At 41.9% G+C, this 277543-nt stretch overlaps 7 protein-coding genes across 10 annotated transcripts; 4 read left to right on the forward strand and 3 right to left on the reverse strand.

Annotated features, from left to right (window-relative positions):
* The first annotated feature begins 64952 nt into the window (after positions 1 to 64952).
* STAB2 (stabilin 2) lies at positions 64953 to 152382 on the forward strand. Its single transcript, XM_086468242.1, has 69 exons — positions 64953 to 65036; positions 70507 to 70640; positions 71477 to 71592; positions 75605 to 75690; positions 76529 to 76598; positions 78983 to 79078; positions 79382 to 79507; positions 81432 to 81628; positions 82674 to 82807; positions 87712 to 87845; positions 89671 to 89753; positions 90438 to 90587; positions 91882 to 92025; positions 92794 to 92856; positions 92949 to 93068; positions 93688 to 93741; positions 94887 to 94967; positions 95941 to 96093; positions 99035 to 99097; positions 99882 to 99965; positions 101171 to 101257; positions 101794 to 101905; positions 103175 to 103355; positions 104380 to 104473; positions 104690 to 104848; positions 105244 to 105339; positions 106128 to 106223; positions 107226 to 107273; positions 109681 to 109817; positions 110191 to 110305; positions 111273 to 111350; positions 111525 to 111617; positions 111731 to 111838; positions 114599 to 114730; positions 115818 to 115943; positions 117265 to 117321; positions 118512 to 118607; positions 119109 to 119304; positions 119839 to 119934; positions 120910 to 120955; positions 122478 to 122554; positions 124081 to 124206; positions 124745 to 124818; positions 126539 to 126610; positions 129301 to 129420; positions 129876 to 129923; positions 130775 to 130858; positions 130958 to 131104; positions 131502 to 131627; positions 131969 to 132028; positions 132566 to 132742; positions 132825 to 132914; positions 133686 to 133832; positions 135089 to 135145; positions 135604 to 135727; positions 136785 to 136934; positions 138757 to 138861; positions 139251 to 139358; positions 140289 to 140482; positions 141509 to 141650; positions 141994 to 142127; positions 143272 to 143437; positions 143654 to 143760; positions 144401 to 144520; positions 145304 to 145462; positions 147722 to 147829; positions 150331 to 150459; positions 151564 to 151683; positions 152332 to 152382. Exons 1-69 carry the CDS (start codon positions 64953 to 64955, stop codon positions 152380 to 152382), a joined length of 7647 nt encoding a protein of 2548 aa, XP_086324368.1.
* Positions 152383 to 156690: 4308 nt separating this feature from the next.
* NT5DC3 (5'-nucleotidase domain containing 3) lies at positions 156691 to 176949 on the reverse strand. Its single transcript, XM_086468253.1, has 14 exons — positions 176745 to 176949; positions 173101 to 173285; positions 169530 to 169604; positions 168956 to 169011; positions 165239 to 165329; positions 163411 to 163548; positions 161838 to 161898; positions 161499 to 161601; positions 161256 to 161357; positions 160166 to 160247; positions 159704 to 159790; positions 158517 to 158657; positions 158084 to 158148; positions 156691 to 156952 (listed from the first exon to the last, which is right to left on the reverse strand). The coding sequence occupies exons 1-14, from the start codon at positions 176947 to 176949 to the stop codon at positions 156691 to 156693; spliced, it is 1653 nt and encodes a 550-aa protein (XP_086324379.1).
* A 25981-nt stretch (positions 176950 to 202930) lies between these two features.
* Positions 202931 to 213182, forward strand: HSP90B1 (heat shock protein 90 beta family member 1). Its single transcript, XM_086479514.1, has 18 exons — positions 202931 to 203013; positions 203562 to 203661; positions 204281 to 204422; positions 204502 to 204618; positions 205012 to 205343; positions 206157 to 206268; positions 206945 to 207061; positions 207660 to 207776; positions 208493 to 208630; positions 208720 to 208797; positions 208885 to 208950; positions 209207 to 209476; positions 209700 to 209945; positions 210226 to 210362; positions 210771 to 210849; positions 210946 to 211101; positions 211636 to 211734; positions 212924 to 213182. The coding sequence occupies exons 1-18, from the start codon at positions 202965 to 202967 to the stop codon at positions 212951 to 212953; spliced, it is 2385 nt and encodes a 794-aa protein (XP_086335640.1). The 5' UTR covers positions 202931 to 202964; the 3' UTR covers positions 212954 to 213182.
* Positions 213183 to 216897: 3715 nt separating this feature from the next.
* On the reverse strand, positions 216898 to 218419 carry UQCC6 (ubiquinol-cytochrome c reductase complex assembly factor 6). 2 transcript variants are annotated; one of them, XR_015183564.1, is made up of 3 exons: positions 218306 to 218345; positions 217600 to 217662; positions 217103 to 217138 (listed from the first exon to the last, which is right to left on the reverse strand). XR_015183564.1 is itself a non-coding variant. In XM_009953706.2 (2 exons), the coding sequence occupies exons 1-2, from the start codon at positions 218411 to 218413 to the stop codon at positions 217046 to 217048; spliced, it is 201 nt and encodes a 66-aa protein (XP_009952008.2). In that variant the 5' UTR covers positions 218414 to 218419; the 3' UTR covers positions 216898 to 217045. The 2 variants fall into 2 exon arrangements, 1 of the variants encoding a protein (XP_009952008.2); XM_009953706.2 differs by lacking the exon at positions 217600 to 217662 and having other exon boundaries at positions 216898 to 217138; positions 218306 to 218419.
* Positions 218420 to 218998: 579 nt separating this feature from the next.
* On the forward strand, positions 218999 to 231852 carry TDG (thymine DNA glycosylase). Its single transcript, XM_086468268.1, has 10 exons — positions 218999 to 219021; positions 222049 to 222197; positions 224826 to 225055; positions 225563 to 225632; positions 226924 to 227059; positions 227139 to 227221; positions 227313 to 227407; positions 228948 to 229119; positions 229415 to 229543; positions 229659 to 231852. Exons 1-10 carry the CDS (start codon positions 218999 to 219001, stop codon positions 229793 to 229795), a joined length of 1224 nt encoding a protein of 407 aa, XP_086324394.1. The 3' UTR covers positions 229796 to 231852.
* A 554-nt stretch (positions 231853 to 232406) lies between these two features.
* GLT8D2 (glycosyltransferase 8 domain containing 2) lies at positions 232407 to 246056 on the reverse strand. The gene is made up of 9 exons (XM_009956440.2): positions 246038 to 246056; positions 244385 to 244480; positions 243028 to 243196; positions 241348 to 241465; positions 239241 to 239325; positions 235563 to 235675; positions 234711 to 234877; positions 233408 to 233520; positions 232407 to 232579 (listed from the first exon to the last, which is right to left on the reverse strand). The coding sequence occupies exons 1-9, from the start codon at positions 246054 to 246056 to the stop codon at positions 232407 to 232409; spliced, it is 1053 nt and encodes a 350-aa protein (XP_009954742.1).
* Positions 246057 to 251939: 5883 nt separating this feature from the next.
* Positions 251940 to 269707, forward strand: HCFC2 (host cell factor C2). 3 transcript variants are annotated; one of them, XM_086468299.1, is made up of 17 exons: positions 251940 to 252105; positions 254217 to 254365; positions 254737 to 254897; positions 255940 to 256164; positions 256568 to 256569; positions 256648 to 256732; positions 257796 to 257899; positions 258484 to 258672; positions 259910 to 260095; positions 260518 to 260621; positions 261629 to 261791; positions 262792 to 262992; positions 264215 to 264285; positions 265537 to 265674; positions 267013 to 267198; positions 267687 to 267972; positions 269051 to 269707. In XM_086468299.1, the coding sequence occupies exons 1-17, from the start codon at positions 251940 to 251942 to the stop codon at positions 269074 to 269076; spliced, it is 2442 nt and encodes an 813-aa protein (XP_086324425.1). In that variant the 3' UTR covers positions 269077 to 269707. The 3 variants fall into 3 exon arrangements, with proteins under 3 accessions (XP_086324425.1, XP_086324414.1, XP_086324421.1); XM_086468288.1 differs by lacking the exon at positions 256568 to 256569 and having other exon boundaries at positions 255940 to 256148; positions 267013 to 267228; XM_086468295.1 differs by lacking the exons at positions 256568 to 256569; positions 269051 to 269707 and having other exon boundaries at positions 255940 to 256148; positions 267687 to 268133.
* The last annotated feature ends 7836 nt before the right edge of the window (positions 269708 to 277543 follow it).

Below are 277543 nucleotides of genomic sequence, written 5' to 3' on the forward strand. Positions count from 1 at the left end.
CTTTCCAGGGTCAGAATTTGCATCAAAACCTGCAGATTTTGCCCGTCAGGGACCAGCAGCCTCCCTGCAGCTCTGCAGTCAGTTGGAGCGACATTCCAGAGCTGCTGAGTTAGGAAGAAATGCACTGAGAACCTTGCAAGATCCCACATACCTTGGCCAGTGAGAAATTATTTTGTTTGACGTGTTGTTAGACAGCCAGGACTTAAATTATCAGGGTAGCCCTGCAGACCTCTGCACACAGGCACTGCTGCCTCTAGCAGCCCATTGCAGACCTCAGGGCTGTAAGACTGTGGACTTTTGTGTGCCCCAACATCTGGAAGAAAAGAGAAAAACTATGTGTTACTTTAAGAGCCTTTTGTAGCAAAGGAAAATGCAACGTGAAGAAGCTGCCACAAATACTTGGATTATTTGTACTGCAGAGGAAAAAAAAGTATAGTGACGGAAAGGCAAGTGGGGAATCTTCCATATATTGGCCAAAAAAAGCACGAGACCACTGGAATAGAGATTCAGATTCATACAGGCAAGTGTTGACTAGATAATTCCTTAGGCTAAACTTCATCTGTCCATCTCCTTTCCTCTCCCTCACAGACAGTTTGTCATCTTTGTGACTATAATATTCATAACTGTACAGCTTAAGGGACAAGAACATCCAAGTTCTACCATGCACAGAAATCAAGTGACAGTTCCTGCCCCAAAATACGCACAGCATAAATAGGCAACACAGGCATGGAGAAAGATCTGTGGCTAAGCTGAAGGAACACCAAAGCCAAGAGGGCAGGAAGAACTACTGCCTCAGCACCATCACAAGTAATATTACAGTGACATTTGCAAAAGCTAGTGGAATGGCATCTTATGTGACATTTCATCAGCTGCTCCACCAGCTTTGTTTCATGACTGCCTCTGCCCTAAAAATCTCATGGCTGAAGAAATGCAGAAGGTGACTACAGTTTGGGACTGTCACGAGAAAAGACAAAGAAAATGCAGGTAACTGTAGCCCTAAATCCTGCCTCTTCCTTCTGCAGTGCTGGGATACCTTAATGGACCAATTTCTTTGGCCAGCCTGAGTCTTTTGGGTTACACGCAATCTTAAAAATGTTAGATGCTGCCATCGAGTGAGCTGCATGTTACAGCTGAACAAAACAAAGGAGGAAGAGATTTGGTCTCACTTTCCAGTTCACACAGGCTTGAACAAATAAAAGCTAGGCAACAAATTGGCTTTTATTATTAGCACTGTTATTAATTATATTGTTATGCATAGTCAGTGGATAATAATTATCAGCCTTATCTTGGCACCATTACTAAATACTGCTTCTAAGTATAACAACCTTAAATATCTCCAGCCACAGCAAAGTGACGATACTCATCCTCAGGGTAAAACACTGCTTTCAAATTTAGAAACAAGCTCGATTCATCTATATTAAAGCAAATACACCCACTTCACGAGTAAAAAAGGATTTAAACTAACAGTAAACTGGATGTACATCACTCCAAGTCACCTTAAATTTTCTTCATTTAGTAGGGTAAAAAGGACTTTATCTGCAAAAGGAAACAAAATGAAAACAACATCTAGCAGCTCTTCTGATACACAGTAATTCTCTATTCATACAGGAGAAGGTCTATAGAAAGAGATGGGAAGCATTTCTGCACAGGCATAGCTGACATGGACACAGAGAGGAAACACGCAGAGACAACACAGGTCCTCTGGTGGAGGTGGAATTCAGACCAGCAGCAGACTATGTACCAAAAATCTGAGTCTTCACATCCTCACAGAATTTCACACATTTCCCATATTTCACTGTGGACCCCACAGGAGGGCCATGCTGTGGGACATGTTTGAACACAGATGTTCTATTACTGTCTGTACAAGGCCAGATGCCCACTGGCATTTTGTCATCACGACTGTCACCTACACTGGCAAAACAGCAGTGGCTGCAGCACAGGCAGGTGCCCACTGCTGTGCTCAGAGCAGGTAGCTGGTCTTGACACGCAGCAACCTGTGTTCAGCATAAATCTGGTCACCATACAAGCAGCAATGGAAAATAGTAAAGCGTGTATTTCTCTATTTAAAACACTCTGGTGAATTCAGGCAAGTACCACAGTTGACCAAACCAGAGAGCATGGTGGAACTGAGCACTATTTTCTGAAACTAATGCTCAAAGTACCGTCAGTTCTCACACAATATTTTATAGGTGACAAGTACATATATATCTAAGGTACAGCATTTTGTCTCTCACAGGCAGACCAAGGTGGGCTAAATCTTTTCCATGTCAGAACAGCACAGGGAAAAAAAACGTGGACAGTGTGTGTGGCCTGACTTTAAGGAGTGCAGTGGTCACCACTGAAGGCTTACTCCCCTAACCATTCATCACAAATAGGAAGGAAATTAGGACAATTAGACAGTTAAAATGTAAATGACAGAAAAAGCTGAAAACCTTTTTTTCCCCCCAGTTCCTAGTTGTTTAAACAAAGCCCTAACAAGCTACAATCAGAGAGGTCTGCAATGGATCCATGGCAACGGAAAGCCCTGGCCTATGGCTACCATCTTCCCCAGCACACTGACATTAATTTACCAGATATACATGTACACATTGCAGGAAAAATCACCAGGCTCGAGCTTCATTCACTGAAAAAGGGGATCATTAGCAAATGAAAGAAAAAATATAACAGGTCAGCAATTTCCTTGATGAACTCATCTGTTTATTTTTATTTGAAAGAGAAAGATGAAATTATTCGTGTAATTTTTGTGCTTTGTACCTCTAGTGAAGAGAAAATTGCACCTATAAAGCTGATTTTGATTCTTACACAGCAGATGAATAATAAAATCAATGCTTCAACATCTATGTATTCCTAAAATATTCTTCAGAGAGTCATCTGAATAACACATTAAATGCAAAAGGTGATAGTACTAGAAATAGTACTAAAGATTACACCAAGCAAGGTTTTATTTGTTGTTGTTTTGTGTTGCTTTATAATCCTTGTGTGTGTGGAAAAGGGGTTATTTAATCAGTCAGAAGATCAAGAGCTATCCAACAGCATGAGAATACTTGCTCCAAGCCTGATCAGAACAGAAATTCCCAAAAACTACAGGAGAAATGAAGTATACACAAAAAATAATCAAAAACATCTCCCACAGTTATGATGGGAATTTTGCATATGCTGTATAATACTGATATGACAATAGCACCTATTAAAAAGAGCTAAAAATCGGTTAACTTTCTGGGTGGAAAAGGGAGATCTAGGATGGTGTTTCCTGTTGGATGTTTGCTTGCTGTCAGCTTGTAGATCTGGCTCATCTGTCAGAGATGAGCTGCACTATTCCATGAGTTCCCTGTGCTACATTCGTCAGTCGAAGACTTCTAGGTTCCCCGGTATCTCACCCTTACCTGCCCCTACCAACCCTTCCCCAGCTGCCAGCAACAATACTGAGTTACCAAGCATGTCTGATAAACAGGTTACACTTCTTGCTACTGGGGGTCTTTCTCCTCCTTGCAGCAGAATGCAAGGGTCAAAAATACAAGCCATGCCTATTCATGTGCAGGATGGTCGTCAGTGAAGAGCACTGAAAAGCCAAACAACCCTCTGTGAATGGAGGACTGGCGCCAGTAGAGCTCACAAAGCCATGTTGAATGCAACAGAGCAGTTGTGAGACTGTACGTGCAGCACAGCAGTAAACATCTCCAACTCATGACACTCCACTCAGATGGGCTGTGCAATAATAGACAGCCTGCAACGTATTTAAAAAGTAGTTTGGTTTATTTTTAGTCTATTTTTGCAGGCTGAGCACATCGCTTCTAGAAGAGATTTCAAAAAGAGATTTCAAAGGTGTAACAGATCTAAGGAGAGTCTCAGGTGGCACAGCAGAAATTTTATCTCATATTTTAGTCTTGTTTCATGCAGGTTTGCAGTACGGCAGGGCTATCCGTCATTATCAGATTTCCTTGGTTGGCTTCTCAGCTCTGTACATGTCACACTAGTAAACAGTTTCTGAAATCAAATACTCAGCTGATAATTTACTGGAAATTAAATCATCTAGGGCTAGACATCATTTAAAACCAGACTGTCTGAACGGCAATTTCCACTCCCCAAGTCCAACAGAAAGACAAAGGATGAGATTTCTCCATCATATATTGGCTGACATTCTTGACCTGCTCAAAAAAATCATAAAAAGTAAAATCAGATACCTAGAACTTAACTCACTATTATTCTTATAGTAGGTTAAAACCCTATGTCAGTATTAATTGCTCACCTTTTCCTTTCCAGGCCAACCCAGGAATCCATCATATGCGTGTTCTAAACCCATCCACAAGAGACTTGCCTAGAGGTACCACAACGCTCTTCCATATTGCATCTAGCAGCCATTTCAGCTGTCTTTGCCTAATGAGCAACCCCAGCACATGCCTACATTTTGGCACTTTCATTAAAGTTGAGGCGTGCAAAGTGCTGGGCAGACAGAGAGGGGGCTGGTGAAATCTGGGACGTCAGTAGAAACGATTCAGAAAAATCCCACAGCACATATTTGACTTTCAACATATGAGATATACCCTTGGGAATCATTCTGACCATAAGCACTGTTAATTACTCCTGCTAGAGATCAAACAACATACATAACATGCACTTAGCTGTTATGCTGATGTAGGATCCTAATCCTGACCATGGTTACTACCAAACCACCAACATTAACTGGGAGCAGATAATGTCCTCTGATGCTGCGCTGCCTCTTAAATACTTTCATTAAGTAATAAATACAATTTACTGTCTTTCATTGCATAAATTCTCTCATCTTATTTCATGTTGTAATTTGTTTGACAGGAACATTATACAGAGTCAATTACATTTTAACTACATTGTGTTTCTTTTTTTTTTTTTTAAATTATCTGCAATGTCTGACAAACAGAAGTCTGCACAGTCCCTCTGGGGACTCTTTTTCACACCATTTATAATTAGGGAAAATGTGTTCTTTTAAGGTTTAGTTACCAATAAGGACTAATTTCTTTATAACTGTAAAGGGCCATTGTGCTTGGGGTGTCCAGCAGGACCATGTTCATCACCATTATTGTTCAATCTGTTTGTGAAGTCCCTTAAAGGTCTAATAAGGAAAAACAGGAAGGGAGTTGATGAATATCAATGCAAACGATACAAGATATTTTGTTTCCTGAGCCCTCAGAAGAGCTATAGCTCCAGCTCAAAAGCTCCTAGGATCTCCAGGCCTTCATGTTACCATGGCAGAAGCGATAGCAAACAAAGATGAGCCAATGCTTTATAAAACAAAATATGAAATATAGCCTAGTTATTATGGACATATAACTTCAAACAGCCAAATTCTTTTGGCAGGCAGAGCCTTTCAAAGCAAGACAAGAGATACTATTCAGTGTTACTTATCTCTAAATATCTGCGAAAAGACACTACACGAGCACGCACATACACATGTTTGCATTTGGATAAACTAGCACAATCAGGATTACTGAACCGTTGTAAGTCAAGATACAACATATTAAAACATTTCACCATAGCCAAAATCTAGGAATTGTGTCATCCACTGAAATGCAGCCACAATTGGGGTGGGAGGTACCAACCATGTTAATGAATTAACATAATGAGGCCAGAAGTTAAAATGCGCTACCTCTGGTAGAGACAAAAGAATGTTATTGATTAGAAAGCAATTTGGTCAGGGCAGAGTCTCTTGTCTTCTCCGGAATAAGTTCAAGTGGAATTTGAGCTGCAGAAAAAGTTAGGACCCAGTTTTACCTCTGATTCAAAGAAGGTCTTTCCCGAAGCATATTTTCTGAAGGACTCAGGTTCTATCCAACATTCAGTGCAGAACTGTATTTCCACGCCCAAAACTACCCCAAAGTGGATCACTTCCTGGAAAACCTCCACACAGCACCAGTTATCAGAGCAGGGGTTGCAACCATACAGATGTGTTCTTCCAATGCTGCTTTAGAAGTTCATAGAGGCAGATCATCCTCATGGGGTGAGACAATATAAAGCAGCTGGGGATCTGTGGTCTAAATTACATAAGACCTTCTCATTCCCCTTGACCTGTATCAGCACATGCATATATAGAAGTATGTGAAATAGTACCATCTTGTCAAAGTTTAGCTAGTATAAAACTTATCATTGCTTTCAATTTGAGTGCTCACCTGTCTTGAAACTTAATGGCTTGCAAAACTAGGTGGAAGCACTAGAGTTTGCACCACATACTCCCACAATTAGAAATATGCTATTCATTAGAATTACTATATGTCTCAGTATGTGCCAGCTACAGATATTAATCCTGCACAATCAAATCTCTTATGACTGTAGAGAGTCATCTAGGAAAGATCTTTGTCAACTTCATTAGCCTAAAATAGTTTTAAGAACACGAATAGCCCCCCTAAATAGAATAATCACAAACTGAGGATAAACTCACAGTTACAGGTTGTCTGTCTTTGTCAAATATCTTTAGCATTCCACCTAAAAAGAAAGTGCCTGAATATAGGAATGGTTGTGGGCATTTGTAAAGGTTTGACCTCATCGTGTTTCAGTTGGCCTAACACACAGGTATGATTTCTTTGTAGATTAAAGAAGTATTGTAGTCAACAAGGAAAAAACCCCATACTTGAAAGTAACAAGTAGCTCAGATATTCATTACTAACCATTAACCTGATTTTCTAATGAATACGACATTAGGCATTCACTAACAATCATTTGTGTTTATGTGGAACAGTGCCTGTATAATGAAGGTTGATAAATGAATAGAAATGAAATGAGGGAATTTTGGACACTTGTAAAGCAATTAACTTGTTTGGCATTAATTACATATTGAAAAGCTAAATCAAGTACATTTGGAAAGCCACTAGGACAGAGACACAGACCAAGGGTAGATATAAAGACTAGATATAAAAGAAAAGCTTTATTTCTTTTAAATAAAGAAATACAGCCAGAAGTATGGTATTAATGACAAACAAAGTCCATTTCTAGCAAAAAGAAATCGCATTGCAGCCTGCATGTTAATGAAGAAAAAAGTTAATGAAAAGTGAAACAATGAAGCCAATAAAATAACCCCTCACAGTTGACAATGAAGTGCAAACAGGTGGTGTACTAGAGGGTTAATGTTTTTGTTCCTTAAAGAAAGAGCCATTCAAGTGCCCACACACTTGAATATATGCTAATAAACGAAACCACCTAGCAAATTAGATGCTAGAAATGAGGGAATATGGAAGCTCATTTTACAGTTACCAGGATGCATTCCCTCTAATGAGTTGGTAACCTGATCTTTCCAGGCAGTTTTGACTGCATCATTTCTGCTTAGAGTGGCCCGGGCCCTGAAAACAAATGCTTTTCATACCCTTCACCTGCACAGAGATGCGTTAACTCCGAGGAAGGCAACACAGCCTCAGCAAACATCATCCACACATCTCTTTTGCAAGATTAAGACGTATTAAAGTATCGAAGATCGGGGGCAAAAGAAGGAAAGAGAAGACTGAAGAGCAAATAATGGGAAAATTTTTGCTTAGCTGGGATTTGTTAAGGTGAGTCTCTCTTTAGCGAAGGAGAAGGGGTCTCCCATGGCATATTGTATTTCTTTTCCCAGTCTCTTCCCACACACTGTCCCACTCCTTTCAATAAAGCGGTGCTACTTCACCTCCCACAGCAACACCCAGGACAGCCCACAAGTGCAGGAGCTTCTCCCCTCATCCTGTCTGCCCCGAGAGCTCACAGTGAGCTCCTATCCCACTAAGAAAGGACTGCCAGCAGAGCAGGACCTCAGCTGCCAGAAAGGCCGTACAGTTTGACCCAGGAAACAAAGTAAGACATTGCAAAATGAGAGCCCCTTGTGCTATGGCAGCAGGTAGCAGCCGATGACAGCTGCCCCTCTGTTGGGACATCACTCCTGTCAGAGAGCTGGACCTTCTTCCCCACGCAAACCACTGACTTAGGTGCTGCCAACTCCCAGTCCGTGCTGCTGAGAAAAGGAAAAGTTTTCCGTCTGCTCATTGATAGTGCAATAAAGCTAAAATTTAAGTTTGCCTCCACCAAAGACTCATACAGGTACTCACATATCCTGAATTAGACCAAGAGACCTGTCAGTAATGTTTCCTGTTTCAAAGAGATTCAGCAATCACCAAAATACAGAATCCAGGTCCATTTCCAAGAGTCATTAACAGCCTTTCTCCCCAGTCAAACGTCTTGCCACTGATTCCACTTGCAAAATGCCAATATGATCAAACTAAAAAAAGCATACAGAAGATGACTTACATCCAGATATTTCTATAACTAAAAGAGCTTTACACACTTCACCTGGCAGGTGCTGTCTAAATTCAATCAATGTTCTGGTTTTATGTTTTATATCATAAAACTTGCTTATTCTTTCCTGTGTTGCAAGCACATTTCCACAACAGATGAACAAAAGAATTCTCGTCTTGCTCCAATTAGTCATGCTTGGGCTCACAGTCAAGCTTTGGTGGATACATGTTCCACACTGCATGGTTCATATCAAAGACACAGACTACCACAGACACCTCACCAACTCTATAGGAAGGATATAATTTTATTTACCTTGGACCAAACTACACATCACCCTCAACAAGTAGGAGCAGCCTCACCTAAAATGTGTTTGAAACTTGCTTGGTGTGCTTTTCCTCAACTACGGTGATGCTTCAGTGCTAGCTGAGAACCCCAGTGAATCTTCAGAAAGACCCAGCACCACTATAGGAAACCACAAATCCTTAACTAACATATGCTGACTTTTCTCCTCGGAACAAAAGCAGTATCTCTGTTGTCCCCTCAGAAGAAAACACCAATCAAAGATGACTCTTTTCAGGAACAAATGTTAGTCGGGAACTTCAGTTGTGTTTAATTAAGTTCTTCCGAAAGAAACTGCATGCTGTGGCACTGAAAAGGTTATCAGAGGTCAGCTGCCTGCCATGACTTTGTGACCCCCAAAAGGCAAAATAAAAGATAGTGGTATCCCTGCTGGTAAGACTGGCTTCCGCATTTGTTTCCCTCCCTTTCTGCTTTAATTTAATAGCAATCAGCACAATATGGCTGCTTTTCTTCGAACAATAGGATGGGCAGAAGTTAGATTTACAGCACTGCAAGGGGCAAAGCAGGAGAGAGGCGAAGCACACTATGGCTCTTGATCTACAATAGGAACATCACTTTGATACCCATAAATAACTTGCATACCTACTTAAGATTCATTGCTGTCAAGAGCTGACAGATGTGCACTTTTTTAAAATTTAGTATTACCTTGTGGAGCCTCTCAAATACACCACTGTTAAGTCAAACAACTGACTTTAAAAATAGAAGATAATTCAAGGTACAGATTCACGTTGAACACATAATGTATTTTCATTATCCCTCCGAGCCACCATATAGAAGAGCTATCATCATTGATGTACAAATCCGCATTTAAGCCACTGACACAGCAAGCAAAACTGAGGAGGTTGAGACAAAGCTGTCAGGATCCTCCTCCGGGTTGCTTTGGTCACAGTAAATGTGAGCAATTACCTGTCTCTGCAATTATCAAAGTGCACAGAAGGATTTGACCTGAAGCATCCAAGGGAAAAGTCTGTATAATTCCAAAGATTTCAGAATGTCTATTATTTACACTGCTACCCTCATAATAAATTTAAAACATTTCCATCAATATTAATGAGATTGCCTCCCAAATTTAGTTATCCTTTCAGTGACAATAAGGTAAAATGGAGGTGTTCAACCTTCAGATTTTGTTTAATCATTTTACAGTGCAAGAACTTTAGACATTAGGTGCTAGCATTTTTGTTATTGTCTGAGTAGATGCAAGTTGAGCCGTGAGTTGGGTTTTTCTTAAACTATTTCCGGTTTCTTCAGCTGTAGTCCCTCATGACTTTGAGTATTTCTCTGTCTCATTCCTGCCCAGAAAACTGCCTTCTATTGAACATTTCCATCATAGGAAATTTTTCAGCAGCTTCCTTCAGATCCAGCATGGGATGGCATCCATGGCCTTGCTGATAGATCCCCCTATTACACAAAATCCTGACCCTATCCAAGCCCATGGCAAAACTCTCACTGACTTCAGTGGAGCCAGGACTGGTCCCAGCTCTTTGCTCAAAATCAAGTTCAGCCTATCTCCTTCTCCAATCCCACCAGTGTGAAAGATGGAGCTCTGCTCCCAAAGCTGGGGCAGAGGTGAAGACGTTTGGAGCAGGAGCAGTCTCAGGCCAGAGAGGGAGCCCGAGACCACAGTCACCACAAATAGCACTCAAGCTGCTAAGAACAAAATCCTGTTTGTTCGTAGCAGTTAAACCATTCACCAAAACGAAGAGAGATGATTCTACCCCCTTTTATATCACACTCATTTTGGTTTGAGGAGAGGTCAGATGACAGGAGGATAATTCACTGGGATAATACAAAATCTCCCACTGAAATCATTATGATTCTAGGTACATTAGGAATACAATGTATTCGTACAGTGAATATTACCTTAATTTCTAACCTCATTAAATATAGAAAATAACTTTTATGTTTTCTAAATGTCTATAGTATTGAATATCGGGTCATTACCATGCTAAACAGCACAGAGCAGAAAGTTAAGATATGTTATGGCAGGGCCCTGTCTTTTTTCTCAGTAATCCTTTAGTGGCAAAGTATTGGCGCTTTTGTTTGCTAGGTGAATTACTCTCTAGAAAATGCAGTTGGTCTTTCAAGAAGGCATATCTCTGTATTATATGGATGTGCAAAATTATTATCCGTAACTCTATCAATTACAGCAGAAGCATACATTGTAAAGCAAAACACAATTAGAAAACGAGTTCCAAGATTAAAGTTATCAAAGATAAAAAGACACAAACTACAATGTTTTCTGTAGCAGAACTGTTAGTTATCTGTAGCAGCAATTGATTCTGTTCTTCCCTCTGCTTGAATTTTCTCCTCTGTTCAAACACTGTAGTCACAAGGCTTTAATCAATACGCAAAGCAATTACTTTTTCAGTAAAACAGTCTTAGGTCAACTAAAGATAATGGAAATCATACAGGCAGTTATTCATGTCTAAATACCAAGCTTCTGGTTTCAATTCCAGACAAATCCAAATGACAGGGAGTACGATATTTGTTTTCCTTAGTAACGCACTGGGATACCACAGCATATACTTTAACTGAGTATGGTCTCCTGTGTTTGTCCCCAGCTTTGTCCACATAATTCAGTAAAATACACAGACGAGTGCCACATCTGGATTTGTTACCTAGGCAGCAAATAAACTTCATTTGAAACCTCCTAGCAAAACACGTAGTTTGAAATTTTAACTGGTGTGGTGAGTGCCTCATTTATCAAACCCGCAAGGAGAAAAACAAAATACAAGTAATCAACAGCATTGCAGTTAAAATGAAGTTGCATTGGGGATTTTCAACTTTAATTACTTTAATTTTCTGGCTCTTACTTTCATAAAACAATTGAATATTGAAGGGAGCATTGGTATCTATAACACACCAATGTACTCCTGGCCCTATTCAGAGAACAAGCTAAAATCGTCCTCATGACAACAATTACATTACATTAACAGCACCAAATGCAAATGGAAGTACTTGTGGTTTTACCTACTGTATCAGGTGTTTTTAATAAAAAACACATTTTGGAAAAAAACCAAACAAGCACAGCTCATCTAAGTCGGAAAAAAATACTTAAGAGAAAGACTGATCAGTCATCCACAACTCTGTACAGTTCAGTGTAGAGGTTAGGAAAAAGCTTTTCATGACACGGGATTCAAAGCTATTTTAAAGTGGTTTACAAACAGCTCCTACAGGAGACTTCAGACCAATAAATGAGTAAGACCTTCAAGCTCACACTCACCTTGTTTGAAGTAGATTTCTTTAATATTAATTTTTTCAAAGTATTTTTCCATAACAAGTGACTGAGCTGCCGTATTGAGCCACTGGTCAGTTTAAGAATTTTCTTGGACCTCTGAGAATAACACATCTTTCATTTTCCCTGTAACAGAAAGTCACTTATACCTTGCATAGCAGATAACTTGGTCTGATCTCTTTGAGAAAGCAAAACAGGTGTCTTTGCTGGCACTTCAAAGGATTTCATAAGTGTATCCTAACCTGTTCTGTGGCTCGAGACATAATGTTCAAAATCTTCAGGGAGAGGCATGGTACAGTGGAAAAATTAAATAAATGCTTCCCTGAATATTATCCACACAGTGCCAATGGCAGCCAAGAGTTTTTTCTCAGGTATTATCAACAAGGGTGTGAGTTCATCTTGTAAATGATAAACTAAAGGAGGAATGTACACTCTTGAGGTCTGACAAAAGCTAATAAATGTGATTACAGGCATAAAGGCTGGCTGTTTAAAGGATAATTAACAATAAGAAGAAACCAACATTTGTAGAAGAACAGAACAAAATTGTCCAGTATAGGAAAGTTCGAGATAGCATTACTATCTGTGGTTAATAAAGAGGAATACTTGGAAAATAGACTGTGTACTGGCATTAGTCAGAGGTGCTGGCAGTAAATCATAGTTCCTTACACTCACAGGTCTTTATACTGTCTTTCCAAGAAGAGTAAAGCAATCAGATTGCATTGCTGAGATTATCTGGGATGAACTCAGTCATCCCTGGAGCAGAATTCAAGAGGGCATGTGGGAAAAGGGAGGGTTATGTCTTATTAATAAAGCAGCATACATCATCTAAGGTCACTTTGCCAAGTGGTAAATTCAACAGTGTAAGAGACGCGATTACAGACCCATCAGCTTTGGTTTTGAACCCGCAAAGCTTATGTGCACCCCCTATCTGTACCAAGAGTCGTCCCGCTGCCCAACAAACTAAATCGAGGTTAAGTCTACACATAAAACCTGGGTATATGAGGGACCCCTGGCCATTGCAACTAGGTATACTGTGGAAACGAATACTGATGAGGGCACCATCTGTACTGATATATGGGTATATCATCCTCAAAGACCAGGAGGAGACACAGCAGGAGGAGTCTTTCTTTCTCTCACACCTCAGCCGCACCTTCCCTTTCCTGTTTTTACCCCAAAGTCTTCCCAGAGGACTTGATGTCAAATCCAGAGCCCTCTATCAGGGCATGCATGAGACAGACCAGTACCACAGAGGTTCCCAAATGCCAGTTCCTTGTGTGGAAGGAGGAGGCAGAGAAGCCAGTGTCTCCCTTTGAAGAGCTGGCAGGTTTGTGATGCTGCCCTCTGCCAGGTAAGCTGGGTGTGAGGGAGAGACTAGGACCTCAAACACCCAAATTCCTTGACTCCGTCAGACACCAAAACTATGCAAGTCCACAAGCAACATCACACCTATTAGCTACATTGCCTGCCACCCACAACAACTGCCTTCACAAGTTAGCACCCACCTCTTTATTTTTCTACTAAGTTTTACCCAAATGACATGCTCTTTTTTCAAATTCTCTGGCTTTAACGTGTTTGACCCTGAAAACCCTGCCTCAGCAGAAGTCCTCCACATCCACCAAGTGCAGGGTTAGAGAAAACGGTAGAAAACTACAACAGCATTTAAAATTCAAGTACACTGGAGCAATAGATTTTGGAATAAAACCTTTGAAAATGTACTTTAAATAATATAAAAATAAGTCAAAAGCGTCTCGGTATGTCATGAAGAGAAAATTATAAGATTATACAAATTATTTATTCCTTACAATTAAAATATAGTGGTACTTCATGTTCGGTGCCTAATAAAAAAATATGCAACTTTCTGAATGTCAAACATTGGAACATATATTTTGAAGTCTTGGAATGCGAGACCATTGTTACCTGCACAAGAAGAAACAATAATGACTGATTTAAATCAGAACATCTCTATTGACCTCAGGAGGGCCATGCTTCTGTGAGAATCTGGTAGAAAACTTTGGTTTGAATATTAACACAAGTGAATCTTGGGGAGAGTGCAGCCCCTGGGCTGTTTCAAAAATGCTGTACAATTTGCTAGATGTGGTCTACATCGTGGGCTTCTAATCCCTCCTCCATCAAAGAGGAGCTTGAACTGCACTGTCTCAGTTCCCTGATTGAAAGTCTCCTCTCCCTGACAGAAGGTGAATTTTGTATGCTTTTTATTTACTGTATTTAATATGTAATCATGCTTAATTATTATATTAAATAATATGAAGTTAAAGTATTCTCTAGTAAAACAAATCTTATAAATAACATACATCTACCTTTGTTTCCAGTACGGTGATTTACAATTTTCATTCAAACTAGGGGTTTCTTTCATCATCTTTTGTCAATGCTTTTTAATCAAAAATAACTAAAATTATGGAATTATTATTCTTAATTTAAATAAAAATTCACAAATTTTATTCAGAGTGACTTACGCAGAACAAACAAAATACGAGCACCAACTGAGAAAGACAGCATGAAAACTACAAGTGCAAACTTACAACAACTTGCCCACATTTGCAATGCTAATCACAAGACATTGCAGGTGGGTTTTCTGAAATGCTCTGCCTTGGCCAAGTTCGCAGTAGGCCAGCACAGGGTTCTCTGTAACACATGATCAGAGATTATTAAAGATTATGGAAAGCACTGCCATCAATGGCTGACTCTTTCTCCTGACCATGAGAGAAGCAAGAATTGAATGAGCGAGTGCAGCAAGATCAAGCCACATGCCTTCCACTTCACTTATTATTTTCTAAAATAAATTCTTGTCTTTCTGTGTGGAATTAAAATGGTTATTTCTTATGAAAATTGTAAATAAAAGCCAGAAAGACTGGTTGGGATCAGTCCAGTCCTTCCCAAGGACAGATAATGAGAAGAAAGGTGCTTCTCTTCTCATTCCTTCTTACCACCCCCTCCATCCCTTTTACCATGATGGTTTGGGATCAGTTTGACACAGTTTTCCCTATTGAGGACTCTGATCTTTTCACCCTTGCCATAAACAACAACAAAAATCTTGAACTTTCTTTTACCGAAATATTTTAATCTGTTGTTCTGTTTATTGTTGATCAGTCTTTTGAACCAGCAGATCCTTCCTGATAAACTGTAGCCCCTTTTTGGCTTTCCTCAGAGTGACTGCAGGGGGTAGGACCACTGGGAGCATGACAAGAAGACTGTATCCCAAAAAAAGATCGGCAACAACTGTGCACCCTGTGTAGAGACTCTGAAATTATGGTTGTGCCTTGCTCTCCTAGGCAGGACTGCCATCCATCTACAAGAACAAGGAGCCTCACTGCTGAAACAAATTTTACTGAAAACTAGAGCCACAAGGCTTAGCAAGTCCCATGTGAAACCTGTGCTAAAAACACAAGAGAGTCTAAAGCTAAAAGAGGTTTTAAGCTTAAAGCTAAAATATACCTTATGGCAAGAGCAATAGCCAAGTATAAATCACATTCAAATTCTAACTCGGAAGCCAATTATGCAGGATTCAACCTTGTATCACACAGATTACAACATGGCTATCCTAATTAGTCACACCCACTCTTCTGGGGTTGTTCTCAATTTTTTTTTTAGGAACTTCTGAATTTCATCCTGGTAAGTGATAAAAAAATCACGGTTTTGATAGCATCAGGTATTCCTTCCCACTTTTTGTCTTTATTTTCTAAATAGTTTTATATAGCAGCCATTCCTGGGTAGTATTTGTGCAGCTTTTATTCACTGCCTGAAAGTGGAGAGAGTGCTTTGGGCTTCTGGTTTTGCTCATAATTTCACATTAGCAAAGTTTGTTCAAATCCTTTTAAAATCTCTAAACCTATCTGCGAGCCAAAAAGGTACAGCTTCAGAAGGCTAAAGAAATAAATCTCTTTGAAATGCTAATGGAGTGGAACATTTTCTGCTATTTCAAGAAATAATCTAGCCTTTTGGAAAATTTGTAAAGGGTTTACTCTAATGCAGATATTTTAATTTATGACATGCAATTATACTTCAGTGAAAACAATATTGCTCTGTCACAGCCTTGTTCCTTGTGCTGTGAAAATAGAAACGCCATTATGAGAGAGAAACTGCCGCTTTCAGGAACACACAATGTTTCACTAGCTTTGTCAAAGACGAACAAAGCACTGAGCTCTGTGTAGATATATGAAAGGTACAGTTTTCTTTTTACAGTGACACTTCAGTTACTTTTCTTTAAGCATTTTTAAAAGGAAAAAAAGGTCTACCATGAGTCGGTCAGGAGCCTTGAGGAACTGGCATAAAAATACATACAGACAGTACAACGCTTGGTATTGTACCAGTCGTCACGCAAGTGATTAAAAGCCTACCTAGGGCATCAGGCTAGGTTTGGTAACGGAGAAAAGATGCTATGGCCAAACATTGCTCATCAAACAAAATTATGTATCTGGGAACAGGGAAGAAAAAAAAAAAAAAAAAAAGGCTTCAAAAGAAAAATAAAACAATGCTGCTAAAATAGGCCTGATTATGTGGGTCACTAAGTACTGTGTATTTCCCCTGTAGCATTTCATAGTGGTTACTGTTGCCAGGGGAAGCTTGATCCTCTCATTATGTATGTTTGTCTTTCACATCAGAGCTCCTCTCTTTCTTTCCATGCCCCAGCACTGTAACAGAAATAAAAATAAGGAATGAACCCCCATTATTACCCAAATACCTACAAAGCAGAGGGAGTGACCCCGGTGGGTCGGCAGGTCAGCCCCCTCATCATTGATGCACTTGCTCCAGCGGACCCCAGCCTTTTGTTGTGGGGTCAAAGCCAAGACCTCTGCTGAGTGTCCTCAGTGAAGAATTAACAAGTGTGACAATTTGCGGTCCCTCCCCCCCCGGCCCCCAGTCCTGCCTGTGTGAATGCTGTAAATAGAGACATCTGGATGGAGGCCTTTCACTGCAGTAATTGAAAATGAACATGGATCAAGTTCTGGCCTGTTGTATTCATAAATCTTCAGGCTTAATTACATTAAAGGGAAATCTAGGGCCCGGCTCTATGGAAACGGCAGATCCTATCGGGCTCTCAGATCATGAATCTTTACAATAAGTGGTTTTCCTCTCTTCAGGACAGTCAGATGAGAAATTTCGATTGGGTCCTTCCAACGTCAGAAATCCAGCAAATGTCTGTAATTGTTCTTTGTGTTTTCCTTTTCCTTTATACATGACACGTTTCCACCAGCGGGAAGCTGGAGAACTTGGACGTATGAGGCATCAGGCTGCTGTCATACTGGGCGTTTAGGCAACTGATCCCAGAGGGCCATGCATACACTCTGTGTGGAAATTCAGGAGAGGGAAAATGTGTAGCTAGCTCAGTGTCATAGTTTTTGCAGGCACAGAGTCCTTGGTCCTGCTTCCCAGCAAAAGTTGGGGCACAATAAGCAAATGAGATCTGCCGTTCTGCTAGCTTATCTCCAAATTTTTTGTAAAGAAAAGGGATTTTGAGTTCAGTGGAGGCTTTCTTCATGTCTGACTTTTAAAAACTCAGCTGTTGTTGAAGGAACAAACTGATATTCTGAAAAATCAATAAAGAAACAAACCAGTGGTAGGAAGGCAAAAATTTTGTATTTCCAATGACACTCTAGTTTGTTAAGAGCTGGTGGTTTTGCAAAAAAACAAACACTTTCGGCAGCATTTTCTATCTCTGTAACAAGGTCTCATCGCAGTTACAGAGTCCAGAGAGAGCTTGTACATGATGCAAGTATTCAATTCAGCAGAAGCTTTGATAAAAAGATCACTCCAAATGGAATAAAGATACACAAGAGCCAAGATATTTTTATGTGAGGTAAGGGTTTCCCTAAACTCTACCCAGAAAAACTGCTGGTGTAGACAGACCCTTTTGATTAAATGGCACAGAAACTAACTTGATAGCATGTAAGTTGACTACTGTGTCCACAGCCACCAGACAATGCCAGAACGCTGCAATACAGCCAAGTGAAACTAAACTCTTCTGTTCATTGTAAAACTATTGGAAGAATATGTAAGAATACAGCAGATACACTAAAATCTCGTATCTTGGCCTTTATACACATTCTGCATAGTGTCATGTGGTGGGGCTTTTATCATTTTATTTCTAAGCATTTTAAAGCTAAAGAAATATGAAAATCCACCAGGAAAACAAACAAACAAACAAACAAACAAACAAACAAACTTTAACCAGCAAAAAAACCTACACAAAAGTTCAAGACTTTTTGTAAAAAAAAAAAAAGGAAGGTGGAAAAAAAAAGCAAACACCACCACCCACCCACTTCCCAATGGCAATTTTGCTTCCATTAAATTTCAGCCTGAATGAACTTCAACATCATGGCTACAAATTTTCAGTTAATAAAAGCAGGGTGAGTTCCACACAGAACCCAAAATTCAGACCTCAGTCCCCACAGCTACAGGTTCCCCACTAACCACACAGGTTTCTCCACTGCACTTCTTGCAGAGCAGGGAATCTCTGCAGCAGTAAGTGGTGGTAGCTAGTAAGCAGGTCCTCCAAAACAACAGCCTGCCCTGCCTCTTAGCATAGGGACAGATTGCAAGAAGTAAAAGCTCCTAAAAAATATCCCCTGAACTGAAAACCCACCCTCTTTAACAAATCTTCACTTTGTTCCAGGACTTGGACGGACTGATGTGGCAGAAAACTATCAATAATATTTGCTCTGTAGGAGAACAGTGGGGTTACTTTTAGCCTTCAAAGAACCAGTGCTTCAGTTACAAGTGGTTTTGCTGTCAGCATTTACCATCGTATTGACAGAAAGGGTTATGTAATGACTTAAGCACTATTTATATGAAACCCAGAGCTAGTGGCACTGTAAGTTAAGGAAAGAGCAGAAGCTTATAAAGCAGTGGCCGTGTGTCTGACTGAGGAAGGACACGCTTTCTGTCAGTGGGGCTCAGGAGCTGCAATAGAGATTGAGAACTAGAGGCTTGCATCTGAGCTTATATGTACATTTCCCAAAAAGAAAGAAGGATGACAACACTGCCAAATAATGCATGTCTCAGTGAGGCCAGTCTTCTCTGCAACGCTTTCTTATCCAGCATACCTTTTGTTATTCTACAGCCATTCTGCTCCAGGATTCTAAATTTCACCTTTGTCTTAATTGTAGGTTTAATTGTTGAAACATTTAGGTGCAGTCCATTTTATAGCAGACTTTCTGTCATGTATTTGAATGGAACTCCAGACCCTATGCCCCCTTTCTGCTGCTTTTACTGCCATGGAAAAGGGACTACTCTGGCAGTAAAATTAGCAGAGGCAACAGAACCCAGTCCTGGGGGGTTTAACCACCCACATTGTTAATAGCATTTGGGAGATGCCAAAGGTATTTTCAAATGTAATACTTCTTTCCCAGGTCTGAAACTTTCAAACCATGCTGGTGATGGGGGCTAATTCCCACTACACATGCTTATTCCCATTCCTATTCCCCTCCTCCTTCTCACCAGTACCCAGATTCATACACCCTCCCATACCCCCTTTCTCTCTGAGCAGGTCAGAATTCAGTCCCTGCGCTGCACAGCGACTCCTCTGGGCCTGAACAGTGGTACTAAAATATGCTGTGGGATGCTCTGCTCCTGCAAATACTTTGACAGGAGAGTAAATCAGCAACTTTTATATTACTCTTATTCCTGGCATGGAGTATGTAAAAATAGCAGTAAAAAATAAATTAATTAAACTAACATTATGGATTTAGTCCTGCTCATAACTAATCAGTGTCTCTCTGGAGTCTTCCAGAGCTAGTTGGTCTCTATTAGGGTATTTTATTTGCCTTAAATTATTAAACACACAATATAAATCAGCTGTTGTGCATATGCACTGAAGCATGTTGTACTCTTGCTTGCTGTCTGCATTGAGGCTGGCTGTGAATTCATTAAAGAAAGTAAATTGATGTCTGGTTATTTTTTTTTAATTGTACTTTTTTAAAATTGTACTGGTAATATATGAACCAGAAGACACAATTTCTGCACAATTTTATTTAAATTCTGTGGGGACTGGGTGTCTAACTCCCCGTGATATCTTTGACAGTACCAGTTTGTGTCATCTGTTCCTGCAAACACAAAAACAATGCCTCAAAAATGTAAAATAGGGTGGATTTTCCAGAAAAAAACATCAATGGCAATACTTTATAAAGTCCATTAGAAATAGTTAACTTTACAACAGGCAACCTGTAAAGAAAATCCAGCTATAACAGTAAAATTTGATACAACTTTCGTTTACTTCCATTCTTTACCAATCCTAAATGTACAGCTGTTGATGAATCCCACCATGTATAATTCAGGTGAAGATCCATCATGAATATGATGGCTACTGATGAAAAGCATCTGTTCAATCATGTTGTACAGATCCAGTCAGCCAAAAGTCAGCTTGGGAAGTGAGGATATGATGTCTCTAATGAGCCCAGTTTTCCTGTGCTTTCAGACCTCCCATATATTTGCTTACATGCCAGTTGCCACGTATATCTAGTCTCTTCTTCTGTCCACACTGGCAACTACTTTGAAAGAGGCAATTATTACGACTCTAAGGTCACAGCAGTAACACCATTCCTCAAGCTTAAGCCAATGCTTTGCCCAGAGAAGTTTCTGCACAGCTTTTTCATGCAGGAACTGTATCACTTGAGACACTTTGGGGTGAAAATGCCACCCTTTGTGCACTGCGCCAGCACCAGGCCCCGCTAGCAAAAGTCTGCATAAGGAACACGAAAATATACCCTAATTTCATGGGGAGCCTCTGTAAAGACCTCTGTGAATACTGATGCATAAAGCCATATAGCATAGAAGAGTTACTGGGGCATTTTCCTTTCCCACGGTAAGATGCCACTTAGCTATCCTGAATGTCCAGCAATACCTGAAGCCATTCACGTCCTGCATTGACCCAGGAGTTGCTGCCATTGCTGGGATGCCTGAGCCTGCCACATGGTAGGGGGACATCGGGAAGAAAGTATTGCAATAGCTGCTGAGAGACAGGCAGGGCAGTCCCCATTTTGAACAAAAGAAAATAAAAAACCCTCCAAATACCGTAAAACTTACATGAAGTTTCCAGTATTTTGCCAGCTCTATGAGTTAGGAGGTGATTACAGACATCTTCATATTTGACACTGCTTCTTATTTATGTTTCTTCTCCTTTTGACTCTACAGACTTCACAGTCTGGCATACCAGGCATAAAAGTAAAGATTCTTTATGATGCAGTTGTGTTGTGCCTTTACCATCAAACAAGTTGTGTATACCTGTCACCAGCTCAGAAATCTTGGAAGACAAATTTCAGGGCAGCCACACGTTTAATTTCTCCATGATTGCACTGCCTGAATTTTTACATACGTGTAAATTATTTTTATCATATATAGTCCAAGTACGTTTGATGTTTCAGTAAAACTTTCTATGGCCAAAAACCAGAGCCCTCTTCCATCACATGGAGGCCTCGCAGTGTCTCTGCATATGCTGAAAAGATCCAGTGACAGCTGGTGAGGTCGTTGTAAATGAGAGAAAGAGAGAGTCTTGTCTCCATTACCAAACGGCAGCAACTAATCACTGTCACATCATGATGTGGTTCTGGACTGTCTACAGGTTTATTGTGGCCATTAACCTATTCAAATATTCTACTTGAGCAGAAAAAAAAAGTCTGGGGCCCAGTCTGGATCCTTAGGTCTTCTGCAGTCATTTTAACCACTATGATGTTACTGTAAAACATCACCAAATCAGATCACATCTATACAAAAAAAAATACAGTGAGGCAAATCAGAGCTTGAATATATAACGTATTACTGTCTACAGCCCTCACACATGATCTTTTACCCTGCAAGCAATGCAAAGTAGCTTTTGCAGCTTGCACTGAAAGTCGACCCCTCTGGTATTTACTGCGCAGTCAGGGGAACTCACTGGGGAGTGGCTGAGGCTTTGGAAGCTCACACACCACTTTCACCCCACAGCAACCTGTTTATGCCACCATGCTTTCAGGATGACAGTACTTTATGGCCATCTCACTATAGTGCAAACAATTATACTGGAGCGGAGAAAGGGTAAAACAGACTGCAGGAAGGAGGGACAGGAATTGCCTTTTTCCTCCTATTTTGGAGTTAATGCTCTTTGTCTTGTATTTGCATTATCTTAACAATAGGGCATTAATTCCCACACTGATTTTCTTATGGGCTGTCAATGTTGTTGAGAATTATACATAAGCTATGAATAGTTTCTCTAGCCACCACAAATTATTTTAAGTGAGTCTCATGAATTCAAACATGTTAACTTAGAGTCATCCATTCTTTTGGTTGAGGTTTTTTTTGCCTCAAGGAAATGAACGACATGAATGTGAGACAAAACAATGTTATATTAAGCATATGTCTACACTGAATGGGGCTGACACTCTTCACACACTGCATGCAGCCACTACCATACCTAGAATGAAATCATATCTAGTGACAAAATAGACAGCATAACATCCCGTGAGCAAACATTACACAAACAGTTATACGCAGAAACGTTCCTAACACTTTGTATCAGCATTCTGTGGTGGTCAGACACAGTGGGAAGTCCCTGCATCTTCGCAGTTCATGGCAAAACCCCGTTTATCCTCAAGGATAATTTGGAAAAGGAGGGAGGTTAAGACACAAGATTTAGTTTGAGAAACTGTGGCTTAAAATAGCTGTGGGCAGGGCACTCTGTGTGACCTTTGGAGATGACATCAGGTTTGCCTGATAACACAGCTATAGTCTGTGTGGATGCACCCCCAAGCTAGCGCTAACCACCAAGTTCAGGTACTCCAAGGCAGGCAGGAGGAGCAGCCTGGAAATAACACATAGTAACCTCCTAAGTGGGTTTTTTCAGCCTCTCCAGCACTCTGTGCCGCCACAACAACACTAGCAGCACCTAAACTACTTAATGTACATCCAGGTGATATATGTTCACACGACGTTCACACGACCTTCACAAGGACTTACATCTCTGGGAGAGGCACTGAGACCGTCTACCCGAGGAACCTAACCTGACTGTCTCAGTTGCCCTCCTAGCATCTCCACAGCCAAAGAAGCCGTCCTCCTGACTCTAGACCTCAGACCTGTATCTGAGCTGTCTAAAACTGGCTTTGTGATGCACCTCCCACTGGAAACTAGAAGAAAAAAACACTATGGATACCCGTCTAGAAGCTCAGTGTCACTGTGTGTTTTTACAGTATCTAATTCCATAAAGTTGTGGTCTCAGATGAGCTTCCTAGGTGATGCTCTATCAATTGTTAAAATAACGATCTTTTGTAATAACCAAAGTAGTCATCTCACAGACAAATACAGCCCCTTGTACTCTTCTTAAATTGATGTCATAGAAAAGTATTCAACATAGGAGAAATTGCCAGAAAAATATCAATGAAAATCTGAGCAATACTTTTTTCCTTCTAAACAGAGCAAGCCAAAGAAACACATGAAAATAATTTATCAGTGTATGAACCCAAACTCTCATGCGTGATATGCAGTGCATTGCGGACACTTAATGCATCTGCCATTCTATAGCTGCATTTTATTTAGCGTTCTGGAAGTACAAATGCTTCCCCACTAGTGGAACCACATAGTTTCCAAAAGCTGTCTTCCATTGAGAGGACAATTGTTTTCTATAGAGATGAGAAACAAATACCCATGACCCACGTCACCTTGCCCCAGCAGGCTTTTGCTGCGGCTTCCTCTGTGCAAATACAACAAAGTCTGGCAGCAGTCAATCCTGCCAGCCCACACTGAGCCACCACAGAGTGCGTAGCTATTTACCCTTCCTATTAATCTGTCAGTGTTCTAGTCAAACACGTAAAACAATATGGTGTGTGCATATCTTGACTGGTCATTGCTAAGTTACTGAGGAGCAACATGAATGAGTGGAAAACCATGCAACAAACTATAACACTAGATTTTTAAGGTATGGAATATTAGAGTTTTCAATTGTCAGTGCAAAGGAAGAAGCCATGGTGTTCGTAGCATGGTGACAATAATGCAAAAGCCAGAAACTATAGCCAGTCTGCCTCTTTCAGCGTACAATAAATGGGTCCTGTTTGTTTTGCTCAGATGCAGATTTAATCCCGACTCTTTTATAGGCTCCCTGCTCTGTGCAGTCAGGAAACAATTAGGAAACTTGGGCTCCTGTCCCTCAGTTTACTTCATACAACCAGACTGTTGCCACAGTGCAGAAACCAATGACTGCAAATACCAGGGATGTGACAGGGATGTATTTGAAGCATTTAGAAGTTGAAATACTGTTTAATTACAAACCCCGTTAGAGAAACCTGGTTGAATCCAAAAGCTGTGTAGCGAATAACCCTGTAGTATCCACTCCAGCACTCCTTACTTAGATAAATCCAGCTCAGTGGTAGCAATTTTTGCCCAGGAGAGCACCTTCAAGAACAGGTCAGTACATGCTGTCAGGCTGCTGAGCCAAGCATACTGCTTGCCCTTCTCAAAGTAATAGTCTTATTTGATGATGCTTCAAGACTCTGTCAGAGCTGAAAATTCACACTGCCTGCTATCTCTTTAATCCGTTTCCTTGCCATGAACAAAAGGAAGAGTGTGCGTATGAGAAAGCAGAAATAGAGGATGTAGGTCAAAGGCTATATTCTGAGTGTCAGGAAGACTTTATCTCAAACAGAATAGCCTTTCCGCAGTCAGCAAACTCCCCAGAGCCAATGAGAACTGAAAAAAAGCATGACTATAGACATTACAAAACTAAATTACAAAGTACAAATAATAGTATTTAGCTGTTTTCAAAAACCTTGACTCATTCTCTGCTTTATGGTCAAGAAAGTACTTTGGCACTGCTGGAAGAGAAGATAAATTTTGCTTGTGTGCATAAGCACATATATAGATGTACATGTCTGAAGGTATTTGTATATATACAACAAATTATGCCAAGCAGCTCATAATGAACAAAGGCAAATTAGAGATTCACTGCTGCAACCGCTTCCATGCATAGCTTTGTACTTCTAACTAGTCCCCTCGACTTCAGTAATATTATTTATATCTGAAAGTATACAGATGGATAATCCTGAAAGGCTTTGGCCTTGTGATCTCACACTTGATTGGTATTAACAGAACTACACAAGGCTGTAAAGGATTCCTGGATCAGGCTGCAAACTAGTGATTTACAAAGTGATAAACTGCAATAATTAATTATGTTGTAATTGTCCTAGCCAATACCCATTTGAATATGAGGTTCACTGTCTGATCAACTTCAACTTGACCAAAATAGGCCGTAGTATACATGTCTTTAGACTTCTGAAAGATGAATGGTCCAGGGATGTCCAAAAAAGTGTCTGGAATAGATCCAAAGGCAAAGAAAATATCTTAATCTCAGTCCATGCTCAAGCGACAACTAGTGAAGCGTACAGAAAGCAGATCTACCCCACACAATCAAGCTATCAGTCTCAAGTACTTAGAGGCAAAATATCACCCTTCTAATAAATCAGTGCTGGTTACGCTGAACTTATTTAACCTCATTATCATAAAGGACAGGTAAGCACATCAGCATTTCAAGAGGAATTGGAGAACCACAGTTTCACTGGTAACATAATTAAAGTGCCTGACTACACATGGCACTGCACCTTCTTTAAACTTGCAAGGACATGTCATTTATTCACAACCCTGTTCTAGCAAAGCCCACACAGACTGGGAACAGCAATAGTTCCTCTGCCCCATCTGGTGATGTATGCTAAGGTCTAGGAGTGACAGTGTTATATTCAGTGCACCCAATCAGAATCAAGTTTTCACAAAATATCCCAAAGCTCGTCCCAAACAAAAAAGTTTGGTTATGCTTTAATCGAAGATAACAGACTGTTGTTTATCTCAGGGTAATTAATGCCAGTTCTAAGATAAGCATATCTAACCCATAACAGGAGAGGAACACATGCATGTACATTTGACTTGAAACTCCTAGATGCAACAAACTTACTGTGGCAATTAGAGTTGCTGAAAGGGGTAAAAACTCAGAGATTTAGAGTAGCATCTCTCTGTACAGCAATTTCACTGAAGTTTTAAGTGAGCCAAAGCCCACCCAGATCAACAGAAAGATTCATTGTACTTTGTTTCAACTCTATAGTTAAGGCCTATCTAAGGAGTAAAAAACCCATTTATTCCAGTCTTCTTAATACAAAAGATAACTACTAGAAAAGCAAGAATTTTGCACTAGGAACCAAAGTTTTGAACTATAGAACTTTGAACGGTAGGCTTAGCCTACATAAGCCAGATCCCTACAAGGTTAAATTGCAGCAGTAGGGTTTTCATACTGAATTCTTCTTGTGCAAGTATCTCCTGAGTGCTCAGATAAAACTGAAAAGCTTCAACGCATCTTAAAAAAAAATATATATAAAAGAAGACAAGAGCTCCCTTTTTTAATAAAACATATTCAAAGTGTTTGGGGAACAGCAAAGATTATTTCATTTATTAAGAACAATGTATATCACATTATTCAGCTCCTCCTTTAGTATAGCAACTCCCAACTTACTCCAATTTGCAGGAAAGTTGCATAGAAGAGTTGCAGATGTCAGGCAAGCTATCTTAAACTGCCAAGCATTTGTTTACTTTTGCAGATCCTTCAGAAATGCAACTGTCTTTCAAGCAATCCAAAAGCCTGCTTTCTTTATTTATTTGTGTATCGGTTTAAAAAGTCATGCCCGAGTCCAGAGATTCCCAAATGAATCAGGACATGATAGTTCCAAGCACTGAGGAGTGTCCAAGAGACAGGTGACCATGCTCTGATTTCCCTGCCTCTGGTTAATGCCCTAGCCACAATATCAGATCACTTTCCAAGTGAAACATGCAGCAATCTTCTCTGGTATTTCTATAAGCCAACAAAGTTGCACACATAATTATATTGATAATTGAAAGAAGCAGGAAGAGGTAGGATGAAGTTTGGGGGCAACTGAGGAATCTTTTTATTTTTAACAAAGTTCTTAGCAACAGAACTAATCAAGACAAGGAATTTTGTTTATTTATAATTTACCAAAGTAAAACAGGATTTAGTAACTGCCTTTAAGGTTAAAAAAAAAAACAAACCACCAAATATACAGAGAGAAATGTGAAGTTTTAAGGAATTGCATTCAAAAGGAAAAACTGGCAACAGAGAAGCGGAATGGCTCAAGGATCTACAGAATCATAATAAGTTGGTTTTTTTTTTTTTCAAATGGCAAGAAAGTCTGCTTCATGCAAGATTCTGATTTTATGACACGGTGAACAACTTTGGCTGTTCTGGGGGCGAGAAGGTATTTCTCCCCGGGCAGACATCTCCTGGATGTTAATGAGCAACTTTGTTATAGGTTTTGAAAGAAAATAGCTGCCTACTCTGAAATGATGGCAGTGTTTACCCCAATAATTTTTTGGGACCTGACTCAAAATACATTTACTGGAATGAGAAATCCTGGGGTGTAGAGACATCTGCTTCACCAACATTAATTCGGTAAAGCTGAGGTGCATTTTTATAGATTCTCTTAATCATATTTTGATAATTTATTCCAACATTCAAGATTAAGAGAAATTTTTTTTAAGACTTTAATAATATTTAACTAGTTTCTAGTACCTAGACAAGAAAGTCTAGACTGGGCCCCCTTGGGCTGGGTGGTATATGTAAGGATGCTCCTTGGACTTCAGCACAAGCCCTCACTTCACAGAGCGTGGGGATTTGGTGGCCATTTCAGAGACACACTTCAGAAGGAATAATAGAGTCTTAGCTCCTGCCACATCATCGCAGAGAAGTACTGATACCCTGACGGATTACCAGGCTGATCTTTCCATTTCTCTTTTCATCTCATTTCTCTGTCTCCCAAGCTCAGCATCCTCTAAATGCTGGCATTTGTATTCAGTAATATTTCTGAGGCTTTTCTAAACTTCATAGTCTCAGATGAGTTAAAAAAGCCCACCATTGTGCACATTTCTGACATGCAGTGTAACTTGAAAACAATGTCTCGCCCCTCTATTTATATATATTTTTTGTGTGTGTCCTTTACAGCTCCCTCTTTGCAAACCACAGGTGTTTGCGGGCATAATGCTCCCAACGCTGTAGAAAAGAGTTTATTGTGAGGAGCCTTTTCTTTGCCACTTGTCCTAAACCTGTTCGCAAAGTGCTACATGCGTTCTACCGATCACCATAAAAATCAAGGAACAACAAGTCCTCTGTAAGCCTGCCCAGCAGCGCCACTATGACATTGGTTGCGACAGCTTTGTGACCCTGCATTGTTTTCCATTCATTCACAAGCCTTTTTCTTTGCTTTTCTTTTTCTTTTTTTTCCCTCCACTCCCTCAGGAAAAAAAAAAAAAAACAAAAAACAAAAAACAACACGACAGAGAGGGGTGAAGCCTTTATAGGCATTTTTATCTACTGTAACATAGTGTGTGTGCCAGGGTAATAGATTGACCAAAAAAAAAAAAAAAAAAACACCCACAATGTGACAGCTACTTTAGAAAACACTGCATGGAGTTACAGTAGTTACAGTTTCAAAAACCACCTGCAAACATGTGCAGATACCATAGCAAAATGCCCTTGGGATTTCTTTTTTCTTTTTCCTTACATGGTTCTCCTTTCTTTTTAAAGTTCCCTCTTGCCATTCTAAGCTTGAAGTTGGTAATGAATTTATGTGACAGCTATGAAGCTAGTATTAAAATTGTGAATAGTGGCTAACAGTGCTGAAGCGCTCGGTGTTAGCATCTCCACACAGCAGTGAATACAGGGCTGAGGCTGGTGAACGGGACAGGACTGGAGGGGACAGGCAGGCTTGATGGCTCGGGTTTTCTCTCTTATTTGTCTACATCAGCATCTGAGGCGGGGCAGGGGGGACACACATGATGGAAAGAGCAAAACACAAACACCAGGGCTCCTTCTTGGGCTTCTGCCAGTACATACTTAGGGAGAAAGAGCAAGAAACAAGCACAGGGGACATTTTTGGCTGTTTGTCTTTTGGAGATGGGAGTGCAGTCAGGAGGAGGAGAAGTAACAAGCAAAGAGAGTGAAAGGCATCAGCTTTTGCTTTCCTTTAAACCTGTTTGAGCAGGCTGCAGGAGTTGTGGCCACTGGCAGCTATAGGAGAGGACAGGACAGCAAAGGAAGAGGGGGTCCCTGAAGCTCTTCCCCCAGGGCAGGTGGGAGCAAACCTGTCATTTCCTTAGTCTACTTTCTACAGGCATGCACACAAATAAGGTTAAGGGGGCAGGACAAAGAGGAAAAGAGAGGTGCAGAATGGGGTGGCGAAGGGTATCATGCCTCGGTGGGGCAGGCTGGGGGCAGAAGGGGCCTCAAAGGCTCCTCACCCCCATGCTGAATTGGAAAGAGGGCAGGAGGGAGAGGAGTGCAGGGGGGTAGGGTTATAGGGTCTTGGGGGTAAGGGAAGGTGGCTGCATCTGGAGAAGGGAAGTTGTGGGGCACCATTTGATTTCCTCTGCTTGCAGAGGGCTTTTCAGCAGGGGAGGAACTAGAGCTGGAGCTAGGTGGGGAGGGTGAGGGCTCGCACTCCGCTCTCTGAGAAGTGCTGACAGGCTGTGATGAAGCCGGGGGGGGGGCGGGGGGAGCTAAGGGGGAGGGAGGATGTTATTAGCGGCGAAACCTCAAGACTGAAGTTGAAGCCGAAGAAGAGAAAAGGAGCAATATGATCAATATGGTTTCATTGTTGAGCCCCGCTTACCTCGGCGGGAGACCATCTGCTCCCTGTCAATGCATCACCTGCTTGTCTGGCCTGTTGGCTGGGCAACGCGCGGGTGGGGGGATTAAGGGGGCAGGGGGGGCCAGGGGGCCCGGCCAGGGGCTGTTCCCCACCACCGGGGCAGGGGGAGGCTCGCCCAGTCTAGGTGGGAAGCCAGGCGGGCTCCTCGGGTCTTGACTATTTCCAGAGGACAGCATAAAACAAATGCGGTGTTTCGAGCCAGCGGGGTGGTTTCAGGAAGGCCCTTCCTGCCCCTGGAAGTCGGCATTTTGCTGCACGCGCTGAATTTAGGGATGCATGAATGAGCCTGCCACAATGGACACCCGGGGAAGAAAGGGCAGCAGAGGGGTCCCTGCAAAGCCAGGCGCATCACCACCAGGGTCACCAAAGGAAAACAAGGCACGGTGCTCTCACATCCCCCCAGAAAGAAAATTCAGTGTGGAAGAAGACATTGAAATAGCACAAGGATATTGCTAGGTCATTTTAACGCCACCACAAAATCAGTGCATTTCCATAGGTTGAATGCAAGGGGGAAAAAAAAGCAGAAATGCTCAGATGTTGTATAGCAATGAATGCAAATAAGGTGCTGAGTCCATTTGTGGGATCCAAAATTATCTGATTTTTTGGGGTAATTTTGAATACATTTGATACAAAATACCATCCACTTAAATAAGCAGATAAATTACAGCTCCCTGGATCCCAGGCTGGGCAGTACCAAAGCACTTAACCAAACCCTCAGAAACTGTCAGACGAGACAAAATGTTGCTGGTGTGGAACACCCTTGGTTTTGGCACATGCACAAGGACGGGGCTGCCTCCTGCTCCTCCCTGCAGCTGGGCGCACCCCTGCACCAGCTGCAGTAGCACACTGTTCTGTGTAAAGTATGATTTCACTGATTTAGAGGATGAGGTTATATATCCATACATAGATTTTTATGTCCATATATATGGGCATGTTTGCACATACACATTCCCGTGCACACCATCCTTTCAAGAGACCTTGCATCTGCCTTATCCCATGTCGCCGTTACTGAAGCAGGGCCTTCTCTTCTCTGTGTGTTACAGCTGTAGCACAGCCAGCCCAAGTGCTCACAGCGATCATGTACGGGCATTTGGTTTCAAACACCATCTGTGAAGCGGATTCTCCCAAAAGCAGGCTGAGGTTCTTCACCCTTTGGAGTCAATGAGGGTCCATATGGAGTTACGCTTCTAAGTCAAAAACACCATGATCTTGGGACAAGATCACACCATCCTGCCTAACAAACAAATGAACAAAACTCCTTGGCAAACCTTGCTGGTCTGCTGAGTTTATCATTAGCAATTTTTTTTAACTTTTCTAACCCCAAATAGAAGTTCTAGGGAAGGACAAGGGGTGTATAAACAGTAGTGCGTGAGAAGCCAAGTTAAACACTCACCCTGGCAGAATTTTCCTTTTTACACATCACTCATCAGGGAGCAGATTCCTCAGATGAAAAGCTATCAGCAACGCTCGTTACAAACAACTGTATTTGGATATTGTTATGCGTTGCAAAGCTGTAACTGAGCAGAACTAAGAAACTATTTCCAGTTTTAGAAATATCTCACATGAAGCAAGCGCAGTCCAGTGGTGTACACACAGAGAGGCTGCAAGTTCACAGATGACATGTCCTTTAGCAAATCTCATGTTACCGCTGTTCCAGTATCACCGTAAGTCAAAAAAGGTAGCTTTTAACTCATTCCTCTAAGGTGAAATAAGGGATACCAAACTAATGCTTGTAAAGCTCTAAAGCTATGAGATGTTTTGATTAAATAATCTGTGTGAAAATGGCAAATTAATGTACCTACAAATGGAGCTTATTAAAGCGCCACAGAAGTTTTTCCCAAGTAGTTAAATCAAAACATCTAGAACATATGACCCACCAAGATGAAGAAAGGTGCTCTTTCATTAGTTTGGGTTCACTGTTGAAGCACTTTTTCTTGTGATGCCACACTCACATCTCAGAAACGTTAATGGAGTTTTTTGTTGACATGCTGAGCACAAGTGGTACATGCTTTTACGTATCACAGCTGATAGTCCTCACTGCTTGCATGAATCCATGAAAAGAAAACAGACTCTTAAAGTTGGATTTTTTTTCCCAGAATATTATTATTCTTTTACTTAACATATAGCTCAGGGCAATCCACACAGAAAGAATATGGAATATTTGAATTCTGAATTTACCTTGCATTTTAAAGAATATATTTCTAAGCCAGTGAAAGGTTACTGCATCAATCATAAAGTAAATGTGGAAGAAACAGCAAGAATCACTTATAGGAAAACTAAAATCAATAGGTGGATAATACTGAGAAATAAAGGTAAAGCACACATCTCATGACAATGTGCAAAGTACAACTTCTGCAATTTCCTTTACCAATTTGTTGAGGAAGTGGTTTGTATCTCCAGTGCTAGCTTGTTTTCCTGTTTTTTTCCAGAAAAAATATTTCAATGCATTTATTGCCTACAATTCAAGACGCAAAGCATCAGGAAAAGAAAGCTAAAGAAAGATCCTGGCTTATATAAAAAAAAGGGCTTCTGTTATTTCTTCACTCCCTTATGCTCAGATTCACAAAGGCACTTAAAAGACTTCATCCACTAGGACATGGTATCCTGAATGCCTTTTCTAGTCTGAACCTTGGAATTCTAAACACCGAGACCTACCCTGCACAAGGGAAGCAAAGTGAACATTTCTTTGCACTTGAGAAAAGAAGCCATTCAGGTTGATGAATATCGCTACAGAGTACATTATTAGCTTGAGTTCCTCGCACTTTTTTACTGCACAGTCTGTGTTGATACAGTGCATTTGAATTTGTACAAGGCATCTAACTTAGCAAACCACAGCACCTTGAGGAAAAACAGCATTTTATGGCATGAACATGATACGTATTAGATAACATAAACACTGATTCGTGGGCTCATTTCTCAAACCAGAGTTGTTAATGATGAGTTGCTTCGACAAAACAAAGAAAGAGAGGCTTCCTGAGGGAACATACAACTTGGAAATGTTTGGACCAATCATGAAAGGACTGTTCGCAGGAGATGATTGGGAATTTTCTTACACACACCTTCCAGTCAGTGGCTGCATGCAAGTGCTCAGCTTTCTTGCATGGATAAAGCCTGGGATGAACAATATATTTTGACCAACACAAGCACTCCTTCCATTTGAGAATTTCCATATAATAATCGTCTTCTTTACCCATTCATACACTTCTTGTCCAGGCTGTTATTTCCATTTGGAAACAGAAGGGAACACTAGCAGCACCCATCCAGCTTACCCTTGCAAGACCCCCCGAAATACACTAGCAAAATGGTGTCATTATTCCTATCTAAGTAAACATGTCTAAGGAAATAATATTAGCCTGACTGACCACGCTTCAGTATTTATGTGAATTAACTACAAAGTGGAAAACTCAGCAAAACTGACAGAAATGAGGCCACGGATACAGAAGAACATTCTTTAAAATCATGTTTTCTATAACAGTAGTCAAGACTAAAGATCTGCTCAGGTCTGTATTGTACATTAAAATGTTCAAGGCTGGGGAATGGGGAGGGCTGCAGAATGGCTCTGCAGACTTCAGTCTTCTGGGTGCAGCCTGGAGAGACTGGGCTTCAAAAGGGCAAGTAGGAGAGAGCACCTAAATCAAGCTCTGCTAGAATAAGAGCCTATCATTCCACATTACCTACAGCAGTAGTCTGACTAAGGACACTAATCTCCAGTACTAACAGTCATAATTTAAGGATATGCAAAGTATTTTTAAAAGTCCATGACAATACGGTTGACATGATATTATGGCTCCCAGGCAGCCGTATACAGCAGCAAATACACTAGATAAGACCCATATTGACGCTAGTGGGTGACTGGTATAGAAAAAGAACCATTAATGCATTAGATAAAGAACGCTGATACTATGTTCAAATATTTTAGAAACAATATGCCATGATCTTTAAGTCTCCCTGCTTAGTGTATATATCTTTTACTTAGAAGTCTTCTTTTCCTCTTAGCAAGTACTAACCATGTTTCTGGCAGTAACAGTAATTTCTAGGCTCTCTGGGCCAAACTGGAAATGCAGGCAGCTTTCTGCAAGTCATGAAAGGCTCTCACCATGTCAAAACACATCTGAAACGCTGGTACCACTTTTACCTTATGAATGGCCCATGTAAAAGTATGAAGTTTTGACTGCATTTTAAAGAAAGAATTAGAGTTGTCCCATGATGCAGCAGCTAATAATAATGTAGTAGAAAATAACAACAGTGATATTTGAAATAAAAGTCTAGCTACACAGTTGGATGTCAAAAAGACGTTCAGACTTGTGGTTTCAAAACAGCAAACCTGCTTCCTTGTGCAGCTGAGATGTTAATGACAATCAACAGGCACTTCAATAACGGGAATAGAGAGGCTCACATTTAGCCAAGAGGTTAATTCTGGAGAAGAGGAAAAATCAGGGGGGGTTGTAATGCAAAGCTACATCTCTGTCCCTTGTAAACCACACTATTTCTCCTATGCTTTGAACACAAAAGTAAGTCTGGATCCATCCAGAGTGGCCAGTCATGCCCCAAGGAACCCACAGAGCTGCCTGGTAAAGGATGGGCACTCCCAAAGAGCCAAGGCTGAAATGGTATCTCCTTTGTGGCATTGCACCCAAAGTCTGTGGACTGCTACTTTCCTTAAACATACTTAAAATTTAGCATGGATGTAGGCTCCAAAATTAACAATTCAAAGTTAAATAAACACTTTAAATTTTCTTGTCACAACATTGAACAATTTTAATAAAGGCAAAATTTTTCCACAGCATAACTTTGACTCTGTAGAACCTGACTATTTGCTTGGGAAACCATCTTGACAGAAAGTTCCCCATTGGTCTCACAATGAATTTGTTAATTCAATGCTTCAACCATAAGGCATCTCAGAATTTCTGAATCAAAGCTGGAAGGGACCTTCTGAGATCACCTGGTCCAACCTCCTGCTTAAGCAGGGACCACAGAAGCAGGTTACCCAAAATTTTATCCAGATGGGGTTTAAGTACCTCCACAGACAGAGACTCTACAGTCACTCTGGGCAGCTCCCACAAAAACAACAACCAAAAAAAGTGTTTTATTGGGTTCAGATGGAATTTTACGTGTTTCAGTTTGTACCCATCACCTCTTGTCCTGTCACTAGGATCAGCAGGATATCCTGCTGATAGCACCAGCTATCAAGCAGAAATTATCCCATATTTCCTTCCGGAAATGTATAGACTTGCTCATGTTTATCAGAAGTTTATAATGTTTATACTAAATTAGTACTCAGGGCCCCATTTAACACCAAGTCTCCCTTGGGTACTATTATCGGGCAATCTCTGAAAAGCAAGACAACTTCTGGTCCAAACAAGTTTGCTTTGCTTACACCAGTATACCTTAAAAAAGAACAAATACTGAAACGATAAACAGAAACAGATGTAGGCAACATCAATAAGATTTCTTAGTTGCACAGGCCAGCTGTATGCAGGCTGTCAGGCATGCGAATTACTGTAATGGGTATTTGCTCTCAGCTAGCATTTCAACAAAGAAAAGGTGAGGGGCAGATCTGGAAAAAGAAGCAGCATCAGAAAAAGTTTGACTGGGGACAGACAAACCATATTTCACAACCATCATCACTGAATAAAATGAAGGGGACATAGGATGTTTTTTAAAAGGAGCCCAGATACAACAAATAGGGATGCTGCAGAGGAGAAAATGAAAATAAGAAGCAAAATAAGGATTTTGAAATATGCAGAAAGTTGCAAAAATTACTCTAAGATGATGGTGATATTCTCCATGGAATGCAAAAGAAAGACCTTGGTAGGTACTGGATTGGGCAGGCACTTGGGAATCTACAGAAGTTAAATTAAACTGCAGGCGAGGGCCTGGGCAAAAGTTTCCACAACATGGACTGGAAAGAGCAGCCTATCTTCACGAGACATAACAGAGGATCACCAGATGGATTTAGATCTAGCACTGAGGTGAAGGATAAATGAAAGACAAGTTAAAGCCTCAAGAAAGGCTTTTGCAGGATGTTTTATTAAATCACTCCAGTCATAGTGAGTAAGGCTCTTCCTCATAAGAAGACATGCATAGCTCTGGATCTCAGCAGAGGCAATCTGGCTGTGATAAAGCTGTGTGCAGGGTAGAAAGTTTCTCTTGAATTTTGGTTTCCTTTTCACTAGAGGAAAAGAAAGCCTCTCTTATTTTGATCATGGCAGTTACATGGGTTTGTAGGAAGCTCCTCCAGCTGGGATTCACTGACCTATAAGTATCACCATTTTTTACATTATCTTCCCTTTTTTCTGACCCACATCATCCAAAAGCCATATTCTGTGCAAGTAATGCAAGGTGGCAAATTTCACTGAGGTCTCTAGAGATAATCAAGGAGTACTAAAAATATATCCTTCACACCTCTATTAACTGGAGCCCTGGATGAGCAGAGACTTCAAAAATACCATTTTAGAACATATTAGAATAGGAAAAAAAAAAACTTCATACTATGTTGTGATCACTGGTCTCTCAATAGGAAAAACTTTCTCCTATACAGCCTCAATGCTTTCCAATCTTCTGCTACCCAAGGTGTTATTTAGAGTTCCCAAGAAAACCCACTGAACAGCACATTTCAGGGATGTATTTGGCCATTTTACATTTTCATCTGTTTTCTAACTGAAATCCATGATGTTTAGGTTACACCCTTGTTTGTTCTACTGCTGAATTGACCCATCACTGTCCACTGTGTTCATATGTAGGCAAAAATGGAGCAATATTCGAAAGCCAAAATATGCCAGTACTGTACTGTCAGCAGTTCTGAAACTGCAGGTCACAATAATAAATGAGATTTTTTTTTTAATCCCAGGGATCACAGGTATAGTCCTGTGAAATTCATGCTGTATGGAATAGGTTATCTTTATTCTCGAAACTGTTCCCATTCCCTCCACAATCATTTCTTGGAAGGTTATTCTTTCCAAGTTCTGTACAAATATCTATAAAATCAATAGTAAATCCATGAAATGCAACAAAATTTTATTTTACCAAACCACAACACACAAACATTGTGTTATATCCTCGTTCACACCCAAAGGATTCATCTGGAAGTAATAGATAAAGTACATAATACCAAAGACCTCCTTTTAACAGTTTAATTTCTAAGAACTAGGCACTGGAAAGATAAGAGCTTGTCCATTTAAACTATAGTTCCCTGTGACAGATCTGTGCTGTCACCCTCTTACTGACTTTACTCTGTGGCCTAGGATTCACTATAATGTTTTTGGGGAAAATAAGTTTATTAGTTTTATGTATGTGATGGTTCAAGTTGTACTAGGATATAGAGAGGGGAGCCCAGAATTTACTCCCCTTTTTGCAAAATTACCTATAGTTGGCAAGCAGAAAGCAGAGCTCCCTGGCGTCCACGGATAATGCACATCTGATACCTCAGTGCAGCCTTTGCTCAGACTGGAGCCACAAGTGGGCTAAGACAGGATGACATAAAACTATTTCAAACAAGAAAATCTGTCAGCACAGGTAAATAAAAGTATTTGGACCAAGCTTAGTGATGAGGAAAAATTACTTTGAAAGACGTTGAGCCAGATAATTAGGTGGTAATGAGTGCAGAGCTGCACTAGGTATTCCACTCCAGCACACTGGGGGCGAATGCAGGCAGGATACGGAGCTGGGTCTCCACGGCTCCCGCCATGCATCACTGAGGCCATATGCAGCGTGGCCTCAAGTTGATTATTGCTGCTTTCCAAGAGGTTGTCAAAACATGTAAACTGCCAGCAGGGGACAAACTTTTAATAAAACTGCCTAGTCTCCAGCGATATTTTTCAGTTATGAAAACAGCATCCTTTCGTATAACATGTGCATGCGAGCGAGAGAGCATGTAAAACGCTGCAGCAGCATTCCCAGAGAACAGCATTTTCATTACAAGTAGGCAAATTGGACGTTTGTGTAGACTAACATTCTCCACACTGTCTTTTACATGACAATGAGATGATCTATTGTAAACTGACAAACACACTGTATTTGCAATGTGAGTAACCTGAAGTCCCCTGATTGTTTCAATTCACGTGTCTTAACTCATCGTTTTGGGGTAGAACAGACAAGCCCAATTCAGTATTGCTTGTCTGTGTGTGCGTCAACGTGCTTGTGTGTGTGAGTGTGAGAATGGATGAGGATGGCAACACTAAGGTCTTAGATGCATTGAAACACCCTTAGCACTCTGTATGTCCCAGAATTCATTAGATAGTGTCTCCTGTCTTTCTCTAAGAGCAGAGAGGTGGAGATGGAGCCCAGCTGGTCCACAATGTCTGAGAAAGTAATATCTGGAGATGCAGCGGTAGAGTTGATACAAGCAGGTCTTGTATGTCCTATGTCCATTTTCAAAACCAAACAGAGCATTTAACAAATACAGATTTCAGTAGTTTTTCTGAGATTTAGGACCCTACCTTTCTAAGCTGCTTTAAAAATCTCACCCACTGAGTTGGAGAGAGAAACAAGAACTAAAGAGATGCTATGGATGCAATGGATGTGAGAAGAGGATGAGGGCTGCCGCCTCCTAAGCAAGCATCAAATACCACCTGCCCTTCATATGCAAGTGAGTGCATAGGTGAAATTACCATCAGAGGTCTAAATTCTGACACAAGTTGTCATGGGCTGGATGGGCATGGCTGTGGAGGAAGCCAGGAGCTCTTTTTTGATGTTCCTTGAATCATAAGGCTTCAGTTCAAGAGCTTGGTGCGAGGAGCGAGGGTTGTATTGGCATAGTGTGTACACTCATTTCATTGTTGCGGAAAAGCAAAACCAGGATAGTAAACAAACACTGACCTTTACCAATAAACAGCTTTTTTCCCCTTTATGATACATCTTGTTAAAAGCATCTTCTGGACAACTAAATACATGGATGTTATAGTGTTACTGCAGTCTATTAGGATGGCTTTTTTTTTAATGTTCTCCCTCCCACGGTCACAGACTCAATAACAGTGCCAATTCTTCATTAACTAACCTTTTTTTTTTTAATTCTCTATTAAATGACATTATTTGAAAACAAGCTTTCCATTGCATTGATCAGTACTAGGAGGGAAATAACAGTAGCCTTTTCAGGAAAGACAAAGTAAAAATGGAAAACATGACTCTGCACTGTGTATCTTTCACAAGTACAAGTCAATTAATATACTTGCATTTGCAGGATTTGTCTTTTGGCCCAGTTTATCTAGGGTTTAATTTCATACAGGGTCTTTGCCTCTTCCATTGGCTTGTTTTTCATACCACTTTACTCTTCCTTTGTAAATCATTCTTCTTTGAAGTTTCTTCCACCTCTCCTTTGTCTGCTCACTATATGGGCTTTTTTTCTTCCCTGCATTGTTACAAATGCTATAGAACTAGCAAAAACCCATTTAATTTTTCTTTGCTATAGGAGGGATTTAAAATCATGTAGAAAAATCAGCTGACAGCAAGAGAACTCTTATTTAAAGGGGAACGCTTCCTTTAAAGTAGTACTGTCAAAAAGGAAGACAAAAAAAGGATTGATCATAATTTGCCATGCCTCATCTTTTGTTCTTAGCACCAGAAATGCTTTCTCAATCTCTGTTGCCAAAAAGGGCAAGGACTACTTTCTCTTTGCATCTCAGAATCAAAGATCAAAACAAAGTCAGCAATAAGTATACCTACACTAGTATTTATATTCATAAACAGTTACTTTGTATTTAAATTCATTATTTTCTAGGCATCGTAGGCTGCTTCTGCTTTTTTTTTCTGCCCATGACAATGCCTTGAGCAACTTTCTATCAGGTGCGCCATGATTAATAACCCGTCATAAGCAGATGAAGGTAAGTACTGTGCTTGATTCCTCTGTTGATGGGAATGTCTGTAAACATGGCAGTGAAAAAAAAAATTGCATTATGTTGTTACGAGTAGTTAGAAGGAAAGTCAAATGCAGAAATACCCAGGAGCCAGGCAAGCACCCACAGCAACATTTCCAACAGTTCCTCTCTTTGCTCAGCCAGTTGACAGCGGGAAAAAAAGACTCAAGCTATTTTTCAGTGCTTTCCTTCATGCAGAAATATGAATGTTAGTCAGGAGCCTGATAGACAAATCAATAGACAATGTCTATCAGAGCCCTAATTAGCACACATAACCCAGTAATTCTCACTTCGTAAGAGACGCTGCTTACCACACTGTTTTGGGAATCATGCAGCAAGGAGAATCAATAGGTATTTTCAATCTTCTTTCAATCAGAAGGAGCTCTGATTTAACCTTTAGTTTTATCAGCCAGAGTCCTGCCTCTGGCGACACATCGGGTTTGAACCGAGGTCCTCCTGCTCACTGGTGAGAAGTGCAGTGCCCACTGGGACAGGATCCACAGGAGCCATGGCAGTGAGCATCCACACTGCCCCCACCTCCCCTGGCTGAAGAGTCCTGCTTCTCACAGGCTGACCCTCTCTAACCCAACTTTTGTACCTTTCCGTCCATGTTGGACTCTGTCCAGTTTTTCACTTCCTTTGGCAACAGTGCAGGTTTTATCCTTTTTGGGCTGTCACCGAGATCTCTCCTCCTGTCTCAGCCTCTTTTTTTCTTGATGTCCTGACTGTAAATTCAACCCAACTGTGTTTCAGGGAAGTGCTGACCCTTTAATATAAACTTCATTCTGGAGAGGAAAATTTCTGTGGATTGGCAAAGTCTAGCTGTGCTGTTTGGGATTATTTCTGAACTGCTCAATGACGTGAGGTGTTCAACTCCGGGTTGTGGTCAGGACCCAACCCTCAGAAAATTACTTGCCTTCCATGAAGATGAGAGATTCAACCTCAGTTCACTCAAAATATTTCATCTTTCATTTTGGTTTCTGTTATAGATTTAGTGCGACACTCCTCAGCACAGTTTCACACCCAGTCCACTCTGCCAGGTTTAACTGAAACTACTAAAGCATGCCAAAATACGAAGCTAACTACTGCCTACAGAAATAATGAGACTTTTTCAACAGTCCTCTTTTACAGGCACAACTGCTTGCAAGCACAAAATGGTGCACCATTTAAGGCTTCCCATATTTCTGGGGAATTTCACCACTGACAAAGCATTTTATTGCTGTTTTCTTAATAGTTTTTATTCCTGGCACACTGTGGTGTTTGGAGAAGTCACTGTGCCTGCAGGAGCTCTGTTTTAGTCAGTCTACCTCCTAACATTCAGGCACACAAACTTTGTAACACCTACTTTTTTTCCCAAGAAACTGCATTCTCCAAGGACTCCAAAATACCAGAATGTCCATATGTTGTCCTCTCTTACAAAAGCGGGCACTCTGAGCTAAAGGTCATCCTTCTCTACATACAATTCTCAAACCAGAGAGGGGATCATCTCTAGGAAACTTCGTTATCAACATCAGATTCAATCTCAGTGATTGACAGTGAGGTTGTCTCTACCCTGCAGGCAATGGTTGCAGGTCACCGCGGAGTTTGCCGCTAACTTGCTACTTCAGGCACTAAAACCACCTAGGCTTCAGTAGCACAAAATGCAATGCAAGCTCCAAAGTTCACTCAGAAGCTAGATAAATGACCATTTCTTCTGTCATGCTGAGACTACGCTGCTACAGCTAGCTAGGTGCTTGCTATAGCTACCTGGCAGTAGTAACTGCTGCAGCTAGCTGAAAGGTAGCACAGATGTCTGTCTGTCCAGAGGAATATTCACAACATTTCATCACATTAAACACATACATCCATGCTAAACATCATATAAACAAGACTTCTAGTCCACCTATTTATTAAATCTCTGTTTCTCTTTTTTTTTAGGAAAAAAAATGTGTTAAAAGTGTTCTTAAAACACTTTTTTAAATGCCCTGTTCACTGTTCAGTGGGATTCTGTTGCAAACCAGAGTGTCATTCTTCAGTTAAAAGCTGTATGGTAACACAGATACTGCAGGAGACAGCTGAAGGTGAGTCATTTTCAGTGTTTCTTGACTCTTACACATCCTTTTCACAATGTTAATGTTCTCAGCATAATTTGATGTAGCATTTTAAAAGAGTTTACATGAAATTAGGAATGGAAGTATAAATCCCAGAGGCAGAGGCACAATTATCTGGGGAGCCATATCCTTGAGACACTATCATCTACAATTCCTGCAATAAAATTTTATGGGCAAAATGCTGAACGTGAGATAGCACAAAGCAGAAAACTTCCTTTCATCACTGTCTCACGTCAGGCTGAGAACAGGACTCCACAGAGCTTTGTTCACAGGGACCACATCACAGGTTGGAGGTCACAAAATCTAATCCCAAGCCAATATATACAGGTCCTCTTCCCCATTTCCATCCTTTACTCTCTCCAGCCCTTCCACCTTCCCCAACTGGTCTCTTGCCCTGTCTCTTCTCACCTCTCTGTGTCCCCGGGACTGAGGACAGGGATCAGACTCGCCTGACCCAGCACCACAGCACCTTTGGAAGAGACCCTGCAGAAATGTCATTTAGCGGAAGATATAGAGGTAGCAAGAAAGCAAAGGAGGCAACTCCTGGTCTAGAAGTTCTCAGCCCCGTTTTGTTCCCACTAAAGTTAGTCAGGGTTAAAACAGAGGACATCAGTGGCTACCACATCAGGCTCCAGCATGTCCAATTAACAGAAATAATTCCATGATATGGAAAACTATTTATCTACCCCCAATTGCCTTTTAAACAGGACCCTTCTCTGCAGACTCCATGCCAATCTTCATATTCCAACACATTATTGACATGCTACCAATGCTGTGTTTGATTTTCCTTGGGCTCTTCATGCTAGCCAGTGCCACGTAGATCTAAGTGTTCTCAGTTCTCTGTTGCTAGTACACCTAGTTTCACCAGCTCAGGTTATGAATACAAATGTGATATACATTATTCGTATTGCTTTCTAGTTTTAAGCCATATTAGACTTTACAGTAAGGACCACATTCTACACTCTGGAGGCTCTACCCAGTCCCAGTGTCCACAGGGTGGTATGCAAGTGAGGACACAACTTTCCTCTAACTACATCAAAACTCCAAAATTCAGCCAAGCTAAGCCAGCCTTATTTTACATTCAGCTTGCAAGCAACATATTATTCCCATTTCAAAAAGTTGGTCTCCACAAGAATAAGTGTAGTCAAGTGGGCTTTAGTAACAGTGCAAGATAAATTAGGTACACATGAAAAGGCATATAGCAGTTTTTTCAGTTAATTGGGTCCAACTTAACAAAAACATAATCACAGCATTTGCAGCTGATAAGATCTGTAGTTCACTTACAAAATTAATCTTCTTGTGTATGTTACTTACTGAAATACTGAGAATATAAATATGTCTAAAATGCTTTGCTAATTATTTAGAACTATCTTTTTTTTCTGTAGCGTTTCAATCTCTGATTTTAAATTCTGTATGAAATGGGCACGCAGCTGGTTCTGTACACCTTCTTTTAAAAAGAGAAGATATTTGAAATAACTTATCTCTAGTCAGCTTCTCTGGATGAGAGTATAGAAAACAAACATGTTTCTTCTAAACAATGGACTACCACACTTATATCTAATCCTGCTCTTGTCTGTGCTAACATAAATCAGGACAATAACTAAAGCCAATAGGATGACATGGGGTCAAACCAGTTTGAAATCTGAATGAAGACCACACACTTTTCATCCCTTAGAAACACTCATACCATTTTGCTGTTGCTTCTCCTAACTAGGCTTTGCTTTCTGGTTTTCACATACCAGCATTAGACTATCACACATACATTCATGGATTTAAATTGAAATGAAACAAAAATTAAACAAAAATAAATTTGATTAAATGGTACTCTCCGGGCGTAAGTTGGGCAATGTGTAAGCTCTCTGATGCCATTTACTGTAATGATATACAGGATTATTAAAACAGTAGGTTTTGATATAGATTTCAGATTGAAAATTGCCACTATAAAAAGTCCTGATCTGGTTCATTTTTCACTGCATGGTGAGCCTAGAGAGCTTTCTCAGATTGACTAAGGCATCAGGGGAACAGGTCTGTCCATCTCTGACAGCAGAACAAGATCATCATTGACTCAACTGAAGAGACACTATCTGAAAGCTCACAGAATTCAATGAATCAATGGTGACTTGGACCTGGGATGGGTGAAAAAGGGAAAGAGTGATTCCAGCAATAGTTCATCATCCAGAAAGGCAACAGACTCACACAAAAGGCAGGGAAAGCAGCTCTCCGATCAGCACTCATTGACACCTAAGAATCACTAGATAATACTGTATTTTGGGGTCACAAGGCGATGCATTAAATACTACATAATTAAATATATTTCACGTGTTTTAACATATGTTTTGCTGCAGTGGCATTTTCTATCCTCTTTTTTTTTTTTCTGTTTTCTTTTCCCTTTGATGTTTAAAGTCAGGTGAAACAGGTTAATGGAAGACATTCAGTTGTGGTGCAATGTGTTTCCCTGCTTCATTCAAACTGCCATGGAGAACTTTATTTAGACTTTTTCCTTGTTACATTTTCTTATTTTTTTCTAATTAGCTTTGTGCTTTGTTTCAAGTTTTCTTCCCTTGTGTTTTAAATATTGGAGCTCATATCTTAGTCTGTTTGTAAGATTCCTTCTACAGCATCAGATGAGAGTTTATCATGCCATTCAAATGCTCATAGTTAATTTTAAACAGTAGCTTTGTCCTCTTCAGTTTGAGATAAAAATCCTTAAAATCAAAGACTACTAGTTAGAAGAGCCTACATTTGAAGTGCCTTGAAGTCTTCGGTTTTCCTTTCATTTCTATGGGCCTCGGATAAGCCTGTACAGTCCTCTTTGTTCATATATAACCACAACAGCAGATTCTCTTTCATTTATCAGAACTGTAGCCACTTGGATAAAAAGGACATTTTTTTATAAGTGATATTACAGAGTTACAGTTATTTAATGATCTTATAAGCTAAAGGTTCATGATACGTCTCCTTTTAGATCCCTGCTAAGGATCTGAGCAGGACTAGCCTACACACAGAGACTGGGTTGGTCTAACTAAGCTGAACCCCCACCTGCAGAAGACCCAGGAAGAAAATACCCTCGTTGGAGCGTGTCAGCAGATCGAAGCCAAGCACGAGCCTGAGGTGGCTTGCCAAAGCCAGTGGGGTAAATCGGGAGCCGGGCTTGGGCCCACGCGCCTGTGCTGGAATCTGAGCTGTCACTGCCACATGGAGCTGGGATTGACTTATTAAGAGTTTGACGAGAGGCACTTGGTATTCTGCGAGGAAGGCAGCCTTTGCGTGTGCGTTGGGAATGAAGGAGTTATGGCGTTTCTATGGGTCCTGCGAGCCTTTTATTTCATTCAGCTCTCCGCTGCTGCACAGCATGAACTGACTGAGCCCCAGAAGAGGTTAACGAGCACAACAGCCATCATTTGTGAGGAGTGGGAAAGAGCCATGTGCTGCACCAGCTTCTTTTCAAGGCTCCTGATTTTTTTTTGTCTTCACACTGGCACAAGGGCAAGCACCCAGCATAGCTTGTCTTGAGGGGCTTGGCAGCACTCTCCTCTCCTGGCAAACCTGATGAAGCCAAATAAAGTAATCTGTGCATTGTCTATTCCTTCGCTTGGGTGACTTTTAAGTTGGGAAAAAAAGGACTGGGGCGGGGGCGATAAGACTTTTGGATTTGGGGCCCTGTTACCATTCATACCATAAGCATCTTGCTTCGGACAAACTAACTGAAATTGTCTATTGAAATCCCACCTATTAAGTAGAAATTATTTTTTGAGACAGCTCCCTCTCCCCCCACCCTTCTCCCCTCTTTTCTGAAGCCATCATTGCATAGATTTATTCTATTCAGCCCTCACATTAGCAGATGTGAATGAGGGAATCTGACTGAGCCTGTCAAGGCAAAGAAAGCCATGAAAGAAGAGAGAGAAGAAACATTACACAACTATAATGGCAGCCACAATGGAAATATGCTGGCGTGAAAACAATTAATGCAATCAGTGCTCTAAGTTCATGGCTTACCCCGAAACCAAGCAGCCCCTGGAAGCACGAAGCTTGTCTCAACGCAGGGACAAACCCCAAGCCACCAAGGAAAGCGTGAGTAAAAAAGCCTTGCTGTACATAAAAAGCAGGTCCAGGAAGGGGGTTTAGCAAGTGACTTCTTAGCCATAAGCTTCTGCAGCAGCTGCCACATTCCGGAGCCTTGCTCAGGCACCAGAAGGTGGCCAAGGTAACATACTGCAAGCTTCACTGTATGTGAAACCTTGCAACCACACCACTGGGTTGTGAGAGCCAGTCTAAGCAGCCTTCCTCTTCTTTGCCCATCCAAGGATTCGAAATCTTGCCCTTCCCAATGGAACAAAAAGCCAAAATCCTAGAAAAGTTTGCAAATCAATAGCCCAGGGGAGAGAAGGAAGGAGAAGATCAGCTGAAATGTTTTCTTTTGATAATCTCAAGTGCCTCAAATCAGAAAACCAAAAATTTTCACCTAGAAAATGTTGAAATAGGCAGTTTCAAGAACTTGTCCTTTACTGAAAACAGGCTTTGTTGTAACTAAATGCCATCTCACAGGAAAAAACATTTTCTGGAAATATCTAACTAGCTGCTTTACAAGTACACCCATCTACAACTGGCTTCAGATGTCCTTCATAGCACTTAGGAGTCACACAGGAGTAGTAGTACCATACAACACTGGCACAGCAGAAGTGCCAGTTTCCCAAAGCTCATACCACTAATGACACATGGTAACAGAAGCAACAATTGGACCAAAAAAGTGACGTGTTACAGAGCATGCAACTCCTTAGCAGCCTACATGGCAGCAGGTCTAAAACAGGATTAAAATTCATAACCTAATTCAGATATTTTTGCCTTTCAGGATTAATATAAACAAGGCAAAGGAAGACATGGAAGAGAAGTGGAAGTTTTTCCCTCTGAGGTGTTGTGACGTAGGAAGAGATACAAAGAGGAACCTTTTGCTGATGTCATTGATCCAATGCGTGATCATCTAACTCATTAACCATCTCCTGGGCCTCAAGGGCAGAGATCAGGCATGCTGGGGAAGGAGTTGTTAAGGCCCCCTCTGAGCACTACCAAAGACTTCACTCACCCGTTCCCTCCATTTCCAGGAGAACCCTGAGAGGGCAACGAATTTTACCCTTTGAGGCAACCTGATCTAGTGTCTTCTCCACAACCTAAAATTTAGGGTCTTTCTTCGACCTGCTTCACAGTTACAGCAGCACTTTGACACAACTGTCACTAGATATCCCATCTGGTATATACACACATATAATTACTCAAGAGGGCATCCAACAAACTTAGCTAGTCCCTATTCCTTTGCACATGTTAGGAGTTACTTTTAAAATACCTTACCAATCTGAATTACAGACTGAATAGACTAAAAATGTATTTCTTAACATTTTTTTTATTATTTACAAAGGGATTGTTTTTCTTTTCTAAAATTATATTTGCATATATTATGCGACAGGTTTCTAGCTGTCTCCCCACATTGTACCATTTCGTTTGCATCTTGTTTCCTTTTAATGCAGCAATAAAAGAATGGTATACATATTGTAGTTCTATTTATAACCTATCTCCTTGTATAAACAGAAATGGTCCCTCAAAACACAAAGGAGATTCACCAGGGTCTTTTTCCTTTCTTTCTTTTTAAAATCATCTCTTTCCTTTGTAGTTATAAATAAGGCTTCTTTTCTTCCCTTTTGTGAAGTCTAGAGTAGCTATCAGTCACTGCTGTAGGTCACAAACTTGTTACACACTACAGTGATAAATCACTGTCAGGAGGCAGATACTGTAGAGTTAAATAGGGCTCTGTCCCACATTAATGCAGCAACACATACGAGTGGAGCTGCCCTCTTCACCTGAAAATCCTAAAATGCACAATTATTTTCCAGAAGTAAGAGTTCCCAGCAAGTCTTTTTTACTTTCTGTTTTCCAGGGGAGATGCACGTTTCCCATTGAGACCTGGAGGAGACCGGGTGCCCCAGGGCAGCCACTGTCAGAGTGCTGAGTTCAGAGATCTTGGGTGACTTTGCTGCTTTACTATTCCAGGTCTGGCCCAAGAAACAGTCAGTGAACCAGAGTGAAAGGGAGGGAGGAAGGGGTAGACGGTAGGTGACACAGAAAATCTGGCCCTAAAGAAGAAGGGCTGAACAATAGTTTTACTGTTACAGAAAATAAATGAGTTTAGAGTCAGTGCAAACATACAGCACTATCGAAAAACTCAGCTTGTTAGGAGAAGGTTTGCTGAATGCCAAAAAATAAACCAGGTATCGAGCATCATACATCAACTTTCAAATTAAAGTCCAAGCCTCAGACTTGGTACACAATGGAATTAGTTCACATCTCAAATTTTAATTTCAAAATGACAAAACTGTATATACATCACCCAGTTACCTTATTGCTCTGCTTCATATGCAGTCCCTAAGGCAGGACTTAATCTATCGAAAGGAGTATATTTTCTCCAATTCTTTTTGTTCCAAAAAGAGTAGACAACATAAACAAGATGTTATAAGCCCACTATGCTAATTAGATTATTATTAGAACACACAAGTTCTAACTATTTGACAAAAAAGCACAGAAAATGAGGAGAGCAGCAGCAAGCGGCAGTGTTTGCCAGCTCGCTATTATGACAGGGTGTAAATAGAGGTTAGGCTCATGCCTCCGTCTGCGAGGAGGTCACATCAAACCGCTTTCACCCCACAGGCAAGGTGAAAACAAGACCACACAGACAAAGAGGAATTGAGCTTCAGCTGGCATGACTGGAACCAATGCCAGTCAAAGAGTTCATTGAACAGTTCAATCATTTATCTTGACAGGATATGATTCTTTTCAGGCTCCTTCTAGCACTCAGGCACAGCCAGCTCCTTAAATACTGACACAGTATTTAATAGCTCTAATGATCCAAATGAATATTTAGTCTAGAAAATTAACTTTTGATAACAGCGGCTGATATACCCTCTTATGGCATACTGTGTTTATCAAATGTTACGGTAATTTATCACTGGGGAAAACAGAATGTTAGCTTTTATGGACAGACACTAGTACTCCTTTTTAAATGAAAGTTTAGAGAGGGATTTACAGTGGTCCATACCACACAGGTTGTCAGAGTATGAATTTGACATCTTTGATGCCAAAATGTATACTTCCGTCACTCGAGAGGAAGAAATAGTGCCACTGGACCTCCCATTCAGCAGGGTGTATATCGTGTTTCACACATTCATCCTGCTTATTCTAACTTCCAAACCTGTAACTATCAGAGAATTTTCACATTCTCATCATTATTGATGCATTTTAATCTCTCTACATAGGGAAAACAGAATTTTAATAAAGAAGATTTAGCCAAGGCTGAAATTAGGCAATAGCAGGTCCCATTTTCTTGTAGCTTTGGTGTGGCTGAGGAATTTGCAGGTTTCATAAGAGTCCTTCTGCAAGAGGGACCATATGGGGATAAAAGCACTTAAGTTTGCAATAGTATTTCTTCCCAGATCCATCCTGTGCTGCATGACAGCACTGTGCAGCTTTCTGTGTTCACTATTGATTTTAAGGGGAATGGATACAATAATAACTATTTTTGTGGTCCCACCTATGACACCTCTAGGCCAGCTAGACACAAAGCCAACAGCCTACTCTCCATTTTCAACCAGCTTTGGACAGATCTCTCCTTTTCTTACAACTGGCTCTTTTTCTACCTGCTCTTGAATGTATTTTGGAAATACCTCCTTAAGTCACAAATTAGCTTTTCTCTTGTTCTGAAAATATTTCAGTTACATTCAGGGGCAATTTCTCTACTCTCTGCTGCCACAAAACCACTTTTTGGGTTTCAACCTAGCTGATAAATTTAGCTTTAGCAACATTAACATCCGTCTGATAACAACCTAAAATCAAATTATTTAAGTGAAATGTGCCATCTTGACCAGACATACTTCAAATATGTACCTAAGCCCAAATCTGCAAAAGGGCTAAAGCCCCAACGTGCAACTTGTGTGTAAATTAAGGACTAGTCCTCACAACACGCCTTAAACCCTCTGCCACAGCACTAAGTCCCACTCGTAACTACTAGTATGTAGTATATAACTACAGTATCTGCTTTTAAAAGGTACATAAAATCTTCATTCAGTGCCTGGAGAACTCAGCTAACCCCAACAGACTAGTTGCCCCAACTACAAAAAACTATGCATTACTTTTCTCTTCTGAAATTGTCTAGCTATGCTTTCCTCCTACATTACTGCCTTTATTATAGAGGTACTAGCTAGTATTTTTGCCATTAGTTACCTCTTGGTTTTGTGTAATTAAACAGACTTTGCCTCATTAATCTCTTAAACAGAAAAACAGATTTTCCAAGAGCTTCATTTTAATACTAACAAGAAAAAAAATTTCATTAGAAGTGGTCTGTTTTCCATAAATTTTACATGGGATTTAGAAAAACAAGTGCTTTCCACTGAACAGTTACAGAGATACCGTTTTAGGAACACACTTTTTCAGCACAGCAGCATGCCCTGTTGCCAGGCTGGTGGCACATTTTGCAGCAAAGAGACAATGGAAAAATAACCAGAGAGAGATCAAATCCCCCATTTCCTGAATGACTGCTTCAACAACTAGGCTGTTCAAGAAAAGACAAGGGACAAGTGGTACCAGTGTCCTGGTTCAGGCTAAACCAGAACTAATTCTGTTTTAGTGCTTTAACTTTTCAGTTAAGTCTCCTCTAAATAACTGCACTTTCCCAAATAGCAGCATGTTTTTCCAGACAGTGACTGCTCCCAGCAGTGATAAGGCCTGATGTTTGTAGTTAGTACCAAGGAACGGTGTGCAGAGAGGCCCTTGTTTATACTTGCTCTTATAGTGACCAAGGTCACTGCTAAATCTTGTACTTCGTGTTGGGGTGCCAGGAATTAAAAGGGTCACAAGCATGAAAAAGATCGCACCTGCAGGGAGGAGCGAACCGGACAGGTGACCCAAACCTGACCACAGAGTGTTCCATCCCATATATTTCATATTCAGTACAAAGCTGAGAGATCACGAGGGTCAATCTCCCTTCTTCGACGGCCGACATTTGAGGAGGATTTTCTCTGTTCTTCTGTCATTGATCCCGATCTGTGCATCCCTGAATCCAGTGCCTGAGTCCAGCTCCTGCATCCCGCCCCTGTCTGCTGCCGAGTCAAGCCTGGGACTGCCCCAGTGCCAGGCATGCAGTGTCGGTGGTGACATATCGTCATCAGGGTGGGGGGAGTTGGATTCAGTATTGGTTTTGTATCTATTTGCATATACTTGTACATATTGTATATATTTCATTATTTCCTTATAATTATTATCTTTTCTTTTATTGTTACTGTTTCATTAAAGTTGTTTTAGTTTTCTTTTCCAAACAGTAAAATCTCTATCCCTTACCCTCTCTCCCTTTTTGGAGGGGAGAGGGGTTAATAGAGAGTGTCTGTCATTCGTTAGTGGCCAGCCCAGCCTCAACCCATGACAATCAGCAACAGCCCTGGCATGAGCAAATGAAAATATATATGGAACCCGTGAACCATGTACATCCTGAATTTGGCCCAGCCCACACTGCCTGTGCAGCTTTGCACTACAGGTGGGGAAGACCTGTTGTACTCTTTGGTGGCAGGCAAGGACTACAATATCATTGGCACCAGAAATTAATAACACATACACTAATACAGGCCTGGCAAGCATTTATGAAGGACAGAGAGAGATCTGTTCACCTCTCCACCAGGTTACTCAAGCCAGTTAAGTGCAACAGGCTTGTAAAAGGATGCTTCATCCCTTTCCAGGCTTTGGTCTGCTCCTGCCAGGCTGGCAGTCCTTCCTGGCACCCACAGCCCAAGCGAGTGAGGGGATCCCCAGGCCTCAGGACAAAATGTGGGTGCATGAAGGAACGGAGATGCCCAAGTGTGCGTGGTGCTTCTGGGGCTCTCGCTGTACCTATCACACAGAGAGAGCGGGGCGAAGAGGCAGCCAAATGCTTTGTGATCCCAGGCATCCATATCTTCAGCTGCACTCAGCTGAGGTTTTAATTGATATGGCCATACATCTAAGCGTTTCCTAAGCATTAACTCGGTAAAGAGAACAAAACCCAAACCCCTTCTGAAGTCAGCAATAACCAGAGAGAGATTTCTGAGTGCTTCTGTAAAAGACTCTGTGTAACCAATAATCTGAGACAAAACATCTCAGTGCATTTATCGCGTGGAAGGCAATTACAGAAAAGCAATCTGTAGGCACTTGCTGACAAATAATAATTTAGGAAACAGAGAATAAAATACATCCTACCTGGTATCATAAACTGTAGTTTCACCCAGGGATTTTCATGGTGTTATTAAGTTTGAGAGACAAGCTCAAGTGGTTTAAATAATAGAAAGAAGAAAATACAACTTCCACAACATTGTGTCTCAAAGCACACTTCCTTGTATGTAGTACATAGGGCAGCCTCACTCCAAATATATTTGATATTTTCTATTTCTTGTTCTGCAGATTATGTTTGCAGCTCTGTGCAGGTATCTAATTTCCAACCAATCTAAGACATTACACTGGGGGCAGCATGAGGTTATAACAGCAAGCCAGTGAAAAAACAAATTATTCGAAGACTGCCTAATATAATACTCTAATTCTACCTATTGTGCAACCTTTGCTTTCAAAGGATAGATCAATATGCTGCTTGCTGGACAAGCTTTTCATAAAAAACAACAAAATACAGTTTAGATATTCTTACTCAACTTTAAAGAAAAACAAATAATATTTCACTTCATGGTATCACTACCATATTTTTTTAGTTCTGCGTGAGTGCCAAATGACGAAACGCTTTTAATTTCTCTGCTTCAAAGGGTAAAAACAAGTGGGAGTGTAAGTCTGCACCAATATCTTGCTTTTGGATAAAGAAATGATAGATGAAATAAAAAGTTTCTGTGGCAAGAGGATGACACATCTGAGGCACCTTGGCCAAGAAATGGAGATAATAGATTTTCTTATGCAGCACTTGCAAGAACAGGAATAGGTGACTAAAGATTCGTGAATTCTTTAAGACAGTCTGCTCTTCCAAGGAGTGTATAACCCCATCTCCATCAGAGCTATAAGCATTTATATGACTCGGCCATGTAGGCTGCACATTTTAATAGCCCTTCACAGAAGCCTCTGAAAGAAATCAAGTACATACGGACTAAAGATCCTCTAGCGGATTACTGACTGATCAAAACATAGGAAGTAAAGGAAAGGAGTAGATCGCCTATTTTTCACATTAGAGAGAAAATATTGACAAGGAAGTGAGTTGCCTGACTATGCTGAAAGCACAGGTGAAAATGGAGTTCATAATGAGGTAACAAAACATAACATGTTACAAAAGTGTTTGGAGAGATCAGCTGTAAGGCCAACTGAGTGAAGAGCTGCAAAAGGATTTCAAAGCAAGTCAGGGGAACAAGCAGCAAACGAAATCCTGCATTAATCCACACACACATGGAAAAAAATAACTGTGACAAGAAGATGGTCTTTAAATCAGTATTTGCACTCCACCATAAAAAGATCTGGGAGCCTTGTGGCTCCCTCTCTGAAACATCAGCTCAATGTTCAAGAGTAGGCAGAAAAACATATACAATGCTAAAAATTTTAAGGAGAATTGAGAATGAAACAGAAAGAATACTGTTATATAATAGGAACCTATGTGGCACAAATATCTTGAATGCTGTAGGCAGCTTGGCTCATCTCATTTCCAAAGCAACTGAGATGAACTAGAAAAGGTTTTAGCTCAGAGAATGGCAAAACTCTCAGAGGTCCAGAAAGACTCCTGTATGAGAAGAAATTGGGTAAACTATAACCCTTGTACCTGGAAAAGAAATAACAGGGGCAGAGGGTGGAGGGATATGATACAATTCCACAAAGCCACAAAGAGAGTATTAGCTTATTTCTTAGACCACAGCTCGTGGGAACACAAAACCACAATATCTGACAGGAGGTTTGAAATGGAAGAGATGGGCTTTTTCTCATAGCATGCAATTACGTGGTGGAAGTCACTGCCACAAGGTGCCGTGGAGGCAAAAGAAAGGATACAAACCAGGTAATACCTGGTTACAGGTGGAATCCTAGAGAAGTACCTTAAAGCATTGTTCTACATTTGGCAAGTTTCTTATACTCTTTTGCTAGGCATTCAATACTGGGCACTGTCAGGAAGAGGATACCAGACTAAATGGGCCTTTGATTTTACATGGTGTCATTGCTGCTGGGCTCTTGCATGTTCATATACACTAAGGGTTAAATGCAGAATAATGTCTTCACTCAGGAGTTTTGCCAAGAATACAAATTTGGGCATTTTGCTTCTTAAGCACTGTGACAGGAATTAGTTAAATCCAACTTTGTAACAGACACAGTGCTTAAAACCTTCACTGTTCTCCTCAGTGCTGCTGCCCTTGGGTACAAGACTCTCATCAGCACAGTCTCCATTTCCCTTAGTCTTTGGTCTTGAGGTATAACACTAACTGAAGAATTCACCATATCTCCTCTTGTTACTTAATAGCAAATTTGGAAACTTTGCTCAATAATAGCATTCAAGTTTTAACGTGACAGATCCATCAATGGAAAAAGGCTTCGTCGCATTGATGCTGAATTAACAGTAGTGCACCCAAGCACAACCTATAGCTGCTCTACTATTCCATTTTTTGAGGAAATTGTATTTAAAATACCTCATATGCTGAGAACACATAAAGGCAAATCACATAGAGGGAACATGAAAATTTAAAGCTGATAACATACATCACTTGTGGTAAGAATTTCCAGAAAGAGTCAGCTTTTGCAACCAGACTCAGATGCTATTTACTCACCTAAATAATTATTAGGAGGTTTTTCAAAGGAGCTCAGCACTCAGTGTGCTGAAATCTTTTGAAAACCTGGTCATAATAGTCACAATGGGAACTGAGCTCTTTTGAAAAACTAGTCACAGCTGAGAGTGCCAAGCCAGCGAGAGCTGGATCTCAGACAGAAAACTTGCATCATAACATCTCTTGAAATACTCAGCAGTGGTTGATGGGAACCGATGAGTATCTACTCTTCCCTCTGATTGCAGCCTACATCAGATGAACCACCAGTTGTGATTTTTCCGTTATATTGATTTCCCAATAGGAAACCTGGGTTCCAGAAAAACCTTTTCTGAGAGAAGATGATGATTTTAAGGCATCAGTTTGATTTTCCATCAGAACATCGGTTCCATGCTCTGCAGCTCCCAGCACCTCCAAGGCAGCCTGTATTTCCCAACTTGTGGATCCACAGAAGACAAACTAGTGAGTAAGAAGGAAATCTATGTCTTAAAAATTGTGATTCTGTAGAATTTTGCCTAGTGGGCACTTGGATAGGGGCTATCTGTGGTTGTCCTAGGCCCAGCCCTCTGTAGTCCCATAAACTGCAGCTCTTCATGCTTTGAGGTGTCTGGTTCTTTGGAGTCCTTATGCCCATAGGGTGTGTTTTAGTTGTCTAGGACTGTTTTAGATACCTCATGGTACTCGACGTGGCTGCCAGGTGCTCCTCCGGAAGGTCACAGCACCCACTAGTCCTGAACATCCAAAGGCACCTAAAGAAGTAGTAGATGCCTGTGTTTAGGCACCTGAAATGCTCCAAGCTTTTCTGCTCCTCGTCAGAGTTTGAGACAAGCTACCACAACTCTGAGGAGTCCAGTGTGTCAGGCAGATGCTTCACCCAGAAAGCAAGGTAGAAAAAGTGAACATTTTCATTTTTTCTGCAGTGAAATTTCTTCATCTCGACCTGTGCACACTTAACATTCTGAGCTGGAACAAAACAAAAGTTATTCAAAACAAAAATATTTTCTACAAGAAAGGAGAGTTTGATTCTTACAGATTCTAGCTAAATGCTGCATAGGAGGTCTGTGAAACAGAATTTTCTGCCTTGTTCCTCTCAACCGCAAACTTCCAAGAGACATGAAGGCTTACCTACCTACAATTAGACAATAAGAAAATAAGTTACACTAGCAGACAGACTAAAAGATTTTAACCTCTTATTTACAAAGAAACAACTTTATTTTGTCTTTTTAAAGGTAATTCTTTTAAATATTCTCTTATTGTAGAATTACAATAAAAGAAAATTTAAGAATTTCCCATTTACCCTCTCTACATACGTCATAATACCTCTGATCATTTTATCTGGTTTTAGTCTTCTATCCACTCCACACAGGCATTTATCACTTCCTATTTTTCTAATAATTGCCATTTTCATTCTCCAGATCCTTCCAAATCCTATATCCTTTATGAGTTGGGGTGGTCAGAACTGGACACCACAGTCAGAAGAAGGCTGAAGAGAATTTCTTTCATTAAAATATTCAGGCCACATCTTTAATTATCTATTCAGTCTTCTCCTAGGAAGCAGAGGTGTTTCCCCCCAGGACACAACCAGAAGCTAACATTCAAGCCACCTTAGCATATTAATGCTATTGAACAAGGTGGGTTTCATGAGGCTAGGCCACAGTGGTGTTCTGCAATAATGTTATTTCCCCAAATGATAAATTAAGTTTTTATATAATTTCACATTTGCAGGTCAAAATTTACAAAAAAAAGCTGAAGCTTGAATTGCATTGTCTGCAGCGCTATTCCTTATCCATAAATAACTACGCACAGCCAGTCAGCATTTGTCACGTACGTACGCTTACATACATACAGCCCATCAGAGCTACGGAGACTTTCAGATTCTGGCTGGTCTAACGTCATTGATGATGCACAAGAAGAGGATGTTAAAGAGAGGGTGAATAATGAAGAGCCTGTCTTTACACTGCTAGAATCTTACTCATGCTAAATGATGTTAAAATACGTTCTGCAATCACAGAGACAAAGATATAGTGCTGGGTGAGAGTCTTGGGAGACTATCTGGCAAGGCCAGGAAAAAATATATCTGCAAAGAGAAGTGGTGTTAGCGGGGCTGAAGAGTTAACATTGTTTCTGCTTAGAGTTTCAAGTCATCAGACCCTGGGTTTTCTGCTTATAGAAATTCGTGGATTTTATTAATTTTAAAAAAACTAGATTAAAGCTCTAGTTTACAGGTGGGATTGGTCTTTCCTACATTTTTCTTGTTAGATGATTATATCTCCAAAAGCTTAAAAAAAATTAATCCATTTTTGATATTTGAAAACAAGTCAAGCATTCAAAAACCTAGAAATTTTCTAATTTATAACTAATATATAACCTAGTTTTTCTCTGTTTAGGTGAATAATTCATGTTACTGTGCCTAATTGCTGATCAGAACATTTAATTTTGGACTCTTCATACTTCTAAATACTTGCTTCTTCAAAACTGTAGCACTTTTTTTTTTTTTGGACACATCCAGAACTTACCTACATTTGTAGACGAGGACTTTGCACAGTTCTTCACAAGTGCCTTCCTACTTCTGTACAGAGCCTCACTACACGTATGTGGGCCCCTGAAGAGGTTTTTCTGTATATGCCTGCTCAGCCTATCTCATTGCCAGTTACACTATCTTTACATTTTTATGCTTGTTTAGATTTTCCAGTGTATTTAACACAAAGTATAGTCATTTTACCATACCTTTTGCACAATCAGAAAGGATTTCTGTATGTTTATTTCATCACAAGGAAACAGTAAACTTTCTAAAGACTTTTAGTCTTCACTTACAATGTACAAAGCAGATTCTTTTACATGGAACTTGAGTAGATGTTCCTGCATATTCAGTCTGATTTTTTCTTCCTAGTGTACATACAACAGTTACGTACTCAGCAGGAGTTAGGGCAAAGGGAATAGTTCCCTGAGTGCTCTGTTCTTGAGATGCAGCATCTGTTTGTGCGGGTATCTAGACGTATCCTCTCCCTCCTGCCTTGTGTCCTATGTACTCTCTGCAACTAGATGAATGCTTCCAAACTTCTCCATCGTACAAAAAGCACGCATCATTTTAATCTTGCCATAATCACATTGTATATATTTATTTTATCTATTTTATGGTGTTATTTTGTAATTTTTTATATATTGTATATTTTCTATATTTATCTATACATCTATAGCTACATTCTATATTTTATATATTATTTACTATATATTTGTTTTCTATTTTTATCTATTTATTTATACATTTATATCTGTATATATTTGTATATATTTATATATTTATCTTATATATTTCTTTTACATATGTATATATTCTATATTTCTAATTTTTATATATTTTATATATTTATATCTTTTATATATTTATTTTTCGGATTTATTTGCTATATTTACATGTTTGTTTAATATATTTATTTTACACATTTATACACATATTCTTAATATTTATTGTCATATTTTATCTACATTATGTATTTTTATAGATTTATTTTCTACATTTACATAGCTTTACTTTCTATTTTTTACGTATTTCTTTCGTATATTTCTTCAGACATTTGCGTTTGTTTATACCCCAAGCTCTCAGACTATTTTTCAGGAAGTAGGTACCCCTCAATCCCATACCCCCCCCCCCACTACCACGACCCCCTTTCCCACCCCGGCCTGCCCCCTCTGCGTTGCAGCCGCGTTACCCCCGCACGCCTCCCGCAGGGGGTCGGGCCACCGAGAAGCCCCTTTCCAGGTGCTGGGGGATGGCGTCGGGGGGCTGGGGGGGGGGGGGGGGGGGGCGGTTCGAAGCCGTGGCTTGGGCTCTGCTGCCCTCCGGTGGTCCCACGGGGAGGGCCCGGGACTCGGAGGAGGGCGGGGGGCCCGGGAGGGAGCGTACGCTCCCTCCCGGGCCCCCCGCCCGCCTCCTCGCCCCGCCGAGGCAGAAGGGAGAGCGGCTTCTCCACATAACTTTAAGTGACAGAGCCAAAAACGCGGCGCTGAGCTTCTTTATCCCAAGCCCAGCTCTGTTTCTTAGGGCAGCGGTTTGCAACGCGCGCTGGCCTTGCAGCCCGCTCTTCCCAGCGATATCAGGTGTCCCCAACTTGGTACCCTTGGGTCGTGGCTTAGGGATGCCCGTGCTGCTCACCCACAGCGCGCTACCCCAGCTAGCACGGCACAGAACAGATCCCTTCAGCCCGACGTAAACCACGGCAAGTTTGTGTATCGTAAGGAGAAAGACAACGGAGGGTAACACTGCGTTATTCTATTTGTGGAAATTACGCCGGCTTGTCTTCTGCGTGATTTTCTTTCTCAAACAAAATTTGAGATGGCTTTTCCTAGACAAGATAATTGGCTGAAATCCATTCACTATAGCCGTATACACGCACATTTAGATAATGTTATAAAGGCTGCATTTAAAAGGAAGAAAAAAAAAAAAAACTGAGCAAAGGTTGATTGCTCCACGTTATTATCTGCAATTCAGTTCTATTACTAGCAAATTATTAACTATATTAAGCTGACTTTGTTTAAGTCTCACTAGTCAAAACAAAAGCATTACTATGAAAGCATGCAAGCTCTATGTAGGCCAAAATTACAGCGAACTCTCTGCATTGTCCAGAGCAAGGAAGGAAGTCAGCAGGTAATAATGCGGCAGTAATAACACAGCCTCTGCTGCTTCCCTCGACTCCATGAGCTCCCTTACCTTATGGTGCCTGGGGTTTCCAAACATCCCCAGTCCTACCACAGCCAGCCACTAAGATCAGAAGCCTGTGTCCTGCTTCTCTGCCATGGGTTTGGAGATATCAATGTAACATTTACAGCACCAGAAATCCATGCTCTACATCCCTCTGTCCATCCCAAATCCTGGAATCTCAAGGTTTTCCTGGTATTTTGGCCTTACACACTGCAACCTCAGCAGAACTGCAGAAGTACAAGGCACTCGTACAAGCACTAGTCTGCTTCCTGCCTGCTTGTTTAAAAACTGCAAAATAGGTTTGCTTCAGCATTGCCATCAGGATCCGTTTGAGCCATCTTCTCACCTTGTGTAAGCCCATTATTTGTTCCTAGTTTCCAATATCCTTTAATCACACATTAAAGCTGAAGCCTCTTACATGCTGGCATTACACAAACAGGCAGATGTTAATTATAACTACAAGTTTATTTTGGTGTATTTATCCAGCAGCTCATAACTATGATTCATTTTATTCCAAACCTGTGGAAGGAATATGTGTTATATTTATACTCCATTAAATATGAGATTTGATGATTCTGAAGAGTGTTATATCACCAGGAAAGGCCACAGTGTTCAAAAAAGTCAAGATTTTGTACCAGGGCAGTACCTTCTGCATTTATCTTGCCGTTAGCTGGCAGCAATGTGGGACCAGAGTCTATGCATGGTCTATCAAGAGCTACAATGCAGGAGACGCAGAGTAGAGACGGGGACACAAAGATGGCTTTAATATTCCCCTACGCCACCCTCACTGCCAGGTCCAGGTTACTAAGTCCTTCCTTTCACGACCATGGCATTGCCATCCAGGAGCCCTGTAGCTTCATCCCCCTGTACATCTTGGCCTGAATGTCACACAGCTGAGTATGGAGAATGCTTCCCACAAATCAAGGACTTATACAAATAAGTCCTACAACCTGCTGGACCTACAGGACGTGGGGACTTACCTATGGCTTGAGCTGGACTTCCATTTTTTTTAAGCAATGTGTTATTATAGCATGAAAGGGTAGCAGAGGTACCTGTGAGATTTTGCAGTCATTCCGAGTATGGTGCTGACTATAAGCTCAGTCTTACAGTTTCCCCACCCCCACTCCCCTAAAATTTACATTGTCCAATCCTTAAAAATAACATTGTTCAAGTTAGTGCCGCGTACGCTACCCTCCTCATGTCTCCCTAGCAAAGCCCTCTCTGCCACAGCCTCAGCTAGAATGCCTTTTGTTTACAATTTCACCAGCTGAAAGACCCTTTTGAGAAAAAAAAAAAAAAAAAAAAAAAAAAAAAAAAAAGAAAGAAAAAAGAAAAAAAGCTGAAGAGGCCACTATGAGGATCTAATCTATGGCTAAGACCACCCCTTGACTGGCAGTCTGCATTGCCATCAGCTGTATGCATCATGAACGCATTCGGGTTTAGATCAGCTGTCTGTGCCTTCTCCCTCATTAACATTGATAAAAGCGATGGCCTCTGCCGGGCGCGGCATTCCTCAGCATACCAGCTGCAGCTCTATCTTAATGCATCCTATGGGCTTGGAGAATTAATTAGTTCTGATAGTCACCATGTTTCAAAATGATGGCTGTCATAACCCCGCAGATAAAATTACACACCCCTAAAATTTTCCGCATTGCCCATTCAGACTCTCTGTAGGCCACCGTTGGCTTCCTCAGATGTATGGCACTGGCAAGATTTAACTTGCCAAACCTTTTTCTTTAATCTCTTTGTTACGTTCCAATTAAGTCTGTGTTAATCAAAGGCAGTATTTCCCAAATATTCCCCCCCTCCTCCCTTTCCCCAAGCCACCTCCTAGGCAACTTGATGGTTTGTGCCCCCCTTCCTCCCACTACAATTAGCATGCAGACGTTTCTCTTGGCAGAGCCAAAGCCTCCCTCCCCCTAGGAAGCTTTCTTCTTCTGAGCACATTTTATCTTTTCCTACCCCTCTGCAAGGTGCTTTAGCCAGTTTCCAAACAAAGAGCAAAGTGACTTTCCTCAGACATGTGGAGCCTCAAACCGTATTCAAACACCCCTGGGACAGTTTTCCTGCTGTGACTGGCTCTAAAACAGAAGCCACATACAGTAAAAAACAGAAATTAATTTATTTTCTGCTGCTTGCTTCCAAATTACTACATAAGAATACTAAATTTAGCTCAAGACTGCCCTCACTCTTGACACTGTCTAAGATCTCACTAATGAGGCTGCTCCCCTGGGAGAGGAGCTGCAAGTAGGATGGGACATACCAGAAAAGCAGTATTAGTTTTTGTTACGCAGAGCTCATGAATGTTCAGACTGCAATGAGTGCTGTGCTTCAAAATGGTCATACTTCTTTTTTGTTTCTTCCTCTAAAATGATGCTTTTGTCATATGATTGTTTGTGAAATGGCTGAGCTTTGTTACAAGTCTCTGAGAGCTCCTCATATGCTGTTCAGCCATCTGTGGTTGAGAGAGCTTCATGTTCAGAAAGTTCAGGGCAACAATATACAATGTGAGTCACGTGGTCAATAATCAATCACAAAATTCTAAAAATGCAAGAAATTACGTGGTTACCAAAACTGTGTAGAGAAAGGTGAGTGCCGCAACCATCATGTCTGCATCTCCACTGTTCTTTATTCACTTTTAAACTGACCTCATGTGCCAGATGCCTGGCTCTGAGAAAGAACAACTAGCTCATTGTAACGCTGAAATAAATTGCAGCACAAAAACTGTTTTCAAAAACACCTACATAAATGAACCATCGCATTTTCTCTGGTTGGTTGACATTTTCAGCAATTCAGAAATAGAGAAGAGAGGCAGCGTGCGTATGCAGAAAGTAAAAAGGCAACCAGCTCACATCTACTTACAGTAGGAGCATCCAGTCCAGGAATGCAATAGCAGAGCGGAGGAAGGCTGGGGCACACACGAGTGTATGCCACAGCACATAGTGTTTGCAGTATTACAGCACACACAATGACTCTTACTAATCTTTTTCTCCAGGCTGCTTGCAACCTGAAAGTTTTCAGAGGTACAAGGGCGACTAGCACCAGAGACAGGGATCATCCCAGTGGCTGGGAAATGCCCAGGGAGGGTTGGCTGGGCTACTCCATGTCAAACTGATCCCAGCTTTCAGGTGTATTCATGTCCACAGTCACTGTCACTCCCGCATTCCTTGCTCTCACTTCCCTCACCTATATCAACACTATTTAAAAAAAAATCCAAGGGGACCAAATCCACAGACGCGTTTGTATTTTGACATCTGTCGTCTAAGGCTTCCAAAATTTTCACCCTCTTGTAGGAACCAAAGAGACCTAAGACCTCTCCGCCACTCCAACTGGACACAGAAAGAGGCACAGCACAAAGCTAAAATAAAATATCCTGCTAAAGCCAGGAAAAAGTAAGAATAGGAAATGCAAGAGCATGAAGGTCTCAGTTGAGCTGTATAACCAGCAGGGTAATGAGAACGTGATAGCTTGCCACCATGACGCTGGAGGAGTACAGCTCTGCAAATACACGGGCTGGACAGCCAGGACAAGATACAAACATGTCAAGGGCAGAAGCTGGAGGCTGGCCAAGATGAAAGTCAGCACAGACACAGGGGTGCGCAGGGTACCACGTCGACAGGTGAAATCCCCACTGGGTGTGCGGACCCCTCGGCACTCTGTGGCCCAGGCACCAGTAGGGGAAGAAGGATGTGGGTCCCAGCCTGGAGAGACCACCACTGTCACGTTTCTAAGAGCAAAGGGTGAAACCTGGCAGACAGGGCTTGCTGCCCATGCCAACAGAATGGCAGCACCCAACACCAGCACGGCAGCACCCAACACCAGCACAGACAACAGCGCTGGAGCCAGCGGCTGCCCGGTACCTCAGGCTCTGGCCAGGCCACCGAGGCAGCCTCTTCCCCAGCAAGGCACTGTGCCAGCTCCCTGGCTAGCTAGCGGGTAGGCTGCCACCCTGCACAGGCTCCTGCCAGCACTGGCGACCCACTTTCCCTCCCCCCCAAATCCCCCTTGACGCCTGTCCTGTGTGCCAGGCCAGGCAGAGTTATAGTTAGAGCCTGGCACAAACTGTATTTAACCCCTATGAACAAGGAAAATCTGTATCACCAACACAAGGAAAGGGTGGCCAGTCCCTCCAGAACGCAGTCATCATGGCAGTTAACAGGGAGACTGCGCTCTGACGCGAAGGCAAAGGAAGGAAAAGGAAAAAGGGTTTACCTCACACAAATGCCTATATGGGAGGTAAAAGCAGATAACAAGACAGCTGATGTGTGTCGCTTTTTATCTCAACCTACAGGACAGGAAAGGGACGTGCTTGATTTACAGCTCCTTTCAACACTGCGCTGCCTGAAGTGGCAACAGGCAAGAAACCCAGCTGACCTCGAGCTGCTGCAGAAGCTGTCAGCTCCTGCCGTCACACATGCAGGGACCAGGCAACGTGTTTTGCCCAGGCAGAACAGACCCTGCCCAGACAGCCAGCTGCAGAAGAGAGAGCATGAGTTTTACTCCCAATCATCCCGCACAGAACGGGATGTGGCCATGGGCTATCATCACACGGGAGAAGAGATCCGCTGGGATTCTGCTCTTTCGGAGAAAAACTTGAGCCGTTTCTTCCACCAGGCCAGATTGTACATTGTATGCAAAACCAAAGTAACGTGAAAGGCCTTGACCTCAGAAAAGAAAAATGGCAGTTCTCAAGGCCATGCATACTGTCAGCACGTATTTGCAACCCCTTGCTGCTATCTTGTCTGCATAAACAAGAAATGGTTTACTTTCCTCGCCATATAGCAGAAAGGAAGAGGATCTGATGAGTGCACAGGAAACATCTTGCCCTGCCATCTCCCACCAGCAATTTTGCAGTATTCAGCTAGAGCATATACCAAAGCAGAGGAATTGTTGTAGTAAATGTGTATCACCACCGAGTTCTTTGGGAAAACAATACGGAGTTCAAGATAATAGGTTACAGCTGCATCAAATGTTACATTTCTGGTCTAAAGGTGAATGCAGCATCTAGTCATGACTACAAATAGGAATTTGGGAGAGAGCACAAAGTTTACAGCCACTGTGGACTCTTCAAAAACTTAACCTAGCTTCAAAGCACAACTTTGTATTAAGGCACCCTTACGGAGTGCCTTCAAATGACTGAAAATGATAATGTGAGGGGCACAAAGTGAAGCTGGAAAACTGGAGGCAGCCAAATTATTAGGTATTTAAGACATGGGAGAGGCTGTCCTTACAAGACTGACCAGAGCAGCAGCAAAAAGCAGCACTAGAAAAGAGCTGAACAAGTCTGAGAAGAAAGAGAAGCAGTCTTGCTTTTGGCAAATCAAAATGTCCATCTACTCATCCCTCCTAATCATATGCAAGTGATTTAACAAAATGATTTAACAAAAATAGCAAAACCAAAAAAAAAAAAAAAAACCACCAAAAAACACCAGAACCTTTTTATCCCTCTAACCAAAGCTGGAAGATGTTCCTTTGGCCTCCTGAGATAAAGTTGGTAGTATTTCTCCCAAAGGAGACATTCAGGGGACCCACCCTTATGTTATTAGGGCTGATAAGCCAGCTTTCAGAGATCCTTTGCTCTGCCTTAGATCAGTTGAACAAACGTACCAATAACAAGCACAGCAGTTACTCCAGTCCCCTATCTATGCCCACCTAAAAGAAGAAAACATCTTCTATCATAACAGTTCAGTGTCCTTTGTTTTGTACTGCCAACAGCTTCAGAGAGAGGGATAAATGAACAGAGCCCTGTCAGGATATCCTGTCATTCAGTTAGGAAGGGTTTATTCAGCTTTGCAGTGAAAACTTTCAGCAAATACCCTGCGTTTTGGAATTTTTCCTGCCTGAAGGCAAGCTTTGCATGCTGTATCCTTCACTCATTTTCCTTCAGGAAGACAAGAGTCCTGTTAAACTATTTGCCTAAGAATGCCGAAGAAATAGCACCTCTAACGAATGACCATTTTATGTCAGAATTTTAGTTCTCATGTCTGTAGGGCTCTGAAGGAAAAAAATCAAATTCTTCACAATGGAAAAAAATCCAGTTGTTTTATTCTTTTTGGCTTTTTTGGCTGCAGTGAAACCATGTTTGACATCGCAAGTCCCAGATGAGGTAAGAAACAGCTTTTTATTTAAGTAATGAATTATTATATGTCTGTATTACACTATAGAGGTGAGGGTTGCTTCACTGTTATAGAGAAAATAGTTACCAGATACTGTATCTTATAGAAGAACAACCCACTTCGGCAGTCAGTGATGCCTATGACACTGAAGCATAAACGAAGAGCTCTGTAATTCAGTCCTCTGAAATAACAGAAATGCATCTGTTTATTCCACATGAATATTTGGCTCAAAGAATACATCATAAGTACACTGAAAAAGTCTCTAAAAATGGCAAACATGTAAAAAGACTGTAGCTGACACACTCATCAAAAGAAAAAAAAAATTAGAATTTCTGATAAGTCAGAAGATGAAAGCAGAAATTTTTCCATAGTGAACATTATCCACTCTACTAACCACAAGGATGAAAAGCTATTCCAGATAGGTGGGGGGAAATAATCTATGGAATTGAGCTATTGGAAGTAATTGTACAAAGTTCTAAATTTAAGTAAAAGATTTGTAGACTTTTGGGGAAGTGGTGCATTTATCATTACAAATCCTATGGATCTGCGGGATTCCACAAAATCTGTTTTCTCATAGAGAGGCAGAAACTGTTGGGTTACAAATCTGAACTAGGAGTTCAACAGTGAAACATTCACTCATTTAAACTACCTCTCAACATGAGGCTTTAAATTAACTGTGTTCTGGAGAAGAAAACACTTGTTGAAGAGGAAACAAAAGGACAGGGAGATGCAGGGGCAGTGGGAAGATACTCAGGATTTTGTTTGTCTGGGTGTTTTAAATGGAGAAATACTTTGAAAGGCACAGACAGGTACTGGAAAGTGTGTTAAACTTGTTTGTCTCTAAAAAAGAGCCACTAAAAAATCTCCTTTCTTTCATTTTCCCTAAGAGCAAAAAGGGAAAATGAGGAAATGGGAGAAAGTGGAAATAACACCACCATTCTAAAACAAGTATTTTCTTATAGGTGGTAGTAGAGAAATGGTATAACCTATTTTTCTTTAAATTTTACCTTTTCAAAATGTCTTTGAATTTTCTTGTTCCAAAAATGAAATTTTTGATAACAACTTCTGCAACGAGATAATTCCAGCCACTCCTACCAACAGCTTTTTCTCTTCTGAACCTAAATATCCTACAAGCCCAGCAGTTTATCCAGCCTCAGACTCTTAATGGCGTACCTCAAGCACCTGCAAGGAGCAGGCCTTCAGTAGCATACTTGGTTAAGGACTCATAAAAATCAGCCAACACCCTGAGTTTATGATTCTTCAACACTAACCGTACTGATTTGACTCAGTGGTAAGGCTCATAGCAGTTAAGGTGCCCCAACTGCGCATTTGTGCTGTGTTGGTTCTTGCTCTGGTGCATGCATCGTCTCTCATTAAGGATGGTCCAGTAAGGTGGTTGCACTGGTGCTGGGCATCACGGTTTTGAAAGGCCTGAAGTGTTCAAGCCCCCTCGTGTTGGTGCCTCGTGAGGTGGTTTTGGATGGGAAGCAAGGTGCAGATATGCGCTGGTTTGAGTTTGTGGGAGCCACCTTAGACCTGAAGCCCAAATAGCTGAATCAACCCAGTGCCCCACTAGCGCCTGACTCTGCCAAGAGGGCAGGGAGGCTGGTCAGTCCTCCCAGCACGGCACTGCTCACCACTGCTTTCCCAGCTGTCTCATCAAGCTGCATCCACATTATACCCATATCTGGAAAAAGGTCTCTTCTTTATTTCAAAGATGCCTGAAATGCATCTGCACAAGAGTAAGAGGTTTCACTACCCAAATCCTTGAATATTACCCAAATCCGTTTTCAACAGTATATTTTAAAAGACTAAAATTTGACAACTAAGTAGGTGTGGAAATGTGCATGTAACTGGGTGATACCTATCAAGGAGAGTCCTTCAGAGCTTATGAAACTTAATCTCCTTATCAGTGCCTGTGATACATCCCCGCAATCTTCACTACTGAAATGTGCTGCTATCACAAACACTGAAGGAAGGATAAATAACAAGGGGAGAAATGTGTGGGATGAGGGCTTCATCCAGGACTAACAAGGCTGTGGCACATGTAGAAATCCTGCCCAAGGTGCCAGTGTACCCACCCAAGCCAACCACGAGCTTCTGCAAAGAAGCTGCAACATCCCACACGTGCCCAGAAGGTCCAGTACCACCTGGACAGCACAGGGCTGCGTTTGCACATACATTGTTTGGGAATCCCTGGGCATAAATACTGGAGGATATCCATTGAGCAACACATAACAGCACTGCAATGGGCTCCATTCTTGGAAATGGTGGCTTCGAATACACCCTGCATAGCGAATGACCTGAAGCTCCTGCTATGATGCTGCTACACAAAGGGTTAACGGCCAGTTTGCCAAGAGAAGACCTTGCAGGGGGAGTGCGCAGGTCCCATTCACGTGCACAGGAGTTGCCCAGACAGCCTGTGTCTGACTGCTGATCATCAGGTGGGCTACTGGCAAACTGGGCAAGCTCCAGAGGAAAAGCTGGGAGATCTCAAGGACTGGGAAACAGAAGCCATAGTAGAGAATCAAAGAAATACTAATTATTTAGGTGCATAAAAAAAATGTGCTTTGATCTCAGACAGTAAGTGTTTATAGGAAGGGAGGAGTAAACTCTGTAACAGAAAGATTCCTACCTGCTGTGCAAGCTACAAAAGAGCAACGGCTGGAGAATGAAGCAAAACCACCACAGACAAATTACAACAGAAGCAACATACTACGGCTTGTTTCTCCACAACTGACCATTTCCAAATCAAATGAATGCTTTCCAAAAGATCTTCTTGTTCAAGAAGCATGCAAGAAGTTCCATTATCCTGTATCATTGTGGTGCTTTGACCCTGGCTGGATGCCAGGTGCCCACCAAAGCCACTCTATCACTCTCCCCATCCTCAACTGGACAGAGGAGTGAAAAATATAACAACAGGCTTGTGGGTTGAGATAAGCACAGGGAGATCACTCAGCATTTACCGTCATGGGCAAAACAGACTCAGCTTGGGAAAAATGTAATTTATTGCCAATTAACTGAGAAAGGAGTACTGAGAAATAAAACCAAATCTTAAAACACCTTCCCCCCAACCCTCCCTTCTTTCCAGGGCTTAACTTTGTTCCCGATTTCTCTCCCTCCTCCCCCCAAGCGGCACAGGGGGACAGGGAATGGAGGTTGGTGTCAGTTCATCACACAGTTTTATGCCACTCCTTCCTCCTCAGGGGGAGGACTCCTCACATGCTTCCCCTGCTCCAGTGTGGCGTCCCTTCTCGCAGGAGACAGTCCTCTATGAATTCTCCAGTGTGAGTCTTTCCCACAGGCTACAGTTCTTCATGATCTGCTCCAGTGTGGGTCTCCTTCATGGGGTGCAGCTCTTCAGGAACGGAATGCTCCAGCATGGTTCCCCCCCCCCCCCATGTGGTCACTAGTAGCAAACCTGCTCCAGTTGGGCTTCTCTCTCTCCACAGGCCACAGGTTCTGCCAGGAACCTGCTCTGATGCAGGCTTCCCACGGGGTCACAGCTTCCTTCAGACATCCTTCCAGTCTCACGTGGGGTCCTCCATGGGGTATAGGCAGTCATCTCCTCCACCGCCCATGGGCTGCAGGGGGACAGCCTGCCTCACCATGGTCTTCACCACAGGCTGCAGGGGAATCGCTGCTCTGGTGCCTGGAGCATCTCCTCCCCTTGTTTTTCACTGACCTTGGTGTCTGCAGAAAATGTTCCTCTTGCATGTTCTCACTCCTCTCTCTCGCTGCAATTGCTGCTCCGCAACAACTTTTTCCCTTTCTCAAACACGTTATCCCAGAGGCGCTACCACCGTCGCTGATTGGCTCGGCCTTGGCCAGTGGTGGGTCTGTCTTAAAGCCAGCTGGCATTGGCTGTATCAGATATAGGGGAAACTTCTAGCAGCTTCTCACAGAAGCCACCCCTGTAACCCCCCTGCTACCAAAACCTTGCCATGCAAACCCATTACAATCATGCTGGTATAATTGTCCTCCTGGCTTTACAATCTAGGAAACTACTTATAACAACCACAGACAACTATTAATATATATATAAATATTTTCAAATGGAGGATGCTGCTGAAACTGACACCTACATACATATACACACGCATACACACACACAGTGGGCAGGTACAGTTTTTGGCCTGGTAATGATTCAGACATTGCCTTAATTAACTACTCAACTGCTTAATTGAAATCCCATTCAGAGAGTTAATTTCTATTCTATTGTGCCAGATAGGAAGTCTCTCATGGTCAATATCGCCTGAGTGAGTTAAGATCACTTAAATGGGTCCATACTTAAAGAACAGTGGATAAGTGTTTATCTTGGAACAGAAAATGGAACACTTCACAGTACTTCCTCTCTAAGAATGATGATTTCATTTATCACTTTTTGTTGGTTTTTAAAGAACATATTTTGTATCAGATCGTTTCTCACCGTTTGTGAATTATGAACTTACTTCTACAAATACTCACCAGGAAGAATGAAGATGAAGCCAACATTAGATGGAGTTCAGCAAAGACTTTTTGCTTTAAAATAGGTTGACTCTTTCCATAGTAGGAAACAGACGCTAGTTTTAGTATATGGTTATTTTCAAATCTATGATTTCTATAACCACAGTCTACAACATCACTGCTGTGACAATGTACTAAGACTTTTCTCCTTTCTACCGCCTTTTCAAGTTATTTGTCAGATTTGCATTCTTGAAACTGGGACCCCCACAGTAAAGGGCACAATCACTTGGCATTTGAGCCAAAATATGGCCAGGTTTCCCAAGCTGGGCTGGTTCCTTCCGTGGCTTTCTGCAAGTAAAAAAAGAGAAGGCTGTTCTTCTCAGTGTGCTCTGCTGGGGTCAGGCCCATAACTTCCACCAGATTTGAATGCAGAGCCGGACATCGTTCTTTCACTCCAATTTGAAAATACCAACCATAGTCCTTTAGCTCAATTCAGTGGTACTGATAATATAAAATCCACTTTTGAGAGGAAGAAAGGCTTGTGCTGTGCTCTGTGTGCACAGAGCCATGAGAAACTTCCTCCACACCTCATGTTTAGCTTTCCCATTGAATGGAGAAGGCACTTGCCAGCACTTGCCTTTTTCCATCCTGCTTTGAGTTTGTGAGGCAACTTCAGCACTAGCACTCCACGGGCTGATCCTGTCTTAGTAACCTGGCTTTTAAGTCTGCTGAACTTAGCACTTGTTGATATTCTTAGGAGGAATATGATGCTTGGAAGGGTTTATCCTGCAGTGGTTGGACATATTTTGTGCAGACGAGACTATTGCAAAGCCCTCATACATGTTCTACTACCTAGTTTAGCTTCAAAGCAGGAAGCTGCTGCTGAACAGGGTAGAGCTTGCGGCCGTGAGCGAGAAGCTGACTTAAACGTGTCATTTTTCAGCAATGCCACTGGAGGCAGAGTTAAACCAACTCAGCACTTTTTGCTTCTTTTCACTTAATCTTCTATTACAGATGAAGAAGCAATGTGATCAAAAGCTGCTCATTCGAATGAAAACTGAATGTGTACCTTGCTCGTTAAACCTTGAAACCCAGTGCCCTGCTGGTTACACCAAGATTACCAATGGGACTGGGATACCGGACTGCAGGTATTGTTTCTGTCAGAGCTTTTCACCATGAATAATGTTCTCCATAAATTAGAAAATGTTAATTCATATTACAAATTTTCTATTCTCTGCAACCTTCTTAAGGAGCATTTACAATTTGCTTCACAAACTCCAGAACTCAAGCTGCACTCAGAGTACTTCAAGCTTGATGTTAATCAGCAAATGGTATAAGAGGAAAATAAATACTGCTATCGATGGCCTGTCAGATTTTCTTTTGAGTGATATCACAAAATCACTTCCTTGTTTATTCTCCATGCTTGATATGAATGTTATGTAAATACCTTATGATAAATGTATATTATCATATAAAAGATATTTATATATTATTCATATCTTGTATTATTATAACAGATTTTTTCAAACTGCCGGACTGGGGAGGTGTAGGAGGTGAAGGGCAGGAAGAAATACCTCAAAATAAATTTGAAATCTTGTCTTTTAGGTTGAAGAAAAAATAAGTATTTTAGGGAAAGTATTTTAGGGAAAATGTAACTATTTTGAGCTTACTTGGCATTTAAAGAACGTTGATATTAACTAATTTTTAAAACACTATTTCAAATCAAAACTTAGAGAAAACTGCTGTATTTCAGTTGCAGAAATGAAAATAAATAAACAAACCGTGCAAATGAAACAGCTCCAAGGATCTTTTTAGACCTTGATGTGCAATGTATGTTTTAATGAAGAAAAAAAGGGAGATCAACACAACTAAGCTTAAAGTGCTCTTGTCTGACACTGAAAAGAGAAGAGGAGGTTAAGAATTTCATTTTTTCCCACAGGAGGCTTTTAAGTACTTTAAAACAGCTCCAACTTCTTTTCCTTAGGTATTATCTAGAAATTAAAACACACACACTTTCTTTCCCTGGATGTCGGCATCATTGTATGAAGGAATTTGAACAACCTGAGTGTTGCCAGGGACACTGGGGCCCAGACTGCATGGGTAAGCTTTTTTTTTTTTTTGACAGAATTTGAGTAGAAGTAAAGCAGTGATTTTTCTTCTTTTCCGAAACTATTGCCATGAGAAGTTTGCTCCTCAGAGCTTATTATAGCGGTAAAAATAAACAGCAGTTTTCAGCCAAAACTTACAAGATTTGGAGAAAAACACATATTCAAAACTTCATTTAAACAGAAAAATTCATAGAAAAAAAATCAAAAAACTCAAGGAACCCCCTTGGTTTTGAGAATTTCAAAACAAATCATTTTAGTCAATGCCTGCAAAATGACTTTTCATTTAGGAGGATTCCGACAGTGATTTAAAAAAATTAAAATTTTCAAACCCCAAATTTAAATGTTTCATTTCATGTCAAAAATACCCTTATCTGAGTCCAAAATATTCCAAATCTCTTTAATTCTTTACTTTTTGGTGCAGGAAGGGTCTTTTTTTTCAGCTCAAATTCAAACAGCTTTTTCCCCCAAGTTTTTTGAACCACCAGAGAATTCTAAAAGCCATTACTAAAGCAGAGGTAATCAGGAATGCCTCTCCTCCCGCTGCCTTCTTCCTCAGGAAAAGCCTTTCAGCATCTCCACAAGTGCATCAAATCTCAGGCTACTGAGGTGGGCATCAAGACCCACAGAGGAAGTTTCCCTGCCCAGCCAGAGCATTTCCTCCTTTAGTTAATGGGGTCAAGGTCTGGTTCAATGCCCGTGAAGTCCTTTTGTCCACAAAATAGATTAAAAACAAATCATTTTAGCCGAAGATATGATTTAAACACCAGTCATTTATCTACTAAAGCAAAACAGTCAAATCCCAACTTATAGCTACTTCTATAGAAAAGACAGGCAAATAGCTGAGTATGTAGCGTGTGATCATATCTTCTTCTGAAGATCACCACTTGTGTGCTGAGTTACCATCTTTCCACCAAACACAGCCTAAGTGCCTGGTCGGAGGAAGGGACCACTACGTGTGATCATCATTCCATACTTTAGGGTGGGTGCTCTGGGAGGCCACGCAAGGAGCATCAGTGTTTCTAGAGAGTGGGAGAGCTCACTGCCCCTGAGCCAGAGCTCTGTCCGTACCACTACAAGCAGAAGGCTGCAGGGCCAAGGAAGCTTTCTCTTCCTTTGGACAAACTTCCTGGCCCAGAAAAGGAAAGAATCAAGGTCTCAGCATTGTTTCTGCTGTCATTTGGAGGAAGAAAATAGTTCTTTGCATTATCGCAGTCTCTTTAAGAGCATAAGTCACTCCTTGAAATGTTCGGAGGAAAGACAGTCTTTCCTGAGATCAGAGAAAAATCCCTGACTAGGGCTTTACTTCACATTTAGCATCTGATGGCAATGACAAAATTAGGTCTTAGATAGCATTCTGGCTTCCTTAAACGATAACGCGTGCTAAAACACACAGTGTGAATGAAAGATGTTTTGTTCCCTTGCCTCCTCATAAAGTGCCCAAATCAACCAGCTGCACACCCATCCCTCTGTGAAAAGGTGTCAAGGAGAAGGGGAAAAGTACGGGGAAGGAAAGGTCCAGGGGAAAACAGCACAGACTTTTAACACTGCCCGTATCATCTGACCACAGATACCACAGCTGGTGGAGCTCAGATGTCCCATGTGTGTAACTGATGGGCTTCAGTGGGAGCTACTCGCTACCCCAGCTCTGGGCAAATATTTGCGTGGCTCCAAAGAAAAGCCTGGGTACAAATGGAAAGGTGCACAGTATGGGCAATTGAGTAGAAAGGACTATAAGAATAACAAAGAAAAAAAATGAAAAGGAAGGGAAAAAAGGCCAAGAGGAAAGATTTTAAACCTAATTCTGTAAAATTACATGTCTAAAACGCATCTTCTTTACAAGTTCTACCCACTGCTTCAGCCTCCAAGGAGTCAAGTGAAGTAATCCAAGAGGCTGCATTTAAAAACACTTGGGAACTGCTGAATTAAACTCTATGAGGCAAAAAAGCTGATAGATTTAAGCTCTTTTGGCCTAGATATAAAGATTCAGCCTTCATACTCTGACAGCTGTAAAAGCTAAGCAGAAGCATTTCTTTCTTACTGCTTTTTAAAAAATGTCTTCAACAAAGCAAAGGTCTTGCTTCTCCCCAGCACTGGGGTGGCAGCAGGTGACTCTGCCAGCACCACTCCAGTGTCCCAGCACTGCCTCTTGCAGCCCTGCCAGCCGGGGGGAAGCGCTTTATCTGTCTGACCAAACTCCTACAACAATACGGTGATTTGGTAAACTTCTGATAAAGCTGTGCCTTGGTGGTGGTATCAAAACAAGAGACAAAATGTAGTGAAGACAAGCAGAAGTGTAATGAATGGCAACTACAAAAATACTCTCCTGCCAGCAATCTCAAGGTATCCTTTCCTAGAAATTATACCTTAAAATCAGAGTTGTTTTCTCTGTGTTTGCACATTCATTAAAAGCATCAGTGCAGGTAAAATTGTTTCCATTCAGGGCAAACATTAAACAGTTTGCATCCATGTCAGTCCTAAAGATGAGATTTAGCTATCGCATGGTAGCCAGACAACAAGATTCGCTAAAAGCGACTTTAAAGATTAAAGTATATGTATTTATTACTTTGCCTCATTTCTGGTTATTTCATCTCAATTCTTAATAATCTTTTTATTTAAGCACATATAAGAATAACTGCACTGAAATTTTCACCTTTAAATTTATTGGTTTTTCACAAGAAGCTTGCTCAGATCCAACAGACCTCACAGATTCATCATCAAGGAATAAATTAAGAAGTAGTAACAGACTGGTATAAAGCCAAAGTCATCACTAAAATTAGGTGTATGCGTATACACATCCACTTATTTGCTCATCACTGTCCAAATCGAGTTCGTTTTCATGAAAACTTCCGCATCACTTAAACACTCTAAATCAGGATTAAGTTGCTTAGTGGGATCATAAATCCAGTGCTGCCCATTTCCACCCACACAGAACAAAGACTCTTTACAAGCAATAAATCTAGAAGTAAGGTACAACAGAGAACCTGTGAGGGCAGTAGGAGTTTGATACATTTAGATACCACCTGCATCATGATTATGGTACCTAATGGAAACTCAAATTAGGGAAGGAAAGGCTTATGGAAGGGAGTTAATAAATCATTTCCACCGAGAGGCTGCACAACTATAAAAAATAAGGATATCTCTACAGGGGAAAATACCTGACAGAACAATCTGACTAAAAATTACTGTAATATGCATTTCCTATAGGCAACCTTCAGTAAAAATTTGAATATTGAAAAGTTTCATCCAAAAATTAAACTAGTTTGATTTGGAAATGCAGTTGTTGTTTCTTATCCTCTCCTGCTGGCTGGGGTTTTTGGTCAGACTCTGTCCCACCTGCTGTACCACCACCTATAATCATGGGGTTTAGCACCAGAGGATCTGAAGAGTATAGCACATTTTGGCACACAAGTTTTACTAGTGACCACAGCCCATTGGACAGAAATGTGCTACGAGATACCCAAATTTAAATTTCCAAGATCATTTGAGTCAAATATCACAGTCTTATGGGAGGAAAAGGAAAAACTTTCCACATAAACCAAATGCAATTTGTGGGGAAACGAAAAAAGCTTATTTAAACCCTAACTTAGCATCAAATGCAATTCTGACAGCAAATTTTCAACCAATCAGAGTTCTATTACCATATGCAAGAAGTGGTCAGGCAAACTCCACCTCTACCAAAAAACCTACCAGTTTAGAGTGTCTGCAAACAAAGGTAGATCAGCAGGGGAAAAAATCAATAGGGTACTTTAGAGTAAGAAAACTATTTTTGTGCAATGCTTCTGTGCAAGCCACTAGCTTAAGTTCCCAGACTAGAGAGGGTGATGGTTTCTGCTGAAGCTGAGATTCTAGCCAAGAGATTCAGGCAGCTGCAAAACAGCAGCCATTACTCAAGTTCCCTGTTTGGCCCCAAACCCTGCAGCCTCTGAGGTTGTCACCTCTAATGTGCAAGGGGAGCATAAGGGTCAGAGCGAGCTGACTGATGGCTTAAATATTGTCATTTCTAGCGTGTCCAGGAGGAGCTGCGACACCATGCAATAGGAGAGGACGCTGCTCCCAGGGTATAAATGGGGATGGAACATGCACTTGTCAGGTACGTCCTTTCTCTTATACAAAAAAAAAAATATAACAATAGCATGCAAGCTCTGCTAAGAAAAAAATGCACATTCCATTGTATACAGACATTAAAAGAAAGTATTTCAGAAACAGCAGAGTTGATCCGCTTGGAGTTCATTTTTAGCTTGGGTTGCACTAATCTTCACACTATTTCTACAGACTTGAGCATGTTTGGGTGAAATTGTTTAAAAGATTTTCCATCTTGCCTTCCTGAAACAGGTGGTTTGAGTTCCTCCATTTTTTAAAGTGTGCTGTTACTTACGACTTTTTGCCCTAATTAGAAAGTACTTATACTTGGGACCATACTCTGAATACAGTGTTCCTCTGCTGAGAGTGCGACATGCAGTGCTTAGTAACTTCATCCAAAAAGATTAAAAAACCTCCTCAAACCATACATTAATCTTTCTACCTCCCCCTCTACTGGTTAATCTTTCCATTACATCAAAAGCACAGCTGGGAACGTGTAAAAAGAGACAGGGTGAGAATTAGTCAAAAAATACAACCTAACAATTGTAAGAATGATTTGGGCCTTAGGCTTGATTACTGTTCTTTATTGTTAACTTGATATTCAGAACATCTGATTCGAAGTGTAAGATTCAAAAACTATTTCTAAAAAAGGCAGAGAGGGGGGGAAAAATCATTCAAAAGACAATGATTTCTAGATTGCAGTAGTCATTTCTGATTTGCTGATTGAACCTTTCGTGTTATTTTCTTTTGGCAGCTAAAGATGCTGTTTTCAGGCTGCTAAGCATATATCTATCTGTATAGAGACAGATGAGAAACTTAAGTTTTGATTTCCATTCTGTAATTCACAGAAAGGGTTTGGTGGGACAGCCTGTGAAAAATGTGCTGAAGATAATTTATTTGGTCCTCACTGCACATCAGGTAAGTTTGAGCTCTCTACTGAAATGGGGAAAAGAAGGTGAATGAAAGCTGTATTCAGACACTAAGTAATCACAGTGAAATGGGTAGAGTGTCTAAGGGCTTCCCATCAAGAGCTGCTGTCTGCTTCAGGGAACACAACAGGGAAAGAAGATAGGCAGCTACTTAGTTCTTCTTTCGCATTGGAGCTGGATTCAACTCAGAACTGTACAGAAAACACTCTCAGTGCAGTGCTACAAAAATATCTTTGGTCTTGTCTTAAATATCTTTGTTATAGCCAACAGTCAAATAAATTAGGAATCAGGATCATCTGTGTGTTCCTGCAGGTATGCCTCCCTGTTAGCCAGTTATCAAGTTATCCGCTTTTCACCTTAGATTATGGATTTGCATTTATTTGACCTGAATATGGGAGATTGTTATGATACTTAAAATACTGGGTGGGAACGTATCAAATGCATAATTTGTAGTGGCTTACAGTGTTTTGGTATGGTTTATAAATACATCTACAAACTGTATTAAGTAGCAAATAATAAGGACCATCTGTATTAAGGCATGAAATATTCAAGTGGTATTTAAGTCTTAAAAAAGGCCATTTTGAGTCAGGCCAAAGGTCCTTCTAATCTAGCATCACACAGTGGAAGCCAATAGTTGATATCTAGGGAAAGAATTGAAGCAACCAGAGATTGCATTCAAATTGTAGTGTTTAAAGGCTCCTCCGGGATCCATCCTCCATAAATTATCTACTTTGTCTGTGAGTCCAGTATTCTGTGTCACAGAGCTCCATAATTCAGTCAAAAGTGTGGAAAAAAGTCTTTGGCTGGTAAATTATTTCATTGATTTGCCATAATTCTATTAGGAGAAGCGGGTCATTGAGGGAGGGATCAGAGCTACGTGCACTATTGAAAACGTATATATATCACAAGTGTATATATTTGTGTGATACTTTCCAGTTTTTCCTGTTTCTTAAGGATTTCTAGTATGTTACTCACCTTCCTAATCCCTGCTGAACATTAAACCAAAAAAAACAGAATACTGCCTGAAAAATAACATTAAGAAATGTCTCTTTCTTAAGTGATAATAGTTGTTTATCTCTAAGTAAAACTCTTTTTGTTCCCTCAAGATCTACATAAAGTTACTTCTAAAGAGAGTTACAAATGGCCTTAATTTAAATAACCTGTGTTGACCTTTCTGCACTAATTCTACACGACTGCTGACTCAAAGGCCCTTTTTCCATCAGCTGTCCACTGGATGCCAGTGTTGATACACAGAAATGTAACTGAGCCAACATTTTCATGAAAACAGGGTACTTGAGTGAATTCAATATTGTAAATGCAATTATTTTCCAAGAAGCTACCAGAGGACTCAACTGATATTGTTAATTTTATTATAATATATTAATTTAATATTAATTAAAGCATCATTTTGCACTTCAGCTTTCAGATATTTGAGCTCCTCCAAGTTTTCTAAGCATCTATAAATACTGTGCATTTGTGACTAACTGCTTTTCAGCAGTATGTTAGACATTCCTGGTTTTTATATTAGGACTACTAACATAGGCAGAATGTTAGTAATTAATTAGTGTAGGTGATGTGCATGAACACAAGGAAGAGGATACGCTACATCACTGCAGCTTAAACCTGAAGTCACAAATACAATTCTGTACATCTTAAAGGCATTTCCAAGTGTAACTATAAAGGTCCTTTTTAAAAAACATCATTACCATAACCGAAACATTTATAACTATAAAGCTTTTTAAGTATGCTTAAGGCTTCAAAAACCACTCATAAAAGGGTCTCATAGTCGCCTCGACTCTGAATACAGCATCTTGGATATATATTGTGACAAGGTTTATAAGCAGAAGTGACAGAATATAGGAACAGGACCAGAAAAAAGCCTGAGACCTGCACAGTGATTAATCATTCTTTTAACTAAATAAATTCTGTTTAGGGAAAAAAAAGGTCGCAAAATTCGTCTCTTCTGGAGGTGTTTGAGCGAGACAAACAGAATTGAAGCAAAAACGAGCAATTTGTTAACAGTTATAAGAATGGTCTCTGTTACACATTATATTCCATTTTGGCTCAAGACTGTATATCAAATTTTACAAGATTTTATGGTATTAGCAACCAGTCAGTTTATAATTCTTGTCCTGAAGATTTTCAGGTCCCAGGCTATTAATAGCTTGCAAAAATCAGTATGTTATTTACTGACATATGCAACTGAGGGTATTGATCTTCTTGTCAAAGGAAGCCTGTAAATTCAGGAACTCAGGTTAAAGCTTGGTTTGGCCCAAGCTGTTGGCCAGGATACTATTTGCTGCCTGTAACCACTAGCAATGTCTTTCTGCACACCATTATTATTCAGTAAAGCCAACTCATCTCTCCATATAGTTTGTGACTGCGTTCATGGAATATGCAACAGTGGAATTACAGGGGATGGAAGATGCACTTGCTTGTCTGGATACAAAGGGCTCAGCTGTGATCAGCGTAAGTAGATGTTTTCTGTGTAAGATATATTCAAGAGCTCTGATACAGTTAGAGTTGGAAAGGGCAAATGTAAAATTAGTCTCAGGTCAGTCACACTAGAGCAACTAAACATACACCAAACCTCAAACACTGTGTGTGAGCTCTCATAACCATCATCACCACTTCAGTCGCTGGAAAAATGATGGTAGCAATGGGATTGATGGTCCCTATGTCAGGAATACTTTGAACTAGTATATCGCAGGTCACAATGCCTCCCAGCACAGTATGCAGATGCAGCTTAACCTATTACCCTCTGTGTCTCAGCAATAGCTGAATGCGAGGACTTGCAGTGCCCTGCAAACTCCAGATGTACTACCTCAGGCGAGGATGGAAGACAACTGCAATGCACGTGTCTGCCCAACTACCATGGCGATGGTACACAATGTGAACGTGAGTAATTTTCATGTCCACCGAGTTCTTTGTATACAACATCATTAGTATTATAGTTCAGATATTGAGTGCACTTTTGAACAAAATCTCACCATCTAATCATTCTCAAGTTCATATCCCAAAGCAGTCTCGTGTGCACAAACTAGATTCCTTCAGGATGAAACTAAACCCTAAAAAGTTCTTCGGAAGCACATCAGTCAAATTGCTAACAAGCTTCAGTCCATATGACCAGACTAAAGCTAGTAAAACCCCTTGAAATACATAGTGTGGATACTGGGTCATCAGTGCTTACAAATCCACTCCTATCACGTCCTTCTACTTCCTAAAGTTTAACCCCATAGTTTCTAATCAACAGCTGCTACCAAGGGCTTATATTTATTGAATATCCATCATGTGGCAGCTCAGCTTCACTGCTAAGCATAAACTCCACAGACAAGTAAAGCTCATTTTAACTTTCCTATTTTCCATGAAGACTTCTCAACTTGCCATTGAATGTTCAAATTAAGTGTACTACAAGAGTCCAGACTTTCTTTTCTTTACTTAAATTATGTCCTACAGCACCAGCTCTTCCTTATAGACCAACTGCAGTGAAGAAAATGGTTGTGTCTGATGCTGGAAGCACTATTTAATAAATGTTGGCTTGGATCAGGCCACAAATACAATACTTCTTATCCTGTCTGGGAATATTTACATTCAATCCTCATGGTCCTAACTATGGTGTCAGCCTCACTGAATGGGCCTGAACACCATCCAAGACATCAGAAAGTCATTCCTCAGGGAATGTGAGGTTCTTCTAGTAAGCAGCATGGATGAGCAAGACACAAAGAAATTGCAGCGACCAGCAAAGCAGGAGGGTGATAGTATCCCTACCTCTTTTGGGGTTTGAATTGATGCAGCCTGCATGGATGCTGATACTCTGTCCCAGTGTCTTTAGATAATGTGGTCACCTGTGGCTTAAGCCAGTGTGTTTTATATTGGACTGGCTGAGAAGCAGAGGACAAGCAGCTCCAGGGCAGCTAAGTACGTGAGGATAGCAGTTGCTGCCCCAGAGTCAGCTTGGAGGTAACATTGCTTATGGTCAATTTGAGCACATGAATGCACGTGTGTGCATGGTTTCATACCAGAACAGAAGAGAAAGCTTGAAAGAATGAAGCTGAGCATTTGCCAGCTCTCTCAGTCACAGCTGAGGGGGAAGAAAGGGAGAAGGAGAGGGGAAGACAGTGAGCAGCACCATCTTTTTAGGTGTCTGGGGCCTGTCACCTTCTAGCTAAAATGTGTGCTTGACCATACCCTAAGCTAGACACAAAGGTGTGAGATGATGGTCTTCAAGCACTGCTGGATTTTGAACAAAAACATACAATGCGGTTGCCTCAAAAAAAATGGCTTATAGAAATAACTAGGGAGCTTCCAGTCCTGAAACTACAGCAGCGTGAAAGACTCAGCTAAAGTATTGTCGACCAGTTTTCTGTGTAGTTGAACAGATGACATTATATTGTTTAATTACAGGAAAGAAAACAGCGAAGGCCTATTGTATTGAGAAATATTTTCCAACTGATCTAACACACATTTAAAGCTTGTACAGAGCTCATATCACCTACCTGACCTTCTCTAGTTAAAATCCACCACAGAACAAGGAAATAGTTGTGATATTTTAATGAGCACATTACATGTTTTAATCTGTTTATAACTCAATTTGCCAAGTTAAGAGATCATTTCTGTTCAAAAGCAAACAATTGGTTGCTACGTTAGCATAAACACATTCCTCCCTTCTGTCTTCATGCCGCCACAGTACTTCAGACTTGGCTGTTATGAGTAGTTTAGTCTACACGGGCTTTGTTTGGCATGGAGGTGCTCTGGCAAATTCTTGCCTTCAATTTGGTAAACACGAGCAATAATTCATTTACTTCACTTCTTTTTTCGTAAGCTATCAACCCATGCTCTGAAACAGTCTGCGATCCTAATGCCAACTGCATTTACCTCGGACCAAATCAGCACAAATGTACGTGTCGAGAAGGTTACAGAGGGGATGGTCAAGTCTGCTTACCCATAGACCCTTGCCAAGCAACATACGGGAATTGCCCTGCACAGTCCACCCTTTGCATATATGACGGTCCAGGAAAGGTTAGTGTTGAATGAGTGCCCCAGATATTTCCTATGTCAACTGCCTAAGACGAAATAATGCTTTCTTTCCAAAAAGAGCCATGAGGGTACAGGAACAGGCCTAAGGGAGACCAAGATCTACTTCTAGCTTTGGCATAAGCCCTGCCGTTGATCAGGAGTGACTCCTTTTACCTCCCTTCTCAATGTATCTATATCATGTTTCCCCCTGTGAAAACTGGAATGGCAATAGTGTTCTTTTTTCCTGTAATATTTTGGTTCGGATTTGCCTCCCTAAAACAGAGGCACTGAAATTAATCTTCTCCAAGAAAAATTTTGTCTATCTGACCACAGGGGGCTGATAGGGCCAGTAGCCTCCTTACACACGTACCACAGATACACATCTACCACAGATACACACCTAAAGTTAGTGTATTTAGGAAAGAAGTAATCTGGGTCTCTGAGACAACCAATGAAAGGCACTGTATAAAGGCTCCATGTTATTCACAGTGTTGGGAACTGATTCAGATTTCTGTGTGTAAAACTCCCACCATCAAGAAAGCAAGACTTCAGAAGACCATGCCTGTTTCACCCAAATACCCTGAAGAGCCAGAAAGGGGCTCAGTCACCCTGGGTTGTCCGGCAGTTCACAGTCATTTCAGTTGCTCCTCTCAGGGGTGTCTCAGTGAGCTGCATGTGGCTGGCACACACAGGCTGGTGCGTACAACCTCGTTCATTAGTAGTATGCTTTGGCACTTGTTTTGGGAGGCAGAGGGCTGTGGGAACAGAGGTAAAAAAATTTGACTTATACACACTGATTTTAAAGGTACTCTGGTTACAGAAGTTAACCTATAGGGCTTTATCTGAAGGAAATTTATCTGAGAGTCAGTAGTAGATATAACCTAGAAGACAGTTGTGTAAATATGGATAAGCTTTATACTTGCATCTAAATTCACCATATGATTAACTAAGCCTCACTGTCTTTAAACCCTAGTTCCAGAAGTATGCTGAAATCCACAATTTGTGCATGTCTAATTTTTCTCTACCTTCTCCCATCCTTCTGATTTAGTCCCACTGTGAATGCAAGGAGCATTACACAAACTTTGTACCTGGGAAAGGATGCAGCATGACAGACATCTGTGAAACAAACAACACCTGCCATAAAAAAGCTAAATGCTCAATGGTTGCACCTGGACAGATTATGTGAGTCTTTTTCCTTATTAAAGCTTTCACGCAGTTTCTCCCTCCTCCCCCTAGTAAACCAGCTGCTAAAACATATCCAGTGGATGAACACCTCCTGAAGTTATCTTTAATGGTTTCTTTATCAAGGACAAATCACAAGATTTAATGGGGTTAGGGTCAGGCAGTTAGCATAGCGTTCAGTTTCATCAGAACAATTGCTAATACCTACTAAGTTTTATTTTTATAGCACTCAGAGGTCATTTCTACACTAGTAAATAAAAAGGACCAAGAACTCTTTTCTGTTCCTCAGGGCAAGCAGCATCATCTGTCTCACAGCTAAAGTTTCTTCTTCTTCCAAAAGAGTAACTGCCTCTTGGCAGCAGTCCTTGGCACACATTATCCCTTCAACTGTGCCTGGGCACTGCCTGGGAAAATACTACTTGGTGTGGGCCAGAAACTTGCCAGGCAGTATGCTAAAAATTAGTCAGTGTTACTTACGATGCTGGAGCCCTGGCTCTTTTAGTATACTAATATTAGGGAATCTGACCCCCACGCTGTAAAAGCAACACCAACCTCAGCAGATTCCTTGAAGTCTTGAGACAAGCATGTGAGAAACTGCAAAACCTCTGTCAGAGTTTGTTTTCCTGTACAGAAATTTGTTACACAGATGTTAGGAGGAAAGTCAGTTTCAATGTTAAACTTAACAAAGTTATCTTAAACCAAAGAATTTGGATTACATGCTTTTATAGGCAAGGGATGGCTAGTGTTGGGTGTAAAGAGATGTCCCTGAAATGTTAGTTTTCAGGAGCTGAGAGTTTGAATGTGAAAGGCAAGACAGGCTATCAGTTGTAACTTGGGAACAAGTTATTTACCTATAGATCTATCAACAGAAAGCATTCACTCAGGAGAGTATTCTTATTGCCGATTCTTGCTTCACCATGCAACTTTCACTTACAGTGTAGTATCAACATAGGTTTTATGTCAGCTATTGTGCATTTCAAACAAGTTTATCTAGAATAATCCCCAGTTCATTTCTAGAGCATAGTATACTACTCAAACTGCACTTAGTATATACCTATACCATACTTATTATAGTATACCACTATACTGCACAACATGAGTTGAAAATTTAAAATAAAATCCCATATCACATAAATTGACACCTTTCCTTCCTAATTTGTCACTGTTTCACTGTTATAACTGAATTTTCAACAGCTGAGGAAGTTTTGAGAATTTCAGAACTGGAAAATTAAAAATTTATTACTGGGGAGGGAAACAAACAATCCAAATGCTTTGCACATCATTCATTCAATGACTTTTAACGGCAAAAACAAATACAGAAGAAAGGGGTGGGATTCAAATCAAATATAAAATTATCTATTTGGCAAATAAAGAAACTATACTGAATACACAAGGAAAATCCTTTTATGAAAGAGGTACTTCGGAAAAAAAAAAAGCATTGATTGGTAAACGTGGGCACAGTAAATTGTTTCTGATAAATGACAGACGCTTACTGTATTTTGGCTTCATCCCAGATTTTAAGTGTATTTAGAAGGGCTTGTTTTGGTACATTTTTTTACTTCTAAAACACAAAGCTGTAACAGAGGCCACAGAATTTCTTTGCTTCCTCTCTTTTGTTTTTGGTTTTATTTTTATTGAAGACACAGTTGTGCTGTTAGCTTCCCCCATATAGTAACTTCTACTTTCTCCAGAATCAAATTATATTTTACAGGAATAAATCTCTCCTACAGACAAAAATGTAGAAAAGACAAATATTTCATTTGTGAACATAACACAGCAACCTCCTGGAAAATCAAGATTGTCTCTGTTTTCTGTTCCCATATAGATCTTTCCTGAGTGGGTGCTGACACTTTCCATGGCATTGCTTCAGCACAGTAATTACGTTCAGCCTTGCCCAGAAGCTATGAAGCTTCAACTGGTGCAGAATTACACTATGTATTAGACCATAACCTCTCCAGTTTCCAAGCAGAACTGGCTTTTAAGCAGCTAAACTCAATTATTTTCTTTTTTAATCCCCATCTTATTTTTACTGACTGTGTCTTCAATGTAGAAATTAACAACTTCAAAAAACAAAACTCCTCCATACAAGTTTCAGGTAAAATGGAGACAGAAAGCTGAGCTCCCCTTTTCCAGAGAAATACAATTCTCTTCCCTTTCCTGAGTAAGCTGAAGAAGTGACAGTTCCCACCTTTTTCAGTCCTGCCTATGCTGTCCATGCAGCATATCATGAAAACATCAAACAACCGAGTTTAAATAGTCCAGCAGGGTTTGTTGTAAAGCTGTTCCTCTTTAGAGGCACCCAGCCCATACAGTATTCAGTGCATTCAAAGCAAAACCTATAAAGCCATATGCAGTACAAGTTGCAAACCAGATCCTCCAGACAAAGCTAAGACAAAACTGATCTAGTCTATCACCCAGCTGGTCCTTCCCAAGCCCAGCCACACAGAGTAAATTACTCCATCAGAAGGGCTAGGGGATAGAGAGGTTGAAGGGTTCAAATCCCATTCAATAGCTGCTAATCGATAATTGCCAAATGCTTTCCTTTGGCAGTCAAATCCAAACTGCATTACTGGACGCCCACTCAGTTTATAATGAATACTATCCTCAGAAAAGAAATTTCAAACTGTTCAAACTTTTGTACCCCTGGAAATGATAGCCAAAAAACTTACTATGTTTAACCACCTGCTTCTTTATGACTATTTGCTGAAAAATAGAGGAGAGGTTTATTTGGAAACTTTGATCTGATTTTTGCAATATTTCAAGGTTAGTTTCTTTTTTCAACTAAACTATTCCTTGGCTCCTTTGAAGCCTCATTTTTTTCTTCTCTGCTTAGAAGTGAAGGGGACTGTGTATATCAATAGAGCAGTATTTACCCCATCAGAAGAAAGTGGTCAGCTCCCAAGGAGGAGCTGCTCCTCTCTCCCAGCCCTAAACCCTTCATCTGGGCTCCACAATCACACCTTCTGTTCAAGAGATCCTCTTAAAAAGAAGATGGCTCACCATCAGAATTGCATCCTAAAAATTTAAGATGCTTTTAGACCGCTATTTTTACCCAAGACCAGAAGGAATCAAAGCTTGAGCCTCTGGGCCAAAATACCAGCACCCCTCAGAGTCTATATGCAGCCCACCCCAGATTGCAGGGATTGTGGGGATGTTCAACTATTGCTATTACCAGAGAAATGCTGTGGTAGAGACCGTACATGGGAAACAGGACATGATTTGGCATCAGGTTGATACTACTGTGGGGTGTGAGTGGCAGATGTGTGTTTGTAACAGCGAGCACGTACAAACAATTAGGTCATTAGTTATATAAAGAACATCTTTTGCTCGCGTGGAGTAATATTCCTTCTCTAACGATGCCTTTAGAAAAACTATCCAGAGAGATGAATCATTATGGATAGGGCTTATACAAATACTGAACATGCCGGAGACTTAATTAGGAAAGGCACTATTAAAAGCCAGTGTTTGGCAACACGTACCACATAGTTGTTTAGCCTCCTAAATAGAGTTAGAGTTTCTTTCTCTGCGCCCTACATGTTGACAAGCACCTGCTTTAATTTTAGAACTAAAGATGAGTAAATCACTGAGCTGACACCACCAGCCAGTCCCCCAAGCACAGCCAAGCAGAGGCTGATTTTCTGAAGACTGCAACATAAAGAGCTGAGATTGGCAAGACCAGCAGGCATCAATGGCCCCTCAGGTTGAGGCGGCCTTGAAGAGTCCAGATGTTTTAGAAAGTACTAACCACCTCCCCCAGTGAACAGTCAGGCTCACACAAGGTCAAGGCACACACAAGTCCTAATTTCTCTTTGAAACATGCAACCATTTATACCCATCAGCACCTAATAGCATGTGTGAATCACACCGACATCCAACAATTTCTTCCCCACCTTTCTCATGACTCTGAGGTCTTTATGAGACAATAAAGTTCCATTGTCACGAGGGCCGTTTCCCCTCTCATAAGACAGAAAATATCAGACTGACACTTGTGGTGGCTCTTCCATAAATCTCCTTTAGATGTTGCCTTAACTGCAACACACCACTTCAAATGCAGCCATCCTAAGGCAGTGAGGACATTGAGCCCATCTCAAGGCATTGCCTGTCCCTCTCATGGACACTGCAACCCGACTGCTTTAGACATAGGTAAGGCTAGGCCAACCATACATCACTGACACCTCTCACAGGCTGGAGTCCCCAGAGAACAGCCAGGGAGTTACAGGTGAGATGTTATTTCCAGGGCAGAAACAGTAACAGCACAAAGCATACGTCTGAAAAAGCATGAGATTTCATGCTTCAGAAAAAAAGAAAGATAATATTAAAGTACAAATACCATTGCCCAAAATGGTTGCACTACTTAAAGAGCAGGGTAACAAACAACCACTTTGCTTTTTGGAAGGACTGACACCCCTGCCTGCCTTTTTCTATGAGTCCTGTATAGCTATAACAAGGACTGATGAGCTGCCATCACCCCCTTCATACATAAATACTATTAATCCTGCCGAGTCCCACGTAGTAAGTGGGGGCTTCACACAACTGCCTCCTCACTGCAAGGATGGCACCCCACACATTTATGCTGTAGCCTCTACTTGCCCACAGGCAGTCAGATTCAGTGGCTTTCTGGACTGTAGCAACCACAACATTTGGGGACCAGTGGCTGCACCACAGCCAGGGTTGTCAAGTAGCCCCCATTCAAAGAGGCCCTGCAAGACAGACACTGCTGCCTCCTGGCCCAGCTGACAGAAGGACTTCATGTCAGGCAAGCAGCCACTAGGCTTCCCTACACACTGACCTACTTGACAGCATACAGAAGCAATGGTTAAACTAAAATGCACTGGTGCTTCCTGAAAATGCCTCCAGGCACCACAAGACACCAGCCCACAGCTAAAATGACAATCCCTTCCCAGGTGTACATGTCAAGGAGGCTCCGTGGGAAATGGGTTTGTGTGCTATGGAAACATCATGGAACGCCTCCGAGACCTGAATGCCGAAGTGGGAGGACGGTGGCAAGGCAAGCTGACATCTGCCTTATCACTTATGGGTAAGTAACCACACGCAAGCAGTCAGCTCCTGCTGGGATTGGTTGATCTTGCCCTGCCTTCTATCAATGCTCTCCGCTACAGGAAGATGTTGCTAACGCCACGATACAGTACACATACTACTCACCGCAGACTCCCTCTTACCACCTAAAACTGCCTTTGCTCACCGTGCCATACAATCTGCAAGAATTTCCAAGCAGAAATGCTAAATGCATTCTCACAACCCCTCAACACATAATTTGGTATCATCAGTGGGGTTTGCCCCATAGTACAGTAAGTAGGATCATCCCACTTCCTCTCCCTCCCTGCCCCCATCGATTTGCATAATTGAGATTTGATCTAGAAAGATGCACAGAAGTCCACCAAAACCATCAGGATTCCCAGCTAGGTCCCTGTTCCCCACTCTGCAGCCAACAGCAGTGGCATTGCTTTCACCAGGAAAGAGGATAGAGGCAAGGGGAAGAGACTGATCCCATCCGTGGTCTCCCTCACTCTGAGGACCTCCCACCAGAATACCTCGGCCCCAGTTGGGGGGGGTCTCCAGGTTTCCAAATTGTCTGCAGAGGTGAGGTGGAGACCCAATCAGGGATCACAGCTTCCATCCTTTCATAGTTATCGCAAATACTTCATGAAGACAACAGCTTAACTGTCTTCATCATCTTTTGTTGCATGGTCACAAGTGTGAGCTAGGAACAAACACTGCTAGAATCAAGCTGGTTCTTCAAGTTCAATTTGTAAATATGAAGAATTTCCTCCTGTTTAATATAATTTGCTTGGTCCTTTTCACTGAGCCCAGCAATTAAAATAAAGATCCTGAATTCCTGACCAGAATGGAATAAAAATCCCCCACAGCTGGCCAAGGACAAAGCCTGGCAGTGATCTTCACATTCAGCACTGAAGACCAAAATGCATTGCCTCAGCACTGAGAGCTCAGTTGCAGTTTCTCTATGTGTTTCTCCTTATGTGTCTGAAAAGTGACTGACACGCTGGGCACCACCATTTGTTAACAGCAACCCAGATTTTATGTTCTTTGGTTAAGTTTTGAACATAAATGTGCCATTTGATTTACTAGCCAGAAGCTACTAAGATACATTAACTGCACAGGTTATTTTACAATACATTCACTCCACATTAACGTCTTTTAAAAACTAAGAATATACAGCAGAAGCAGCCACATTATTTTGTAAGATAGCATATTATTTTTGAGGTATATTCTCTGATATGACACATCTATAAAAACTGTAAAGATAGTTTTAGTTCTGATTTTAAAACTCTGGAAAAAGAACTGAATATTAGAAATATTTCATACCTCCAGCTACAGGATCAGTGGTCTCATACTGCTGTCTTGGAAACAGAACTACCGTCTGGGTAGCAAATGAACTTTAACTTTCAGTGCATCAGCTTTCATTACCAGCTATGTGTTTGCTGATACTTACACTACCAGCGGGTTATCAGCAGCATATCCCTCAACCCATGAAGACTGAATTGATTTAAAACAGGGGACCGTCTTCCCATAAAGACGCATCTCCAAAGAAATGCTGTTTTCATGCCCATCACATTGGTCTGCATGCCGCAGAACCCGAGGTGCCAGAATCTTTGGCCTCATCCTGTGTCAAACATGCAACAGCACCTGGATTTCACAGCCCATCTGCCTCTCATCTTTCAACAACTTCGATTTTAGACTCTTAAATTAAAATTTAATAATCACAGAGAGTGTTTGTTCTTATTCTGCCCTTATGTACCTGGTACAGATTACACAATCCCTTCCTCCAATAAGCTTTTCAATATACATTTAGTTTATTTTTTTTTTTCCTCTCTCCTTTTAAGAAAATGTCTATGAATGGCCACTGAGTACTCTGGGACCATTTACCGCCCTTGTACCGACAAACAAGGGGTTCAAAGGTACAAATGTAAGTAAACAATGGAGATGGTTTTACACTGGGGGGGGGGGGGGGGAATTTAGCTTCTTCAGAAATCTCATCTGCATTAAAAGCATTTTGATGCAACAGATTGAGAAGAACTTTTTAGTCTAGTACACTTCTGGGTACATTTAAATCTTGGGGCTAGAGATTGTCTTTTTCCTACTTGAAAGAAAAAACTATTTGGCAAGTCAGGGTAGAATGCAGTCATGCTTCAAGTAAGTTTTGGATTGTCTTACATGGCTATGCTCAAGGTTTTTTCCTCTTGGTTGAGACAGGGTCTGAATTAAGATCTGAATTTTCAGAAGCGAGACCTACGGGTCACATTTTATGCAAGGGTGATACAAAAACCCAATGGTTTTCACTTAAAAAAAAAAAAAAAAAAAAAAAAAACAGGCAAAAAAAGTGGCCTGATATGCAAGTGGGCAAGTGGTCAGCATCCAGTACCTTCCCCTGAAGCCAGGACAACTCTGGAGGCACCCAGTGCTCACCCAGCGACATAAGGGTGTAATCTGACCTGAACTGCAACCAAGAGAGGCCTCTATTTGGTTCAGACCCTCTCACCTCACTCCAGAAGAAAACGTATCATTTCAGAATGTAACAGCTAGAGGAAAAAAGCATTCACAGTGAGATTATTTTTTAGGTCTGTATTGAAATAAATCTCTGTTCTTCTAGATAAAAGATCTTCTGAATAATAAACAGAAAGCACAGTACTTTGTGAAACTCCATATAATTGCTGGTCAGTTGAATACCAGTAGCTTGACTAATACTAATGTAATATATACTTTGACTGGCAAGACAGGAGAAATATCAAAGGGAGAAAAGGTAAGTGGCCTTCCAGCCTACCTCAGCAATACTACTACTCTCTATTCACTCAACAGGAGTATGAAAGGTCTTTTCAGCAAGACATCAGGTTGCAGATAGCTGCTGGATTATGAAAAACCGCAGCTGTGGCCACGCATTACAGGGGGTTCAAGTGAAACTTGAAACCTCACCAGCATCAAAGTTCGCACTAAAATCAGTGAAAATAAAAATTACCTTTAGAGATGCATCACTGCTGCGCGACACAGCAGTCTAACACAGACCACGCTAAAAATATTTGCTAAAATTAAGTCATATTAAATCTGCAGGCAAAACAAACAGAGTTGGGGGGAGGGCATTAAAAGAGCCTAGGTGAAGTATGAGGGGGCATAGGGAGGGAAAAGCCAAGAGTTTATGATGGAAATCTGTGTATACTGCACATACAGAGCAAGCACTGACTGCACTGCAGATCCCACCTCCCGCTGGTCATTAGCATCCATTGAATGATGCAGCAAATAGAAGTCTTTGGCATAAATAAAATGCGCTTGGCAATTTATCATTAATAATACGGAGTAAAGTTAATCACCCAGCTTATTTGATGTCAGTAAGTATCAGGGCAATCTGACGCCACAGTTTAACAAATATTGTTCTCTACAGCTGATATACTATATTTTATAATCTGGGATTACTGTTGTTGGTCCATTAAATGTCTCTTAATGACTTGGGCCTACACAAAGGCTGAAATCAAGTACTTCTCATGTTTTGCAGTAGATCAGTGGCACCTGAGAAAAGAGATCTATTTTACTTCTTTGATAAGTATGCACTCCATTTGTAACGGGAAAATATCATTGCTGTCTGAGGCCTGTTAGTTTCCTGCAGGCTTCAGTACAGTGCAGAATCAGCAATATTTTGTTGTTTTAAATATACATATAATATAAGGAAATGGGTTGTAGTCCCTTAAGATCACAGGAGCTGACCCTTTCAGTACAATCACATTTTAAATCATTTCCTGGCAGACTTTTATTACTAACAGTTATCAGAGCCCTTTTAGGTACACTGCACTCCCCACAGGGCCTGTCCCTGTTTCTCTTCTGAACTTTGCTATCCTGGAACAGAATAACACAGTCCTGATCCACAGTTAAAGATATTTTTTTCCATTTCCTTTATAAACATTGAAAGCAACCTTTAGCCTTCGCCAGATTTAAACGGCCCAGGTGTTGGTGCTGAAAGGGGGTGTTAGACTTTATACAACATGCATACTCAGTCTGTTGTCATTCCGTAATAAAGAGCTCACTATCTCTTACCGGGCTTCTTTCAGGATAATCAATTAAGAATTAGAATCCAAGGAGGAAGGAGGAAAGGAAAACTTTTGCAGGGAAATATTATTGCTTCCAATGGGATTTTACACATTATTGACAAACCCATGGACAATGTGGAGCCAACATTTGAAAGCAGCAAAGAGGTGAGCCATAAGCTATATACATGCAATGTCAGACTTTCTTTACAACAGTTTCATAGTCATTGAATACAAATGAGGACAACTGACAGCAGCTAGACAAACTCTACTGAGCCATTGTGCTCAGAGAAGCAACATTCAAAGTGAAAAGTAATGACAGTTCCACAGCAAACAGACATTCGCTCTTCTGCAACGTTGGTCCGTGGGGGATTTGGTTGTACTCGCTGCATTTGAGTGGTTCCTTGGGAAATTGGCAGTCACGGTCTGTGCATCTCACTGAATTCCAGTACATACTAAAAGGAGGGACATCTGGCCAGGTATCAGGCAAGACTTGTATTCAAAGCAGCAACCCCTCCCTGCAAAAGGCTGATATTAGAAAAACTGATAATTTTGGATGGTTTGGGGTTTTTGGTGCCCTACTTAGCGTATTTCCTTGAGAATTCACTCTTTATACGGTGCTCTTGCAAATATTTTATTTCTCTGTCATTTCTCATTGGGAATTAAGAGATAATAGCACTTTCCCCATACAATTGCTGTTTGTATGTTCTGTCACTACTCAGTATTTAAGGACAATGACAAACTCTTAAGAGTTAGACCGGAATTTTACCGTCTCAGGTATTTCCAGACATCAGCAGCCACTCAAACAATAAGGAAACCCAAATGTATTCAATTTGTAGTAACTGACTCATACAGTAATTCAAGAAATGTCTTATAAGGATTTGTATTTATTCCATGTTCTTAACTAAGATAAATCTTACTTTCATCTTATTTCAGGAAACTATAATGTCAATACTTCAAGGTAATGGAAGATACAGCCAATTTACATCTTTGATAGAGGTAAGGATCCAGAAAAGCAATTCTATAAAGCTGTTTTCAGATGTTCTTCAATATTAATATGTAATTTCACTTTTATTTTTAAACCAAAACAGAAAACTGGCCTGGGAATGGATTTAGAGCAGGACAACAGACCTTACACAGTCTTTCTTCCAAGTAACGAGGCTTTGAGTAATATGAAAGCTGAGGCTCTGGATTACCTGCTTTCTGCAGAGGTATAGTCTTTCTATAAAGCAAATCTTTCTCAGATAGTAGATATCTATGTAGATATATAGCAGATGCATACATACATTGCCCAGTGTTCATCTAAGCTAAGACTCTATAATCAAGGCTTAAGCCATCTCTAACAATCAAAGATCAAGATGACACCTAAGGAGGAACAGGATTTGGGATCTCCCATCATATAAAACAATGACAATACCCCACCCTAGGCCCCCACTCCCCTGCTCTTGCCCAGACAGCACAGCCCAGACAGCCACATGGCAAAGCCCCAAACCCTCTCCTGGAAGGTGTCACCCTTGGTGGGAACAGTCAAGGGGAGCAGATGTCACAAGGGCTCTGGCAGCTACTGCTGGTGGGGTCCCAGGAGGCAGATATCAGCACCCGGTCACCTGGATGCCTCCTGCTTCTCCCAGCACACACAAGTTTTGAAAGGCTCATGACGAAATAAATGGTGCAGGTGTGAGTGCACGGAGTGGCAGGGCACTGACCCAAAGGTTTCTGGTGCACCAGCCAGTGATGCTGTTCTCATCCCCATGTCCTCTCGATAGGCCAGGTTGGGTTTGCGTGACTCATTTTGGGCTAAACCAAACAATGTCTTTTCTGTTTTGGCAGGGTTCATGGAAGTTGCTGGAGCTGGTCCGATACCACATTGTTTCCAATACTGAGGTGAGCACAGCTGCTTTACTGACCCAGCATAAAAGAGCATTTTCGAACTCTTTGCCACTCTGAAGGCAGAGGTTTTCCAAGAACAGTCTCCACTCAGTGCTGCACAGCAAGGCTGCAAAGGACAGCTATGCCTCTGCCTTTAGTAAGAGTAGTTACATAAGAGTCACTAACAGAGAACACAAACCTTTCAACTCAGTGTCGCTAATCAAAATAAAACCCTGCTAGGAGGCATGGGGTAGTCCTTGAATCATGGGAAATTAAAAATATGTTGTGTCACACTAGTGTGTTACATGTAATTAACTACTTCCACTTTAAAATATACCTTTTGGTGATGGGGACTTAGCCCAAGTGGAGAAAGAAAAAAAAATATAAATATAGTCATCCTGAACCTAAGACACACTACCTAAGCCTGCTGTGGAACAAGAACCACTGTCAGGGGGTACTGTCAGTTTAGCAGGGCTACAGGAACAAGGAGCAAGAAAAGTACTTATTGTTATCAAAATCATGCTCTCTCTGAGCCTATTCTGATAAGATCAATCTCATGTTTATCAGGGAGAGGTGGTTTTGTCATCCTCTAAGTAAGCCCCCTGTTTTTCCCCCTCCTTTTTCCACCCGAAACAAAGAGCAGAACCCAGAAACACCAACAACAACAGAGGCTAGAGGATACTGAACTTCATCCCCACCCCAGCTGCAAGGAAGGAAGGATGTGCTCTTATCCTTAGCAAAGGCATCCAAGGCGGAGGTCACTCTTAGCATAGAGCAGAATCACAGGGAACAGAGGCACAAGATCCACGTGTCCCTTCACAGGATATCAGCACTGTTGTGTCCACAGTGGTCTAAGGATGCAAACAGGGCTATTTTTAGGGAGAGGTGATAACTTTACTTACACAGGTTGCTGTAATTGGGAGGAAAATTAATATCCTTTTGGGCAATAAGCTCTTCACATCCAGCAAGCAGCAAGTGCAGTCAAAATTTAATCACTAACTTTGATACACAAGCACGTTAATCAGTGTGAGGCTGCCCACGTAGCTGATAGAGTCATTTGCTCACCTTAAAGAGAAAGGTAGTCTTTCTTGTGAAATTCATCTGAGTTCGAAAAGAATAATGATATAACATCTCTTTCAATCAATTTATATCCATTTCAGCTAGAGGTTGCCAGCCTCGTCTCAATAGAGCGCATCAGAAGCATGGCGAAGCAGTTCATTTACTTCAACAGGACCAGTACTGTAAGTCAAAGGCAGCTTTCACTGTGAGCAGCTCTCTCTGATGTAGGCAACAGTTTGCGTGCAGGGGGAATAAAAATGGGAGGAGGCAGGGACATTAGCAGAGGAATTTCTTTCTATAACGATGCAGAAATTTTCAATTTGCCATTCATACCTACTGTTAGAAATCAGCGTTATAAAGGATGAAGAGCAAATGACTGGTATATAAGAACAGCCTGAAGCTTCTTTTTTCTTCTAATTAGTCCCAGTCCAGGAATGATCCTTATTTATGCTCTGCCTAGTTCAGAAAAAAAACCCATCTATTTAAAATATTATCACTCTGTTACATATTTTGGTTATTTTAAACACTTCTCAGTGCACACATAGATATTCTTTCATTCCTTTTAATGCTATAGTTTCTGATACTGATGAACCTAGTGAACACTTTTTTTAAAGGTGTTAATTTGTCTACTTTTCCTAAGCCAAACTTATCTGATAGGTTGAACTCTCTTCTGTTGTTTGCATATTTTAGCCAAATATGAACATTCTAGAGAAGAGATGCATCTGTGAAAATTCTTATAAAGGCAGAGCAGTTGCATAAGTAAATGCAGAAAAAATACTCCTTTTTTTCTCTCCTGTGAATTTGGAAAGATCACAGATTCTCTCTGACTTTTTTCCCCCTTTGTCAAAGAGAGGACGAAAGCATGCTTATGCCCACTGAAATCAGGATCTGAAGTCGCTGGTAGTCTTCCCATTTTGGCCAGTCTTTTAGTCATCAGTTCCACAGTGCAGATTAAGAGGAAAAATTTAGGTACTGCTCTTGTAGACCAATATCCAAGAAAATGAACAATATATGCGTGCTTCTTGCATAAAACAAGCATAATAAAGAATAGATAGCAATTAAAAAGAAGTATGACTAGAAATAATTGAAATTAAATTACATTAAATTCAGAAGCTATGAAAATTTTATTATTAATAATAATTTATTTTTTCATAGGGACAAGTCTTGGTGAGTGGAGAAGAAATGGAAGAAACAGATATCGTTGCAAAAAATGGTCGCATATATACTCTTGCAGGAGTCCTTATCCCACCCACAATTGTTCCGATTCTACCACATCGGTGTGATGAGACAAGAAGTCAAGTCACAATGGTAAGAGAATCATGACAAATCATTGCCTCTTGACTGCTCCATATAATACCCTCCAGCTTCCTCTTTACTGCTTTCTCTCACATTGTCCATAAAAAGGGGAGTATTTTTCAAAATTAATATGACATACAGCCACTTGGCTAGCAGTACTGCACAGATACAAATAATCTGCAAACAGGGAACTCATATGAGCACATCCTATACCACTTTAACACATCTTGTTCTTGCACTAGCCCTTTCAAGTATGTTGCCTCTCCAGTTAAAGATTTTCCTCCAGTTTCTGAATCCCACCTGTGTGTACAAGTACATGGTAGGCAGTGTCAAGTTCCCAGGGAAACTACTTCAGATCAGTATTTTCATTTCTACTAAATATGCAGGGAAAGGAGCCAGCAAGTTAAAATATTAATGTAATAATTAATTTTATATTAATATATTACAAGTATGTTATTTTCAGAAGCTACAATTTCCCCTAGCCCTGCTTTCTTCAAATCAGGAATTAGAAAACAGTTTCATATTTCAAAGAGTGGATTTCAACATAATTTTTTCAGTTTGGTAACACAGTACAGGCCTTTACACATGGTAAATTTCAGATACTATTTCTGGTAAGATAGCCAAGTTTCAAACTGAGCTTTTAGTTTGCAGCAAGCATGGCTCCAATGAGCTGTTACTGGACTGTGTCCAAGCACATATCTGGGCTAGTAACAGTTCCGGTACAGTAATGTGAAACATTTACTATCTTAGCTTACAACAGTCCAGAACCAGAGCCTTGAAAGAGGTTCCCAGCAGAGCTGGACAGCATCAAAATTTAATGAAGAAAATACAAGAGCTGGCAGTAAAGAACTATTACTTCTGGCAGTAACTACCAAGTGCCATATGTGCAATATAATCATAAACCAGGCAGAGCACTGAGCCGCGATCTCCAATACAAAAACAGAACACCTTTCAAATTAAAATTATACTCCAATAATTTGAATTCCCTAGCAGGAACCTACCTACAATCTGCATCTGACATCAATCAATCCTAAAGCAACACTATGAAAAATTATTTAAAGACAAAGGAAATAACATCTGTCACAAAAATTAGTCTCCAGACTGAAGTCAGGAACTTTTGTCAGCTTTGAAATCTTCATGCATAGTTCAAAATATGCTTAAATATCCAAAGCTTTAAACAGAGCACTGCTACCAAGGAGAATACCAGAGGGAGCAGCAGCTTTGCTATTCTTACCTGCCATGGTGCATCTGCTTCACTCTCAGAAAACAAGAGCAATGCCACCTTGTAAATACTACTTGTGGTACCAGTGAAAAGTGGCAAACCTTGCAGGAACTGGAAGTTGTACATACCTAAAAGAACTATACATCCCTAAAGATTAAACCATTATGCTAACACATACATAGCCATGTAACTGTACCTGAATGCTGGCAATAACTGCAGGACTCAATACCTTTCCAGAGGTCATCACTCCCACAGCAGACTTGGTGGAAAGGAATACACATCTACGCTTCGCACACTTCAGTGCAAAGACAGTATTTTAATCTGCTGCTGAAAATGGGCAGATTGAACCTTGCATGGAAGTGCAGACACATTTTCCTTTCCCCCCTCTGCAGCGTGGCAGAGGGGACAGACAGGACTCCTGTCCTCAGGAAAAGGAGGGAGCAGGTATATGCCAGGTGAAGAAAGGGAGCAAATACATGACACTGAGTGGCACTGAGCAGGAGGGAGAACAACACCAAAAGCAGGAAATATTTTCCACAGCAGTCAGCCAGATTAAGTTCTAAAGGAGCAAAGAGGCACTTGCAGGGATTTTCAGAAATGCAAAGAAAGCTAAGAGCCTAAGTCAACTTCAGGCATGACTATATAGCTTATGAAAGAGCTTTTATAATGCCCAAATATAATTTCCAAAATACATCTGAGCCACATACCTTTAAAACATAGTAGTGGCATTGGTACCTCAACTATTTGATACCCAAATGCTTTTGTAAACCTGGTCTTTTATTCCTGTAAATGCTGTACAACATGAGGGACTACGAAATCCAAACCAGTAACGGATTCTTTCCCCACAGCACCAGTGATAAATCTGCAGGGAAAATTCCATAATTCAGGTTCATGACTGGTGTCAGGTCCACTGACTGTGAAACACAGTGAAGTAACACATCAGATGCCAGCTCTACGTTTTATTCTAACTTGGCTGAAACACAAGACATCAGCAGTCATGATCAACACAGCTTTGACATATCCTCACACTGAAAGGCTCAACCTCTCTGAAGTCATTGCATGTTGAGCCTGTCAGAGGACTCACCTTTAAAACTGCCACTGGAGTTTATAGCTTCTCAGTACTGTAATTGCCAGTCTCTGTCACCACCACATGGTGGTAAATTAGCTAGCGCGTAAAGACAACCAAAAGGTGAGGACATAAAAATAGTTATACACTGCCAGATCATAGTAGAGTACAGGACCTATGACATGGAAGCAAAGAATATTTTTCTCTCCACCACCTATACACAAGACAAATTTCTGTTCACACTGTCTAAGTACGAGAATCAACTAATTTGTGATCTTCCTAGGAAGAAATAAAAAACTCTCATGGAAGTTAAGTGTACAGACTGCACCTGACCCTCAGAAATATCAGCTAGCATATTATACTAGGTTGAGCAAACGACTCCGGTACATTTCCATTTAGGAAGCTGCCAGTTCTTTAAAAGAAGGGAGTAGGGGAAGGACACATGAAGACAAAAAGGGGAAGGTGGAAATGAACAACAACTCAGCACAAATCAAAGCCAGCAGATAAAGGCCTGGTGCTGCTGTTCACATCCAGATCCATGCTGTGACAGTTAAAAGTTATAGAACAGACCTACTTAAAATTTACAGGGCACATCATCCATAAGTATGCATCTCATAGTTGGTATAATGCTTTTTCAACTGACTATCCTTATTGCTTCCATCTAGGGTATCTGTGCAAGTTGTTTATCAAGTACACTGGCTACCTGTCCTCAGAATTCAAAGCCCATCGTAAGTGACTTTCCTGACAGATTCCCAGTACAAAATGCATAGAGGGAAGAGGTCCCCATGTTTTGATTACTGCTTTCCTAATATAGTCAGCAAAAGAACCAGATACGAATACAGGAAACTACTTAAAAATACAAATATAAGTGGTACTTTAGTCTCTTTTTGGCAATGAACGAAGGATAGAGTAATTTCAGTGTGTTTTTGTTTGCTGTTGCAAGACCCCTCCCTTCATGGAAGCTCTGACTCTTTTCTCATATAAACTAAGATCTGTTTCGGATAGGTTTTAGCAGAAGACAGTGGTGAGAAATGAGAATTGATATGATTAAGCTTTGAGAGCTAGTAAATGAGAAATAGAGGAGGGATACATTTAAGATAGTCCTCACATCTGTTAAAAATTTCCTTTTGATTAAGCATCCTCACAGAAGTTGCTGTCTGCAGCAGCAGCTTCAGAAAGGACTGAAAATCTTCCATATGCTTTGAATTCAAGAGATGCAAATCTGTCTGCATATTTCTCCATATACAAAAAACTCAAGTCTAGCTACCACAGGAATTCTATTCCCCATGTTACAAAAATTCACTGGCAGTTAGTCCTAGATGCTATTATTCAGTAATAATGAAGAGAAAGTTCATATTATGAAAAAATATATCATTCAATGAGTTTTTAAAATGCAACACTACAGCAAGGTGCTTTCTGCTCTCAAGTTAAATTATGTCGTGATATAAGACTCTGTCACAGAACTATATGTTTCTTAGCAATACTAATGCTTCCATTTTGTACATGTTCCAGCCTTTCTCAAAACGGAGATGCATTATTGAAGGCTCAACCTTTCAAAAAACCGGCTGTGCTAGAGCCTGCAATATAACAATAAAGGTATAGTGTTACAGTTCTTTAAGGTGAAACATATATTAAAATTTTCCAAAATACTGTCTTTTGCACTGTGAACTTTTCGTTTTGGAGTTGAGGGATTCTTGGAGATGTCACATAGTTTCCATACCCTTCTACAGGGAGCTGAGAGGAGCTACTGTAAATCTTAGAGCAAAACAGGCAAATTCTAGTGAGGATTTTTAGCTGCCATACATTGTTAAGAACAATGCTGTCATACTCTGTAACACAGGAATTTTCACATAAGGCTCCAAGCCCAGATGTTGTCATTACCCCATACAGCTTCACTCATGAAGAACAGGTCAGCTTTGTTCCCCCTGGTCCCAGCCCCTCCTGTCCCAGGACTTCACATGATATTGGGTAACAATGACTGGGAAACGCTCCTGAGAACCACGCTGCGCTTGCTCTGCTTGCCAAGTGTAGTCCTCACAGAAGTCATTAGGCCCTGAGAAGTTCTTACACCTTTCCGGATCCTGGGGCTTCTAAATAGGCTTGCTGCATTTCATGACCACCATTAAGTAACGAGTAGAGAAATGTACAAATCCATAAGCTTCGAGAGCTTTTTGCTAATTCCTATTTCCCTTGAATCACACATGTAAATGAGATTTTTTTCTAACACGCTTTCTGTGCTCTTAATAAATAAATGGATCCAGCAGCCAATTCATGAATAAAACAAAAGACGCAGCTGAGAAAAACATTTAGGGCTGTGTAGCAGCTAAATCCCACACTGGTGCAGAGAGGAAGGAGGAAGATCAAAGCAGCATGTCTAGCTTTCACGGCATCTCCCTGGGGTAAAACATGTCTTCAGGTTCCTGATCTCAGATGCAAAGGAGACTGCCTGCCTCCGAATTGCACTGTGCTCCCACTGGCAAATAGGAGAGTGCACACAATATGAGCAGACACACAGAGGCATGTTTGTAACTAGTGACAGGACAGGGATTTCTAACACTGGTGAGTCTGATAAGAACAAGGGAAGGATCTGGTGGTCTTTCACCCCCTTCTTGGGCTGCCAACACCCCTCCTGGTTTTGAGGAGGCCGTTGCAGAGGTGGTTCTGGTTCAACACCAGCCTTTTAAGAGCCAGATACCCCTACAGGCCTTTGCCAGAGGACCAAAACACGATCAAGAGCTGTCTTTTGTGCACTGCCTCTGCACAAAGGCACTGGAAAAGAGGATATTTGCTTTATTTCACAGGAACCAAAGTGTTGCAAAGGCTTCTTTGGCCCTGATTGCAGCCCGTGTCCAGGAGGTTTCTCCAAACCCTGCTCAGGAAACGGGCAGGTAAGCAAAGCATCCGGCAGCATCCTGCACTTCCATGGGGGGGAAGGACAGGCTGTGTCCCAAAAGTCCCTGAAGCACTTCTGCACAACAGGAATGTTAAGCTCCACAAGAGCTGCACCCTCCATTTACATCCAGTGATGGCCGTGAATTTCACACCCAGTTAGACAGAGGAGGGAAAATGAATCTGCCTCCTCTCAGATGTCCAAATTGCAGGTGTCTGTGGTTCCAACACACAGCACACAGGCAAGGCTGGGCCTAGGTGACCCACTCTGATACTTTCATTTCGCACAACACAGGCTAATGACCCAGCTCACTATTCTTATTTTAAAAATGCAAAGGAAGGCAGAATACACAGCAGCAAAGTACAATCACAAGGAAAGCTTCTGTTTTGAAACACCTTTTTTCATCAAAGCTGTTGTTCTTCCTGGTAGTCCATCACAGTTGTAATATGGACAGGCATATAGTCTCTTCTCTGGAGGAAGAATAAAGATTTATTTCAGTGTATACATAGAAATCACCTCTCTTCCATATCACAGTGCATGGATGGCCTGGATGGAAATGGGACCTGCATTTGTGCTGAGGCATTTCAAGGCTCGCGCTGTCAGTTCTGCTCAGATCCTGGCAAATATGGACCTCAGTGTGACAAAGGTAAGTACTGCCGTATTTCCTCAGCGTAAAAGCATGGACTATTTCTTTTGGACCCTAGTAACATTAAGGTAGGAGTTAACTGCTCGCTAAATAGTCTCTATGGCAAGATGAGCAAGATGTCTCTGGGGTACTTTCATTTCCTGTTTCAAATGTATATAAGCCCAAAGTCAGTGAAAATCTTCTCACTGACTTAATTGGGCTTTCTGCAGGGGCCATAGCTTGCTTTATACTAATTTGTTGTTCTTTTCATCTGTCTCCCTCACATAAGTAATTGAAAAGAAAATCTTTGCTATTCCATTCCCATCTGGTATTGGCCACAACAGAACAGATTCTGTCTGCAATGTCAAACATATCTCATCTAAGAACAACTAGATCTACAAACAGATTTTATTTAGGGCCACTTAATAACTATCCTTACTGAATAATGTCTGATCTATTGAATAGCTTATAGTTCTAGCAGTCATCTTCTATATACTGACAGGTTTAATGCTGCTATGTCAAACTGTATTACATTTGAGAGTCTACAAAATATACAACATCAAATTCAGACATATTCCCCATCTACAAAATTGTTTTTAGTCTTTTTTGCTATGAAACAGCCCATCATTCATGAAGCACGGCTCACTCAAAGGTTCAGAGGTACATGGACAAAAACTGAGAGACAAATTCCGTACGAAAAAGTAGTACTGCCTAAGCTCCATTCCCACCAAAGCAATACATGTTGGTTAAACTGGTCACCACTGGCACTTCTTGGGACTGCAGAAGGCTTACCTACTATGTCCTTTGAGCATATCACTGTGCCTCCCAGCAGCACTAATCAGCCCAGCCCCAGCAAAGTGCTGGTAGGTCTGTGCTGCTGCTCTGCGTACTAGCCCAGCACTGCACAATTTGTAGGATTGCGGACTCAGTATTAAAAGGCTTCCCATATCACTGAAAGTACACCCAAAGTTGTGCAATGAAATAACTTGAACCTTAATAACCGAGGACTTAGTATTTTGCTCCTCCTTTTCTAAAGTATTTTGAAATTGCTTGATAGATAAGTGCACTGCAGAGACACAATTGATTTTAAATAGTCACCCATAAAGCACACCTAAAAGGACATGGATGTGATAAATAAGCAGTAAGTTCCCCAACAAAGTGAGACCCAAAAAATATGAAAGTTTAGATTCTAGAAAAACAGGAGGACCCACCCAATTCTTAAGAAATTGTACATAAGGATAAGTGCCTTTTACCACTATGGAATTGCACATTGTAATTTATCTCTGGTAGGGTGCCTCTGCATTTATGGGAAGTGTGACAACCGCATAGACAGTGATGGGATCTGTCTTCCTGGATCATGCAGAAGTGGATATACAGGGAAACTCTGTGATAAGCTGATTGTTCCCTGTGAGCCCTCCCTACAGCTCTGCCATGCACATGCAGACTGTCAGCTTAGCGATGGTGCAGTGAGGTAAGTCAGTGACTTGCATCTAATTAATATTAGCTATGCTGCAGCTCTTTCCTATTTGCTTGATCAAAACAGCACCTTGTAGCAGTACACAAACATCAGCCACTGCAATACTGCTATGCAGCAAATAAGATAAACATACACCGCATTGACCTTGAGTTGCAAGGTAGTGATTAAGAGTCCCCAATGCCCTATCCTGTACCTTGTATTTATTCTGATAAGATAGATGCATACAGATCTGACCATTGTTCAGAAGGCTGCCTTCCTACCAACGTCTACAAAGGGTCTTAGGAACCTCTTATTTCTAATCATCCCTTAGTGAATTAGGAGTTTGAGCCTTGCTGAAAAACAATGAAACTCTCAAGCAGTTTAGGATAGATAGCTCAGTCCGGTCAGCTCAGCTAAGATTTACATGCCACAACACTGTGGACTTCAGCACAGGCTTTCCAGTCCTGACAGGACTGGTCACAAAACTCTGTTACTGCCTTACGCTTACCTCATGCTCACGTTCAAACACAGCAAGTTTGACTCTTGCTGCAGTGTATTCATAAGGAGCCACCACAGAAAGCAGAATGGGGGATGCTGCGTAACTTGGGTGCTTAAGAAATTCTCTCCACTATGGGTTAATCTTGGGCAGGGGGACAATCCAGGGAAACAGGGGGGTCACTCTCTTGCATGCATTTCAGAAAGACAGCAATCTTCTGTGTCACTGGAAGAAAGAGTAACCCCAGCTCATAATTAATTTAGAGCTATTAGCTCATCTTTGCAAAGGTCACATCAGCACAGCATTAATTTCACTCCCCATCTCATACACAGAGAATAGATCCCCGATTTGACTTCATTAACCCAGTCAATATTTTAGAAAAAAAAAAAAAAATCATAATATATGCACACAATCTATTTGCATCGTGAATCCAAGGTTACCAATTTTAAACTGCCTATAAATAGCATGTTACAGTGCAAAACAACCCCTTCACTTTACAGCTGTCCTGTCACATTTAATGCCTCCCTCCTCTTGTCTCTATAGCTGTGTTTGCAAACCTGGCTATGAAGGAGATGGCATGAGCTGCAGCAAAGTTGATCCTTGTGCTGCTTTAAACCCCGGTGGCTGCAATATCAATGTAAGTACATGCTTTTCCCACAGAGTCTGACACCATAGAAAATTAGGCAGTAAGGAAGGCTTGGCCAGAGACATTGGCAGAAGGAAGAGTCACAATTTTCACTGCGGTTACAAGCCCTTTCCCCACATAGAGGCATCACTATTGCTTAGACAAGCCTTACACCTAAAGCCAGATGCCATCTAACTGTCCTGACTAGATGCCTCTACATGCCCCCAGGCCGAGTGCATTCAGACGGGCCCAGGAGATCACACATGCATTTGCCAGGCAGGATGGACAGGAGATGGAAGAGACTGCTCAGCCATCAACAACTGCCTGCTGCCCGCCGTGGCAGGGTGCCATGAAAATGCCACCTGCATATACATTGGGCCAGGTCAGGTACGTCCTCTCACATTCATTGCCACCTTTGGCACTAGTCCTCACCCATTTTGCTCTGCCAGGGCTTCCCACTGTTTTCATCCCCAAATTCTCCTCTCCCTCCCATCCACAAGGTTATTTCCGCACCGTCGTCCCTACCCAAAGCAGTCTCCTTCAGTTGCTATCCCAGTGCTCCCTCCCTCCCTCCTGCTTGGTGGTGGTGTTCTGGCAGCAACGTTTGAGTAAGTACATTAGTAGATGTCAGGTATAAAGGTCTTTTGGAGATATTAATCAGTGTCATTCCACTGAAGTCAATGGAGATACACAGAAACACAGAGAGACTAATTCACCACATCTAGAATATGCACACTATTTTAATCATTTTAATGAATTGCTGTGTTTTATTGAAATGACAGAATGACTGCAAGTGTAAGGATGGATTTCGGGGAAATGGAATTGAATGCACACCCATAAACTCATGCCTGGAACAAAATGGAAAATGCCATCATCTGGTGAGTAATTGATCATTCCCTGAACAAAGTGTTCAGATACATATCACACCTCGCCTCCTGCACACACCATAGAATTTAGTTGCCATTGCAAGCCTGCAATTTCTGTTTGAGTCAGAACAAAGCTTTCCAAGCAGTGCTACAAGTGCCAAAAAAGGTGTGTGAGCCACTTCGCTATGGTACATGCACTGAGGATGGACTGCAAGGGCTGCTGCCACTTCTGCCTGTGCAGAAGGACTATCTTGATCCTGGAACAAATAAATGCTGCTTCTCTACTAGCAGTTACAATTTAGATGCACTAGCCTGTTGCTGTGTTTACCCAAGTCACGCATCTCTATGCAGCAACCTATCAGCTTTATCAGTAGCTGCATGTGTTCAGCAGACCTGCAGGCTCTGCTGTGCTCTTTAGGGCCTGCAAGAGCCACGCCAACCTCAGGTAGGACACAGGGACAGAGCTAAAGCAAAGGCATTGGGGAGCAGAGGATGGATCTGCCATTGTTCAGTGAAGGAACAGGGCCCTGTTTCTGTAGGAAGGAAGTAAGAAAGGATGGAGCAAGGGTTTAGATTCCTACAAACTTAGTGCGTGGTGGGCAGGTGAGGGAGTTAGTGCCCTCAGCTGGTGGAGTTTGTCCTATAGGATGGTGGGGACATCCATGGAAGATGGTGCAAAGAGCCTTTATTAAGTTTATGTTTGTATATGAATGAGTTTCAGTAAGAGGCTTTACAGACCATCCTTGCTCTTGAGTGGTCTCCTAAGTATTTGTCAAATTTTCTCTCTTTCTGCTTCAAAGGCAACTTGTCAGTTTGAGTCTTCTCATGGCTGGGAGTGCGTGTGCCCAAAGGGCTATGAAGGAGATGGTAGAATATGCTATGGAAATGCTGCAGATGTAAGTAAGATGGTCACCTTCTCTGAGCGCAGAACCCACTGCACAGTTCTCACACTGGATCTTAACCAGAAAGATAACAAAGTCATTATGAAGAGTTAGAAAAATATGATGCCCACCAGTGCTATCTGCAGACAGTGTTCCTGCTGGAGACTCTTCTTACCTGACACAAAAATGATCTGTTGTGTTTAAAAACATAGCTTGGAAAGGGGCCTAAGGGACCCAAGCATATTTCTTTAAGACAAATTGAAAAATGCCAGCCCCGGAGGCCTAACATGTGGAGGCGCTAAGCACTCACCTCCCAGCTGGGAGCAGCAAGCACACAGCTCTTCTGAAGTTCTGCCTTGAGGTCTTATCTCATTGGAAACGGCCAATTTATCGTGTTAAAATATACCATACTGACTGGCAGGCAAATAAAACCAAAACAGCTAAATTGGTGAAATAAATACGCATTTAACAGCACAGAAAAAATGAAAGTGTCGGCTGTCCCAGCCACTGGTAATCATCTTACATGGCTCTTAGCACTCTCTGCCATCCCTGCTTATACCATCATCTATCTCTATTTGAAGTACTATGGCAGAATAAAGGTTCTCCACTTGCAGGATGATATGCAAGACGCTGTACAAATACCAAGCAAAACAACATACCTTTTTTCAATTAATTTTGCATTGAAGAAGAGATTTATGTTTACGTTACCAGAAAACTAATGCTTAGTTTGAGGTCAGTACACGTTACTTACCAAGGTCAGGTACACCTAATACACCTAGGCAATAGATGACCCAATTTTCAAAAGAGTTGGTAACTCACCATTCCCACTACCAGGAAGTACCAGTACTAGAAAAACACAAACATCTGTCCTTTTCACACACACTGAAAACCTCCTCCTTCATGTCACATCAGCCAGGCCAGACACAGTGGGTTACACCACAGGCTGCAGCAAGAGTACTTTGGTACAGCTAATTATAGCTTACATACTCATTGCTCTCTCTTTCTGTTTCTAATCAGGAGTTATCTACTCTATCAGAAGCAGCTGCATTTAACCAATGGGTTGATGTAAGTACACTTCATTGCTGGTTGTTGGGGGGGTTTTTTAGCATGTTCAAATTTGCATGAAAAACCATGAGCCTTTTAGTCTTACAAAATGGGGACCTCCCAGCAATATTCTCACCACACAGCAAAGGCCCAAGAGGCATCAGAGTGCCTCTCCCACCAGGAGATGAGAACCCATCATCAAGGGCTGATGATCTGGTTCCCTATTTCTGCCTGAAAACCAAATTCTGATCCCAAATTTGGGCAAGTAAGGAAGCTCCACAAGCAGAAGAGCGAGTTACAAGCTCACTCTCTGAGGCAAGGGGCTATATAAGCCATCACTAGCTCTGCACATAAATGCACTGTAATCCAGATGACAAGCAATGGGGTACAAGCAGAACTTGAATAGGCCAAGTGGCTCTTTCCAACTTCCCTCATGCTACAAAGCTACAAGCAAGTGGAGACAGAAAGCAATGCCTTACCCTTCCCATTTTCACTGAGCCCTGTGCCAGGAAAATGCAACTGTATGGCTGGTCACTGTGCTGGTACACAGCAAGCAAGGAGGAAAAATCTCAGCCTGTGCAGGTTTGACTGAGGTGCAGGACATGAAGAAACAGATTATCTTATTTGGCTTCAGTTTAGGGAAGAAACAACAATTTCAATTAAAAAAAAAGTTCTAGATAGATTGATTGTCACTGTCTACTTTATTTTCATATGCTATCATCTATTACCTTACATCTAGTAACATTAGAGGTCCTGCCCCACTGTGGTTGGCACTGTATGAATAAAGATCAAAACCAGTTTCTCCCACAAAGAGCTTAAAACCTAAATACAAGTGTATAGCAAATACAGGACAAACAGAAAGGAACAGACATATTTTAATGAATAGCATCAGAAGCAGAAGTCTCAGCATATTAGCTGCTTTCATGCTTTTCAAAGTTAGACAGCTCAGGGATCATTAAAGCACTCAATTGCAACAGGGACCTCAGGGAGCTGCTTAAAGGAGAGGCCAGTGTGGCTAATTTAAATCAGTTATCTGCCTGGCCCTGGGCTCAGGCTGCAGCACTGGACACTGTGTAGAGAAACTAATGAAATTAAAGAAATGAGCACAATAGGAAAAGCTGTTCACCTGCTAATGGGCTCTTTAGATAATGAAGCCAGGTGGGGGGGAAATCAGGGAGAAGATTCTGTACAACCTATTGAAACAGGGATCTGGAAATTTGTGCTACACTTCAGAGAAATGGTATTCGTTAAATTAAATAACTATCTACAAACATGAGCAAAATAGGGAGGTATTTCCATATGTGGGGTTTTTAACTTCATGCTTGAGTAGGAATGTGGTGTTTACCACTTTTCATAACCAAGTATTTTTCTTACTGGGGAAGAAGGATGAGAAAGGGAAGTCTGTTGCTATTTCTATATTTAAATATTTGGAAGGTGACAGTGATGATAGCTAGAAAGAAAGATGATCTTAACAAAGACAAAATTCCCAGCTATTTAAAGGAACTGGTTCCCTTCTTGACTTAAAACCCAGTACGGGTATTGAAGGACTATCCAAAACAAGCCAGCTTCCAGGCAGTATACTAGCTGCAAAAAAGTAGAACACCCAAGCTCATATTGCTGCCTCAAGTTTTGCAGTATCAAAAATGGCAAGTTGTGGAGCTTCTGAAAAGTTTAGAGAACAATAGCTTCAGCAAGATCACATTCAAATCTTTAGGTCTCCTTTTTCTACCCCACAAAAAAATCCACACAACTGGAAAAATCCTCTCTAGTGGAGGCTCTCTCTGTCCTTAAGGCAGATACAAACATATGGAAGATGAATCAGTCCATGCATGCTACAGAGCCCACATCCTCCATCTAAAATTAGAGCTGTCATCAGCAAGCTCCACTGCAGTGCTAGTGGGCACAGATATCCCTTGGACATCTTGAAAAATCCCAGCCATGTTAAATAGTCTTATTGCAAATAGGAACATTGTGTCATGTGGGTTTCTTATTTCATGGTTCATAATCCTTCATTTACTAAATAGCATGGAGTGCTCTGTAAGATCGGGTTACTTGAAGTTATCAGTAATCACTAGTATTTCTCACCATATTTTTTTTTAAACATTCATGTGCATAAAATAGAATCCATGAGACAGACTAACTTTTATGGGAGGTAACTTAGGTGTTTCATAATAAAACACAATTCTGACCTAAACATTGCTTCTGCCCTTTAAATGCTGGCAATCTATTCTGTGAAAAATAGACACTCATCTACTATTTTTGTACAGGTCTGAGTACTTTTGTTCGAGTCATTGCTCAGTATAATAGTTTTTCCTCTCCAGGCTGGTCACAAAGCACGTCATATACTCCACCTTGCTAAGAAGTCACTGGGTGCTATTTATAAATTGTCCGTAGGATGAATTATTTTACCCTCTTTACTTTCATGCAGGAGGCTGAGATAAACTCAGTGTTGTCCACCACCTCAAACCTAACCGTCCTCGTGCCTTCTCTCCAAGCAATTGAAAACATGGATGAAGATGAGAAAGACTTTTGGATGTCAAAGAGTAACATCCCAACTCTACTGAAGTATGTTAATTGTTTGGGGGTTGGGGTTTTTTAATGAATTGCTTTTTATGTTAAACAAGCCTTTGGTTTGAAGCCACTAGAGCATGACAGCTAGTATAATTTTATGGGAGGGACACAAGATTCCCCTTCTAGTTACAGTGGTGTAAATCTCTGGAGCAACTCCACTGAAAACAAAGGCGTTATTTGTATTATGTCAGAAATGTTTAAAGGCCAAGCTAAGATCAGAACACAGCTGAACTAGGCATTGTACAAACAATTCCTACTTTAAATCACAGTTATAGACACACCAATCATATTTATCTGAAAAGACAGAAAAAGAGAAAATACAAAACCTTCAAATCCTTAATGATTGTTAATCATTAATTTCCTTTAGATATCATGTATTGACAGGAGCTTACAGCTTTGCTGATTTCCAGAATTTATCGTCCTCGGACATGCTGCCAACATCTCTAAAGAGCAACTTCCTACACTTGTCCAAAGAAAATGGGGTGAGATGACCTGCAAACCACTGTGGTATTATATATCAAACCCTGACCATCACTGCCATTGACTGTCTTTGTATTACAAAACCACACAAACGTTATGTACCCGTATTTAGAAAAAGACCATGTTGTAAAATTAAAGGCATAGATCAATTATATTGGGCCCTCTGGGAGAACTATTAACTTGATTTTCTCCACCACTTTACCTAGCTGAAATTTGTCCACCATATTATTTATTCCTAACGTCCCAGGCTGCAGCAAAACCTGGACAATCTCATAGCCAAGCGGAAGCACAGTCCCTGCCTGTAGCAGCCTGTGTGAACTGATTTAAGACAAAGAGCATCAAGGAAACCAAATAACTTTTTTGAGGGAGTTGGGAAGATAGGAGGAAGCAGTGATACCGTGTACATGTCCACGTGGGCAACTTGATAGTCCCAAACCACCTAAAGGTTTTTTTAACATTAAATAACTACAAATGACAGCACTTTCCCCTCAGTCTTTTTATTTAGTACTCCACATTCTGAAGAGGATTTTCTAGAAATACATATGGCACATTTAAGAATTTCATCCCCATTAAAGGAGGGAAAAGTTCCCCCCGCCTCCATGCCCCGAGGGAAAAATCATGAATGGGGTCCCTCAAACCTACACAGAAACAGAAGGGCATGAATTAGCACAGGAGTTCACCCTGCCGTGGGATGGGGGTGAGTGCACCTACCCCGAGTAACAACCCCAGTGCAAGCAACCCCATGGCTTTGCTGGTCTGCACAGAGGGAATAGCAGAGTCCCAAAGTCACCTTTCCTGCACGTGGTTCCCTGAGGGTAACCCGGCCGCTGGTGCAGACTGGCATGGGTAGAGCAGTGGGGGAGCCCCAGGAAAGCATCTGGGAAGGTGTGGAAATCCACAGCATGAACTACTGGGAAAATGCCACCACTGCAAAGGAAAAGCAAACCTTTTCTCCTGTCCCTCTTTCAGAACCTCACCCTCGAGGGCGCTCACATTGTGGCTGGTGATATCACATCCACGAATGGGATCATACACGTGATTGATAAGGTATATGGCTGCATAGGGAGGATTTGTTTCTGCACCACAAGCAGCAGAAAATAATTAACAGCTCTTGGAAAAAAGAATTTGCACAGAACAGAATTTTGTCCTGCATCTGATCCTTGCAGGTGCAACCACAGCATGTGCACATGCACTGACATAGGATATCTGCTCCCTTTTCAGGTTCTGACCCCCCTCCGCAGCACTGTCATGCCGAGGTTGCTGGCCCGCCTGGAGCAAATGCCTGATTACTCCATTTTCAGGGGCTACATTATTGTAAGCTTTCACATTGTTTTAAGAACAGAAGGGGATCTCTGCTTTGTTTCCATTTGGACTGGTATCAGACTATCAGTGGTCATTCTGATTTGGTTTTGTATGTTTCACAACAGCAATACAGCCTGGCAAATGAAATAGAAGCTGCAAACACATACACAGTCTTTGCCCCAAATAACGATGCCATAGAAAATTACCTAAGGGATAAAAAGTCTACTACTCTGGTATGTATCATTGACAAGACTTGTCTTAACAACTGAGAATCTCATTGCAGTTTCAAGAATGAGAGAACACAGAAATAGGAAGAGGGATTTGTTTTCCAGAAATCCAGTAAGTTTGGTTTTGCGTTTAACACCAGAGGAGATGATGAGGGATAGATCAACCTACGTTTTCCTGGCTTGCTGGAAGAGTCTAGTATTTGTCCTGGGTTTTGTCCTTCTCTAGATTAAAACCATGCTAATAATATCCAACACATTTCATCAGTAGCCTTTTTTTTTTTTCAGTTGGTTGATTGGTTTTGGTTTGATTTTTTTTGTAAAGAAGATCACTGCAAAGAATAACACTGAAATGAGTTTCCTAGGTGAACAAGTCCTGTTCCCTGTCATCACTGCCAACCCCGTCATTAATAATGCCACAAAATATTCTGACTCTTTCTTAAAACTATCCAGATGCTTGCCCTATAACTCCTGCAGGAATGCTATTGCCCGGCCACTTTCTGCAGACCATTTCTAATCCCAGTTTACAAGCAGCATTGGCCAGACCCAAGGCTCAGAAAAATTTCTGCAATGTTCCTGGCTAGAAAAATATTCTTGGGCAAACTCCACTGCTGCTGCCCACTCCCAGGAGCCCCACACCAGCCTCATGCCTGAACTCGCCACAATCTCCTCCCACCAATGCAGACATGTCCATCCTACCTCCCGTGCTGTCCCCAGTCCTCGTGTCCAGAGCTAGTTTATATTATTTTGACAACACACCTCTAGCCAGTTTATATTCCTTTATTCTTATGCCAGAAATATGCTTTAGCTGAAACAACGTCCTCTCTCTGGCATGTGTGCCCTGACATACTTACAAGGCCAAACAGCCTTCTCAATCCTGTCTCCTCCCAAGATAATCTATCCATTTCCTCTGTCATTCCTTTCTCCATATTTGCTCCAGTTTGAAACAGCTTTATTGATCACGTATATCAATAGCCACACCTCACAGAGGAATCTTTGCCCATGACCTGCTCGATGACATTAATACTTTTCTGCCTCTTCCATAAATATTTACCCTGCTGCACTCTGTCCCTACTTTCATGGTCTCCATTTACTGCCAGGAAGCTGAGGAGCACAGGGTTCAAAAGACACATCCAAAAATATTTACCACCAACCAGCAGACCCACAGCAAAAGTCCTACTGACTGCCTCACCGGAAGAATTCATGTGTGATCAAACTATGTCTGCTCAAATTACTTTTGAATGCTATTTTAATTGTTTCGTGACACAACATCATCTTCTCTGCATCACCGTAAGAAGCACTTTTAACAGATTTCAAGAGACACATGCGACATCAATCCCATTGAATTCAGGTTACACACACACAGAGAAATCCTTTTCATTTCCACAGCTTACCGATGGTTCTTCTGTCTTTCATCCATCCTCCCAACCTTGTCTGGTGTGGCAATCTGACAAAGAAAAATCACAGAACAACCATAAGGTTAGGCCTGCCTAGACCTTATCCTCTTGAGAGAACTCTGCCTTAGAAGGAAGAGATCAGTACAGGGAAGAGGCCCCGTTGCTTGGTCTTTGATGAAACAAGGTTTTGCTCTCATTCTGTTGGTGATTAAAGACAGAAATGAAGATAGATGAGAGTTAACTTTTCCTCCAAAGCATCCAAGTCAGGAGGATTAAATAGGGTTGGACACTGACAGAGATAAGCTCTATCTTAATTCCCACCCTCGTGCCTGCAAATATTTCTTTGTCAAATCTATGGAAATCAAAACCAAATGGGTCCCACCCTAAGAGATGTAAAGACCACTATTTCACCCTGTGGGCAAAGCCAGTCAACACCACAAATCTTGCAACCTGGGGTTGCTTCACGCTTTCACACACTTCTGAAAGAGCAGAACAGCAAGCAGCATAAATGTTCAGAACAAGGGAACAGAAGGCAACAGGATTTCCCACAAGCACCTTTTCTTGCAAAGACATAGAGTTACAGCAGCACTATATCTGTTGTCTAGGCAGCTCCTAAACCCTCCAAATGCCCCAGCTGCTCTCACATCTACAAATCTCTCACAAAACACATCCTGCTTCTGCTTCTTCCTCCAAGTCAGGGAAAGCTCTGGGAGTCTTCTGATTTGGAAAAAGATGTAGAAGCCTTGGGAAGCCCTTACAAAAATTTTGATGTACAGGGAGTAATTTCACCACATCAATGAAAAATGAATACACTTTAGCAATGTGGCATATAAAACTTTCCAATTAACAGATGTGGCTCTAACTTTTATTGACTGAATGACTGTAAATTAATTAATTTAATGACACAGAAAATGTAATTAGTATAATAAATTAGTGTAAAAGTTCATCTGTAGGTGATCCAGGGACTCCCAAAGGAAGAAGGAATGGGTATGGGGAAGATTATAGAGGCACTCACAAATATGCAACTTTTGATGTCAAATGAACTCAAAGTTCAGAGTCCTAAAAAGTCATCTGACTACCTTCTCCCTGAATCTGTCAGCCAGCCCTGTACACATAAAGGGACACTACCAGGCTCAAGCAAACCTTGGTCCTGCCAGTTCAATAGCCTTTCATCCCCCATGGTCAACAAAAGTTTCATTATGACAGGAATGCAGTCTCTCCACAGTAGGAAATCCGAAACAACTTACTGGCTGGAGAAGCTTCTCCTTAAATTCAGGCAATCAACGTTTGGCTTATACCCTTCGGGAAAAGCTATCTGTAATAACTTTTCATGCTTTTTTACATAAATCTGAATTTAATTGTGTGTTTACAGGATGAAGACCAAATCCGCTATCACATTATGCTGGATGAGAAGCTCCTGAAGAACAACCTGCACAACGGCATGCACAAGGAGACCATGCTAGGGTTCTCCTACCAGGTTGGGTTCTTCCTCCACGATGGCCAGGTACCGCTGTCTGCACTTGCTTGAAGAAACAAGTTTCCTGCTTTTTTACTAATCCAGCTTCAACTTTAAATTACTATGCAGTCAAAAGGAGCTGTGCCCCCCCTGTTAGCTTCTGGGACGTAGTAGCACAAAAGTTGTCACTAAAATGCAACCTCTCTCAGACCTGCTTAATCCAAAGTCACCCCTGAAGGGATCTTTGATTGAATTTTATTTCAGTTGTGCCGTTCACATTTGGCATTGCATTTTAGAAGCTGCTGTGGTGGATGTCCATCTCTAGCACTTACAAGCCTGCATCGCAAAGCAGTTATTAATCTGACTTCCAAGAGCTATTAGAAACATGCCTTCAATCATAAAACATTAATTCTGTTTTCTGTGGATTTACTTCACTTTCAATCCTAAGAGCGCAACGCACTGGGCAACAAATATGAGTTGCCTTTCAACACCACTCATGGGAAAATCAAGCACAGCAAGATTAAGTAACACAACCAACTCTGTGGCACAGCCATGAGGGGAAGTCAGTCCACCTTCCCCTATGTCCCAGAGCTCACACTGGGCATAGGCAAAAGAAGACAGAAAGCTTCTCATCAACGCAGTTTCAGCCCCGTTCTTTGCTCTGTCCACTGCAGAGCCCTGGAAAAGCATCTGCTCATGGGGCTGTTGCTGGTGAGGTCATGATGGGCGTGTGGGGTAGCAGCGAGATGATGAAAGTCCTCCTTGAAGGAGCAGCTGCTGGGAGGGTTTCCCTGATGCCCCTCATCCCCCACAGGCAGCACACCCAGCTCTAGGCTTGCTTTAGGCTCCCTCTTCAAACCCTTTACCTTTCCACCCCACGGTGGAAAAAACTGCTCTGCCAAAACTTGTTGCTAAGAAACTTCAGCAGACTGCAAGTCATCTCATGCCCTCCAGTCCAGTGAAGCTGTTAAATGCAGCAAGTGGGACATGAGCAAGTGCTTGAAGTTACTATGTTCATCAGTTTTCCTGAAGTGAGATTTGTACGCTGCTCCTTCTTTCACCTGCTATTCCTCTAGTTACCAGATAGCTACCAAACAACTCTGCTGCTTTCTAGCTGGTTGCATTTCTTTTGCAGCTATTCATAAATGATGCGCCTATAAGCTACACAAATGTTGCAACAGACAAAGGAATTATTCATGGATTGGGAAAGGTCCTGGAAATCCAGAAGAACAGATGTGACATCAATGATACCGTGATCATCGTAAGTGGTTCTGTTCATACAGATGTTTAAAGGCCCATCCAAGAAATCTATAGCCAAACACAGCTAAAATGTGCAGAATACATGACACTATGTCCCAGTAAGGAATGCCCGCATTTTCCACAAAGAATATTCTCACCAGAGTTTTAGCATCTATTATGACAGCTTTGATCCTGTAGTGTGTTGACAGCCTAGATAAAATACAATCAGAGTAGCAATTTCTGAGCTTTAATTTTCAGAAAATAATAACAACACACAATTTCAATACATCTTCTTTGCCAGACCACTTGTTTATAAAGTAAACAGGTGGGAAAAAAATTTCTTTTCATTCTAAGTGTAGATTACAGTACATACATGTGAATGCCTCATACCCTCTGAGTAAAGCATTCTCCCTCTTGTGTTCCTTTTACATATGAAATATAAACTGCTTTACATTCCTCTAAAGAATAGGATGCAATTTCCTCAAACTGGCAGAGAAAGGTTTGCCTTTTCTCCTGAGTCAAATAGGACAGCAAGCAGGCAGCTTACCTCCCTTTTCACAGAGCATGCAACAAACCAGACAAGGAAGAAAAAAATGAGACTTATGCTTCAGTAAAAGCAAATTTAACAGGCATGAACTTTTGCAGCTTAATTCTTTCCCTTGGGGTACAGTCCTATATTTAAGTATATTTCACTCAAGGCTTTCCTCTATCAGGTCCCTTGCGTATAGTCCTTTTTTCCCCCATGGAAATTTATTTTCCCAGCTGTGTTCAAATGCAGCAACATACTCAAACATTCATTTAAGCCTTGCTAAAAGTAAGGATAGTTAGCTAAACAAGAACAGTGTTAAACATTCTGTACTAGGTACAACCTGTATCTAAGCATTTTGCAGAAACTGACCTTGCACGTGCAAATAATTCACACTCACATATAGCACGGGACATACACATGGTATGAGTTTTCCATTTCCAAACTGCCTTTGGCCTTGTGCCACAGGCAAACTGTGTCCAAGCTCAGGATTTGCTTCTTACTGTGCTTTAGATGGGGAGGCCTTTGGGAAGCATTGCTTTAGAAGAGAGAAAAAAAAAATAACCAAAAGAGCTTTCCTTTTCTTTCCCCTTGGAGAAGGCTTCCCATGGGATGTCCCTACAGACCCGCTGGTAGGGATATTGTTCCTTGCTGAGCAGTGCAGCTACCCTTACCACCTTTACCAAAAGGGTTATCCTGACTATGCACCCTGAGGGCTAGGTTTAGAAATATGCCTGGAAATTACACATTGGCTATTAAATAACCTGTCTGTAGCTCTGTACAGTCTGTTAACTACCTTCCATTTGTGTTGCTTAAGGAAAAGTGCAGTATTTGTTCACTCCCATCAAGTTGTCCCCCAGGAACAAAAGAAATAGTAAGTATTTTATCATTAATGCCACCTTTTTTTTTTAATCAAAACTGATCATAGATGCATTCAATCCTGTTTTTAATATCATTGTCTCAGTTTCAGCAAAATTTATTGTTGTTACTTCAGCCTGTTACATACATTGCTTACAGTCAGCAGACTGAATCCACCCTGAGAGCAAGGCAGCAGATTCAAGTGTAGCTTAAAAATAGTTTTATCTTGAAAGACCAATTTCTAGTATGTATTGGGACAACTAAAGACTCCTCAAACTGCAAAGGTTACCTCTCCTATGCAAAACTGAGGGAGTTTTTGTGGAGTGTGCTTGCTCCAGGACGAATTACAGAAGCAACTTTGAGGCCCTCAAATCAGAGATACACAGAAGGACAAACTCAAACTGTCCCCAGCAATATGTTGAGAGTTATGGTCACAAGGAGACTTGGAGACTACAGTGACTTTGGATGCCCAGGTCCAACACATGAGACTGCAGATATTTAGCAGGTCTCTGTCAACCATGGTACAACCTAGAGTTTCTTGGCATCTAAATTTCTCTGGGAAAGACCCTCTGTTGAGATTATATAAACATATTTCCCTTTATTATTTTTTAAATAATTATGCCAGTAGTAGGATTCCAAAGCAGATCACACCCCACCCACCGCATTAAAATAACTGGCTGGTAAAGCCAAATTGAAGTGCTTGTGGGAAAAACTCAAAAACACTAAATTTCCTTTACAATGAAGAGCTGGACAGACCCTTATCTCAGTCTCCTAACAACTGTGCAATGAGACCAACAAGTCCTTTTCAGCAAGTGATCTTTCCCAACTGTTTCAACAACATTTCAACAGGTGTTTTTGCAGAACTTTGGCACTCAGCTTTCCAAGAAAAATTAGGAAGAACGAGAAATTTGTCAGAAAAAAAAAATTTCAAACTTCAGAAAAAATTTCTGTTCAATTCCGAGCAAAGGCAGTATTAGACATCTTTGAAATGCCACAGGGCACTGAGTTAAATTGATCACATGTTCACTAGAAAAAAATTCATTTAGCTAATGCGTTTTTATTTCTAAAAGTATTTCCTTCATTTTCATCATGAATGCATGAATCAGTGCACAGCATGCATAAAGTTGATGTCCTGTTTTTTAAAACATTTGAAAGTAGCTGATCAGTATTACTCAGAAGTACAGCTATTTCTCCAATTTTTTTCAGGCAGGGGAGAAGAAATACTGTGTCCTCTCAGAAAACAACATGAGAACGTACACCATCCAGCTCAGGTGCCAGACAAAGTGTGCTAAAACTGTCATTGTGAGTACACCATTTCTGTTGCAGTAAAAGCCAGGAAACCCCACCCCCAAACTTCACCCTCCTCATGATCCCCATTAAACGCACACAGCATGCCAAGGCAGTCCCTGAATGTATTTATTGGCCTTTACTCTGGATGCAGCAGAGATTGGAAGGGTAAAGGCTGCTGCTAACTGCAGCATAAAAAGGGCTTGGAGCCAGTGAAGTGCAGAGGGAGCACAGGTTTGGGCAGGATAACCCCATGCTTGTCCCTAGCAATCCCATCCACGTTTCCCCGGGGTGGCAGAGGGCACCTGGGTCCCACCAAGAACTTCGGGTGGCAGCCTGAGCCCCAGCGCACTAAGAAGCGTGGCCAGAGACCAGCAGAGCTGAAATGCTGCTAAAAATCGAGATCTCCAGTTCACTTCCACCCAGCAGCAGTCCCAAGAGACGATACCCAGTAGCCCCCTGCTTGCTGCCGTGCTTGTCACCCTGGCCCTCAGCACGGCATTTCTGGGTTTCCAGACGAGAGAGTGCTGCGCGGGTTTCTTCGGGCAGCAGTGCCAGCCCTGCCCAGGGAAAGCAGGGAACGCCTGCTTCGGAAACGGCGTCTGCCTGGATGGCATCAACGGCACAGGCACCTGCGAGTGCGGAGAGGGCTTTGTCGGTACAGCCTGCGAAAGCTGCATTGAAGGCAAATACGGCCGCAACTGCGATCAAGGTACTGAGCAACCCCAAACCACACAGGCACCTTCACCAGTCTTGTCAGATGTCAAAACCTTCCCTTTAGATCTTCTGACCATGTCCATTCTAGATCCTGGAGAGATACATCACTTTCAGGGTAATAGGCCAGTCCTAAAAATATCGTTAACCCCTTTTCTTTCCCCATTATGGTATTTTCTCTCTACTCCCTCATTTGGAGACAGTACCTCCTACTCTGGCATACTACAGGCTTAGAACAGCACCCAGCAAGAATAATTCTCTTTAGCACTGCTTTTTCGTCAATGCTTTCCCATTAAAATATAGTTTCAGTCCCTGTAGTTGGGAGTAAAGGAAAGACAAGCATATTCCAAATTTAGATTTATTCTGTCGGTAGAAGCCAATAGGCACAAGTCAAACCATTTCTTGAAATAGCCTAGAGCAGAAGGTGCCACCAGCAGAAGACACCTGGGCCATCCCCCCTGCTCCTCCTTCACCTCGCTGCCTTGCTGCACACACGCCCTGCCCAGGCGTTTCTTCCCGTCTCTTCCCATAGTGTGTGCTTGTGTCCATGGGAAATGCAGCAGTGGGATCGATGGGGATGGCTCCTGTGAATGTGATGCTGGCTGGAGAGGGGTGACGTGCGAGACCGGTAAGTGTGCTATCCTTTTTTTTTTTTTCCCCTGGGGCAAGAAGTGAGCATTTCAGGAAATGTCAGAACTACAGCCGTGATCAGATTCCCGTGCACTACCAGATACCCAGCAGCTTCCTACATGCAGTGAAATATGGTTGACACTCCTGTGCTATGACAATTAATTATCATCCTAAGAGAGCCAGATGAGATACTACTTGTGAGACTTAAATGCCCTTCTTAGCTAATTCTCTACCCATGTCAATCTTGCATCTGTCCCAGAAGAATATCCCATTATTTAAGATTATGCATTTCACAGAGCAGAGTTACCTAGCACATTTTGATCCTCAGATCAAAAGCTTCTCAAGTGCTTCAATACAGTGATTTAGCTATACAACACTGGATATTAAATTATGATCCTGTTAATACAATAAAAATTAATTAGCAAAGAAATAATTTTGTGTTGGTTTAATACAGCTCCTATAGCCGATAAAACTATATTTTCACAAGACATAAGATGTATTAAATAACTATGTCAGAACTCTACACACAATAATGTAAAATGAAAAAATGGCACAAGCACATTAATAATAGCATTTAATATGAGTTTTAAATTTGCTCAGGGAAAAAATGGAAATGAAATTAACTTTGTAGTTAGAGTTGCTCTATCTAAGCAAATTTTGGTTCTTTGTAAAATCTGCACTTATGCAATTAAACAGGTAATGTGCAAAACTCACCAGGCTAAATACAGATAAATGACAACAGGTGAAAAGCTTTCCTGGCAATATGTTGACATGCCTCTTCCTCACAACTGAATTTAAGTGGTACACACTGACCTATAAAGATGGAGTCTTTATACAGACTGAGTGTGCAGTCATCTGGTGCAGAACTCAGATGCCATCTCTGCATGGTGGGAACAAAAGACTGGGAAACTAGAAGGATGTTGACCCAGAACGTTCTGATTCCCATTTCATTATTTTTGTTTTCCTCTTGCAGAAATCAAAGACGATGCATGTAACGCCTCATGCCATACCAGTGCTAAGTATGTATGAAATCCACTTATTTGGAGGAGAGGGGAGAAAAAGGGGATCTCTTGCACAGCAAAAAGCATAGGCCATCTTACTCTTTATGAAGACTTCTCGGCAGCATTGATAACACTGATGTTTTCTGCCACACAGATGAGGAGCAGTGTTAATTTACTATTTTCAGTGATGAGGCCAAAAAGTTCAAAATGTGTATGTTAAAAGGGGGAACAAATGGGGTTTTGTGGGGACAGGAAAAAAAAAAGAAAGAAAGAAAAAAAGGGGGGGGGGGGGGCGGGGGGGGGGCAAGACATCCTACCATGCAGTGTACGAAGAAATGGAGCCTGCAGCACTAAAGAGAACAGGAAGCCAGGGCAAGACTGATCTCAAAGGTGGGTTTCTGAGGTGGGCTTTGTCTGCTGCTCCTATTTGCCCCAACCACCACCACACACATAACTGAGGAATGCCATAGACATTAAGGGCTTCACCAGAGAGCTGCATTTGACAAGAAACAGGTCTCCTCATCACATTGAAATATTAAAAAGAAAAAAATGGTCTCAGCAGTCCCAGCACCAATACTGAGACATGAACTAGTTTCCAAAAGAGCAAGTCACCCCCATTGAAGTGCACCCGCTCCCCCATCATTGACCAAACAGCAAGATTTAAAAAACAAGGAAAGGTAGCTAGGAAGACTCCTCGTTTTCAGCCACAGTGCTTCTGTAGGAGCAGAGAAACCAGAGGGGCAAACCTCCTTTTTCCCAGATGTAGATCATTCTCTGCCCTGTGTGTTTGTGAACCGCACTTCACAGCAGTGGTGTTTGACCATGCCTTTTTGGCAAAACTCCGCTCTCAAATTTGCTGAGCAGGATCCCACACATTCTAGCATCAAGACTGTTTCTAACAGAAGCAGCAGACTGTTCTTCTCTTGAGCCTTATTCATCCACTCCTCTACCTCTGTAGGTACAAGGATAAGTACAGGCATGGCAGCAGTGGGTGGGAGAAGGACAGGACTGTGCTGGCTGTGTTGTGACATTGTCCCTGGGTGACAGCAAGGAGCAATCCCTGTATTATACAGGGCTCATGGGACAGTAAAACCATGCTTGCATACAGAAAGCCAAACTGTTCAAAAAAAAAAAACCAACAAACTTGAGCCCAGAGGACTCAGACAGCTGTCTCCCACTCCTGCACATCAGTTCTGCTGCATCCCTCAACAAATTGTGTGGACACAAACAAGAATCTGCACAGTTTTTGGGTGAGCAGTCATGTAGCTTGAGGAGTCCTGCATGAGAAAACAGGACACTTAATGATCAAAGCAAGCACTTTTAATACATCCAATATGCATTTGGAATGCTTGGTCCAACTAAGTTCACTTTTATGGTTGTAAATAGAACATGTATGGTTAAATGCCTCATTATTTCTATGTGACATTATCTTCGGAACAACGCACAAAAACAAGGTCTGCACAGAAGACCTGACTACTTCTTTTTCTTGCATTTGTTTGAGGTTTTTTTAAATGTCGTCTCCCTCCTTTTACTTCTTTAGCTGCCTTCTCCTATCAAATGGCACTGCCTATTGCAAGTGTGCAGCCGGGTTTGAGGGGAACGGGACGTTCTGCACAGGCAAGTGGACTTTGTTTCTCCCCTCTTGAAAAAAAAAAAACCAACAAAAACCAAACAACAATGTTTGAAGCACTCTGTGGTCATGGTGGAGCTGGTGAGAGATGAGCACTTCCCTATGCACCAGTTAAAGAACAGGAATTGCTGCCAGTTCACTCAAAATGAGTAAGAGCCCAACAGTTGTGGATTCATAGCAAACAAAGGGCTCAAAATCTCCAAGCTGCAAGGCACTGTGCTAAGGGATACCAGAGAAAAGGGAACACGCCGTGTCAAGCCCAGGCCCCACTGTTTGCAGAGTAATGAAACCTGGATTATGACTTTTGCTCTTTTTCCCAACAAAGCCCAGCAAAGAGAGGCCAGTTCCGGGTACAATAGCACTTCCAGCTATTGGAAGCTGGATAGCTCTACCGTTTCCTCAGCTTTTTGAACTTGCACAGGTTTCCAGGGTGGTAAAATCAACTTATTTAGATCAGAGAGATCTGAAAGACCCTTAGAAAGGGGGCAATAGCAGCTTATCCTAAGTGTCTCTCCAAGAGTCTGGGATACCCAGACTTATGAAATACACTGCTTCCAGCTACACGATTGTAATTAATTTTACAGTTGTTTTACTTAATCCTTAACTGATTAAAATACTAATGCTTTTGGGAACAGAAGCATATTTGTCCACTCACAATGGCTGGCAGGGTCCTAATCCAAGATTTTAGCACTCTTACTCTGGCTGCTTTCATTTTCACTTGTGGCACAAATCAATCAAATCCATTGTAATTTACTGGTGGGAAATTCCCCATGTGCAGGAAGAGCTGGGTGACACAGGTCACCCATAGTGGCTCTGCACTCACCCTTATTCCCTTATACAGGATTCCTGGGCAAAACCAGCTACAGGGCAAGTCATCTCCCCCGTCTGGCTGTTACAGTTGCTGAAACAATGATTTGAAGTCATTTAAGGCAAAAACTAAAACAATGTTTGAGCTGATTTAATTGAGGATCAGAAAAGGCTCCCTCCCTGCTCTCAGGGTAACCCAAGTAAACTCTATTTGCGAGCCTCTGACTCACCCAGATTTGGAGAAAAGGCACAAGTATCCATCTGAATAACAAGCAGAACTGTTTGTCACAGGAGGGCTGGGTGGTATTACACTCTAGACCTCCTGCAAGAGAAGGCACGATCTGTGCAGAAAAAGGCCGGCTAAGGGAAAGCTTCAAATGGCCATTTAATCTAGAGAAGAACATGAAGGTCCCTTTCTTGATGTTTGGTTGGAACAGGCAGAATCAGAAGATGGAAAGTTACTGAAAGTCAGTCCTGGATGAATTCTTATCTTCCAGACTAGAAGCGTCTTCTCAGCTTTCCCTCTTGTAATCAGTAAGATGTATTAAATATCTGGCACTAATGAAGCCTATGGCCTCTTAAATCAGAAAGATTCTGTGTTCAGAAAATGTTAGCCAATCCCTTTAAAACAGAGTGACAGCTTAACCTGAAAAGCAAAAAGCTGTTTAAGCACATTGGTTTAATCTGTGTTGTTGTCACTGTTCAGCTATTGATGCTTGCAAGACCAGCAACGGTGGCTGTTCTGACAAGGCAGAGTGCAGAAGAACAACGCCTGGCAATAGAGCATGCGTCTGCAATGCTGGGTACACAGGAGATGGAATAGTCTGCATTGGTAAGCATTAGCAATGTCTCATATATCACACAGAGGAAAATTACAGGAGTGAGTTTTCCTGTAGATGGAAGATCCTTCTTCCACTATGACACAGAAGTGCAGTTTCCTGATACTATAGCTCCTGATGCCAAAGGCGTTTCTACCTGCCACATGTTTGACGCTACTTGGCAAACCACACAACTACAGCAGTGTGCTGTGACACCAAAGCTTGTTAAAAAAGATCTACCTCTCAACAAGGATATGCCCATCTTCAGCATCTTGATACACTCTTACTCCTCTGACCATTGCAAACTTAAAGACTTTTAGACACTGCTGTACCATACCTCCCTACGCATAGTTTTAGAAATACCGATGGCAGTTTTAACTTTCACCAAGACAACCACAAGACCTAGACTGAGGTATTAAGCAAATGACAGAACGAGTTTCATTGATTCACAGCTGTCATGAATCTGCATTCCTGGGATGCTTTACTTAAAATTCTCCTGGTTTAGGTTTTCACAAGTCACTATTTTTATTATACTGTTTCTGTTTTATAAAGAAATCAACCCTTGTCTGGAAAGCAACGGTGGGTGTGACAGAAATGCAGAATGCACACAGACTGGACCCAATCAAGTGAGTACCTTGTCACTGCAGATAAATAAATCTGGCCAACTGTTTATACTTGGGTGGAGAAAGATTTCCCCATCTCAACTTAGTTTTTAAATGGAAAAATGGATTTCATAACAAAAATTCTTAAAAGCATATGCTTCCCTCAAAGGTATTTGAGAGGGAGTGTGGACAAACATGAGAAAATGAATTTCAGTAAAAGAAACCCAAAACTGCAGAGGAAAGCAATGTTTTGCTGTTTCAAGCAGTTGGTTTTCTCATTTGGGAGGTTTTGATGTGAAAACCTGTCAGTTTGAAAGTATTGCCAGATAATGTTTCTTTCATTGTTATAGAAACTGTCCATGGAAAAATTCCATTTCGGACTAGTCCTTCTCCCAGCATAGCTCGAAAGCATTCACAAGGAAACAAAACAGCCCAAATCATAATTCTCATACAGGGATTACAGTGTACAGCATCCACTCACTCCTCTGCTGTTCTGCATCTCCCATGCACAAGTACCCCATATTGTCCAAAGAAAAAGAAGCATGAAAGGACAAGGGGGGAAAGGAGAAACAAACTGGCCTAAGCAATCAGGTGACACAGATTAACGTTTCTATTTTTATAATGGTTTCAGAAGTTGTTCAACATCCTGATTGCAGCACTACTTATGATCCCCCTATAGCTTCGTATTGGTTGTCGGCAGGACTGTAATCCTCCCGCAGGCACTGCACAACAGTATTTCGTCAGGAGTAAAGGAGGAAACAGCAACCAGGAGTCAGAGGCCACCTCCTGCCTCCCAGTTGTCCAGGGACAGGAGGGCAAATAACCCCATCAGCCCTTTTTGCCAGTCTTTGCCTTGATTGTCATTTGCAAGTCAGTACATTTCTGGTGGGAGCACAGAGCCACTTAACTCTTTCCCCATCCCTCTAGACAAGATGGGTGAGGGCTATTTTCTTCCATACACCCTCACTGATGATAGAAATAGTAGCTACAACATGGAAATGTATTTAACAGCAGAGCAATAACCACCTCAACTACAAAATCCCAGCGCTGCAGAGTCAAACTTGTAGGACAGAAATGCATCTGCTTTCTGTAGGGCTTTCAGTCATCTAGGTACATAAACCCCTGCTATTGCACTGCCTAGCAGTTTTATTCCTGCTGTAGAAATCTCCTTGAATTTTCAATCTCATACATATCAAATGTGAACTCTAAATTGAGAACCATTGAGCAGTAAATTGGAGAGGAAGATAAGACATTTCTTTGCCACTATGCTAATTTTTATCCTTGTGATAACTGCAAGTGTAACACAGAGTAATCATGATGTAAGTGTTAAAAGCATTACCGCTGCACGGGAAGCTGTCAGTAACACCAGGACATAACTCCAAGTGTGTTTTGAAGATATGTTTCATCACCCAAAAAAAAAAAAAAAAAAAAGTGAAGGGAAGAGAAGAGAGGGGAATACCAACCTATGCAAATAAACTGAGGGAAGCAAATCAGAGTTTTAGTGTTTTGCCAGCAAGATGAGCATGCGCAGATGTCAAAGGGGTCATTTCAAATGACCAGGACAGCAGAGGAGAGATGAGATGGATAGGCAGCGAAAGGGCAGATAGAGACTCTTGGAAATTGCTGTTTCACAGTCTCAGTCTCTAGTTTCTTAGGCAGCATGAACAACTAAGTGTGCTTAAAAAAAAAAAAAAATTTTCAAACATCTTTCCGTGTGTGCATGTTTTCTGTTTTTGCTTTGTAGGCAGTATGTAATTGCTTGAAGGGATACTCTGGAGATGGCAAAAAATGCACGTATATCAGTCTGTGTTCACAAGTAAGTATCCATTTAAGGGGAGTATTTAAGGTCTGGTTGTAATCATTACACTTTTGGGTTTTGTATGCATTCAAAACTAAGTCAGATATCCCCAGAGCCAACTTACATTAGTTTAGCTAATTTTTTAAATGTGCTTCGTTCAGTACATGCTTTAGTGCTGTCGCTAATTTAGAAACTAAGTATGCAGTAAGGGCTTTTCCTGGACCACAGCCTGGACATAACACAAGTGAGGGCTCGAATTCATCACTTAGTCTTAAAAAAACACTTCAAATCAGATCTAGAGGAACAGACCCTAGTCTGTAATGGTAAAACGTAAGTCATACCTTCTCAGCAAATTTTTTGTCTCTGCTAAAGTTTATATAAAAAGCCAGTATCTAATTTTGTGTTTAGGACACAGAGGGTTTACCAACATTTCAATGACTATTAAAAAAAAAAAAAAAAAAAGGCAGTTTCTAGGCAAGACAATTGAAGAGCTTAGTTCAAATTATAAGAAAGTGAAATGTGATCTACTACATGTTACCTGTAATGACAAAAAAAATAATCTACTGTTCAGGTTGTTGATGCTCAGGGCCCACTTCTAGCTGTTCTAGGAGCCAGGTAATTGGGAACCAAAGAGATTAGTCTGCAGTAGATCAAAACACGTATTTATTTTTAGTATTCTCTTGTCATTAAGTCCTCCAGTGTGATTTGGGACCATATCTCTGCAGCCCAAAGAGGAGAAACAATCAATTGTCAGCATACACATCACCTTCTCGGTCTGAAATATTTCTAGCCTAATCAGAGTATCAAGTCCTCACATTGCTGTATCATTATCAGTGAAATCCATGTTGGGGCAAAGAGAAGTTCAAGGGCCTGGGCTCCCTGGAGTAGATGTTTCCAGCGGAGGTCCCAGCCTGCAGGCTCACCTAGAGCAGAGCTGCCATGGGGCAAGTCAAAGAACAGAGCCCCACAGCCACGTGTAGGCTGCATCCCAAACATCCTTGTGGATGCATAATACAGAACAGCAACACTGCAAGCTGCAGCAGCGGTGGCTTAGTGAATAGGGAAACAGAGGAGATGAGATGGTGGATGGGAGAACAGGAGGCCTCTTTTGATAGGGAAGTTAAAATAAAATAAATAATTTTTTTTAAAAAAAAAGCATTCTCCACATCAACCATTTCCCTTCATTCCTTCCACAACACACAACATAGGGCTTCCTGTGGCATTCCTCGTTTTGTCCCTCACTTATCACTGCAGGCTGAGAATCAGCCACATTTGTTTTGCACGAGCTAGCTAGCTCACATACTGCAAGCCACATATTTGCAAGCAATGTGCTTCTCTGCACCAGCACATTGCTCTGCTTCTTGGCAAACTGCAGCAGGGACACATGCACTCTCCTGCGCACACTAATCCTTTGTGCTCTGAGCGCAGTGACAATAATTCTCACCCTCCCAGCCTGGCCTGTCAGCAGAGTTTCTCTAACCTTGAAGGGCTGCAGAGGTGAAAGAGCAAGAGCAAAAACAGAAGCTGGAGGAAGGGGAGCTCAAAGTTATGACCTACTGCTTCCTATGATTTTTGTACGCTTTCACCTTTTCCTATGCCTTGTTCCAGCAACTTTGCTTCCAATTGGCTAATTATGCATACTAAAAAAAAAAAAAATAAAAAAATATTGTCTTGAGAAATCTTTCTGCCAGACCAGAGGCTAATCTGGCTTCACTTCGGCAAAGCTTCATGGAAAGCTATGATAAACCAAACACTGCCAAGAGTCCACCTACAGCTAGCCAAATAAATAGCAAGTTCACCCAAATCCACTACTCACTATGGAACATCAAGTCAGGCCCCACTGGCAGCTCCCAAAGGAGCTTCTGCTCCCACTCACAGCCCATGGGAAATGAGCCCCAAGATGACCAGCAACAGATAAGACACCATGAAACAAGCACAAGGAAAGAAAATGAGATGACTTCTCAATTTTTCCTGATTTGTTCTTAAGTCCAGGATAGAAACTGATTTGCAAACTGAGGTGCTAACTGGGGAGCACCTACTTGTGACTGGACAGAGCTCTGAACCCCAGCATGCTGCCCCTGGACAAGGAACATCTCCCCTTAGCACAGATTGCTTCCTGAAGGCAGGCGGCCATGTGCGGTCCATCACCGCTGCTCCAAGCCTTAGGTCACACTGGTGGTGCACCCCAGGGCAGACAGATGTTTTAGAGGAGAGCTCATGTGGCAGGTCCCTGTTGCCGCTGGCCTGGGCCATCAGACAAAGAACAGTAGGCAGTCCTGTGCTAATGCTCCTCCAGAAATCCAGGCTCCTAGCACCGTAAAAGTGATTCAGAGGTATAAATAGTTCCCTTTAGTCTTAGTCAACGTTGCCTTGCCAAAGCAGCTAAGACTCATCACCAAGGTCCAGAATGAAACCTGTCTGGAAACCTGTTGGATCCTTATCACACCATGAACTGAAGATACAAGGAGGGAATTAAAACTACATCCTCTGCATGAAAGCAGAGGTACTTCTCATGAACCTTAAATGCTCTTTACTGTTTGCAAGAAAGTCTATACTGTCAGAAGTTCCAGTAAATTCTGGTTTCAAAAAGCTGTTTGGATTAAGTCTTTCTAAGGTATATACACTGGGGGGAAAAAAGTGGCAAACTAGAATTGTTCCATACACCTGGCAATGAAGGAATTAAATATTTTAAATTTTGGTCTTACAAGAATAATGGAGGCTGCAGTGAATTTGCCATCTGTAATGACACCGAGCTGACAGAAAGGACCTGCACCTGCAAACGTAACTATGTTGGGGATGGATTTAAGTGCCGAGGCAATATCTTCCAGGTAAAGTGCTGCATGTGCTTGCAGTCCCTTATTTTCCTTTAGACAGTTATTTAATATAATGGTTGTTACTTGAAACATGACAATTGTTTTCTTGAAAAAACTAGTAAATCTACCCTTAGAATTTGAAGTGAAGTAATCCCAATCCAAGAAACCAGGAATGAGACCAGGATGCTGCAAGATAACCTCACCTGCCTAAATAAAACAAAAACCCCACACCACAACTGATGGACAATCTTTATGACTGCAGTACTAAGGAGCTAATACTAGTATTTTTAGATTTTAAAGAAGCCTGTTGTCAGATAGAGCAAGGTAAGAAAAGAACAGGAGCAATGCAGATGGGCAGCATTTATTCCAAGCCACGTTCTCTTTCTTTTCCAAGTACTGCATTTGTTTGTACTCCACAGATGTTGCCCCATGTTTGCAGCACTGTTACAAAGTCTTGTTCTTGCTTGCAGGAGCTTCTCAGGGACTCTAACACATCTAGGTTTTATTTCTACTTAGAGGTAAGAAAAGATCAAGTACTTTTTTTTTTTTTTTTTTTGAGGGGGTGGGGAAAGGTGTGGCATAAATACCACTCTTCTTCCACCCCTGCTGCATTTCCAAACTGCAATGCTGTTTTCAGCTGCCACTCAGAAACATCGCAGGCTGCTGCTGTGTGTTGCTGGAAAGCCAACATGCACCACCAGTTCTCACTGCTTTTTGGAGACTGGCGGTAGTAATTCTCCATTTACCCCAAGCCTCAAGGCAGCACAGATCTGTATACTGGCCTGCTAGTCCAAAGACTCACGTTCCATCTTTGGTTGTGCTACCAAGGTTAAACTGATTTCTTCCTCTCACTTCAGCAGAGCTCTTCTCTTATTTTAGTTTATCAGTGGCCATTCCAAAGTGCCTGCAGTACCCCAGCTCCATTTGTCCCTCTAACAGTAATTAATCTACTCTTAGGTACAAGCAACCACGTATATCAGCTAAATGCATGTACAAACATATGCGTATATCCACTCTCGGCTGTCTCCAGATGAAAGGGTTTATCCGTCTTCCCTTGCCCAGGAGGAAAATAACCCCCTTCCACCCTCTCTACACTTGGTTGAGAGCTTTCCCTCTTCTCCTGTTCATTATTGCAGAGGAAACTGAGACTTGGCTATAAACTGCTATCTTCTGTTTGATACCCATGGGCAGTGGTGGGAAGGAAAGTCCACACCATACAAGACTTCCTTTCACCCTTGTGTTGCAGGGAAGGGAACACAACATGCAACAGGGCTGCAGGCACCACTTCCCAATGAGCAGGGCTGTCCCCATCGCTGCGTGATGTTACGTGCATTAACTCATTACTGCTTTGTCCTCTTAAATTTGGCAGGCCTCGTCTGTCAGAGATATTGCAGGCCCTGGACCTTTCACTCTGTTTGTACCTCACACAGACATACTAAACAGAGACCCACGAGTAAGTAAGAAGGCCAGAAGTTTTTGGTGAGCTGGACATGACTTTTCGGACTCAGATGCCTTGCTGAACTGCTTCTCAACTCCTCCACTTTCTCTGCAGGTCAAGGACTGGATTGCCAGTGGAACAATGGCTCAAGTCCTCCGGTACCATATGGTGGGTTGTGCCAGTCTGTTGTACAGCGACCTGACGACAATCTCCAACATCACCTCTCTCCAAGGGGACCCAATACACATCAACTACTCTCAGGTAACAGAGCATGAAGAGGCAGGGGACAGAATAACAAAACTGTCTGCTCTCATTCAACTTTTTTTAAAAACATTAATGGTTCCCTTTCCTCCTCTAATGCACAAAAATAAACGGCATTAACAAAAGACTGCCCATTCAGCTGAAGTGTTCAGAACTTATCTACTATGTGCAGAGTGGAGTTGTAGAACCCTTGCTTTGACACAAGTTATTTAATCCTCAGACTCTGGTTTTATGAGCATGGTGAGAGTCTGAAAAAGAAAAGGGCAACTCATTAAAACTGAAGCTACTCTTTGCTGCAAAGAAAAAATGATCTGGGCTTACTGTATCAAAGAAATTTGGCATTAGCTTCACCCACTCACAAGGTTACACAGAAAATATGTTTTTGTTGCATTTCCAGAATTCGCTGGTTTTGAACAACAAAGCTGAAATTATACTCAGTGATGCTGTTGGCACAAATGGCGTGATCCATGTCATAAACCAAATTCTGGTCCCATCACATATGCAGGATTTGCCCCTTAAGAAGGTATGTGCAGCTCATCGCCATTCTCATCCCGGGGGCTTTTCCACAGCTACTGTTAGATATGTAAATCATGTAAGTCACAAAAAAACACCAATGTTACTAAAAAGACCTTATACAAACATTGTTTGACACTGCTGAATAAGCTAAATGTTATATTTATAATTCATTCAGGAATTACAGTTATACTGAGAACAGTATAAGAGGACTTCTATGCAGGGCTTTTACAGAGGCATTGATTTCATAATGAGAAGTGACTTACAGGGTGAAGCAAGCTAATACCTGCTTTTTAAATACCCATATAATGTATTTATTAGATACATTACTAAATATGCCTTTCTTCGTAGGAAAGCCTTAAAATTGTTGCAGCCAAACATGGATACATCCTGTTCAGCAGTTTGCTAGAGGTAAGGACACAAGAGACAGCAGCTATTGGGCAAGGGTTTAAAACACTTTTTCTTAAAGACAAGAGCACTGACATGGCACATGGAATCACCAGTAGGATGGTGTTCAGTGGAGCCAGAGAGCTCACAACACAGTAGACAACCCTGGTCACCACGTGGTCCTTCTCCCACAGAGGTGAGGGAATATCAAGCAGACCCGTAGCCACCTTTCCCCTCCCCACTCAGCTCTGTCCTACCATATGTCAAACTATGTGGCCAAGGTTTGACCCAAGAATGACTTTTTGAGCCCAAAGCTGGGCCATCAGCCTGGTTTCAGTGGGCAGCCTTGGGTAATGAAGCACTTCTGAGAATTCAGTCATGTAACTCATCTTGGGCACCTCAACTTAGGCATCTGTTTTTTAAAGTCAGATGTTCACAGGCTGGTGACTAGGCAGCCCACAGACCACTGCATCCCAGTTACATCAGGCATTGACTCCTGTAGGGTCAATTTCATTTGTGATAGAGCATTAATCCTCCACCCCAATTTTTGGTATGTTGCAGAAAAACAACCTGCTTGGGCTGATCAACGATCCTATTCACAAACCCGTCACACTCTTCTGGCCCACAGACGCAGCTATCCGTGGGCTGCCACAGGAGCAGCAGGACTTCCTCTTCAAGAAATCCAACACAGACAAACTGGTGCAGTACCTCAAATTCCACATCGTCCGTGACGCTGCAGTAAGCCCTTGTTTTTTAGGAGTATTGCCAAGACCAAGTCATTCAAGCCCAGATATATGCACCTCCTCTCTTTCCTTCCCAGGTGTTGGCCTACCAGCTACCCACATCCACCTCAATGAAGACCCTGCAAGGCTCCAACCTCAGCATTAGTTGTGGGGATAACAGGGAGATTGTAAGTGTTCACTCTGCTAGCGCACTTACCCCTTGCCCTCTGCTGCAGGATCCTCTAATGCAGACCCCACTGTGCCTGTGCACAGCCCCCAGAAAGGGTCCATGATGTCAAAACTCAGTTGATCTTCATCAGCCTGTGCCAACAGCCACAAAACCAGGGCAGCCACTCCAACAGATTCAGCAGCCTAGGTAGTTTGTAAGAGCTGGAGCTGTCATTTTCCCTGTTGTAAGATACTATTTGTTCAAAATAGCTCTCAGTTACCTCAAAATTGAAATATCAGCACATCTTAACTGCTCCTATAATGAAATACACAATGGAAAACTATTAAGATGAACCTGGCTTTGGCAGAAACCCCATGAATGTAGCATCTGCATTCAAACTCTGGTTTGTAAGCACTTGCAAGCCGAGATTTCAGGCATGGACACAGCCTGTTAAGCCAGAACAATGGCATATTTTTTTTTCCAAATGTACCAAATCATGCTCAAATAAATCCTGGCAAGCATCTGCCTCTGAAAATATGGCTAAGCCTAAACATGCATAAGGTAAACTTGTGGACATCAGGCTGGCATACCCTGTTGCCTTCAGGAAAGGAAAAAGATTTGCCCGTCTGTGGTGTTGTAGCACGCAGCTATAGGAAGAGATGTCCCCACATGCATTCAGAGCATAGGGAGGATTATCCCTAACACCCATGCAGGACCCGGATTCAGCCTGGCCCCAAGGAATGCTGGCTCACGACTTGTCACACTCCACTCTCCCCACTCCATCTCTCAGGGGGCGCTTTTCCTGAACGACAGACAGTGTAAGATAGTGCAGCGGCAGCTGGAGTTTGATGGGGGCATCGCCTACGGCATCGACTGCCTGCTGACGGACCCCAGCCTGGGGGGACGCTGTGACAGCTTCTTCACCATGGATTTCATGGTTAGTCCCCTTTTTTTGGTCCCCCACTCTGGCAAAGACACAGCCTGCGGGCCAAACCCTGTCCTCACAGAGACCAGGGCAACGCTTGCAGCACCTTCGGCACTACTGAGATTAAGTCCCACCGCTTCAGGCTGGCTTCATCTGCCGCACTGGTTTGAGCCAAGGTTAAGAAGTGCAGCACAACGCCTGAAAGGCGCACCACAGAAATTCTGAATCCATGCTAAGCAGCACACGGGATAAGCGCTCTCAGTTAAGCGCGGCTCAGCAAGCCCTTACCTATTTTCAGTAATCTTGCTCAGATCAGAGCAGTACCTTGCAATTCATGCAAGCATGAATATGAGCAAAGATGGATTTGCCCCAGCATGCTTTTAAATTAATACATATTCACACTACAAATTCGGTCACAGGGATTGTATTTATGAAGTTCCCAATTACAAAGGAACAGCACTGCTGTCCCAACTGCACAGGGCATTAAGACAGAGAGCTGTCTGGCCTGTTAGCCAGGCTCTCAGTCTCTCACATTGCTTGCTTTCACAGAACTATGCTTTAGCACACCTGAACAGGTACTGTTGGTGTGAACAAAGTTTCCTCTGTGAACTCTGATGTGTATCACAAACAGGAAGTTTTAAAACCCATTTTGAAATGCTTTCAAGACCAAATTTATTTCAGCTTAATTTGAATGTATGAAAAAATTACCTACAAGTAAAAAAGAATTCCATGTAGTCAGTCTTAAAAAAGCTTACCAGAGTTTAAATTTCAGTTATAAAACCGACACTTGTGTGTAACCCATCTGCTCAAGTTAGCTTTTGTTTCATGATTTTGTTAAATGAAATACATACGATTTCCTCAGATCTGGTTAGCACTTCCCAAGAAGTAACCATTTGTCTCCACTCCAAATTAGACATCCAGATCTGATGCAGCCCATGACAATATTTGTTTGAAGAATATCCACCATCATTTCCCTGCTTGTTTAAATCCAGAGATAAGTTTCTTCTTCCAGAACTTTTATTCTTTCATCAAAACTAATTTCTTGCATTTCATTGCATTAAATTAATGCAACTACTTTGTTGTCATTCTCTCTTCTTTCTCCAGAGTTCTTACAATGTTTCAAGAATAATTAGCCTATGCTCTTCTCTGCTTATATTTGCTGCTCTTATAAAACAGACATTTTATCCATTTCAAATAGCCTTTTGTTGCCATTATTTTAATACACTTTTTTTTTTTCTTTTTTCTTTCTTTTCCATTTCATACAACAGGGTCATTGTGTTAGCTGCTTCCGTAATTCTAAATGCCCGCCAGGAACAAAACCAAAGGTAATACATTAAAACGTTGCATTTAAGCAGTCTAACCTGCTCTTCTTTGTACTTCACACAAGCAAACCAGAATAAATTTATTTGAAAAAATGAAAAGGGAACCCTCAACAGTAAAACCACACTGTTAAGTGATGCCATAAAGCCTCCAGAACAAAGCTGTCCCCAGGCAAACATCCAGACACTGGTGGTGAGGGGTGCTTGTCAGTCTCACACAGCATCCATTGTAGCAAATGCTTCGGTTGACTTTGGAGCAGCCCCTCCATCCTCATCAACGGTGCTTACAGTGTCAGGAATAAAAGAGAAGGTGGGCACCTCACACCTGCGCTCTTCACACATCACATTTGGATTCAATGTGCATCAGAAACTGTGATTTAAAGAGGAAAAACCCCAAACCTCCACATAGCACTCATCTTCCTGTGTTTTTCCCCTCTCTCTGCACTGGCACACGCAATGCCCAGGAAGGGATCCAGTGGTGCACATACGAGTCCTACGGGCTGCGGCGGGACGGCTGCCGTAGGAACTGCTCCATGGTCATCCACACAGCCAAGTGCTGCAAAGGCTACTTCGGGCCAGACTGCCAAGGTAGGACCCCCCTCCCCATCACCAGCCCATGGTCTCCCTGAGAAAGGCCGGGTATCGCCCAGCGGCTGAATGCGAGAGCTGAGGTAGGGGGCATGAGGAGGGACCAGCCGCAAGATGGGGGAACTCTGTTGCAAGAGCTGAAGTAAACAGAATGTACAATTGCTTTTCCCCTCCAAATAATCTCTTTTTCACATTTACAGCAAGTTTTAAACTCCATCCTAGTAGCAAACTAAGTGAATACTATAGAGAGTAAAGACTGCTCTGCTGTAACCAAACCTAGCAAGTCTTAATCAGTCACCAGCTGAAAGTTCTTGCAGCAAAAAGACAGACATGAGGTTAATAGCAGTCCTACCAGGACACACCAGAGACACAGTGTATGATTCCTCAGCCACCTGCAAGCACACACACCACTGGTGTAAGCTCAGAAATTGTAGCTTTAACCAGGTGTGACAGTTGGGGAAGCTTTATCTCCAGCTGTTTGTTAGCACACACCGATGAACTGTGTGCTCCTTCATACCCCCATCCTGCAGGGGAACAGTACTGAGGCTCTCACCAGGGCACAAAGGGTCAGGATCCAGGCTAGGATCTCTGCTGGCAGACAGATCTGGGGACACATAGCCCCACCAGCTCACTCTGTCCAGATTTCACGAACAGATACATGGGGGTCCCGAGCAATTTTGGCCAGCCCAGCCTGAGCTGCCCTTTGGGCTTACGCCAGCAGCACACAGGAGGTGCACAGCAAGGCTGGATTTGTGCAGGAGCTGGGCAGTGCCATTCACTGATGGCTCCGAATGAGCAATCACCCAGGTAGCAGCACTCAGACCCAGGGCCGGAACAACACCTTTCTGACAGGAGCTGTGAAAGTGTGTCAAGGAATTTGGAGCATGAGGCTTTCAGTCACAAGTGTCACAGCTGCTTTTGCATGCCCCAAAAGAGATGCATTTACAGGCATTTCCCTGCTCTATGATTTTTACAGAATAATAAAAAATGAACAATGACAATGAATAAACACGCACTTGAGCTAAACAGACACTTTTTTTAAAAAAAAACCTTGCAGCTTGTCCAGGGGGCCCAGAGACCCCGTGCAATAACCACGGCTCCTGCGATGACGGGTACACCGGGACAGGAGAGTGCCACTGCAACAGCGGCTTCAACGGGACGTCATGCGAGCTGTGCTTGCCAGGCAGATACGGTTCCAGCTGCAGGCGTATGTTTAAGTTTCTTTTCCATGCTGTTGTCCGTGTTACACCTAAACTTTTGTCAGTGATGGGTTAAGTAAACCAAGAAATGCTTCCCCCTTTCAACACCAACATTTTTCCTGAGTGCGTCCTCACAGGGGGGATGGCACAAGGTCTCAGAAGGGAGGAGGAAAAGGCAGCAGGGCAGAGGCTTACTTGTTTTCTCTGCAAGGCTCCTCTTATTCTTACATAGTACGTAAGTAACAAAGACTGGAGACAGAGCCTTCATCAACAAGCCTTTCAACTACAACACAGCTTTCTCTCCCATCCCCATAAATGGCAAGTCAGCATTTTAACAATACAGTTCCTCAAGGATTTCAGGAGTCTGAGGCCATGCACTACTTTTGCAGAAGGAAGAAAGAGGACATTGAGATGAAAGCGGTTTGTGAAGAGCAATGGCAGCAAAGAAACTGCTCACATAATCCACTGCATTGTGGTTTTAAACGTAAACTGGGTGGAATCAGGATCAATATCACCCTTTAAACTTAAAGGTTCTCCCAACATAAAGGCTTCAGATGGGAAGTTGCATTAACCCTCCCATCCTAACTGTGTGCACCTGTGGTGCTCATGATGCACATACAGTGGGCTTTATAAGCTAGATATCCTTGGGGTGGAGGCAAGACCCTAGGCTTGAGTGCTGGTGCTCAAGAGTATGCTTACCTGTAATTTATCAATTTTATAGTACCACATAGCATAAACTGTGTGAGCTGGTAGTCTCACCCAGACTGTGTTATCCAACAGAAAAGATATTTTATAACCCCTTCTCTTTAATGCATGTTTATATCAGCCAAAAATTACATAACCAGAGGGTCAAACTCCTTTTCAGCAGGACCAGGTTTTCACAGCATCAGTTTCCCCAGTCCCAAACCCTATTCCTTTTTAAACAACAATATTTCAGGAAGAGGAATAAGGCAAGAAAGGATACTACTTCGTTACATTATAAAACAGAGACACCAATAATTCCTTGAGAAGGACTCAGCACGTAAGCTATTGCAGGGCCCAAAGAGTGCAAAAGAAACATCAACTATAGATTAAATCAGCCCTTCATGCTTCAGTTTGCAGGGCACAAGGGGTAAAACACCACATATAAAAGCAACAAAAGAAATTCAAAAGCTTCTAGTCATAGGAACATCTAAAACAAACAAAAATACAGCTAATTTGCCCATGTTTTACAGCAAAGGTCACTAACCTCGTATTCAGTTTCCTTACTCAGACAGACCTTCTCCCAAGCAGCAACCAAACACTCTCTCTCTGCACACCTTAGTTCTTTCTGGCTAAAAGGCTTCCCCACAACCAGCAGCTGCTGCACATTAGGACAGGATCAGGCTGGGTCTTCAGCTCAGCCATTAACTCCTTCCAGCCACAGTTCTTTGTCAAGTTTGCTACTGTACCAAAATGCAGATCAATACTCGTTTTCATTTTCAGAGGCACATTGAATGAATGCCAGTTATAAAATCATAGAATCACAGGATAATTCAAGTTGGAAGTACCTCAGGAGGTCTCTAGGCCAACGCCCTGCCCAAAGCAGGGTCAGCTCTGTGCTCAAACAAGGTTGTTCAGGGTCTATCCTGTCAGGGCTTGCAAACTTCCCAGGATGGAAACTGTCCAACCACTCTGGACAGTCTGGCCCTCTGCTTGATTGACCTCATGGCAAAAAACCATGAGGTTAAATTTATCTAAATACTTGCTAAACTATCTAAACGGACAGTCTAAGTGATCTTTCTCTAGGGAAAGATTTTCCCCTTTCCCAAAGGCATCTCTGTAAGTGATCTCTCTGCATCTCTTTCGCAGCCTGTGAATGCAAGACCAACGGACAGTGCGATGAAGGATATTCAGGAACGGGACGATGTTTCTGTGAAACAGGATGGACTGGCCGGCTGTGTGAAACCAAGCTAGGTCTCTGCCTCCTCTCACCAGGCTCCATCACATAGAGCCACAGATTGATAGTACTTGCAATTCAACAGAGGGTTTGTGTGAAGGAGAGAGATAGTTAATAAGGTCAGAAGGCCTCACTGGAGGCTAAGGGACTCTGCTCTGGATGCTGAACATGTCCCTTCACCTCCCTGTCTTGTCCTTTGTGAAATGGGAATAGAAGCATTCATCTCCCCTGCGGAGAGGCTTTGGGCTATGTGAAGGAAGATACCACCCGAGAGCTAAGCAGTCAAAAAAAAAAGTTCTTAGAGGTTTTCCAGTTAGCGATACTGGAGGGCTTTTCTTTCTGCATGAAACAAGGGCCTTGCAACATAAAGAGCATCTTCATCCCAGCTGTTCTACCTTCCCCACAGCTCTGCAGCCAGTGTGTTCCCCGAGCTGCTCTGCCAACGCCATCTGCATGGAGAACAACACATGTCAGTGCAAGCCATTTTACAACGGGGATGGGATCACATGCACAGGTGAGCTCCCTCATGCACAGCCTGCTACAAGCAGGTTGTCCCCTATTGCACATGCAGTTACCATCCGGTATGAAATGTTGGCTATCAAACCTAACAAATTCCACAGTTCAGCAAGTGAACCAAATTTAGGATAAATATAGCTGAGTTTTTTCTGAAGCAAGTGGCTGGCTTCAACAGGCTTTACCGGGCAGGAGTATGAGCAAGATGTGTGCTTCAGTCAGGTTTTAGAGACAGCAGGGTTTTTAGCAGAATTTCACTTCCAGGATTTTCTTTGATGGCCTTAGGCAAGGCAGTTCCCCAGTAACAACGTTGGGGATGCAGATACAGCAGAAACAGTCATTCTTTCTGAGCCAGGTGTTTCAGGTTCTCCAAAGTTGTCCTCGCCAGAGCAGAGTCCACAAAAAACATCTCTCTTCAGCTGCCAAAAGGCAAAGCAGAATCCCTGGGGGAGGTGCCATGTCTCTTAAATCAAGGATATCCTGACAAGTGATATCGTCAAATTAGATTAGATACAAGGAAGAAATTCATTACTGTGAGGGTGGTGAGGCACTGGCATAGGTTGCCCAGGGAAGCTGTGGCTGCCCCCTCCCTGGCAGTGTTCAAGGACAGGTTGGATGGGACTTTGAGCAACCTGGTCTAGTGGAAGGTGTCCCTTCCCATGGCAGGGGGGTGGGAACTAGACAGTCTTTAAGGTCCCTTCCAACCCAAACCATTCTATGATTCTATAATTCTATGAAGGCCTTCAGAGCCCTAAAGGATAGCCTTTGGCACAAGTTCAGGAATGCCTCAGGAAATTTAAACACTTTTTTCCCCAAATAAGTGTTTTAGTATTTTTAGAGTGCCTTAAAAATCTGGAGGTGGCTTGTCTTCGTGAAGAACATCGTCTTTGAAAGCAGACTTTACTCACCTGTTTTCTTTTCCCCCGTGCAGCTGCAGACCTTTGCAAACAAAACAACGGTGGGTGCCACAAGGCAGCCGAATGCACACAACTCGGGGTGAAAGTCTTCTGTAGCTGCCAGAAAGGATACAAGGGAGATGGCTTTACATGCCTTCCAATAAATCCTTGCGCCGATGGGTTCAACGGAGGCTGCCATGAGCACGCCATTTGCACTGTCATAGGCCCTGTAAGTTGAATGATTTCAGTCACCAGCAGGGAAGCCCAAGGCATTTCTTCCTGGTGCCAGCAGAAATCTTTTCTGTGGCTGGATCACACTCCACCCCTCTCAAAGTTTCCAAAACAACCTTTACAGAGCTCCAGACTACTTTCTACATTAGTTTGGTATCCTTTCAGCTGAGGGATGAGTTTGACATCTTTGCTCTAGGGAAAGGGGTACTACAGCAAAAGGGATATTTTTCATGTGTAATTTTTTTGTCCCCTTCTTAGCTCTCCCCAGCAGGATATCCTTATTTGCAGTAGGAGTTTGTTGGATTGAAACTGAATTTATTTTGGTAGCTAAACCTAGGCACAGCTGGGAGAAAAGTGTCACTTGTTGGTCGACCAGACTCAGCTTAAAAAGCTTTGCAGCTACAACATAAAAGATCCTTGGCCCTCACGGTCAATATTGAACAAAACTTGTGCCAGTGACTTGATCCAGAATTTGTCCTGATACTTTTGGGATCATTTGTCCATTCCATTTTGGTGGCTTGCCTGATGTGTCTTCCAGGAGCTATCTAGAAAAGCCTTGCCGCTAATCCGTTCCAGCTGCCAACCGTCACAATCCCTGGATGTCACCATCTCCTCCTTGGTTTATAGTTCTCAATTTATTGCTATCAGTGGGCTGCTAAATTCCTTTCATGCTCCCATGCCCTGCCATCTAAATATCATTTTAATAGGTTTGCCATCCATTTTTATTAATTACGTGTCATATAATTCTCCAATGCATGTCATTAGCTTTGTGGATGGAATTATGCTGTGATATTAATTCAGCAAAGCACCCAAGTGGATGTGTAAATGTTTTGCTTAGAAGAATAAATGTCAGTGTCAGAGTTTGTGGTTTGTTGAATCGCAGTTGTTAGTAGCAACTTTTCTGTTTGTCCATTCCTGGCTATATCAAGTGAAATTTTTCCAGCAGTTCAGGATGTTGCTTGAAATACCACTTTTATGTCAGCTAAGTACTTGGCTTAGCCTTTTTTATTCTCTCTCTGACCAGGACAAACGCAAGTGTGAATGTAAAAATAACTACATTGGTGATGGGCTGAACTGCTCGGTGATGCAGCTTCCTCTCGACCGCTGCTTGCAAGACAACGGGCAGTGCCATGCCGACGCTGACTGTGCCGATCTCCACTTCCAAGGTGAGGATGGCACACCATACACGCCATGGGACAGGGACATCATCATCCCTGTGCCAGTGCTCTGAAGTCAGTGGCCAGGATCCTTGTGTCTGTAAGCTCACTCAGTCAGTTATCTATGTCCCCCTGAAACAATGAGAAGACGAAAGTTAGAAAGTGTGCTTACGTACTTTGTGATTTATGAAGCAAGGGATAAGAGCATTCCAGGTAGGAATGCCACCCCTAAGGGATCAATCTGTCCTAACTACATTTCACAAAATTCACAGGTATTTTTATGGCATGGTTGACTCTGCACCCAGATGTGGAAACACCTTCAGGAAGAGCTGGTTCTTCTCTCTCTTTGCAGATACCACGGTTGGGGTTTTCCACTTACGGTCCCCACAAGGACAGTACAAAATGACTTATGAGAAGGCAAAGGAGGCCTGTGCCAACGAGTCAGCCACCGTCGCCACGTATAACCAGCTGCTGTATGCACAGAAGGTGAGGTAGCCTCACTGCAGGAGGAGATCCCTGGAGTGGACCTAGCCACAGCGTAAATGGGGATGGAGGAGCAAGGGAGCTGCTCTGTACTAATAAGCTTCATTTTCCCTCCTTTCCTTACCCCGTGCCCCAAGATATGTTTGGCTGGGAGCAGTTTTCAGACTGTTTGTTGGTTTCATGCCTGCTTATATAGCACTGAAATCGGTTGCCAAGTTCTTTTTTCCAGTGATGCTGGGGTGAGATGGTACAGTCAGACTTACAGAGTGTTTTCATGGGGCTTTTAATTATTATCACTTCTTAAAGAAATGTACACTTCAGAATTATGCTTAAAATAATTTTATTTTTAATGTACGGCTCCAGGAACCTTTTCCCCAAATGCTGTTAAGTGAGCAGACCCATTTCCATATTCTTTTCCTGGAGTGTGTAATAGTCAATGTATGGCTGACATCAATGGGATGAGCATCACACCTTGGGTTTGTAAAACTTGTTTTAGAAGAGTGGGTGAGACTGACTGTGCCTTTCTGGCTCCCTCCCATCTGCGGAAGGAAGAAAGACTCTCACCATTTAGAGACACCTTTAGCAAAATGTGAGTCTGAACCACAGCCAGCACATAAACCTCCCTCCGCTGCCCAAGGAGATCCAGATTGCAGCCGGAGCTGCATGTCTCCTGTGCCTAGTATGAATATTTCCCTTGAAGCAGCAAAGTCAGCAGCGGGGCTGGCTCCAGCACTCCTGGAGACTTACCTTCTGTATTGAGCTGGTTTGTCAGCCCCTCCCATGCTGACAAAAGGTGGGCTAGCACACGATGGGATTGCACATCCCCTTTGGCCTCCACACCCCACTCTGATCCTGCCCAGCTTTGGGCTCGGAGAAGCTTTTCCCAGGAAAGGCTCCTTTGGTCCATACGGGGAGCCGCTGACTTTCAGAGGGACCCCTGTCTCCACAGCCCCTTGGCACAGAGCTCAGCACAGGGCAGGCTGCAGGATGGACGGATGGACAGAGCCCCCTCAGAAAGAGTGCTGGCAGGTTGGGTGCTGCCTGAGTGCTCTCGGGGCAGGGGGTGTTCATTTCATCCGCAGCGCCCCAGCTCCACCACCCAGCTCTTCCCCCTGTGTTCTTTCCCTTATGGCTGTGCTGGCTGCAGGCAAGGTACCACCTGTGTGCTGCCGGCTGGCTAGATGGCGAAAGAGTGGGCTACCCAACCGCATTCTCCTCCCCAAACTGCGGCTCTGGGTATGTCGGCATTGTGGACTATGGGAGAAGAGTCAACCTGAGTGAAACCTGGGATGTCTTCTGCTACAGAGAGAAAGGTAAGAGGGTCCTTTACTGCTTGCCTCTAAGCAAAGGGGAGCAGCAGCCCAGATTTTGGTTCCTTTAATCAGCCACAGGGTGCTAAATAACACTGCCTCTTTTTAACATTTTAAAAAAATCTGTTGCCTGCAAGTTGTTTTTCAGGCACAGGACAACCTAAAGCCTTCTAGCAAAGGGTGTTTGCCCACGGAGCTATCTGTGTTTGTACCTTCCAGAGGTGAACTGCACCTGCAAGCCAGGCTACGTGGGGGACGGCTTCTCCTGCAGCGGGAACTTGCTGCAAGTGCTGATGTCCTTCCCAACGCTGACAAACTTCTTGTCGGTATGGCCCACAGCTGGCGCGCTGCTCGGTCGGGTGAGCAGAGCAAAGCAGGCTCTGGCACCAGGTTGTATCTCAGTGTTTGCTTTACTAGCACAGCAAATACAGGTAACAACAACACACCAGCGAAGTAAGGTGGAGCAGTCTAAGTCTGCACCGTCAAAATCAGAACTTACTGGGTTTTTTCATTATTTGCTCCAAAGAGGTTTCAGGTTTCTAAAACTTCGGAAATAAAATGCTGCTGCAGCTTTAGCTTAAAGGAAATTCTGTGCACAACTGCTCCTGGCTTTTTAAGCATCACAAGCAGTGTGGTGCTTTGTAACTTTATTGAATTGCTGTTGGGGAAAGGCAAAACATTAAAAGGGTCCTTTTCTTGCTGCTGCTCAGAAAGGCATTCTATGTGTAAGCAGCCTCACAGACAGCAAGGGCCCAACTCCTGCAAATCAGTTTAAGATGTGTTCATCAAATCGGCAGCTAAAACTGGGTTCTGAACACAAGCTTCTTTTATAAAGTCACTCCATAATGCTTCATGGCTAATAACAGAAAGCTTCTTTGTCATTATTTATACAGTCTCATCTCTTCAGCTCCCCACACAGGAGCATACACCTGCTCTTTAGTAAAGCTGGATTTTGTTTCTGCCTAGGACATCATGGCTTACTCCAACAGCTCTAGGAAGGGGAGGCAGTTCCTGCGGTACCTCACGGATCTGTCAGTGCACGCCACTCTCTTTGCTCCAAATGATAGCGGGTTAAGGGAAAACGAGGTCAGGGTTTTTTTCCTTTTTTCTTTCCTTGTTTTAATAACACTTTTTAAACAGCCATTGTGGGTTTCTGTATTCCAGTGAAATTTAAGTTTAAAAAAAATAATAATCTTAGTATGACATGACTTCTGTGTAAGCCCACATAGTTTAAACCGTGCTGCTGAAAGAGGTGAGTTCATTGTTTCCATTTCTTTTCTGTAGTTAGGAGTATAAGGTTATCGAGTGTTTGAGTCACTACAGAGCCTTTTCCATCAGGGATTTTAGTTACGCAGTTATAAAGGAGTCTGCTTGAGATGAATCCTCTGGCTTATTAACGTCAAGCACAGTTATTTGAAGAAGGCAGTCAACAGCTTTGGCATCCCCCACAAACACATTAAAAGCATCTACTCTTAGCTTCATTTCTGTGCTTATCCCTCCCCTCCTTCTTTCCATTCATCTGCCAAACATTGTCTCAAATAATTCACATGGGTTTATGCCCTGGTTTGCATCTTCAAGATGTTTGGAACATCTCTGAGGCTCATCACTTCAGGTCATCACACAAAAGAGTAAAATCATTTGTCCCACGAGGATCAATGTCCTGCCTGCGGCAGGCAGCCATCAGAGGCCAGCAGGGACGGAAGGTCCCACTGTTCACATCCAGATTTCCCAATAGCCTCTACCAGATACTGCACTTGCTGCAGCATCAATGGCAAAGAGGGACAAAGTTCACAGGCACTTAACCTACTGGTGAAGCCAGAGGATTAATGAGATCAGTTAATGTTCCTTCTATTTTGCTCTCATTTGCAGACGCTTTCTGGGCGGGACATCGAGTACCATTTATCTAACACCAGCATAATGTTTTATGAGGACTTGACCAACGGAACCACTCTTCTAACTCATCTAGGGGAAAAACTCCTCATTACAAACACCAGGAGCCAGGAACATCAAGCCCCCACTGCTGAACAGGTACCTTTTCAATAAATCTCCCATCTTTGTACTTTTTCACCCCTTATGCTATGCCTATGTAATCAGGTGACACACTGATCCAGAGAGCAATTCGGTAAGGTTAGAGTGGGCAGCAATCAGAGGCTGACTTCAGAAAGCTCTTTCCTTCTGAAAGAAGGCTCAGCCCAGAGACTGCAGGATAGCAGCTGGCAAACTGCAAATTTACAAGTTCGTGAATGACCAAGCTCTGACCTGCAGTACTTGAAGGGAACTGTCCAGGTGGCCTGCAGGAACAGCAGGATGCGGACACAGGCTAAACTCAACCCTTCTCTCAGGCTGGCAGGATCATGGGAGATGGCGTTGTGATAGAGGCAGAGATGAGAGCAGCAGCTTATCATTAAAGAAAGGTGTCGGCATTTGTAAAGTCTCTTGGTAACTTTCTGGGAGAGGCACGAGACGCCAGCACAGCCTTGCTCAGAGCGAACGCAGACAAAACAGTGGTTTGCATTTTTTATTACTATGTCAGTGTTTTTTAAATGCAAAAAATTTATATCCTTTTTGAAAATGGAAAGTATCCTTTGATGTTTTAAGGGAACACATCCTTTGAAAACACACCCAACTTCTCATTTTTTATGAAGAAAATACTTGCTGCCCAAGCATTTAAAATGACATCTGTGACAGCAACCCCTTGAGATCAAGGTTGGGACTCTGCTGTGGGTGATGCTGTACAGCTGAATATGAAAATAAGGAACGTTGCGCCTGTGGGCTTGCAGTTAAAATGTGCTTTAGAGAACGGCACTGGACCCAAGGGAAGTGCCCAACCTGCCACCCAGGGGGGATTTTCACAGCACCAACAAGTGAATGGGTGCTGCAGGAAAAGGCACACAAAAGACATACGTTGCTTTTGCTCCCTTCCTCCTTTGCCTTTTAGGAGAAACTTCTTTGGAACGAAAATTACCATTTTTATTTTTAAAACCACCCTATACTGCAAACCCATCACATTAATAAAGTCTACCCTCATGAGATATCGGGTGTCCCAGCCCAGGGCTTACCTGTATCACTTACTAGCATGCCAGGAGCTCTTTTGGATCACCTTGATCTGATATTTGAGCTAGGAAGCATTCTCCTTAAAAAAAATCCTCCTTTCTTCCAAAGCTGCCAAGGGGATGCGCTGAGCCCATTAACACAGATCTTGCTCCTGCTCTTCAAAGCAGTTGGAAATTTGTAGCTTTTCGTTCTCCCTGGAGGACCTGAGCAAGCCCTCAGTTCCCTCTGCTGCAGTAAAGCCCAGCAGGGTGCAGGGTGGGAAGAAGAGGTGGCAGCCGCTTTCCACACATGCTCCTGGCAGCCAAGCACCCACCTGACCCAGCACACCAGGTCAGAACCCACGAGCTTTCCCCAGGCAGGGCAGCGCAAGGATGAGGGAGGAAGACACAGGGTGTCCGTCACTCTGTAGTGCCACCATGGCTAAGCCCCTTCCTCCCTGGGCACAGAAAGTCACCATGTGCTTCAGCAGCAAAGTACCACCTCATGCCAGGGGCAAGAGCAGGCAGCAGCTCCTGGTTCTGCTCACTGAGGAGAAACCATTTTGCTTGGATGCAATTTAAAGCAGAGCTCGCAATAGCGTAGATGACTGTGAACCCACCCTCCCAAAACACAGACACAGACTGGAGAACCCAGGAGCAGCTCAAAGCAGTCAAGGCCTCCCATTACCAACAGAGTTTGGAGACATGTCAGGGTGGCAGTGTCTGATCCTGTCCTTCTCCCTTCTTGATAAGCTGCCAAACGGAACGACCGCCCAGCTCGCAGGCGCTAGGCCACCAGATAAACTGCAGGCAGCAGCTCCCCATCGGCGCTGAGCCAGCTCTCTCATGCCAGCAAACAGCACGAGTGGCTTCCTCAGCACCAAAAGCAGCTTAACGGAGGCAGGCTGCAGGCTGCCTGGCACTCAGGTGTGACAGCACTCCCAGGCAGAGCTTGGTAATTGCACAGATATCACAAAAACCTTTATTAAAAAAAAAAAAAAAAAAAAAAAAGAAAGAAAAAAGGACAAAGAAATGGCTGAAGGCAATATGCAGGTAATGATGATGGCTACTTCATGCCCAGGAGAGCCATGACCAGCCTGGGGCCACCCCAGGCTGATGTCCAAGAAGGCAGCCATGTAAGCCTCCAAGTGATTTTTCTCTGTGTGTCAGTAACCGAGGTGGGGAAATAGTCTCAAGGTTTATTTCAGTCCCAAAGGAAGGAGGGTCAAAGCTCAGCTCTCATGTCTCCTGGCAGAGCAAGATCAGATACGTGGATGGAAGTGCTATTGTTGAGTGGGATATAATCGCTTCCAATGGGATAATCCACGTTATTTCAGAGCCTTTAAGGGCTCCACCAGTACCTGTAAGTACACAGTGATTTCTTTTTTTTTGGGGTGGTGGGAGGTGGCTGTCACTTATATCGTCCCAAACTCATTGCTGACATTCATATATTCCCAATATGCCGTTTCAGTTTAAAAGGTTACTTCAAAAGAAAATTAGAAGTTGAGAACAAGGTGCCAGTGAAGCTTGTTCAAAATGTTTCTGTCTGAACAAGTTCTTCCCACATTTATTTTATATAAATAAAATAAAAGCTCCATTTTGTAACGGAGGTCATCTTTGTAATGGGGGGTTTATAAAGCTCTGTTTCAGTTCTTCCAAAAAGATCTTTCAAGATCCTAAGGAAAATTTTTTACTCTTGGCTTTGCGTTCATTCCTATCCAAAACAACAAGGTGTTTTGAAAATAGATATTTTTTGCCTGCATGAATCCTTGCAATGGTCCCAGTTACCCAAACGTCTCTTCCATTAGAGAGACCAAACCAGACTGTACATGGTAAAAAGCACAGTTCAGAAAACAGGGTGCTGACCTTTCCATGGAGGGAAGTCGAGTTAGCAGCTGCACTGCTTCAACCTGGAATCAAAATGGTACAGGCCCAGCAGCAGGGAGGCAGGAACGTCATTCTGCTTATTTCCCACCAGCAAAGTTTACTGCTTTGTATGAGAGGGAGGAAAAATGTTTTGTCCACCTGCAGGGCAACTGAGATGTTTCACAAAAGTGATCCCTGCTGCCCCTGGGAGATGTGCACAGAAAGCACCTTTTTTCCTAGTACAAAACGTTTTTCTTGGCAAAGTAAGAGTTCAGACGTGCAGCGTTAGCACTCCCCAGCTCTGTTCCATGCAGGGTACTCTGTGACAGGCTCAAGCTGACCTTGCAAGAAAGCCCACCATTCATTTAATCTGAAGAACTTCCCTTCCATTGGGGTAACTCATTCTGACCCTTCTCACGGTGCGCTGGCGGGGCCTCACATTTACAGCCCATCCATCCCAGCTCTGATTTCAGAAGTGGCTAACCAGCTGCCTCCTTGGTCCATGAGATTAATCCTATTGATACCCTGTTTCTCACCTGCATTTTGTTCTGAGCAACCCTTTCTCCTTTACAAACCAACCTTCTTGTTCCTAGGCGCTCAGTAATATGCCTGCACAATCTCAGTTCACAAAAATCCTTTGCAGCCTACAATCCTCAGAAGTAGGAAATTACACACTTCGGTAAAAACAAACTACTGCCTGCAAATGATCCAAAATAATGGGCAATTTCTGTCAGTCTACAGCAGCATGATATTACAATCTTTATCATACCTTTCACATGCTAGAGGGCAACTAAATATTTTCTATTTAGCTGTCCAGCTGCACCATGTAAATTACTTTGTTTTCTAAAAAATGAATGAAGAGAACATATCTATTAAGACAACAAAGTGATTATATTTGCCAGGGTAAGTTTAATAATTAGTTTTCTAGGCAGGAGGCCACAGAGTTAAGGCGTCCCATGGAAAAGCAAGAGCAACAGCATATGAACCTTCTGCCTATTTCCAGACCTCTCTTCACCTCCCAGGTTGCCAGCAAAGGGCACAGTGCTTTGGGCAGACTGCAGCTTGAATGGCTGCATGCCCTGGGGTCCCTCAAACTTATAGTTACCCCAAAAACTGCCAGTCACCTTCATGATATCCATCTATCAGGTCACAGAGCTGCAGAAGGCAAGCCAAAGCCAGAGTCTAGAGGATTTTCTTCCCTTTAGATTAAATCCAGATCATGTGAGAGTTTCTTTCAGTCCTTCACCAACATATTTATTAAAATATTTATAAAACATTATATGTAGTTACTTGGATTGGTACTTTACCTGCTCAAGCGAAGAACAATTTCAGGTTAAAGGCATGGCACATGTTGGGGCAAAATGACCTACAGAAGGCAGGTGTTGGGCCACTGGCGGAGCCCAGCCCCGCGCACCCTCTGCACAGGCTGACAGTCCCTCTGACTGGCGATGAGATGGGCCTCATCTCAGAGGTGGTTTGGTTTGAGCCCTCGTAAGCAAGGCTCAGAGGATGGTGTGGCTGCCGACAGCTGGCGATAACCAACACCTCCCCAGGGCGCAAAGCAGCGGGGAAAAAGCTTGAACTCACGCAGAGCCCTCTGGGGTTTGTAGCACAGGTTTCCACAGCTGCTTACGGTAATTTTGTACCCATTTCTGCTTCTCAGGCCAGTGAGGTTTCAGCCTCATTGTAGCCTCCATTGCCATTTTGATAAGCCTGACCAGAAAAGACTGCATGCTCTGTGACATCAAAAACACAATCAAGATGAAGCTGTACTAGAGGCAATGTCCAGTACCCCGCAAAAATCTACCTTGTAATCACTATCAGAAGGCCATATTTAACTGTCTCTAGGGAACACACGTACCAGGAAACTCGAGCACAAAAGCAGTACCAGACTAGGGCATACCTCAGAGGGACACTGCGTGTGCTCAGATGGTGGAAGGTGACAGCGGCCCCCCCCCCCCCCCCCCCCAGCCCACTCACTCTCTCTCTTGCTTCCAGGCTCCTCTCCACACTGGTACTGGGACCGGAATATTCTTTGGCATCTGCCTGGTTACTGGAATTGTGGCTTTCATAGGATATTCTTACCTCAGGTTCAGGAAGAGAAACACAGGCTTCCAGCACTTCAAGGTAGGCATCAGATAGGAACACGAACCAGGCGGGCAGCACTTCCCCAGACCCACTGCACCTCCCAAACTCACAGCCTCCAGTTTCTCCTTGCATTTTATTAAGCTAGAAACATTCCCGATTGCTTCCCACTTGAACTGTTCAGACTAAGACACAGAGAAAGTGGGGAAAGCTCACACAGTTGTCTTGGGCATGAGGTTACATTTGCCTACTGCTCCCCTAGAGCTCTCCCTCCGGAGTGCCCGACGGGCTCCTGCTCTCACAGACACATCCAACACCAAGGACTGGCCAAAAGCTTATTTAACTACAACAGCACCTGTGCAGAAGCCTTTGCCTCACCGGAAAGCTCACCTTTAGGGAAGCAGGTGATTACAACCACTGAAAGGGCACCTGTTCCCCCCTCCTCCCTGGCATTGCTAATAATTTTGCTGCTTTGGAGGTTGAAACGTTTGATAGGAAAAAAGGCCAGATTCAAAAGACAGGCAAATTGAAATGATTGCAGGACTGAAAAGTGCAAACTTTTATACTGATGCACTCTCGTGCTTGCTTTAACTGCCTTTGCTAGCTTCACCTAGTATCATGATGATGTGAAATCAGCCAGCAACAGCCAAGCTGCTCAGAGACAACGGATGACAAAAAAAAATCCAAGTTGCAAAACACAGAATCTATCCAAGAGAAAGTCTGCCTAGGAGTAATCAGAAATCCTTTCCTATTCTAGCCCCTGCATGTAATGTGCATTGTCTTCCAGAAACAAAAAACAAGAGCCATGAGCCAGGGGAAACACTCATATTTTCATACAGTTGCAATGAGAGCGCTCAGGACAAACCAGGTACCTTTTACCCCAGGCATAACGTCAAGGCAATGCTTCCTCTCCCAATCTTTGCTGAGGCTTAAAAATAATAAGGGAGAGAAAAAAAGATACTAGTGTTAAGCGACCTGAGATAACACAACAACCCAGAAGACAGTTCATGCCCAGAGACACTGATTTAGATGACAAGGCCAGTTCAGTCACAACACTGCACCAGTTGGTAGTGAAGCTTAAGTGCCCCACTTAATGCACTGCAGGAGGAGGATGGATTTTAAGCTGGTTTGTGTGATTTTGTGTAGTCAAAAGACGACACTGACGTAACATCACTGGACAAGTCACAGCCTTCAAATATCACCAACCCCTCATACGAAAGTTCTTCTGCACCGACTCCACCAGAACCTACTTACGATCTTTTCTCAGTAAGTGTTCATTTTTATTTGAGACACAACTAAGATAACCGTAAGAGGGAATGACTTGATGAAAGGAAAGTGTCTAGTTGGAAAAAAAAAAAAATATATATATATATATATAAAAATTAATTCAGGAAAACACCATTCAAGTTCCTGTCTCACCACTGCTAGAAACTGGGTAGCCTCACTTGTAGCAGAATTGAGGCTGTGGTCTACAGCTGTATCTCAAGTCAACCTTCACAGACAGCTGAATTAAACTGGACTTCAAATACTACTGGATGCCAGTGATGTGTCTATATAAACTTAAAAAGTTTATATATTTTCCGATTTTGTCTTCCCTTCTCCTTGCTGCAAACGCAGCCAAGTGCCATGCCAGCACTCCAAAGAATCTGAAACACAACAGGGAGGGGGCTGGGAATCAAGGGAAGGAAAGATTGAGTAAAGCCAACAGCTTCAATCATCTAGTTTAGCAAGACCCGCATGTACATGCAGAGTCTAAAATCAAAATCAGCCTTTTTGCATCCAGTAAAGAGATGTGTTTGGTGCAAAAATGTCAGGTGCAAACTCTGCCACCTGTATGGACAAATTTGCCAAAAAGCAACTTTCATTTCTTAATGCAATGTTCACGTCTGATTTTCTTTCTCTTCTATTTTATAGGATTCAGATGACCAGCAGCTTGTGATGAGTGGTCCTCATGATCAGAATTAAAGACTAAATTTGGCATTAGTCAATTATAAAACACATTACTATTTACACTCACTGTGAAAAAGCAGCACCTACATGTTTCAGGGAACAAAATCTCAATACAAATTGAAAAGAGCACAGCTTTGTTTAAGATGCAGCCTATAGAGTTCACAGAGCTACTGACCTCCAAAGTGTTGGCTGCATCTGAGCAATACCAACTATAAGTGCCAAACGCAAAACTGAGTCTCAACTAACCTACCCAGAAGCACGCTGACACTGCTCTGTGAAAAGCAGTCTTTCACCACCCTGCTGTTTAACTGCTCTTATTCTTCACAGACTTTTAAATGGCCCACACACACAGGGCTGCTAACTTGACAAATATCCTAAACTTGCCAGTACTCCAGCTCTGTGCTTCCATTTTGGCTCAGTCACAACTACAACTGGCGAGTGTGAAACAGAACACGTGTTAAATCCGTATTTTTAAACTGAGGGGAATTTTGCTAGTGTATTTTTTTGGTAAGAATTTCAGCAGCAAGAAACACAACCATCCTCTCTGCCCCGCTTGCCTCCTCACTTCTCTGTCCTTCCTCGAACTTGACTGTGTTTTGTTTACACCTCACCTCACTGTACAGAGGGACATAGTAATTGTTGCAGCTTTAGCAAGAAATACAGGTGACAGGAGAGCATTCAAATAGTAATTAATTTTGACTTGAGCCATTTTTGTGAAAGGTGGACAATGAAGACGGATATACCCCTGCTATGTCATGTCCACATTCATTTTAGGTCTGAGAGGAGCAGAAGCTACCTGCTTGTTCCCATACCATAGTTTTACCAGGCACATTAACATTGCCTTTCAGACGATGCACTTGAGTTTGATTTGCTGTCGTTTCCTTCCCTCAAAACATTAATACCATAGCAAATTGTGAGAACACAATAGAAACCACAAAACAGCAAGAAAAGGAAGATTTTTCTTGCCGGCAGCAGTAACGTTCCCCTCTGATATGCTTCCTGGTGCCTGCCACGTGTGGGGGGCAGAAGGGAAGGTGTCACTCGGGGAAAGCATGAGTTACCTTTGGAAGCCACCCCAGGGCGCTTCCCATCAGAACAAGGTATGCTGGCAAATCCGGGGTTGTTGACACAGCTATCAAGCACAACCAAGGGAATCTGATGTCTAAATATGCCTGGATGAGAGAGACGGACTGAAGTAACTTCCATAACTCCTTCCCCTACCTCCCTACACACGCCTGCTTGTTTTTACTTATAAGATATTAAAAAAATTGTAGAACACAAACACACTTAAACACACACACATATTTAGAGGAGTTTTCCCCACAGAGTTTTGTAATTAATACAACTCATGTTCTTTCCTTCTCCCCAGTCACACAAAATATTAAGGCTCATCGGGACCAGAAGATAAAGTCCAAGCATTTATTTTTGTAATAATCATTAAATATTTTTATCACAAAAAAGTTCCACAGTTCATTAAACTCTTCTTTTACTGACAGACTATCCTCCTCCGTGTTTTTGATAGAACAGAATGAAAATGTCTTCTTGCTTTGGTGTTCAAGCGAACTATACTCCCAAAATCAATATAAAGAGACACTGCCCTTTAAACATGCCCAAAAATCTCTTTGAAGTCAGTAACATAACAAGGTTAAAACAAGTAATGCAGAGAGCGCCAAGTTGAAATCATTACAAAAATGCAAGACATTTTTAAAAGTTAAAGAGCAGCATTTTAGCACTGAAAAATAAATAATACACTTTAAAATTCTCACTTAAATTCATATGATATGTAGTCGGGTTGTTTTAAAGGAACATAACCCTCCCAGAATTATTTTTTTTCATGCAGTGTTGTTTATTTCAAGAAGTCATGCAATATAAACAAGATTTTACTTCAGCTGGCTGTTGTAACATAGCTTCATACCGCAGCTTGATTTGTAAGTTAAGAGAAAGGAAGAGGGAGAGGAGAAAATCATCTTGAAACAAAATGTGTACCGTGCGGACAACATCATCCAACCCAATTAAACTGTTCCTGCTTAACACAGGAAAAACAAGCAAACTGACTTCTAGCCAGCATTAAAAGAATAAACATCACAGAGCTATAACCAACAAAACTTTATCAAATTCAGTAATGCAGAACTGAATAACACAGTATTATTATTTGCTGGTAGTAAGATGGAGAATGTATAGTGGGTTTTGTTGGGGTTTGGTTTTGTTGGTTTGTTGGGGTTTTTTTTAAACAGTGCACTGAAATCTCTGGAGCGTGAGAGGTGCTACATACATGTAACACCAAGTTCGGTTCTAGCTGAGCATTAGGATAAAGAACTGAAGGCAAATCAGAGATATTTCTATCCCCACGTTTCATTATCAAGATATGCTAAATAGTCCTCACACAGCCCCACCAACAAGTCTCTTGATAAAGCCAAACTGACTTCCTGAAAACTTTATCTTTTTCTTCCAGCCAAACAGCAGCACTGTCAGATGTACTTACTAATTTCCAGTATATTCATCTCTTTAAATACACACACACTTGGGGTGCTGCAAGTCAAGTTTGAAACAGGAGCACAAGAAAACCACGAACATAAAATCTATAACCACCTCTGAGGACTTCAGACTGATTTCAAGCATACAGGAAAACTACTTATGAAATTGTGCAGGCTAGATCAGAATACATTCTTTACTTTGCAAACATGCTTTTAAAAACATGAAAGATACCGCATATGAGAGTCAATATAGGTACTGGCACATAATACAGACAGGTAAAAAAAAAAAAAAAAGAACAAGAAAACTAAAACTTTTGGTCACCAAAAGTTTGTTTACCTGACAATCATGGCAGGAAGCAAGCAATATTCCAAAGTGAAGTGAATACCAAATGCTATGTATTTTGTTAATTATATGCTTTTAAAAACAGAGCCTTTAAATAACTAAAATTTGAAAAATATCAATCATATTATGCCTTCTAAAATGGCTGGGGTGGGAAGCACCAGTTAAAAAAAAAAAGTTTCCTTTGGATGCAGAGAAAGGAAAGCATCCTTATTTAAAAACAACTACACAGCAGTTCTATAAAGTGCCTGTTTGAGGAAACACATCAACAGATGTTTTCCTTGTGCAAAATAGACATTTTTCAGCTCAAATCTTTGGAACATATACACTACCCAGAGTTTGTGTTCATGCATCACCTGCAATTTCAGTAATTCAATAAAACTTCTAATCTCCACTGCCAAAATTATTTTCCTTGATGCAAACTGTCCACTACCTCCAACTGAGCTAAAAATAAGTCATCAGAAAACTCTGGTTTTCATTTTCTCATTTCTTAATTTTTCTTTTAACTCATTTGCCCATTGTGCGTGTTTACTTTTGACTGTAAGAGTCCATTACTGAAGGCTATACGAAATACATTCTCTCCTAGGGAACAGCAAAACCACACTGCACACTACTGTAAGACACTGTTAAAACTTGAAAAAAGCAGCATTTAGGATCAATCTAAAGCCTGACAGAGATCTGTCTCCACTTTGAAATGCAAAATGCAAGACCTCTTGAAATGGCTTTATTATTAGAGAGCGGGTATTTAAAGTGTTTTGAAACTTAAACAGAAAGGTACCTACAAGTTAAGCAAAGGAAGCTCAAGCAGCCCAAGTTACTCTCACTTTCAGTTTCAGGCTCAGATCCACGTGCAGCCAAGCACAGACATTACAAGAACAGAAACTGCACAGCCAGGAGAAAAAGCCCATCAGCCTGAGCCCACCAGCACCGCAATCGCTGCGGTGCGGCGGAGCCACACCAACGCTACAGCGGTTCGCTCCGTCACAGGTAAGGCTCTAGCTACGGCAGCGAGGAAAGCTAAAAGGCGCACACCATCCCTCTCGGTCTCACCGTAAACTGGCTGCTAACTGCGTATCACTGAGTTACTACTACTGGATTTAAGCTTCTCAGTGCCAAGATCCACTACAGGCTCCAGCTGGAGTGCTGAACAGGGCCAGAACAGAGAGTACCGGTGCTGCTTTGTAAACCACAAGGCTGCAGATCGAAATCTCCACTGAACAAACAAAACCAACCATTCCGGAACTCCACCAGTCCTTCCCCTCAAATGTGCCCTTCCTTCCAGTCCACGACTATTTTGGCAGTCCATCATCTCTTCTGTGTCCAAGAGGAGTTTTCACATCTCCACGCAAGAGAGGAGAAAACACACACAACGCTTATGAGAACAAGTACGAATTACATCTAAATCAAGATAACAGATTTAAGTGACTTAAATAAAATACATATATATTCAAAAAAGAAAAAAAAAAATATATATGCATTTGCCAACTTTAGAGAGAAGCTGCCAAGTGTTTATTTGATCTGAACTGTGTCTTGTAGTATAGGTATTCTGAATGTACCAGTGCACAGCTGGTCTGACCAGCCAGGAAGTTCATGCTGCAAAGGAGTCCTTCTTGGATAAAACGTGTAATCAGGCTCATAGTTCAAGAGACAACTCAATGACGCCATGTAGATATCCGCAAATCTAGAGAGACGTCTTAGGAAATAAGTTGGATTCTCATCAGTTCTGAACAAGCTTCCAAATTGTGCGTTGAAGAAATTCCTGTTCATCTCCCTGTCCCCCAAAAAAAAAGAAAAGAAAGAGAATGAAACCAACATACCTGCACACACCTCTCCACCAGCGAGCATCCAGAACCTGAAGCAAAGCGTTCCTATGACCTGTTCTATGTGTTATTCTCTTGCCATTGCGCTTCAAAACACTTATACGCATCCTATAAGAAATTTTTGCACCTCTTGCACATACGTAGCCCAGATCTACCAATCACAGTAGCGAACAGAAGAGCTTCACGCTTCTGCCACTAAAACCAGTGATAAGTTGCTTCTAACTCCAGAAACAAGACATCTCAAGCTTTCCTTTCTAGAGATTGTGAAAGAAGACTTTTGCCCTCATCTAAACGCTAACGACATCCACTTGTCCCAAAGATAAAAGACTCTTTACAAAACCGTGAAGAATTGGCTTAGTGTACACAAAAAGCTTAAACGCATCTTGGAATTAACTTCTGTTATTAGTCACTGCCAAGTATCATTCCCACTTCATTTACTTCCACATTTGTGGGGAAGGCTGCTGGTGGTACAGCTGCTGGCCTTGCAAACTGTGCACTTCACACACCCTGCGTTTAGGGATTGCTCCTTCATGACAGCAGATTTTCGGGAGTTTTAGCCCAATTACCTATCTTTGTGACATCCACTGCTAAGTCCAATCTAGTGCACAGCCTAGTTTCTGCATATTCTAAAATGTAGTGTATGTAATCTGAAGAAATCATCTTAAAGAAACTCAAAAAGTGACCTAAGTCTTAATACAGGAACACATTTTTAAAATCATGCAGAAGTGAAGCTGTCTAATCAATAGCAACAGAGACAGCTGAACATAGCGGGACAGGAGAACGGAGATGAGAAGGTAAAGTATTTGATATCATGTTACCCTTTCATGCAGAAAATTAACATCTGTTCCAAAGAAGGAGAACAGGGAAAAGGGATTCATACGCACGAAGGGTCAGAGGGGAGAAGAGCTGCACAAGAGACAAGTGGAATATTGCTTTACACAGATGATTTTAGAAAGTCTGTAACTACCAGGGAATATAAATCAGGAATGGAGAGAAATTCTAAAGAAACCTTCAGAAGACATCACATACAACACTTGGCAATCATAAAGCATATTGCAAATTCTTCATCTGCCGTGCCTTACCTCATTTCCTTTCTTTCCTTCTTCCATTCTTCTAAAATCATTTGCGAATCAGGATCACGGTGAACCTGGAATGTGAAGTATGGATAACAGGTAACTAAGGACACCCTCGTAAATAAGCCGTTCCATTAATAAACCCTTATCAGCTAACAGGACAAGAGCAACACTCCAGAGATCACTATACAGAAGTTACCCACACGCATTTTAAACAACCAAAAGGAGGAACCAATCCAGGCTCACCAGTGAAGGAAGGGGACAAGATTTTGACAAAAGTCTGACTAACTAGACATGCAAATAATTGCATTTTTCTGATCTACAGTCAAAGTGGTGAACTTTAATGAGACAGAAAGCACTTGCCACTTCAATGTCCAGCATTTAGAAACGTGTCTGAATCCCTTCAGCTATACAGGGCCGATTACACAGACACAGAACAAACCTGCATGTGTTCCAGTAATCCTGTCAAGGTTTGCAGCCAGGTCATGGTTTGAATGTACTTCTCTGTGTTCATGATTTTAATCTCTGATCGTAACTCTGGAATAATTGCTCCAGTACGCCAGCCATGCTTCAGGGTCAAATCCTATTTACCAAGAATTACAAAATACAAGCATTAGTTTTAAAAAGAACTACTTAAAAGAACTGAAGAATTTGACCATTGTTTATTAAGCTTCAAATCCCACGTTTTTAGAGAGAGAGAGAGAGATAAAGAACACGTAAGCACTTGCAAATAAGCTCTAATTCATTAAGTTCAAAATAAACAGTAGGAAATTCCTCTTGTAGATGAGACCTCTGCTGCTGTCAAGAGTATCCGAAGGAAACCTTTCAGGACCCCCAGCTATTCAAGTTCCTCCTGACAAGTACAGGATGAGGCTGCTGCCACCTGTGCTCTCTCCTCCATTGTGCCAGAGAACAGAGCTGTGTCCTCCTTCCTTTGGCCCTCAGCCTTCTGAAGCACTCAAACTTACTTTTCTTTTTAAAAGCAGATTGGGGTAAAAATGTTAACACTGCTGCTGCGGAAACACGTCACCACAGCTTGGCAGTGGAAAGTCATACCCAGGCATTCATACACAATCGGTTACAAAAGAGTTAAGCGACAGTCACTTACTCAAAAGTTACAGCTACAAGTGCATTTGTTCATAAGGTAGTAAGAAAACGCCTGGATAGCGGGGCTACAAACAATAGCAAGATCTCAGGAAGAAAGAAAGTTTACCCTCAGTGACAGGAAGATTGCCTCCTGCATTCAAAACAGAAGTTCATTCAGCTCTTATTACACTTGGTAGTAAATGTCACCCAAACCAGCCACATCCTCTACGTTTGGATATCTGTGTTTACTCTCCATTACATCTGACACAATCAGTATCTGGATCAGGAATACAAACTCTCACATTCCTGAGCACAGTTTGTAAACAAGTTAAATGAGTCAGGTGGAAAATATGGTCGGCTTTTTATGGCACCGATTTTCTTCACTGCAAGAAGAGCAATATGGCTTAAACTACCAACCCAAATCTAGTTGTATTTAGAAATTTCAAATTAAAAGTGTGTTATATTGAATAACTGGAGAGAATGAGAGGAAAACTAACAAAATGCCTCGTCTTTCATCCTATTTTGTGAAAGTAGACTACTTACTGCCAAGTCACTGTAAATGTGATCACCAAAGTAGAGAACCTTAGAGCCCCTCCAGCCAGTAAGCTTCAGAAATTCGTACAAGTTACCCTGCGGAAACAATGACATGTACATTGTAGCAGCATGCAACTTGCACCTTCACAGGCATGAAAAAGGAATTTAGTACACCCCTAAAAATATTTTCGCATCAAGAATCGTGTCGTCAGTTTGTATCTCATGAACCGTAAATTTTACAGGCAATTTCAGTAATACTATCACTTCAAGAGGCAAGTAAACTGCAGACATACAATATCAACAATGAATATGTACACTTCAGTCATTAAAATGACTCTCTTAAAGAGCATACCTACTTTTTATAAGCCTTTATGATAGCTAAAGAAGCTTGGGATTCTAGGAAATGGGTATTAAATTTGAACTGAAAGAGTTTATTGAAAGCATACCGGAAAGGGTTCATTGAAAGCATACCTGTTTGTAAATCTGACCTTTCTGCAGCTTGTGAATTTTGTCCCAAAGCAACACTCCCCTTTCATTCACTTTCCGAAACGGTCTAGAAAATAATTGTACACAATTGTTACATTGCTGTAGAAAATCTGTCACTTTTTAGGAGGAGAGCAAAATTTTAATATTAAAAACATTAGTCTTTCAAAAGGAAAACATGCTCTGTAGCATCTGAACATTTTGTAATAGAAAAAGCAAAGCTCCAGAACTCCCGCTTTAGCCAGTGAAATGCAATGTATCTATGCAGTGTACCTATGGTGTTTACAAAGAAGTTTGAGAACAACTGTTGAGAACCAAGGCAGGGATCCCAGACAGAGAGGAAGAAACTGTGTGACTTGTCTGCCATTAAGAAGGAGAGAACACCAAAAAAGTGAAGATGTTTAAAAATCTTGCCCAATACCTCATTTTGAACAACAGAACTGAAGAAGAAGGGGGCAGAGGACTGGCGGCAAGACGTACAGCAAATTCTTTTTAAAATTAAATGAAAAAGAGTAAAGCGAAGAAAAAAAAAAAAATCCCACCTCCCTCTACCTCACTTTCGAATCACAAGTACATGCAAAGGAATAGGTCTTTCTCAAGTGTAAGAGTAGTGCAAACGTGCTCCAAATGTGTTTACTTAATTAAATGACTAGTCCAAATACCCCAGTCTGTAAGCCAGTCTGCCTTTTAAATACCATGTGTGACGGAAAAAAAAGCAGAAGCAATGAGAGACATTTCCAGATAAGTGGCTGATTCTGAAAGGCACCATAATGTCTCAGGTTTATTAGGAAAGGAACACACTTCACCCACTTACAAGCTAAGATGTTATAAACAGCTGCCGTGACCCTAACTCAGTCCAGTAGACCTGTAATAGCTACTGGAACTTTCTTCGGTAAGAAATGGTAAATATTTGGACTTCAGAATTGGGTGTCGCTGCATTCTGTAATGACCTTAAACAGGATTTCATCAAATATAATTTCATTTTACACTGCACCCAAATTAAAATATTTCACAACATGCTCTATGGCCTTATATGGAATAAGCTGCTTGAACCACACTTTACTGACTAAATACCCACCTCCGCTTATCATTGAAAAAGTTTGGCTTATCAGCCTGTACAATGACTACATCGAAGAGATCCCTCCAGTCCTTGCCAACTATGAACTTCATGCCTTTGTCCCTAAAAAGGACAGAAGGGTATTAACAGTGAAGTGTAACAGAAGTTCAGTTATCTGTGCAATATAATGAATTACATTCAAGAGTCTCATCCTTCCCGTCGTTTAAAAACTTATAGTCGAACAGCAAGCACTTGTTCACTCACACGAAGCTGCTGGGGCTGTTTGTGATGAGAAACATCTTCTTGCCATGATCAGCCAGCTTTGCTAACACCGCACGAGTTTGTTCGGCATAGCAGATGTACTTCTCTGTGAGGATCGGGGAAAATACAATATTAACTGAAAAGGCTTTTCACAAGAATTTTCTCTGCATTCAACCAAGGGTTCAGAACATGAGATTATACTTAAGAAAGGCACCTTAGACAAATGGAAATAACTCTTTCAAGCTTCAACATTTAGAAATTGTAATCTTAAATAAGGAAGACAGAAAGGCCATTATACTCTCAGTGAAAAAAGCTCTGATAGATGATCTCATTACTACTTACCAATATCTGCTTCGATTGCTCTGTACATTATTCCTTTGATGTGGACATCCCTGATTGAATCCTGTCAGGAAAGCAACAGAGCAGTAAAGAACTGAAAAATCTTTTCAAGTATAAAACCCACGTTCCCTGCATAGCAGTAGTGATTTGTTTTTAAAACAATTCCTTTCTCCGGATTACACTTTCAATTTTACAGAAATGTCATGTGATGTTCACTACATATATATGTCACCACTAGACAAAGAGTAAGCCTGTCCTCCAAGAATCTAACTTCATACTTTTGGGAAGTACAGAACTGTATATAGCACAGGGGCTGTTTTACATCACAACTGTGAAAGGGTTCTCAGTAGGGTGAAGTGGGGAGAAAGCCCTCTGCAAAAGCAGAGTCATCACAGCTTTACAATAACCTTTGGAGCAGAACACATTCCTTTCCTCTTGCAAAAAAAAAAAAAAAAAAAAAAAAAGCTTTAAGTCAGGCAGATTTTAGATTACGGTCACTCACAAATGCCCTGGCTATTTAAAAAGGAACTCTATGAACAGATGAAAGCAGCTAAATGCTTAAGCGAAGTACTCATAAGGTGCTCTGAAGGCATTTGGCAGCTCTCCTGAGCCAGCTGCCCACCAAACAGCTTTGTTTATGACAGTGGTACTGCCATTTTGGTACTTGCATGGGGTACGTCCTAAAAATCCTCAAAAAATGCCACTATACGGTTTCCATGATGCTGGGAATGCTGAGCAGTACAGAAGTTTCTACAAGCACTTCAGCAGAAAACACCAAAACTACCCTTCTGACTCTATGTAACCATAGGCAAAAGGGAAAATTACTCTGGAGGTCAAAAGTTTCTTAAAACCCATCTGATCTACTTGGGAAAGTGAGAATTGCAACATTCAAGTGCATCACGTATGCTGAACAACTACACAAGTTTAATACATGTCAGCAACGGCCCAGGAAAAGGTTTTTGGATAGAAAACCTGTGCAGACAAATACCACCAACTTGGGCACGGCCTCTTCTGTTCTTAAATAACCATGACATAAAATTATCTCCTCTGCAGGATACACCCTGAGGAATTGAGAGGGTCAAATTACTTTAGTCATTATTACTAGATTTCTTTGTAAGAGGAAGAGAAGAAAGCAGGCAAAATAGATATGCCAAAAGCAAGAGAGAGCAAATGATCGTACCCTAGTGAAGATACAGAGGCAGTACAACTGAAAGCTCCAAGCTGGAATTCCCTATAGCCTCTGAAAATTCTTGCTAGTGAGAAAAGTATACAGTTAACAGCAATCAAAATAAGTTTTATTGACGTACAAGAACTTCTTCACTTTCCCCTTATCAACCCCTCAAACCTACAAAAAAAGCAACAGCCCTAGAACATCAGATTTAAAACAAATTTCAAATTATTCCATTTTCTTTTCCAAGGTCTTGTGTTTTCATGGTTGTATAGCCATAATTACTTTATACAAAACCTAAAGTTGAGGTATTTCACTGGAGCTAACACAACAGGTTGAAGTTTCCTAAATTGCTCAGAGAGAAGACGCACAAACATAGAGGTTCACCTAAACCTTCAAAGCTAGTACCTTGACATCTTTGTACAGATGAACAGGCTCGTAGTCTATGTTGTTTTTCAGAAAATATTCATTCACACAAGAAAGCAGTGTCATTTCTGGCAAGGAAAATATATCCATGAATTGCTTCATTGTATTTCCTTGTGAGCTCTACAAGAATGGAAAGAAAAAAGAAGAAAAAAGGTCAGGCATTTCTCAGATTAGAACCAGTCATTCAGTATAAACACTTCAGCTTACTTGCAGATATTCAGCTTCCGCCATCACTGCTTGCATTGCTTTAGATTCTTTTTGAACTAACAGACTTTCACTAACAACTCCAACAAAAGCATTGGCTTTATTCTAAGAATCAATCATGACTCATTACTCTTAAGAGCAGTATTTTAAGTCATAAACACATAAAAAACAGCACTCAGCTAAAAATCAAGAGAAGGACTTAGAGGCCTTCACTGGAAGTCTGCACTTCTATAAATAAGAGGTACTGGGTATCGTGATGGGGGGTGGAGGTTTGGTCATTCATTCGAGGTTTTTTGTTTGTTTTGGTTTTTTAATAAGTGGAACACTGATTACAACAGCAAAACAATTTACCTCCTTGAAAAGAGATAATAAAAAGTTGTAACAATCTACAGTAACTAATGCAGTAACAGAGGAAAAGATTTCTAGTCTGCATAAGCTGTAACTATAGTTAAGTTTTACAAAAGTAGAGAATCTCATTATACAAGAGCAAATACAAACCAAATACTTCACCAGAAGAAGAGAGGTAAAGCAACCAGCTCACTACTGGTCAAGATCACAGACACACAGAACAGTTGAGGTTGGAAGGGACCTCTGGAGGTCACCTTGTCCAAATCCCCAGCTCAAGCAGGGCCACCTAGAGCCAGTTGCCCAGGACCACATCTAGGCAGCTCCAAGGATGGAGACTCCACAACCTCCCTGGGCAATCAACCTCTGCCAGTGCTCAGTCACCCGCACGGTAAAGGAAGTGTTTCCTGATGTTCAGAGGGAACCTCCTCTGTTTCAGTCTGTGCCCACAACCTCTTGTCCTGTCACTGTCCTTCCGAAGATCAAAGAAAGCATAGACCTGCAGAGACCAAGGTATCCCACAGGGTATGCCAGGGTGATACTCAGAACTGCCGCAGAGAACAGATTTGGGATTTCTAAGTTCAGCTCCTTAAAGCAAGAATAAGCGCAAGAACAACAAAATGCTCCACAGCACAAAGAAGGGCCTTTCATGTCAGCGTAGAATTAACATGCAGAAGTAAAAGTGGAAAATAAACTTGTTTTTTACTAAAAAGGCAGCACCATTCTTCATTTCAGCAAGAGGAAGGAACCTACCAGCAAGAAGATCAACTTTCCCCACAAAGTCAAATCCTAAACTTAAAAAAGTTTTATCTTTTATCATTCTTTTCTCAAATCCTCTTACTGTCACTCTGCCAGTTTGTATGCAAGAGATGCTTCCATACATTTACTTGCTGCTACATCAGCTGAGCCATTAGACCACCAGGAAGAAGTACATAGCCGGGCTAAGGCACCAGATATGGTTCATTTCCCAGCATTTATCAGATTTGCTGTGCAACACTGAGCAAGTCACTTGATTTTTCTATGTTTCACTTCTCTCTCTGTTTGACTGGGCAAGGGAACAGCGGAAGAAGAAACTACAGCGAGTACGAGAAAGGAAAGATATTTGTCACTTTAGAGGGCAAACTTCACAACTAGCACTATAAGTCAATCACATATTGAGAAAACAATAACTGCCAATAAGAACAAGAACAAAATGCAAGCATCGCTACCCCCACCCCACCAAAAAGAATAAAAAATTTTAAAGAGCAGTTTGTGGCTTTACCTTTCCATAAAAGTCACTCATTTGTTCTAAAGGGACATGGGAACCATCATACATTGCAATGACTTCCTCATCTGGGACAACACTGAGGCCTCTGGAAAACAACATTAGCTTTAATTAAAAAGTCAGATTAAAATTTTCAAGTAATTACTAAATTAAAGTCTGACAGATTAACACGTAGATCCGGAGCTTACTAAAATACTAATAATGTCATAGGAACACTTTACTCTGTAAGTTAAAACAGCATCTTTCCTTACAGAACAAGTAATATTTTAACAGGCTGACGCACATGGAACACATTCAAATTTTAAGTCCTTTTTACTTTCTTAAGGGAAAAGAGCTAATTAGTCTCCATTGAAATTATGCCTCAAGGGCTTATAAGAAGTAGTTAGAGCTTCCAGTTTCTTAACACAAAGTAATTCCTCACTCTGCCTTTGTTTCATAGAGCACTGATGGTGTGATAGTGTTTAAACCGGATTATTCTGCAGCATGACCTTGAAGACTCAAGGGAAAGAAAAAGATACACAACCTTTAACTAAGTAAGAATTTCTCTTAAACTGTATCAACAGTTCAGTTTCCCAAAATTTAAGATTACTTGAAGGACTGTTGACAAATAATTGAAATGTAAAAATATAACAACAAATGGGGAAGAAGGAGACATCAGCTCTCCCCAGAGTTTCTTTATCAACTACTAAGATATTAAAAGCTTTGCTTCAGTTTGGTTTTGAATGTTTACAGTATCAAGCATCTTGCACTAAAGCATCTAAAATACTGCAGGCATGCAAACATCCTCACCAGAGCACACAGAAGTGTTGAGATTTTGTTTAAGACTGAAGAACACAAATGAAAAACAGATCATCTGGTCCCTTTTTTCCAAGCCTACTTATAGTGCTTTGCAGCCTTGTAAGACAGACAGTTACTTCAGTACCTCTTTTTCTTGGTCTTACCCCGAAGTGTTGCAAGGCATTAAAAGCGAATTAATTAATTCATTATTAAGCCTAGTACTTTCAGTGTTTAGCATCCACACCAGCTTTGCAGTGGAAGGGCGTGATACATGAACGTCCTCAGAGCTGCCGTGGCAGCACAGTCCCACGTTAACGAGCTCCTTTACCGCACTTCTCAATGCTACATCGACTTGTACACAGCTCTGTGCTACTGCTGGTCGGACTCCAGCATTCCAGTTAGGATTGTGCACAAACAGGGTAGATAACACTTTGGTTTTGTAACATACAGAGTTCAGCGTCACCCACTCCACAGCAGAAAACACAAAGAAATACAACCAAAAATGTTAAACATATACCAGGTAATACGATCAGAATTCAGGACCAACTCACCTTCTAGTCTGCGGGCAGCTATGCCAAGCAGTATTTGAATACTGCTAAAGAAAACACTTGTGGATCAGGAGCTACTTAAGCACAAGTCAAGAGAGGACAATAGACATATGTGAAATCCAGAGAGGAAAGGTGACTGTGTAGGCAAAGCTGCAGATTAGTTTCACCAGCAGACTCACAGTCTTGACACAGTTCACAGCCCAGCTGTACAACTACAAAGTTTATTTTATTCCACTGATGACACGGACAGACGGCACTAAAAGCATCACAGTTCTCCTACAGCAGCGCTCCCACTGCTGCTCTAGGAGACATGCACTGTTAGAGGGATATCAGTATTGCTTACACCTCTCACTGCCAATGAGGCTGTAAGCTTGGGCAAGTCCTGCTGCCTTCAGCCATGTAACTGACCCACACACATACAGAACACACAGAAAGTTAAAACCAGGAGCTACAGATAGGCAGCAACTGACAGCAAAGCTCGGCGTTGGTATAGAAGAGAAAGACAATCTTACTTTAAACAAAATTAAGAGAAAGCATAAAGTGAAACGGTAGCTTTCGTTCTCGCCTTCACACGTGCTCACAAGTATCAAGCCATGTAGCCTAGCAGTCTGTCCAGAATTACTTCAGGTGACATGGAGAACAAGGGACACCAGCTCTTCAACAACTCTCAAAACCTCTCTAGAGCTTTGTTGACCTGTCATTATGTGCTGGCTTTGGATGTGCCTTTTGTACTAGGAGCTGACAGCAACTGTAATCTTCTGCCTCTTCGTTCTGTCCTACTCCAAGTCCATAAGGCAACATTGCTGATGGACTCACCACCTATTCATCTTCTCATCTAGGTCACCATACAGTTCCAGTCATACCACTGTTCTTCCTGACATCATCTCTCAAAGCCTTCAGCCTTTTTTTTGCTTCCTCCATGCCCATACGGGTGTTTGAAGAAACAGCATGCAGATGTGAGGATATCCTGGATGAACAACTGATCCAGGCACCACCAATACACGCCATCCTTTAGTCCCTTCTATCAACATTTCTTCTGGTGCTCTCACATATACATGTTTCCCTTCATACCAATCTTAATATTTCTGCTACATACCTCTACAGATAAATGTAGCTTTGATTACCTCACCTAGCCTTTAATCTAGCAAACTATCATTTTTCACAGTGAAAAATATAAAAATGTGACAGCCTTTTTAAACAAACCTTACAATCGCTACCTTCACACTGAGTTCTCTGGTTCCCTCCCAGCCCTGCATAAACAATTCCTTCAAAAACCACAGGAACAGGTTTTGTCAGTTGAAAACACACCATAATTATTCTACATCAGCATGTATAAAATGCATGAATAAATGGTATAAAGTTTCACTCAGACTCCAATGATACATACAGAACACATTGCTTTGGCAGCTTTAGATAGCTACTAACGCTGGACCATGCCATCTTGTTTCCTCTTTCACCTTCCTTCCCTTCCTCTCCACTCTCCCAAATGGCATCTCAGACTAACTCATAAAAGGACAGATCAATGACTATGGCTAAATCATCCACCTATCTGCCCAGCTGTCAAACAAAAAGAAGTAATGAGCATCATCGTTTCATACTATCATACACAGTCCCCCATAGTAAAGCACTCCAAGGTTACGTTATCTTTTGGCCCCAAAAGAAAACTTTTTGTCCAATGACATTAAGAAAGGTGCTCAGGCTTCTTATTTAATTTAAATTTGGTACCAAGTGTGGGGTTCATGTCAGTCAAATGCATATTGCTTCATTACAGCAAACTGAGCCATACCAACAACCCTCCCGTCGAAGATCACACACAGTATGTCTATATCATGTAACCAATTTTGCATCAATTCAGTAAACTCAAAGAGGGTCGGGCTGTGCAGACCCAAAGCAGTTGTGCTCCATTCTGCAAGTATGATGTGGTTGATGTGTCCAAACTTGAAAGCTCTGTGTACACACAGCAAGACCTCTCAAGTGTCTCTACAACCACACCAAAGACACGCTAACAGGCACTCTGTGACAATTATTTACATAGAAAGCAACAGCGGAGAAGTCATCAGCATATTTTTAGATGTCTTTCAGCACAATTTAACAGCCGGAAACAAAGTGAGTCAGCACTATGTGACCAGCCAGCTTGCCAGCTTCCCCAGCTCTGAACTGGGAAATCAGCTGTACCCTATCAGTCAGCAAACGTGTGCGCGCGTCTGCGTGTACACACAGAGGTGCAAAGACACCCCCTTCCAGTAAGGCTGCAATGTTCATTCATGTCTGCGCTTGTCAGGGCACCGCCCCTGACACGAACCTAAGATGCACACTAATAAATGCAACTAGGGGATTCAAAAAATAAGAGCATACATTTTTATTATAAATAGGAAATCATTTTACCCACCTGTAAACTGTTCCCAGCTGAATATAATGAAAAGCATCAATTTTCATTAATAATGCCTTGCAGGGGAGAAAAATAAAATATTAGTTTTTATCACATCAACTACTTGACATGAAATCATAAAAATCAAAGCAATTTTTGCCTATAAACTTTTTGTCTCAAGAATGCCCAAGCACCATCACTTAAACTTCCTTTATAGCTTCCAAAACACTTTCATCAATGGCTTTTACCTAGGGCTTGCCAAATCACCAAGGAAACTTTGTCCAGTGAGCCGATTTACATCATGAAGAAATAACTTCTCCTACTAGCAGACGCCTGCTTAGGTTTATTCTGCTGCACTCTAAGTTGTCTTCCTCTGTTCACCATGAGAACAAAACACCCAAAACATTTTATATTTAAGAGCTATTAAAAAAATAAATAAATAAAAATCAAGCCTGCTATGAAAGAGGAAAAATATGAAACAAAATCTTTACACATCAAGGTGGAGTGAAAAGTTGAAAGACTTAAAAGCCCTGTTTGTTTTCTTTGGCTAGGTTCTCAGCACTACATAACTGATCACAAAGTTACTTATACATACCCGGTGCACATCATAATGAAGTCCTCTGATGGCAAAATTAGGATCATAATCGTATTTTCTTATTTCTGCAGGATACTAAGAAAAGAGCACAATGATTTTATTTTAAATCCACAACAAAAAAAACAAATAAAAATTGTTTCTGCAGAATTTTAAAAGCATAAGTTTCTTATGCTTCTCATTTTCACTAGTCATCAAGAGGCTTTTTGATGGGTTGGTGCAATTTGCAGAAACGTACATACAGTGCGAGACAAGTCAACTTTTTTCCAAAATCCAAGGTCATTCTTTTAAACCTAAGTCAAGCACGGTACCTGAAGTTGGACATCTAGGTACTCTGTAGTAGTGATCACCTTTGAACATCAGCCTCTTGTTCAAAAAGCTATTTTAATACATGCACCTTTGAAAACAAATGTTATCATTTTCCTAAAATTTAATAGCTGCACTACCTTGCGTTGTGAAATTTCCCCATGAAACAGACTATAGGAACACAGTTTCCAACTCAGCATTCTAGCCAGAAACCCAAGAACACGCCCCAATTTACAGAGATACTTGAACTTTACTACTCACTTCTACTGAAAGAAAAAGTAATACATCATCAATATTAATAGAAGCAAAAAGATCTTCAGCATTCTCAAGAAATAAAAGAAACGTAGCTGACTGTTTTGACTCCCTCAGTGTAGATCATACTCCTGATCTTAGATTGTCAAGTTTGAAATGTAGATGCCAGAGGCATTTAAAGATACAGTGCACAGCAAACACACACAGACGGGGAGGAATGAAGAAGAGAATTCACAATGGCTAATGTTACCTGCAGAAGCCAGGGTCCCCTAACAGGGACTTTCCCCAAGGTACAGTGTGTCAAAAAGATCAGATCCTGAAAGCAAGCCGGGCATTAAATGCCATCAGGGTGAGACACTTCAGAAGACACCACAGTGACCCAACTATATTTACCCTGGACAGCATTTTGTTTATATTTATACATTTACCCCTAGACAGCACAGTGTTTAGAGAGGCACATGAATTGTGAAGGTTCTTCATAGATATCATAGATAGCTCACACTGCCTGTTAGAGAGTTTTCCAACATTTTTCAGTACAAACCCATTTTCCATCGATTGTAATTTTGTCCTGCTTTAAGCATAGCTTAGCCATGAAAAAAATACGTTAGGTGCGTGCCTTGGGCAAAGGGGTTTGTTCATTTGTTTTTCAAAACTAAAACGCTTCAGTTCTTTCTGACAAGGCCTGAGAAAACTATCATTTCTTTGATTAACCAACTGAAAGGCAATCCTTCATTTCTCTCCCACAGGCTACAGCAGTCTTAGAACTTGACAAATGCATCTCGGGCACACTCTCCACCTTCTCAACAACAGCATCCATACATATTAGATTATTCAGCTTCAACAGAGGCTCTAGCTACTTTTACAAAAAGTAAGTAACCTGCAATTTCTCCACAAAGTTTTTATCTATGCTGAAGAAGACTTGCTCTGCACTTGCTGCAGGTTGTGTTTGTATTGAACACAGGCATCTCGAGTTAAACAGTCCTTCATCCTAACTTCTGAACTATCACCCCTACTACCACTTCCAGAAAACATGGGGGAGGCTACTGATCTGAATGATGAACAGCATCAGAAGCCTACAGACAAGCTGGGAAGATGTGTAGGTTTGTCCAGGAACATGGTGCAGAAGAGAACAAAGGAAAACACCAGGGGAAGATAAAGAATGCGATCAACTAGAAATAACAGCGTATTGCACGTGCCCCAGAGCATTCTGACTTTTTCAAATTTCTGCATACTTGACTTTCCTACTTTAATTTATTCTACTAGAAGGCTGTCTTTTGGACACATGCCAGTACGTATGAGAAAAAGACTGAGCCTATCTTGGCATACAAACCAAAGCTTCCTTACAAGGCAAACAGAAAAACAAACCAACCTGCACTGTTTTCTTACCCCACGCTTGGTAGGGATACGTACATCTGGACTGAAACAGCAGTCCAGGTAAGGTGGCACAAGGCCTGCACGTTAGGAAAGAAACAAACCCAAGAGCAAGAGTTTACATTCAACACCTGCTGCCACCTCCGAGATTAGCATTAAATTGCCGTTTATTCTCTTGGACACACTTCAAAATTCCTTGCTTCCTACACTGCATTTTGCAGTATCTGATGGATTACCTTACACTGCCATGACCAAAATTGGCCATCTTTTAGGCTGACTGTGACAGTCATTATGGGCAACACTGACTAGAAGTTTTTTCTAATGTTAAAGGCAAGAAAAACACTAACAGTATAAGCAGCTACAGAGATAGCATTAATAAAAACTGTTGTCCCTCAAAAAATTCCAACAGGAGATGATATATTTCAATAAGCTGCCTCAAAAAGTAATTACAGCTTCATTTACTAGAACTCAAGAGATCTGAATCAAGACAAACTGGAAAGTTATTACTACCTGAATTCATTCAAATAGTAAAGACAGAGCACCATCTGAATTAATCTTGACTCCTACAGTAACATTGGTTTTTGCAAGAACTGTACAGCTTTAATAAAGTGTATCTACATATCCTACAGAAATTGCTACTAAAATATTAAGAGGATCAAGATGTGTATGCTTGTAGCACCCATAAAGTTTTGTTTGTTCTTCCAGGGATATTTATAGATGTTTATATATAGCTCCTAACCTTTAGATTCAAATATGAAAGTAGAATACCACCACCCATTCAGATTTAGGTTGTATAAAATACACAAGCAGTTTTATTAATTAAGTTACTCTGTGGACTTTCTGTCTCTTATTTTCCTGCAAGTCCTACAGTTCAATAAACTTGGCTTCATCCAGCCCACATTTTCTTTGATCTTTTTCCTTGCAATACCTTCCATTTCCCAAGTCACCCATCTCCCCCCCACTTCCTGACACAACGTAACTTCTCCCATCCCCAAACTACACAACAACCAGCTCCAAGCTGCTTGGATGTCAACCGGTCACCAATGCAAACACACTGTTTGGTGAGGCAAGAGGGCAGTGCTCCCTCTTAGTGGGCTACTGAGCTGAACACTTGGGTCCCTCTTGTCTCCAGCCTCTGATTACAGCGTCACCGCACACGCTGCCCCTTCAGCTAACTCAGCTGAAACACCAGGCGCGTACAGAGTGCCTCGCAAGCACCCAGTGCAATCAGAGACCTCCTAAGAAGTCAGGCTAAAAATATTTCATACGGAAATTAATCACTGCACTCACAGCAATGCATAAAACAGAGTAACGGCAACTTTTAAGCTTCTCATTTATTCAGGTGAGTCCAATAATTGACAATCAGGAAAAAAAACAAAAGACCACTCCACCACCACCAAATTAAAAAATAAACCAAATAAAAACTCCATTCCTTAACAGTGGTCAGATTGTGCTCTGCTCAAAACTGCAGCTGAGAATAAACCAGGACTTCCGTGGTTCACATGTAGCTGTTGTACAAAATGTCTTATAAGGGAGCCAAGCTAGAACTGATGCATGAAAAGATGAGTTATGCCCCTCTCAGTCAGAAATTACATACTATACTCTTTATTCATAACTTTATTGTTATTCCATTAATTTTACTTACCCGATGCTCATTAATAAGAAGATCTCGAGCAGCATTGAAGATCAGTGTGTGTAGATGTTTAGAATAAAAGACCAACGTGTAGTCGTAATCAAAACCATAAATTTCAATGTCTGACAGGCTCATTTCGTTGTTTGAAAAAATAGCATCCGGATTCAGCATATTACTCATAATCGAAGGAACCAACTCTGGGAACAGGAGAGAGGAAAAAAAAGCTGTATCAGCCTTATAGTTTTATTTAAATGAACACACTGAAATCCACTAGCGATTTCTAAATATATATAAATGATGATGGAAACTACCAAACTAATGCACACTAAGCAGCTAATCCTTAACAATACAGTGCTATTGAAAATGCTGTCCCTAACTTGTCTCAGTGACCTATAGTTTGCATTTGAAACACATTTTTCTCTGTACAGTAAAAGTAACAGAGAAGATGCATTTTGGCATCTTGCTCATCAGACAGCCCCAGATTCCATATATAATTTTTTGATAACTCCATTAACTCCTTTATTACTGCTTTCAAAAATTAACTTTGGAGTTGGAGGAGGATATTATCATTATTATTATTATTATTACAGGAGCCTTGTCTTCTCCTCCTGTTATTTGGTCCAGCTTCTGCCCTAGAAGCAGAACTGACATTGTTTTAATCTGACATTATTACTTTAATTTCTTTCACTTCACCATTTCAAGGTTACCACATTACTCAATTTCAGCTCAAATAAGTAAAATTTATGTGATCGTCATACTTTTCAAACAACAGTTACACACACATTGCTACACTTACTAACCTCCTAGCAAATCAGGAAATGAAAAATATTCTGCTTATTCTCTACACACACATACCTAGTGTGTCTATATCACTTCCATTTTTAAGGGTATGCTTCTCTTGGTATTTGTTTGAGAAGTATTCTGAGAAGTTAAGACCACTTACATAGAGCCATAACACCTTAAGTAACTTCAGGACCAACATCAGTATTAAGGATGTTTGTATTTCTTGTTTGGAAATCTTGAGAGCACAACATTAGGAGGCTAAATGTTACCCTCCTGGAAGCATAAAACACGAGCATGTTTTCCTTCCTTCCCTTCCCATATATTATCTTTAAAATCCTGCCTTTCCTATTAGTGGAAAAAAAAAAAAAGAGGAGCTTTCATCTCAAATCTGTGCTTGGAAGCATAAGTTTAAAGGGAATATGCTTTGTTTGGTTACTTTCTACATACAAGTCTATTAGGAACTAGTCAAGCTTATCTCAATGCCTTCAGCTCTGAGGACAGATTTGCTACGTGCTCCACCATAGGAGGAGGCCATCTCAACAGGTAGGTGTGGGGACTCCAGATCCGTTAGAAAGATTGTGCTCCATTTTGAAAACTCTGGCCAACTCGTAGAAAGTGAAATAACATTTCTTTTGTAAAAGCAATGCCTTACACTGCTCGACAGTTGACAAGCAGATACAATAAGAAACTTACACAGATAAGGAGGTAATCTGAAACCATTCAACTTTACCAGATGCAGATACCGAAGTCTTTTAATTTTTGAGAGAAAGAACAGCAATTTCACTGAGTTTAATTTCAAGTTTCAAATAAAGTCCAGCATCTCTCTCATCAAAAAAAGGTCCCAAGAGCTTCCCATGCTTAAGCTGGCGTGAAAAGCTTTATCTTTCGTTTCAAGGACCTTAACAAAATAAGCCTCAAATGAAATATTAATTCCAACTATCTCCAGTCACTGCTAACAGTAATATAGGAGATAAATGCTCAGTTGAGGTAACAAACTAATCAAATGCGATTTGACATGCTACTATTAAAGCAAATACTCTTACTCTATAAAAAGGTCCATGAATTACCTAATTAACTTGAGGTCATAACCATAGTTTTGGGTGAACCTCCAAAATCACATTACAACACCCATTTCTGTATTAAAGATTTTTTTTCAAATGTCAATTGTGCAGCCTGGTGAGTCAACACTTATTTTTAAAAATAAAGATATTTATATATCTATATATAGATACAGAGATAAAGATATTGCAGATCAAAAATGGCTTGACTAGTGCCTGTCTGAAAACAGGCAGTATAAACCCTTTGTAGCTATTAGACATTCTGGCTGGCAGGCAGCATCCCAAGTGCTATAAACCTTGGGTCAAAAATCAGGACAGCTTTGTCATCCTAACACTGTAACTAAGAGAAATGTCACATACTTGAAGCCATTGGGTGACTTAAACTGTAATAAAATATTCTGAATTATTCCAAAAGCACTTGCTTCATCTTTCACCAATCCACATCCACTGACTGACTTGTTTTCTCCTAACATTACCCTATTCTCTAACCTCAGTTCTCAAGTATTATTTGGGTGTGGTTTAGAATAAGAAAAAGTTAACTCCAAAAGACAGGAAAAGAAAAAAAAGATTCAAAATAAAAGATATTTATTCTGTTTCTCCCATCCCTTATCCCAACCTCCAAAGTCCATAGCATTCTTCTGAGATCTCTAACACGGCTTCTTATTTCACTTGTGAAATGCTGCCACTACTTTCTGTTTGCAAACTCTATGTTTGCGCCCAGCATGGTAAAGCTCCAGTTCGTGTTCAAGATCCTTAAGTGCAAGATAATACAGTAATTTCTTTTTTTTTCTTTTTTTAAGGGCAAAGCATGCAAGACTGAAGTATTATCCATTGTGACTACACGACAAGCTTTCCCACTTGACGTTGCTGTCTCTTTCACCTCTCTAAAAAGATCACATATTCAAGCACCTTGGCAATAATCTTCCCATCAGAGCAAGGGCAGAAGCAAGCAACCTTCAAACAAGCATTTGGCCCTCAACTTTTTGCCTAGCTGGGCTGAAGAACAGGGCTTCCCAGAGTCATGCACGTATCATTAGCGGTTTACTCCGGCTCCAATGCTTCACGGCATTCTAACAGAACCATAGGCAAAACAAAAGTCATCCAAAACTTCACAGCATTTTAACTTTTTGGGAGAGCAGCCTATTGCAGAAAGCCCCTCAAACAGACGGCCAACTTTCCTTTTTGACATTTGCTTTCTCCACACCACACATACCCCAACGCCAGCCACTTTGCCTGGCCCAAGCTTCGCTGTACGAAAGGCTGCTTCCCCCAAGGCACTCCCCAACAGCTACAGCCCCGCTGGGTCTGACGGGCGGAGGTCTGACGAGCTCGCCCCTTCTTCAGAGCATGGGAAGAAACAGGGGCAGCCGCCCCGAGCACCGCATCTCCACCGGGTGTCCGGCCCTCAGCACCTACCCAGGTGATGGTCTTACCCGCGTTCCCAGTCTGACACTGGGCGAGCACCGGAGACCACCAGAAGGGACAGCGCTTTGGCACCAGAACCGCGATGACCCCAGGAGCGGGCGGCGGCTCCGCCGGTCTCTGCGGGACGGGCCCACGGCCGCTCGCCACGGCGGCCCGCCGGGAGGAAGCCCCGGGTTCGCCCGGCCCCCCCACCCGCGTCTCGCCCCCTGAACCCTCCCCGCTGCCGCAGGGCTCCCACAGGGCGCGCCGTTCCTCCTCCCCGAACGGCCGACACGCATCCCTTCGCTTCGGGACCGGCGGCGCTCCGACCTGCCGCCGGAGGGGGACCGGCACGGCGGGGGAGCCGCTCCGCGGCCGCCCGCGGGCCCCGCGCTCCGGCCCGCCGCTCACCCTTGGTGACCCTCTTGGCCTCCTTGTAGCGTGACCACAGGTAGCTCTTCATGTCGGGCGGCGGCTGCTGCTGCCGCTGCTGCTGCGGGGCCACCGTGCAGTAGGGAGCGGCCCCCGCGGCGGGAAGGGCCCGGCGGCACCGCCGCCCGCCCTCCCGCCCCGCCGCCAGCAGGGACCGCGCCGCCGCCGCCGCCGCCGCTGCCATGCTCCGCGCCGCCGCTCGGCCCCGCCGTGCCGCTCGGCCGCCGCCGGCTGAAGTCACTTCCTCGGGCCCCGCCCCGGGGCCGCGCCGAGGCGGGCCTTGGCCCGGCGGCGGCAGGTAGCGCCGTCCCGCTGCCTGCCTGCGGGCTCAGCGCCGGGGCCGGCCCGGCGGGGAGTGCTGGCCGCCCCTGTGCCCCGCCGCCCTCTTGCCTCGCCCCTGCAGCGCTGGGCTGGGCTGGGGGGGAGGCACGGGGAGGCCGGTGGTTTGGCTTCACGGCGAAGCGGCAGCTTTCTAAAGAGCTGCCCCCCGCGGGCATGCCCCCGGGGAAGCTAACCCAGGGGCAGCTGCGGCCCTGGCCTTGCCCTCAGGTCTGCCATCCCGGCGAGGGAAAGCGACTTTGCCCCCGTCCGTAACGGCCGGCAGCACTTTAGCAGCAACTGCTGAAGGTTTGTCACTAAGTTCAAGGTCAAGTGGAGCTGCGTGGGGGGACGTACCCCGACTTCCCGCCTCCGCTGGTCCTCAGGTGCCTCGCTGGGCTGGGGGCTGCCTGGGATGCTTTCACAACAGACACCGCATCAACAGCCAGTATTTACTTTTCCAGCCGGTGTGCACTTGAGAAGTGCTGTATGCACCTGCTTCCATCCATGAACAAAATAAGCTCAAAACATAAGCTGGATATAAAACGTGTAATACAAAGAATACCATGAAATCCACAGTAGTCCTAGTGCTGTTTTGAGGCCCCCATGTCCTTGTGAAACTCTTCCCACTGATAGCTGTAGACCCTGGCAGTCTGAGAACTTGAACCATACCTACTAATACTTGGGAGGAATTAGATGATGCATGGATAAAGAGAACAAAGACCAGACCACTTCCACAGCAAAAAGGATACAGCTCCACATGCAGAATTCCTGATGGGCACAGAAACTTTCTTTACAACAAAAGGAACATATTCTTTTTCCAATACAGTAAGCATCAAACATAGCTTGTTCTTATACCACGGAGATCCACACAACCCCTTGTCTCTTACATCTGGAATTTGCTCAGTCATTCCTCCCCAGACATCTAAAGCAGCGATCCTGTACAAAGCTGAAGTATTGCAGACTAAATACTACTCTAAATGTTCTCTCTCTCTTTTTATTTTTTTTTTTGTTACAGAAAATGAGGCCCACCTTATTTTTACAGGCAAAACCACAACAAACTGAAAGAAAATCAACCTTGGATTTCAAAGTCTCTGTCAGTGGGTAGCTGCGTGCTCTATCTTTCCCACCCAGCAAAGTTCTCGATTGACATTACGACTGTGATTGCCAGAAGTGTGATACCCTATGGATTTTCCAGACTTGCTTACTTGTGGACACCAGATACAACCATCATCAAAGTTCCTACATTATCAGTTACATTACATTGTCATTTTGTTTTCACAGTATGTGATTCTGGTACATGTTACTATGAATCCATCATGATAAATTCTGGGAACAAGGGGAGAACAAGATGGTCAATATTCAGAAAACAGATAAGGCAAAAGGAAAGACAACTTCATAGAGAATTTCTAATCTGGTACTTGCTTTCTCTGATCTTTCTAGTCAGAGAAGATTTTTACAGAAATCGTTTGCTACAACACTGTGAGGCAGAGAAAATGAAAACTCCCATTTACCTTTCAGCAACAGACTTTCCATGTACAACCAGGAAAAAAAAAAATATTAAGTCATTTATGAAATTAGGACACTCAGTGAAAGTCATTCTGACTTCATGGCATAGTTCTAGGGTATTGTAGGTTTTCTTATCACTCCAACTCCTAATTAATCGATTGCCTCCAACAAAGCAAAAATGCATTAGAACTGGACAGCTTTTTCACTCCAGCCTATGGGCTAATTAATCCCATGTGCAATTCAATAGAAAAAGGCACATTGTTCTTCTCCTGAACACAGCCTAGCCTGGTCTCCAAGTCCCAAGACTATAAATATTGTGAACAATAACCACATTGGTAGGTGAGGCATTCTCAGGGAAGAGTTACAAGAACTGCTCTGAATAATACAAGAAGGAGCAGTAACGGAGAAGCCATTTCCAGCAGTCAATGGAGGTGTTGCTCTTCTAGCATAAGCCGTAAGAGAATACTGCAGAGCCAGGGATTTATGTTCCCTTACTGTGACACCAGCATTAAGGTTACAAAATTTATCTCTGATAGAATTCTGGAAAAAGACAACACAGTGCTCTATAGCAGTGTCACACACCCCTTGAAACCTGAAGGCTTTGAACTTTCACATTCATTTATCTTTTATACTACCAAACTGGAATGATAATACTTGTATTTCTTCTGCAACCATTTGCAAGACAAGGCCTTGAAGGCAAAAACCACTATTGTGGGTAGAAACACAGCAAATAGTCTGTGTTTAGCTCCCCAGATAGCCAGGACTGATCTATAAAGACAGATGTGTGCTTGAGTTCTTTCGTGATGCTAGCACATGCTTGATGTATGCAATACAAATAAAAAGGAAAGTTGTTTCCTTTCTGTAATTCTGCTAGCTAGAGCAGCACTCATGGGCTGTTTGCTTCTGCATGAAGACCTGTTAGGCCAGTGGGTTATTCACACAAATCAAAGCAAACCCTAAGTGTTAGCAGCCAGACTAGAGACAGAACTAAAACATGAGGCAGTGGTGTTTAAAAATAAGTTGTTAAACAACTCAACTTCAGACAACTCTGTGCTTTCCCTTGTCTGCTGGTCTCAGAGTAATGACTCAAATACTGGAAAATATGTGGTAATGTAAACTGGCATGAAGGAGCACACATGGAAATTCATTTGTGTTTATTTGGGGTCCATAGAAGATAGATGAAGATACATTCCTTCTTCCAAAAGTTCTATCAGGTTTTATTTAAACAGAATGGAATACCTAGAAGTAGAGGAAGTCAATCTACAACATTTTTTCTAAAATTGCACTTAACATGAGATATAATCCTACAGGCTAATGTAACTTTAAATGTCCCTTCTTAATCAGATCAGTCCAAGTGATCCCAGCTGCCAGAGGACTAAAAAAAGATGTATCCAATACATCACACAATCCACAAAAGAACCCAGACTTTCCCTCATGTTCTTATCAGAATTTACCACACCTTTGACATTTATCTGGTATAAACTGAAACAGAAAGGTGTTTAGATATGGCCAGCAATTTAAAAAAAAAAAAAAAAAACCCACACAAACTTACAACAAAAACCTCAAACCCAACATGAAGAGCTTCACAGAAGAATTATCCTTCAAAGAACCACTTCAGAGGGCTGTCTTACTGCATGGATAGAGCAAGAGATAGCATGGGCCTCAAACCAAAAAGGCACGCAGTTGTCTCCAGTACATACCATATACCCTGACTTATATCACATCCTACTACTCTTCAGGGCCTGTGGGATTAACTAAGGTCTGAGTGGGGATAATATACACAATTTATTTAAAGATAAACAGAATGTTTATGAACCAAGTGTTAGACTTTTGGCTGAATTTTGTGACCAGGAGCAACTCAGAGAGAGGTAACATACTATCCTCAGTTCACAAACACCAGCTCCATTAATACTGTTGAAGGTTCAGGACATAGAGGCCATGTGATCTCCACATACACATACATTAAACACCTTTGAGAACCTGTTAAGTGTTTCACCTATAGTATGTATGACAAATTAGACCTAGAATTACACGACTAATTTCTTTGCTTTTCATAGTTTTGTTCACACAGCGGAAACACGCAAATCCCCCTGCAGCCTGCTCAGCCCTGTCGGCTCCTTCTCATGTGTGCAATCACTGAGAGCACTCAAGACCCCAGTAACCACTTAGCTAATACAGACACTGCTGCACTTAAGTGGCTGCAGGGTGGATTTCTAATCAGCTAGTACAGCCTTCAAGTAAAGCTTACGATTGGGCTAACAGATACTACAATTCATTAAAGTCCCATTGAATTAAATTAAAATACAACGCTAGGAAAGCTGACAAGGTCTTACTGCAGCTTCTGTGGGACAATGTTCCGAACAGAACAGCTTGGTGAGCAATAAAACCATTTGACAGATTGTATCAGACAGTTGTTTATCACAGAGGGGAATGACCTTGGACTTACAGAGAATGGGCGAAAGCAACACAGAAACAGTTTCTTGTGAAAGAATCAGAAGTCTTTCTTACCACCTTAAAAGATTCTGAGGAATGTTATTTTCTTCATCTTTAATATATTGCCTGCTTACATAAATCTTCCTAAATGTGTTTGTAAGAACTGTTTTGCTTTAAAGGCCACAGAACCATCAGATGCTGGTAACAGTTTTCAGCCATTATTGACCTGAGTTCTCTTTGAAACCATACCCCGTTACAGTCCCTTCAGCCAGCCAGTACCTCTCCCACCAACAAGTGTTTCCATATGGAAAATTCTTGCACACATTGAATTCTTATGCATTTTTCATTTTGGTATTGGTATTTAAAAATAAGTGGAACTGTGTTTATGTGCAACTATTTGGGAAAAGCATCTTTAACTATTTGGAGAAAAAAAATCTTTTTTCTGAGCTACTTATTTGCTTCCTTTGCTTCTGTTGCAGTAATACTAACACCATTTGAAAGCAATTTGCCACATCCAAAGTGGAAAAGCAAGATTATAAGTACACACTACCTATGCACATTGATATATGGTTAAATCGAGAGTAGAAAAAGGAAGCAACTGAAATCAGAAACACGTCTCTGTACTGTTCCTCCCAAACTCCAATATAAACCAGAGCTGAATACTTTAAATGTTACACTTCCATAGTGGAGCTGGGTAGAGAAGATTATTTAGTTCCGCCTGGTAAGCAGTTGTCAGCTGTCTCTCCTCCCCCCCAAAAAAATGTTTAACCAAACAAGTTATGAGATTTCCTGGTAACCCAAGTGGCACAATTTTACCAGCCAGGCACCTTGCCATGTGAATTCTGGTACATTATTCCAGCCATTACATTAGACATTCTAAAAGCTTGCCAAAACTCTAAATATGTTTTAATACAATTTGAAATGGCACAAGAAATTTGTGCTTATGGGCACAACCCATAAAAAAAAAAAAAAAAGAGAGAGAGACAGATCCAGTAACACCAGGCAAACCTAAACAGGGATGCAAGTTTTGTAACTGCTTTTGCCCAACTTCCTAGCTTTACAGCATAATCTTGTCTTGAGGAGAAGATTAAACGGCAATAAAAAAAGTTAATCTTGGGTTTTTTTACACGAAATACATTCTGAACTATATATCCACTTAGGGGCAAACTTACCCGAGAAGCCCATCATTCTTCTCTGTTAATGCCATCCACTATAGCACATGCTACCTGCTATGTGACAGGTAAGCACATAACCAGCATCTGGTCCAAAGGGAAGTCTGAGTCTGCAAGGTAAAAAAATAAGCAACCTTGAAATATTTTATACCAGATCTCAAAATAATAGTGCTGGTAAAGCAGACACAGCCAAGTGTGTGTCTACCTAAATTCACAGTGGACAGAAAATGCAAAGAAACACAGTACAGAGACAGCCAAACTGTCTGGAAGGAAGATGGGTCACATCCTAGACACCTCTGCCTGGCACTGTGCTCAACCACTGCCACTAGCTCTTGCACCAGCGTGTTTAACCCTCATAAAAAATATCCAGAACTAAGACAAGTCCACCAGGCTCTGTTCTACCCCATGTAACTACATCTAATTCAATTTTGCATTGTAAACATGTCATAAACACCTGGCCAAAGTAGTATGGATACACCCTTGATTTGGCCAGGGCAGTCCCAAAATGCAGGTAGCACTCCTGCAAGAGTCAGGACATTATTTCATCATGCCTTACACTAGGACAGAGGATTTTCTATCCCCACTTCCTAACAATTCATCCCCAACATAGCAGAAGAGAAAAAAAAAAAAACCAAAAAACACAACGCTACCAAATTCAGCACTTGCACCAAGTCACAACTTACCGTGGGCATTCTTCCCCCTCCAGCAGGAGCTGCTGGAGGGACATATTTCTGGCTCTGTCACATAACAATGCCAGGGAGTCAGCTCTGGTCAAGTGACATTCCACAAGAAGCAGGGCCCACACATAAGTAGCAAAAAACCAGTTGCCCCCATCTCTAGTGCATGGATTGCTTCCAAGTCATCTGAAAAGTAATAGCTGCAGGAGCCCAGACTTCCCATGGGCTAATTTATTCCGCTCCTAGCTAATAATTCAAAATATCTTCCTCTGGGCAGAGTAAATTAGCCTACTCAGAACCTGGTGCTGTCACACCAAACTGCTTCTGGTCCTGGCAGAACTACTGGAAAGGTAGCTCAGGCATCTCTGTATTATACCAATCTGAATCAGAATAGATCCAAGCGCAAAAAACATTTCTGTACTGCACAGACAAGCAGGCATGGGCCAGAGTGTCCTCCAAGTTACACCAGTTGGTGCTGCCCTTTCACTCTCAAAAAGTGACCACCAAGGAATTCCAAGCGCAAGAGCTAGGGAATTCATTCCTCAAGGCTTGTCTTGCCTTAGGGCTGCAGAAAAAGAAGATGTCAGTGTTTGCTATCTTGGTGCTTTGTCACTAGAACTCCCCCTCTACATGACTGACTTGATTACCAGTATAACATGTCACATCAGGTCATGAGACTAAATAGCATTGGGGTTTTTTCCCCCACTATACCCAACCAGAGCTCAGTAAACACTCATGCTATGATCTTATTTTCCATGAGTTTATAAGCAGGCAAGAAACAACAGGCTGTAAGCCATCAGCTGGCAGGGTTCCCCCCGTACCTGGGGAATTGGGTTGTTTTCACTCACCCATCTAGGCAGAGATAACACTCACAATAAATTTGAAGAGCTGGGGGAAAATGGTGAACAGCTGTCAATCTTTAAAGCAACTAATAAAACTGGAATAAGGTTTCAAAATCTTAACATACCATAAAACATTACTTACTTTACAGACAAATTTAAGTGAGGTGATCAGATAATTATATGTCACTTACTGCTCAGCACTTATATATAGCCCTGACTTTTTACTATTCTTGAGATGACTTGAAAACTCTGCCAGCTGTCCTTGATCTCCAACTAAAAGATTAATCTTGCCATGCAAAGTGTAACTTGCATAGAAGCAAAAAAGGGAAATATCCTTCACCCCAAAAAAATCTCAAGCCAAAAAAACTAGTAACCCAAAAACCCCACACACCACAAGAATTGAATTACTAAAACCGCTTTTTCTCCTGAACACAAGCAAGCAAAAGGAAATTTTGGCTCTAAAAAAAGGATTATTTTTGATGGACAGTTTGTTTGCCTGAATAAACTTAACTGATCAAATAAAGTTACACTGACACATGATACAAATACAAGCTTTGTATGAATGTCATACCGTAGCCCACTGGGCACACTGTGCCTTCGCGCCGTGGCACCCCCAGGGAGGCTTAGCCAAGGCCCTGTTGAGCACATGCAAACTGCAGTTCTGCAGAGACTTGCAACTTAGCCACAGTCAAGCAGATTTTCAGAGGGATGTTTGTAGCACATAGGACGCAGCCTCCCGTTTCCAGTCCCCATTCGAAGCCAGAATAGTTTAATTAACAATTTACACTTTTTCCTAGACCATCTTCACATGAAATTTCAAAACAAAGAAAAAATGCCTGTTGTAATGACCTTGAAGTCCACATACTGAAACTTTGCCAAAGTCAAAACCAACTGAAAACAGTCTTATTAAGATTGTGTGACATCACCTGTTACTAGAGGCAGGGCCTATAATTCAAAAAAGCCTTTAAAGAGAGGTGGGTCTACCTTCTTTTAAACAAGGTCAACATCTCAAAGCCAAAAGACAATGTAAAGGTGTACAGTACAGCTTCAAATTGACTATATCACACATATATTGTAAAAATGCAACCTCTCTTCATAGAAGTTTCCTTGAAAACAGATACTTTATTTGGAAAAAATAAATAGTAACATTTACTCTCTAATGCCAGACCTATTGGATTTGTCTCCAACCATGCAGTCCTATTACTTTGTGTGGTCTTGTGCATCTCCAGTTTTGATTCATATCAGAAAAGACTGGTCAATGTTTCTATCTCCATTGCCCTTTCAAGAACTGAAGGAAGAAAGCAGGACAAACAGACCTAAGCACCTTTTAACATATTTCACCACAAATTAAGATGGAAGCCTCAGTCCCGCAACCAGACCAAATAGTGAATCCTTCTCTCCTCAGGAAGCATTGCTAACATGAATTGTGCTTTACGCTGGTAAAGGACTCCGTTCACTGAGCACAAGGCTGTGGCAGACCCAAACACCCACATCATCATATAACTGTCTGGTTTGCAGCAGAAATAAATACCCCTGACCCATCTCTGGTTAATACATACTCCTTCTCAGTAAAACAAAGGAGTTCAGGAGTAGTAGGCCGATAGGTCTATGTCCCGTTTGAAGATAGACATACTGAAAGAGAAATAGATACGATACATATGTATTATATCAAACATACAGAAATATTTTCTTCTTGCTTCTGAAGGCTTTGGAAAACTATGATATAGATCAATAACAGTTTTTCCTCTCCATCTTCCGGCAGCCTCCCCCAGCATCCATTGCTCTTGCTTTGTTAAATCCATAAGTTATCATCCAATTACACAACCATTTGCCTGAAAAGCATGACCACTCTCACACTGTAATGGTAACTAGTCAGGAAGAAAAGCATGTTTTAACGCTATTAGCATAAACAAGATTTAAATAATAAGAAATAAAGAGGAAAATTTATGCAAGGAAAACCAATGACATCTTATACCACTGGATTAGAACAAATGGGTTTTAAAGCAAGCATAAATTGTACTTTACACATTTAATTTACACCCTGTTAGAGAAACATACAGGTGATCTCAGGCCTCGTTTACTTGGAAAAACTGCACTGGTTTAACTTCATTCAGTTTTCAGATGCTGTAATTAAAGATGTATAAAATTATTATGTTGGTTTAAGAATGTTTTATGGCAACTTGCCCTATATCAAGAGGATATCTTTTCTGTCCTAAAGCAAAACATGAACTCATACCAAGATAAGTGTCCACGCTGCTTAGTTACACTTGCACAACCTTTTCATAGCCTTAGGACAAACGCAAATGAGAATGCACTCATCATACTGCTGACTCTTCTCTGATCTTTGTAATACACACCTCATTTGATTACAGTAACTCGATTTTGTTCTGTCCAAACCAAATTAACTGTTTGTAACATCTTTTGCATAGAAAACTTTTGCCTTAACCTTATTCTAAGTTAACTGTGTCTGAAACAACCTCCCACAGAATTAGGGAAAGGAGGCATTAAAAAAAAAAAAAAAAAAAAAGAAAGAGAGAGACAGCATCAACAATAATAAAAAAAATGGCTCAATGTTTTGTACCTGATAGTGTGGTATGGCCACATTCTTCTCTTTACGTTTGATCTAGTAACAAGACAGTAAGGGTTTTTCTTAAACATGGTCCACTACTTTTGCCAAAAATCAAATCATTAACAAATAATGACAGCCCTGTCAACAGAGACTGCTTTAAAAATATGGCCCAAGATAGAACTCTCCATTGTAACTAAATTAGTTTAAAACTCCATGCATTTTGGCATAAAATCTTATGTTGCCACAAATGAAAAATACACTTGTACCAAAAAAAAAAAAAAAAAAAAAACAGACACAACAACAAAAGAAAAAAAACCTCTTCCTCAATACACAGAAGGTTGCATTACAGTTATGATCCCACCATTACAATATGCAAGTCTTGCGATACATCTTCAGCCCTGCATATATTACTTTAGGTGTAAGTATGATGCATGCTCACTGAAGACAACAGAAGTCAAGAGCAGCCACATCTGTTCTGCATCATGTAAAGATCTTCAAAGAACTGAATCAAACAGATCTGACTCTCCACATCTTAGATACACAGGTCTAGCTCCTCAGAGTTAGCCAATCAATTAATCAGTTTTTCTGAAATGTAGCACATAGATCTTTCATTTAGCCTATGTTTTCCAGAGAACAATTTGGCACACGTGAATATTTTAATTTTTCCTCCTGCTAAAAATCAGAATCACCTCCATTCAGCACATTACTTTCTTTTCTTTCTGGAGATTCTACCTGTCTGCTGTAGTCTTTCAAGGATTCCCTCCTCATAACACTTTACAGCACTAAGACTTGGCAAAAACAATGTTAGTATTCACTGGCTAAAAGACACTTTCTTCCCCTCTTTTGGGCCTAGATTTGAGTGTATGTGCATGGAACTAAACTCTTTAGCTCATTTCTTTTCTAATTTTCTGCCAATAAACAGATACTTTTGATAATCATAGAATGGTTTGGGTTGGAAGGGACCTTAATGACCACCTAGTTCCAACCCCCCTGCCACGGGCAGGGACACCTCCCACCAGACCAGGTTACTCCAAGCCCCATCCAACCTGGCCTTGAACACTGCCAGGGAGGGGGCAGCCACAGCTGCCCTGGGCAACCTGTGCCAGTGCCTCACCACCCTCATAGTAAAGAATTTCTCCCTTGTATCTAATCTAAATCTCCCCTCTCTCAGTTTGCAACCATTACCCCTCATCCCATCACTGCCCTCCCTGATGAATAGTCCCTCCCCACCTTCCCTGCAGGCCCCCTTTAAGCACTGGAAGGCCGCTGTAAGGTCTCCCCGGAGCCTTCTCTTCTCCAGGCTGAACAACCCCAACTCTCTCAGCCCGTCCTCACAGGGGAGGTGCTCCAGCCCCCAGTCATGTTCGTGGCCCTCCTCTGGACCCGCTCGAGCAGGTCCATGTCTTTCTAATTTTGCCACTTATAATCATAAGAATATGTGAGCACAAGTATTAAGTGAGGAGAAGATATATGTGTCATATTCTTAATGTTTAAATGTGATTATTATCTGTCATTCGTCTCCCCCTGCATGACTCTCCCTTTTATGGGGCAAGCCTGTGCACCCTCTCCAGAAAGTCCATTATGTCGGATTGCACTGCAGTTATACCGCACCTGTAACTAACTTTAGCATAATTACACTGTGTCTGGAAGCTGTGAAGATTTATGAATGCACTTGACTTCGCAGTCTCCTTGAAGCTTCAACTACTCCTTCCACAGTTATTCACTCAGGTAAGTCTTCACAGGCACAAGTTCAAGGAACACAGGATGCAGGAACTGTGTCTTGCCAGGGCATGATGCTAAAATAACGATATGCAAGTAGTGAATGACATTCAAACAGAGAGAAGGCAGTGAAAGTATGTGTATGTTAAAATGTATGCCTCCTTCCTCATAACTTTGTCCATAATGTTACTAAGCAACATGAATTTGCAGGCATTTTATTGCTGCAATTACAGTGATCTTTCAGATAAAATTGGTACAGCTTCAATCTGCAATCTGAGTAATTTCGGAACCCTATAATCAGTTTTATTGGAAGAAGGGCTCAGACTATTTAATTTCACAAAGAGTAAATAGACAGTTCATTTATAGTGTTTTTCATATTCTCTGCATTTTCTCATATGAAATTAAATACGTGTTTGCCTTTGTCCTCTGTTTTCTGATATATTAAGCAGCAGATGCCCAGCCAAGAAATTTCAATATCCTAAGGAACTGAACCATATTTGTAGAACATATTGCACAATCGCTGGGTTAATGACAACAGTCTCTCAGAAGCACAGCAGAAATACCATCAGTGATGGCAATCACTGGCAGGTCATTCTGTAGTCAGGAATGTCCAAATGTCCAAATACAGGTGATATTCCAAAAATTGTTGCCTCCTGGCCAGTCCATGATTACTTCCAAAATTCCCCAGTGATTCAGGTTCCCTATTCTAGCCCACTGAGGGGTCAATGCAACCCGCTTCCCCACGTAGTATCAGTTGCATGATGTGTGGAGGGAGTTTTCCCTTTAAATGTCCAGTTCAGCACCGGCAGCAGAAGCACCAGTAGGAGCTGTGCTTCGGTACCAATTACTTCTGACCAAACATGGCAAGGTGAGTTAGATACTGAAATCAGCATACAGTGAGAGCACCATAAAGCCAATCAGCCTGTTTATTCTGTGAACTTCTTACTGATAAGAACGGTACACAGAAGAAATATGGCATTACAGCCACCCAGGGTGTCACCATGCCATCTAGCAAGTTCGTGATGTAGATCTTGCATGAATTAAACATTACAAATTTTTTTTTAATGAGCCTGCCAGGAAATACCATTACTCTTTAAATCAACGATAACGCACCCCACCTGAAGGGCCTTGCTTTCTACTCTACCCTTAGGTTCTACTATGTACAATTCAAGAATTTCTCATATAAATCCATTGTTGGCAAATAACTGAAGGTATCTTCATGTTCCGCTAGATCAACCTTGCAAGAATTGGAAGAGATACAAAACTTCTTGAGCATTTCAGAGTTCAGGAAAATTCAGTATCAACATGATAAAACTTACAGAATAGCACATTAAACTATGACAGATCTTTGTCATTGCAGTGCAACATACATCTTTGAGTGATAAAATTATGAAGTAAAACCTTGGAGGCTTGATCATACACAAGAGGAGTTTGGCCTCTATTTCAGTGCAAACGAGCCGAGAGTTAACTACTATAGGCAATGTTTCCAGAACTGGTAAATGCTTAGCAGCTCTCACTTACCTCATTAATGTTTATAAATACATAAAGGGCGAGTGTCAGGAGGATGGAGCCAGGCTTTTCTCAGTGATGTCCAATAACAGGACAATGGGTGCAAGCTGGAGCATAGGAGGTTCCACACTAACATAAGGAAAAACTTTTTCACTGTGAGGGTGGCAGAGCACTGGAACAGGCTGCCCAGAGAGGTTGTGGAGTCTCCTTCTCTGGAGACATTCAAAACCTGCCTGGACACATTCCTGTGTGACCTACTCTGGGTGGTCCTGCTCTGGCAGGGGGGTTGGACTTAGATGATCTTTTGAGGTCCCTTCCAACCCCTAACATTCTGTGATTCTGTGAATTGCTGGGTACAGATTGAATTTGAAGTCTGGCTTAAGATTTGCCTCTCATATCCTATTGAGCACTGATACCTTTCAAAAATCTGGATGCCTATTGATATATCTAAATTCAGATAATGGGTCCCTTTGAAATTCTACTCAAAGATGTACACTAAAATCTATTACAGCCCATGAACACACTGTTCTTAAAACAGAAGTTACTCAGAAAAATCTAAAAGCCAGACAGACACATTCAGTCTTAAAAATCTGCTGCCGATCCTTTTAAAGAGTTCATCAGTTTCATAAGATTGGTAATTTCAGCACATTATCCACCGCATTCTGCTGCTTCCTTAAAACAACTGTATGTTTAGCATTGCTAGTAATAAAAACTCACAGCAAGAAGTGTTCACTTCTTTAAAAGTGCCTAGGTCTTGTAGATGGAGAACTCCTGAATCATTTGGTACAACAGATTTCAGCATGTCTCTTGACTGTTCCTGTCTTTTGGGAGAACACAGAAGATTCACTCCCCCCTCTCTCCCCTGTAGCTTTAATGAGCCTAACTCAGACATGACAGCACTTTATATTACACAGCATCTTGTCAGATCCAAAGTCTATTTTTCTATCCTAAGTTTTATTACTGTCTGCTTTCATTACAAAATCATTCCTATAGGTGTTTTCATAACCTGTTACCTGTTGGATACAAGCAGAATGAATAGAGGAAAAAAAAAAATCATTATTATATAAAATTCTCAAAACTACTTCTTTATATTCAGCCCTCCAAATCCATATCACAGCTCTGGATAAATAACATAGAGGTATAATGGCCTTATTGTAGCATCCATCAGTATCAAATCGCTGACAATTACCTGTGACTCAAAGAAAAACTGCACGGTTTTTCCATCTGTCGTAGTAGTTCACATACACTCTCAAAATCATTTTGCTTTCAGAAGTACTGAGTTACAACCACATGCTGTCTTGTTAGCTTTTAGATAGAACTGAATAAAAGATAGCTTACAAAACCAACACCCTCATAAACATTTTTTTACAACTCTTATTCAACACATAACTATAGTCTAAGCAGCATTTTACCCTATAGCTAGGTTTGCACAGCCTATTCATCACCTAGCTAGGATACTCTCATCCTACTAACACCATTTCTCTTTGGAGATGCACCCTTTCTCCTATTAAATATCCCATTCTACCTCACACAGAATACTCAAGAGCTAGACAGTCCTGGATTAGATCTGCAGAAGGACTCATATGCTGGCAAGGAAACCATTTTCAACAGCAGTGCCATCAAATGAAACCCACGCTTTTCACAAAGGCTGAGAAAAAGCTCCTAATACGTAAGGATAGCGAGGCAGCAATGGATGAAACACTTGTACAGCAAGAGATGGAACAGAGAGCCAAATGAGTTAGCACTTACAATGACTAAGAAATCCCAGGCTAAAAGCACATCAGAAAAGTAACTGGGCATGTAACCCCAAGTATCCAAACAACAGATATTCTCACTCGTCCCTGTTAAAGCTGTTCCACTTTGCATACAATAATTAAATCATTTAGCCGAGAAATAGAAAGGATGGTCTAACATCATAGTAAAGACCTGAAAAGGAGTTTTATGACTAGTGTACTCCAGAACCAAGAAACCAAGCCTAGTGTTGAAGAGTAACACACCCTAGAGAAGAAGACCTTTGTCCTGATCAATACTTCATTTCTTTTTTGTTACATTATCCCGTAGCTCACTTACCAAGCTGCTCATGCTATCTGGTACTTTCACAGTGATCAAAGTACAAGGGGTCACTAGAGTTTCCCAAATTCACACCATAGAAGCAGTAAGAAGAGAGATTTCATACTTGTCCACATAGCTAGAATATCTGAAAGCCAGGGTGTCTCACCACCCCCTAACTCAACACAGGAACTATCACTCACAGAATCAAAACCCTAGGCACACAAACAGACTCTTAACTACCTTAAGCAGCCTGCAACCTTTCTTCTCTACAAAATCTTTGTTATCGTAGTCATCTACCCCTCCCCCTCAGACTTCAGCTGCCAGGTTCAGGCTATGCTGTGATACGGCACAGCTGTGCAACCTGGACCAGTGTCCTGTGAGAACAGCTGTGAGAAGCCTTATCTGTGCCTCCACCCACACACCTCACACCCTTTGGCTCCCAAGCTGTGTTTAAGCTCAGACCTGTGCCTTAGTCCTCATATGGCCTGTGCTCTTGGTACATCTGGCTTGGCCAAGGTGATTTCCTGGCTAGACTCACATCCACCTGTTAACATGGACTATCATCATTCAAAGTCTAGTAAGGAAAAAATTGTGGTCTCATCCTTAAAATACATTTCACAGTGACATATATAAGGATCTTCCTTCTTTTTAAATGTATTTGGACATAGAGTGGGTACCCAGGTTTTAACATTGATATAAACCTGGATTTCACAAAATTAATTACAAAAGAAAATATTTTGCCTCACCCTTAGAAAGCTCAAAGATTTTTTCTAATTAACATTCTTTTCCTATCTGTTTCCAGGTATGTTATGTTTGACCTAACATATAAGAAACAAAAGCCAGAGATAGCAAACAAATTATACCTCCAGCTATTCACTGAGATCCTGGCACTCATTTCTGTGTAGTCAATAGGTCTAGAGTTCACAGGCTACTGCAGTTTGTTTATGTCTCTGAATGGAGGAATAAGGCCTGTTTCTCCTGACACGAATGTTGCTGAAAGGTTGCCTGTTAACCTTGTCTGGCAGTACAGAGCCTCTTTTTGGGACACAAGAAGAGAGAAATCATGACACATTTGCAAGGAGGTGGCAATTTGTATAACCACCAAAAAAAAATATTTTCCCTATTAAAAAGTTAGGGAAATACTTATTTTTAAATACATGCATATACGCATATGTATGTGCAAAGTACGGTTGAAATATTTGAGAAATGGCTCTTTCCAATCTTAATATCTCTTTATGGGGACGAATGTACAAAGGCAATGCAAAAAGGAGGATGTGATGCTAAAATAGGTCTTAAAAGCATCAGGAACAACAAAAGTAACGCAGCCGTTTGCACGTAAAGATCTGGCGTGGTGATCTCTTGAAAGGACAAGCTCCCCATAGGCCGCCAGGGCGAGCTCTCGCCCAGCAAATTCAGCCCCAGCCCTGCAGCTCCGCCACTTCGGGTCCTTCCCTCCTCCTGTGCTTTCAGACAAGGGGAGGGGGGAAAACCCCACGTTATTTAATGCTTAATGACTTCTCTTCAAAGCTTTTTGTACCTTCCCGCCTCAGTTCTTGAGCAAAGTGTGCCAACAGTGTTTCCCAAGGACACGTTCAGACCTAGACAGTCAACTTCGTGGACACGGGCTCCACTCCGAAACCTTTTAGCAGCCACGGGAGCGATAAGAAAGCTTGACTAAGCTGGCAGGAGCGAGCCGAACGCTGCACCGACAGGTCTGGGTGATGCTGTGCAAACACTTACGCTGCTGCAGCTGCTCCACACTCCCCGAGTCCAACTTAGCCCTGGCGACCTGCACCAGCCGAAGGTCTGACACCCCCTTATCAGCAGCGCTCCTCCTGGTCCTCCAGCTGCCATCCTTGGGGGGAAGCAGAAGTGATACTCTTTACACCACTGGTTTGCCGGGCCCGTTTCACTGCAGGTGTCAACAAGCTCCTCTTCAGCTAACGTGCCCTTTTCCACAAACGGAGGATTTGACGATTTTAGCTTTTCTCTCCTTCTCTATACCAACACTTCAGCCCAGCACAGCACGGGAGCATATGCTAAACTGCAAAGATGTGAATGGTTTCCTTGCTTTTTAACTGAAACTCGTGTTCTGCCGGAGTTGACCCCCTAAATCAAATCATGCACCACAAGGCAGAAGCTGCTGTGAAACCAAAAGGAGCTCGCAGGGACTGCCATCACTTGTGCACTCGCTGTGGCCAGCCATTTAAAGCTAAGACTTTCTTCAGCCACAGAGAACAGTAACTACCTCTTAGAGTAAGGCTTAGCTATTTTGAGAAGAGTGACATTCCCTGTGATATGTTTTTTATTCTTAGCCACAGAGATGTGTTGCTGCAGGTGCAGATTTCCAGTGATACTGAAACTTACACAGCTTTCAGTATTTGAAGAGTGTCACAGTCCACTCAGTGGACTCTTAATGGTTTGTCTGCTGTGATCTCAAAGTGCAAAATTAAGGTGACCACGCCAAAGGGGTTTGCTTCAATCAGTGAAACTTTATCGTTCGCCTGTAAAGCGGCGTGCGATAGGTGAAGAGGGTGAAAGGGAAAAGTAGAGTGAAAAGAAGAAAGAGATTGATAGCTACCACCACGGGTCCAAGGTGTCCCTATGGTCCCAGGTCCAGGCAGCGTCCCGTCGGTCCTAACAATCATGGTGATCCTTGATGGGGAAAGCTTCCAAAGTTCCGTGGCTGAGGAGCCATCTTTTATGCCAAGTAGCACACCTTCCTCCTTCTCTGTATCTCCACCTCTTCTTGGCTTCATCGATGCTGATCAGTCTTTCTTGACAGCAGTTATGTGGTCCACCTGGTCAGCTCAGGCTCATCCCTGGTACTGGAGAACAGCACAGCACTCTTTAGCCGAAACAGAGCTGTCTTGCCTCCGCAAGGCTCCCTCTTTCAGGTGTTACCTCCCCTCACAATGTTTCTAGAAGGGAGGAGCAGATACCAGCGCTCTTATCCTTTTTCTGTCTTTTGCCAGATGAGCAAGTTGCTCAGCTCTTGGCCTTGCTCTGTCCAGGGCATAATGACCTTACGAGCCTGGCATTCCATTCCCAGGATCAGCAACTGAGTCTCAGGCAGGCTGCTGCAGGCTCACGTCAAGATGTTAGCCTAACTTTTGGGGTACCTTATTGTCCGTATCCCTGATGACAAGGTTGAGACAATGCTGTTCTTCGGACCAACTCTTGCAAAGAGTCAGGGAGTTTTTTATAATGATCAAAACATGGTTATTTTATCTGTACAGAGATTTTTCTAGTTACAATTCTTCACTTTAACAGATTTTGCCCTTTATGCAAGGCTCCTCAAAACCCATTCCCTTCTGTCAATTCTTCTGTTATGAGAATACAGAGCATTAAACTTCAAGGGACACCTTGCAGAGTTCAAAAATACTTGATGAGGGGGAAACCCCACAGATTACTGACTTTTTGCTAACAGTGCCAGCTGCAGTGTGATCATCAGTCTCAGGAGGAATGGGATAAAGCCGACTAAAGGCCAAATAATACACACAGAACACTTTCCTCCAAACTTAGAGCAGAGCAGAAATAAAAATTAAAAATACTGGAAGTATGACATTGACATATTTAACATTTTTTAAAAATATTTTTACAAATATAAAATGGCAGAAAGATACAGATGAAGGGTTTTTCCTAATGTGATTTTGATGATGTTGTGAACAGTCTTAATGTTGAAAGAAACATTTATATCTAAAGTGCTTGCTGAAGAAACAACTTAGAGCTCAGCCCTTTAGATGTTTAAACAGCAGCTCTGGCCATGAGTGTAGCATGCCTAACATCAGAGAATCTTTCACCAGATTCCTAGGACTTGCACATCAGCATGAGTACTATGTACAAGCGTAGTGTCTGAAAAGTTAGGCATTTCAGAACGAGTTCCTACAAGATGCTGTCACCTGGAACAAAGAAACACTCTCAAAACTGCCAGAGTTTAGAGAGGAGATACTGCTTTACTCAGGGGTATTTCACCACGAATCTAGCACACCCTGGGACACCTTTGTCAGTCATTTAGACACACAAAACACACAGGTTCCCACCTATCAATTTACATATTCATTACTATGACCAAATATTCTCATGTGGTCACAAGTGCTCTATTTCGCAAGCTCAGCAGTCCCTTCTGCCCATGCCCAGGAGTTTTCAGGGGTCCCTGGTGGACTCTGGTGGTCGTGGGCAGCAGAATACCCTTCCTCACATTATCCTTTTATGGTATTGGCTGATTAGCTGCTTGCCAAACTCCTGAAGAACGTAGGGATGCTCCTGGAGGCGCCTCCTTTCCACATCTCAGTCCCTATTTTGACTTATTTAGAGGCCATGAAGTGATTAGTTACCGAGTTGTTTTCTCTCTACCATTATTTATGATGTAGTTTCAAGGTTTAGTTGTCTTCCTGACAAACATTAAACACCAGATAAAATGTTAGAAAGCAAATTAGGCCTTTGCTACAGGCCTGAGAAACAATTAGGACCTTGCTACAGGCCTGAGAAATAATTGATAAGAGTTAGAAAGGCAATTAGGCCTCTGCTACAGGCCTGAGAAACTTAAGCAATGGCCACAGGCCTAGTCCTTCACGCTTTGGACCTCCTGGAAATTCCTGAACCTTAAATTCAGAGTAAGTTACAACTCACTTCTAGTTCCCTCTTCATACCTATGGGTCCAGAATTATTGTTTCCAAAGTGCTTCTCCAGCATTACCTAACCTTGAAACTACCCAAGCCCTGTCAGCATCTCTGTTTTCATTCCAAATTTTCCCAAGCACTGAAACTCTCTTTTCTGGTACTGCAAATGCTTATTGTGTGAAGTAGTGACGAACCCAGCTCATTCCTGACCTTCACAACACAAACTTCCCTCCATCTTTCATGCCAGAGTGATTTTGGTCCAGAAAGGAAGCCCAGAGCACACTTAGTAGATCAAGTTTCAAAAAAAAGGTGGAGATTGCTCCTTCCTTCAAAAACCAGCTGGTATTCATAGCATTTCTATCCAGTGACTCAGTGATAAGAATATTAATCCAAGCTGAGAGAAACTTCCATTCAATTCATTCTCTACTTCAGGGTATTCACCCTCTTATCTCTCACCACCCTGAATAGTGATCTAAAAATGGTGGGGAAAAGGAAGAAAAGGTTGAAAACAGACAGATAACGTGCAAAATGTTTCATTGCAATTGTTTCGCTTTTTGTGTTTAATTTCTTGGAGTTGGACTTAATGATCCTTATGGATCTCTTCCAACTTGAGACATTCTATGATTCTATGAAGGGTTGATTTGACTGAAGATTATAGTGTCTATGGCTCCCTGTGGATCTGGTTCTGCCTCTGTTCTACACCCACTGCATTCAGGCTCCTGGGCATTACAGTTATTCAAGCTGATGAAGCTTGTTATAAAACACATGTAGCTCCTAAGAAGGGCCATCTCAGATCAGCCCTGTATCTTGTCTCCAGCAGCAGCCAAGTGCAGACACCCTGGCAAGAACAGAAGACGAGAATAAACCAATAAAAGCCCAGACTGTTCCTGCTCACATTACTTAGCTCACTATTCATCTACTGACTTAATTGGCTTTTTCATAAGTAAACAAAGAAGATTTGTCTCAATATTAATATTGAGACCAAAAAAAAAAATTAAAAATTAAAATAAACCAAAGGGTTTCTCAAGTCTTTAAATAAAATGAATGATGCTGTGTTATACTAGAACTCCTCAGGATCTGGTCTATGGGGGTACCAATGCTGATTCATATGCTTTGTTACTTTTTCCCCCTACTGTTTCTCAGGAAACTAGAAGTAAAATAGGTAAAATGAGAGCATTGCTATTACTGTAACAATTAAAAAGCAACATTCCAATTTAGTGTCACCATTACAAGTGATCTGTGCATTGATAAGCAAGCTTTGGTGGTTGCAGTACCCTTTGTCATGCTCAGATGTTACTGAAGTATGGTGTGCATGTGTATATATACACGTATGTATGAATGACACCTAACAACATGTGACATTACAGACACTATATCATAATTGTTACAGCTGCACTAAAGCATGTTGCTTCCGCCTAAAGGATTTCACCCAGCCAGTGATCAGAGGTGAATTCCCACTACCAGCATCTCCACACAGCAACAGCATAAACTCACCTGTTGCTCCAATCTTCAGTCTAAAAAATAATGCAATAAGGAATCCATCTCCCCAGGAAGCACCTGTTTCTGGGCAAGTGGACATTTTCATAGTCCCTGTTATCTTGTAGTCAGTCCTGTTGTAACTCCTAAAATCTTCCCTTCTGCTCTGCATCCGACTGTGCCATCTTCAAAGGCATCTGTCGTATCTATTGCCTATTTCAATTGAGGATAAAAAGTCTAGGAGGGATCTAGAGGAGGGGGAGCTGGAAAGCAGGCTCATGCCCAGCCAGATCCAAGACTCCTACACCCCGCTGCAGCCCAGCAAGCAGCTCGTTAGACAGCAGCCCACCATCATCATCTGTTGCCAGATTTCAAGGAAGACGTTGCTTCTCTCAAAACTGTTCCTGTTGCCTGTGATGGGGTCATGGATACACACAGTAATGGCTTCATAGGGTGAGGAAGGTGTTCGCTACAGCTGATTGTCTGGGGACTCACGACCAAGTGTGTTTCATAACCCTCTCTGACACGTATTACTCTCTGGAAAGAGGGTTTACACATTTGCTGACATCATCACATCAAAAAATGATACATCAGACCCTGGCCATCTAGCACCGTCCATACTACTGATACACTGCAGGAAGTCAGATTCACAGCCTCATAGTAAGATTAGGTCTCTGGATCCTTGGCACCTTTCTGGTGAGATCTGCTGATATTTGACTGCACAAACTGCTGAATTTCAGAAACCCAGGAAAACAGGAGCAAAAGCAGGCAGTGAAACTACTGTTGCTAATAGAAATCTACTAACCAGCTGTATCAGGGAAGCTGATGGGACTACATTTATTGCAAAAAAAAGGTAAAGTTGTCTTCTATCTGAGCATCAGTGAGACACAAACACTCTGGGCTTACTGTTTTCATTCACACATGCGTTACTGTTAAAATTTTCTAATATTTGGATAATCAGCCTGAAAAGCTAGCTAATGGCAGTGGGGGTTTCTGTTTCATATTCACACTCAATCCCAAATATTGTAGAACGTCTGAAATAAGTGTGTATGTCTTCAGTTTGTGCTGTACGTTCAATATTTAGTCCCTGAAGCAGACATTGCAGAGGAAGAGAATATTAACTCTCAATGTATTCTTTTATAAAGACACGAACGAAGCTTAAGCCACAGAGAATGCAGATAAGTAGTTCTTCATATTTCCAACACATTAACACGTAACAAAGACTGGACTCAATTTGGTGGTACAAACTTCAGACTGCATTAATTATTCGCAAATAAAATCACTTACACTTCTTTATCAAAACCGGTATAACAATAAATGGCTACTTAGCAGTGGCACAGATTACAGCATTTTTATTATCCATGAACAAAAATGGAACTCGCATTAGTCACAGATTTCAATGTAACTATGTATTAAGAGAGGCGATATGCTGACAATGCAAACCCATTGCTTAGTTTTATGGCTTCCTTACATTTGCACCTATGTACAATGTCTTTGTCCTAGGTAATTTACATCCCAGGCTCAGCCCACCACCATCAAAACCAGGATATCACCTTCTCCTAGCCATGAACTCCTGCTCTTCACCACACACTAGTCTGGTGCATTCCGGACCTGATATAAGCCGATTTAACTGCAGAGTATTTTGCTGCTAGAGAGTTAAATCAGCTCAGGAAAGTCTGACACACACCAAAGCTTGTACAGTGAAAGGAGGACTGTCTCTCTATTGCAGATGGAGCCTAGGTGGATTAGCTGGCTAATTTAGCTGGTTAAGTCAAATACCCACAGTCAGGTCATATGAACTCCTCTCAGTTTATCTCTACAGCTGTTTCTGGCAAGGTAATACTTATGGCTAGTTACAACTTACAGTTGGAATCATGTGGCAGGCTTCACTGAGCTGAATTCCCCAGGGACAGGTGGATGAGCTGACAAACTTGCATTCAGAGGACTGCCCTAGTGTTTGCTTGGAAGACGACGCTACTTGTATCCTGTTTCTCTTATCACCACTGAATTTTTAGTTAACAGAGCAAAACACAGCACTTAAATACACTATTTCAATCATTACACACACAATCATCGAAGTATATCTAACTGCTTCACAGAATCCTTCAATGTAGATAAATTGCTGAAGAACAATTACCTCTTAACAGTTACACCTTTCCTTTGGTATTAAATCCTGCAAGGTGACACTCAGACTTCTTTTGAATGGCAGTAGCAGTCAGTGCCACTAAGATCTTAAAAACTCCATTAAGTTTTTTAAGCAGAAGTTAAGCTGAAATTAATACATTTTCAGCGGAAATTCTACTCAGATTTGCTTAAAAGATTGACAGTGGTATTTGACAATATGTTCATAGTTTTAAAATAGGTAAAAGAAAGTATTTTTAGAAGTTTAATATTCAAAGAAGGCATTTTCTTCAATTGCCATCCTCCTTGTAAGGAGAACAGAGTTTCTTTGTGAGAGTGTAAGTACTCAGCTGCTTCATTCTTGACTATCAGTTTTGTCCTGGGTAATCCAACTGGGCTTTCATGAAAGCAAACAGTATAGTCCACGTAAAGCAAGCAATGCCACTAACCACATTACACTTCTTACTAGTCTGACCTCTAAATTCAAAGCACAAAACATAGGTTTATCAGATTTCATATCCCCTTCAAAAGCAACATTCTACTCTACATAATCATAAGAGCAAAGTAACCAATAAAATTTGGATTCCACCAAACTTAATCTAAAATCCCTGTTGGTTTAGCACAGTCGATAACAAACTTGGTTTACATTCCTACTATTCCAGTTACCAAAGTTCAAAAAGATTGTCACGAAGCATTACATTTTCCTGCTGCCAGCAAAGTGACTGCTAAAACAGAACTGCCATGAAAACCTGTTAACGCAAGAATTCCACAAGTCAGAGATAAATTTACTCTGTGAATCCCTGCGTCCCTTAAATGCCTATTTACAGTGCTAGAGCAACATATCTCTCTCTGGGAATCATACAGACATAATTAGGAAAACAAACCCTGAAGCCACTTGTAGGTGAGTTTTAGAAAAAGACAAACTTTCTCTGCTTAGACTCCTAAATAACTAAATTGTATTTTCAGTTAAGTAAGACTACTCTTTGGAAAATAATTCTCCGAGTTCACACAGTTCTCCACGAAAACCTGACAGACAGGTTTTTACTTGCAATCCTGAGACTGACCTCTCACACTTATCTTTCACAGTCATTCTCACATACATTTTGGGAGAGTAACTTTTCTTCTTATTTCTCTGAGAATTTATGATCAGTGAAGCAGCAACTTCTGAAGAACAGCCATTGAAACTGCAAATCATACAGAAAAGCTTCATGATTATTTTTAAATATGTCATGACCAAATCTTGGCTTCATTAAGAAGAACCCAAAGACAAACATTATTTATTGTAATACAGAGGCTCCTTTCCACTTCTATCAACTTTAATTTTCAGTAGGACAAAAAGGTACAACACTGAGTTTTGAGGCCAAAAAAAAAAGTCTAACTGGCCCATTGTATAAGTAAGGATGATAAGCCTATTTTGGCCAAGACTTTTAGACTAACTTCAGTGTGAAGTTGAAAACAGAACGAGGATTTTTATTTTTTGTATTGAACACCTCAGATCAATACCTTTCAAATGAATTCCTCCTCAAGTACAGGGTTCATTAAATCATTGCTCGCCAGGCATTTTTTTTCACCAATCTAATATTGAACACATGTAAGACAAAACAGGTGACTGGCACATGAAAGCCAGGCCAGAATTTTTCAGAAAAGCAGGGGGGGCATAAGATATTCCAAGTAGCTTAACATACAATATATTTAATCATTTGTCAGCTTTTACAACTTAAAAACCTGAAGTTGTTAACAGCGATGCACTGCAGAATTTGCACACAGTGTGTTTCATTTTACAAACTGCAATCCCTGAAAGGGGCGTTGAAAAAAGATGGGAACATCCTACCTCCTGAGCATCGGGCCTACCTTTTACCATTCCACAGATACTGGTTCCTTGTCACACTGACCTTCCCCAAGAGGGGCACTGGAAGAGCAGTTTGCGGGCGTGCTCCCCGGTCCCCTCACACCACGGCATGTGGAGGCAGCTGAGGCAGCTGCTGGAGCCCCCACTCCACGGGGGGAAGGAAGGACCGCTAATGGGCAAACAACGGCACCAAGCATAGGCTAAGGAGTGCTAACAAGCTCACTGGAGGATGGTCACTCACAGGAGAACATGGAAACCTGCCAAGCACCCAGCTCACTTTATCCGCCATCAACACTGACAGTCCCCACGGACGAGGCCTGAAGGCTGCCAGCCTCTCTCACGGCCGTGTGAGGCACCAGACATGCCAGAGGGGAGCGGAGAGCCAAGGCCTGGGCAACGGGGGCGAGACAAGGGGCCACCTCGGGGCCTGAACACCTGCCGGAGGGGGAAGGCTCTGTCATGGCGCCCGCCCTCGCCCCGCGCAGCTCCAGCGCCGCAGCGGCAGGGGGCGTCGTGTGCCCCGCCGGTGAGGACTACAGCTCCCGGCATGCAACGCGGCGCAACGGCGCATGCTTCCATCGCCGGCCTGGCTCCCCCGCCCGCCGTAGCGGCCTGAGGCGGGGATCCCCGTCCGGCGGGGCTGACGGGAGGGACCCCTCAACGCCGCCCCGCCTCTGCCGGCGGCTGCGGCTGCCCTGCCCTGGCGCTGCTCCCGGTTATGCTCGCCCTACCCATAACTTTTCGCTCCCCTGTTGGTACCCAGGGGTGCGGCAGGCTGCTGCGACCGGAAGCGCCGGTTGCCATAGCAACTGTCTCCCCGGTAAACACCCCGAGTGCCCCCGGAAGGGGTCGGAGCTGGCCTCCCATGTGGAGATCGTCCTTATCGCTCCTGGAAGCGGCCGCGGCAGCCGTGGCCCACGTGGCCTCAGCGTTAAACGTTAACGGGTTATTCGTTAAAACACAGCGAGAGGCCATGCCGGTTCAACCCCTCCGCGGGCACCATTGGCCAAGCGCCCCTCCGCCCGGCCAATCGGCGCCGGCCACGCTCCGTCCGCAGGAAACCGCACATGGAAAGCCGCAATTGGTGGCGATGGCTGCAGGCCCCTCCCTTCTAGGCTTCCCATTGGCTCTATGTTTGGCGTGGTACGCTCCAATTGGCCAGTCGCGCAACGGCTCCCCCCCACCCTCCGGCGCCCCGGGTTGATAAGGCGGAGGGGGAGGGTCGCGGCCGCGCCAGCGGGCTCAGCGGCGGCGGCGGCTACGGCCGGTTCGGGAGCGCGGGGCAGGGGCGCCTGGGGCCGTTCTCTTCTGCGACCGCAGCCCGCGTCGCCATGAAGTCGGTGTGGGGGCTCGTGCTGGCGTGCACGCTGCTCCTGGCCGGTGAGTTCCCGCGGGCTTCTAGAAGCTTCTGATGGGGGGCGGGGAGGGAGCGGGGGAGAGAGGTCGGGGTTTGGGCCAACAGCCCCCCTCGCCCTTCCCCCCTGTTTGTTAGAGTAAGGGGGAGGGAGGCCGGGGAGAAGCGAGGTGGGGCCCTTGGCGTGGGGGGGGGGGCGGGGGGACCCCTCACTCTCCGCCGTTCCCGCATCGCTGCGTGCGGGGGTACCGAGGGGAGGGGGAGAGCGGTGCCCGGGCTCCCGCCTGGCATTCCGCGGGCTGCTGCCGGCGCCGCTCTCCCGGGAACAGGGGGGAGGCGGGGGGCGGCACGTCGAAGGCGGTTCATGCGCCGTCATGGGTGGGGGTGGAGGGTGGGCGGCGGGGTCCGTCCCCTTCCCCCACCTCTGGTGTCTACGGTTGGGCTGACCTTCCTCGGGGGGGGGGGCGGGGTGGAGGGACAGATCTGGGCCTAAAACTGGGGAGGGTTAGGGGAAGAACTTGGTTAGTGCATAGTGGGGATCAGGCTCAGATAGTTGGGTTCCTCGTTTTCACAGTATCGGTGAGAGCTGATGATGTGGACGTGGATGGGACCGTGGAAGATGACCTGGGTAAAAGCAGAGAGGGGTCTCGAACAGATGATGAAGTTGTTCAGAGGTTAGTACCTGGGGTTCTGGGTAAGTTACTTCTGAAACACTCTCTTGGGTTAGTTTGAGCATCAGTAGTGCCTAAAGCCTCAAAAATAGGGGGAACACCATTCAAAAGAGAGCTCTAGTCAGCTGGGAGAAATATTTCTGGAAAAGACTGTTTATTTCTACATAGAAGTGATTCTGAGAACTTGGATTCAGAAAAATTCAACTTGTTTCTGTGTAATATCAATAGTTGTATAAAACCAAATACATTAATAGGGGTTTATTCCTGCATGTGGTAAACAGTGTCAGTTTGGTGCCTACTGATGAAATGGCTCTATGCCCATGAACCACCTCATCTCCTGTGAGGTGAACCACATGCTGGGGGTTACCGTGTATTCTTCTGTGCATTTCTCTTTAGGAAAAAAGTCTCACTTGCAAGCATGATTTTCACTCAAGTTTTACATTAAGGTGATGAGGATAGTACTTGTGTACTTACCTCATTTGTTCACACATTTGGGATGTGTCAGTGATTAAGGATCTTAGTGTTGTTCCGACTAGACTATTATTGCTGTTGCTAGATGATAAAATTAGTGATACTGTTTGTGGACGAGACTACTTGACAGGTTTTTTTATTGTCCTGACAGAGAGGAAGAAGCTATCCAACTAGATGGCCTAAATGCATCCCAGATCAAAGAAATCAGAGAAAAATCTGAGAAGTTTGCGTTTCAAGCAGAAGTGAACAGAATGATGAAACTTATTATCAATTCTTTATATAAAAATAAAGAGGTTAGTGCCTTTATCAGTAGAACATCTAAGAACAGTTTGCGAGTGTTCTGGAATTCCTGACTACGGGTTTCTATTTCAGATTTTCCTGAGGGAACTTATTTCAAATGCTTCGGATGCTTTAGATAAGATACGGTTAATATCCTTGACTGATGAAAATGCTCTTGCTGGTAATGAGGAACTTACGGTCAAAATCAAGGTAAGAAGCATTAGGTAAAATCATCTCTTATGGAGGAGTGGTGGGAGGAATGTAAAAAGATAGTGCATCATTAAATCTCAATTTTTGGCTTAATACTGTTGCAAATACAAACTTAGGACCACATCAGGACCCTGCCAATTAACTTTGTGAAAGACTACTCCTCTTTCAATAGTGAATATATATTTGTGATTCTATAAGGAGTAACTGAAGTGTAGAAATATTTCAAAGGTTAGATCTTCCTTGTTTCTGTAGTTACTGCAGATTTGTTTTACTGTAGCCAGGCACGTTGAATTTGAATAGCTGCTGCTCTAATTGCCACTTTCCTGTGGCAGTGTATTATGTATTAAGATTCAAAGTGGAGTCAAACTGCATCTTTCCCTTTTTTTCCTCCAGTGTGACAAAGAGAAGAACATGCTTCATGTTACAGATACGGGTATTGGCATGACAAAAGAGGAGTTAGTTAAAAACCTGGGTACCATTGCAAAGTCTGGTACCAGTGAATTCTTGAACAAGATGACCGAAATGCAGGATGATAGCCAGTCAACATCTGAGTTAATCGGCCAGTTTGGTGTTGGCTTTTATTCTGCTTTCTTAGTAGCAGACAGAGTTATTGTCACATCAAAACACAACAATGATACTCAACATATTTGGGAGTCAGATTCAAACGAGTTCTCTGTGATTAACGACCCAAGAGGAAACACTTTAGGACGTGGCACAACCATAACGTAAGTATTAAGTATCTTTGGATTTAAAAGAAAGAAGTTATGTGGGTACACTTTGTTCATTGGAATATGTGGATGACTTTAGTGTTGTGACTCATACATTGTTTGATTCTTTTAATACAGCTTTTTTGCAGTCTAGAAACACGTAGATAAGTCACTGTACACAAAATAAATGTGGAGTGATAAAGTAGTTCGCATCACATTCCCTTAGATGAACTAAGAAAGCCATGAGCATCTTGACAACTAACCGTCAGCAAGTAATTCCAGACAGTTCAGCTGCCTTTAGACTCATTCAGTTCCTCAACACAGTTGTGGCCCATCAAAACTATACAGGGGCTGTAGAGCTTCCTCTGGGACACTGGCTGCTGTCTATATACCAGTGAGACTGGTCTGATGCAGATCTCAGACTGGAGGTAGTTTGACAGTCCTATTTTCATTGCTTTCATGAGCAGTTAAATTTATTTGGTCTGGGGTTAGATGACTTCTTCCTGAAGAGGGCACTTAGTATGAGAAAGTTCCTATCTGTGCTCTAGTTCCAAGTAAAGCCTGTGCATCATGGTCCTGATAAGTATCAATACAATTTGAAGTTTTGATTTACTTTTGGATATTGTATTCTGCTCCAGTTGTTGAAAACATTGGAGCAGTTTAGTAGGGATTATATTTTTAAGAGATACTTGGAGTTGAACTAATAAAAGTTCACTTGTGTAAATTTGAATTGCTGTAGCTGCAACAGTAGGAAAATGCATCTCCTCCTGTAAAACTATTGTAAAATACTTGTCCAGCACTTTGATTGGAGTTTTTTTGGTTTTTTTTTAGCCTTGTCTTGAAGGAGGAAGCATCTGATTATCTTGAGCTGGATACTGTTAAAAATCTAGTAAAGAAATATTCACAGTTCATAAACTTCCCAATATATGTGTGGAGTAGCAAGGTAAGTATACTTAACTGAGCACTGCACAGTATGAGCTTTGGTTGTGAAAACTGTCTGGCCCCATCTTTCAGCAAGGGTGAGGGCATACTATAGAATTTCTGCTTGTCTAGTTTCTAAAATTCTTCTGTTCCTGACTTCTGGCTAGTATTTTACTAGTTACTTGCTCTCCAGAAGATAGTGTGTTGCCAAAATCACAAACTTTCAAGGAACTTGATTTTATTCTGACTCTGAGAACTTTACCAAAGGAGAAAGACTGCACTAATTACTAAGACAGATCTTTCTTCCACTTGCTTTGCTTTGGTATCTGGAAGCTTCGGTAAGCCCTTGAGCAAGGCCACGGTTAGGTGTTCCTCTGAAAACAGGGCAGCATCTTAACTTTTAGGCCTGTTCTGCTGATGTTTTCTTGGCATCTCACTAAAAAAAATCATCCAAGTCTCTTAGTGTTCTGTGTAAAGCTAAATGTAAAGCCATGAAAAACTTGAGTACAGTGACCTCCCAAGATATTGAAGGAAAGCAATTGAACTAAAACCCATGGCTACCTATAGACAAATGCTTGTGGTAGGCAAATAGCACAGGTTAAACTAGTGCTCTGAGATGAAGCTGTTTGAGAGAGTACTAGAACATACCTGGTAGGAAGCCAAGGAGTCCCAAATCCCCACTTTCAATGTCTCTTTAGACGGAAACTGTTGAAGAACCCATTGAAGAGGAAGAAGCAAAGGAGAAAGAAGAAACAGATGATGATGAAGCTGCAGTTGAAGAAGAGGAGGAAGAAAAGAAACCAAAAACTAAGAAGGTGAGCTTTGTCAGACTTGGGGTTTTGTAACATGTGTCATAGTTCAGCAGTTTTCATAGGTAGACTTCCAGAGGTGCACTTCCATAATGTGCGTGTGCTTTCAGACAGCAGTCCTGGTTAAGTGCAGTTAGACATCTTGTCAGGAAATAAGACTGTAAACAAAACAGACTTGGCTGAAATCAGGCAAATGACTGACAATAGCCATGTGAGGCAGTGGTCCCAGGAGTAATTATAAATACTTGAGTGAGCTGCTTGAAGTGGTAGTGGACTTCAGTAATCTGACACGGACTAGTTTAAATGCAGTATACTCTGCTGGAAAGCTTTTTTCAGAATGGCAGTAGGACAGAAGTACTGATACTCTGTGAAGGTGTTAAATGTACATGGGACTCACTGCAGTGTAGACTGAAGTTTTGTTCCCCTGTGTTACGCTAATGTGCATACTTGCATGGCAATATCCAGGCCATTACATAATGTCTTCTAAATTGGAAAGAGCATGTATTTTTGACATGGCTATTTTTATGACTTGGCCTTTGTGAAGTGTCTTTGACTGAACCTGAAGTAAAGAATGAGTCTTATGTGATGGTGTTTACATGCCCAGGTTGAAAAGACTGTCTGGGATTGGGAGCTCATGAATGACATAAAACCCATCTGGCAGAGACCATCTAAAGAAGTTGAAGAAGATGAATACAAAGCTTTTTACAAAACCTTTTCCAAGGTAAGTGCTGAGCCTCAAGATTGTTCCAGAAAGCAAGAGGTTTGCTATAGTCTCTCTTGCTGTGTAAACAAAACTGAGTGCTTACAGAATGGGCTATTTCTGAAGAATTAATTAGGTTCTGTCAGTAGATAGACTGAATTGCAGAGAACCTGGTAGGTATAGTGTCTCAGTCAGGAGTTAATCTTTTTTCCAGAGAGAAGGTACTGCCACCCAAGTGTTGAGTGGCCTGGGTTTGAGAAATGGTATGTTCCAGCTCATAGGGAGCTTACTGATGTGTTTAAATGTTGACAGGGAAATGTTTATTTAGTCTGAGAGTGGTGGTGCTTGTGTTGTACATGGTGTAAGAAAGAGGAAGATACAGCTTTCCAGAAACAAAATTGTCCTTATGTGTAAATACAGCATAATTTTTTTACTTGGGAGTGTCTTAAGTTAAGACACTGTGCTGTGATGATACTTTGGTTACTGTGTCACCAGTAACTTTTGGGTCATTGGCTTGTAAAAAACAAACCTAACTAATAGGTCTCAAGGAAAGTTACTTCTGAGTAACTTGGCTGAATCTGGAACTTTTTTGTGTCCATAACAGATTCTAACAAAGCATGGTTAGATAGTTTAATTGTAAAATAATTGCACTTACTTGGCAAACTCGTGTTATACTGGAAATGTATTAACTCACTGATATTTTCCCCATGTCAGTTAAAAGAATTCTCTCTTCACAGGAACATGATGACCCAATGGCTTACATCCACTTCACTGCTGAAGGAGAAGTAACTTTCAAATCTATCTTGTTTGTTCCTAATTCTGCTCCACGTGGCCTGTTTGATGAGTATGGATCCAAAAAAAGTGATTTCATTAAGGTAGGACAAGCAAGGTTGTGGGTATGGTTTCATGTCTAAAAAAGAAACCACCAAATGTAACCTGGCTGCTTTTTTCTCCTGTAATTCAGCTGTATGTTCGAAGAGTGTTTATCACTGATGACTTCCATGACATGATGCCCAAATATCTTAACTTCGTTAAGGGTGTTGTAAGTATTATAAGTCTTACTTGCAGTTGATATTTTTTCATCTTCCAATACTGTTAGCTATACTTAAGAATTTTCTTCCTCAATTAGGTGGATTCTGATGATCTTCCTTTGAATGTATCTCGTGAAACACTTCAGCAGCATAAATTGTTAAAGGTAAGCTAATTGATCTTAAATTCCTTCATTGTAACCATGACAGTAGCAGGATTTAGAAGAATAATAGCTTGATTAATTTTACTTTATATAAGGACTGTGACACTAAAGTATAGGAAAAGCACACATTGCTGTTTTCAGACCACCTCTGTTCACTTCAAATCAAGACACTGTCTTGAATCCATCCTTTGCAGTGGGGTGGAGTTCAGGGTTCTTCCAATTGCTTATTGTTGTGACCTGGTATTGCTGCTTTTTTTAGGTGATCAGGAAGAAACTGGTTCGCAAAACTCTTGATATGATCAAGAAAATTGCAGAAGAAAAATACAATGACACATTCTGGAAAGAGTTTGGTACTAATGTAAAGCTTGGAGTTATTGAGGATCACTCCAATCGTACACGACTGGCTAAACTTCTTCGCTTCCAGTCTTCTCATCATGAAAGTAACCTCACAAGCCTTGACCAGTACGTGGAAAGAATGAAAGAGAAGCAAGACAAAATTTATTTCATGGCAGGTGCCAGCAGAAAGGAGGTATGTGAGCATGGAAGAGGGAAAGGGGGAAAAATATGACTCCTAGTTATAGTACCATAAACATTGTGAACTGTGCGTTTGCTGTAAATGCGGAGACTCCACGCTTATATACTGGTGCAGTGCAGTTTTCCTTGTACCAGCATTTGCCAAATAGCTGTACAGGTTTCAGTAGCTGCTGGTACCGATGCAATAAACTGGCATCTGATCCATTTTGTCACCTTAGGCTGAGTCCTCACCATTTGTTGAGCGCCTTCTGAAAAAGGGCTATGAAGTGATCTACCTGACTGAACCTGTAGATGAATACTGTATTCAGGCTCTGCCAGAGTTTGATGGCAAGAGGTTTCAGAATGTAGCAAAAGAAGGAGTTAAGTTTGAAGAAAGTGAAAAGACGAAGGAGAGCCGGGAAGCCTTGGAAAAGGAATTTGAGCCACTCTTAAACTGGATGAAAGACAAAGCTCTAAAAGACAAGGTAAGCTGTTATGCTCTACATAATACCCATTTGTAAATGCTGTTGTACTTGCTACAACACACCTTGCAGATTCTTTGAGCATAGTCTTGACAGCTTCCTTGTCTTCCTATGGATAAATAAACATGTTGTTTAACACCTGTATTTCAGGAAGGTAATGAGTTAGAATGTCATCTTGGAGCCTTCAGAAAACATTGAAGTGACAGGAAGTTTCAGGGTGGTTTACTTAATTCCCTGCATAAGCTATTAGATCTGTGAACTAACACTCTGGCTTTTCCTACAGATTGAAAAAGCTGTGCTATCTCAACGTTTAACCCAGTCTCCATGTGCTCTCGTGGCTAGTCAGTATGGATGGTCTGGTAACATGGAAAGAATCATGAAGGCTCAAGCTTACCAAACTGGGAAGGATATATCTACAAAGTAAGCTCTCAGTTACATAGCAGCAGGCACAAAAGGTAGTTGATGGCCTCCCTTGCTTGGTGTGGGCACACCAAACTCCCATCTGCTTCAGATGATCCTTCATGTTTTTAAGGTCACTTATAACCAAGTTGCAGTCTCTATCACAGTCTTGCATTGTTGTTTCAAAGCCCACTATGTAAAACAGCCTGGTGAGCCAGACTTACTGGTGGCATTTGCTGTCTGTCATTTGGTGACAAGAGAAGATGAACTGTCTTAACTTGGAATGCTTTTTAGAGTAAAGCTAGTATTAAAGTGGGTTGGGGGGAGGAAAACACTTATTACTGTGGCTGTAATCAGTATTCATGGGTTTAAAGATGTAGCTGGATCCTGTACTTCACAACTTAGTGATGTAACTTCTGTTCTTTTCAGTTACTATGCTAGCCAAAAGAAGACATTTGAAATTAACCCCAGGCATCCATTAATCAAGGACATGCTGAGGCGAGTCAAGGTAAACAAATAACAGTAGTGAAATACTGGCTACTTGGTTGCATACAACCTAGTTAACAGTTCTGTTTGGGTTTTTTTTAATGCTCTTCCACATCAGGAAAACGAAGATGACAAAACAGTTTCAGATCTTGCAGTGGTGCTGTTTGAAACTGCAACTTTGAGATCAGGATATATGCTACCAGACACTAAGGAATATGGAGACAGAATAGAAAGGATGCTTCGTTTAAGTTTAAACATTGACCTGGATGCAAAGGTTAGTTTGCTTTCAACTTAGGGCTGATAATTGACTTACTGCTGCTACATCTTAAAAAAGCAGATACTTGATAGGCTTGGATAAAATGAAATGTATCCAGCTTCCTACACTTAGGTGGGCCCTCAGAAGCCCCATTCAGGTACCTGAGTGGGAAACTGAGTCTACTTCATGTCTGCCCTTCCACTCTTTTCTGTTGCTTGGGATTCTGCTCTTTTATTATACCTCTCGAGTATTGTCCTGTCCTTAGATAAGTGGGAGTAAATTAGGAGCCAAAGGCACAAGTGCCAGTCTTGTTAATGGAGGAATTCGTAAGTGAGTATAAGTAATACGGGTTTCTCATAGTGCTGTGCAAGAATTTATGCTTGGTATCTTGCTGGAGGAGGCACAATAGTGTGTCCATGCTAAACAGAACTTGCTTTCTCCTTCAGCTTGAGGCAAATGTTAGGAACTGATGGTGAATACTTCCATAGCCTGTATTTAACTAGTCCATAACTAGTAAACATCCTAAGCAAATTGCTTGTGACCTTCCTACAGGTGGAGGAGGAGCCTGAAGAGCCTGAAGATGCAGCTGAGGAGGCAGAGCAAGATGAAGAGGAGGTGGATGCTGATGCTGAAGACACTGAAACACAGAAGGTAGGATTTCAAGTTGACTCTTTTTCTTACCATATTTATTTGCGGTTTTGTCTGTGGTGCTTCCAGGAAACAAACTTGTTCACTTTGCCTTTTGTGATGCTAGTTTCTGGTGTGAGATTTTTCCAAGCTTTTCTTGGAAGGAGAAAAACTGCAGCACAAATGACAATTTGTTCTGTATCAAACTCTATTGTAAGAAGAAAACACTAGATATGTTCAAGGTTGGAGCTAAATTAAGTTTAAGAGATTGTAACAGAGTGCCCTATGGCAAGAAAATGGCAGCAAATCCTCTACAGTGAACTTAATGTAATGTTGGATTCCCACAGCTTACAGGCAATAACCTCAACAAATTGGCAAGAGTATAGTTTCAAATGCTTAGAACAATAACAGGCTTGAACAGCACTACAAACACCATTGCCTCTAAACAGGTAACTGTTGTGAAGTCAGCCTTCACTTACCTAATGTGTGCAGTCTTAATGATGTCTTCATGGATCTGCTGAACACTTCCAATACCACAGTTTCTTGATAACATTAATTTTTTACAGTTATCATGGGGTCCTGCCTTCTCAGGTTACTTTTGGAACAGTCCTGCAAGATGACATCTTGTGACTGGCACAGTTGCATAGCTCAGAGAGATGTAGTTGCCTACTGTTAAATGTCAGATTACCCCAGAATAAATTTGAGGAACAATGCTTTTTGTAATAGAGCTACTTAATTTTCATGCTGTTACTATTGCATTTGCACAGCAGTGTAACCTGCAATGACAGTGTATTATAAAGGAGCAAAGTTACGTTCTATTTGATGGATTAGTACACTTGCAGATTAAGGTTTCTGGCTAGGCTGGAAAGCAGATGTGCTTCCTAGCTCTGCAGTCAAGTAGAATAGGGCTGTTACCAGCACTAATACTGTGCCTGAAAGATGGCTTAGAAAGTATTAGAAGATGAAAAGGTACACTAGATCTACAGCTAATGTTTGAGCAGACTCAAATTACTTTTTTTTTTACTCTTAACAGCAAAGGCTTAACATGCCATAATTTGAACAGAAGCTTGACTTTAATAGCTCCTTAAAAAGCTGTGTGGCTTAGTGCTTTGGAAAGCGTCGACAGTGCTTGGGTTCAGTTGTTCTGGGCCAGCTCTTGTAACCTTTTTCACTTCCAGAAAGCAAGATTCTGATTCTGTCTTTGTCTCCACAGGAATCCACAGATGTGAAAGATGAACTGTAAGCTGCACTCAACTACCGTCCTGCATCGGGGGGTTAGGAGGGAATGTGAATTAGATTGTTTTGGTTTTTTCCACTGTAAAATGTTGAGGGATACTATGGGGTTTAAGGGTAAAGGAGGATTTTTTTTAAGTTCACTTTTCTAAAAAACATTCCTCATGAATGTAAATTTGTATTATTTAACTGACTTGGTGTAAAATCTTGTCATGTACAAAATAAAATGTTCCCAAACACCACTAACTCTAAATTTATGTGGTAAGCTCATCTTGTGGGGTAGCACAAAGAAATGAAGGGATAGTCTTGAGTGTTTAGGTCCTTTGTACAGCAGACAGTTGCAGTCCTTGTGCCTTTCCACAGCGCGGAGCATATGCCTGTGGTTGGGTGTTAACAGCCCTGCTGTGCTGTTTAGCCAAAATACGCCTGGCATCTCGGAGCTGTACTGGCTGACCTTGCTAGTTGACAGAAACATTCAAGAAGTTATCTGTTGACATCTTAAGATGAGACAGGGCATTTAAAAATGGCATTGGAACTGACGCCCTGCCAGCTTACACTGGACTACATGTGACTTGACTCCACTGTACAGAATAGGCAATAGTAACTTTTACAGCTGAGACAAGCAAAGAAAAATAATCTTTCCTTCCACTAAATATGTGAACAAAAACAACCAGAAAGGGCTTGCTGCCTGTGAGCTTATACTGTCCCCCATGGTATTTGGTGACCCTGCCTTTGACTTGCATAGCTGCACCAGTCCTTTCTGCATTTTGTTTTTTTTTTTAAAGGTGGAAGCTCTTGTCTTACAGTTTCTCCTTAATGCTTAACTTTTTTGCTTTTGTTCTACATCTCTTTAGTATGGGAAAGCACTTGTAGATACTTAATCTAACTCCAGCTAAATCTGTTGACACCAAATGGTAATGTAGACAGGTTGAACTGGAGACATCACTTTCTATTCACTTACATTAGCTTCATGTAGTGTTTGAATGAGGCACTTGATTTTTCTCACTAGTGCCTCTACTTTGAAATGTCATCTTGGGGTTGGTAGGAGATGTTTACGCTGAAGTTTTTTTGCTGCCTTCCCCTGTGGAATTAGTGCATAGGAGTTGTACTTCTATGCAGTGACTCTACTTCAGAACCACTCTTCTGTTTTGTCAACAGAACTTTTATGAATTTTGAGGTTCTACAAGCTGAAGCAAAATAAATTTCTAATTAAGTGAGGGTACTAAACACTGACCTGAACAACTTGCTTTCCACTTACTTTTACTAGGCTGCTTCTATATTGCCCAAATACTGTTTCCATGCAATAAATACAAATGCCATGCATGTGTTCGGGTTTACAGAGAGATGTTGGCTTTATTGAACTATGCTCTTTGAGACCTCAAGGACTGGGAGCTCAGTTTTGGGTTTTTTTTGAGGGAGCTGGGGTCTGGTTTGGGTTTTGCTTGCTGTAATAGTACCTTAGATGCACTGTTAAGTCTTTTGTTACTGGAGTGTGCAGAGGTCTGACCCTAGAGCGCAGTTCAGCAGCCAGCAATACTGGCTCCAATAGCAGTCCTTTGTTGGCAAGTTACTGATGGGGGCAGGTGCCCCACTTCTTAAGCCATGATCCTCTCACTGGGCTAGTGCAAGTTCTGGGCTCTGTAGCAACCAACTGCTGCTGAGAGTTTTCATTTAATACTTCCTAAAATACTGCTTCTAATGAAGTGTATCATCAATACACACCCCTCTGAGCAGCAAACATGGCTTGGGCCTTCTGTATGGTTAAGAGTGCTTTTGTAGCTAACAAGTAAGAGTAGTATTGGAAGTGTAAGGTTGCTTGCTTACGGTATTCTTAATCTGTTAACTACTTGTAGACTTAAGCAACCTTTGCTCTGTTACATAGCTGAAGTTCTCAGTGCCTTGATTAGTTTTAAGATGCCATACCTGTTACAATTTCAGAAATAATAAAGAGCACACCTCAGTCATGCTTTATGCTGCTTCATCTTCCTTAGCTGAGGATATTGTGTGCAACATAGCTGTGGTCCAGCTGCTTCCTCTACCCTGGAGTGACAAGCATTTGCTATTAGTAAGCACAGAATGAAGTTGTAAGCTTGCCTTTTGGGGGTTTTGGTTTTGTCAGATCTGTGAAGCAAAATAGTGTCAATGCTGGAACAAGCGTTTCCTAGTCCCACTGAGGCTATTTCTTTCAGTGCTGCAGTCATGCTGATTCTGGGGGCGTCACCTCTGCTGTTAAAGCCTGGTGTACTGTCAGCCTTGCTGTTGTAGATGGGCACTGATAATAAGTACAGTTCCCTCAGTGCTAGAAAAGCCTGGGGTAAAACAGATGCTCTGTTTTGCTCAGTTTCCCCTAGCAGCAGCATATATTTAGAAATCCAAGCCAAATTTGCAGTAACTTTCCTCTGCAGCCTTCAGAAAATAGGGAAAAATGCATCTTTTGTGTCGCAAGTGAGCACATAACAGCAGAGGTGATGCTCTGACAAAGTGTAACAGGGTAAGTGTTGGCAAGTCCTGGATCTTTAAAGGGATAACTGAAAAACTGCTGTTGCTGCCCTGGTCAGAACAGGGACAAAGTACTGCTGAACTGCCCCATCTTGTCTCTTCAATAAACTATGTTATGCTGGGGTAGAAGGTTGTCAATCTCAGCTTTCTTTAGGTACAGTGAAGGAAAAAGTAGTTTCACCAGAACTGGACCTAGTAAGATGTTCTCATTGATTGATTTGGGCTTCACATCTCAGATTTACTTGAGGCCTTTTTATACTGCTGTCATTGATAAAGGTGTCTGAGATACAGAGTCCGCGATCTATCAACACCAAGTACAGGCTGCTGCCTCAACATCCACATGGGCACGTAAGAGCAGGAGAGGATTTCGTCCCACCTCGGCTGCTGTTCTAGATCAGCCAATAGTTGCAAAAGTGTGAGAGCAGTAGCACATACACATGCAGAGGAACTAAAAAACAATTCCAGTTTATGTAAACTTATATAAAATAACAGCTTCACAGGTGAAACAGATGCAAAAGTAGCACTTTCAGTGATCATTTCTGGATCACTCTGCTATTAAAAGAGCTCCAGGTACTTTGCCAGTAGGAATTAGGGAGCTTTTTTGTTTCCTTAACGGGTTATCTGTCAGATTGTAGGTTTCTTTCCCAAGTTAAGCCTGTGTGAGAATTGAGGATGAAGCCTGTGCCTTGTCCGAGTACCTTTCTCAAAAGAAAGCAATCTCCAATCTTTGCAAGCTCTGCTGCATACCATTCAAAAATAGGTTGTCGTACCGTCTTTGTGGGACATTGACATCATCTTCTCGAGTTCCTGGTGTGAGAGTTTTGTGGTGATTGCACTTCAGGACTGAAAGGTAAACCTGCACTTGTTATTTCAGAGTTTTGTATATGTACAGCTATCAAAATCAGCCATAAACAGAAGATCCCCAAAGGGAGTACAAACATACATCAATCATTCCAGTGTAATCTGTACGTACTTGCCCCATTTAAATGAATACAACCAAGTTGTAAGATCCTCCCCAGCCTTACAGTGGACCAAAGTACTTTTCCTGTCAGTACTACGGACAGAAAGCCACCATAACTGCTGTTACATTAGCCAGCATTAGGAGTCCAGTGCAAGAAGTGCTGCAATAAGGAATCTTTCTTGTATGTGCCATCAGTTACTGTACCAGCCTGTGGGTTAATGGCCAGTAAAACTGCGCTTAAAAAGGGGGGAAAATGCCAACAGGTAAGTGGGGTTCTACTACAGATGAACAGGTATGCTTCTTAAGGCTAGTAAGTGGCCACAAAAGCTTGATTTTTCAATATGCTTAACTTCCCATACTTGTTATTAGCTTAAAAGTTTCAAATTCCATCAGACTCGCCAATGTGAGTTTACATCTGTTATTCTGAAGGATGCTTACACTGCAATCAAGATTAGGAAATCGTAAGCATTTTGGCACACAACCAAACCACAGGATTCATCGTACATTTGTTTTTAATGCTGCCTGTAACTCTGCTTAAAGGAAAGAAAAAGTATTAAGAGAGTACAGTATTTCACATACGGATTTCTGCAGTTGAACAAATATTTTATCAGTTCTAGTTTTCACAAAATAAGTGAATTCTGGTCACTGTGAAGTCTCAACTTTGCTTGATCTTGCTTTTAGACCGAACAGTTCTGTTTTCAGTTCTCCAGGCTTAGGAGGTATTTCAGGTATACTCTGTTAAGAAGAGAGAAAGATGTCAGTATTGTGGCAGAAGAAATACTAAACATAAAACAGTAAATTAGGATACTTTGTAAGAGACAGCATTGTAGCTAAATTGTGATTCTATCGTCCTCTTTTTTGAGCAGAGTAAAATTCTTACATGCCAAACATCCTAAAAATTAACCTATTACCTTTTTGTAATTTGACTTTTATTTCAAGGTAGCAAAATATGATCTGGAAAAAAAGGAGGAAAGAGGAAGAACAGACAGTTTGTTTAAAGGAACAAAGCTGCTTTTTGCCATTTAAGAAAGTAAGTTTGAGATGTCTGGTATTCCTTTAAAGCACTACACTTTCTCTTGGTGACAGAAAAAAAAAGTTCCACTGCTTCTACCTTTCTGTTTTAGAAATTAAGCACTGAAACCAGAGATGAAATTTAAAAAAAGGCAAGACACCAGATGACATTTTAAAAACCATACCTCCTCAACGTTCGTGCCAGTTTAAGGATCATTAAATCATTCCGAATAAATATGCCTATTTGCCTGTAATAAAGGCCACAGTAGAGACTATGTAAATACATAAATTCTTCTGCATCTATCAACTACTTAAGTCTCATTGCTTAAATTTTGACATGATAGCTCAAGCATGGTGATTTTTTAACTTATTTCTGATTCCAATGTAGCACAGTGTTTTCAAAAACCAAAAAGTATACAAAAGCTGGAGAATGAGATAAAGCTGACAAGTTAGAAGACCTCCAAGAAACCAAATCAACCATTAATACCCCTGGCAGATGGTCTCGTTTGGAGCTTGGTTCTCTGCGACTGTAATTTTGATAGTCTCGACTCTCAGCCTGTCATTGCTTCCAACACAGTTTTTCCATTACTGGGGGATTATTTAAATCTAATATTGCCCCTTCTCACCACCTTTGCGCGCTCTTTTCAAAAACCCACTTCCCACAGTAGACGCCCCTTCTGGAGAAGGTCGCGTAGCCGCTTTATTTTCGGTACCGCATCACCGCTTTGAAGGCAGCTCCCAAAAGAAGGCCTCTCTACTCGGTGGCTCCTTCTTGAGAGGCCGGTCGCTTTTTGCAGTCAGGCCAGGGACCTCTCTTAACACAAAACGCCCACAGGAGACCCTCCGTCCCACACGCGCGCCCCCAGGCCCCGTAACGCAACCAGCACTTACCAGGTCAGGCCTGTAGTACCTGTGCACCACCTCGGCGCCGGCGAACATGGCCAGCATGCTGGCCCCCAGCGTCTTCAGGTAGGTGGGCCAGGGTACGCCGGCGGGCATGGCTGCGGGCAGGGCGCCGCGCCCCCTCCCCGCCTCACGGAGGGGCTCGCACAGAGGCGGGAGAGCCGGGTGCCGGCCGCGGCCCTAGCGCCACCCTTCCCCGGTATCGCGCCGGACGTGCGTCATGCCCCCCGCCTCGAGGGCGGCCGGAGGGGGCTTGGGGGTGTGTGTACCGAGGCCCGCCCCTGGCGGGTGAGGAGGACGACCCCGCTGCGGGTGACGCGGAATAAGTCGTGGTGTCGGCCCCGAAACCCTCAGGCCGTGGCGGGAGGAGGCCCTGCGACCCGCCGGGCGGGGCCCAGCCGCCAGCCTCTCTCAAACGGCCGCTCCCAGCTCGGCGCCTCAGGCAGCCCCCAGCGCGCCGGTTCCGGCGCTGGCACCGCCCCCTTCCCGCGCCCCTCCCTTACCAGCCCGGCCCGGCCGGCTGCGCGCTCCCATTGGCCGGCGCCGTTCACGTGACGCGGGGCCGCCCGGCAGGTCGGTTGGGACGCTGAGGCGCGGGGGGGGGGGGAGAGCGCGGCGGGGGGCGGCCGGCGCGGGCGGTGACAATAGCCCCATCGGCGGCGGGAGGCTCCGCGCCCGGGCATGGAGGCCGAGGAGCTGGGCAGGTACCGGCGGGGGCCCGCAGCCGCGCTCGGGCCTCGCGTTGGGGATCGCTGTTGTGCTTCTCCTCCGGGAGAGGAGGAGGCCGCGGGGAGCCGGGGCTCGGCTGCGGCGGCCCGGTCCTTCCCCCCCCCCCTCCGCCCCGTTCCCTGAGCCCGTCCTCGGCACAAAGCGAGAGGGGAGGCCCTCCCGGGTGGGGGATGGGCCCAGGGCGGTGGGGCGGCCCTCTGCGCCGGCGGGAGGCGTGGGGCTGCGGGGCGCCATGCCGCGTTTGTGCGTCCCGGGTGGGTGGGCGCCGGGGGAGCTGCCCGGAGCGGGAGCTCCGCGTGGGGTCGGTGGTCGTGCGAGGGGGACCTGTGGGTGCAGCGGGACTGACGTGCGGTGGGGACCCACGGAGTGGGCGTGCGTGTGCTTATTGAGGGGTGGGAGACGGAGCAGGTTGATGCGTGCTGACGGGGGGGCGGCGTAGGGCGGGTGAGGCAGCCCTGCGTGTTTGGGGGCCGCCGTGCCCTGGGGGGTGTGGAAGGGGACTGGGTTGGTTGACGCTGCGGTGGGGAAGGGGCTCGCTGCGTGGTGAGAAACACACGCGTGTGCACGGGTGCAGTGGAGGTCTGTGCGCGTGGAAGTGAATTTGTAAATGATTTCATATTTGTTTCTCTTCCAGTGGGCATATCTTTTTCTCTTCTCTCTTTCTTTCATTTTTAGCATGAACTGAAGGGGGGGGTAACTCGCTACCTTTTCCTCATGGAACTGAAAATACTTATTTAAATGTTCCATAATATATATGTATATATCTCAGTAACAAGAGGTTGTGTTTCTGAACCTTTGCAAGAAAAATTACCTAAAAATGTATATGGAACTTAGAGGTAGGGGTAAAAGCTCTCTTTCTTCTCATTACCATGTGGTTAGAGGGCTCGTCCATGATATGGTGCAAATTTTCCTCTACTTAAAGGGAATTCTGTTCATTTTACAAGGAGACTTCATATACGCATAAGATAAGAAGGCATGTATTACAAGAAGACAGCTAGTCTTGGGTTAGATGCTTTCACCTCTTTCTTACTCACTCTGTTCTTCTGCTCTGTATAATTAAGCGTTTATTACATTATGAACTGGCTTCTACATGTCTCAGTTGTGTTTCCCAATACAAATCTGAAGATCAGTTTTGTTTGGTTCAGTAACTGCACAAGCATTTGATATAAAATGGAACTCTTCCAGCACGGGGGATTGAGGTATTTACTGTACTTGGAAAATCTCCCATGACTTTGTTAGGCATCTTCCCCAGGAATCCGACAGACCTACATTCAGATTTATTCTCATTGATTCAGGGCAGGTATTTGGTTCAAAATCAGTGGCCTGATCACAAGACTGTGGGCTGTTTTGGCATAAATCTGATTTACAGTGGGATTCTTAAATATTCTTAAATACCCATTGCGTAATAGAGAATGGTCCCTTCTTTTGAGATGTTTAGAATCATAGACTCGTTTAAGTTGGAAAAGACCTTTAAGATCATCAAGTCCAACCATTAACCCAGGACTGCCAAGTCCACCACTGAACCATGTCCTTAAGTGCCGCATCTACATGTCTTTTAGATACCTCCAGGGATGGTGACTCCACCACTTCCCTGGGCAGCCTGTTCCAGTGCTTGACAACCCTTTTGGTGAAGAAATTTTTCCTAATGTCCAATCTAAACCTCCCCTGGTGTAACTTGAGGCCGTTTCCTCTTGCCCTATCGCTTGTTACTTGGGAGAAGAGACCGACCCCCACCTTTCTACAACCTCCTTTCAGGCAGTTGTAGAGAGCGATAAGGTCTCCCCTCAGCCTCCTCTTCTCCAGACTGAACAACCCCCGTTCCCTCAGCCGCTCCTCACCAGACTTGTTCTCCAGGCCCTTCACCAGCTTCGTTGCCCTCCTCTGGACACGCTCCAGCGCCTCAATGTCCTTCTTGTAGTGAGGGGCCCAAAACCGCACACAGGATTCGAGGTGCGACCTCACCAGTGCTGAGTACAAGGGCACGATCACTTCCCTGCTCCTGCTGGCCACACCATTGCTGATACAGGCCAGGATGCTGTTGGTCTTGGCCAAATAGCCAGTCTTGGCCAATTTTTTCTATATATCTAAAAATTACTTGCTGGTTTTATGAATAGCTTTGAGATGATAAAATTATTTCCTGAAAATTTACTGTTCTCAAAATCTTTACTGTGTATTTGTATGGCAGTAGAATCCATGGACAAGAAGGCAGCTGCGTAGGCAGAAGGGAATGACAGTATGAAGCAGAAGTTTGTGTTGGGGTGTGAGGGCTGTATGTGACTAATAAACGCGTGGAGCAAGAGAGCTGTATATGGAAAAATGTCTTCGTGCATGGAAGGAGACTGAATCTGTGAGAGTGTGCGTGTGTGAATGCTTCCATGTAGAATAAATGCATATAATAAGAAGAATATTTGTGTTGGGATCCAGTGTGTGATAACTTGACGACATCTGCCACATGATTTTTAAAGCAGTTTAATAATCTGCATAGTAACTAACGCTGCGTGTATTCATAATGCTTTGTAGCCCAGAATGATTCATGCATTCTGAATCATATCAGATAAAGTAACTGATGTAACATTAAGAAAATCTAAAACTTGGGAAACTTGAAGTCCAAAGAGTTTTAATTCGCTTGTCTTGTAATACATGTCGGTATGTTTGATAGGCAGTTTGCCTTGGTAATGTGTGCTAGAGAGTGGTTTTTCAGAAAAAAAGGGAAAAGCTCTACACTTCACTTAAAGAATGTTGTGTTTCTTCCACATACTAGTAATCATGAGAGGAACTGTACCACTAATGTTGGGTTTAACATCACCGGGTACCCCCTAAGCAGTCAGACTGCTTAGTGGATTTGGGTAGTGTACTGCCTTGTGAATAGAGTCGCTGGAGAATGTAAGCGCAGCACGTGCCTGCCTTGGTAAAGGTTGATGTTTGCAGTCTCTTTGGTACATCATTAGATTTCTAAAGTATTAATAAATTATTTCCCTTTTTTTTTTTTCTCCTTTTCCAAGATACTACGCGTACCTTCAGCAAGCTCAAGCATTTTACACATTTCCATTCCATCAGATGATGACTGCAGCGCCTACCATGGAAGTCATGACCGAGCAGCCAACTCTAGAGGGCATTCCGGAGCCAAACATTGCTCAGGAGCCTCCAAAAGGTAGTTTGACTGGGCTGTGCTGAGTGAGCTAGAGTGTTAGAAATCGATTGGGGGAAAAATTATTGGTCTTAAACTGCTTCTTTGGACCTGTTGGACTTCTTTTCCTTGATGCTCTCTGAGGAAGTAGTGGTTAATTGTATTCTTTAAGTAACGTTTTTTACCAGGCAACTAAAAAGATAAGCGTAAACCCAGGTGATAGTGTTCACGTTGTTCAGTCTCACAAAATTATCTTGTTCCAGGAAAAGCAGATTTTTGTTTCAATAGATAAGCGTATCATTCTTAACTGATTTCATGGCTTTTAGTGTTGTGTTAGAGAAATTTTCTGTTTAAAGTCTGAGTTCAAATTTTTTTTTTTTAATTTCTGCAAGAGAAGTACAGTCTAATACTGTTCATTTGAAATATTTTTGTTTAAATGGTGGTTTACTGTGTTGATACTGAATTGCTTATGTACACTAAGGATTGTTTGGTTTTAGTGAGGCTTATTTAAACAAATACAAACAATGGAAGCTGGAAAGCTTCCTGTAGGCGACACAAGTTTTGTGCTTTATGCACTTGTACATTGCCTTTCTTTTCTCCCACTAGGATTTTGTACGCTTAGGCTTTACAATAACCACGCCCAGAAAAGATCCCTCGTTCTGTTACTCTGCTTCCTCTTTACCACGTAAAAAAAGCAGTGATCTCTGCCGTGCTTAAATTGTGATTCTATAGCAAATACTCACACACTGAGTTTTGTCTTGCTTTTAACACTTAAGTATAGGTCAGAGCTCTATGTACCAAGGTAACCTATCAGCCAGTTCACACAATGACATTGCTCATTTAAGTGCATCCTTTGGTCATGATCAGCTGCTTTTTTTTTTTGTAGTTGTAATACATGGCCGGATGAAATCGTAGGAAGAACCTCCAGTTTAAAATAGTTGCAGCTGCTCAGTTCAGTCACAGTATTATTCACTACAGTTAGGATGTATCTCAGGTGCTGCGTAGTTTGGCTTCTTTTGCAGTTTTGTTATTGAATGACACAATGTTACCATGAGCACGCTCTTTGACTGCGCTTTCAAGTATTTTTGGATGACTGTAATCCTCTGTAATGAAACTATTCCCTAATATTTTTGCAAGAATTGGAAGCTGAGTAAGGCCTTCAAAGGCAGGGCTTGAAGACTTAACAAATATGTGTGAAATTTACGGGACCACGTGTGAAGGGCGAAGGAGCCCAGCTACCTGCTGGGCTGAAAAAAGTGCAGTTTTCAGGATTACCATCTGAAAGGCTGCACTGGCATTGTTCATCTCACATGCCAGTGTCTGGTTGGTAGGTACCTGATCAGCATGAGAGTGACAACATCATCCTGCTTCGTTTGAAGTATGTCCAACTGGGAGCAGTCTGAGTATCTGTGGCATTTTGCCACCACATGAAAAACCTCCTAGTTCTTCAAAGGATAGGAAAGGAAAGCTGCTTGTGTGCCTCACCAAGTTGGTGCCTTCCGAGTCTACTCTTCATTGTAGCTAGACTAGAGCTTGAGTACTGTTACTTACAGCTTGCCGAAGCAGTCGCTCCAATGACGCGGTGGGAATTTCACATGACTTCTGTCCTCCTTGTAAGCAAGCTGAGTGCAAACAAAAACAGCCGCCAAAAAGTCTGCAGACTTAGAGCAGTGCCTTGTTATCCACTGCGTTTATTTCTTATCTGAAGCAGAATTTCATCCAGTAATTTTGAAAATAAGATGAAGACTCAATTTTAAAGTAATAGATTACCTCGGCTCTTCGCTGGTTGCTGCTATATGTGTTTTCATGCTTTTGAAGTTGTGTTCTGCAACTTGACGTTGTTAATGAACAAGGACAGAGCGCCATCTCTGGGTGGTCATGTCATGACCAGGACCTGTGCTGATTGAATCCCTAAGCTTGAGGGGCCAGAAGATGAGGAAGTTTCAAATGAGTGAACAGTGACTGCTTTATGCTTGCATCTTGTAAATAAAAGTCAATGTTTGGTGTCACTCATTCAAACTGAGATCCTGAAGCTCTCCTACGTGACCTTGCTGTATGATGCACTGGATGATATCTGGTTTGTAACCAGTAACTTGTGAATAGCTTATGCAGCGTTCAGCCTCTGTGTTTGTGTTCCTGACAAGCTTTTACCTTACACTGCAGGTCACCGTTGAGACCTGTTGCTTTTGACGTGCTGTTCAGTTTCTTCAGTCTGTAATGTAATCTGTAACGACTTTCCTATTGAGAAGCTGAGGTGTGAACAGTAGACTAGAACTTACTGTCGCATTCCTTGGAACCTAAGCTTCGATGTTCCAGCATATCCTGCAAGAGAAATGAGAGTGTTTCCAGAGGATTGTTGCACGCAGCATGTAAACAACCTAACCTAGTCATGGGGTTATTTTTGGTTTGTATCCTAAGTTAGCTTAGTTGCCTGCGAGTTGTGTGTGTGACTGTGGTGCAGAGACACCCAAGCTAGCTCTGTGTTGAGCCTGCAAAACTGAGATTCATCTGATAATTGTTTAAATTAATGAATTTTAAAGGTAAATTTGTCTGTCTGATTTCTTCCTGTATCCATACATTTAGCTCAGTCTTTTTAAACATCCACACTGCAACATTAGAAATGTACAAAAGGATATTTGCTGTGTGTTTCAGAAGCTAAAAAAGGAGGAAGGAAAAGAAAAGCCAAAGCAACTGAGCCAAAGCAACCCAAAAAGCCTGCCGCTAAAAAAGAGAAACCAGCCAAGTCAAAAGGCAAACAAGAAAAGATCACGGATACTTTTAAAGTCAAAAGAAAAGTGGACCGTTTTAATGGTGTATCTGAAGCGGAACTTCTGACCAAGACTTTACCTGATATTTTGACCTTTGATCTGGACATTGTAATAGTAAGTAACTTGCAGTTACAAGATTAAGTGAAAAGTGAATAGTCTTTACTTGCTGGTTGTGATTTACATTCCTTCTGCTTACTTATCTTTGTTGCCTATATGGCAAGATCTTGCAAGATAAAGTATATAAACTATTTCCTGTTTGTAGAGCTGCTTTGCATTTTCTGTTAAAAATCATAGTAACATAGTTCTGATTTCTGAGAAGTCTGAGGCTCACGTATAACACATAATCAGGAGAGACCGTTACATGACATTTTATTTACTGGAAGCGCTACACCAGTGGCTGTAAAACACACTGTGAGCTGCTCTTTTGACACTGCACGTCTAAATGAAACATTGCTATAAAATTGTCCATTTTTTTAAATAATGATGGAAGGTACCATTACACAGTTCTGTTTATTGACAGTAACTTAAAGAGAATTGAATAAGCATCCTTACTGTAACTTGATTAAATTCCTGACTAGCAAGCCATGTTCTCATTGCTAACATGGACTGGTATCTTTGTAGATTGGCATAAACCCTGGCTTGATGGCAGCTTACAAAGGACATCATTACCCTGGACCTGGAAACCATTTTTGTACGTTTTCGTTTTCCTTTCTTCTTATAGAATTTGCAGTACTTTGTTAGAACTTGTGGCACTTAAAACTCAAACCGGTTTAATTAGGTTTCTGTCAAATACCATACAGAACAAGGAATAAAAGAGGAATGATCTGTGACTCTCAGTGCAGGTTTAGAATTGTCATGTAAGCACAGCGTTACCAAGTAACTTCTTGGTGTATTAGTGTGCAACATAAGGAATAAAAATTAAATCTCTAGTACTTGAGTTATCAAGGGTAAGTCGATAGGCATCAATTTCTGATATAAAATAAAACTACACGCATTTTCCCAAAAATGCATTTCAGCAAGTCCTCTTCTGTTTGCATTTATTCATCTCTTCTAAACAAACTTTCTAACTGATGAAAAAGCGAAAACCATTGCCCTTTTCCAGCAGGCATATGCATCTGGCACACCTGATTCTCCAGACAGGTATTTTTTTCTAGGTATTTTTCCATTTCAAGTAACATTTTCTGCCACACGTTCTCATAAAGAAAGACGGTGCCTGAGCTGTGTTGAAATGCTCTGTTTTGCGTACTGGGAGCCATTCCAGCCGTGGTAGTAGGGAGCTCCACGTGGGCTAATTTGCAGCCCTGTGATCCTCCAGCCAAAATGCTTCTGGTGTCCAGCAGACTTGTAAATCAGGCTCGAGTGTTTCTCTAGTGTACTGCAGACTAGCCAGACCAACGGCCTCTGTCACCGACAGGCAGACCAGATATGCATGCTCTGACAAATCCGTGCGTTTGTACCTTCCCCAGTCATTAGGAGCTAGCTGTGGTTGATGTGTGCGTAAGAGATTGGCAGTGCACTTCGCCCAAACTATACTTTTATACACTAATTATGAATGTAAGATGGCAACGGGTTCTGTCAGAGGCGCCCAGCGCAAGGAGAAGCGATGGCAAGGTTGTAAAAGAAAACAGACATGTTGTGTTGGCCACAGCCTTTCCCACAAAATCCGTATTGATCATGTTCACTCCCTGCTTAAGTGAATCACAAAATCTATTTGACCATGAAAGACTGGTTTCCGTACACAGGATCACGGTGAGGAATTTCCATTGTTCACTAGGATTTTCTATCCTCTTGCAGTAGACAAGTAATTTTAGCAATTTTGAACTTTTCTGGATAGGGCAATAGTCTCCCGAAATTAGCCTGTGCTCTGTTACCATAGATTCTTCATTAGCATTCCAGTACTCTGGTACTCGAGGGGTTGGGTTTTTTTGTTGTTGTTCTTTTTTCCTTAGAAAAAAGCAAATGCATATCTTCCTACTTCACAGGGAAGTGTCTGTTCATGTCTGGTCTAAGTAATGAACAGCTGAACCATATGGATGACCACACCTTGCCACATAAATATGGGATTGGATTTACAAACATGGTTGAAAGGACAACACCTGGAAGCAAAGACCTCTCCAGGTAGGATAACAAGGGGAAATATCGTGCTTATTAATGAAATAATAGTTGTGATTATAATCTTGAGTACTTTCTCTTTTAGCAAAGAGTTTCGGGAAGGAGGGCGAATTCTGATGCAGAAGTTACAAAAGTATAAACCTCGTATAGCAGCTTTCAACGGAAAATGTGAGAACCCTGATTTTCAAATACATTTTTTTTTCTGTCAGTAGCTTTTTTTTTTTTTTTGTCCACTTATCCTATCTTCTCTTCAATTTAGGTATTTATGAAATTTTTAGTAGAGAAGTTTTTGGAATAAAAGTTAAGAACTTGGAATTTGGACTGCAGCCACACAAGGTGCCAGATACAGAAACTGTAAGTATCGATAGTGAGAAACAAAACCAGGGCATTCCATTTTGGTTATTTCAAAAGTAACAAAGTCTCAGGACTTGCACACACTGACAGTAATGTCAAAGTTTGCCCGAAGTACAAGGGATGTAAAAGGCTTTTACTTAAATAGGGAAAGGGGAATAGCGCAAATTTTCAGACACATCTTTAATGCAGCTTCTTCAGACTTTATTTTGCAAATGGTGTACTACGGTTGGTAGCTCAGTGCATTCTTTGGGGACTACCTAAATACAAATAAAACAGCCATGCTTTTGTGATAACTGTCATCTACTTTCATCTGGTTCTCTGTGTCCGATTCCCTGTATGTTTATATTCCTGAATCTTGATACCGAACCTGACCATGGTGCTGGTAGTGCCACAGTGGGGGAGAAAAAATAGTAAGTCCATCATTGTGCTGTTACACACGACAGCTGCCGCGTTACTGGATCTGGGCATGCCCAGGCTCTTCCATCAGCCTCAGTCATCTGAAGCTGATTTGCAGCTTGAAATGAAATTGGACACTTAAGATAAAACAAACAGTTTCATGCAGAGTGCATTAGTCATAGACATCTAGTGCTGGAAGATGTCTCAAGAGACCAGCTACGTATTATCAAAAATAGGTTTGTTTAACGTGTCCTCATAAAGAAGTTAAGGCAAAGGCAATTGCACTACCTGCCGTGGTAGCTTATTCCAAAGCTTCGTTACCTTGTCAGTTCAAAAGTTTGGGTTGTTTTTACTTCTGTCCCAAATTTTACTAGTGCTGCAAGTTTAAGCTCAGTTTAAGTTGTCCTTCTCTAAAGGAGAAGTGTTGCCATCAGAGCCTGAGGAACCGTTGGTGATGATAAAGTGCTTGCTTCTGAAGTAGCTCTTAAAGGCTTCCGCAGTAGATGGGTTTGTCAGAAAGATAAATAGTCCTCTTTACTAGTACTTGTTCATAAATACTGCATGGAGAAAAAAGGGTTGGATACAGCTCCTTTTTCCTGAACTAACTTTCTGTCTTTAGTTAGGGCTGTTGGCAGAGATAGAGACACTTCAGTTGGCTTCAGCCACGCTAACCAGAGTTTCAAAGCCTGGCGAGCGTGGTGCAGGCGTACTCTGCCAGGAAGCCAGGTTCATTAACCTGTGATGCCTCCCTCGCTGGTTTGGGGTGTTTGCATGCTGTCACATACTCCTCTGGGGACTTTCTGGCTCAGCTCTGGAGTGTGCTCCACTCTCTGGCATACACTTTTAAATTGTACTTCATGTAACACATACTGGTGCTGCCTCTCCTGCAGCACATAAACAACTGGTGAAAATTGTCCTCGCTTCAGCAGCTGATAATCAGCCCCTCTCTTCAGGCAAGACATCTAGCTTGCCAAGAAAAAGTAAGACTCCTTTTACCCTCTTCCACAACGACTCGTGGCATTTCTTGAAGTTTGTACAAAGAGTTAAAACAGTGAGCTTAACTGTTAAGTAACTCTCGATGCACTAAATATTAACTCATTGCTCAGGGACCAGTAATGCTATTTTTCTTGCCCTTTGTCTCAAGCTCTGCTACGTTATGCCATCATCCAGTGCAAGATGTGCTCAGTTCCCTCGTGCACAAGACAAAGTTCATTATTACATAAAGCTGAAGGACTTAAGGGATCAACTGAAAGGCATCGCACCAAACACAGAGGTGCAAGAAGTGCAGTACACGTTTGACTTGCAACTTGCACAAGGTATAGTGGTTATTTTGTTAATCCTTAATTAATATGTGGTGTACAACACAACTAGCAATTTCGCAAGCAAAAACAAATAAAGACTTTAAGGGGAGGGTGAAGATGTGCCATCTTCTCTAAATCGTGCGGTGTGGAATTACAGATTCCCCTCTCTTTTTAGTACAGCCGTAATTATCTAAGGGGAGCAGGGATTATCTTGTGGAATGTGTGGCTGTTTTTTCAGGTGTTCTCTGATGAAAACACTCTTGATCATTTTTATTCTGAATATTAATCCTTGAGGTCTTCTCTTTGGCAGAGGATGCTAAAAAGATGGCTGTCAAAGAAGAAAAATACGATCCAGGCTATGAAGCAGCGTACGGAGGAGCTTACTGTGATCGTGCGCCGTATGAAAGCGAACAGTGCCATTTCTCTTCTAACGGAGCTGGTAAAGTGCCGCGCTTGGGGCATTCCGTCTGTAAACCTCTGCTTAGGAACAAATACTTAGTGGTGTCAGCTGCATTTTGAAAACTGTATTGTGTTGGTTTTGTTTGTTTTGGCAGCAAGCAATCCACAGTACTGTGAGGGGTCGTCCTTCAATGAAGTTCCTAATGGACAATGGATGACACAGTCCTTTGCAGACCAGATTCCAGAGTTCAGCGCCGGCGTGACGCGGGAAGAGGAGGGGAGCAGTGCGTAAGAGCTGTTCCTTCTCGGCTATGCATACGTGCTGCAGTTTTAATGCAGTGATCAAGATTGGTACCTCGGTTCTCCAACTGAAGCATTTTAATAGTATTTTATCTCTCCTAGTTATTTTATTATAGTCCAGAGTAAGTGTGTGGTAGGCTCAAATCAATGAACTAGATAATTTTAAGGAACTCTCCAAACTTTTTAAAAAAAAGTTAGCCCTTTTTTGTATATGAGTTTTATATTTAATGTATACCATTTCTTGCGGTTTTTGACAAACTGCTTTCTCATTTGTGAAGATTTGGGGGGGGGCGTTAATTTTATTCCACAAATTGTAATGTAGTAGTAACAGCAGCAGTATACTTTTTACTGATGCCTCAATATTTGGGTATCTCATAATCCTTTTATATCCAGAGGGGAAAATGGGAAACGTACCCTTATCTTACAGGAAGTGGTGTTTTGAGTCATGCACAGTTAAGCAAATTGTGCTTTTTTAAGTCTGCCTTTTACCTTCTTAAAAAGTGCAGAACGTTTGTTCTGCAGCTGTGAGTATTGAGTATTTTCTGGGTGGGAAGAGAGAGCTCTGTCCGTTTAGTGATTGGACCACATTCACGACTAAGGGAGTGGAGACGTCATCTCAAGTCACAACACTGGGGAGGAAAATTTGTGTCACACAGGATAGGGCCTAAATATTGTAGCTGAGCTGTTTTAGGGTAAAGTGTCCGTACCACTGCATCTCTTTCCCCCTTAAATTCCAAGGTAAGGAACTGGAATTCCTTTTTTTTTAAAAAAAAAAAAACCAACACAGCAACAGTGGTTCTTGAATTCTGTGGCATTCAAACTTGGTCATTTCTGTGACTAGTCTCTTCACCTGACCTTTAGTAGGAGACACCCCCTTTGAACAGATTATGTTGCAGGGAACTGAAAGACCACATTCCCTGTAAAACCATGTACAGCTACATTGTGCACATCAGGTACAATTAGCACAGGGTGACACAGGTTTGCAATTTAGCCATTTTTAACATTCAGTTCTCTTCAATCTGTAAGACCATAGAGGGTGTTCTCCTTATTTCTCTTACAAGTAAAAAATACTAAGTTAAATACAAGGGCAGCTGTTCCATGAATAAGAAGTCAGCTGTAGAAACTACAGCTCTCTCCTGAGGAACTTGCTTAAATGAGACGCATTTTTGGCTAATATTAGTGACTGAGAAAGAAATGAGATTCCATGCTTGTGCCTAACCGTCATCTTCTTTCCCTCTTCTATCATGTGAGGAAGTGATGAAGTAAAAGCAATAAGCTGATCAAAACATTACGGTTTTGATGATCTTATGACAGTAGGTGCTTCACATACTTGAAAACCAGATACAAACAGTATCTCCATGATCCACGCTGGTCAGAGATTGCCGTACCGGTGTTTTATCCTTTCCTCACAGCCAGTGACGTGTAACTAGTTAGTGTTGATTCTAATCCTGCTGTAGCAGCTCTCGCTGAGATCACACACTGTCAACCTGTTGTGAGGCAGGCATGATGTTTACAGGTTCTTCCCAAATTACGTGGCTTAATTCTGAGCGTCTTAAATCAAGGAAGTGTGCATTATGATTCCAATGGTGTTTATTAGCTTCAGCATAAAGCTGTTCAGAATATTGTCAAAAAGTTATAGGACTTGTCTTGTCTGTTATTTAAAGTGTACTGTATCATGTATTGCTGTTTACATGGATGTTTTCCTGCAGGTGCTCAAAGTATCTTGCATCAGGGATTTGTTACAATTCAATTTTATTTTTCAGCAAAACTAGAAGCATGTAGTTAGCACTGCTGAGTATGTAGCACAGTAGGATGTAACTACTGTAAGGCTATCCTGTTTGATGGGAAGGGAAAGGTCTCTTCCTCAACGGAGTCACCTACTGGGTTATCTAGGTATCAAATACAGTTAAGTGTACAATGACCATTTCACTAAATATTGCAATTCTACCTGTACTCCCTCAGAACTGGTGCTCTTTTCATTACAGTAATACAAAAGTTCTTAATCTGTCTTAAATCTATCAACGTTTCACAATAAAATCAGGAATTGTACTGCAGTGTCTTAGAATGTGCTTTTGCATCTTGCTAGCAGGGGTCTAAGTGCACTACAGGATCTGTAACACACAGAAACGCCGCGGAGTCACCACACAACAGAACTCTATACTGATTGAAATGGTGCGTAAGCTTTCATTTTAGGCTGTTTAATGTGGGCTAGACAACTAAAGATAGCTTGGATGTACGCAATACTGCAAGTATTTCCTGTGAGGATTTTTCTACCAGCGGACCATGGAGTGTTATTTATAAAGACCTTACGTTAAAACACACCGCCTGGCACTGAATTTCACCTCTGTAAACGTTTAATGAGAAGCTTCATTGCCAAGTGAACTTGTCTCTTCACCTTACATGAAAGTCAAGATAATCTGAACTGTGGAACTATCATTCCAGACTCCCTCTCCAGCCATAGGCACACAAAACTGATCGTAATTTCTTCATATATTTAACAAATACTTTGTTTTCTAAAACCAGTTAATTATACAACATGTTGCATCTCAAACTATTACATGCTGCAAAACGTAGTGTATGGATGCATTTAAGTGGTTTCAGTATCAGCTATCGGGACGAGTTAATTTGAACTTCCCTGAAGGGTCAGGAATAAACCAGTTTTCCCAGAGATCAGTGTGAACACTGGGATAGTCCCAAGGTTTATATCTCCCATTCCAATGAAGTAATTTAGCTTCTTGAAGAAAATGCTCTGAGTAACGGGTATCGGGACTCCAACCTGCATGGGTAGATTAAAAAAAGAAATAAAGAATCCAGTTTTTAATAATGGAAGGGTGAGGCAAAATCAATTACTTTCTTTAAGAAGTCTGATAAGTAGGATTTCACCTAATAGAGAACTACTTGTATGACAGTCGCTTTTTTCAGCTTCATGCCTCTAATGCTGCATTAGCAAAACGACTCAGCAGGTTTCCTCTCCCTTAATGCTTTTAACATCTTGGCATAGCTGGGGTTAAAAAAAAATATCTTTTACTATTCATTTTACTACACCAGCTAAGCCATTATCTTCTTCCCAGGATAATTCACTATTCCCAGGTGAAAGACAACCCCATCTTCCAGAATGTGCTGGACAGACAAACACTGCCAGGCATCCTGTCTTCCACTGTGCCTACTAAAAGAGTGTCTGACTTTTTTCAGTCTCTCACTGTATTCAGATCTTTCACACATTGTTTTCTATAGTTTATGACAATACAGGTTAGTTGGTCTTCAAACATGTAGCTTTGTCCTTGGTATTTATATTTTTCTTTTTTTTTTTTTTAATCCAATTTAATGCCTATTAGGGTTTGGGGTTTTTTTGTGAGGGTGCAACTATTTTGTTTGCTTGACCTGTGAAGATAATTTGCGTAATAACACCTGTGGGAACCCCAGCATTCTGCCCTGCCCTGAAGGAAGCAGGACTAATGAGCGCTGGGGGAAGCAGGGATTACGCACTGTGGATCTGAGGTATAAAAAGTAACGCACTGAGGTAAGGTAACGTAAGGTCCTACATTGGAATCTTACATACCGCTCACTTGAGCTCCAGCTGCAAATGGTGCGAAGTTAAACTTACCAAGATGCCTTATGTGCCACATAGGATTAATAGTGGAATACCTTCCATGAAATACAATCAGCATTGGAGAGGTTGCCACGCCTCCCCCAAGGGTGCTGCTGTAGAGGTTTTCCCTGCAAAAGAAAAAAAAAAAAAAAAGTTCAAAACCTCAATCAAAGAACCTTTAGTACAAAAGACAGAAGATTAAAAAAGTGGCAAAATTAAAAATAATTTTGAACAGACCAGTTTTCAGCATATTCCTTCCTAATGCTGCTAATTGGTTGTATTTGCAGCTCCAATTCCTGTTAAGTAAACAGGAGGGAACCTGGGGAGTACCGAGAGATGCTTAGAGGCCACAGAACAGAAAAATCATAACCTCCCCTCAAAACTGGGTTTCAACTGCTAAGCGTTTTATTTCACTGTCATTTCAAAATCCAGCTAAAAGGAACATGAATGTGGTATTAAGGTATAAAATCAACATTACAGATAAATTTGCAGTACAATAGTACTGCAATAGTACAACGGAGTTTTTTCAAACACTGAAAAAGCACAGAAATAGCTTGTCAGGACACGTTACGGAAGCAGAGTAAGAGGAAGACATTTGGCTTTTCATTTGTTCACATGCTTATCATTTGTGTCTCTCCTCTGCTCATTTCTGAAACTAACAAGTAATGGCCACAGTCCAATAGCACAAGCTATTCAGTTTCAGTTTAGCCTTACTAAATGGAAACGTAACCCTTCGCAGAGAAAGAAAATATATGTCAAGTTTGCAAATACAGGTTAACAGTGAACTAACATAAAAAATGAACAGTGATTTTTTCACTGTGTCATGACTTATTCATGGTCAATGCCAAAAAGATACCTTAAATGGCAAGTTTTGTTCCTCTACAGAAAAAGAAGTGGGTTTTATTGGTATTTAAGAAATTAAGTGTCCAGTTACGGTTTGGCTGACATTACAATAGGAGGGACCCCACACAAAGAAACATTCCTCCTTCTTTAAGCCAGCCTCAGGAAGGGAAGATGGAAAGTTTGCTAGATGCCAAGTGAGGTTGGTCACCCAAAACAAGAACCACGTGTTCTTAGCGTCCCTCAGGATTAAGCGTGATTTGCGATTAAACAGAAGACTAAAATGCCAGGTGGCCATTTCCTGGTACACAACTAGTCAGATTTAAGCAAAGGGAAATTCTAGAACATGAGTTACTTTGCTTGATGAGATCCCAAAGAAAGACTGTTTGGAGATAAAAAAATTTTAAGAGCTTTTAAACAACAAAATAAAACTGTAAACTGAGTATTAAAAAGTAAAAGGCTAGATTTGTACACATACTCTACATTTCTTTGCATCCACTTTTCCAACTGCTTTGTAATCCGTTGATGTTTCCATTCAGTCATGTTAGCAACAATTACTCCGGGATTAAAGGAGCAGGTGCTGGGGCTGATGCCAAGATCTCTGATGGCTTGCTTTCTGTAGTCCAGGAATCCCATGTACGTGTTCTAAGAAATAAAAAAAAAAAAGTATGTTTATCCCCTATGCGTCTCTATAAAGATAAGTGTAAAGGCATCTCTTTACCCCTCACATGGAGACTAAATACGAGCGCCCCAAGCTGAGTTACCTGTCTTGATTTCCGTATGACACAAGGCTGAAAGGCAGGATACTTCCAGATACTAAATTACTTTTTCCACAGTATTGTTCCATGGAAGTTTGATAACGCTCTTCCCTCACCACATGTTTGTCTTTCTGTAGCTCACTCCAAATGATGTAGCACCACGCTTGTACGGCTGTAATGCTAGAGGGACTCACTGACAGTTCCGGGGAACTCGTCTCAGGAATTAGCCTTTAAACTTGTTTTCTTAAGTTTCATTCCCAATTTGACTAATACAGATATCGTAAGTTCTGTATTAATTAGATGTTCCCCAAGTGCTTATGATCTACTGATAGCAAAATACCAAATGTAATTTAGTAGAATCCAAAGAACAATAGCGATATAAATTATTACAAGAAACAACTCTGCATAGCATTACACAGCTACTACAAAAAGTAGTTCTTAATTAATTACCTGTAAAACTATTACAAAACTATTAAAAAAAAATTAACTTTCACTTTGGGGAAAACTCATAAAATCATCTTACATTTGTGGGTAAATACATTGATTACTAGAATTCCAAAATGGCATCTTACCTGCATCCCTACACTTCTAACCATTTCATGTGTAGAAGGCAGATCACAATCATCTGAAAAAGCTGCAGCATGGCCAGGAGCTAACTTAGTATCGTAGAGTTCCTGGATGTCACCTGATTGCAGAAAGGTCAAAAGCATAAGAAGAAACCTACATCACTGCTACAGAGTTGATATAGGATAACTTCTGTTCTCATAGATGTTAGTTATGAACGCATCAAGTTTAGGGATTGCCCAGATATTAACGCAGGCTGAATTTTGTAATATGGGACAACTTTCAAATTTGAGTCCTGTACCTGGATGTCTAAGGTCTATCTTTAGATATTCTCATCAGTATTCCACAAATCCATATTCTGGTCTGAATGTCCAAAATCAGGTATAGCAGAAGCCGATTACAGTGGTACAGCAGAAGCCTGGTTACAAAGTTCGGCATTCATAGCACTGGCCTTGGGATAGGAAGGGCACAGGCAATTTTTCTGAGCCTCTTTTAGTCCCACAAAAGTGCCACTTCAATCTCTTGCACAGATCATGTTTTTCCTGGTGTCACTGTGTTCATACCTCCTAGTAAGATACCTGGATTCCCAGCACTGGCTAGCTGAAATGTGCCTGTCACACTTGACCATCTCTGCTGGCTCCACAGACCAGACATTTCCCTTCCTGACAGAGGGAAATAACACCATGCCTGGCATCTCACTCATCACCTGACTAGCACCTACCCATGATGTGCCAGAATCGTTTCAGGTCAGGTGGGAAGCACAGCGCTGCCACAGCAACTGAGTGAGGCTGCATCCAAAGCCCCTACAGCTACCAGCTTTGCTGCTGGGCATGGGTCAGGCATGTGTAAGATAAATTATCTTGGAAGGCCACATATGGCCCAGTAGCCTGAGGTGAGCTCATTAAAAGACTAATAAACAAAAACATTCCCCATTCTGCAAACACTGGAACTACTGTTTTTTAAATAAGCAGAGATTATTCATTTGTCTGAACTCATCAGCTGGTTGGAAAACTTGTTTTAGGACTCATGTCCCACCAAGAAATAGAATTTCAATTAAAGGGACACTTAATTGTGAAGATCAACATGCCTTGCTAAGTATATTCTTCTGATTCTAAACAGCTTCTGCTTTTCAAGAGAATAGCATAAAAAAATGAAAACAAACAAACAAGAAAACCCCGAACAACTCTGGGCTGACACCCCCAGTTCAGTATGTTTCATTTTTACTGCTTTGCAGAAAGCAACGACCAACAAATAAACGATCTCAAAGCTGAACCCCGAAAACCCCATTCACTCCTTGTTCTGTCAGAAGTCTCATTCACTCCCCCTGCAGAGAACTCTGGCAGAGAGCACACGCTCACATTACAGCTAAGACACAGGGAGCGGCTGCCAGAAGAGGCCCTGTCCCTCCCTCACACACGTCCATCTCTATTCCCCTTTTCTGGGCCCTAGCATTGCGTGGCACAAGGGTGAGCAAGATAGGCTGGCTGAAGCAAAGGGAAAAAAAAAAAAAAAGATAAAAAATTATTGGTTTTGGGTTTTTGTTGTTTGTGGGGTTTTTTTACCACTAGTCTTCTGCCAGGTCACCCAGATGAATCAGCTGCTCCTGCAGCTGCACAGCTGTAGATATGACACGAGTTAACAGGAGCTGCCTGGGGACAGGAGAGGCCACTTCCCTCAGCAGCAGCCTGCCACAAGCTGTAACACGGAACAGCACCTTCATCCAGCTGGCATAAGCTGACACCCCTAATGAAAGAGAAAGCCCTGCCTCCCCTCCTCTCCTAGCTACACCGCCTCGACTCCTACCAGGGAACTACTTCAGGCTGAGAGTAACCACGCTTCTGGGGAAGGCCTGCGCAGGTGCCAGGAGAGATGCAGGGGAAGCGGTGGGCTCAGTTTAAGGTGAAGCTGGAGTGTAAATGAAGGCTTCAAGAACCTTTCAAAGAGTTGAATATTGCTGTTGCCCGTCAATGACAGACAGAACAACAAAACCAAAACAGCAGAAGTACACACGCTGAAGTAACTGTGATAAGAAGTCTATGGCAAATCAAAATGAGACGGGCAGAGCAGACTAATCATATTTTATAAAGCAGCTAACAGCGGCCCCTGTAAGCGCAGATGTTCTGAAATAAAAAATAAAGAGACAAAACTGTAAAAAGGTGCAGAGAAGGTCCACTGGAGAACAAAATTATACTTTTGTCATGTGTAAATTCACTGATCTTAATGTTCTTGCAGCAAAGATTAATTTGGGCCAAAAAGTTTATTATAGTTATACTCATTCCTTTCCAAAGGAAATTTTCATCGAAACATCCCGTTAATGTTTAACAAGGATAGGTAAAATGGTTTTGTTATCCCTGTGTGCTGGGCTTGGCTAGGATAGAGTTGATTTTCTTCATAGTAGCTCATATGGTGTTGGAGTTTAGATTGTTGACAGAAAGGGTACTGACAGCACTCTAATGTTCTAGCTTTTGCTGAGCAGTAGTTGCACAGCATCGAGGCCACCTCTGTTTCTCCCCCTGCCCCTGCAGTGAATAGATCGGGGGTGCGCCATAGCCTGGGAGGGGACACAGACGGGCAGCTGACCCAGACTGACCAAAGAGCGATTCCGTACCATGAAACGTCATGCTCAGCCACAAAGGGGGAAAGAGGGGGTCTTGGTGGGCGTTAGCCAGCTTTTGCTTGGGAACTGGCTGGGCATCCGTCTGCTCACCGGAGGTGGTGAGTGATTGCCTTTGTGTCAGCAGTTTCGTTTTGTTTTCTTTGCTCTTCTTCCATTGATCAAACAATGATTTGTTTACTTGTTTTATCATGATCCTCAAGTTTTCCTGCTTTTATTCTTCCTTTCCTCTTCCCCCATCCCACTGGGGGTGGGGATGGGGGGAGGAAGGGAGTGGGCAGCTGTGTGGAGCTTAGGTGTCCACAAGGGTCAAACCACAATACTCATTCAAAAATGCTATAAAATAACAAGAAAACAGTATGATAAAATAAGGGAGGACAACAACTCTACAGAGAAAAAGATACATACTAGGAAACAGATGAGGAAAAAACCCATAAATTAATCTTTTAAAAAAATCACAAAAAATAATTGTTCCTCCAGTTAGATTTCTTTGTATGGAAATAAAAATTAAAAAAAAAAAAAAAAGATTTTTCAGGATTTGACTGTCTTCTAACTGCTCCCATTTGTCTAAGAGCTCTGAAATCTTTGATCATGACTGCAAACTGGTATGGATTCTGAGCTGAAGATGCTCAAAATCGTATTTTGAGTGTTTGGAATTTTAACCCCCTTATTTGAGTAAATTCCCCTTGGTCTCAAGAACAGCAATTCCAGATAAGGAACAGGTAGCATTTGTGGGAATTCAAGTACTAGCAGGAAATGCACGTCAGATACTTGACAATAAATATTGCAGCATCTAATTGAAATCCATTATATCTTTCAGTGATTGACCAGATTCAATTAAAATGAAACCCATATATCCAATTTTGATCAAAATCAACTATTCAAAAGATATCTGGAGAGTTCTTCTTCACACTTTCCTTTAAATAAACAGATTATTTGTAGTTTTGCTGGGTGCAACACTCCCAGCAGCTGCCTCAGTTTCCATTATATCTCATATTTCTGAATGTCTGTAAAAGCTGCAGTAACTTTGATTTTAATTCTGCTACAAACTGCTTTTTGGATGACAGCTTACCTTGAACAATGATATCATCATCCAAATATATTACTTTCTCATGTTTCTGGATAAGCAAAGGAAGATAAAATCGAACGAAGTTCAGCTATTAAACAGAAAAAAAAGGTAAAGACCAAATGGTACAGCTGTTTCATGTAGTAGTCTCACACGTCTATCTCTATTAACAATCAGTTTTAACTTCTTTCCTCACTGAGCACTAGCCAGTGACCATTTGCTTTCTCTCCCCCGGCTTTACTAGTATCTTGAATCCATTATTATTATCATTTATCCCTATTTTATTTGGCTCTGACCAAGCAGCCCAAAACAGTTGCTTCTTCACAGAATCACACAGTCATTTAGGTTGGAAGAGGCCTTTTGAGGCCATCTTGTCAACCCCTCTTCTCAAGCAGGGTCCACCCGAGCAGGCTGCCTGGGATCATGCCCAGCTGGGTTTGAATATCTCCTCAACAGCCTCTCTGGGCAACCTGCTCTAGTGTTTGACCACCCCCACTGTAAAAAAAAAAAAAAAAGAAAAGGTTTTTCTTGTTCCCAGAAGAAATTTCATGTATTTTAATCTGGGCCCATTGCCTCTTGTCTCTCCCCTCAGGTATTTACACACATTGATAAGCTCCTCCTGAGCCTTCTCCAGGCTGAACAATGTCAGCTCTCTCAGCCTCTCCTCATATCAAAGACGCTCCAGTCCCTTAATCATCTTTGCAGCCCTGTGTTGGACTCGCCCCAGTAGGTCCATACCTTTCTTGTACTGGGGAGCTCAGAACTGGACACAGTACTCCAGATGGAGCCTCACCAGTGCTGAGTAAAGAGGAAGGATCACCTTCCTAGACCTGCTGGCAATGCTCTTAATGCATTTTTACAGCATACATCATACAAAACACTTCAAATTTAATAGTGTCATCACTGCATGCCATAGGAATGATCAGATTGGTGGCAGAGATGTGGGATAACAATTTCTACGATAGCAACAAAGAACACAGCAGAAGGGAACAGGACTGAGATCGTAAGAACAATCATACTGACTCAGGCCATTTTACCCAGCAGCTGCCTTCAGCGGGTCCTAAGCAGATGCTCAGTGAAAAACAAGAATAGAGCAAGCACACAGAAAAGTTGCTCCGAGTATTCTCCAAGCTTTCAGCTATTTTCAGCTCAAGGGGTTTCCTGTACCAGATGTGATCTGTCTAAATATAAACTTCAGTCCTCACTGAATCCCTGTAAATTTTTACATCCACAAGACCTTTCAGCAAGGAATTCTAGAGGCTTATTACTCAACTGCATGAAAAACATGCAACAGTTCTTGTTTGTTCTGACTGTGACTCCTGCTAATTTAATCTAATGGCCATTAGTTCTTGCATTGGAAGAGACAGTGAGCAACCATCCCCCATCCAGTCCTCCAGGCCACTCAGTTCTGTAGGCAGCTACTATTTTCACGCTAGAAGTCACATTTCTAGGCTGAACAGTTTTAACCCAGTGATTCCTTGCACAAAATCTTTTCCATATATTAGAAATGTCAAAGGCTCAGAGAAGGGCAGCAGGAATAAGCATTCTGAACAGATCCGAACATTTTCTGGTGGCGCTACATCTTTTTCAGATAAGGGGACAAAGATTGCACATAGCATTTAGGATGAGGGAAAACTATGCATTTGTATCGTGGCACAATGATGTCCTCTGTTTTGAAGCTTACTCCTTTCCTAATAATTTCTAACATCTGATTTGCCTTTTCTGACAGCCAGTAATATTTAGATTAGTCATTAGCCTCTAAATTAACCCTGGACATGAGCAGAATGCAGCCAACTCAGCATCGTGGAGGCACAAAGAACACTATTAGATCTTCCCTCTAATAAACAGCGAATAAATTCTTTAAAGATGCGACACATTCAAATTACCAAATTTATGCCACCAAATAATGAGGTCCCAGCAAGACAGACAAGTTGCAAGGAGCTTGTTATAGTGCACCTTTCCTTCTTGAGGTGAGAGCGTAGCGTTTGGACCTGATGTGGCTTCTCTGTCTTACACTCCCCCTGTGTAATGGCACAGAGATCTAGGACATTTTAAAGCCTGTAAAAAGCATTAGAAACCCTGAAAATTTGTTATGTGGTGTTCATTTACTCACAGGCTGCAGTAGCTCTGGACGCGATGCATCTTGTCTGATTTTTCCTTTTAGTACCATAGGGTTGAATTCCACAACCTTAAATTTTATTTCTTTCAGTTTAGAATTTTCAATCCATTTTCTGTGATAAAAAAGAAAGACTGAGTGTGTGGCAAGTACTTCCAGTATTAAACCCACAGACTCATAGGAGAATAAAAGACCTCGAAATCTCACTCAATCTATTCTATCCCAGATTTGCACACAGATTTGCATTTGTTTAACCTGTTCTTTTAAAAAAAAAAAAAAAGACAAAAAAACCCCACCCAAAAAACTCAACAAAGAAAACACCCCACACCACTGCCTAAAACAGAGACTCCACATGTTGCCCAAACAACCCATCTTTCACCACTGTTAGCATTAAATGCTATTTTTTTAGGCTTTCTTGCTAAACTTCAAGACCATTTTTTCTTACCCTATCTACCGTGCTTCTAAAGCAGAGGTTAGTTTTCTCCATTTTACAGTTTTACATCTGTCAAGATGGCTGCCACATCACCTCCTAACTATATTTTCTTTAGATTAAACTATTTTTTTCATTATTTCCTCAGATTTCTTGACACCATTGCTTATTTTCTCCTCTGACCTCTCTGCTAAATCCTTCCTGAAGGCACCTAAAACTAAACACCACACTTTTTCCGATGCGTTAATAACGTCTGCAAGATCAGAAAAAAGTTTCCTCACATCTCCACATGTGGTCATATATGTCAATATGTATATCGACTATCATGCATGCCTTTTTTTTTTTTTTTAATCAGTGTGGTCAGTTATCAGTCACAATTCTGTAATTTTCCAGATGAGTGCTACCGAACTCCTGCTTCACCCTGAGCCAACACAATCAGCTATTCCCACCTATATTACTTTGTCACTACCTCTGCTGTATTTCATCACATTTTACAGTTCATTTTTCCAATTCATCATGATCAGTTTGTTTTCAGCTCTTGTCTTCAATATATCTGCTGTCTCTTCTCATGCCAGCTGCAGACTCATAAAGAGCGGTCTCCACTCTGTTATCTAGGTTACTGATGAACTGAATGTGAAAAACTCCCTGTGAACTCCACTCATTGTATCTTTTCACTTTGACACAAATTGCCAGTAACGCAGGCTACAGAACTGCAGTAGCCAGAGGTGAGAACTGCTAAGAAAACTGCTTTAATTTTGATTCACACCTTCCTCGTCTTTCAGACAGTGTTTGCAAATTTTAACACTCAAAGGTGCTTTCATTACAAGCCTTTTTGGGCCTCTGTTTATAACCTTTAACAGACCCTCTCAGCTGAAATTAGCTTTAAACAGCAAGTTTTTCTACCCTGAAGCTTAAGACACAGCACCAGATGAGAGGTAAGCGCAGTGCCACAGAGTGGGATTGATACCTTACTCCTTTTCTGCAGCCAATCTACAAAAGGCAGAAAGGCACTGGTATGGGCATGGTCTGGCTATTTCACACCCCTTTACACCAGTCAGTGCCTTGCATAGGGCAAAATGGTCCTTTTTCCTACACGTAGAAAACCCTGGAGATTGCTACCAATAGCACTATTGAAATAAAGGGGAGAAACGTTTCCCTGAAAAGTCCTCCAAAGTCTACGCCCATGCTAAGGAGAACAACAACCTGGTCCTAACTACAGCATGAAACAAAATAAGGCTGGTATATACCGAATATGTGGGATGGTAGTCTTCAGCCCAACTATGTAGAACAAAACATTAGCCTCTGTGTTGCTGTAGATGCTACTGATTGCTGCTACAGCTGCACCCATCCTGCCTGCAGCAGCGCAGATTACAACCGGGATTTCTTCTTCCATTTCCTCAGGACTCTCCAAATCAACTAGAAGAAACAAAAAAAATAAGAAATTTTTTATATCAGATCTGGGTCATAGGAATGAGTATGTAGTTCCATAAGCAGTGGAATCATATCACAATCGCCCCATTTCCTTACCACATCCTATACACCTCTGCATCTGGCAAGGAACACATCCTGAGCTGTCGCTAATCCAGAACTACATGCAGGTTGACTGGACTGTCGGATGCCTCCAAACAGAACATATAACAGAGTTCTTGGCATCTTCTACTCAGCAGAGGCACAATTCAGCCTGTCCTCCATGTAGCTGCTTATTCACATTAAGAAGTTTGAATAGCTTTGAGATTTCTACTTCTCAGTTATGTTTAGTACAAATTGAACAACATGTTCCAAAATTATCAAAGGAAGGAGGTAAGTGGAAGAGATGGTGCAATTGCATGAGCTTCACTTCTTTGGGAAGCAGGCTAGAAAGGAAGAGTGCAAAATTTTGTACCAGCAGGAAGTTGCTAATGATAAAAGGAAAAAAACCTCAACAATACCAAATCAGTTCACATTACTGCTAAGGAAGATTTTTACCCCTAGCACTGATTAACTTACAAAAGTTATATGGATATATTTATACTGGTTAAAACATAACCATTAAACTCATAACAGCCCCAACAAAAATATACTGGAGAAAAATGGTTTATACCAAGACAAAGTTTATTTACCTTGGGAACACTTAACAAGCTGTCAGTATAAACATTTAATACCAGTCCAACCATATCAACCCTAGCGGGTTTCTGTCACTATAAAAATTCCAGCCAAAACTTCTGCTGTAAATTATGTCAAGGTTTGATGATCTATCTGAAATGAACAGGTAGGCCAAGAACATTCCCAAAGGGGAAAGCTGTAATCAAAGTTTATTATCACTTGACAACTCCAATACTGTTCAGCACAAATAAGGATATACTCCAGCTTCCATCTACATCAGTGACATGTGGATAAAAATTTGAATTAGAATGACAATTCATAGTCATTACTATTGATCTCCTACTATTTTATTCAAGTAATTCAAAGGCAAAAGATTCCACATCCCAGACCAGATGCAACAGTGTGAGTAGCTCATCTACTCCAGGGCAAACATGATTCAGTAACACAAAAAGCACTGTTCAAATTAAGAGATAAGGAATATAAAACAAGAGCATAAACGAAACAGAGGTACAAGTCATTTACCTGTTTCACTCTTTAATGCAGATGGCACTTGGTGAACTTTGTTATACAGAATGGCACACACAGTTAAGACAAGCAGTAACAGTAAGATTTGGTTAACTGAAACGAAAGGGAGAATTTGTTAACAATCAGTATAATAACTAATTCCCAAGCACCTTTCTTAAAAAAAAATCCAATTTGCAACCAGTACATATCACAACCCATATTTGCTGTGTTTATCAAATTCTCCTTTCTCTTGTTATTTGATCAAGTTAAAAATTTTATGTTAAAAACATAATAGTATCTCTCCCCTGTTACAATGATTTCCAACTATGCAATTTTCATGGATAATTTGCTTACTAAATCATTAAGCTTCCAATATATATGGGTTATCCCTACTAAGAAATTCACATGTTTCTGAATTTTATCAGTAGCCTGGAACTTTCTTTTTTTGGCTAGTTTGTTGTTTGTTTATCATCACAGGACTTAATGAACTAACTATTTTTAGCTAGCCCTTTCCTTCTCTCACGCTTCCCTGATAAAACTGCAAACACAGGAGAAATTTTTTGCTGGTTTCAATGTTCAGATCTTCAAGGTGTATTTGAGCAAAATTCTAAAAATAATAGAAAAACAAATCCGGTATGCTACTGAAACCAGAAATGTTGCAAAATATTTGAAAATACCTAAGTATTTTGACACGGTTACTTTAATTAGTAAAATCGAAACAGCATGCAATAGCAAAGACCTTATCATATCATAGAACGGTTTGGGTCGGAAGGGACCTTAAAGACCATCTAGTTCCCACCCCCCTGCCATGGGCAGGGACACCTTCCCCTAGACCAGGTTGCTCAAAGAAATATCCTCACTTGCAGTTCCTACTAGACTATCTTGTACAAGTTTAAGTTACTCAACACAAACCAACCATGAGCAGGTACCAGGGCCAGTTTACTGAGTACCACAGGGAACCAGTATGTTGCCATCATCAGCAGTGACTTTGATGCGGGAGTTATTTGTATAGGACTACTTTGTTACTTTCACACCACCATAAAATGTATTTAAGTTGTGCAAAAGAGCAAAGGGGACAAAGTTTTGAACTATTTCAATCAAAAGGACCAAGAGGCCAGAACTGGGCATGAGAATAAATTGAAATTGGTAACCATACATCACTGAACCTGCAATAATTTAAACCAGCTGAGGAAACAGCTCACTGACTTCAGAGAAATTTTGGGTGCGTCACTGAAGGCACACACCAGTCCATTTTCAGTCACTGACCATGACAGCTGAAAAGAACCCCAAATTTCTTGGGGCCACACCTCAATTGCGACTATGAACAGCATTAATGTGCCAAGTTCTGTAAAAAAGCCAGGTTCAGAGCTCTAGGCACAACCCACACAAAACCAGCAGCTACCTGCACTCTTAGTGGGAAATTTCAGACCCCCCCCCAGCCTCATAGAGTAAAGCAGTGAGTGATTTTAAATTAATATGATTTATGGCCATACTTATCTGACTTAGTTAATATGAAAAGGATTATTTGTATACTTAAAGTCAAGCATAATTTAGCAAAACTAGAACTATCAATTTGCATGCAACTATGACAACAGTTGCATGATAAATTGCATTTGACATTTCTGTCCTCTTTTAGAAATATATATTTCAAATGTTTTTAATCTCTCTTACTTTTCTTTAAAAGAGCCATGTGTTCTGTTGGAGGAGAACTGTGATCTGCGGTAAAATAAAAAAACAATTAAAAAAAGAAAAAGAGCGAGAGAAATCATTAATACCAGCAGTGAATACTAGTTAGCTATTTCCAGGAAAAGGTTTTGCATCATCAAATTTTGCTGTTGACCTGGTGAAAGTAAAACCAAACTCCATCTTTTTAAATAACTTTATTGGAACAAATAACCAATATTCTGGGCAAGAACTATTACATATTTTAACTTAAGCTACTAATAGGTTGGAAAGAACAGCATTCTAATAAATTCCAACCAATCAACTACATCAGTAATAACTAAGATTTTTTAGCACATTTTAAAGTAACGTGCAAAAAAGTATGAAAACACCCACTGATGAAATTTGTAAATACATTTACATTAATCTCTGATCTCACCTAAACCATAATAACAATCACAAATACTAATCTCTTGCTGGAGTATGTTCCCAAACATATGGGAATCCTATACTGGAGCAGTGTAAGTCTTTGAGACTCTCAGAAAATTTCAGAGCAATAGTGAAAATATTTTTTAACAGCAGTATCCTTTCACTAACAGTAAGGGGGGAGCTTGTGCAATGCGGCTTATACTTAAGCACATTATTTGTGACACTGAAGAAAATATATCACAAAATCACAGAATGGTAGCGGTTGGAAGGGGGCTTTGGAGATCATCTAGTCCAACCCGCCTGCCAAAGCAGGATCACCAAGAGCAGGTCACACAGGACTGCATCCAGGTGGGTTTTGAATATCACCACAACCTCCCCGGGCAGCCTGTTCCAGTGCTCTGTCACCCTTAACGTAAAGAGGTTTTTCCTCATGTTCAGACTGAACTTCCTGTGCTCCAGTTTGTGCCCGTTGCCCCTTGTCCTGTCGCTGCGCACCACTGAAAAGAACCTGGCCCCATCCTCTTGACACCCACCCTTTAGATATTTATAAGCGTTGATAAGGTCCCCTCTCAGCCTTCTCTTCTTCAGGCTAAAGAGCCCCAAGTGTCTCAGCCTTTCCTCATAGGGGAGATGCTCCAGTCCCCTAATGATCTTAGTAGCCCTCCGCTGGACTCTCTCCAGTAGTTCCCTGTCCCTCTTGAATTGGGGGGGCCCAGAAGTGGACACAGCACTCCAGATGTGGCCTCACCAGGGCAGAGCAGAGTGGGAGGAGAACCTCCTTCGACCTGCTGGCCACACTCTTCTTAATGCACCCCAGGACACCATTGGCCTTCTTGCCCACAGGGGCACATTGCTGGCTCATGGTTAACTTTCTGTCCACCAGAACTCCCAGGTCCTTCTCCACAGAGCTGCTCTCCAGCAGGTCAACCCCCAGCCTGTACTGGTGCTTGGGGTTATTCCTCAGGACCCTACACTTGCCCTTATTGAGCCTCATTAGGTTCCTCTCTGCCCAGCTCTCCAGCCTGTCCAGGTCTCGCTGAATGGCAGCACAGCCTTCTGGTGTATCAGCCACTTCTCCCAGTTTTGTGTCATCAGCAAACTTGCTGAGGGTGCACTCTGTCCCTTCATCCGGGTCATTGATGAATATGTTGAACAAGATTGGACCCAGTACCGACCCCTGGGGAACATCACTAGTTACAGGCCTCCAACTAGACTCTGCACCACTAATCACAACTCTCTGAGCTCTGTCCTTCAGCCAGTTCTCAACCCACCTCACTGTCCACTCGTCTATCCCACACTTCCTAAGCTTACCTATGAGGATGTGGTAGGAGACAGTGTCAAAAGCCTTGCTAAAGTCCAGGTAGACAACATTCACTGCTTTCCCCTCATCCACCCAGCCAGTCATGCCATCATAGAAGGCTATCAGGTTGGTCAAGCATGATTTCCCCTTGGTGAATCCATGCTGACTACTCCTGATAATCTTTTCCTCCTCATGCTTAGAGTTAACAGCCAGAATGAGCTGTTCCATCACCTTTCCAGGGATGCAGTGAGGCTGACTGGCCTGTAGTTTTCTGGGTCCTCCTTCTTGCCCTTTATAAAGATTGGAGTGACATTGGCTTTCCTCCAGTCCTCGGGCACATCTCCTGTGCTCCATGACCTTTCAAAGATGATGGAGAGCAGCCTAGCAATAGCACCTGCCAGCTCCCTCAGCACTCACAGGTGCATCCTATCGAGGCCCATGGATTTGTGAGTGTCCAGTTTGCCTAAAAGATCCCTAACCCAATCCTCCTCAAACAAGGGGCAGTCTTCCTTTCTCCAGACTTCTTCCCCTGCTCCCAGGGTCTGAGATTCCTGAGGACCAGCCTTAGCAGTAAAGACTGAGGCAAAGAAGGCATTCAGTAACTTTGCCTTCTCCATATGCTCCGTCACCAGGGTACCCACCTCATTCAACAGTGGAGGCCCACATCTTCCTTGGTCTTCCTTTTGCTACATAAAGCCTTTCCTAAAATTGTACTTCTAAACCAGGCCCAAGAGTCACTATGACTTTATGCCTGAGAGGACAGAACATAATCCCTAAAATACAGGATGATGCGAAATACAACATTCACTTGAATTCTGGACTCAAAACTACTGTTTATGAAAACAAACAAAAAAAACCCAAACAAAACCAAACAAACTCCAAACCAAGAATAAAAAACAGCTCAAGAAGTCGTCGGGGGAAGGGGTGTAATACAAGAATGTGATCTAACCTTTATGCTATGGTAGCTATATATAGGACAGAAACCAATTTTTACTGTTCCCATACAGATACGGACACGTTACAACATGGATAAGGATATACGATGGTTTCTACGCACACATAAAAATGAAGTTTATTCCAGCTCCTTGAGAAGACAGACAAAACAGTAAGAATTCTTGAAACCTGAGTCACAAAACTGACCACCTCCCATTGGTTAATGCTCAAGTTCAGGCAGCATCCTAAATCAGTCTCTACTTTGACTAACAAGTTAAACGGCAATAAAAATATTTTTAAAAAAGCTAAGATGTGGCTTTGTTTACAAACCACTTATATTCGCATGTATGTAGGTCCTGAGAGATGACTAAATCATAGTGAGAGAGGAGCACTTCTGAAAGTCCTTTTGAATCTACAGTACTTATCTACATTCCAGCAGCCCGCTCCCTTCATGTGGCATTAATTTACATAGAGAGGAAATCAAGCTTATCGTTTGGAAAAAAACCCACAGCTGAGAAAGCTCTTCTCGCACGCATTACGCATAAGTATTGTCTTCTTATCCATTAAAAAAGTTTACTCATTTAGGTAAGCAGAGAGACAACAGAACCTACTACACTCTTGGAGGAACTTTACAACCCCACTTTAGCTAATCACAGTCTTCCACTGATTTCTGTAGAGCTGACTACTATCTTTTAATTAATATTTGTAATGATAGCAACAAACAATACTGATCACTGCGAAGATGAAAGTTGGAGAGCCACAGCTTCACGGCATCTTCAGAAATTATGAAATCAACATAAACTGAACCATGCTTTAAACTTTAAAATCCAAACTCAGACAGACTGTCATACAAGTTTGAGTTCTAAAACTACAGCATTCCTAAGCCTCAGAAACTCAGACTGATTACCCACTGATTTTTAGGGAAAGAGAGGAATAATTGTTCCCCTGCAAATATTTACTCAATTTTTCCTGACTGTAGACACCAGTTCCTGGAACCTGGCAGTCCCTAACTCAGTTGCCAAACCCTGTAACAAAATGAGGGGCTACAGAAGGGAAAGCTCAGAAACAGTGACATTACTGCTCAGATATTTCCTGCTTAATTAGTCTTTTTACCTCTTCAAAGCAGCACAGTATTCGGGACTCCTCTCTCCTGAAGAGCTGTACAGCTATTTACTCAGATCCTAGATAGCCCACAGCTGTAAGCAGTCTTGCCAAAGCTTCCTTGACCATCATCCTCCTTTGAAGTCCCCCGCACAAGGGCCTTACAGGGCACAGTAACAGTTTTAAGACTCAATTCCTTTTTCAAACTCTTCGAAGTTTACTTTGGAGTTGTGCTGGTTTTCTTTTCTCTGCTGCTGAGGAATAGCACACAGTCCAGACGGCGCACTGGAGGAATGAGAGCCCATAAACCACTTCCAGATGTGCAGAATGATGATGCAGTCCCAGATCCGGCAAACTTGCCTCAGAGCTTCAGCTTGCAGATTGCAAACAAATCCCTTAAGACAAAAAGTCTTAAGGGGGTAGGGGAAAAAGAAGGAAACAAACCCTTCCAGAAGGTACTTCATCAGTCTAGTTGCAGGTTAGGTTTCTAGTCATTATTTATGGTAGATGTGAACAGATAACTAGTGTGCAAGAGCCAAACAACATGCCAAAGTCAAACTGAAAGCCAAAGTTTTTCCAATGTCTGTTTGCAGAGCTGTTGCCAGTCAAAAGCTAAGGGAAACTTGCAAAATTAAACCCTGAACATGCATTTTGACTTGAACCATCTCAATTCCGAATTTTTGAGCAGTTAAGAGAATCTGAATCTATAGAATCTATAGGTTTGGGTTAGATTCAAAGGGACCTTCAATCAAGGTAACCAGCACATTGACACTTTGCCCCCTAAGCTCTTCTGGAATGCTTTTGCATTTTCTACACCACTTCTTTTATTCAAATTCTTTCTCTCCCTTCTATGGGATAAAACACTGTTTTGTCACAAGACTTCAATGAGTAGTGAAAGGAATAATAATCTTAAATTCTAAACTTTTTTTTTTTTTGTATTTTTAGCATGAGGCAGTGCAAAACTTACAAGGAGTATTCAGTCAAGGTTTTAAAAATCTCAAGTATTTTAAATGAAGATTGTTGTTCCATTTGCAGGAACTGAAAATGCAGGTTTTCAACTGTATGTCTCAAACATGCCAAAACTGTATTATCTGCGTCTGATTTTGCACAGAAATCCATCTTTTGCAGAGCTGCTTGATGGAAAAAATAAATGAAGAGCCATACAGACAGTTACATGCTTCACATAGATGGCTGCAACAGTATTTTTTCTGTACTATAGTATTTTTTAAAGCTGTTAAGCTCGTGTTCATCAAAACCCACCCGTGTTTGGGTTTTTTTTTCATCTCCCTTGCATTTCTATGTGCATCCTGAACAGAACTAACAGCTGTAGGAGCCTGCAGCATTGGGACCACCCGTTTCACCCGGCAGCAACCCCTGGATTACTGGCAACCCAGTAGCACCTTCTCCGGATTTCCCTCAGCCTCACATGTTTTTAACACCCCCCTCACACAGGAAAGACAGCAGCTTCTGTCCTGCAGAATGACATCTTGGGTTTTACTCAGATCATCCGCTGTCAACTGCAGAACTGAAACCTCCGTTTCTAATCTCAACCTTCGGTGTTTGAACAGCAACTCATTTCTTGCGCAGATGCGTACCTCGCCTGCCACTAGAAAGTTCAAAAAAAAAAAACCAACCCAACCAAAAAAACCCAACAACCCTGCTACACGTTTCTGGGGATTTAAAGGCAGAGCTGGGTGCCCCGCGCTGCGCAGCACACCCGCCACCCGCGGTGACCGCAGCCCCCGGAGCCCGGGCCGGCAGCCCAGCGAGGCCGTGACCGGGGGCTGCCGAGGGGCGGAGGGAGCCGTGCAGCCAGGCCTGCGGCAGAGGCGGCCGCGGCACAGCCCAAGGGGTGCGCCTGGGGCCCCCGAGAAGGCGGCCCGCACGTCCCCGCCCCGGCCGGGGACGAGACGCAGCTCCCTCGCTGCGCCCCTCAGCCGGCCTCCGTCACCGGGGGGGGTGGGGAGCGGGGCAGCACCCAGCAGGCGACCGCCACCTCCGCCGGGGGACGAGGGTAACGGGCCCTACCGGGCACCGGACCGCCCCGCCGGCGCCACGTGACCCGCGGCGGCGCCCCGCCGCCACCCCCCCCCCTTCCCCCCGCCGGCCTGCCCCGGCCGCGCGGTGCATTGTGGGAGTGGCGGTAAGATGGCGGCGGCCGCCGCTGGACTGAGCTGGAGGCGGGTGTCTTCCTTCACGGGGCCGGTGCCGCGCTCCCGCCACGGGCACCGCGCGGTCGCCATCCGCGAGCTGGTCATTATTTTCGGGGGCGGCAACGAGGGCATCGCCGACGAGCTGCACGTCTACAACACGGGTGCGCGGGGCGGGGCGGGGCGGCGGGCGCGGCCCGCCGCGGGCGGGGGGGCAGGGAGCGCGCGGGGCGGGGCCGGGCCGGGCCGGGCCGGGCCGGGGCTGTCAGGCGGGGCGGGGGGAGCAGCGGCGGGGCTGTCATGCCTGTAGCCGCCACCGGCCTCTTCACGGCGGGGGGAATCGCCTCCCCGGGACTGCCCGCGGGGCGCTCGGCGGAGCCGCTGGCGCTGAGGGGGCGGCGGGCGGGAGCGGGCAGGCCCCGTCCTGAAAAGGTACCTGGAGCCGAAATAGGGGCGGCGGGAAATACCCCTGGGCGAGGCGCCCTCCCAGGGTTGTGCTGCGCCCTGGCTGACGTTGGGGGGTTAACTGCTTCTTTCTGGGGAAAAGGAACCTGGAAAATGTCTTTCTGCGCCTCGCGTCTGTCCTGCTTTCCCAGCCCCTCGTCCTGGGGTGCAGAGTGTCCCCTGGCAGGTCGCGGCTCGGTGACGGCAGGCTGGGTTCGCCCCCTCGAGTGTCCGGATCCCCCGTCTTCCCTCTGGTGGCCGCTCACCAGAGCTGAACACGCTGAAAGAGAAATCTTGCTCGGAGAAGCGAACATGTTGGCATTGGGAGCTTTTCCAAACAGGAAGCTGCCCGAGACCGATTTTATTCGTGAGGGATTAGATGCCTGAGTAGTCACTGTGCGGGGTGCCGTGTGGGGCTGGGTGACTTCTGCGTAATTCCAGAGCTTGGGCTGAGACGGGAGGGTTAGGTGGCTGATCTGTGCCTCTCAGCCAGCCAGCGTTGGCTGCTTGTGCGGCATACCGAAAGCGTGAAGGCGAGAGCATGTTAACTATCCTTTTAACTTGTCAACTTCTAAGAATAATTGAAAAAATTATTCTTATCACGCACACCCCTACAAAAAAAAAAAGGGTGATGGTATTTTTTGTTGAGTGTTTCTGAGAGAAAATAAGCACAAACGTGTTTTGGAGGTAGTTCATTAAGAGGAAGATGCTTACTGTTGGAGTTCTTCTAAGCAGATTTTTCCATGGTAGCTTAAAGGTCTGTTGTACTCAATCACGTTTTTGGGGGAAGAAAAAAAAAAATCTCTACCTTTCTGTTTTGGAGAGTAATCTAAAGAAAGCTTTTAGATAGCGCAGTTATACTGTCTATCAAAACAGAGGTTCTGATGGGTGCCGTTTGAGTGAGTCTTAACGTCATTTTTTTTTTCTGCCCAGACTTTCTGCTAACAGTGTTTCCCGTTTGCAGCAGTGACAAAAGGGATCACAACTCAGTCATTCCAGTTCCCAGACAAGCGTTTGGCCCAAACTGACCTTTTTTCCCTGGGGGCTAAGATACAGGGCTGCGACCTGGGCTGCCCGAGTTTGGGATGTCGTCCGTTGCTCTTGCTAAAAGTGCAATGACTTGCGAGGAGCTGGCACGCAGCGAGGGCATCTTAATCCCCTGCAGCAACATTCCCTGGAAGCTTCTAATTTTGCGCTTTTTCTCTTCGTGCTCATGAAAAAAGCTTAGCAAAAAGGAGACAGTATCTCCTGCAATTCTTTCGTTCCAGAACAGTTTAAAGACCGCTGTGCTGCCGCTGGATCAGGCAGCCTCAGGTGCTCTTTCTTGCCTCTGTGCCTCTCCTCTCCCATGGATCAGTGCAGTGCTCTGTAGATATTAACACTGGTCCCAGAACGGTGTAATTAGTTTTTCAATAGAGCTGTTAAGTCCAGGCACGCTGCCATGCTGCTGTAGCTCTAATAATTCTTTTTCTCGGGCTAGCTCCCTCTGAGTTAGTGTAGTGATCTCTTGTGTGGAACTGCACTTACGTTCTTCATTAGCCTCTTTCAGCAAGTCTGTTAAATTGCTGGGTGACCCTTGGTAACTGAATTAATTACAGTGACCTCATATGCTCATTCATATGTTGAGTAACATTGGTTCGACAGAGGTGTTTGCTTTTCTTTTTATTAAAAAAAAAAAAATAATGCAATTACAAACAGCCCAATCACAGTTATGCACAGGTAAAAGGTAATTCTTTAGAAAGCAAAGGTATCTAAAAATACACTTTCCTTCTAGGTGTTTGAAATCTCTTTTCTTTTCTTTTCTTTTTTTTTTTTCTTTTCTCTACTATAGTTACAAATCAGTGGTTCCTTCCTGCTGTAAGGGGAGATATTCCTCCAGGCTGCGCAGCACATGGATTTGTTTGTGATGGTACCAGAATACTAGTTTTTGGAGGAATGGTTGAATATGGAAGATACAGTAATGATCTATATGAATTGCAGGTAGGAAATGTGTGAAGATGTTTCAGTTTTGAGGACTACTTTACCTATTTATGAACAAACACATTTTATATTACCAACTGCAGAGGAAAGTTAGATGAGGTCTGCTCCAGGAAGGATAGACTCTAGATAGATTCTGAAGATGGAGAAAATCTAAATAACGTTGGAAGAAGAGACTTCCATCTAGGCTAAATAAAGTATAAAATATATAATGTTTTATGAAGGTGGCCCTTTTAGAGTATAACCTAAGAAAAGCCCAGCATTCCCTTAAAAATAAATTAGAAAATATGGGAGTGTTAATATTACCTGAATTCTATTGATTATGAATGACTATAAATGAATGTATTTCTGAATATATTTTTATTGTCTTTAAGGCAAGTCGATGGCTCTGGAAGAAAGTAAAACCTCAAGCTCCTTCCACTGGATCACCACCTTGTCCTCGACTTGGCCACAGCTTTTCTTTATATGGTAACAAGTGCTATTTATTTGGTGGCCTGGCAAATGAAAGCGAGGACTCAAATAATAACGTTCCCAGGTATGCTGATTTGGTTTGAATTCAATGTCTTTAAAAATAAATTACTAAATGGGACAGCTTTGAAGAGGAACATTCTAGGGAGGCAAGGACCAAGTACTCGCATTTGGATTATTTGTGCAGCGGAGGGGTTACATGCTGAGAAGCTTAAATATTTCTTCTGCTAGTCCCACAATATGTAAGACTGACAGCTCTGACATTTTTGGAGGGAAACCTGAGTAGGCTTTGGTATTTTTCCTAGTATTTTGGGTGATGTTTGTAAGAATGACTAGTTTGTTAGAATTACTTAAATCAGCAAAGACTCATGAGTCATCAGGGAATTCACAATGGAAGTTTCCTCTATAATGCTGTGGTAAACAGTTACAAATTCATCTGGAAATTTTTTAAAGTAACAGCTGAAGTTGCCTGTATTATCGGCAAACAATGCTATAACGCTGAAGTTTTATATCCACGTTCACCTGCAGTTCACAGCACTTATATCCACCGAGCTATAAACTGGCAATTTTAAGCCCAGTAAACAAAGAGGTAGCTGGTGCGAATGCCAAGATTTAAAGACCATGATTTAAAAATAACTTGCCAGTAGATTCAGCAACAAATGGCTAACTGTCTGTTGGCCAGCCTGAAGAGAAACAGCTGGTTTTTTCACCTTTGTTGCCTTAGAGTTGCAGAAATTCACCTCTAAAGTCCCGCATCATTGTCTTTTTTTTACAACTTTGCAGTTTATTCAAAGTTTGTCCATATGTAGTAATTTCTGCTAAGAATGTTGGTTACCAGTGTTGAATGTTTCTTTCATGTAATACACTGTATCAAGTATGATATGAAAGCATGTTTCCTTAGAGGCAACAAGTTATAAGAGTTCATTTTTTTTGTTTTAAATCCATTTAGTTTTGATACTGTCCGCAATGCCATCAGACGTTTTGAGGTTTTCGAATTCTGCACTCTCCCAAAACAGAAGTCTGTAATACTTGGAAGTGGTCAGGGTTTAAGGCTCACTTGTAATCTTCCTTATAAGTGAATTTTTCATACTTTGACAATAATACCCTAGATATTTAAATGATTTCTATGAACTGGAGCTGCAACACGGTTCTGGCGTTGTTGGCTGGAGTATTCCTGTGACCAAAGGGATCTTGCCGTCTCCCCGAGAATCTCACACAGCCATCGTATACTGCAGAAAAGATGTGGGAAGTCCAAAGATGTATATTTTTGGAGGGATGTGTGGCTGTCGGCTTAATGATCTTTGGGAACTTGACATAGGTGAGTTGGTTTGCCAGTAGAAGTCAGTGCAGGGGCCTTACTGGCTAAGGGGGAGAATTATAGTATGTAATGATGAATGGCATGATGTGGTGCAGGTGTTACTGGGATTTACACCATAGTATTAGTCTTTTGTAATTTTTGGAACGAAATAGATACAGCATTGTTTGCGTATCTTATCCTCACTGATTTTGGTTACACTGTGCGATTGTTTCCTTAGAGTGCTTTAAAGACTGTCACTGTGATAACCAAGTTGAATACCCGTGTTGAAACCACAATATACCTTGTTGATAAACTGATAAACAATTAGTTTGTCAGTATTGCCTGTGAATTTTAAAAGGTGCTTTAAGTGGTTGTTATTGTGCCTTCTTTCTTAAAATGACCATCTTAAAAAGGTGAAATTTTGTTTTGTTGAATGTTAGAGGTATGTTCCCTCCGAAATTCCAGGTAGTGAAATATGCAGTAGTAAATTTTTTGAGGGTTTTTATTGTTTTTCTTTTAGAAACCATGACTTGGTCGAGACCAGAAACTAAAGGGACAGTACCGCTTCCTCGCAGTCTCCATACGGCCAATGTAATAGGAAACAAGTATGTCTGTTGTTAAAAGCTCAACTCTAGAAAGGTACACCTAGTAGGAGAATGATGATGCTTATCCACTACTGCTCAGTATAAATCGTCAGCCCTGTAGAGTACTTTTCTGCTTCTGTTATCCTACCTCAGTAGAAACGAAAAAGTGCTGTTGTTAATTTGAGGGTGTCGAACTGTCAGTGTTTCCATCCAGCGGGACGATCTGCCCAACCCGCAAACAGTTTTCCAGGCTTCTTAATGCACCTTGGTGCGTTCTGGGGCGGTCTCAGCTGGACCTGAGCTGGCTCTGTCAGAAGCCAACTTGAGCGCCTCGTGTGTCTGTGACACAATGAACTCGCTACGCAAAGAAACTGCCCAAAGACCAGAACTAGTTCTAGGCAAAACCATTCTGCGTTTTTGTGGGCCAGTTTTTCTGTAGCCTGTTCCTCATTACTTTGCTTCTTGCTAACATGGTTAGTTTTGGCAGGTAGCATTGATAAAATGGACTTTTAAATGTGGGTTTAAAGGCTGGCGTGAGGAGAAAGAGGCAAGGGGGGAAAGAATTGTCAAAGCTTTGTATCTTATGATCCAACAGCTTAGCTTTTTATTATTCACTTAAAGTGTTAGTGGTTTGTAGCCTGCATTATGTTTTTAAATTTTGATATCTGATTTAAATACTGGTCTTCTGATTTTAGAACGGTTTATTGAGAGGTGTACAGTAAAGGGTTGCAGAAATTCTGTGGAAATGTGTGATTTTTGGAGAGTATTAGCAGTTTGGTGGTTTGTGAAAAGATACAGGATTAACTTCTTTGTCTGGGAAGTTGTCTGAGGAGCTGGGGGGGGCATTTTGGTGTTGTCTTTTTTTTTTTAATGAGTTAACTTACTCAAAAATTTCAGCAGGTAGATTATCTGCAACGATATTTTCTAAAGAGAGTAGGGACAAATAAAATCTGCTGTAAATCAGAACTGTAAAGCACTGGAAATTTTCTGTTTTGTCCTAGTTTGAGAGAGCACATGCAGCAGATCTGGATGTTAATTGGCTTTTCTTTTCTTTTTCCCTCTTCCCTCTTTTCCTATATTTCAGAATGTATGTTTTTGGTGGATGGGTTCCACAGTCAGCAGGAGGTGAAATTTCTGCTCATGATGGTGAATGGAAATGTACCGGTTCATTTTCTTATCTTAATTTGGGTCAGTGTTTTCTGCCTTTCTGGGAGTGGGCATTTTGAATTAATACTTTCTTAACAGAGTAGAATAAATATTTTGAAGACCCTGAGAAAAGTTTTAGGATATGCGGTTGTAATCCTAGCTGACTTAAAGAAAATGACAGTTTTTTACATCTTTCTTAAGAAGTAATTTTTTTTTTTTCTTTGAACATTCAGCAGGTTTGCTGATGCAAATCTTTGTTGATACAACTTTAATACTAAGTAATATAAATACTCTTCCTTCATTTATAGAAGAACACAAGAGACAGATCCTGAAATTATTTTTTCTAAACATGATAGTACTATCCCTGAAACCTCCACTTCTGATCTTGTATTTGCCTGAGAGAGACAACCAGAGGTCAGAAAATTCATCCTGTATTAATCGATCATGTCTTGCAAACTAATTGGAAAGCAACCTTCTCTTTGTGATATTGCAAATTTAAATGCAATTGTCTATAAAAACAGAGGTGATTTATTTTAATTTTCTCTGAGCAGTTAAGTGTATTAACATCTGTATTGCTTGTTTTGGAAAACATCTGGAAACTAAATTTTTCGAGTTTCATTTACTAGATACCACAGAATGGATAGGTCTGATCTCAGATTGCCAGGAGGACAAAAGTAACTTGTTACCAGGGCCGAGAGCAGGACACTGTGCTGTAGCGGTCGGCACTCGTCTGTATATCTGGAGTGGTAGAGATGGTTACAGAAAAGCTTGGAACAATCAAGTTTGCTGCAAAGATCTTTGGTACCTTGATACTGGTGAGTCAGAAATAAATAAGAGACTTGTACTATGTTCCATATTTTATTAACATATGGGAAGCTGGCATCATTGATGATCAGAACATCTAAAGCTGTAGCAAACTCAAAGATTATTTAAATTTTAAGGCTGATTTAATTAAACCATGCTTCAGTGTTGATTGTTTGAAGGCTACAGCTGTAACTTGAACTGAAAAAATTAGGAAGGCTTGTTTAAAGCCTCTTAAAGACCTTTGTGGCTAGGTTTTGCACTGCATGCCATAGTTAGTAGATACAAGGTGCTAAAGGGTGTTTTACCAAAACTTAAGGTTCCTGGCCTCTCTTCTCAGTGATCTTTTCTGCTGCTACTTACTCTTTTTTTTTTTTACCACACTCCTCCTCCTCTTGGGATCATTGCTGCTGCTGCTGCTGCTTCCTCATCTCTTGGACTGCAAAAAGTTGCTGTCGAATCTGAGAAAGGACCAAATTGTTCCTGGAGCACTAATCACTCATTAGTAGCTGGCTTGATGGCAGGACACTGAGATGGTATTGGGAGAGAGGGAACCAGAACAGTACTTTGGGGAGGGAGTTGTTGTCCTCTCAAGCAGAAATGTGAGAATGGTTACTGGAGATTGTGAAATGTTTCAGAGATTGTGTTTTCTTTTTTTTCTTTTTTTTTTTTTTCCTTCCTCTCAGAAAGGTCAGAAGGTGAAAAAGAGGAGCAGGGGAGGGATGTGCTTGAGAGTGCAGCCTAGTCGGGCATCAAGTCAAGTGAGAGGAGCAGGTCATTGGCATTGAGTCATGCCTGGGCTTCAGCCTCTGCGGAAGGAGTTTGAGAGCGAGCTCTCTTTAGCTATAGAGAGCCAGCGAAAAGGAAGCGCTGTCTTCTGTGCACCCTTTCCAGGAATACATAAAGCTTTAGGAGCCAAAGAGCTGCGTGCAGCCTTTTAGGAAAGGATGAGGATCATTTGTCTCCATAATCCCTATAATGATGTGTATACAACCCAAAGATGTACTGGCAGCAGAAGAGCCATTAAAAACCAAAGCATCAAAACTTCAGCATTTTTGATCGCTCTAGAGTGGCACTTTGTAATTCTCTGACTTGACTGGCCACCTTTGACAACTGTTTCTTGTTGAGTCTGGTAGATATTGTACCTAAGTGAAAAAGGAGCTATTGATTTTGCTTGCATTCTGTAGATACTTCTTAAACTGATAAATGAGGGCAATTTCAAACATGGCATGTTTTATTGGTTTCTTGTAGAGAAACCTCCAGCACCATCACAGGTACAGCTGATTAGAGCTACAACCAACTCTTTTCAAGTGAAATGGGATGAAGTACCTACAGTTGAAGGATATCTTCTTCAGTTGCACGCTGACTCACCAGTACCATCAGTGACTGGAATACCTGGTACTGGGGTTCCTGAGACGTCAGTGCTGAGTTCGCAAGGTAGTAGTCAGCTCACATTATGCTCGTGTTTGTGCAAAGGTATAGAGGGTTGTGAAAATAATTAATATGAGGGTTTTTTTTTAAAAATCATTTTGAGAGAGAGAGAGAGACCCTATTTCTTTGGTATTCCCAAAATGTGTGCATCATAATTATGGAAAACTCAGCTTTAACTTGTCTCTGTCAGTTTTGGCCACCTATCTGAATATGAAGATGTTTGTACAGCGCTGGGCGTGATTTGAGAAGGAAACAGTGAAGAAGGGATTTTATCTGATTGTTTGGCCATGCAGGTTAATTTCAGTCTTACAACCAAGTTTTCCTTCAGGCAACTTCGGGTCTCCCTCTTGCTTGCTGGAGTAGATTCCAACCAATGTAATATTGAATTCTATGTAACTGATTGGAATTTGCTTTTGTTTACCTGAAAGGTGGCTCTTCTCTACATCAAAATCCACAATCAATGCCTAGCGTCCCTTATCCAGAAATGAAGGTGGATCATCCCAGCCAAACAAATAATGCAATTCCTAATAACGTAAGTGTAAACTGAAAAATGCCTAAGTGGCAAAGTAGTGTGGGAAGTGAGAGAACGGCCAAAACACTTTCTCAGTTTTAAAAGTCCCTGCATACATTGTAGGCCTTAGAAGAAACCCAAAATCAAACAGAAAAGACACCTGCTGAAGTAGTTGTGTCTGTTTTCTTACATAATTTTTACTTTTATGATTGACAGATAGTCTTTGTAGTCCTTTCCCTGGTAATGGAGAAAGGAAGCTGCAACTGTATTGACTTCCAGAATGCTAACTGGGAGCCTGATACCAGTAGAAATACTATTCATCCTCAAAATGATGATGAAATTAATGTGGGTGGCAAAAAGAATAAGGCATATTCTTTCTTTGTTAGTGTTTTTATGCCAGTCTGCTTAGTTGTAGGTTCCTACTACAGTATAAATCCAAATATTATCTGTTCTGGTTGTGCAGTTGTATATGTTCCGCTGTTCTGCCAATTTAAAAGAAAGAGGGAGGACAAACTCTGGCTAAAGGATCACATTTTTAGAAATTTGGAGCTTAGTTGTGTAAGGCCTCAGGTCGATATGGGATCCATAATGTATTCTTGGAGAAAACATGTGGAGAAGTACTATAAATTTTACTAACAGGAGAAATATCTTAGGTATGTGCCAGGAAAGCAGAGGTTGAAAGCCTCTGTAATTGTGATTTTTGCCATCCCCTCAAGTCCTCCCAGTAGACTCAATGTGTGCATCGATGAACTTCTGTGTAATAATCTGAGAATGTGAGCTCACTCGCAGATAAAATTTTGTGTGTGTTGGGGACACTTCCAAGTCAACTCAGAGTTTGAGTCTTTGTTTCATAATGGCTAAGATAAGGTGGATTGTGAGGTTGGTTTCTTGTTTTAACTCTAAGCGCTAGGGGGATTTGTTGGAGGATTTTTGTTTGTTGTTTTTGAGCAAGCATTTTCATGCCATGTTTGCAACTGAAATTTCTGAACTTTGCAGTTAAACATTAACAAATGTGTTGTTTTGGTTAGGTCCAAGTTTCCATTTCATCCAGCTCATTATTAAAAGTAGAAGGAAAAGAAAAGGTCGCAGCACCTGAAAACAAGATTGTACAGGAGACTATGAAAAACCATGCAGATGCTACAGGATTCAAAGAATCAAATGCCCCTTCTCTTTTGCCTGTTTGTACTTCAAGTAAGATGACTATAGAATAACAATTAATTAAAAAGTGAGAGTTAAAATTAATCTCATAAACATAAAACAAGATTATCTCTGTCTTGCAATTTAAAACTATTTTAGAGGCCTTTGTAGTTTAAAAAAACCCACAACTTGTGCTAGTTATTACTGTACGTATTTTTAGAAGATACAAGGAAAAATGAAAAGTTGTTTGAAGTGTTGCAAGGAACGTGAAATCTCAATATATTCATTATTATGATGGCAAATGTGTCTTTTAAACATAAATAGCCTTTTTTAACATCAAAGAACAGACTAACAGGGCCAGATTAATTTTGCAACATTAAGATGATAGTAACTCCAGGCTCTCTTTGACACTACTTCTATCTGTTAATAGTGAAAAGCTGTTAGCCGGTGTAAAATTTTAGGCAACGTAGAGAGGAGCAGGTTACTCTCTGACTGCAGAGGAAATAGAAGATGGCCTTTCACTGAAGTGCCTTAAGTTCAGTGTGGTGAATTCAGGCTCAATCACCCAATCTGTTTATATTTTACTGTCATGTAATTTATAGGTTGTTGGATTTTCATTTTCTTCATGGTGTAATTTAGTATTGTATGAAAATTGCGGGTCTTAGTGCTAAGTCAGAAACAGACTTCCACAGTAGTTAATCTTAAATTGGTTGTTACAAATCTGTGATACTGATTTCTGTGGATACTTTTTCTTTATATTAGGATTGTTTTCCAAATGAATCCTTTTGTAACCAAATAGTTATAGAATAGCAAGCTTAAAATGAATGAAACAGGTGTTTTAACATGTTTACATATATCAGTTTATGACTGTGCGGACAGACTCTTATTAAGTTACATACCTAAGGAAAGCATTAGCAATTAAAATAATCAGATGTATTCTAACCTAAATATGAGCTAAACTTTGGTTTTATATGAAACTGAAGCCATCAGATCAAGTTGAGACTTGTTAGGTGTTACCAGTATTGAATTATGGTTAATGTTTTCTTTTTTTAAGGTCCTCAGACTTCAGCAAATGTAGGTGAATTACATGACTTGGACAAACGAACTGTAAATCCTGATGCTTCTGTATCCAGTACTGTCTCCAGCTCACAAACTATGGTAACCCAGCAGGCTGTTAAAACTGAATCATCAAGTACAAATGGGGCAGTTGTTAAAGATGAAACTTCACTAACAACATTCAATTCAAAATCTGAAGGTTTGAAATGTGTTTCACATACTGTATTTTGAGCCATATATATCTAAGGCCATCAGAGTTCCTCTAGTGTGGTGGGATTCCCATCTTGACTAGTACCTGGGATTGAGCTAGGGCTTTGGGCACTGAGGACCTTGGGCATCCTGGATGATCTCTGCTATGATTTTAGCATCTTTTAAAGTCAGGATATTCCTTTTATACTTTCGTAAACCGCTTTGTTTCCTGTAAGTGAAAAGTCCTTTGAATCTTCATTTATGCAGAAGCTCCTTTTTCTAAGTAGCAGTGGCAGCCAGTTTTGGTGCCCGTAGCACATTTGCTTTCATTCAGTGGTTGTCTACTTATTTAGTCAGGAAAAGTACTACAAATAGCAACCTTAGGTGATTTTGATTTGAAACGATTGACCTCTGTAACAAATATGGCCAGTTCCTGTGGCTAGCTCACCGCTAGTCAAGCGTGGTGACCTCTTCACCGTCTGCTTGAAATACCCCAGATAAGCAGCAATGCAGAAACTAAACATATTGGTAGTTTTTCAAGTTTTGTTTTTCATGAATATCAACAGGCTGTGCTTGCTATTGTTTTGAGTGTTACCTAAAGAACTGTATTCTTTTATTGATGCTGTGTGAGTAGTGTAATTTTTACCAAACAGTATCATATTTTAGAAACAAAACCCAGAAACACAAGTATAGAATACTAATATTCCCTTGTGTTGCTCTTGTGCTTTATCTTTTTATTTTTAAGATTCCGTTTTATATTTAATTGATGTTCTTTTCCCATTTGTTAGGATTGTTTAACGATTAACTGCTCATGTTCAGAGTTCAGACTGTATTGATGTCAGAAACAGTGCATTCAGATTAAGATTTCATGCTTAGACTATTCATACAGTGTCATCAGTATGTGCCTCGATCTGGTATTTAGATTATTTGTTCACAAATATTTCATACCAATTTCATAATTTGGTCACTTAGGATTTTCTGAGTCCTGCCTTCTGCTTGTATTATCTGTAGCAGCCTGTGATGCCAGGCTCATGTCATTGTTCTGTGGATATGACACAAGCCAAAATTAGTTGTTCGTGTTATAAATAGAACTGCATGCAAAAGAAGCCCAAGTCATACTTTTGCAACAAATACTTGTAAATAGCTATTGAGGTCCACTTTCATACTCTGTGGACTTTGTGTTAAATTTTTTGTATCACTTAAGCTTTTTAAATACAGCTTTTTGTTTCTAGCTGCTGAAACTGCTTCTATCATGCCTTCAACAAGGGTCAATACTGGACAGACAAATGATTCACACTCCTCTGTAAGTCTCAACAAGTATAATCAAATTGCTGTATTTATTGTTCTGTTGATTAGTTGTAAGGGCTCATCTGTTTTCCATCAATTATATCTCTGAAAGAAAAGCGATGTGTATTTAGGGCTTGAAGTGAATAATACAGGGGTAGACATTTCTGTTGTAAAACTAATTGCACTGTGTGGGTTTGATTTGAGCCTGAGCAGCAGTTGTGTAGTTGGGAGGAGATCCAAGCATGTGTTTCAGCTGTTGAATCATTTTTATCGACTGGCACGGTGGAATGGTCTCTGCTGCGTGATGTGGAAGTGTAAAATGCTTTTCAGTATGCACAACTGAATTTAAAATGAAGCACATATTAGGGCAGACTAGTGTTAGCTGCTGATCTGTAGGTTTGAAACGTAACTTAACTGACATCTTGATGTTTTTCCCTAGAGGAGATGGGGACTGGCTATGCAAGCTGTAAATACTGCCTGAAAAAGTAAATGCTTCCTATTTCACCTGCTTCCAACTTAATACAAACCAAGGTGCCACTGTTGCCACCACAAGAGAGGAGCTAAGGGTGGGAAGAAGCAGCTGCTGCTAAAGGGTTGGGTTCCTTTTGCCAAGAGCAGCTGCCACTCACTCCTGCCCCTTCCCTGCGCTAGCAGGATCACGGCCTGTCTGTGCTGGGCACACTGGCCGTGCAAGCACCCTCCCTGGCGCCTGGCGAGAAGCGGGAAAGACAGTTTGTCTTTCTGGGGCAGTCAGGAACAGTTCCCGTGCCCTCTGCCACCATCACCCCGTGCCACAGCAGGGGGCCTGTTCTCAGCTGCCAGCAAGTTCAGCAGCGGCCGGCAAGAGCGTGTGTTTGGGGCTGAGGCGTAGCTGAATCCCCAGTAGAGCTACCGATGCGGGACCACGTTGTGGAACTTTTCGACCTCTGAGTGAAATTAACTCACAACTGCATGCTGCTACAGACACCTGGTTCTACAGCTTTACACTCTTTCCCCTCCCTGTTTAAACTAGAATATTGAAGGTGACATCCGAGCTGTGTTGTTTTGTTGGGTTTTTTTTTTAAATGATGGACTGTGTCTAAATCAATCTGTAAGAACCAATTGGTTTTCAACAGTACTTTAACAATATGTGCATATCCATGTGAAGTATAAGAAAGTAACACTGGTATAAAAGGGGCTTGTCTCTCATGTATACTAGACTCTTAACATTTTTTTAACGTTATGTTGAAGTATGGGTACTCTACATAACATGTCCTTCAAATACTAGAAAACTCCGCAAAGACAGATGGCACCGGTGAAAACAAGGGACCGGCAGTGGTATGATGTTGGAATTTTTAAGAACAACAGCGCTGTGGTGAGCCAGTACTACTTGTTGCCAGAGGAAACACTGAGCATCTCTAACAAGGTGGCTGCTAGTTCTTCTCTCACATAACTTGCACATATGTAGTTTGGAATCTGTTGCTCATATGCTTGACAACGAAATGTGGGATATTCTGATACTGCAGCAGGATCTGGTGCTTACAGGAGGTTTGGATCTTGTGACCAGTAGTTGCTGATGTGTTTTGCTCACCTTTTTTTACTGTTTCCTAAACCAGACGAATTTTCATCTGTTGTTGTCGTATGATAATATGGAGCATCTTATTTGGCTGTTGCTAATTCTTTCCATATTTCTAGCCTTAGGAAAGAATTTAAAACTTAGTGAGCTTTCAAGCCAGTAAAAATTCTTAAAAACTAAAAAGCCACAACTTTAATATGTTATGTCAGTACAGCATTGAAATGTTTTGATCAAAGTTTCTTCTCCGTTTCTAGAACCTTTGCTTACAAATTATTAGAGGTACTAACAAGACATAGGCTAGGCTGTTTAAAAAGACGAGATATGGAATTGCAGTGGGTTTTGTATTAGGTTTCTCTACCTTAGTGTTGTTGCATATGTAAGTTTGTGTATGAAATAGTGTGACGCTTGCGAAAATGTTGCAGCTTTGATGGTTAAAGTGTAAATTAATGATGTCCAAGCAAACTAGAAACAAAACCAGTGTGTATGGTTTTCTTGAGACAGAAGCGAAAGAACAGAACACTTTCTTTGAAAGCACTTCACTAGAAATATTGCACATCTTAGTTTTGAAGAACGTAGCACGTTTTACAGTGTTAACATCGATTGTGATATCTTATACATTATTCAGAAGGAATATGGAACTGCCATTGGAGGTTTCAGGGGTGCATCAATGCAGTTTTAAACATGGAAGTACAGTGGCACATAACGTTTCAGAAACTTATTTGTAACTAACTTACAGTGCTTTTCTTTAAAAACATTTTGATGACCTACGTGTCCAATCGCAACCCCTAACTAATAGGAATAACTGTTTTCAAAAGCAAACCATTTTGTTAGGACAGAAGAGTATGCTAATTAAATCATGAGCTATACAGTTGGAAATGCTGCTTTGCTTTTACTTTCCCAAGTACAAATAACTGGTGCAGTTCAATTAATATGACTGAAAAATGGGGGTGGTTTTTTTTTGGTTAGAGATGGAGTCTCATATTGCATCTTAGATCAGCTGTTTTGAGGTGAGCTAGTTCTCAGTCAGAACTTTTTTGTAAGTTCTGATTTAAGTACAAAACTATGAGATAGATTTTCAGTTTCAAGTAAACGTATTCTTCTCGTTTATTGCTACCCACTTTGTACTTTTTTAGGCTAATTGTGTTTAGAATATTTTAAAAATTAACACAAATGTTGCTTTATTTTCAGACGGAAAGTGCAGATGTACCAGACTACAGATTACTTAAGAAACAGGATCTTTTTCCAGGCACAGTGTACAGGTTCAGAGTTGCTGCAATTAATGGCTGTGGTGTTGGGCCTTTCAGTAAAATCAGTGAATTCAAGACTTGCATTCCAGGTTTTCCTGGAGCTCCTTCAACAGTCAAAATCACCAAGGTGAGAAATTTAGGTAATTCTAGTTCTGAGGTGTGTAAAATTCTGGTCACAAGCTTAACCTCAGAACTCTTGGTTTTAGTTGGTTTATTATTGAGGGTTTTTTCCCAAGTTAAAATTGTCATATAAAATAGCGTCAAACGCTTACTTGGTTAATTCTGCCTACGGTAATATTCTTTAAGAAATTTGCTATAAAGAATTATCTTAAGACACTGATCCTGTTACCAGATACACATCTTCCTCGGTCATCTGGTAATTTCCCCATGATTTTCTCTTTCTGCATCCTTAAGTCTAGAGGGGTTTACCGTGCTTTATTAAAAAAAGTCAAAAGACACATCCTTACCTCCAAAGAGTGATGATGTTAGGTTAGAATTTTCAGATGATCTTTAGAGGGTTTTTGTATTTTTATATTTTCATATATATATATATACACATATTCAAGTATCTAATGGTTACCTACATACTATCTCATTTTCTCCCTTTTTCTTCAGAGTGTAGACTGTATTCATCTTTCTTGGGAGCCTCCTGCTTCACCCTCTGGAAATATTTTAGAATATTCGGCCTACTTAGCAATTCGTTCCACACAATTACAGGAAAACCCAAGTCAGCTTGTGTTTATGAGAATATACTGTGGTCTTAAAACATCGTGTATAGTGACTGCTGCCCAGCTTTCAAATGCTCATGTTGATTACACTTCCCGACCTGCTATAGTGTTCAGAATTTCGGCAAAGAATGAGAGAGGATACGGACCGGCCACGCAGGTTCGGTGGCTTCAAGGTAAAGTCAGTGTCAGACGCAGCATTTAAATGGGCTGTAGCTGTGGCGGAGAAAATGGCATGTTGTGTCTTGAGAACCAACACTTTTCTCAGCGGTGCCTGTGCAGTTCTTGAAATGTTGTTTTGTTCCTCATAGAAGTTTTAAGAAAATGTAGTTGTTGGATTTGGCAAAACATTTAGATTTTTTTTTTTTTTTTTTGGTATTTGTTCACAAGCGAAAGACAAGCAAGAACTGAAATGTTGGGGTTTGCGTCTTGCCCAGTCCCTCAAATAATGAAAGCCTAGTAAGCTGCTCGTTTTCCTGGGCTTCACTTCAGCTCAAAAGTTTTTCATTCTAATAAGACATAATCCAGTTACGCGCATGGGTGTAATCAGGTGTTTTTTCCATGTTTTCTCCTTCCTTATTAGAAAAACTTTTTGTAAGGTGTATTTTTGTGATGCATAAACGCTTTAAAGTCTGTATTGCAGCCAGGTGAGGTTTTGTCATCTTGTCCCCGCGCTTGAATTTGTACAGGTTCATGATGAGTTGAGGATGGGAATGGATCCACGGGAAACAGTTTTTAGCCCAGTCAGTTCTGGCTCACTTTTAAATAAGCCAATGCAGGGGCTCAAACCACGAAGTTCTGCTGGCTTCTCCTCTCACCCCACTCCTTGCCCTCTCTGGCTTAGCTTTCTGCTAGCTGGGACCTGGCTTTGCTCAGCGAGAGGTGCTGAGAGCGGGGAGGAAGGTTAGGGGGGGGCAGAGCGAGGGGAGCGTGCCCAGCCCCTGGGGAGTGCCGAACTGTTGTGTGGGTTTAGGTGACTTCTGGGTCTGTGGGCTGCAGTCCACAGGGGTGGTTGAAAGCCATCTGTCGAGTTCGCCACTGCTGGTTTTTAACATGTGTTTTGCTGAGGTGGAGAGCAACAATGGAGTTGTCTTCCATAACGTTTCCAGTGCTGTTCTAACCCTTTAATTGGCAAGGGCTTCGACCATGATCTGTATCCCAGAACTCTGAAACAGTGGTTGTTTGAAAGTGTTTGACCACGTACACGATGTGAAATTATGAAACATGTTTAACAATGTCTCCTTCTTTTTGCAGATATGAAAACATCAAGCTCAAAGTAGAAACAACATCCTAAATCTCAAGTTTCGAATGTAGTGTTTAATGTAACTCTTGTACTATTTGTAAATGCTACAAATATTTTATTTTTGCATTGTTTTTATCTTAAAAATATATAACCTTTTTTACGTTTGAAACATCAGCGTTACACAGCCTTGCTCAGGTATGAGTACCATATAGAAACTATATTGAAGATGGTGGGGTGGAGGACCATGCTCTATCCAGTAGGTCTTTTTTGGTAGTGGTAGTTAAAACATAAAAAATACACAGTTCCAAGTTAAAAATAAATAAATAAATAATTGGCCCACGCAGTAGTATTTGAGGGAGAGTCCCCAGGATTGCTACAGATCTTGCACAGGTAATTCAAAAGATTTGGTATATGAGCAAATTCTGTTTGGTTTCAGTTCCTTATACCACGTTCTTACGTTGTGGTGCCTGAGTACGAGGCAAAAATGTCCAGTTATTATATAGTAACTTAAAATGTATAAATATTTTAATATATACTTTTTTTGTAAAGAAACGATTTTTCTACTATTTGTAACAAATATCTTAATCTTGAAAGATATCCCCTGAAGATTTAAAAGGAAAAAGATAAACTTAGTCATTTCTCTTATTACAAAAAAAGCGTAAATTCATTGTAAATGCACTACTAATATTTAGAATTATCCTTTTGTAGTTGTACAAATCGTAAACTTGTAAATACCAATGTTTACAAGAGACCTTTCTGGTCTTGTATTAAAACTTCCATGAGATTCATTCTCTTTTTTTTTTTTTTAAATCCATATGCTTTGCTTTTAGCATATGCTTGCTTTTTGCACTAATAATAACTTACCTCATTCCTGTGTTTGTAATCACTTGTGTTGCTTCCATAATGTTTCTATAGAACTTCAATCTGAAAATTTTAACCAAAGTTTAGAATACATGGTAAGCAATTTTGCACATATTATACAGCAACTTTCGACATACTTATTCCAGTTAATCTTCTTAAGTGCTTGTTTGCTTTACCAGTATATTCTACCAATCAAGTTCAGCATCTCCCTTTTTTACTATGCATCATTTTACATTAACTAGCTAGCTGATAAGTTCAACAAGCATTACTTCTAGGAATAGGTTGATCCATTCCTATGCTAAAAGGAAAAAATTGTTCACAGTAGTGAAATAAAGGTAAACATTTCAAATGCTATTTATGTATCTCTATATAAACCTATGTTTACCAAAGCGTAGAGGGAAATGGCTGAGTTGGACAAGGTCGCTAGGTGAATAGATTGAGGCACCTAAAAAAAGATTTATTTTAAAATAAAATCTAAATTATTTACTGTGCAATGAAGTTTATACTTTGCACTTTAATTTTGCCCCGAATGCCAAAAGACTGTACGTCAAGGTAGAATTTCCTGCCTCTGCCAGTTAAATTTGTCTTAAGAGCGTTTGTAAATATTTAAACTAAAATAAATGATGTGCCTGGTTTGGTGGGAGAAGTATCGCTAAAATATTAGAGATTTAACAGCTCGAGTATCCCAGAGCAGTTTTAATAGCCAAGTTTTTAGCTACCCTGAAAATCAGGGTTGTCGTGGAAGTGCTGATACAGCCTTAACTGTTGCAACACATCCCATGCTATGATAGCATATAAAAAGTGCTGGGGACCATAAATCGCCATGGTAGTGTTAATTGTGGCACAGGAGTAACACACGTGGCTGTGCTCCAGAGAGAAATCTTGTGTTGATGACAATGCCAGATAGCCCAGATTCACTTTAAACGGTGTTTATAGTATGAATGTATAGGACTTTTCCTGAAGTTAACTGGCTTTAAAATATTTGTGTTTTAATGGTCCATTTCGTCAGGTATGACCTCACTACCAATACTGTCTGGTAACTAAAATACCGTACACATCAACCGTTAACTAGAAGAATACAACTTGGGTTTTCTTATTAGTACTGTGAAAGAAGCCTTTAGAGAAAACACTTGTGGCTTTGATTTTGTTGGTTGATAGCTGTGATTGTAGAGTTGTTATTTAAGATTAAACTCTGTTGGGTATGTCTGGGTGGAGTTTTTTTGCACTCGGTTTCACATGCTTTGCACAATTTCTTTTTCGGTGGGTATGTCACAACTACCAAAGGGTAAAACTGTGGCGTTTTCAATGAAAGTATGATTTCCTTGTAAATGTGCTTTCTTCAGCTGACTTGACATAAGATGTCACTTTCTCTTCTTTGTCCAAGCTGGGTGACCTTGAATAGTGATCATACGCAAATCTTCAGTTCCTCGCAGTTTTACTTTAAAATGAAATTGTGGTACACGCTGTAAAATACACTTTGTGGTCTGTTTTTAGAACTGTATTTATAACGTCTGAATCCCACCTGTTCGCCTATCAACTAGATATCAGACAAATGCTGATTGTTGGATTTTTAAATTCGTTCGGAGACCGTTGACATCGGCTCTTTGGGAATCTGTGTTATCCATTTATTTCATGTATCGCTGAAGGACATGTAACAGAAGCTGAAATCTATCGGATGACAGTATCCATATTGTAGAAATGTCTGGGTTTACTAAACGCCTTGGGGAAGTTGTGACTGTGTACGAATAGGACAGTCGCGCCAGTTACGGCAGACGCTGCTACAGCTTCACCTTAAGAATGTTCTCGTGAAAGTGGAAATGAAGTGAACAATAACCTACACTTTGTGTCTTCAAAGTAATTATAGCAATATCTTTTGAATGTAGTTTTGGAGTAGAGCACATGATCATGCCATAAACTCTGAAGATATAGTAAGTATTACCGTTGTTACCTGGTATTTCAGGATAGCGAATTTGACGTGAACTTAGTCTTACAGCCTGTTACTTAATGACCTCTACAAGGAAACTGACATTTTGTACAATTCAAGTTGATCAGTCTTATTTCGAAGCATTGTTTGTTCTTTGTAATAAAGTGGTTGTCCTATCAAACGCATTGTACACACGGAAGTGTATGTCTCTTTTTTTTTTTTTTCAAAGGTGTACATGTACAAACTTCCAATTTCTGCCCTTCTTTAGGAAATGGGATGATACAGAGAAGAGAGTGAGTATGTTCGTCTTGTGGGGGCAGAGGAAGGGTGTTTGATGATAAGCACCGAAATACTGAGTATTACTCTTTCATAAAAATGATTTCCCAAGCTACTTCTGGGTTACCTCATGGCTTTTTTGCTTGGTTGAGGTTCCTCATTTCCCCACCCTGCCTTGTCCCGCAGTTGCTGGGCTCTCACCCTTACTCTGCTCCCTTCCATGCCATTGTGCCATGCAGCTTGCTGGCTGCGGCCTCTGAAACGGCTTTGAAATGACTTCCCTTGTCTCTGCAGCGGTGACGTTGCCGCTGTTCAAAATGAGCGGCAGAGAGTTTGGTATCGCTGTGTCAGTCTGTTAAAAAGCTGGGCTAGGAGCGAGCGCTCGCCGTGCTCAGAAGGCTCCTGGTAAGGACAGGAATTCCATGCGTGTCCAACTCTGCTCACAATGTCACAGTCTTAGGGCAAGTTGCTAAACTTTTGTGGCAGTTGACTCTGGGGAGCTCTTGGGGAAATAAGTAATACCTGTTTCTAGAAGCAAGGGAGCAGAGAGGAGTGAGTGAACTGAAAGGTCTGCAGGACTGCTTCTAGGCCTCTAAGAGACTTCACGTAAGAAACTGCTAAAACTGTCTGCTCCAAAGGGATTCCTTCCTTGTGTTCGGAGCTATTATAACAGAGTAACTGTTGTTGTCTTATTTTCAATTATTGGTGATCCTTGCATTAGTGGAAAACAAATGGGAAAGCCTCAACAACCAGTGAAGCATTCCCTCATGGTGCTTTTATCTTTCTGTTAATAAGATTCTTAGAGTAGGAGTTGTTTTCCCTTTAAGGCAGACTTGAATTTGCTGCATGAATTTGTCTTAAAAACAACTCAGGATTTTTATTTTTTTTTCTCAATAGCATTAGCTGGTTCCTGGTGTATTTTTCTAACATTGTCTAGTGAGCTGAAGACCAGAGCTTTTGTTCTGTGGCTTCCACTTCTGACACTAAGGCATTTCCAGATTCCCAGGGCAGGGGTGGAGCGCTAACTGCTGGCACTGTGTTGGCAGTTAATGTGTTCCTCCTCCTCTGAGGAGCTGTGAAATCTTCATTTTGCTGTGTTTTCCGTTGATCTGAAGCTAAGTGGAAATCTCTTTTATTAGAATTCCCAGAATTTAGTTGAAAGTAGCAGGAAGATGAGCTTAAAATGGATCCTCTTGCTCCATGAATGAGTGTTAAGGATACTGCACCTTCAGCGCTTCCTCCAGAGCGAGGAAATCCCCACGGCGCGCTGTGGGGTGGGTGGGGGTAGGCTGGGCACACAGCTCGATCCCAGCGTGAATGAACGCTGTTGGGTCTCAGCAAATTTCTCTCTTGCACCCGCAGACCCCCTGCTGAGGCCTTACATGGGCCTGGTTTGGGACATACCGCTACGGTAAAAACCACAAACCAAGCCCAGGGGTGTTGCCTGGCCCAAGGACAAGCGCTACAGCAGGGTCCGTGAGGCTGAATCCTCCCGTCTTCCCCAAACCAAGGGGCGGTGGTTGAATCCACTTAGAAACAGCCTCTGGCAAAGCGTCAGCCCCCCAGCCTGGGTGTGGGGGGAGCCCCGGCTGCAAACAACGGAGGCGCCCAGGGCTGTGGGGCTTGGTGCTGGACACGGAGCCCCTCCGCCCCATTCTCCCTCGCTGTCCTTGCCCGCACACCCCCCAGTCAAGTGCAAAAGCCATCGTTTGGCCGTGGTGCTATTGACAGTGGCGGGAATTACCGCAGAGAAAAAGAACAGGTAACGGGGGACTCATGCCTGGAATGCACGAGGCAGGGGGATGCTGATGTGTTTTTAGGCACCAAGTTTAATTTCAGATGATGTGAGACAGCACGAGTTCACTCTGCTGGGCTCATCAGCTCAGCAAAGAGGCAGAAGCAGCAGAGCAAAAGAGAGAGGCTGGGCTGCCCGAGTGGGAGAGGGGGAAGGAAGAGGAGGGCTGGGGTGGGAGGAAAGCCCGAGAGATCTCTGTGAGTTAGTGGGCCCGTTTGTCTAACTCCATCCGTATGTACCTAACATTGGGTCCTGAAAATCCGGCATCTAAAAAGGTGGTAAATGGCTCCTTGGTCTGTTCCTGAAATCCTTCAAAAGCCTGAAGTACTTCACATTACTTGTTGAACTTGCAGCCCTGCCAATAACAAAACAAAACTAAATAATCTACCAAATTCGGGCTGGGCTCAGTTTGCTGTCATTGTTTTATTGAGGGGGTTCTTGCCTCTGGCAAGCATCTGCTTTCAATATATGACATAATTGCTAAGTTGGTACAGCAGCTCCTTAAAATGAAAATTAAGGCTCAGATATGGTATCTTCAAAGAGAAGAAGAGATGAAGCATTTCAGCATGTGCAAAATGGTAAGTAGTGTTCAGAGTTATCTCTGCGTCTGATGAAATTATAAAATACTGTTACACACACATGGAAGTTATCAATATACAATTATTTCCAAGTGATTCTTAAAAGAGGCACCCTGAGTATATGCCATCCTAGGAGGTTCAAAACCACCAGTTCCGTGGTTTTGTTTTCATCCTCTTTTTTTGTTTGCTTTATCTCATTTGAATGTTTTGCCAGGGACTCTTAACTGCCTTTTAGGATAACCACCATTCTCTTATCTGCAGTGCTGATAATTCTGATAATTCTCCTTTAACAAAAAGTTATTAGGTACAAGCAGTAGCTCATAACTTTGAGCAGTATTAAGAAGTACCCCAAATTTTGCTTTTTAGTAGCAGCTTTGTAATTATTTCTTCATTGCATTTTTTGCCTGAGTAGGGAGGAGACTTTTATATGTTGACTTCATAGCTGTCTGCTCCAGAAGGAAAATACTCGGAGCCTGGGAGCAACTCTCTGAAATTACTGTCTTGAAAAAAAGACTTGAAATTTCAAGCTAACAGGTTGAGGTGTCACCTACTTACATTACAGCATAAGTGTTTTAGTATAAATGCAGAGTCTTTATGTAGTTATTATTCAAAGATTAGTTGCTGAGATCAGTTTCTTGCATTTGTGTTGCTACCAGAAGCTTAGGAAGATGAATTTTCTGTGGAAAGGTGCTGCTGAGCCATCTGAAGCAACAGGGGAGCTGTCAAGCCAGACAACACAAAATTGCCAGTTACTGTCAGTATTTCTTTTTCTGGTGGGTACAGAACTTGATCTCACTGCATCCACTCAGGAGACACTTGGGATGAGTTCCAGCTGCTTGGCTTGTAAAACGTGGCCGTTGCTGTTGGTTTTGAATAGAGTAAGAGCAGAGTCGCCCTCTGATGCAGCACACCCCAGGCCCTGCAGGCTCTGCGTTCCCATCCCGAAGTGACGGAGCCTGTGTCCCCGTGGCAGAAATGCTCTCCAGCTGGCTAGAGGTGAGATTTTTGGATCCTTTCCCTTCTCCCCCAGTGCTTAGCTTTTCCTGCCAGCTGGCTCCAGGAACCTTCCTGCTCACCAGGTTGCTTTTCCTGGTGTGCTCCATTACCCAGGGAACTCGGGCATCCCGAGTGGGTTTGGGTTTCAGGCCGGGGCCAAGGAGTCGGAAGCTGCAGGAACAAACCTGTGTGTCCCCAAGTCCTTTATCTGCACAATGCTTTTTCACCAGTGATGGAAGATAAGCTCTGATGGGGTCAACTATTTGTCTTCACACAGGGTGCAGAGATAAGGAAAAATAGTGTATACTCCTCCTAATTTGCTGCTGCGTAAAACAGTGACCATATTTTAGCTGCAGTTATATTTCAAGTGACACAGCATTTATATCTAAACTGTGACTCTTAGGTATGCTGTTGGAAGTTGCTTTTATTTGCTGTTCCTGTGTCCTTTTGGGTGGGGGATACTCTCGTCATCACAGTCGTGCCATTTCAGACAGCCCTGCCCTTATTTACTGACTTATTTTATTGATTTTAAAAAGGGTCTTCTGTAGTTTTGCCCCTCATTTCTGCCATGCTAAAGATTCACCTTAAGCAAATACATCTGAAGAATTAGGTTTCTGCTGGGTCCATGCGGCTGAGTCCATGCCCTACCCCCATTTGGGGGAGAGCTGTGTACTGCTTTAGGTTGTACACAACCCTTTTTTGTCCTTTCCTCGTGCCCAGAGAAGATGTGCAGTGACAACAGGAGCAGCAGGAAAGTGCTTTAGTCACTGTTACCCCAACGGCATGGGAGGACTCACGCTGCACCCAGTGATTTCTGCAGAAAAGTGGTCGGCACCCCTGAACAGGACCAAAAACCTGTGCTGATTCTGACTGGGAGTAAATTGCTGCTAAAACTTTGCAATGCGCTGCTGTCGACGCACCTTCCGGAGCGCTGAGCCATGCATTTCTACAGTTTGTTAGTCAGAACCCAAACCCTGAAAGGGTTTTTGTCCTAAAAGTCAGCTGCTGTATGGACTGGGACAGATTAGGTATTAGGCCCGCACGGATTAGATTAGCAGCCTCAAGGATGCTCCTCTGCCCAGCCGATTTAAACCCTCAGTAGTTTTCTTTCACAGAAAAGCAAATCCGGTGCCATTGCCCCCCGAAACATGGATCCCTCTGTCCCAGTGTGCAGCAATAAGATATTCCAGGAAATGACCCTGGCAATTTGCCTGGAAGATTTCCTAAACCAGCGCAGCCGACTCCCTCCGAGCTGCTGTGCACCACGCCTCCTGGCCCTGCCTCCACAGCCCTGCTTGGAGACTGCCATTTAATAAACTCGGTGCAGCTGGCACCAACCTGGAAACTACTGTGCATAGAGGGAGACTGCCCTCGCTCCCGAGAGCATTTGGCCTCGGATGGCAGCGCAAGCTGAGCTGGCACTGACTTTCTAGAGAGCTTGCCATTAAATTTTTACATACCGAGGGCCAGAGGTGATGTTGCAGTCTGTTGTCGTGCCAGTTTCACAAATCAATAGGTAAACGGGTCAATATTTGGTTGCTTAATTTTTTTCAGCCTTTCAAAGGACAGAAGTGTGAATGATTATGCCAGACCAACATCTCTTTATTTTCAAAGGGGAGAAAGTGGTCCATATTTTCAACTAAGTACATCTTAAACTGTACCACAGCCAAAAGGCATCCTTCCACCACTGCTCTTTTCACCAAACCAATTTGAAAGGGTAATATAAGAGTAATCATTGTCCACGTTATAAATATTTAACTTCTTCCTATAGGAATGCTTTGGCCCTACATAAAATATAGTTTCCCTATAGCATTATTCATCCTAGAATCTACTTACGGGGGTGGTGTTCATCTATAAATGCAGGAAAATTCACTTCAATTTGAAGTGAAAAACTTCCTTTCTTCTACTTTACTCTGTACCAATCAGAACCGAAAAAGTCTAGCCCGCAACATTTGGGAATGCAGTGACTTAAAAGCAAGTTGTCTTATGGCTGTAAATAACTGCAGCAGTGAGTCTACGTGACTAAACTAGAACATTAATCACATTCAAAGCTCTGCAAAATAAAGAATTTCAT

This window comes from Leptosomus discolor, chromosome 1, assembly GCF_034619465.1.
Source record: "Leptosomus discolor isolate bLepDis1 chromosome 1, bLepDis1.hap2, whole genome shotgun sequence".
Classification (NCBI taxonomy): Eukaryota; Metazoa; Chordata; class Aves; order Leptosomiformes; family Leptosomidae; genus Leptosomus; species Leptosomus discolor.

Bases quoted from the DNA above. Each gene is read 5' to 3' on its own strand.
- STAB2 (XM_086468242.1), top strand. From the start codon at position 64,953: ATGGAAAAAAATCCAGTTGTTTTATTCTTTTTGGCTTTTTTGGCTGCA. The intron at 118,608-119,108 runs GTGAGTACACCA...CTGGGTTTCCAG, and splicing joins AGTGTGCTAAAACTGTCATT to ACGAGAGAGTGCTGCGCGGG. The intron at 150,460-151,563 runs GTAGGCATCAGA...GATTTTGTGTAG, and splicing joins CAGGCTTCCAGCACTTCAAG to TCAAAAGACGACACTGACGT.
- NT5DC3 (XM_086468253.1), bottom strand. From the start codon at position 176,949: ATGGCAGCGGCGGCGGCGGCGGCGGCGCGGTCCCTGCTGGCGGCGGGG. The intron at 173,286-176,744 runs GTGAGCGGCGGG...TCCTGTTCCCAG, and splicing joins GGCCAAGAGGGTCACCAAGG to AGTTGGTTCCTTCGATTATG. The intron at 158,149-158,516 runs GTTTGTTCTGTG...TTCACATTCCAG, and splicing joins GATTACTGGAACACATGCAG to GTTCACCGTGATCCTGATTC.
- HSP90B1 (XM_086479514.1), top strand. From the start codon at position 202,965: ATGAAGTCGGTGTGGGGGCTCGTGCTGGCGTGCACGCTGCTCCTGGCC. The intron at 208,631-208,719 runs GTAGGACAAGCA...CCTGTAATTCAG, and splicing joins AAAAAAGTGATTTCATTAAG to CTGTATGTTCGAAGAGTGTT. The intron at 210,850-210,945 runs GTAAACAAATAA...CTTCCACATCAG, and splicing joins ACATGCTGAGGCGAGTCAAG to GAAAACGAAGATGACAAAAC.
- UQCC6 (XM_009953706.2), bottom strand. From the start codon at position 218,413: ATGCCCGCCGGCGTACCCTGGCCCACCTACCTGAAGACGCTGGGGGCC. The intron at 217,139-218,305 runs GTAAGTGCTGGT...TCTTCTTAACAG, and splicing joins GGTACTACAGGCCTGACCTG to AGTATACCTGAAATACCTCC.
- TDG (XM_086468268.1), top strand. From the start codon at position 218,999: ATGGAGGCCGAGGAGCTGGGCAG. The intron at 225,633-226,923 runs GTACGTTTTCGT...CCTACTTCACAG, and splicing joins TGGACCTGGAAACCATTTTT to GGAAGTGTCTGTTCATGTCT. The intron at 227,408-228,947 runs GTAAGTATCGAT...CTTTGTCTCAAG, and splicing joins AGGTGCCAGATACAGAAACT to CTCTGCTACGTTATGCCATC.
- GLT8D2 (XM_009956440.2), bottom strand. The intron at 235,676-239,240 runs GTAAGCTGTCAT...TTCTGCAATCAG, and splicing joins TGATGATATCATTGTTCAAG to GTGACATCCAGGAACTCTAC. The intron at 232,580-233,407 runs GTAAGTTTAACT...CTACCCATGCAG, and splicing joins GTGGCACATAAGGCATCTTG to GTTGGAGTCCCGATACCCGT.
- HCFC2 (XM_086468288.1), top strand. From the start codon at position 251,940: ATGGCGGCGGCCGCCGCTGGACTGAGCTGGAGGCGGGTGTCTTCCTTC. The intron at 256,733-257,795 runs GTATGTCTGTTG...CCTATATTTCAG, and splicing joins GCCAATGTAATAGGAAACAA to AATGTATGTTTTTGGTGGAT. The intron at 260,096-260,517 runs GTAGTAGTCAGC...TTTACCTGAAAG, and splicing joins GTCAGTGCTGAGTTCGCAAG to GTGGCTCTTCTCTACATCAA.